The 288,358-nt window shown below is 35.6% G+C and overlaps 2 protein-coding genes across 4 annotated transcripts; one reads left to right on the top strand and one right to left on the bottom strand.

The window, feature by feature from the left end:
* The first annotated feature begins 65,705 nt into the window (after positions 1-65,705).
* On the top strand, positions 65,706-85,077 carry CHODL (chondrolectin). 2 transcript variants are annotated; one of them, XM_081235193.1, is made up of 6 exons: positions 65,706-66,020; positions 76,297-76,606; positions 76,746-76,903; positions 80,316-80,387; positions 82,262-82,364; positions 84,895-85,077. In XM_081235193.1, the coding sequence occupies exons 1-6, from the start codon at positions 65,942-65,944 to the stop codon at positions 84,977-84,979; spliced, it is 807 nt and encodes a 268-aa protein (XP_081091319.1). In that variant the 5' UTR covers positions 65,706-65,941; the 3' UTR covers positions 84,980-85,077. The 2 variants fall into 2 exon arrangements, with proteins under 2 accessions (XP_081091319.1, XP_081091318.1); XM_081235192.1 differs by having other exon boundaries at positions 80,301-80,387.
* A 3,719-nt stretch (positions 85,078-88,796) lies between these two features.
* On the bottom strand, positions 88,797-229,340 carry TMPRSS15 (transmembrane serine protease 15; the record flags this gene model as incomplete). 2 transcript variants are annotated; one of them, XM_081234212.1, is made up of 25 exons in its annotated part: positions 88,797-88,952; positions 93,238-93,377; positions 96,557-96,652; positions 97,909-98,090; positions 112,634-112,808; positions 113,533-113,582; positions 117,443-117,538; positions 135,824-135,953; positions 137,300-137,410; positions 154,376-154,516; positions 156,488-156,610; positions 159,478-159,567; positions 166,983-167,118; positions 169,442-169,592; positions 169,876-169,981; positions 179,041-179,190; positions 179,889-180,029; positions 186,978-187,084; positions 195,015-195,123; positions 201,087-201,256; positions 216,939-216,987; positions 219,876-220,027; positions 225,830-225,897; positions 226,168-226,298; positions 229,196-229,340. In XM_081234212.1, the coding sequence occupies 25 exons, from the start codon at positions 229,338-229,340 to the stop codon at positions 88,797-88,799; spliced, it is 3,105 nt and encodes a 1,034-aa protein (XP_081090338.1). The 2 variants fall into 2 exon arrangements, with proteins under 2 accessions (XP_081090338.1, XP_081090339.1); XM_081234213.1 differs by having other exon boundaries at positions 201,087-201,218; positions 216,943-216,987.
* Positions 229,341-288,358: the final 59,018 nt, after the last annotated feature.

The following is a 288,358-nucleotide window of genomic DNA, read 5'->3' as shown; positions in this document are numbered from 1 at the left end:
TGAGAAATAACTACTGTGAACTATACATCATACTAGCTTTTTTTCTTTTTTAGACTGGCAAATTTATTTCTAGAAACATGCTTTTTCACAGTACAATTATTGAATATTACATAAATTGTCTATTAGTAGACATGTTTTATTTTTATTTTCTTTGCAATAAATAGCCAAAAGTAGTTAAATCTATGATCAGTAATTAATATTTCACCATAGTTTATTTGGAAATGATCTAGATATTTGATAAATTTCTATCATATAATTTAACTTAGTAACTAGAATGAACTAGTTAGTTTGGTAACTAAATTTTGTTACAAAAAGACTTTGGAAGCAGTTTTTGAGTATACATACCATTAAATATAATTGTTGCCAAAAAGTTTATCTCTAAACTCTTATCTCACTTCCATCTAAATCATTGGTTCCCAACAATTATATTTAGATTATCCTCAAACTTCATGAGACAGTAGACAAAATTAGCCATCATTCTAAGCTGTTATTTGATGACAAATTTCACAACAGAGATAATCATAAATTTGACTCATAAACCAGGGCAGAATAAAAGTTTATCTGCATTATATTCAATGTCGATAACTTTAAACACATGACTATTTTAACTAAACCAATAAACTTAAATTACTGAAGATTATCCCAGATCACATGAACTTGGAAAGCCTTTGGGTTAATTTCTGTTGTATTTCTGAGAACTTTAGAAAGATCAATCCTTACAAAAGCTTGTCTTCAAAACATCTAAACATAGAGCTTTTTTTTTTTTTTTTTTTTTTTTTTTTTTTTTTTTTTACAAATTTTGGCAATACCATCTGGAAATAGAAAAACATACATCTACAACATAGTGTATTTATATGGACACATACAAACATATAGACACAGAGACATTATAAGTACTAATATTTGTGGAGATCTGTAAGATTTCTCGCTAGCCTAATTTCTAAATACCTCTTTTTCTTCTGTTGAGAACCTTCTCCCCAAAGTTTGCATTTCAAAGAATTGCTATTAGGTTCTAGAGAAGATGGGGTTGGGAAAACTACATCACAAAGGCACAGGTTAAGTGCAGGACAATTCTGTTTCCTGTCTTGATCTTTTCAAGCACTATAAGGGAAATAGGTGAAGTTTGATGTACTGGCAAAAAAAAGAGAGAGGTGCAGGTGAACTTGGAACTTCTAAGATCTGCAGATTTGCAAGACAGTTTCCAATTCCTCAAGTAATGGGGTTTAGCTTTTGTTTTAGATACATTTTATCTTTTTAACTTTTTGTTAGCCTTCTAAAATCTTTCAGTGATGCATTTTGGAGGCTTCTGTGTACTAATTAAAATAGGTATCCCGTTCTATTTGTTTGTATTCTGTTTGTTTGATTTGGGAGCTCTTGCTTTTAAGTGCACTTCTTAATTCTTATCTATTTGGAATGGTCCCCATGATGGCCATGGTAATTTCCCCTGAGGGCTCACAGCAGTTTGGTAGGTCCCTAGCTGCAAATGGAGTTCAACCCATCTAGCCATATCTAGCCACAAATGGGGTGCAACTTACATTTCTATTCGTCCATACTTTAGAGCCTCCAACCTGACAACTACCAAGCTAGGCTCTCAGGACACAAAGCAAGCTTAGTAAGATAATGCCATTTTTGTAAATATCTACAGCTTCTGGGATCAGAGTTCACAGACATAAAATAAGCAGACGTGTAGGAAGGTGGCACCTTTATACACTTTGGGTATAAAGGGTTCCGTTTAAATAAAATCTTACTCACCTAAGGCCTCTCACTGGACGCAGTTCAGCCTAAATCAGACCCAGTCTGGTTTTTAAATTGGACTTAATCTAATCCCAGATCCCGTCCCATTTTTAAGTCAGACCCAATCCCACTCCAGCTTGTAGCCATCAACAATTCCCAGCATGGAATCTGGGGAAGGTTCCAAACAAATGGGAAACTACAGGGGAAACCGCAGACTAAACTAGTAGCAGTTCCCAGTGTGAAATCTGGTGACAGAACCAAGAGCTGGGGTTTCCCACTCAAAAACCTGGAAATTGCATTTTGACAGGCTAGTTTGCTGTCCTGGGGTTAAGTAGTTCCTCCTTGGTCCTGTAGTTTCTTCCTTTCTTCTTCTTTTTCTTTTCTTTTTTTTCTTTTTTTTTTTTTTAATTGCAAAACCTGGATCATGCAAGTTCGAAAATTATTTTTTATAAATTTTTATTTTGTATTTGGTTTTCTCATTTACTTATTATGCCTGTCTTATATTATTGGCTTTTTATTTTACAGATACATTCGGTGACCCAATGTGGTGTATTTTTTTTTTTTTTTTTTTTTTTTTGCAGTACGCAGGCCTCTCACTGTTGTGGCCTCTCCCGTTGCAGAGCACAGGCTCCGGATGTGGAGGCTCAGCAGCCATGGCTTACAGGCCTAGCCGCTCTGCGGCATGTGGGATCTTCCCAGACCGGGGCACGAGCCCATGTCCCCTGCATCGGCAGGCAGACTCTCAACCACTGCACCACCAGGGAAGCCCCAATGTGGTGGTTTTAAAGATAAGATATGAAATGAGAGAAAATTCTAGTTTTAGGTGTACATACAATCTTATGAATCACATTCACTGCACTAGTGCAACAAGGGGTACAACACAAGTCCTTTATGATGAAAACTACTTATCAATAGGGTGTTTATTGGCTGGTCATCCAAACTGTCTATTCCATTATGCTTTGTTTGTATAAAGTGCAAATCTATCAATGGCTTCTGCAAAACTGAGGAGACACTTTATTACAAATCCCAGTCATTCAACAGGTAAAGGTGCTGATCATTTTAAATGGTTATTGGAATCTCAAAACAGAGTAAAGCTTTTATTTAAAAAAAAGTCTCAGTAAAAAGGCTCAGGAAGCATGGTGTTTACAGATTTTTCATCATTAGTGTATAGGAATGCAAGAGATTTCTGTGCATTAATTTTGTATCCTGCAACTTTACCAGATCCATTCATTAGCTCTAGTAGTTTTCTGCTGGCATTTTTAGGCTTCTGTGTACAGTGTCATGTCATCTTTAAACAGTGACAATTTTACTTCTTCTTTTCAAATTTGTATTCCTTTTCTTTCTTTTTCTTCTCTGATTGCCATGGCTAAGACTTCCAAAAATATGTTGAATAATAGTGGTGAGAGTGGACATCCTTTTCTTCTTCGTGATCTTAGAGGAAATGGTTTCAGTTTTTCACCATTGAGAATGATGTTTGCTGTGGGTTTGTCATATATGGCCTTTATTATGTTGAGGTAGGTTCTCTCTATGCCCACTTTCTGGAGAGTTTTTATCATAAATCATTGTTGAATTTTGTGAAAAGCTTTTTCTGCATCTATTGAGATGATCATATGGTTTTTCTCCTTCAAGTTTTCAATATGGTTTATCACATTGATTGATTTGGGTATATTGAAGAATCCTTGCATCCCTGGGATAAATCCCACTTGATCGTGATGTATGATCCTTTTAATGTGCTGTTGGATTCTGTTTGCTAGTATTTTGTTGAGGGATTTTGCATCTATATTCATCAGTGATATTGGTCTGTAATTTTCTTTTTTTGTAGTATCTTTGTCTGGTTTTGGTATCAGGGTGATGGTGGCCTCATAGAATGAGTTTGGGAGTGTTCCTTCTTCTGCAGTTTTTTGGAAGAGTTTGAGAAGGATGGGTGTTAGCTCTTCTCTAAATGTTTGATAGAATTCACCTGTGAAGCCATCTGGACCTGGATTTTTGTTTGTTGGAAGATTTTTAATCACAGTTTCAATTTCAGTACTTATGATTGTTCTGTTCATATTTTCTGTTTCTTCCTGGTTCAGTTTTGGAAGGTTATACCTTTCTAAGAATTTGTCCATTTCTTCCAGGTTGTCCATTTTATTGGCATAGAGTTGCTTGTAGTAGTTTCTTAGGATGCGTTGTATTTCTGCGGTGTCTGTTGTAACTTCTCCTTTTTCATTTCTAATTATTGATTTGAGTCCTCTCTTTTTCTTGATGAGTCTGGCTAATGGTTTATCAATTCTGTTTATCTTCTCAAAGAACCAGCTTTTAGTTTTATTGATCTTTGCTATTGTTTTCATTTTTCTATTTCATTTACTTCTGCTCTGATCTTTATGATTTCTTTCCTTCTGCTAACTTTGGTTTTTGTTTTTTCTTCTTTCTCTATTTCTTTAGGTGTAAGGTTAGATTGTTTATCTGAGATTTTTCTTGTTTCTTGAGGTAGGCTTGTATAGCTATAAACTTCCCTCTTAGAACTGCATCCCATAGGTTTTGGATCATCGTGTTTTCATTGTCATTTGTCTCTATGTATTTTTTGACTTCCTCTTTGATTTCTTCAGTGATCTGTTGGTTATTTAGTAACGTATTGTTTAGCTTCCATGTGCTTGTGTTTTTTACATATTTTCCCCCTGTAATTCATTTCTAATCTCATAGCTTTATGGTCAGAAAAGATGATTGATATGATTTCAATTTTCTTAAATTTACTGAGGCTTGATTTGTGACCCAAGATGTGATCTATCCTGGAGAATGTTTTGTGCGCACTTGAGAAGAAAGTACAATCTGCTCATTTTGGATGGCATGTCCTATCAATATCAATTAAATTGATCTGGTCTATTGTGTCATTTAAAGCTTGTGTTTCCTTATTTATCTTCATTTTGGATGATCTGTCCATTGGTGTAAGTGAGGTGTTAAAGTCCCCCACGATTATTGTGTTACTGTTGATTTCCTCTGTTATAGCTGTTAGCAGTTGCCTTATGTATTGAGGTGCTCCTATGTTGGGTGTATATATATTTGTAATTGTTATATCTTCTTCTTGGATTGATCCCTTGATCATTATGTAGTGCTGTTCCTTGTCTCTTGTAACATTCTTTATTTTAAAGTCTATTTTATCTGATATGAGTATAGCTACTCCAGCTTTCTTTTGATTTCCATTCGCATGGAATATCTTTTTCCATACCCTCACTTTCAGTCTGTATGTGTCCCTAGGTCTGAAGTGGGTCTCTTGTAGGCAGCATATATATGGGTCTTGTTTTTGTATCCATTTAACAAGCCTCTGTCTTTTTGTTGGAGCATTTAATCCATTCACGTTTAAGGTAATTATTGATATGTATGTTCCTATGACCATTTTCTTAATTGTTTTGGGTTTTAACTCTCTGCCTTTTCATCTTGTCTATCTTTCTGTGAATGTGGTTTTTGTTCCACAGGCTGCAGGATTGTAGTTCTTCTTGCTTCTGCTGTCTGCCCTCCCTGAGATTTTCTAATCAGCTCATAAGGTTTATTACAAACTATATCTCAAACAACTTGTGTTATTACGAGTTGTTTCATGTTAAAATTTTCAGCATGAAACTTTTATTAAAATGAAAAAGATAACATTTCTTTTTAAAAATTATTTTAGAACTTTGATATATTATCAGCTCAATAGGTTTATATTTTTTAAATTTTATTTATTTATTTTTGGCTGTGTTGTGTCTTCATTGCTGTGTGCAGACTTTCTTTATTTGCAGTGAGTGTGGGTTGCCCTTCATTGTGGTGCACAGGCTTCTCATTGCAGTGGCTTCTCTTGTTGTGGAGCATTGGCTTTAGGCATGCAGGCTTTAGTAGTTGTGGCTCACAGGCTCTAGAGTGCAGGCTCAGTAGCTCTGACACACAGGCTTATTTGCTATGTGGCATGTGGGATCTTCCTAAACCAGGGCTCGAACCCATGTTTCCTGCATTGGCAGCAGATTCTTAACCACTGCACCACCAGGGAAGCCCTGAAAATGATAACATTTCTGGGCTTCCCTGGTGGTGCAGTGGTTGAGAGTCTGCCTGCCAATGCAGGGGACATGGGTTCGTGCCCTGGTCTGGGAAGATCCCACATGGTGCGGAGTGGCTGGGCCCGTGAGCCATGGCCGCTGAGCCTGCGCGTTGGGATCCTGTGCTCCACAACGGGAGAGGCCACAGCAGTGAGAGGCCCGCGTACAGCAAAACAAACAAACAAACAAACAAACAATAAAAACATTTCTAAATACTCAGAAAAATTTCCTCCTTTATTGATGTGGGAGATTTTCATATATTATGTCTTCAACTGGAAATGTTTATTTCCATTTCCTACAGTATTGCTGTGTTAACTGTAAGTGGTGACTGGCATGTGTAACTGACAAACGTTATTTTGATGGAGGGGAGAAGCTTTCACAAAATCATTATGAATCCATTTGGGAAAGTGGAATTGTTTAGAGAATTATAAATATCTTCACTCAGTTTTTGCTCATTTACTGAAAACTGTGAAACTAACATTGAAAAAGCAGTGTTCTTCTAAACATCTGTCCATTAAATGTTGTGTCATATAAAAACATGGTTTTATGGCTGTTATGACAAATACTTTCTTCCTGTGCAAGGATCCCTTAAAGGAAATTCATAAAATTCCCTAACATCTTAAAGATACTCTTTTAATGTGTCAAATATATACTATTAACTATTTCTTAATATCAAAATATATATTAAATTTTAATTAAAGTATTTGGAGTTTTTGTACTTTATTATTCTGAGGAAAAGTAAAGGCTGATATTAAACAATGATACTTTATATCAGCTGATTTATGAAGGTAGTCAGCAAAGTAAACAAATCTCCCAGTAATGTCCACCATATTAACAGAAAGCCAAATATTGATTTCTACACAACAATAAAACTAATCATTTTAGCACTTTCATAATTTCTTCCAAAGATTTGTTTTTCCTTTATGTTCAGAACCTAGTTTGCTTTTACCACTTCAGTTATCACCAACATTCGTGTGGCTAAAACCTATGCCTGGAATCAAAAGCTCAATTCTATATTGCCAAATCTCTACCAAAACTTTCCTTTGGGAATTCCAGTACTGCTTTAATGTCAATATATAACTGAAATAATTTTCAGTCCCCAAGTCAGCTTCCATTGTCAATGTCCGTGTTCCTGGCAGTGATATTACTTTCCTCTTAGTCTTTAATATTTTTAAGAAATAGAGGTTGAGTGCTCCCTATATATTAAGACCTGCACCAAACACTGGGAATATAACAAGGATACGGTCCTGAAATGATGATGTTTGTAAATAGTGAAAAGTTCACATCCTCACTGTTAAATGCATTAATCCATTACAGTTCAAAGTAGTAAAAGACAAAGAGGGCTAAGTGCCAGGTGTTGTAGAACACATAGAAAGAACACCTAGCCTGGTGCTGAGATGTCAGAGAAAACTTCCTGAAGAAAGCCTATCTAATTAGAACTATAGAATATTTGTAGAAGTAATTAGGTAAAGGAAGAAGTAGAGGTGTTGGAGCAGTATTTCAGCTTGTATAATCTTGTGCAAAGGTTTAGATGCAAAAAAACACTTCATATGTAGGAAACATTCAGTATGGTTGAACTGAATATGAAAGGGCATACGATAGAAGGTGTATCTGAAAAGGTTTATAAGGAACTGAGGTTTTACTTATTGACTGATTTTGAGCAGAGGACTGGCATGATTATATTTTGGAAGTGTCCACAATGCAGTGTGAATAGCCTATTTAAGATTGTCAAGAAATGAGGCAATTAGTCCAGTGGATGATGATGGTCTAGAAGATCATGACAACCTCAGCAAGGTTACGAACAGGGAGGAGAGAATTGGGTGGATTTAACTGGTATTATGGAAATGCTGTCAATGAGATTTGATGATTACATGTGAGTTTCAGTGAGATTTGAGTAAAATTCACTCTTGTTTAGATATGATGGTGGATGATGGAACATTTACTGAGCTAGAGAATACAGGAGGACTTTCTTAGAAAACATTGAATTGTTGAACATATTGAGCATTTAATGGAGATGTTCATCAGAAGCTGGATATGTGGGGTGAAATTCAAATGTGGTAACAGCTGGAGATTACAAACTTGTAGTTATCAGAATATAGAGGTAATTGAGGGCCCTCCCAGTGGAGGAAGTAACGAGGAAATATGAATAAAGTAAGAAGAAAAATAGCCTAATGAATACATTGAGTTGAAGGCTCTTTCTGCTCACTCCCTAAGGGAGATTTATTAAATGTATCCAGAAAGGTAGGAGGAAAACCACAAGGTGTAGTAGCATCATGGAGGCAGGGAAGTGTGGAGTACTTCAAAAATTTTTGAGGTAGTTCATTTTTCCTCATTAAAAATTTTTCATGTATAGTATATCATATAGCCCACTTTTTCCAATATTTCTAATTTTTAACAGTTTAGCATATGTATTTCTCTGTATTTTGAATATTTAATTTTATAAACTTGTTTATGTTCCATTTCTGAATTTTTTAAGAAATTATCTTTAGTATATTTTGGAAGGTCTCATTTTTGTAATGATCAGATGGAAGTAATAACTAATTTTTTAATAGGGATCTGAGAAAAAATATTAAAAGCAGCAAGGGAAAAACAAAAAAATAACATATAAAGGAATCCCCATAAGGTTATCAGGGAATTTTTCAGCAGAAACTGTGTGGGCCTGAAGGGATTGGCAGAATATACTTAAAATGATGAAAGAGAAAAACCTACAACCAAGATTACTCAGCAAGGATCTCGGAGAAATCAAAAGCTTTTCAGACAAGCAAAAGCTATGAATATTCAGCACCACCAAACCAGCTTTATGACAAATGCTAAAGGAACTTCTCTAGGCGGGGAACACAAGGAAGAAAAAGACCCACAAAAACAAACCCCAAACAATTAAGAAAATGGTAATAGGAGCATACATATCAATAATAACCTTGAATGTAAATGGATTTAATGCCCCAACCAAAAGACACAGACTGGCTGAATGGATACAAAAACCACTCCTGTATATATGCTGTCTACAAGAGACCCACTTCAGACCTAAGGACACATATAGACTGAAAGTGAAGGAATGGAAAAAGCTATTCCATGCAAATGGAAATCAAAAGAAAGCTGCAGTAACAATACTCGTATCTGATAAAATAGACTTTAAAATAAAGACTATGACAAGAGACAAAGAAAGTCACTACATAATGATCAAAGGATCAATCCAAGAAGAAGATATAACAATTATAAATGTTTATGTACCCAACATAGGAGCATCTCAATATATAAGGCAAATGCTAACAACTGTGAAAGGAGAAATTGACAGTAACACAATAATAGTAGGGGATTTTAACATTCCACTTATAACAATGGACAGATCATCCAAACAGAAAATAAATAAGGAAACACAAGCTTTAAATGACACAATAGACAAGATAGATTTAACTGATATTTATAGAACATTCCACTCAAAAGTGGCAGAATACACTTTCTTCTCAAGTGTACATGGAACATTCTCCAGGATAGATCACTTCTTGGGTCACAAATCAAGCCTCAGAAAATTTAAGAAAGTTAAAATCATATGAAGCATCTTTTCTGACCACAATGCTATGAGATTGGAATTCAGTTACAGGAAAAAAAACTAAAAACACAAATACATGGAGGCTAAACAGTGACCTACTAAATAACCAAGAGATCTCTGAAGAAAACGAGGAAGAAAAAAAATACATAGAAACAAATAACAATGAAAATGTGAAGACCCAAAACCTATGGGACACAGCAAAGCAGTTCTAAGAGGCAAGTTTATAACAATTCAGTCTCACTTCAAGAAACAAAAAATCTCAAACAATCTAACCCTACACTTAAAACAACTAGAGAAAGAAGAACAAAGAAAACCCAAAGTCAGTAGAAGGAAAGAAATCAAAATCAGAGCAGAAATAAATGTAATAGAAATGAAGAAAACAATAACAAAGATCAATAAAACTAAAAGTTGGTTCTTTGAGAAGATAAAGAAAATGGATAAACCCTTAGCCAGACTCATCAAGAAAAAAAGGGAGAGGATGGAAATCAGTAAAATTAGAAATGAAAAAGGAGAAATCACAACTGACACCACAGAAATACAAAGGATTATAAGAAACTACTACAAAAAACTATATGCTAATAAAATGGAAAGCCACGAAGAAATGGACAAATTCTTGTAAAGGTACAGTTTTCCAAGACTGAACTGGGAAGAATTAGAAAATATAAACAGACCTATCACAAATAATGAAATTGAAACCATAATTAAAAATTTTCCAAGAAACAAAAGTCCAGGACCAGAATGCTTCACAGGCAAATTCTATCAAACATTTAGAGAAGAGCTAACACTGATCCTTCTCAAAGTCTTCCAAAAAGTTTCAGAAGGAGAAACACTCCCAAATTCATTCTATGAAGCCACCATTATCCTGATACCAAAACCAGAGAAAGATATCACAAAAATGAAAATTATAGACCAATATCACTGATGAACATAGATGCAAAAATCCTGAAAAAATACTAGTAAACAGAATCCAACAACACATTAAAAGGATCATGCACCATTATCAAGTGGGATTTACACCAGGGATGCAAGGATTCTTCTATATATGCAAATCAATCAATGGGATACACCACATTGACAAATTAAGGAATAAAAAGCATATGATCATCTCAATAGATGCTGAAAAACTTTTGACAAAATTCAACACCCATTTATGATAAAAACTCTCTAGAAAAATGGGCATAGAGGCAACCTACATCAACATAATAAAGGCCATATATGACAAACCCACAGCAAGCATCATACTCAATGGTGCAAAACTAAAAGCATTTCCTCTAAGATCAGGAACAAGACAAGGATGTCCACTCTCGCCATTCTTATTCAACATAGCTTTGGAAGTCCTAGCCACAGCAATCAGAGAGAAGATGAAATAAAAGGAGTACAAATTGGAAGAAAAGTAAAACTGTCACTGTTTGCAGATGACATGATACTATACATAGAAAATCCTAAAGATGGCACCACAAAACTACTAGAACTAATCAATGAACTTGGTAATGTTGCAGGATACAAAATTAATGCACAGAAATCTCTGGCATTCCTATATACCAACAATGAAAAGTCAGAGAGTTTAAGGAAACACTCCCATTCACCATTGCAATAAAAAAGAATAAAATACCTAGGAATAAACCTACCTAAGGAGACAAACTATCTGTATGCAGAAAACTAAGAAACTGATGAAAGAACTTAAAGATAATACAAACAGATGGAGAGATATACCATGTTCTTGAATTGCAAGAATCAACATTGTGAAAATGACTATAATACGCAACAGATTCAAGGCAATCCCTATCAAACTACGAATGTCATTTTCCACAGAACTAGAACAAAAAATTTCACAATTTGTATGGAAACACAAAAGACCCTGAATAGCCAAAGCAATCTTGAGAAAGAAAAACGGAGCTGGAGGATTCAGGCTCCCCTACTTCAAACTATACCACAAAGCTACAGTAATCAAGACAGTATGGTACTGGCACAAAGACAGAAATATTGATTAATGGTACAGGATAGAACGCCCAGAGATAAACCCATGCACATATAGTCACCTAATTTATGACAAGGGTGGCAAGAACATACAGTAGAGAAAGGACAGCCTTTTTAATAAGTGGTGCTGGGAAAACTGGAAAGGTACATGTAAAAAAATGAAATTAGAACACTCCGTGACACCATACACAAAAATAAACTCCAAGTGGAGTAAAGACCTAAATATAAGACCAAACACTATAAAAGTCATAGAGGAAAACATAGGAAAAACACTCTTTAACATAAACCACAGCAAGATCTTCTTTGACCCACCTCCTAGAGTAATGGAAATAAGAACAAAAATAAACAAATGGGACCTAATGAAACTTAAAAGCTTTTGCACAGCAAAGGAAACCATAAACAAGACAAAAAGACAACCCTCAGAATGGGACAAAATATTTTCAAATGAAACGACAGACAAAGGATTGATCTCTCTATATACAAACAGCTCATGGAGCTCATTATCAAATATACAATCCAATTAAAGAATGGGCAGAAGACCTAAATAGACATTTCACCAAGGAAGACGTACAGATGGCCAAGAGTCACATGAAAAGAGCTCAACATCACTAATTATTAGAGAAATGCCAATCAAAACTACAATTCAGGTATCACTTCATGCTGGTCAGAATGGCCATTGTCAAAAAATCTAGAAACAATAAATGCTGGAAAGGGTGTGGTGAAAAGGGAGCCTTCTTGCACTGTTGGTGGGAATGTAAACTGATACAACCACTATGGAAAACAGTATGGAGGTTCCTTACAAAACTAAAAATAGAACTACCATATGATCCAGCAATCCCACTATTGGGCATATACCCCGAGAAAACCATAGTTCAAAAAGAGACACATACCACAATGTTCATTGCAGCACTATTTACAATAGCCATTACATGGAAGCAACCTGAATGTACATTGACAGATGAATGGATAGAGAAGTTGTGTCACATATATACAATGGAATATTACTCAGCCATAAAAAGAAACAAAATCGAGTTACTTGTTGTGAGGTGGTTGGACCTAGAGTCTGTCATACAGAGTGAAGTAAGTCAGAAAAAGAAAAATATAGTATTCTAACACATATAGGTGGAATCTAAAAAAAAAAGAAAGGTACTGATGAACCTAGTTGCTGGGCAGAAATAAAGATGTAGACATAGAGAATGGAATTGAGGACACAGGGTGGAAGAGGGAAGCTGGGTGAAGTGAGAGTAGCACCGACATATATATACTCCCGAATGTAAAATAGCTAGTGGGAAGCAGCAGCATAGCACAGGGAGATAAGCTCGGTGCTTTGTGACCACCTAAAGGGGTGGGATGGGAAGTATGGGAGGGAGGGTATTTGGGGACATATGTATGCATATGGTTGATTCACTTTGGTGTACCATGGAAACTAACACAGTATTGTGAAGCAATTATACTCCAATAAAGATCTATTTTAAAAAAAGGTTCAGATATCTGAATCCCTAAATAAAAAATGAACCATTGTTTATTATTTATCTCTTTTTAAATTTTATTTTAGCTGTTTTAAAAAATACTTTCGAAGTATAGCTGATTTACAGTGTTAATTTCTGCCCTACAGCAAAGTGATTCAGTTATACATATACATTTGCATTATTTTTCATATTCTTTTGCATTATGGTTTATCACAGGATATTGAATATAGTTCCCTGAATGTACCATTGTTAAAGTCTGTAGTTTGCTTGCATCATATACCAATAATTCATTTTTACCAATAGTCATAAAAGTGATTATTTCTGTCTAAATTCTGTTAATTCTAAAGGAGTCATACTGGGAATTGAAAGCAATTGAGAACTTATGCATGCAGCTCCAACTAGCAAGTTTATTTTAAATTAGTACTGTGTGTGTGTGTGGGCGTGCATGTGTGGGCTAACATTGTATCATTTGAGAAGTGCCTTCTAGAAGGTAAAGCATTTTAACACCAATCTATTCCTGAAAATCAGATGTTTGGGGTGACAGTGCTAAATAGGAGCTTATTCCTGGTTCCATTTTTTTAAAATGGGAAAACCATATATATATATGTGTGTGTGTGTGTGTGTAACACACACATATATATGTACAGGTGTGAAACGCTTAGAGCATCATTTTATGGTCACTAGATAGTTTAAAAGTTGCTTTCTGTGCATTAGCATGTAAAGTTAATAAAGTCACAAATACTGTATCTAGAACATGGTAAGTAATGCCTGACATTAAATAAATTTATCTTTAAAAGCAGACAAACGTATACAATAAAACAACTGGAAAATGTCACATAATGAATGTTTTCAACAAAGTAAAGTTTAAAATTGAAACTTGAACAAAATTAAGAAATAAGTTGGATCGTTGAAAATGTCATTTTTTGTGATAGAAGGGCATGAAGATGGACAATATGGGTGAAGAGGGTCAACTGTATGGTGATGGATGGTAACTAGACTTATGATGGTGGTCAGTCATTCTACAGTGTTTACAGATATTGAGCTATAATTCTATATACCTGAAACTTATATAATAATAATAACAAACACTGCCACACAGACTTCCATTTACATTTCATTGGCCAGGTCTAGGTTATGTGGCTGCCCATTGCTGTAAAAGAAAAAACACAAAAGAAGTCATGATATGGTTGGGCTGGAATGAAAAGCAACAACATCAAACAAATACCAAAGCAGGAAACAGTTTTTTAAAACACTTTTGGAGGTGATGCTATAGATTTCCCTCCCTTGATGGCTTTTTCATACTTTCAGTGGAGGTTGTCAATGAATAAGAATGAAAAAACTGAAAAATGGACTTTCCTTTTTTCTGTGACTATGTTTCATAAAGAAACAAGAAACTTTCAAAAAGAGTAGCTCTTCATCATATCACTGTCACTTTCAAGTATGTCTATTCTAGCATCTTTGTGACCTCTTAGGCATTGATGCCTCCTTCAGCTCTAGTGATATCTCAGACATACCTGCCCAATATTAACATTTGGCATCCTTAAAATGTCTACACGTAATTCTGATGATGTCCTCTTAATCGCATCTGGGTTGTGATCCAAGACTTTCCCTGCATATCATCTTGTTTGAGTTTTGGAGACACAGTTATAAACTACTGTTGTGTAAACATCAGCTAATCAACATTGTATTGAGAAAAATGTACATTCTATAAAATTTGAATGTTAAAATAGACATTCATCAGGAAAATATTTCCCAGAAAGATGATGATATGTGAGGTATGATTCCTATGATAATTTGTGGTAGCGTTGGTTAGCAATAGTCATATGTTTTGGGAGAATAAATTCATAACTACTCCAATTAAAATACAACTGTTCAGAGATGTGTTTCCAGATACTAGACTGAGCACAAGTGTTAGGATCTTTGAGGTTATCAAACACTGTGTTTTTTTCCTCAGTGGCATCTAAAAAAATGATAAATCCAAAAAAAAAAGAGTAAGGAAAATGTAAAGCAGAAACATCAACTTTATTGCTACTAGAAGTTGGAGTATGTAGCTTAATGTAACCGCCAAATGGGCCTGGGAAATGAAACCTAGAATTAGACATGTGTACCTATTCAATTATGGCAAAACAGGACCAGAAGAAGGCTCTTACTGTTAAGTCAAAGTCTTGCTGTAGAAACAGAGAAGGTCTCCATCCTACAGGCAAAAAGCAGCTCCTGAGAGAAAACAAGAGCTCAGCAAGCCCATTATATCATTATCACATTTAAAATTAGAAAAGTCACTGCATCTCCCTTTGGGCAGTGTAGGTAAAGGGCATGGAGAGAGGTTGGGAATATTACACTTTCTGATCAATTTCCACGTGGAAGGAAACAGTCATTTTCTCTTAAAATTTTCCAAAACTTTTTTCTCTGTTAAACTTTGAAAGAAGACAGCATTTTTTTTTTCCCCAGCACCCTTCTCTTGGAGAGGAGCTAATACCCCACATATACATACTATCCAGAGATGGTAGGCCCACAGTGCCAAAATTATCTTGTCTGTCATGTGTGGATATAGCCCTCAGAGAGATAAGCCAAATCTGTCTCTAGCTGTCACATTCACATGGTCACTCCCCTGATCCTAGCCGCTGCATCTGAGTATCTTTCTGGGAACAAGACTCTTAAAATGGTCAGAACGAGACAATAATGATACTGAATTCATGATCGCTATGCAACTAACACTGAAAATTCATTCTTTTATTTACCTAAAACTATCCAGTTGCATCAGAAGTTCTTTATACTTCAATAAATATATCATAAAGATGTTTCAAGAAAAATGTTCATAGTTCAGTAACAAAATGTTAGCAACATAGGAATATAAATTTGAATATGGCTACCTCATCAATTTAATGGGAAAATTAATGTTCAGATATTCCCTTTGCAAGTTAAAGTACAGTGGACAAATGATTGAAATCCAAAATTCTTCCCTCCTTTGTGAGTGAAAAGTCCAAAGCCTTCTCTCCTGTCTTTCTCCAAGTCTCAATTAGAGATGTTCTCAATGCATAGAGAGCTGGGCTGCATCAGCAGCCTCAGTGGGATCTGTGTCTGTCTGGAGTAGGTTCAGTTACCCAGTAGCTTCCATATTCTCAAAACCAACTTTGACATGCTTGACCGTTTTTTAATTGAAGTATAGTTGTTGTGTTAATTTCTGCCATACAGCAAAGTGATTCATATATATACATTTATACATTCTGTATACACTAGTTTACATCTGCTAACCCCAAACTCCTACTCCATCCCTCCCCCAACCCCTCCCCCTTGGCAACCACAAGTCTGTTCTCTATGTCTTTGAGTCTGTTTCTGTTTTGCAGATAAGTTCATTTGTGTCAGATTTTAGATTCCACATATAAATGATATATGGTGTTTGTCTTTCTGACTTATTGATACTTAGTATGATAATCTCTAGGTCCATCCATGTTGCTGCAAATGGCATTATTTCATTTTTTTAATGGCTGAATAGTATTCTATTATAGGTATGTACCACACATTCTTTATCCATTCATCTGTCGATGGTTATTTAGGTTGTTTCCATGTCTTAGCTGTTGTGAATAGTGCTGCTACGCACATAGGGGTGCATGTATCTTTTTGAATTATAGTTTTGTCTGGATATATGCCCAGGAGTGGGATTGCAGGATCATATGGAAACTCTATTTTTAGTTTTTTGAGGGTCCTTAGTACTGTTTTCCACAGTGGCTGCACCAACTCACATTTCCACCAATGGTGTAGGAGGAGTCCCTTTTCTCCACACCCTCTCCAGCATTTGTTATTTGTAGACTTAAATGATGGCCATTCTGACTGGTGTGAGGTGGTAGCTCATTGTAGTTTTGATTCGCATTTCTCTAATAATTAGTGATGGTGAGCATCTTTTCATGTGCCTGTTGGCCATCTGTATGTCTTCTTTGGAGAAATGTCTATTTAGATCTTCTGCCCATTTTTTTTTTTTTTTTGGTTTGTTTGTTTGTTGAGTTGTGTGAGCTGTTTGTATATTTTGGAAATTAATCCCTTGTTGGTCTCATTGTTTGCAAATGTTTTCTCCCATTCTGTAGGTCATCTTTTCATCTTATTTATGGTTTCCTTTGCTGTGCAAAAGCTTGAAGGTTTGATTAGCTCCCATCTGTTTATTTTTGTTTTTATTTCTATTGCCTTGGGAGAGGAATCTAAGAAAACATTGGTATGATTTATGACATGCTTGACTTTTTAAGGAGACCAAAGACTTAATAAGACGTAGATTATCACAGCACTTGCCTCAGTCACACTAAGTTAAAAACAACAAGCAAATTTCCATCTTCCTGAGCAGTTACCTCAGACCAATTTATGCTTTCAGAACCCAGTATCTTTTGCCAAGGAAAGTAACAGGGACTCGGTAGTACTGAGGATATTATCTCAGTGTTGTTTTTGCCAGGGTAGCAATTGCTGCCAATTGTCCTTACCTGAACATTGAAAATGAACTGGAACCCTACTGGGACAAGTTAATTTTGGCACTGTGGATCTACCATATTTGGATTATGGCCATTGCCCACCTGTGAATATTACCTTCTCCCTGAGAAAAGGGTGTTTGGAAAAAATGTGGTCTTCTTGCAAAATTTTAAATGTACAATACTGGAAACCCCCAAAACAGGTCTTATTTGAGGTTCCTTTGTTTCTCATTTAGTGTGTTAAAAAAAAAACAACTCCTAATTTAAGTTATTGCTTAAAAACTTTGTTTTTGGCACCCCAGTACTGAACTGAGTGTGGGTTGAATCTAAGACTAAAGCTTTGGTCACCTCTTACAAGCAGACATTTTTAGACCTGTGTACACTGGCTGTTTCTACTACCTCTTTCCAAGGAATCACTTAAGTCTGATAAGGCTGCATCCATGGGAAGTCTACTTTCTCATATATACTAAGACTGTTTAGAGACAAAGTGGGACCATGTGGCGTAGTGATCTTTGAGCTTATGGACAAACAATAGGAATCCAAATTTAGCTCCTCCAAAGTTCATTCCTTGGCCTCAAAGACAGATAGATCAAGACAACATAAGAAGTAGCTTAGTTGGGATACTGTGTTTATGTTTCCTATCTAACCATAACAATAATTTCCTGTAACCTGTTTTTTTTTCTTTATAATCTTTGCTTCAACCATGCCTGCTTAGCACAACTAGGTTTATGTTGTTTAAGGCTGCAGCAGCCTACACCTCGGGGGCCACTGGTGCTTGCTGACAGTTCATGCCCTTGCCAAAGAGTCTTGGGAAAATATCCAACGTTATAACACACTGGATGCCATATAGAATTGCTATGATATGAGTTCTGAGGAGGCCAAGAAAATGGTAATGGAGGCAAAAGGCACCTGGGCAAAGGACCATCAAATGGGAGGAAGGAAAAGCAAACATAGAAGCTTTGTCTACTTCACAATTATTCACATGAGTACTGTATAATTTGCAAATGCAACCAAATAAATATTTCATGATAGTTTAAACTGACCTAAGCATTTTGGATCCCCATTAAGGAGAGAGGCACACAGTTGAGTTGACAATCAGAGGGCGTGTTGTTAACGAAAAGCCATTGTTATTAGTGGACTTTATTATTTATTTAAAAATAGTAAGCTGAAAGTTATCTACAGGTCAGCAGATAACACAGACAATTGAATGCACGTAGATTCCTCTACCATGTACATTAATTAGATTTTTTAGTTCAATGCTATGTAGTACATTATACAAAGAACTCCCATATTCCCTAGGTAGATATAATAGTTTATGGAGGCTGTACATTCAAATAGTCTTGGGGAAATGGAAAATCAAAAGCAAATTATATGCTTCATTCTACAGAAGATAACAAGTGTTTGAACAAGGTTAAAATAGACTATTTCAATGAACTATTTGTACTATTTCCCCCTTTATAACTCAAATTCTTCCATATACTTTATAAAGTTTTATTATAAAATGTTTAAACTAAAAGCAGAAGGCAGTATTATAGTTTTTAAAATAATATAACTTCACAGAAACCATAATAAGTTTAGTCAATATGATTTGACATTGTTGTTTGGCATAATTTGTCCCCATACAAAAGAAAACAATATCTCCAAACTCCAAAGAGCAGATTTTCTCCATGTTTTATACTTTAAAAATTTTGGTGTTTGTGGTAGTATTATAGAAGGATAAACAACATACTTTTGAAGTGAGAATTCTTTATTTTTATGTGTGACTCCAAGATGTGCTCCTTATATTAATGTCATGTATTATTACACAAATGTGGAAAACTTCAAATAAGGGGAGTAATAATAGCACCAAAAGGGAAAAGGTACATTCTGTGGCATTGGATAGCTCTGCCCCAATGGATGCCCAAAGAGACAGAGGAAATGAAAAAATTAAGCACATATTAGAATATTGGCACTATCATTTAACACATATAATTGTTCCTGGAATATAAGATATTATAAAATTAATAGGAAATGGCAATTTTTTTAAAAAATGAAAATTTCAGCCCCTGTCTAATATGATTTTAAAGATTTTGAGAGAGATCCTACAGGCCAAAAAATTTAAATAAATTAAGTAATTTCCTGCTGGATAGAGAATCTAAAATGCTAATAAATTTATATTTAGAGATTTAGTTCTCAAATACAGATTTGATTTATGTCTTGGCTTTTAAACTTTATTGTAACAGAGCTCCAGAAAATATACAGAAGAGGAAAATAGAATGATTGCTCATACACTAAGCATCATGGGTCACAAGGGTAATCCTACATAACTCTCAAGGGCTGCATTGGTTCAATAAAACTTGATTTAAGATAAGAAGAAACATAATTTTTTATTAATAAACTATAATTTTTAAAACAGTTATAGATATTCAGAAAATACAGTGCAGAGAGTTTCTTTCCCATATACTCCTTCTCCCCCCAGTTTCTCGTATTAACATCTTGATGAGTGTGGTACATTTCTTACAATTAATAAACTAATATTGATACATTATTAACTAAATTATATTTCTTACATTACGGTTCACTCTGTATTTGTAGTTCTATGTTGTTGTTGTTGTTGTTTGCGGTACACGGGCCTCTCAGTGTCGTGGCCTCTCCCGTTGTGGAGCACAGGCTCCGGACGCACAGGCTCAGTGGCCATGGCTCAGGGGTCTAGCCACTCCATGAAATGTGGGATCTTCCCGGACCGGGTCTCGAACCCCTGTCCCCTGCATTGGCAGGCAGACTCTCAACCACTGTGCCCACCACCAGGGAAGCCCTATGGTTTTTGACAAATGTATAATGTGTACTCACCATTACGGTGTTATACAGTGTAGTTTCATTGACTTAAATCCTCTGTGCTCTACCTATTCATTCTCCTACCCTGAACCTCTGGTAATCACTGTTTTTTTTTTTTTTTTTTGTACTGTCAACATAGTTTTGCCTTTTCTGCAGTGTCATATATTTGGAATCATAGTATGTAGCCCTTTCAGCTTTTTTTTCTTAGCAGTATCTTTTTTTTTCCTCCACGTCTTTTCATGACTTGATAGCTCATATCTTTTTATTGCAGAATAATATACCATTGTACAGATGTACCACAGTTGACCCATTCACTTTTTTTTTTTTTTTTTACCCATTCACTTTTAAAGGCTATCTTAGTTGCTTCCAGTTTTGGGCAATTATGAACAAAGCTTCTATAACTCATATGCAGATTTTTGTGTGGATGTAAGTTTTCAGCTTGTTTGGGTAAGTATATAGGAGCTAGATTGCTGGATCTTATGATAAAATTCTTGTAGGAAACTGCCAAACTGTCTTGCAAAGTGGCTGTACAATTTTGCATTCCTACCAGCAATGAACGACATTTCCTCTTGCTCTGCATTCTTGCTAGCATTTGGTACTGCCAGCTTTTGGGATTTTAGCCATTAGAGATTTTGGCTTAGTATTGATTGAGGACATCTGAAAAAAAATATTTTCAATATTCATAGTCATAATACCATTAAGACAATAAAATTCATATAACAAAAAATGGTAGATATAATTGTATCTAAAGAATTACACTGAGAAAATGTATAAAATTAGAATATAAATTATTTTAATAGTCTATTAAATTGAACTTCCAAGTAAGCTGTTTATCTTAAGGTAATACCCTTACCACAGAATATTTCTACCTGCTCTTCTTGTTTCTTTCATGAGGAATGTACTTTTATCTGTGGGGGTCAGACACTTTTTCTTTTTATCCTATTAAAAATACTCTCTGAAATTAGTTGTAAGATGATCATAAGATAACTAGTTTTCCTCTTTATATCCCCCATCTCATTTCTCACATACCTTAGGCATTTGATGTATTTAGCAAAATCTTAACATTTCTTAGAATAGAAAAGGGATTGAACCAAATTGATATTTTTAGTCTAACGATTTAGAGGCAGTCCATTGAATTGTAACCTAAAAAGATATGTTCAAATTCTAACTCCTATTATCTGTAAATATGATTGTATTTGAAAAGTGTCTTTGTAGTTTTAATTAAGGACCTTGAGGTGCACCCTAAATCCAATGACTAGTGTTCTTATAAGAATAGGAGAGGACACATTCACACACACAGACGGGGAAAAGGCCATGGAAAGACAGAGGCAGTGCTTGGAGTGATGCAGCTATAAGCCAAAGAATGCCAGGGGTGGCTGGGAGCCATCAGAAGCTATGAAGAAGCAAGCAAGACTTCTTCCTAGAGCCTTCAGAGGGAACATGGCCCTGCCAAAATTTTGATTTCAGGATTCTAGTCTCCAGAACTGTGGGAGGATAAATTTCTATTGCTTTAAGTCACGTAATATGTGGCAGTTTAAGACAGCCTTAGCAAACAAATGCAGAGTATTTTTAATACCTGAGTAATATCTGGTTAATATCTCATTCTCAGTAACACAATGATATAAAGAACCAGGCTATCAGTTTAATGAAGCCAAATTTAGACCTTAACTATAAATAAGGTCACTGATCTTTTTGTGCTGGCAATCATTCTTTATTTCACTACTGTAAGCATGTTAATGCTTAAAAATTGCAATGCTTGGATTTAATAAATAGGGAATTGCTAAAATGTTCACATACATTTTTATTTCAATAAATTCTTATGGTACAAAATCATTTACTTGATTTGGGAAAGGTAATCAAAATGTAGCTTAATTGTATTTGAACCCAGTTGCCAAAGGGTAATTTGCCTACTAATTTGTTGCTAATTTGTTGCTAATAACAGAGAAGTCTTCTAATTTGAAGGCCAGAAGATAAGCTGACTTAGTGAACTTCCTTGGCTAAGGATATGAACAATCAAGCATTTCATAGACACTTATTTTGAAAAGTCTTTTCTTTCCTTGATGTATTAAACTAGGACAGGAACCATTTCTAATTCAATAGTGAACAACTAATATAATAAATCGTTTGACTTAATCCATTTCCTAAAAGCTCCATCCTTTAAATGCAGAACATCATTTGGAATTTAGAGATTGTGCCCATTCCCAAGTTTTTCATTTAAGGGTCTATTTATAACCACTTTCTTAAATTATCTGTTGCTTTTTTCTTTTAAAAAATTTTTTTGAAGTATAGTTGATTTACAATATCATGTAAGTATCAGGTGTATAGTACAGCAATTCTGTTATACATATATACATATAGGTATGTATATATTTTATATATGTGTGTATATATATATATACATATTCTTTCCCTTATAGGTTATTAAATAATAGTGAGTATAGTTCCCTGTGCTATACAACAGGTCCTTGTTGGTTATCTATTTTATACACAGTAGTATGTATAAGTTAATCCCAGCCTCTTAATTTATCCCACCCCCCACCCCCCTTTCCCCTTTGTTAACCATACATTTGTTTTCTATGTCTGTGAGTCTCTTTCTGTTTTTGGAAATAACTTCATTTGTCTTTTCTTTTTTTCTTTTAGATTCTGCATATAAGCGATATCATATGATATTTGTCTTTCTCTGGCTTACTTAGTATGATAATCTCTAGGTCCATCTATGTTCCTGCAAATGGCATTATTTCATTCTTTTTTATGGCTGAGTAATATTCCATTGTGTATATGCACTACATCTTTATCCATTCATCTGTCGATGGACATTTAGGTTGCTTCTATGTCTTGGCCATTGTAAATAGTGCTGCAATGAACATTAGGGTGCATGTATCTTTACAAATTATGGTTTTCTCTCGATATATGCCCAGGAGTGGGATTGTAGGATCATGTGGTAGCTCTATTTTTAGGTTTTTAAGGAACGTCCATACTGTTCTACAGAGTGGCTGCACAAATTTACATTCCCACCAACAGTGTAGGAGGGTTCTCTTTTCTCTACACCCTCTCCAGCATTTATTATTTGTAGACTTTTTGGTGCTGTCCATTCTGACTGGTGTGAAGTGATATCTCATTGTAGTTTTGGTTTGTATTTCTCTAGTAATTAGCAATGTTGAGCATCTTTTCATATACCTTTTGGCCATCTGTATGTCTTCTTTGGAGAAATGCCTATTCAGGTCTTCTGCCAATTTTTTGATTGGGTTGTTTTTTGATATTGAGCTATATGAGCTCTTTGTATATTTTGTGAATTAATCAATCCCTTGTTGGTCACATTGCATCCAAACATTTTCTCCCACCTCCTTTCACATAGAGAGAGGCAAAAGCACATTTTGATGCAGTTTATATTTTATAAACAATTTTTATTAAAGTTTGTAAAACTTTTTAATTGTTAAAAAGTTACTTTTTATTCTAATAATTTCTGAGAGAGTAGAAGGTTAGATTATAAAATAGTTTTATTTAATACATTTTAAGTTAAAATGATTCACTGATAATGTAAATGAAAAATGGAAAGCATACAACCACAGAATTAGTCCTTAATTGAATGTTCCATGTTTCTTAGTAATTTTATGTAAATCTTCTCACTTTTGACAAAATGGACTGATGTTAATAGAAAAGTCACTAGGTTTTCAACAGAATGAGACCAGATTTTCATCTTTGTCCATCTTGGTCCTTAAAAGTATAATATCCTGCAGAATTTAACATAGGCAGTAAATACTCTGCATGTATCTACATCTGCTAATGCTAGCTTATCATTCAATGTCAGTGATTAACTTGAATAATTTAAAAGGAAAGTTAATCTTGAAAAATCATTGTTAGAGAATGTCAGCCAATATAAATCAAATATAACACTTTAGATGGTAAAGATTAATCCAGTCATTAAACTCTGAGTTTTAAATTCAATGAGTTTTGGATGTGCAGATCAAATCAGTTTTAAAATTATCAAAATTATTCAATTATATTATTTGATCTTTGGGTTCACAAGAAATTTGTTTTGCATAAATCTGAGAGGATCTTCACTGAATTATTTTTGTGATCATGAGGGAAAGAGTGGAGATAGAAGCAAAGTTTAAGAGCCATCTGGGTATTCATTAGTTTTTGACATATGAGGGAAATGTCAACTGAGACAGCTGATATATCTTTCTTTTCAAATTTTGAATGAAGTGCTACAATATTCTCAAGTGATTGCCTAACAATTTATAAGTAAAAATGTACACATACATAAGAGCAAGCATACAGTTTGCTTTAAAATTTCAAATACTCTTGCTTCTAAGTTGCATTTAAATTGGCAGATCATTATGGATTTATAATTTTAAGTTTCATTTCTAGATAAGATTGTACTTCTTGTTATAAGTGAAATTATAAAGAAATTTTCAATTATATTAATTTGTGGTCTTTAATCATGGCTTCATAAAACTCTACCATTCCCAAGTTTTTCATTTAAGGATCTTTTTAAATTACTTTCTCTCTCTAAGACAAATATCATATGATATCACTTATATGTGGAACCTAAAAAAATATGGTACAAATGAACTTATTTACAAAACAGAAATAGAGTCACAGATGTAGAAAACAAACTTATGGTTACCGGGGGGGGGAAGCATGGGGGGGAGGGGTCGGGGAGTAGGGGTAAATTGGGAGATTGGGATTAACATATACACACTACTATATATAAAATAGATAACTTATAAGGTCTTACTGTATAGCACAGGGAACTCTTCTCAGTGCTCTGTAATGACCTATATGGGAAAAGATTATAAAAAAAGGTGTATATATATATGTATAAATGATTCACTTTGTTGTATAGCAGAAACTAACACAACATTGTAAATCAACTATACTCCAATAAAAATTTTATAAATTACTTTCTCTCACTTATCACATATTTTGGAAGGTTTTGATCACCAAATAGTATTTAGAAAATAATACATAACTAATTTTTTTTTTTTTTTCTTTTTGCGGTATGTGGGCCTCTCACTGCTGCGGCCTCTCCCGTTGTGGAGCACAGGCTCCGGACGCGCAGGCCCAGCGGCCATGGCTCACGGGCCCAGCCGCTCCGCGGCATATGGGATCCTCCCAGACCAGGGCACGAACCCGTATCCCCTGCATCGGCAGGCGGACCCTCAACCACTGCGCCACCAGGGAGGCCCCATAACTAATTTTATATTAATGAAAGGCATGTATTACTGTGCTCTGCTCGGCATGAGATACTCAGTTTAGCCCGTAAGTTGATATAATTTCGGTTAAAGACAGTCTAGTACTTTAGGCAATCTGGGTAGTTTGCTGCACAGCAAAGGTATGACTGTGATTGATACTTATGAAATATTAATTTGTGGCCACCATTCTTATCTTCATAGATTCCCTCATGGAAAAATACCATCTTGAAGATAACTGATATAAATCTTAGATTTCTATTTGCATGCAATGTATGCCAAAATTGAATAGTGTTATTTAATATCCTATTTTCACTCAAAAGCCATTATGGGATTTGAGAAATGAACTCAACAGAAATGTTTCAATTAAAAGTAACAAATTAAAGTCTACTCTTACACATTTTTTATTGAGGTATAGTTGATTCACAGTGTTGTGTTAGTTTCTGCTGTATAACAAAGTGAATCAGCTATATGTATACATATATCCCCATATCCCCTCCCTCTTGTGTCTCCCTTGCACCCTCCCTAACCCACCCCTCTAGGTGTACACAAAGCACTGAGCTGATCTCCTGGTGTGATGCAGCTGCTTCCTACTAGCTATCTATTTTACATCTAGTAGTGTATATATGTCAGTGCAACTGTCTCACTTCATACCAGCTTACCCTTCCGCCTCCCCATGTCCTCAAGTCCATTCTCTATGTCTGCATCTTTATTCCTGTCCTGCCTCTAGGTTCATCAGAACCATTTTTTCTTTTTTTTTCTTTTTTTTTTTTTACAGTCCATATATATGTGTTAGCATATGATATTTGTTTTTCTCTTTCTGACTTACTTCACTCTGTATGAAAGACTTTAGGTCCATCCACCTCACTACAAATAACTCAGTTTTGTTTCTTTTTATGGCTGAGTAGCATTCCATTGTATATATGTGCCACATCTTCTTTATCCATTCATCTGTCGATGGACACTTAGGTTGCTTCCATGTCCTGGCTATTGTAAACAGTGCTGCAGTGAACATTGTGGTACATGACTCCTTTGAATTATGGTTTTCTCAGGGTATATGCCTAGTAGTGGGATTACTGGGTCATATGGTGGTTCTATTTTTAGTTTTTTAAGGAACCTCCATACTGTTCTCCATAGTGGCTGTATCAATTTACATTCCTACCAACAGTGCCAGAGGGTTCCCTTTTCTCCACATCCTCTCCAGCAGTTATTGTTTGTAGATTTTTTGATGATGGCCATTCTGACCGGTGTGAGGTGATACCTCATTGTAGCTTTGATTTGCATTTCTCTAATGATTAGTGATGTTGAGCATCCTTTCATGTTTTTGTTGGCAATCTGTATATCTTCTTTGGAGAAATGTCTGTTTAGATCTTCTGCCCATTTTTGGATTGGGTTGTTAGTTTTTTTGAATTGAGCTGCATGAGCTGCTTGTATATTTTTGAGATTAATCCTTTGTCAGTTGCTTTGTTTGCAAATAATTTCTCCCATTTTGAGGGTTGTCTCTTCATCTTGTTTATGGTTTCCTTTGCTGTACAAAAGCTTTTAAGTTTCATTAGGTCCCATTTGTTTATTTTTGTTTTTATTTCCATTTCTCTAGGAGGTGGGTCCAAAAGGATCTTGCTGTGATTTATGTCATAGAGTGTTCTGCCTATGTTTTCCTCTAAGAGTTTGATAGTGTCTGACCTTACATTTAGGTCTTTAATCCATTTTGAGTTTATTTTTGTGTATGGTGTTAGGAAGTGTTCTGACTGCCCAAAGCAATCTACAGATTCACTCCCATTTACCACTGCAACAAAAAGAATAAAATACCTAGGAATAAACCTACCTAAAGAGATAGATGACCTGTATGTAGAAAACTGTAAGACACTGCTGAAATAAATTAAAGACAATACAAACGGATGGAGAGATATACCATGTTCTTGAATTGGAAGAACCAACATTGTGAAAATGACTATACTACCCAAAGCAATCTACAGATTCAATGCAATCCCTGTCAAACTACCAGTGGCACTTTTTACAGAGCTAGAACAAAAAATTTCACAATTTATATGGAAACACAAAAGACCCTGAATAGCCAAAGCAATCTTGAGAAAAAGAAAACAAAAAAACAGAGCTGGAGGAGTCAGGCTTCCTGGCTTCATACTATACTACAAAGCTACAGTAATCAAGACAGTATGGTACTGGCACAAAAACAGAAATATACATCAATGGAACAGGATAGAAAGCCCACAGATAAACCCACGCACACATAGTCAACTTATCTTTGATAAAGGAGGCAAGAATATAAAATGGAGAAAAGACAGCCTCTTCAGTAAGTGGTGCTGGGAAACCTGGACAGCTACATGTAAACGAATGAAATTATTGTGCATTTTTAATACCCTTTAGAGTGGTAACTGGGAGAAGTCAGTGACTGAAAGAATAATCCTAAAAAGTATCAGCTCATTGAAAAAAATTAAACTTTACCTCTTCTTTGTGCTCTGTTTAGAAATTTTTAAAACTTTAGTATAAAAATCTCAAGGCATCTCTGCAGTTTACCAATTAAGATTCTGTGTACTTTAAAAAATGTTGTACCTATTGAAGTGGAAGAGAAACTCATAGAAACTGGAAATTTACCAGAAACTATTAAGACATCATATGGATTCTTGATTCTAAATCATACCATGGTCCTATAAGATTGTTTTAAAATGAGTACTGTGGTTATCTGGGGAATAGGTAAATAAATTATGGTAATAATACTCATACTTCCAGACATATTGCAACTATGTTAAAGGTCAGATTCTGACATTCCATGTCGTTTAGTTTATTTTTTAATGTAAAACATAGGGTATTTTTTCCCATTGCAGTTTATTACTTCTGAGACACAGTACCTGAAAAAAAACACTCAGCATCCCTGAGTAAATTTCCAAACATGAACCACTAGAGTTTAGACTGCTTTATATAATAACAGTGATAGCCTTTCCTTTTAGCAAAGTACATAGAACTGTTGAAGTATTTTCCTTCCTCCCTTTCCTGATGGGTACAAACAAAGGAACTCTTGGAAACGATTTTTCTGTGGTCACAATGAGACTGTAACCTCTAGAAAAAGAACAGTCTGCTCACCCCTATTTATACCTTCACAAAACTCCCCTGAGTTAAGATCTCCATTGAGAATAGCAAATTGCTTAATTCCAGTGAAACTTAAATTTTCTTGCAAGGGTCTAGTTTACTTAATAGGTGACACTTGGGGTTTTTTTTTTTAATACACTTCCAAAAGAATAATTTCTTCAGGATACAGATGATAGGTCCAAAGAATAGAGTCTGTTAGTAATGTATAATTCTGAACTTTCTAGAAGCTCAATAAGCATATGGGGGAGAAGAATAAAATAAAGAACAAGAAACAAGTTTGCTCTCTTCTCTGAGTACCCTCCCCCAGTTTTATTGTGATATAATTGACATATAATATTGAGTTAGTTTATATAACATAATGATTTATGGGCGTGGAGCAAAATGATTATCACAATAAATTAACATACATCACCTCATGTAGTTTCACATTTTCTTCTTGTGGTGAGAACTTCTAAGATCTAGTGCCTTGGCAACTTTCAAACACATAATTCCATATTAACTATAGTCTGAAATTTTCTTAATTGTCCCACATATCACAGGTGGAGATAGTAGTAACACTTCAGTTTTTGGAATGGTAAGCGTACGTCCCAGAATAGATTTTCCAAATTACTGAAAGTTAAAAAAAATTACTAATGTTTATATGCAAACCTTTATAGTAGAACACTTTTAAAAATGTAATTCAGATTTTTCCTTTAAATGAACATATACTTTAAACATTAGGCAATGTTTTTCCTCTCTGAGGAATTCAGGGTCATCCTTATGATCTTTACCTATTGTACTCTGACACTCCCAGGTGTCAGTAAGCAACATCATTTTCTCTTTTTCTTGCCCTTAGGATTCATGGCTTTTCTAGGAGATGCCTTTCACCTCACCTTCATCATGGACACTTCTGCATTTGCTGCAAACATTTGTATCCCTCTCTGCTCTTGGTAGTCTTCCATGATGTCTCTGGGTTTCACACAGAGTTTAGATGTTGATGAGTCCCAAATTTATATCTGTAGTTCCACACTTTTCTTCAGACTCTACAATTTTTAAAATCTGTGACTACACACAGATGTCTAAGAAACATCTCAAATCAACCAAATTCAGAATTTAGCCCCCAATTTTCTCTTCCAAAATCCCTACTTTCCAGTTGCCTTCATTTCAGTAAGTACCACTCCAGTCATTCACTTATTCAGGTTAAACATCTTGACTCCTCTTTCTCACATCTACAGTAGATCCATCCAGTCCATCCAATGGTACAGCCTTAGATGTACCTTAAAACTGTATCTAGAAATTGATCATTTCTCACCACCTCAGTAGCTATCACCTTGGTTCAAGCTACCCTCATTTCTTACCTGAGCAACTGCAAAGTCTCTTAATCCTGAGCTCCTGAACCTGATTTCTTTGCTTTTCTCTTCCCTTGCAGTCTTAACACAGTAGTCAGAGTGTCAGACTAACCCTATCAAAGGTTAATAATTTTTCCGTATCATTCAGAGTAAAAGTTAAAGTCCTTAAAATAGTCTTCAAAGTCTACACTCTTTAGCCCTTATTACCTCTCTGATTTGCCTCCTTCTACTCTTCTATTGCATTCTGTTCCATCTACACAGTTCTCTTGCTCTACCTCAAAGATTCCCATCCCCCACCCCTCTTCTTACCCCTTGATTGAAATACTCTTTCGTTAAATAATCACATGGCTTGCTGCCTTGCATCCTACACACACACACACACACACACACACACACACTCACTCTCTCTCTCTCTCTCTCTCTCTCTCTCTTTCCCTATTCTTGCTTGATTTTGTTCCATAGCACTTGTCATCCACTAGCACATGATGTCTTTTAATTGTGTAGTTTGTTTATGTTCTACTCTATTGCCCTACTCTAAGCTCTAGGAGGCAAGGGTTTTGGTCAGCTTTGTTCAGATCTGTGCCCCAGTGCCTGGCACACTAAACAGCATGTAGGGCGATACCCAATAACTATTGAATGAATGAATTACTTTAGTTAGAGGAGAGTAAGTCAAATTAAAAGCAATCAGTGGCCAAACAATGAGTCCAAAGGGAAGGTTATCATCAGAGTCTAAACAAGTCTGGGGAAATTTTGGTGGCATGGCACATGGTCTTGGTGCATTGTGAGTTTGCCTATTACATTCTGGAAATTCATGTCTGAGACCTTTATGTTTCAAGATGAATGAACACTGATAATATTCACTGCTTTTTTAGTAGCCAACTCTATTGGCCATCACCCTCTTTTGCATTTAATTTCCTTTTTTTGGTCTGTTCATCTGTTTCAGTTGATTTTGGCTCTGGGGCTCAGTAAATAATCATGACAGCAAAAGGCAACAAGTTTGGAGTCTTTAGATCTGGTTGTGGAATATCTTCTCACTTTTTATTTAGCAATTCAGTGTTTTTTGGTCATTATCAATGAAAACTTGACTATGACAGCTGTCTCATAGCTATAGGGAAATCTATAGTTGAATTCCCATTTCAGCTTTTGGATTTCCTGACAGTTATGGAAGAAAATTATCTATACTTTTGGAAGATTGCCAAAGTTTCTTCCTTAAAGAACATCTAGAAATGTGCTGTCCAGCACAATAACCGCTAACTGTATATATTTATATTTTAATTTCACTTTAAAGCAAAATAAAATTTAAAATTCAGTGGTAGCAGCCACATATCAAGTGTGTGACGGTCACATGTGGTTAGTGGTTCCTGTGTTGAATAGCATTCACCTAAAACATTTCAATTGTCACCCAGCACCTTATTGGTCACGCCTCTCTAGACTTATTGTTGCTGATTGAAATTTATCTATCGTAAGTTCATTCATTTGAAAATATTTATTCAATGATGAATTTATGAGAGCCTTCCAATTAAGTGGGCCACTGGAATTTAAAGAACTTAGAATTCATGTACAAAAGTAAACAATAAATACTATGCAGTAAATGTTCCACTAGAGGCATATACAGAGTGCTATATGGACATAAATAAAGCAGTAATTTTGTCTCAGGTATGAGAATGGTCATGCAACACCATTTTGAATCTCTTTTTGCTAGTTCCATAACTGTCAGAAAAGAAATAGTTGAACACTGGTGTCTAGCAAGTTTATATTTATTGTCGAAAAAAGACAATCAATATCAGTTTGAACTTTAACTAATAGCATGGCTTTACCACTGCCCAAACAATATCGTGGTTAATAGCAATTTTAATGTCTGAAACCACCATAATTGCCCTCAGAAGTCAATAGATCAATAAGAGAGTCTTTTTGGTTTTAGATATGAGTATTGAGCAATACATCACATTTTGAAAAAGTTGCTTTTGATCATGACACTCTAGACACATTTAAAATTAGTTTGAGGAGGGGATATGGGGATATATGTATACATATAGCTGATTCACTTTGTTATACAGCAGAAATTAACACAACATTGTAAAGCAATTATACTCCAGTAAAGATGTTTAAAAAAATTAGTTTGAAACCTAGATAGAAACGAGAGAATTTTTATATTTAAGATCTGTAAATTTAGACTTAAAGCAGTGCAAACAGGCATTTACAGTTTTATTATTTAAATTTAATGAGTCTTTGCATGTTTTTATTGGAAATAAGTATTAAACTAAAAGAATTCATAAAGCCAGAGCTAAATAATCATGTTCTAAATATATTTAAAACTTACATAAACTATAGTTAAAATAGTAAATTATCAAAATATACTGAGATAAATATTTTGGACTTTAATAAAAAACTTGATCAAGAAACAAATTTAGGGTTTTCCTGGTGGCGCAGTGGTTGAGAGTCCGCCTGCCGATGCAGGGGACATGGGTTTGTGCCCCGGTCTGGGAGGATCCCACATGCCACGGAGTGGCTGGGCCCGTGAGCCATGGCCACTGAGCCTGCGTGTCCGGAGCCTGTACTCCACAACGGGAGAGGCCACAACAGTGAGAGGCCCGTGTACCGCAAAAGAAAAAAAAAAAAAAAGAGACAAATTTATAGAAAGATTTCTGTAAGTATTGAAATGAGAATTGTTTTCATTCATTCCTTTCTTTTATTCTTTATTTATACATAAATTATATGCTGAGATTTGCTTATGACAGTATCGCATATTAAAATATTTATCTCCAAAGGAAAATTGCTAATGATCCTGAAGTGAGATGTGTAAATACCATGTTTATCTTAGCTAGACATGCAAATTAAGATGGAAGCAAAAGGCCTAAGACCATCACATTATTTGGAAGAAGTGATGCTGCTCTCATTTAAAGAGCAATCACTTATATTGATTGCATTCATCATTCAGGAAACACTAACAGAGATGCAATGATTTGTTTGTTTTCTAAGTTGTTAGGTGATGTCAAGCAAATTACCTGGGTCCAATTTCTGATACATGAAAAAATTTTCTTTTGGCATATGTTACTGCAATTGTGAATAATGTTCTTTTTATTTATTTATTTATTTTTTTTATTGGTTTCTGCTTTATAACAAAGTGAATCAGTCATACATATACATCTGTTCCCACATCCCTTCCCTCATGCATCTCCCTCTCTCCCACCCTCCCCATCCCACCCCTCCAGGCGGTCACAAAGCACCGAGCTGATCTCCCTGTGCTCTGCGGCTGCTTCCCACTATCTATCTACCTTACATTTGGTAGTGTATATATGTCCATGCCTCTCTTTCGCTTTGTCACAGCTTACCCTTCCCCCTCCCCATATCCTCAAGTCCACTCTCTATTAGGTCTGTGTCTTTATTCCCGTTTTACCCCTAGGTTCTTCATGACATTTTTTTTTTAAATTCCGTATATATGTGTTAGCATACGGTATTTGTCTTTCTCTTTCTGACTTACTTCACTCTGTATGACAGACTCTAGGTCTATCCACCTCATTACAAATAGCTCAGTTTCGTTTCTTTTTATGGCTGAGTAATATTCCATTGTATATATGTGCCACATCTTCTTTATCCATTCATCCGATGATGGACACTTAGGTTGTTTCCAGCTCTGGGCTATTGTGAATAGAGCTGCAATGAACATTTTGGTACATGTCTCTTTTTGAATTATGGTTTTCTCAGGGTATATGCCCAGTAGTGGGATTGCTGGGTCATATGGTAGTTCTATTTGTAGTTTTTTAAGGAACCTCCATACTGTTCTCCATAGTGGCTGTACCAATTCACATTCCCACCAGCAGTGCAAGAGTGTTCCCTTTTCTCCACACCCTCTCCAGCATTTATTGTTTCTAGATTTCTTGATGGCCATTCTGACTGGTGTGAGATGATATCTCATTGTAGTTTTGATTTGCATTTCTCTAATGATTAATGATGTTGAGCATTCTTTCATGGGTTTGTTGGCAGTCTGTATATCTTCTTTGGAGAAATGCCTATTTAAGTCTTCTGCCCATTTTTGGATTGGGTTGTTTGTTTTTCTGCTATTGAGCTGCATGAGCTGTTTATAAATTTTGGAGATTAATCCTTTGTCAGTTGCTTCATTTGCAAATATTTTCTCCCATTCTGAGGGTTGTCTTTTGGTCTTGTTTATGGTTTCCTTTGCTGTGCTAAAGCTTTGAAGTTTCATTAGATCCCATTTGTTTATCTGTGTTTTTATTTCCATTTCTCTAGGAGGTGGGTCCAAAAGGATCTTGCTGTGATTTATGTCATAGAGTGTTCTACCTATGTTTTCCTCTAAGAGTTTGATAGTTTCTGGCCTTACATTTAAGTCTTTAATCCATTTTGAGCTTATTTTTGTGTATGGTGTTAGGGAATGATCTAATCTCAAACTTTTACATGTCCCTGTCCAGTTTTCCCAGCACCACTTATTGAAGAGGCTGTCCTTTCTCCACTGTACATTCCTGCCTCCTTTATCAAAGATAAGTTGGCCATATGTGCGTGGGTTTATCTCTGGGCTTTCTATCCTGATCCACTGATCTATCTTTCTGTTTTTATGCCAGTAGCACACTATCTTAATTACTGTAGCTTTGTAGTATAGTCTGAAGTCAGGGAGCCTGATTCCTCCAGCTCCATTTTTCGTTCTCAAGATTGCTTTGGCTATTCGGAGTCTTTTGTTTTTCCAAACAAATTTTGAAATTTTTTGTTCTAGTTCTGTGAAAAATGCCAGTGGTAGTTTGCTAGGGATTGCATTGAATCTATAGATTGCTTTGGGTAGTAGAGTCATTTTCACAATATTGATTCTTCCAATCCAGGAGCATGGTATATCTCTCCATCTATTTGTATCAACTTAATTTCTTTCATCAGTGTCTTATAATTTTCTGCATACAGGTCTTTTGTCTCCTTAAGTAGGTTTATTCCTAGATATTTTATTCTTTTTGTTGCAGTGGTAAATGGGAGTGTTTTCCTGATTTCACTTTCAGATTTTTCATCATTAGTGTACAGGAATGCCAGAGATTTCTGTACATTAATTTTGTATCCTGCTACTTTACCAAATTCATTGATTAGCTCTAGTAGTTTTTCGGTAGCATCTTTAGGATTCTCTATGTATAGTATCATGTCATCTGCAAACAGTGACAGCTTTACTTCTTCTTTTCCAATTTGGATTCCCTTTATTTCCTTTTCTTCTCTGAATGCTGTGGCTAAAACTTCCAAAACTATGTGGAATAAGAGTGGTGAGAGTGGGCAGCCTTGTCTTGTTCCTGATCTTAGTGGAAATGGTTTCAGTTTTTCACCATTGAGGACAATGTTGGCTCTGGGTTTGTCATATATGGCCTTTATTATGTTGAGGAAAGATCCCTCTCTGCCTACTTTCTGCAGGGTTTTTATCATAAATGGATGTTGAATTTTGTCGAAAGCTTTCTCTGCATCTATTGAGATGATCATATGGTTTTTCTCCTTCAACTTGTTAATATGGTGTATCACATTGATGGATTTGCGTATATTGAAGAATCCTTGCATTCCTGGAATAAACCCCACTTGATCATGGTGTATGATCCTTTCAATGTGCTGTTGGATTCTGTTTGCTACTATTGTGTTGAGGATTTTTGCATCTATGTTCATCAGTGATATTGGCCTGTAGTTTTCTTTCTTTGTGACATCCTTGTCTGGTTTTGGTATCAAGGTGATGGTGGCCTCGTAGAATGAGTTTGGGAGTGTTCCTTCCTCTGATATTGTTTGGAAGAGTTTGAGAAGGATGGGTGTTAGCTCTTCTCTAAATGTTTGATAGAATTCGCCTGTGAAGCCATCTGGTCCTGGGCTTTTGTTTGATGGAAGATTTTTAATCACAGTTTCAATTTCAGTGCTTGTGATTGGTCTATTCATATTTTCTATTTCTTCCTGAGTCAGTCTTGGCAGGTTGTGCATTTCTAAGAATTTGTCCGTTTCTTCCAGGTTGTCCATTTTATTGGCATAGAGTTGCTTATAGTAATGTCTCATGATCTTTTGTATTTCTGCAGTGTCAGTTGTTACTTCTCCTTTTTCATTTCTAATTCTATTGATTTGAGTCTTCTCCCTTCTTTTCTTGATGAGTCTGGCTAATGGTTTGTCAATTTTGTTTATCTTCTCAAAGAACCAGCTTTTAGTTTGGTTGATTTTTGCTATCGTTTCCTTCATTTCTTTTTCATTTATTTCTGATCTGATCTTTATGATTTCTTTCCTTCTGCTAGCTTTGGGGGTTTTTTGTTCTTCTTTCTCTAATTGCTTTAGGTGCAGGGTCAGGTTGTTTACTCGAAATGTTTCCTGTTTCTTAAGGTGGGATTGTATTGCTATAAACTTCTCCCTTAGAACTGCTTTTGCTGCATCCCATAGGTTTTGGGTCGTCGTGTCTCCATTGTCATTTGTTTCTAGGTATTTTTAAATTTCCTCTTTGATTTCTTCAGTGATCACTTCGTTATTGAGTAGTGTATTGTTTAGCCTCCATGTGTTTGTATTTTTTACAGATCTTTTCCTGTAATTGATGTCTAGTCTCATAGCATTGTGGTCGGAAAAGATACTTGATACAATTTCAATTTTCTTAAATTTACCAAGGCTTGATTTGTGACCCAAGATATGATCTATCCTGGAGAATGTTCCATGAGCAGTTGAGAAAAATGTGTATTCTGTTGTTTTTGGATGGAATGTCCTATAAATATCAACTAAGTCCATCTTGTTTAATGTATCATTTAAAGCTTGTGTTTCCTTATTTATTTTCATTTTGGATGATCTGTCCATTGGTGAAAGTGGGGTGTTAAAGTCCCCTACTATGATTGTGTTACTGTCAATTTCCCCTGTTATGGCTGTTAGTATTTGCCTTATGTATTGAGGTGATCCTATGTTGGGTGCATAAATATTTACAATTGTTATATCTTCTTCTTGGATCGATCCCTTTATCGTTATGTAGTGACCTTCTTTGTCTCTTCTAATAGTCTTTATTTTAAAGTCTATTTTGTCTGATATAAGAATTGCTACTCCAGCTTTCTTTTGATTTCCATTTGCATGGAATATCTTTTTCCATCCCCTTACTTTCAATCTGTATGTGTCTCTAGGTCTGAAGTGGGTCTCTTGTAGACAGCATATATATGGGTCTTGTTTTTGTATCCATTCAGCCACTCTGTGTCTTTTGGTGGGAGCATTTAGTCCATTTACATTTAAGGTAATTATTGATATGTATGTTCCTATTCCCATTTCCTTAATTGCTTTGGGTTCGTTATTGTAGGTATATTCCTTCTCTTGTGTTTCTTGCCTAGAGAAGTTCCTTTTGCATTTGTTGTAAAGCTGGTTTGGTGATGCTGAACTCTCTCAGCTTTTGCTTGTCTGTAAAGGTTTTAATTTCTCCATCAAATCTGAATGAGTTCCTTGCTGGGTAGAGTAATCTTGGTTGCAGGTTTCTCTCCTTCATCACTTTAATTATGTCCTGCCACTCCCTTCTGGCTTGTAGAGTTTCTGCTGAGAGATCAGCTGTTAACCTGATGGGGATTCCCTTGTGTGTTATTTGTTGTTTTTGCCTTGCTGCTTTTAATATGATTTCTTTGTGTTTAATTTTTGACAGTTTGATTAATATGTGTCTTGGCGTATTTCTCCTTGGATTTCTTCTGTATGGGACTCTCTGTGCCTCCTGGACTTGATTAACTATTTCCTTTCCCATATTGGGGAAGTTTTCAACTATAATCTCTTCAAATATTTTCTCAGACCCTTTCTTTTTCTCTTCTTCTTCTGGAACCCCTATAATTCGAATGTTGGTGCGTTTAATGTTGTCCCAGAGGTCTCTGAGACTGTCCTCTGTTCTTTTCATTCTTTTTTCTTTATTTTGCTCTGCAGCAGTTATTTCCACTATTTTATCTTCCACCTCACTTATCCGTTCTTCTGCCTCAGTTATTCTGCTATTGATCCCATCTAGAGTATTTTTCATTTCATTTATTGTGTTTTTAATCGATGCTTGATTCATCTTTAGTTCTTCTAGGTCCTTGTTAACTGTTTCTTGCATTTTGTCTATTCTATTTCCAAGATTATGGATCTTGGAAATAGAATCTTGGATCAGCTTTACTATCATTATTCTGAATTCTTTTTCAGGTAGACTGCCTATTACCTCTTCATTTGTTAGGTCTGGTAGGGTTTTATCTTGCTCCTTTACCTGCTGTGTGTTTTTCTGTCTTCTCATTTTGCTTATGTTACTGTGTTTGGGGTCTCCTTTTTGCAGGCTGCAGATTTGTAGTTCCCGTTGTTTTTGGTGTCTGACCCCAGTGGCTAAGGTTGTTTCAGTAGTTGGTGTAGGCTTCCTGGTGGGCGGGACTAATGCCTGTGTTCTGGTGGTTGAGGCTCGATCTTCTCTTTCTGGTGGACAGGTCCACGTCTGGTGGTGTGTTTTGGGGTGCCTACGGCCTTATTATGTTTTTAGGTAGCCTCTCTGCTAATGGGTGGGGTTGTGTTCCTGCCTTGCTAGTTGCTTGGCATAGGGTGACCAGCACTGTAGCTTGCTGGTCGTTGACTGAAGCTGGGTGCTGGTGTTGGGATGGAGATCTCTGGGAGATTTTCGCTGCTTGATATTATGTGGAGCTGGGAGGTCTCTTGTGGACCCGTGTCCTGAAGTTGGCTCTCCCACTTCAGAGGCACAGCACTGGCTCCTGGCTGCAGCACCTAGAGCCTTTCATCCACCCGGCTCAGAATAACAGGGAGAAAAAGTAGAAAGAAAGAATTAGTAGAAGAAAGCAAGAGAGAGGGAAAGAAAGGAAGAAGGGAAGAAAGGAAGGAAGGAAGAAAGAAAGGAGGGAGGGAGGGAGGAAGGATGGAAAGAAAGAAGGAAAGAAAGGAGGGAGGGAGGGAGGAATGAAAGCAAAAGGAAGAGTGAATGGAAGAAGGGAGGGAGGGAGGAAGGAAAGAAAGAAAGAAAGACAGGAGGGAGGGAGGAAGGAAAGAAACAGAAAGTGGAAAGAAGAAGGGGGGGAGGGAGGGAGGGAGGAAAGAAACAGAAAGAAGGAAAGGAGGAGCGGAGGGAGGGAGGGAGGAAGGGAAGGTAGGAAAAAAAGAAAGAGCAGGTAAAGTAAAATAGAATAAAGTATGAAATATAGTAGCATTATTAAAATTAGAAAGTAATTATTGAAAAAAAAAAACGGACCGATAGAACCCTGGGACATATGGTGGAAGCAAAGCTATACAGAGAGAATCTTACACAGAAGATTACATACACATTCACAAAAAGAGAGCAGGGGGAAAAATCAAAAATCTTGCTCTCCAAGTCCACCTCCTCAATTTGGGATAATTCGTTGTAAAAAGAGGAAAAGGGCGAGAAGTCTGAAATCTTGCTCTCTAAGTCCACCTCCTTAATTTGGAATAATTCGTTGTAAAAAGAGGAAAAGGGGGGAAAGTCTTAAATCTTGTCCTCAAAGTCCACTTCCTCAATTTGGGATGATTCGCTGTCCATTCATGCACTCCACAGACGCAGGGCACATCAAATGGACCGTGGAGCTTTAATCCGCTGCCTCCGAGGCTGCACAGAGAGATTTCCCTGTCTCTGCTCTCACAGCTCCCGGGTCTCAGCCTTGGACCTGGCCCCGCCTCTGCGCGTAGGTCGCTGGAGGGCGTCCGTTCTTCGCTCAGACAGGACGGGTTTAAAGGAGCCGCTGATTCGGGGGCTCTGGCTCACTCAGGCAGAGGGGAGGGAGGGGCGCGCAGTGTGGGGCGGGCCTGCGGCGGCAGAGGCCGGTGTGACGTTGCAGCAGCCCGTGGCGCTCCGTGCGCTTTCCCGGGAAAGCCGTCCCCGGGTCCCGGGACCCCGGCAGTGGCGGGGTGCACAGGCCCCCCGGAAGGCGGGGCGTACAGTGACCCGCACTTGCACACAGGCCCCGCGGCGGCGGCGGCGGCGGGCCGCGGGGTGGTGGCGGCGGCGGCGGTGGCTGCGGCGGCGGCGGCGGCGGCGGCCCACGCCCGTCTCCGAGGTCCTTGCCTTACCCGCGGCTCGCTTGTCTCCGCCGCTTCCCCAAGCAGCCCTCTTAATGCCCTCTCCTCGCGCACCAGGAAACAAAAGGGAAAAAAGTCTCTTGCCTCTTCAGCAGCTCCAGACCCTTTCCCCGGACTCCCTCCGGGCTAGCCGTGGTGCACTAACCCCTTCAGGCTCTCTTCCTGCCGCCAGCCCCAGTCCTCTCCATGCGCTCCGACTGAAAGCCGATACCCGAGCCTCAGCTCCCTGCCCCGCCCGCCACGGAGGCCAAGCAGACAAGCCTCTCGGGCTGGTGTGTGCCTGAGGGCACCGATCCTCTGTGCGGGAATCTCTCCGCTTTGCCCTCCGCACCCCTGTGGCTGCGCTCTCCTCTGCTACTCCGAAGCTTTCCCCCTCCACTACCTGCAGTCTCCGCCCGCGAAGGGGCTTGTAGTGTGTAGAAACCTTCCCTCCTTCACGGCTCCCTCCCACTGGTGCAGGTCCCGTCCCTATCCTATTGTCTCTGTTTATTCTTTTTTTCTTTTGCCCTACCCAGGTATGTGAGGAGTTTCTTGCCTTTTGGGGGGGGTCTGAGGTCTTCTGTCAGCATTCAGTAGGTGTTCTGTAGGAGTTGTTCCACGTGTAGATGAATTTCTGATGTATCTGTGGGGAGGAAGGTGATCTCCGCGTCTTACTCTTCCGCCATCTTCCTCCGGGTCTCCAGCACCACTACTTACTGGTCTTGCGACATTATGTTCGTTAATTCACATTTAACCTAAATTTCCTCTGCAAAGCAGAAATAACAGCTATCTTGGAGTTGTTCTGAAAACTCTGTTGACTCTCCCTTCCGCTGTCTCCTCCCCCGTGAATAATGTTCTGATCGAAGTTACATCTTTTGAGACTCTCTTATAATTTAGCTACAAATAGCCAGCTTTAGATTGCTATTTGTACATTTTCAGCCTTTAATATCTATAAGGCTTGTAACAGTACAGACTACTTATTGTTTATGAAATGATTATTAGCATGACCAAAATGCCTGTAACTTCTAAGGAGACAGAAAGCAATCTTTTCTGATCTAGGATTCAAACAAACTGTCCACAGTGACTGATCATTTTGTCTTATTTAGTATACACCAGTCAAACAACAAACGCTATTATTGTCCAGTTCTCATTTTTGCCTGTGTTGGGACACAGAGAGCATTTCTCTCTTATTCCAACCAACAGGGTTTAGATATATTAGCATGGTACCAGTCATTTGGTGGACTGAACCTAGAGGTAGAAGAAATTAGTAGGAATATAGAAGAAATGGAAATGCTGGAGGTAGACCTTGGGTGTGAAGGGAGCCCAGCTGAGACTAAGTATAAGTTTGAACAAGGGTAAGGTAAACAAGACTAGAAGCTAAGAAGCTGGGGGCATCTGATCTAATTTTGGGTGTGCATCTTAAAAGCCACTTAGCATAGGCCAATGCAGATTTCAATTAACTATACCACTATAAGGATTTTTATCTGTAAAACTGAGGCACTGGAACAAGGACTGAGCCCAGCCAATGGGTTAGGTCAAAATGAGTTTATTCAACAGTTGTCGGGGTTTAGGCAGGGCAGTATTCTCACCACTGTAAACAGTGAATAGATTGATAAAGCTGAGTGGAGAGATCCTTGGTTACTGAGTTAGCTAGTTTACTCTTGCTCTACTGGAAGGGTTCAAGCTAGAAATTCTAAAATAAATGGGGAACAATGACAAGTTTCTCCTCAAAAATTTCAATGAGGCTACGGTCTCTGAAATTATTTTTTTCCTATCCATGGACTCTAATAAATTTGTAATGCTAACTTTATCACTACCTATACTTTATCACTTCGGATATCCAATTTCCTTCAACTTTCACTGGTTTAAATTATGACTTGTATTATTACATTAGCCCAGCATTCTCCCTTCTTTACCTTTTCAAGTCTTATCCAGTAAGGGAAAGTTAAGTCACCTCATTTTTAAATCTTTACCAGGTCTATTCATCATAATGAATCACGCCTTCCTCTGGACTTCCTGCTTCTTTAAAGTAGTACTTATTTCATGCTATGGTTCAGATTCTATATTTTTCTAATTAGATTGTATGCTTAGGATAGATAGGAATAACATCTTAATTATCTATCTCCCTATCACCTAGCAAAGTGGTTTGCATATAGCAATCATTAATTAACATCTATTCAATCAAGTTACATGATATTTACACAAATTCTAAGCCTGACCCAATGAATCACTTATTGTTCTCAGGTTACTTAGCCTATTTTGCCCTCCGTTCTTCATTTGTAAATTGAAGGGGGGCAATTTATTCTCACTGTAGATTAATTTTATAGTTAAGGAATCCAAATAAGGATGAAATGGGGAAGACAGTTATTGACTCAGTACATATTTATTGAACATCTATAATTTGCCAGGCACCCTTTTGAGCGTCATTAGTTGCTAGAGGAATCTCTCTTGGGCCAGCTCAGTGCAGACAGTATTTGAACTTTGGCCAGTATCACACATGAGACAGCGACCTAATATCCCTGATTTACAGCATAGATCAACCTCACATCTGCCCCTGCTATGATGTTTGGCTGATACTTTTAAAAAAGAAGAGTACAGAAATAACAAGAATATAAAATTAGCAACATATGAACAATAAGAGGTAAAAAGTAGAGTCCAAAAGAGTAAAGGTGGTAAATTAAAATACTAAACAGAAAAATATAAGCAAAGATAGTCATGATGAAACAACCACGATCATCCTAAAACATTAAACATAATTTTGGTAAAGAAGGTGCTATGGTTTGAGGTTGCTGTCCATGATCTGGAGGCAGCCTGCCTCATTCTCTCCAGGCTTAGGCTCTTGCTAGGTAATTCACTAATGGGAAAGAGAGCTCAGGCTTATATCCTTTAATTTCCACCATTATGAGGAAAAATATTGTTCTCTGAGTCACCTCCAATGGGAAACTCCTATCACTCCAAAATAAACTTGTTCAGCTGGGGTGGGACAAACCCTCCTATCCACCAACCCCACCTTGGGAGATTGGGCAATTGATCTTCACAACCATGATTGCAGTAGCAATCAGGATTGCAAGCATCAGCTGCATGTGGAGGGAAATGTCTAAGAATGAGGCCAAGCAGAGCAAAGTGGCAAGGTCTTGATATCTTTTGGGTCCCTTCATCCAGTCATGCTCAAATTTCAAGTCCTTGACTTCCCATTCTTTGCTTTAGCTAGTTTGAGTTGGTTTTTATATATGTACCTTTGTGTGTGGGTGCGTGTATGTATATGTAGTGTATAAATGTATATGTATATTTCACTTACATCTGAAAGAATCCATGTTCTTATTAGTCTAATATTTAGCATATTTAGTTTGTTTGGCTTCAAGTCATCTGTGATTCAGAGGCCAATTTAATTCTTGAATTTACCATCTGGTTTAGGTTTCCCTCTAAAGGTTATACCCAAGAATTTGATTGGTCCTGGAATCTTGGAACCCTTACAATTATCAAACATTTGTTTATCAGGAATTCTCTGGATCAAGACTACATGGACCTCAATAAAGCACTCTGGGGACTATCTGGAAAAGAAAAATCCTGCAGAAGCATACATCTGAAAAACTCACTATTTCTATATGCTTCTATACCTGGAAGCATCTTTTCAAGTCTCAGTTAGATTGGTTTCTGCATGGGGAGGATGGAGTAGTATTTTCATCTGTGTGCAATTGTTAACCTTGATTTAAATAATTAACAAAGGGATATTATTATTATTCAGCTTTGGAAATGGAGTCAAACAATGAATTTTGAGTACAACCAGGCAAGATAAAACTTCTAAGAGCACCATAAATACAGGGATGCAAAGAGCCTCACTGCCAGTAAAGTTCTATTTTATTGATATGAAACTATTATAATATTTCATGTGAAGAGGAATTGAATAGAAAAAATATTAAAAAGTAAAAAGAGCCAACGACTAGAAGGTTTTTTTTTTTTTTTTTGCATGGTACGCGGGCCTCTCACTGCCGTGGCCTCTCCCATTGCGGAGCACAGGCTCCGGACGCGCAGGCTCAGCGGCCATGGCTCACGGGCCCAGCTGCTCTGAAGCATGTGGGATCTTCCTGGACCGGGGCATGAACCCGTGTTCCCTGCATCGGCGGGCGGACTCTCAACCACTGCGCCACCAGGGAAGCCTGACTAGAAGGTTTTTAATCACATAAGTGGGAGAAATGATCATAAATTGAAGAGTGATAATCAGTAAAAGTCATGGAAATTGAGAACCAAAGCTATTGGTCCAAATAGCTCAATCAGTATATTTTCTAGAATGTTTTATCTCCAATATCTATAAAGTGCTGTCACTGGCACCAAGAGAAAATCATAGGAATTGTTTCCTTGAGTTACAAAATTAATTCAAATTACATTAATACATTTTTTTAAAGAGGTTCATATCCACACTAGTATATTACAACATTCCCTACAAGAAATACAATTCGTATAAGGGTCTTGGAGGCCTCCCTGGAGAAATGGCCAATGAAATTTGAGACTCACAATTGACCAAACAGAATGCCAGGATCGATAATCCAGAACAAAGAAAGGCAACAGGAATGTCTCCAACTTCTGAAAGAGTAAGCTGTGTGTGGTGGGCACATAGGGCTCACCAGATACCACGTGTGCTCCTCTGTTACTCAGATTCCTCTGCAGTTAGGACTTACAGGCTGAGGCAGTTCTCAGTAGGTGTGCTTCTGCCATTTTTCTATCAGTTTTCCATCGCAATCACCAGTGCTAGATGGCATAACTAAAAAATAAAATCTACCCACATGGGATTCCATGATCACAAAATAAACTTTTGCCGTCTAAAGCCGTTGAAATATACATATCAACAGATATGTATATTTTTAACACAAGAAGTCAGGGAATTCCCTTCTCAAGAAAGAATATATCTGTGAGCCTTGTGATACCTCCATGGAATGGATCATTAAACTAAAAGAAGCCCATCATTACCAAGAGACCAGTGTTAGAGGCTGACTGAGAGAATACCATCTGCTGGAGGAAAATTGCCTCAATTTTGGAGACCCTCTAAACTATCACCAGGGAGTCCCAGTGGAATGGGCGATGAGAACCCCAACACTGACCATGCTAAATCCCCTTGGGACTCTGAATACTGAGTTGGACTCCAGTTTCCTGAGTTCCTGTGCCTGGAGCCCTATTGTACTCTGCTGCCTGATTAACTGAGGTCCCTCATATGCTCCACTACTTCTTGCCAAACTGACTCTTAGAACCCTCTGACTTCTGTCAGAGACTTGTTGTGAGCCCCTCCTGTAGTGGAAATCAGACTACCTGGCTTTAAAATACTGCCTCCACCACTTCCAAGCTGGATGACCCATTCCAAATAGTTTTTTTTTTTTATCACTTTAGTCCCCCTCTACCTTACTTAGCTCATCTTTAAAATAGGGATAATACTTATACTTAACCTTATAAAGTTGATATGAAGATTAAATGAGATAATCCTATAAATTGTCTAGAAGAGTTTATGTCATGGCAAAACAGTCATGGTTAGCCCTCCTTATTGTCAATTGTTGTAATGAACAGTTAATTAGTTGTAATTGCCCGATGTTCAAAAGATGCTGAGAGCTAGTACTCACTAGAAGCCCTGACACTTTCTGGTTCTCCATCTTGGAGGTTTAGATCTAATCGCTGAGATTTAAATTCCAGACACAAATTAGTATGGAATTTGTTATATTCCCTTGGGATTGAGAACTTGGACTTTTGTACCCTTCTTGAATAGACCCCATTCTTCAAAGCTTCACATTCCTATGATTTCAAGCATGATCTATATTTATAGCATTTTGTAGAAAAGCTGAGAGGGTAGGAGGTTATAGCCTTCCTATATAGAGAGGGAGTGGAGTATTCGAGTTAATACTTTCAGAATTTTAATAATTTTTCTTCAACTTCTCATAAAAGGTACTTGTTCTTTCTTCAGTCAAGATAGTACCTCTTGCTGTTCTTTTCATGCGAGCATCTTCAGGGTGCTGGTAAATATTCCATTTATTTATTAGGATGCTTGTTATACAGGTATGTTCACTTTGTGAAAATTTGTAGACTGGACATTTATGGTTTGTGTAATTTTTTGAACGCATGTTATACTTTGTGAATTTTACATTTAAAAAGGCTTGAATGGAAGTGCAGTTTAGTGTTCTTTACATTACACATTTTTCTGCTAGACTGGAAAAGTTTTATACACCCACACACATGTTAATTTTATGATTTGTGGTATTACATAAAATAGTTTTTACTTAGGTAATAATCCTAAGTATGCAATTATTAAGAGGTGATGTATTTCATTTGAGTTAAGCACACATATGTTCACTTAAAATATTGTCATTCTTAAAAAGGTAACTAGCTCTTGTTTACTCCTGAGTGTGTATCTACTGTATTTGGTCTTGTATTGAAGGACAATTGCTTATTACCTGTAGATGTCACCTTATAGACTCAGTTTGCCCACAGGTGGAAAAAATTCTGTTAAACGAATTATACAACTTGATTAGGTATTATTCTTTTTTAAAATTGAAGTGTAGTTGATTTATAACATTGTGTTAGTTTCAGGTATACAGAAAAGTGATTCAGTTATACATATATGTATATATCTATATTCTTTATTTGATTGTGTGCCATTATAGTTTATCATAAGATACAGTTCCCTGTGCTATACAGTTCCTTTGCTGTTTATTTTATATATGGTAGTATTCATCTGTTAATCTCCAATTTATCCCTTCCCCCCTTCCCCTTTGGTAACCATAAGTTAGTTTTCTGTATCTGTGAGTTTATATCTGTGTTGTAGATAAGTTCATTTGTATCATTTTTCTAGATTCCACATATAAGTGATATATTTGTCTTTGACTTACTTCACTTACTATGATAATCTGTAGGTCCATCCATGTTGCTACAAATGGCATTATTTCATTCTTTCTTATGGCTAATGTTCCATTATATGTATGTATATTATGTGTGTGTGTGTATACACACACACACACACATATGTATATATATATGTATACACACCACATCTTTATCCATTCTTCTGCTGATGGACACTTAGGTTGATTCTATGTTTTGCTTATTATAAATACTGCCACTAGGTACATTGGGTGTATGCATCTTTTCAAATGAGCTTTCGTCTTCCAGATATATGCCCAGGAGTAGGATTGCTGGATCATATGGTACCTCCATTTTCAGTTTCTTAAGAAACCTCCATACTGTTTCCCAGAGTGGCTGCATTAATTTACATTTCCACCAGCATGTTAGGAGGGTTCTCTTTTCTCCACACCCCCCTCCAACATTTATTACTTGTAGACTTCTTGATGATGACCATTTTGACTGGTGTGCAGTGATACCTCATTGTAGTTTTAAGTTGCGTTTCTCTGATTAGGTATTATTCTGTTTAACATTTAAACTGCTTTTTAGAGACATACAGGCCTTCTTATAGTGTTAATATAAATGAAGCATATTTTAACAATTTAAAAGAAGAATCTCTTATGTAGTTGAATGCAAAATCTTCAGAATATATTGTGAATTTTTAAAAAAGGCAACATAAACATTTGTATGTTATTCAATTATTTGAGTAAAAAATTCTAGTGGGAAAGAAGACAGACTATATATTTTTCTCATATATGCTTAAAATATAGGTGAAAGAACACTTGAGACTAATATAAGTGACTTTTTTTGGTGGAATGGATGGAAACCAGGAAAATTGGGAAAACAGTTGAAACAAGATGATGCTTTACAGTAAATATCTTTGATTTCAAGTTAATGAAAACATATAGATTGCATACTCAAAATTAAATAACCTATAAGCACACAATAACTGTCTTAAGATAGTAATTCTTTAGATTTTAGGGGTACTTATCCTCAAGACCCATATAAAATAAACGGACACAAACAGACAATACACTCCATCTGGAGGGATGATACTGTTGGCAAGAGGCTCTAGCACATTGGAAGAAAAGGCAGGAAGAGAGGGGAGGGAAGAGGGATCTAAAAGATGTGGGACAGGAGCCAAAGGTAAACGCTACTGCCTTGTAAGTATGTCTTTTAATGACTGTGAGGGCTGCCAACTTTGGGGAAGACCTGAGGTACATCATTTTCACAAGGGTTCTTCCCCTTCATGCTTGGGAAATGAATTGCCTTTTTCTCCCAGAGTTCCAACGGATGGATTCATTATTTTAAGTTATAGATAAAATGAGTTGTGATCGAAAGAAAATGCTTTGCATTTTCTGTCCTAGATAGAAGATACTCTTCCTGTCTCTTAGCAATACTCATTGAAGTGCTGTTATAATATCTTGTTTTTTATATAAATTGATTTTTTATTATAGTCCTCTGGAACTTTTCATGTTTCCTGTCATTTATAATAAAATAAATATATGGATTCATATATTTAAAGTAGTTGTTCAAAGTCTATTTTAAAGCAGTAAAAGTTGTTTTTAGTTTTTTTTCTGGGGACAGAGAGAGAGAAAAACAAATAACGGTTACATCCCAGAGAAAATGTTCAGCCCTTGTATACTTAAAGCTTCTAAAATCTTAGGTTAGCCAATTTTAGTTTTCTGCATCTTCTAGCCAAACAGATTGTAAGGAAAATAATTGTCCTAAATAATATAAAAATTTCTAATGGTGGTAAGTGCCAAATAATTTTGATATGAAATTAAGGTTCTTAACATGAAAATTGTCAAGATTTCCCGTGTCTATTTACATTTTAAAATATTGTTTAAAATTTTACAGCATACTTGTAGCTATGTAGTGGGTATTTAACTTTTGTCAATGCAATACTCATATGAAGAGGGAAAACATGTTAATTTAACTAGTAAATAGAAAAATCTGTTCACTTATTGGAAATTCAACTTGATTTGGATTTAGAAAATCTAGGTTCAAGTCTAAACTCTTCTTATTACCCGTTCTGTGATGGGGCAGGAGGACGGGGCCATGTCTCTCTCCCATGCTCAGGAGTCTCATGGTTAAATGCAGATGATAGTAACTAACATACTGGGTGGTTAATGGAATCAAACAAACAGGCATACCTTGCTTTATTGTGCTTCACAGATACTGTGTTTTTTACAAATTGAGGGCTCATGGTAACACCGTTGAGCAAGCCTATCAGCACCATTTTTCCAACAGCATTTGCTCACTTCATGTCTCTGTGTCACATTTTGGTAGTTCTCACAATATTTCAAACTTTTTCATTATTGTGTTTGTTATGGTGGTCTGTTGTCAGTGACCTTTGTTAATACTATGACTTGCTGAAAGCTCAGATGATGGTTAGCATTTTTTAATTTTAGCAACAAAGTATTTTCAAATTAAGGTATGTACATTGGTTTTTGAGACATAATACTGTTGCACACTTAATAGACTATAGTGTAGTATAAATATAATTTTTATATGCACAGGGAAACCAAAAGATTAATGTGACTTGCTTTATTGCGAAATTTGCTTTATTGTAGTGGTCTGGAAACAAACCTGCAATATCTCTGAGGTATGCCGGTAAAATTGTATAAAAACATTTTCTAAATCTTAATGATCCATAAAATGTTATTATTCACTTGCTTATAGCATAGATTAACTGGAAAATTTACAAGTCTCCACAATGCTTTTTTGGGTAGATACAATTGCAAAACAAAAGACAGTGAGTGACAACATCTGAATTAAAATATTGCTTTCCAATAAAAAGTTCTAGCTTTCTAAAAAACCAAAACTTTCGTGTCGATGTCACTATTAAGAGTATTACTACTATATAAGCACTCAGAATAATAAGTTGGCTTGGACTACTAATTTTTCAGTTTTGCATCTTTTCATTTGATAGGAACAAACTGAGCCATTTTGTATGACAATGCCATTTGTTCACAATTTTTAAAAACTAGTAATATTAACCTGATTGACTTTTCTCAAGGCTTCTTACATCTTACATTTTATCCTCATAAATTAATTAATCTAACAGTTTACTGCAGCCAGTAGTTTAATTTTTCAACCTGCTGTGGTCACATACATACTATGTGGATGGTGCAACATAAGATAGTGCTGTAATAGACAGTTTCAAATTTAGGGATGTGTGTAGTCATTAGGGCGTATCTACACACCAGAAACCTCCCCATGTAAATTGCTTTTCGTGCCATGTTTTTTCTTAATGCTCATCTGTAGTGACAAAATGGTGGGTGAATAAACCAACAGATGGTTTTATCTCAATGGCTGAATCATGGAATGCATCATTAGTTTCATATCTGTGCTGCACAAGGAATGCTGGCTTTCCTGTGGGCATCTGGTTGGCAGTTCCTCGAGGGTTTGTCACACACATAATCTAAGCATCCCAGCTGTGTTTTCAGCTCTCTGGTGTCTACTTTGGCATGAGAAGGTGCTCATGAGCCAACCTAATCCTCTTGTTAATTCTGCGGGCAGCTAGAAGAGGACTCAAATCCTAAAACCCTAATATCTACCCTGGTATACTTCTTTCGTTTAAATTGGCTGGTTTGTCAAAGATTTTTTTTCTCTTTAGTTTTGATCAGTGAGATTTAGGGTTATTATAAAACAGAAGATGCTTCATTTCAACTAAAAACATTGATATAATGAGATAAAACATATGTAGGGTAGTAATTAATGAGGTTCCCATTAGATGCATCACAAAGGTTTTGTTGTTGTGTTTTAGCCCACCAAATGAAAGTTCTGTCTAATGCAACACTTTCCTAGTTTATCATAAAAAGACAAATCCTCTCAGATTAAGGGTCTATAAAGTTTATTTGGATGAATAGCAAGATTGACCTCATGAACTCAACAATTTGTGAATCTCCTAAAGTCCCTTGGATGTTCTAGGGAAGTATGGGTTAAAACAACAAACACCTACAAAAGTGTGCTTTTGTATGACGATGAAGCAGAACTACAAATAAAACTGTAAAAATTACACATATAAAATATATGAAAATGGGAGAAAGCAAGATCAGGTGAAATATCACTTTTGTTTTCTTATGTGTATAGATTACTGACCCATTGTGAAATTGTATATTCGTCAGATTTTCTGTGATAATGTCACATAACACCAATACTTCCATGGAGCATATCAAAAAACATTTATTCCTTACTCATAGATCTGCTAGATGGCTGAGGCATCTCTTCTCTAGGCTCCAGGCACATTTAGGTGTGTTCAATATATCTGTCATTCTGAGATGCAGGTTGAATAAACATTAGCTAACTAGGGCATATTCTTCTGATGGCAGAAAGGAAGAGATAAGAGGCCAAACCAAAACACATAAGCGCCTTTAAAGGCTCTGACTGAGTAGGTTGTATGTCATATCCTATCATATTCCTTTGGTCAAGGCAAACTACATAGTCAAGGCAAACATCAATAGCGTGGAAACACGTGCTTCTTCAGCGATGGGGTAGGGAGACCAAATATTTGTGTTATAATTATTCAATCTACTCATAATTTGTTCTTTGGATGACAAATAATAACTTTCCTTTCTTCCAGCCACAAAAAATATTCACCCCTATGCCAGTAAAGATCCCTTCCTCCCCTCAAAGTTTTATGCTCTTATGGCATCAGACTTGAAGTTCAAAATCTTGTGATAATCTCTACAGCACACCTGCCCCTTCCCCGACCCCCCACCCAACATTCAGTGGTGGAACAGGACAGGATAATCTCTAAAAATGTGTAGTTTCCTGCCACCCACATCTGGCCCCAAAGCCAATGTCATTAATTTTACATTTTCTTTCAGGCATCCCGCTTCTGGTATCAATTTCTGTATTAGTTTGTTTTTGTTGTACTAATGGAACATAACAGTGGATTGAAGCATGCCAGTAACTTACAACAACATACAATTAATTTCCAAAAATGGCCCTGTGGGTTGGCTGCGGAGGCTGCGCTCTAAGCTGTCACTGAGGATCGGCTTGGTGTCACATGTCCATCATCCTGCAACCCGTCATCCTGCAGGCTGAAGGAGCAGTTGCCACCTGGGAGAGCTCTTTCCTTGTGGAAAGATCTAAAGTGCAAAAGAACAAGAGAAATCACCCACGCACATTTTAAGTGTTTGCTTGGATATGACTTATGTCACATCCTTATGTTCTGTTGGCCAGTCAGTCACGTGGCTAAAATCAATCAACTGAATAGGAATTTTACTCCTCCTGTAAAAGGTATGAGGGGGGGAGTAAATATTTGTGAAAGTAGTACAACCTATCCCAAATCATTAAGTGGGTAGTAGCCAAATAAAATATAGTTTTGGACTTTAGGGGGAAAAAGTTTCAAAACTTACCCTGAGAGGAAGCTATTACCTTTACAGTATCCTCCTTTGCTTCCTTGGGCAATTTTCTCAATGCCATTCAGAGTCTTCACCGTTCTAGTTCCACACAAAACTCGCTTAGCTAGAACATTCCTTGTAGAGAAAAGAGCTGGGAAGAAGTAGAACCATACAAAAACAGCAAAACAAAAGTCACTCAAATTGTAGGCCACAGATGTTTTCTTCTTACCTTGAAAAGATTGTTTTCAATGAGGGAATCATGCGTTTCAGGGTTACAAAATTGGCACTACTAGTTCCTTGTGAAATGTGACCTTTTAAATGAAATAGCTTTACACTGCTCTCATCGCTAGGAAAGGAAAAGGGAAATAAAAACTAAATAGAATTTCAAGGTTTTAGGCTTGAAATTACTTGAATTTCACTATCTCTAATGCTCATTGACTCCATATAATATGGCTTTATCATTTATTATAAAATACTAAAAGACAGACAAAGTGGGGTAAATACAAATGCAAAGTAATTAACATAATAGGAAATTTATATCTAGTATCATTTTATAAATAAAAAGTTTCATTAAAGAGGATTGTCTGGAGTTACAAGGTGGGTTAATATGCCTCTTAACAGCAGCACTATGCATTAAAATACCAATGAAAAAGGTAAAATATGACTATGAATCGTTGCGTAGCAAAGTTATAATTTTAGCATAATTTATGTCATAATTGACCAAAATTATTTTTGTGATCATGACTTTCTCAAAAGATAGCTTTAAAAGAAGATAAATACAAACTGCTAGAGGTACAAATGCTTTTCTATTTTATGATTTTTCTTTCACTTACACTTAGAGGAGCTTCATTTATTCCTGCACAGGTGTTTCAACTTTATAATGTGTTGGATTCAATTCAACAAACCTTATGTCCCCAACCATGGGCAAGACGCTGTGGGGATATAAGGACGAAAATGGCCCTTTAGTTGGTGATATTATAGTTCACTGGGGAGAATGTCTGTTGCAGTTTGTCTTTGCAGAAACAAATTTGCTCAGCTTTAAAATTTTTTTTTTTAAAGTACTCATCAATGTTACAGTAAAGAAGCAGGACTTCTAATAAAGATTTTGATGAGGTAACTGTCAGCTCCTCTCCCTGCCAGTCCACTGAAGTGCTCAGTACTTTTTGTTCCAATATCATGAAATGACACTGCTTGAAAAGTTCCGTGCAGTTGCCTATTTATTTTATAACCCGTTTAGCAGAAATTGTTTCCATGGCTTCCGGCCATTGGGCGTATCCTAACTCTGTGACTTGGCATAGCAGTGCTTCCTTCCATCTGACTTAATTTAAGCATCTTCTTCAGCCCTACCTTCCAGCCAGTACCTGAGCCTTTCCAAAAAGGGTGCTAGAAAGAGCCCTGAACTGGCCATTTGAATATCCATGTTGCAGGTCTGGGTGCATGATCATTTGACTCTGCCTTACTTTCATTTTTAACCTATTAAAAAAAGGGGATTTGAGATATATCTTTTCAGGGTCTCTTTCAACTTCATTTCATCCTCTATGTATTGCTTCCCTTCTTCAGTCTCTACTGCTCAGTACAGTAGAAGTCCTCCAGCTTCAGAATCAAAGAGCCTGGTGTACACTCTGCTTGCTTTCTGGGTTTTGGTGTCCTTATCTATAAAAGAGGGACAACGATGTCTTCAGCTCAGTTATTTGGAAGAGTAAACTAGCTAGTCTGTACAGTGCTTAAGACACCACTCAGCACAGAGCAGGTGCTTTCCCTTTTTGGTCTCCCAGGTGTCACACAATTCCCTTTTCCTTTCCATCTCTTTTCATGTTTACCCTTGTTTGCTGCTTGGGCCTCTACAAAGGGCCTGGCTAGGTGTTCTGAGAACAAAAGAGACATGAGCCTTGCTGGGTTCTAAATAGGCTTCTCTTTGGAAAGACCAGAACTGAATAATGGGTATGACTGCCTTAGTGGCCCTGGGTGTTTGTGACAGGAGAAAGCTTCGAGTTTTATATAAGGAAAGGGTGGCAAATGAGACACAGCTACAGTAATCCTGCCTGAGTTTAACTGAGATACTCCAGGACTGTTTTATCTGGAAATCGAGCTCTCAGAAAAAAAGCACTGCTGAGGTTAATGTTCAGCAAATTTCCATTGGTCATGTGCAATCTTCAATATTTCTGGCCCATTTGTCCTATTATTTGCTTAATATTTTTTCTTGAAAATGATCCAAATTAGTCACTTAGTCTAGTTCAAGCAGTAATATCGGTAAGATCATGTTTTTGATGTGCTAATTATGTTGATTTCTTAATAGACATAAGAGTAAATATATAACTATTAACATTTTAAAAATATTTCACCTAAAACCCTCTAGATCATCTCTGGGAAACACTGACTTACTTTTGATTAGAATTGGCAAATGGCTGTGTGATGGATGGAGGATTAGCTATGTGGAATGGGAAAAAGTCTGTCCTGGGAAACAGTGGCTAGTGGAGGCTCCAGTCTTTCCGTGTCTATTGCTCAGGAGGGCTTCCTCTTGAGAAGTGGTTTGATATTGTGTTAAGAGCACAGATTCTAGAGCCTGCCGGCCTGGGTTCAAATCCCAGCTATCATCTTTTAGCCATGTGTAGCCTTGGGCAAGTGACTTAGCATCCTTGTGCTTCAGTTTATCTTTACAAATGGGGATAACAGGAGTGTCATAAGAATTTTGTGAGGATGCAGTGGGTTAACATATGTAAACCTTTCAGAATAGTGCCTGTTCTGAATGAAACTATAAACTGATATTATTATGGCTATTCTTCTCCTAATAAAGAAAGACTCATAGTCTCCTATAACATGATATGGTATGAAGACCTGAGTTTAGCTTTAACAGCCCAGCTAATATTTTACTAAAACACCAAACTAAATATTTTGGAATATACATATACATATTTTTTTACTAAGATCATTTGGCCTTAGTTCATAATTGTTAGGCTACTTCTGGTAAGACTTTATGCATTCCCTTTTCTGCTCTTCTAAAGTGCCAATGAAAAGATTTCATATTCAAAATTGTATTTACTAATTTACACTGTGACTTAAAATAATCTATCAAGGTTTAAAAGTTTAAGTCCATAAAATACTGTCTGGAGTCTGACCACAACTTTCAAAAAACACATAATACAGAAGGCATGATATTTTAATTCTTTAGTGATATATCGAGGAATGATATTCCAAATTGTATTATTCATACAATGAATCAATAAAGCTTAACTTTTAAAAATGCTAAGATAAAGAAATTTTCCATGCCCAAGGCCCTTGGTTAACTGTGCATATTAACATAAGTGCAAGAAAGCAAATCACATTTTATTATTTTTCATTTTGATGACAATAAATAAGCTACTTTGTGTAAAAACTAATATATCCTCATTCAAATGCTCTACTTTTACTCTCTGATTGCTGTCAGAGTTGCCCTGTGAGTGGAAAGTGGGTGTTAGCCAGATGACTGTAGACTCTTCTCCACGGGGGATAGTTGCTTAGATGATCATGTTTCTGAAAGGATATCAGGTGACTTCCTTATGTGTGTAGGAAAAGGAAAGCAGAGTACAGGATATTTTATTTTTCCTGCCTTGTCATGAAACCTGGCTCAACTACCTGGCTGGTAGTTAAGCAGAAAAGAAACCCCACTGTTTCTGATATTGTTTCCTAACTCTTAACCTATTTTTACAGATTTCCTTATGTATCGATACATTTTGAGTGTATGCTAAGGTCCCTTTTGATAGGTAACTCATGAAGTAAGTGGTTGTTTGTAACAGTCATGCAATATCTGGGATAAAAGAAGATAATGCAATTAAAAGAAGAGAGAGGGAACAATACATCCCTTTGCCTTTAATCCCCAACACTGTTCCCATATGTCTGATAATGTATGGGTGCAAAGTGAGTTATCAAAGTTCATCATTGGAAGGCAGGAAGGATCTGGAACACCACTTCTACTCTGAAGGCTCTTCTATTAAATAAAATAGACAACACTGTTGCTGGGTTGGAAAAAAGACAACCAAACATGGTTCTGTTTTTGAACTAACTCACCTTCCATTTGAGAAGGTAAAATACATGCATGTAAGCAGCTAAGTAACTTGTGAAAATTGATAGTCCAAAACATTATACAAGGTAGATTTTATTCAAGGACAAAATAAGTGTTTTATTCATTTGAGAAAGGCGAGAGAGTGATCTGAGATGACTTTTTTGAGAAAAAAGGAGCCAATGTTTATGATAGGCATAGTGAAAGAGACAGGCATGGAAAGGTGGGGAAAATTGTAGCAGTGTGCATCGTGGTGAGAAAACATAAAGAAAGACTGTCAGTCACCTGGTTGGTGGTGCTGGCTGATTTATGAAAGCAGGAAATGGAAATAAATCTAGAAAGGTAAAGAGGGTCAAGTTTTGGAGGGCTTTGGATGCAGGACGAAGGAATTCAAATTTTATTCTATCAGCCAGAATGTAATTGAAAGCTTTCGAGCAATAAAATATGTGAAAACCTTTGTGTGTGTGTGTTAATAGGAGCTTTTGGTGGTGGCACTATGCATAAATTGTCCTTCTAATATATTTGTCTTATGTTTTCTACAAGTATATTTATGTTGACAGCAGGAGCAAATTAAGAAATTAAAATAATGAATATAGGAGAAATCTATATTTCAGACAAACTACGTAGAATAATTGGATGTACTGGGGTTGGCGGAAGCTAAAACCTAAATCCCAGTCAACTCTTCGGAGTGACTATAGGTATGTATGCACTGAAGTTATTCCTGTTATTGTCTATGAACTGTAAGAGTTATTTTATGCCATAAAAGCTTTAAGAAGCAGTAGTAATCAGGAATAATACAATCAAATAATTCTTTAAAAAATGTAAAAATCTGTCGTACATGCAACCAGCTGAATATATTTCACTTATGCTAAATTAGGAGTTCTACACAGGTTTTCCACCAAAACTTGTTGAAAATTGCATTTTGTTGCTATGACAACCTAGAACAGCAATTGGAAACTAGAACGTTAAAGGTGAGACAGAAAAGACAGGCAAATCGTTCATATTTAGCTAAATGGTATTCCTTTTTGAGTTTTATAAATCCAGGGAGAAATTTGAAATTCTCAAGTGTTTAAAAATGAATAGTTTTCCCCCTTAAAAGCATATAGATTTAGAATGTCCAGTTATATTTGCATCATCTGCTCGTTATTAAATGACTCAACTATCCTTTATTTTTTTCTGAACCTCAAAAACTTTTTTCATCTATTTCAGCTTTGATTGCTTTTGGTAGATTCTGAACATTTTGATCCTTAGCTCAGGATATGATAGCTATTTATTGATTGAAACTCTGGTTTTCAAAATGTGTTTTATGAATCCTAAGTGTTCCACAAAATATATCTAAGGTTTCTTTGGAAGGAAGCATGGTCATTATGGCCACTTGGTTTAGGTGCTTTCTGTTTCTTTTAGATTTTACCTCAGTGCCACGCTAGGAATTGCAGTTGTGGGGCTCAGCAAAGGAGTAGGTAGTTTCATAATTCAAAATGTTTGCAGCAATTTGATAAAAATGTAATATTTTGCATCCTAATAATTTTGGCATGAATTTCAGATAACCATCTGAACAATAAATACACATTTTCTATTTATAGTTATAAGATATCCTCAGTATCTTACATTCAGATAGCAAACATTATAAGAATACATACAGGTAGTGAAATTTTATATTAACATTCAGATAGGTAAAATTTATTGTGTAATTTCTATTTGTAGGATTTTGAAAACACTTAATTGAAGTACCATTTATGAATTCCTAGGCACTGGGGTACAGGATATTTATGACATATTATTTAATCTGCTCTAAAGGAAATTGGTGTGTTTACATAAAGAGACATAATATACCTAACTAACTATTGGAGAAGAAATATAGTATACCATTTAAAAAAACCAGAGCAGGAAATTTTTTTTTCTGGAAATTAAAAAATAAGCTTCATATAGGAGGTAACAGTCAATCAAAAAGTTGTGGATAGGCATTGTTCTGGGCAAAGTAGAACTTTGCCAGGCAAATCAGGATGTATGGTCACCATATTCATGGAAGACATTACTGATGCAAGTATGTAGCTTTGTGGAGATAGAAAAACGAGATTTAGAGTCTCTAACATTCTCATCAAGGAATGTACATTTGAATCTTGGATTCATGTTCATTCTCTCTTACAAAAAAATATCTTTAGCTAAAATGTGGGTGACTCTACAATTTCTGCAGAATAGGAAGGAAAGGTTTAAACTAAGATTCTTGAATACAAGTGATGTGAATTATTCTTGAAAACTTCTCCCTTTGCAAGCTTAACATCTGTCAGTATCAGTAAAGAAAAGTAAGGTTTTGGAGGGTTCTTCAGACTTGTGGAAGCCGTCTTTCATCCCTGCCAGGGAATGGAGGAGAGGAGACTGTCCCTCCTGTGCTGGATGCCGTATCCAAGGTCCCTCCCCACCCCACCCCTCATTCCTGTAAGCAGAAAAGGAAAAGGGAGAAGTGTCAAAATCTGGCTCAGGTGAAGGTGAAAAACTTAATTCAGAGACTCGTTCATTCTTACACTTATTTACTTGATAAATATTTATCAGGCACCTACTGGTGGAAAATAAAACCAGCTCAGAATTTATAATCTAGGGGGGACAGACAAATGTTAAACGACCAAACAAGTATACCTTCAATTTTAACAGAAAAAAAGTACAATATGTGCTCCTTCAGTGTTTGTTGAATGAGTAACAGATGCAGTCATAGAAATAAACTGGGAGAGAGATAAGCAGGGGTGGACTTGGATTATGTTGTCAGGGAAGTTCTTTCTGCAGATCTAGGCAGAAAGAGAAGGACGGCGTCTTCATTTCCTTTATGAGCAATCGTAAAGAGCTTCTTAGCACCCTGAACTCTGAAGTTGGGTTAGAGAAATCAATGTACAGTCTGGGAGAAGACCCCGGCCTTCTAGTGGCCCTCAACATATGAGAGTAAGCCGGGTGAAGGAATCTGTTTAGGAGGGGTTGATGTAGATGGGTCAGGGAATGAGTTGGGGATGAAGATATCCAGGCCTACCTCTGTCCCCCATTTTGTTCCCAATATGTGTTATTTTTTTCAAAACTCATTAGGTTACCTGCTAATGAGCCCCAGTGGAAATGAACCTGAATCCACAATGATCATCCCAGTTTTATATTAAGAACTTTATATCTTTTTGCAACTGTTGTATTATTAGACTGCACAAATATTTAAAAATCTAAACCATTCTTTTTGTTTAGTATCAGAGTAAATGACTCCTACCTGTTAGGAAAGATAGGAGGTACTTAGCTAACAGATTCATGATGATTTCTTGCCTCTCTGTTCTTGAAAGCTCTTGAAAATTAAGGCTGTCTTATAAATCTTATGTGTCCACTCTTTGGAGAGAAATATTATAGCATCAACTCCTTATGTAATATTGTCAGTTTATTTTTCCTGATATAAGAGATTTGACAATAGAAATGTACTAACTTTTGCTGTTTTTACCCCGTTTGTGTTCAGGTTTATTTTAAAAGGGCTTCTTTACAATGAAGAATATTTAGACTTTATTACACATAATTGATAACTTGTATATATATTTTTAAAAAGCATAGTCTAGAGGATAGAGACTTTTATGGATGCCAGTAGCTACCAGTTACCTGACAGTTGTGTTCCTTGCTTTTTCTAAAATTTCCATTTTGCTGTGCTGCAGTGTACACATGTATTTAGCACATAAGCCTTTACCCTGAGAAACAGTGTATGAACAAATACTGAAGTGACAGATGTACCTCCAGAAGGATATTTAAATTGATTTTTTGTCCTAAAACCTTTGTTTTTTCCCCCAAATTCTCTAGCTTTATATGTCATTCCACATAACTCATTTTACTGCTATTATGGCTGCTCTGACACCATTGTTTTCTAGTCACTTGATATATTTGGAGAAACACTGAATATTTGTGCATACAACAAAGGCATATTTTATGTTTTCTAGATCTTTAGCTATTCCTCTTCCTATACAAGTTCCGTCTGAATAAAATGGAGCACTTTTATAGGAGGAAATATGGGTTCATCAAATATTTATTTATAGGTTTATGGTCTCTTAGTTGTATTTTCTTTCACTCAACCTGGCACTCAGTTTTATTTTTCTTTGTTTGGATTTTACATTTATGTGGCATCTGCGATATATCGATCTGTTACTCAAAGGATCATAGGAAAATTTTCCAGGACGCCTATTTTCTGATTAACTTGGAAATCGAATAAAGGAGTGGACCCATTAGTTATAAACTGACACTGTCTGTTTTCAAAGGAAGAAAGAGAGAGAAGGAGGGAGGGAAGTAGAAATAAAAGAAAAAAAAATGAAGGAAGGGAAAGAAGTGTTAGATTTTCCTAACTTTAGAGTGAGAGAATTATAAAGGTGAAAAGGACTTTAGAAATAATCCACTTCAGTGATTCCCTACCTCTTTGACTGTGATGCTCTATTTTTAACAAACATATTTTTCCATGACCCCACATAATAACAATTGTTCTTTCAGTAAATATTGATAAAAAACGTGGAAAAAAGTTTTATGAATTTATTGACATTTAAAAATTAAACATGCATCTGTATACATCTGGGAAATTAGTGTGTATGTATTTATATATATAATGACATCCTGGCTGGGGATGATTCTTAGTGCACATAAAGATTAAGATTTGAAAAATTTGTGAAATATTTCTGGGGCCGAATGCCATTCAGTCAGGAAGCACAGAACTTCTTCAAATCATTCTTTTTTTATATTTTAAAAGTGAAAACCAAAAGAAATGAAGAAACTTGCCCAAGGTCATATTAACTAAAAATTTAGATAATGATTCTGCTAGCCAAATAATTTTTCCATATTACAGTACCCAATAAGGAATTTGTCAATTACATACCTAGGTAATTCAGACTGGATACTTGAAGTAAGGGTGACTTTAGCTTATAGTTGTTTTTTTTTTTTTTGGTTTAATTACCTCAATTTTGCTTGTTTGTATTAATGTATGTTAAGAACAGATTTAGTATTTCAGCCAAGATTAGAATAAAAAGTATTGGCTCATGGTAAATTGATAACAGTGGTACTGATTGCATTGCTTTCAGTTAATAAAGAAGCACTAAAAGGAAATTTTAATTTACTGATTTGATATTTAATTACACATTCACATAAATTCATATGATTCTTCAGATCCGATAACATATTTCTAATAATTGAGTTCCGTAAATATTTTTAACCCATCACCTGAATGGTCAAAACATGTAACAGACTCAATAGTTCCTAAATGTAAACTTTTAAATGATAAGAAGGTAGTTTTTTGTAGTGTATATAATTCTTCATTAAATTTCAAACAGCATTATGAACAGTGAAGCTCCCTAAGATAGCCCTATAAGGACTAAGGCTTCTCCTGGGATTATGAGGAAGAGTTGAACTGGCTCTTGAATGAGGCAGGTCATGTATTCCACAGCACAGACATGGTTTGAAAAGAACTAGTAAATCTGTGGGGAATTTGACCAACTGCTCATCCTTGCATTCAAGGCAGTCACAGGACTGCACAAATGCCAAGGTGTCACCTCTGAAGAATTGGGAGGAGAAACCTTGGATTCAATGGTCTCTTCCTGGAAGTGACAGCTAACCATTATGTAGAAAAAAAAAAGAAACAGTTTTTGCCTACTGCTGAAGTGGTTATATTGTAATAGGTTTATTTTTCACTTTCAAATATTTATTACATCTTGGCAGTGTTGTTGACAGTGCTCAGGAGAATCATTTACCATCTTTAAAGTGTAATAGAATGAATAAACTAGTTACTATTGGATTCTAATAACATTTCAAATATATTAGTATAAAGTTGTAATAATTTTAAATATAACAAATCCCCTTTGAAGCCCATTTCAATGGACTGAATGTTTGTATTCCCCTCCATATTCTCATGTCGAAATCCTACCGCCCAATGAGATAGCATTAGGAGGTGGGGCCTTTGGGCAGTAATTAGGTCATGAGGGTGGAGCTCTCATAAATGTGACTAGTGCCCTTATAAAAGAGACCACAGAGAGCTCTTTAGCTGTCTTTCCTGCATGTGCAGACGTAACCAGAAGTTGGCAGTCTGAAACCCAGAAGAGTGCCCTCTTTAGAACCCAGCCATGCCAGTACGGTGGTCTCCAATTTCCAGCCTCAAGAACTGTGAGAAACAAATTTCTGTTGTTTGTCAGCTACCCGTCTATGGTACTTTGTTACAGCAGCCCAAACTGAGTAAGACAACTACATTTGTCACTTTTTGCTCTGGAACACATATGAGTGAACCCAGCTGTGGCTGAGGCTGAAGCCACTGTACAGAGTTGCCCAAGTGAGAAGCCACTGAGTGCAAATCAGTACCTGTGATTCAGACTGTCTGTTCCTGAGGCTTATTAATGGGCACACAAAACAGATGCTCACTGAGAATTGCAGACGTTTGAAAAGGAATAGGGAGAATGAAGGAGGAGGTTGTATATTTGGGGCATACAGATTCCATAGTGTTTTATTAAGGGCCCTGATGTCACTTTTCAAGATTTTGGATTCCAGATATTGTTGCTCAATTGATATTTCAGAGATTCTGGAGATGCAGTGGTTGACTCTGCCTGAGATTTCTTTGGGATCACTCTTGTTGAGATCACCTTTCTGTTCTGGGCCTTGAAGAGTAATGTTTTAGGTTGTTGAATCAATGTGGAACTCCTTAGCCTAATCAGTTTGAAGTTTTAATTTGAGTTTTTTTTTTTTTTTTTTTTTAACTGGGCAAAGAATCTTGACTTGCAACAGACCTCTCTCCTGATTTGCCGGTCACCAGTCACATGGTCTTGTCATACCATGGTTTCAGGGAATGTGAAAACCCAGCTCTACACACGCACAAACATTCTTCATGTAACTTCAGGTTCTCTTGGTTACTCTTGTGGGAGCCCTCATCTCCTAATTGATCCAAAAGCAGTTAAACTTCTGGGACTAAAAGATGTTTGCTATGAGAAAGTCATTTGTCTCCTGTGATACCTTGTGCATATTCACAGGAAAAAACAATGAAAGTCATTTGTTTAAAAAATTAACATTTGGGTTTCCCTGGTGGCGCAGTGGTTGAGAGTCCACCTGCCGATGCAGGGGACACGGGTTCGTGCCCTGGTCCGGGAAGATCCCACATGCTGCGGAGCGGCTGGGCCCGTGAGCCATGGCCGCTGAGCCTGCGTGTCCGGAGCCTGTGCTCCACAACAGGAGAGGCCACAACAGTGAGAGGTGCGCGTACCGCAAAAAATAAATAAATAAAATAAATAAATAAATAAATAAATTAACATTTGTTGCTTTCCCCTAACTTTCCATAACTTTGTATTTTTGAAAAGGAATTTTGCTGACAATTTTGTCTCCTACTATGTGCTATATTAAAAAAAATTAAGATAGACACCCTCCGCCCCATGCTCTTCAAAGAGAATATCAAATACCACTAATATTCTATACTTATGACTACCCAAAATGTGCTCTATGAATTTAATGATGATCCATCCAGATGTTTTCTAGTGATGGAGAAACAAAGAACCTGGTCTTGTCAGCTGGTCTCCTTAAAAACATCATATCTGAAAAGAGCCTTTAATGATTTGTTCTGATAAGTCAAACAGCTACCAGAATAACTGCTGAGTAGCCCTAATTAATGGGTGTGGCCACCCTGAACCGATATAATCATAGCCTAAAGACAAGGAACTATACTAGGAAGCCTGTGCAACCATATTCAGGATATAGTTATTAATTTGGATTTTCTGAAGTATGAAAACCATGGGGCTCCCCCTTGCCAATAATGGCTTCAAGGACTTGCCGGCTTTTTAGGCATTAGAGACATTTGGGGGTTTATCCATATGTGGAAAATTACACCCAGTGCTTCTATTGTAATCCACTGGCATTCCTTCCCAAACAGGGACCTTTCCATGATAGCTCTGAGCCACGTGATTATCTGGGAGTAGGATGGCATGAAAGGAGCTCCCATTCAGAACCCTACCTAGTTCTTCAGGCACCTGGAGCAGTCATCCAGGTCATCAGACAATGAGGATCATCACACTGAACCTGAAGGTGGCTAGAGAATTCCTGCAAAAATCCCTGATTCCTCATTCCTCCAGGCTAACCACGATACTCATTCACACTTCTTCCACTATAACCTTTATATACACAGTCATTATTACATTTCTTCCTCCATACTGGACTCTGAAGGCACCTGGAGCAACTTTCTGACTACAGTCATACCCAGTGACACTCTTTGACATGATTTACAGGGCTGAGCTTACATATGCCTCCAATTGCTTTGAGAACTTAATGTTTTTCATTTTCCATTCAAGATCCCAGCAATACCTGTTTCTTTTGGACCTTTAGCTAGTGGAGAAACTCACAAAATCCATATCCTTTACACGATTTACCAATTGCCCATGGCCCTGGAATAAATTACCTTTAATAGTTGTATAAGGAAAATAAAGTAATAGATGATATTATAATTATTTTGGAATTCTGCTTTCTTGAGTAGGGTGGATTTAATAATCCTTAAGATCTTTCCAAGTGTTAAAATTTCTTATTCTATATGACTTGTCTTTACTATAGAGAGATTTACTTTTTTCCCCTAAGAAAACAGCCCAACAAGTGTTGAGTGTACTTGTGGCTTATGAAAACAAAAGACAGGGAGGTGCTGTAAAAACCAAAGGATTTCAAAATCATTAAAACCAAAGGATTTCATTTAACAAATCCTGGTGCATTTAAAGCAACGTAATGGCAAAATACTTCTACTGAAGCCCATTATGAGGGCATCCTCAGGGTTTCTATCAGGGACTAGATATAGATAAAACTCTCATGAACTGTTTTTCAGTACTCCAGGAAAATGCAGCATCCTTGGGTGGACTGTTATTACAATAAAGACCAAGTCATGTTATGGAAAAGTGCCTTTGTAGGTTTTAGAATGGTTTACTTCTGATGTAGACCCCAGGTCACTGATAGATGATTACAAAGAAATACATACTTTTATGTCCAGGAAATTCCCAAGTATTCAGAAAATTTATTTTATGTTGATGGTTTTCCCTAGAGCTACAAAGATGGAGATTGAAATCAGTTGGGAAAACTGTTTCAAATATTCTCTTTAATTTACTCCTTGGCAACTTAGTCAAACAGCCTGCTTGGAAGTAATCTACTTGCAGAACCTAGGTGGAGAAAAACCTGCCACACTGTATAATTCACGGAGCGTGTTTTGGCTCCCACTTCGCCAATCCATTTTAAATAGTGGCTAGTGCCCTGCATCTAGCAATATGTATGAGCAAACAATTGAGCACAGGAAAAAAAAAGCCCCAAAACTTGGCATCCCCGTGGACATTAATCTTTGAGAAAATCAAATGGATCCAACTTTCGCCAGAGTTTAATAGCAAAGCTGTCACATTTTACACAAATGAGTATCCAGTCTGCTAGCGAATGGAAACAGGAAACCGGGAGGAGAGGAGGTGGGGCCGCTGACTGGACTGTTTGCAAAGCGTCTCCAGTTTTTAGGGGAGGGGCCAGGATGCTCCGCATGACAGGAGAGACGAAGTAGTTAAAAATTATTACTCGCGAGGGGCTGGAACCTCGGCATGTGGGTATATAAGACGTCGCCTCCAGCGCAGAGCTGCTGCTTTGCTGCTGCGGGAGCCGCGACCAGGAGGGCGCATGGGCCCAGCCCCTCACTTGCCAGAGGCCGAGGAGAGGCGCCAAGGGCGCGGTGGGGTCCAAATCGGGGCTCCTGCCTCACCTCTGGGATAGACACGGGACCCCCTAACTTCTGTTGCCTCTCCCGAGACGCGCACCCGCAGGGTCGTGCGCTCTAGCCGGGCACAGTCGCGCGCGGCACCAGCGCGCCCGGCGCCAGGTCTGGCCAGAGGCGATGCGTGCAGGGGGCCGGGCAGCCGGGTTCGGGCGGCCGGAGTAGGGCCCCGCGGGGAGGCAGGGAGGCAGCGGGGTTAGAGCCCCGGCTGCGCGGCGGGCAGAGACCCCTTCGCTCCACGCCACACCTGCTGCCGCCGCAGCCGCCGCCGCCGCCGCGCCGCGCCGCGATGAGCCGCGTGGTCTCGCTGTTGCTGGGCGCCGCACTGCTCTGCGGTCACGGGGCCTTCTGCCGCCGGGTGGTCAGCGGTGAGTCCGGGGTCGTCCGCCGAGCGCACGAGCCGGGAGAGGGGGCGGCGGGGCGCGAGGGCGGTGCGGGCCGGCCTGTCCTGGGGTGGAGGCTCTCCAAGGGGTTGGAAACCCGTGCGGGGTAGGTAGGGGGCCGAAGGAGGCGGGGGGGAATTGATTGTATTTTGCTTTCTCCCCAGCCTCCCTAAACACACAGAAAAGTTTAACTATTTTGGAAGCGCCAGGTTCAGTAGCTGCGAAGCGAGCCCCGCTTCATCCTGAGCAGTACAGCGCTGTCTAGGACTAATGTCGACTTTCTTTGTAAGAGAGTTGGCCGCAGGGCAGGGCTGGTACCTGTAGAAGGGGTGGGGTACGGCGTAGGCAGAGGGAGCCCAGAGACAGAGGAACCGCTGCAGAAATGCCACCCCCTGTCGTCCTGGCTCGACTTCAGTCCTCGCCCGCACAGGGTTCACTCAGATGATTCCGGAGACCAGACCTGTTCGCTGTGCGGGGCTCACAGACCCAGGGGGCATGCAGCCTTTGTTCTCACGAGGGCTGACAAAGACCAGGGGACTGGTCGTTGTGTGAGGACGCCCTTACACACCTCATTCCAAGTCGGGGATTTCTCAGAACATGAAGTCTGCTCGAGTTGGGTTGAGGTGAACATGGTCATTAATGCAGGTTTGTGCACACAGTAGGTGCCCAATTAGGTCGGTCGAGTCAGTGCAAGGGAAATGGATCGGAATTGGCAAGCTTCCCGGAGCTGGCTTTGATTTTTCTTTTCCTTCCACTTTCATTGTCCTATTGTTGAGCAATTCGTGTCGCATTCATTCTCCCTTACTTTTGGGGAAGGTCTCTTAAAAAACATAAAGATTCTCAAAAGCCTAGGATGAATGAATAGACCTTACAGGAGAATTGAACATGGCTATCCTTATTGAAATCTCTTGTGATGCTAATTAAAGTGTTGCAATAAATATTTGTTGAATGTATGTGGGCATGTGTTTTAAGTGTGGGAAGTTTTTTAATGTAAAAAGCCTGAGTTCCTTTTCACGTTCTGTGCATCTGTGTAACAGGTGTCACTAGAGGTAGAGGTAGATGACAACTAACAGTAACTTAATCAGTAGTGAAACTAGACCTTTAGAAACTGGCATATTAAGCTTAATCGTTGCTGATCTTCCCTCAGCAATGTGATGTTCTACATCTTCTGAATAGAATCCTTCAATGTCTGGTCATCAATCACTCTCCACTAACTTTCTGGCCCTCAGGAGACACTGGAATTAAATACATTGTGAAATGTCACTTGGAAGTGCGTGTTGCTTACATTTTTTTCAGGCTGTTATTATCCTTCATTTATAAAATGAAAACTTTACAGTATCAAACAAGGAGGTTACAAAAGCCATAGCATTAGATCCCATTCCCCCTATTTTAGCTTAAAAATAAGTTCACCATAAAACTCATCTGAATGTGTAAATTACATATCTGACTGCCCTTGTCTCTGTCAGATTTATTCTTGCAAATGAATTAACAGCAGAGATCAGACTTTGAGCATAAGGTGTTTCTTAAACACATAGAAACACTTCGTTGACTTAAATAGTATCCACTAGGTATATTCTTATTGTATGTCTTAAACTTTGCAAAGGGAGAAAAAGAATACATAAAGTTAAAAAAAAAGAAAGAACTTGAAAAAATTGTTGATGAAAAGTTTATTTTGTGTTCTATTATTGCATAAATTGCTGCAAACCTTTTCCTCTGTTTTCCTATTAAGTATTTATAGGCATCTTGTAAGTGCCATCTGGAAAATTTCTAATTAACTGAACATGATCTATTTGATTTAACATAAATGATGATGTTTACTTGATATTAAAACAGTTATGTTTTTCTTATGAATAATTTAATTGTCTTTGGCCTTACAAACTCACATTGAAATCTAACCATTAGAACTTGATTTGTGATTTTATCCTTTGAAGACTAATTTTTTACAATATGTATTTCAGCCATAATGGCATGAGTACAGAGGAGTTTAAAGCCTGACATTTTGGAAGAAGTAGGTCTAATGTCTCCCTGGTTGATGTTAAGCTTTGAGAAGTACATAAACTTTTTCATGCCATTAGGGGCGATTTACCAAAATTCTACTCAGCTGTCTGTCAAGTGAAACAAACTCTTTGGGGCCATTATTAGGAGCATACTTACGATATATGGAATACATTTTCTAATTATGGAATATCAGCACAACCATTTATAATTTCTATTCAGTGTATCAAAATAATTACTGCAGAAAAAAAGACAGGAACTCACAAAATAATGCTTTATAGCAATTCTCATTTTAGTACTTTATTCAATAAGATACTTTCTGATACTTTCAAATACACCACACTTTTTAAAGTCGAGAGCATTATTTATAAATGAAGTGAAAATATTTAAATGAGAAATAACATTTCAAACATCATCATAATCTGCCCCATAAGATTTAATAGCAGCTAGCAGTAATAGAAAAGTATTTGTGTAGATTACTGGCTATGCTTATTTTGATTCATAGATATACAATAAAAATATAAACTATAAGGATAATGATCAAAGATTTTTTAGTGAATTTGTGATTCTAACTTGGGAACTACTTTTAAGGTCTTGGACCTGTACTGATTTGTTGTACACACAGATGTGTAGAGGATATCTCTGGGGTCTGCCAGCATTTAAATCTGTGAAGTGACTGGTGTGTAATGACACCTTCTTTAGAACAAAGGTAAGAGGATTTTACTTTTGGGTATAGGGATACATATGAAAAAGAAGTGTTCAAAATTCAGGTCTCTGAGATGGGAGGATATGTTTGAAGGGCACATGCATATTCTTAAGCATTTGACGTGTTTTGAAGTAATGTGTGTGTGTTTGTTTTTACTTTCTCTTTTTAGTGCACACAGCAGTGATCCATCAACCTGTTTATGCTGCAAAAAGCATTAAGTGTATTTCATGGTGCCTCCACATTTCTGCAGAAGAGTTTAATATGTATTAATTTGAAGTTATTTAAATTGGCAAACATTTTATTTAGAAGACTGAGCAATTTAGAGACTTCCGTTTTGATCATGCAAATGCCACCAAATATTGCAAAATCATGGGTGGTGACCAGTAACCTAGATCAATATGATAGCAAGGGAGACACAAAAACTTTTTAAAATTAAAAAGAAAAAACTGCTGAGCGTATTCCAGCCTATGGTACTATTTTCCATGACATCATCAAAAGCATAAAGTGATGACAGTGCAGTTTTCAGAGATGCAATTACTTTAAGTATCTCTTGGGCAAGAAAGGAACAAATTAATCTTATTACCAGTCATGTAATAAACTACACATTCACCATAGCCATTAATCCTTAACGGCTATTTTTCATCATTTTATGGTTTTGTTTTTGTAATTCTTTTTCTGGAAGATGGCAATATCTGTTACATTAACATTAGAAAGTGGACAGTGTTGTATAAATGTGTCCAAAGTGGAAATTCAGCTGATGGTCTCACTAGCAGTTTTACTTTCTCCAACCCTCTCTCTTCTGTTAAGTACTTTGCACACAGGTGGACGGATGTACACAAGATTGTTTCTTTCACTGTTTTAACATATTACTGATAATGTAACACAGCCTGACAATTTGACTAAAGTTATACTCCTTGTGATTGGGAAAAAGTTCAGTTTGGACCTTGTTTGTTTTACTTGGAAAATAGAAGGGCTAGATAAAAAAATCATTAAGGGGGCTTCCCTGGTGGCGCAGTGGTTGAGAGTCCGCCTGCCGATGCAGGGGACACGGGTTCGTGCCCCGGTCCGGGAAGATCCCACATGCCAAAGAGCGGCTAAGCCCGTGAGCCATGACTGCTGAGCCTGCGCGTCCGGAGCCTGTGCTCCACAACGGGAGAGGCCACAACAGTGAGAGGCCCCTGTACCGCAAAAAAAAAAAAAAAAATCACTAAGGACATAAAGGGTCTGAAAATCTGAGATAGATGTTCCAATATGGATCCTGTGTCTAAATGTTCAGTAAAAGAAACTCTACATTCTGCTTAGAAACAAACCCTCAATGTACAACCCCTAGTATATGTTAGCGATCCGGTATCAATAACAGACCAATGCTGAACATGGTAACATAGGTCATAGTAATAATGTATATATTAATCAATCCCTTTATTCATGAAATTCTTCACCTTAGAAAAATATATCTGAGACCTCCATGGAGGCAGCATAGAAATCTGGGGACATGTATGAACTGTGGAGCCAGTCTGCTTGGTTCTAAACCCTTTACCGTTTATGAGTCATGTGAGTTGGGCAAATTATTTAACTTTTCTATGCCTCCCTTGCCTCATTTTTAAAATGGGATGAAAGCACCTTCATCACAGAGTTGTTGCAGGGTTAAAGGGGTTCAGACACAGTAGTACAGGTTGTTTCATGGACACAGCTGCCGGCCAGGAGGTTGTGAGAGGGCGCTCAACGCGGCAGTCCCCGTGCCTGCAGCTGAGGCAACGTGGAGGAGAGCATAACTTTTTCAAACTGAGCAGCCTGTATCACCAGGAGAGATCATCTTTCCTAATTTAACCAAAGGTGTGGATTGTGCTAGCAGTGAGGCCCTGCACACTAAACTATTGATAAATGTCAGGCTTTTTTTTTTTTTTCTTCTTTTTTTTTGGCCATGCTGCATGGCATGTGGGACTTAGTTCCCTGACCAGGGATTGAACCCGTGCCCCCTGAAGTGGAAGCCCGGAGTCTTAACCACTGGACAATCAGGGAAGTCCCCTGTCAGGCTATTATTATTGTCATTATTTCTTTAAAACTCCTAACCACTCTCACTTTTTAGGTGAGAAAACTGAAGTCAGGAAGGTTTAAATAATGTCCCCAACGTCCCCACAGTTCCAGTACAGTTCTGGGATTCCAAGCCAGCTCTTAGTGATTGAATGCTTGAATTCTTCACTCACGCAGTTTACAATTTATCTACTTGGTTTACAATTTATTATCTAGATCTTGATTTCAAATACTGGATTAAAAAAATAAATTTCATCCCCTTCTCAGAAAGTTTGTGATATTTCCCAGGTGGAGATGTAGGGCTTGCAGATGCCACCATCATGCAAACAATGACCAAGACTACAGTTTTGGTTGTTTATCAATATAGGAAAACGGATTCCAGCACAATCTTAATAGTGTGCTATGCAATTAATTGCTTTATAAAATCTCCTGCAAAAATAAAATTTATTATAACAAAACATTTTTATAATGAAAAAGTCTTAAAAAGTAGGTGTAATATTGAACACTGAAAGCAGAATACTTATGATTGAGAGCATTCCCTTTTTTAGTTTGAAAGTTTTACTATTGGAGGTCATGTCACATTGTATGTTGTAGATGCAGCATATTGATTCCTTTGATTTTGAGTAGAGTAAGAAAGAATTATGAAAAACAAATTATTCTGTGGTATTCTAGTTAAATGTCCAAAGTCTGGTCAGTCTGCTTTGGGGAAGATTTATCATGTAAGTCCTCTTTTGTACAACTTGTTTTTTTCTTGGCAACTAAAGGTAGATCATAACTGAACAACAGGAATTCATAATAAATCTTCCATGTTTTTACTGAAAAATATATAAATTCAATGCTTATTTAATGTTGACAATATATGATTATGGTGTGAGGTATAAAAAAAATGTTCTTACTTTCATAACTAAATGAAGACTCAACTTCCAGAAAATTGATAACTATAAGCAAAACAAAACCAAGTCACAGATCCTTTCTATTCAGGAAGAAAAAAGTAAACTGCCATGACTTTATGAGTTTGGCCCTGCTTTTACATTGTTGCTAAAAGCGTTGAAAACTCTGCCAATATTTAGCTCTAAAGGAATTTTCATGACTGAGAAAAAGGACAGAATGATCTATGCGTGGAAATAGTAGCAGAATCTTAGCTGTGATAATGATAGGAATGTTTATTTTAGTAGGCGATACTGAAAATTATCTCTAAATTAAAGTGCATGTGTATGTATGTAGTTGTGTGTGAGTGTGCGTGTGTGCATGTGTGTGTGTATGTATGAAACCAGGAGGTGTAGAATCCTGGGTGAAAGGTCTTTCTTGCACATAAGCCAACAATCAAGGGAGGTTTCCCACTACAGGTGTTAGGTAACATTTAGTAAATTATTGTTAGACAGTATCACGGTAGCCTTAGTGTGATAAAAACTACTATATGGTTATCTGAATATTTATCTGAATATTTTATGGGTGGTAGGATAGTAGATGGAAGATTAGATGTAGTAGATGGAAGACTAGCTTTCTACTGGTCAAAATAGTCGATAGGGTCTTCCCTGGTGGCGCAGTGGTTGAGAGTCTGCCTTCCGATGTAGGGGACACGGGTTCGTGCCCTGGTCCGGGAGGATCCCACATGGCGTGGAGTGGCTGGGTCCGTGAGCCATGGCCGCTGAACCTGCGTGTCTGGAGCCTGTGCTCCGCAATGTGAGAGGCCACAACAGTGAGAGGCCCACGTACCTCAAAAAAAAAAGAAAAAAAAAGTCGATGGAGGATTTTATCTGAATATAATATTTAAAAGTAAGAGAAAAGGAAATTCTCCATGTGATCTCACAGAATGAGAAAGGAGCTAATTATAAGGGTTCCCTAAGAAGATTAGCCTTTACTGAAGTGGGAAAGTTGCTTCGAGAAGATCCATATTAATGGGACTTTTCTGGGAATTAGGACGACATTTGTTTCCCAGCTGTTGGGAGTTCCACTGCTATTCCAGCCAAGTGTGATCAGCTGAAATAGTGGTGAGCAGTTCAGTAGCTGCTGCTTCTGCTGATTTTGCTGCAACTTGGACCAAATTTGCACCATAAGGTGGAAATCAGTAGTAAAAGAGAATTGAATATGAAGAAATTCCCAGTGTCAGCTTTAACTGATTTTATATATAGATACTATAAAAACTACAGTGTATCTATAATTTCCTTAAAACCGCTTTGCTAGATCTGAACTGCTAGTGACTTTTCAGTTTAAAATTTGTGGACACAGCTGATATTCAATTAATGCACTTTGGAGTTAATATCTGTCTGTAGTTGGTAATTGGCCACTGTCCTGATCCTCTGAGATTCCCCCTGCTATGCAGCCACCACAGTCTGCATCCCCTCATCTAAGACCTCTGGACCACTCCATCATCCACAGCCAAAGAGAGGATGCCCAGCATAGAGAGTGCCAAGGCTGGCTATGATCCAGGGCTTGTGCAGTATCAGTTCTTAATTATTTAAAATATAATCCCTGTGTATAGATTTTTCTTTAATTATTATTGTTATTATTATTTCTCTACAGACTAACATTTATCTACAGATTGACATTCCTAGTACCTAATAGTGGTATTAGGAATTTCTACAAGCCACTTAAAGCTCGCTTATGTATTTAATTAGAAGAGCTGTTTTAATTTTATAAATAAGGTAATTTTCATCATCATTCTTCTATTCTCACCATAAATAATAAATCTCTGCTGCATTTGTTTTTCAGTACTTCAAAGATAATGAGAAGACACTTTTAGCATATATGTCATACCTAGGCATTTTCCGAACTTGTGCTGGCTTTGTTACATAAATAATTTTTACTCATTAAAACTTCTGGCTAATCTGTTTTTTTTTTTTTAATTTGGCTTCTTTCTGTTTTCTTGCAAAACAATCTCATTGGACAACTTAATATTTCACAAGTGCTGGAATCAAATTGAAGTCTAAGAGTTCTTGGAGTAAAAAACTGAACAAACTGAAAACTCAAGGGAATGTAATCCAGATATATTTTGAGACTTAGAAATATGAAAAAGATGTAGAAGATAAAAATGGAAACAGAACTTGCTTTAAAAATACAGGCATAAAAATCACTAGGCTTAATGGCATTGCTAGAGTATTTCCAGGAACAACCGTTTTAAACAATGAAGACATCACAAACCCTAATAATTAGGAGAAATTAAAAAAAAATAATAATTGTATTAGGATCAACCATTTGGACTTCCATGGTCATATCTCGAGGATTATTTGTTTCAGACTGATTTGTCCTCTTGATGTCACTTTAATTCCAGTTTCCCCATGGTCATTCATAAGAGCCTGTTATTTTTCATTAACAATTAGTTGGGGCAGTCTCTTAATTTGTTCTTATTATTCAGTGTGTTGCTCCTGGGTCCAGACCACAGTTAATGAGACAAAGAGGACAACTGGCTGTCTTGCTTGTATTGCTGGAACTGCTATGTTATTAGTTGGCTGTTCTCAGCAGTGTCAACTTATTGAATGCCTATTACTCAAACACTGTTGTGAGGTTAATGGCTTTCCACTGATTTTTCTCCCTCCTGCCTCTCCCTCCTGCCTCTAAGTGTCATCACCGGTCATTAATTGCTGATTCTGAGGGAGAATGGTTGTGATACCGACACTGGCTCAGTGTGATGTACTGTAATTAAGAGTACAAAGCTTGAATGCTTTACTTTGTTTTGCCAATGTTTAAATATAATACACCCCCCCAGCCCTCCACTACTGTCAAATTTTCTTGATCGGCTACAAAATTAAATACATAGTGAAAAAAGCCTTCAATCCCAACAAGAATTGTAAGCAGTGAACCTATGCCTTGATTTCTTAGCATGAAGTAATTTGCCTTAATTTTACATAAAATACTATATAGTCTATTTTCCAAGGTCAAACCTCAAGCTGAAATCAGAGGGACTAAAAGGGTAGTGAAAGCTGTGGACAGCAGGCTGGGGTTAAGGAATAGTGACAGAGAGGGATCCATGGCAGTTTTTAAAGTTGACAGCAGAGATCAGAGGTGAACCAAGGAAGCTAATGAAAAACAAAACAAAACAGCGTGACTGTTCTGGAGATTGCGTCTGTAATCTTGGCATACGTATTTGGTGGTAAAAAGAGGCAGGTGTAAGCAGTAGACCAATAGGAATTCCACTGCTAAATCCTGTACACTGTAATATCCCTGTTATATATATGGTTGTATTATGACCCAATATGATCATTCATATTTGTATGTCACTAAGTAATTAGGAATATTCATTGTGCTCAATTCCTAGAGGTATGTGAAATTCAATTTTAAGAGCTCTTTTAAGTCAAACTTTCATTGCCTATGTATTTAAGTCTTTACTGATGTAGTTTGAGCAGAAGTATAATGATGTCACAGCAATGAAGTTTGATAATAAAAGGTGATATTTCATTAAGAGGTCTCAAGAAGTATTTTAAGCTTCACTTGTGGTTCCGTTTAATATCTTGACACAAGTTTATATTCTCTATATTGTGACTTCTAAAATCATTAATAAATATCAGGATAGATGGTTAAACTGAGTGCTGTAACTTATAAAAAATCTTTAAAATACCAGTGAAAATAAAAATTACATTTTCAATTTCACCTCCAAATTCTGAGTATTCTATAAGTACTCTAGGAGGTTAACCTGTCACTTCTAATACAATACTATATTAATAATTTTTTAAAAATTTATTTATTTTTGGCTGTGTTGGGTCTTCATTGCTGTGCATGGTCTTTTTCTAGTTGCTGCGATTGAGGGCTTTTCATTGCAGTGCACGGGCTTCTCATTGTGGTGGCTTCTATTGTTATGGAGCATGGGCTCTAGGCACATGGGCTTCAGTAGTTGTGGCATGTGGCCTCAGTAGTTGTGGCACATGGGATCTTCCTGGACCAGGGCTCGAACCCGTGTCCCAGCATTGGCAGGCAGATTCTTAACCACTGTGCCACCAGGGAAGTCCCCAATAAATTGTTTATTATTAGCGTTACCTTCATTCTGACTTCTATTAACTTTCAATTTTAATGTATTTACTCTCTGATATATACAATAAAAACAAATATTTACACCTTAAATTTGTCACTTTATTTAAATTTCAATTATTTAAATGTATTCACTTCATGATACCTTATGTAAATTTGCTTTTTTTACTTGTTTTTAATAATTCCTTTATGAATTATGATTCTTATTTCATAATTTTGACCTTTTAGCTTCCTTTACTGTGTATACCTGACATTTTTTTTTAGCTACTTTCACTCGCTATGCTGTCAGTTTACAAAATCTAAGCCAGGAGAATTATGACTTCCCTTTACAAAAATTTCCATGATATACTGTGTTTAAAAGTTTATGTTACAAGTTTATTAGGGAATCAATTTGCTTTTGTAAATTGAAATAAGAATCTAGAAAATAAACTTTGTGCAATGGTTCAATGGGAGAAGCATTCTTGGCAGATTGTTTCTGTTTTGATTGGTTCTTTCATTTTAATTTGTAGTAAGTAGCATTATGACTATAGTTCAGATAATCAATACATGGGCATCTTTTTTGTTCAGGCCAAAAGGTATGTTTTGCTGACTTCAAACATCCCTGCTACAAGATGGCCTACTTCCATGAACTATCCAGCCGAGTGAGCTTTCAGGAGGCACGCCTGGCTTGTGAGAGTGAAGGGGGAGTCCTTCTCAGCCTTGAGAATGAAGCAGAACAGAAGTTAATAGAGAGCATGTTGCAAAACCTGACAAAGCCAGGAACCGGGATTTCTGATGGTGATTTCTGGATAGGGCTTTGGAGAAATGGAGAGGGGCAAACATCTGGTGCCTGCCCAGATCTCTACCAGTGGTCCGATGGAAGCAGTTCCCAGTACCGGTGAGTAGGGATCCTGAGGACGCAAAGGGGGCTACTCAGAGGGCAGAGGACAAAGGGAGATTTCTGTTATCTGTAGAGGATGTCAGAATAGAACAGGCGAAGTCACTGAGAAGTGTTCCTGCTGCTCTGTACTTGGCAGAAACTGGTATACTGATGAACCTTCCTGTGGAAGTGAAAAGTGTGTTGTGATGTATCATCAGCCAACAGCCAATCCTGGCCTTGGGGGTCCCTACCTTTACCAGTGGAATGACGACAGGTGCAACATGAAGCACAATTACATCTGCAAGTATGAACCAGGTAGGAAGCATTGTATGTCCGTAGGAGCAGATTTTGTGCATATTTGCTTATATTAAGTTTTATCTTTAACCTTCACTACCTTGGGCTCATTTTGTTTTTCTGCTGTGAAACACAGAATTACTTTGCAGTTTGATGACAAAGTATTGAAGCACACTAGGCTATAAAGAAAACTGCCCTATGAGTTCAATAGAAGGGAGCAACTAGAAAACATCCAGAGGGATTTTTTAAGAGAAAATAATTATTTCTAATATTAAGGCCAAACTGTGTTTTTGTAAACAGATTTTATGAAGAATAAATATCTATTTAAAAATATTTCGAAATTTAGTATAGTGTGTGTGAAATAGGTGTAAGACACCAAAGCACCTGTAGGTTTACACATCTGATCAGTAGTTCTTGAGATTTTCTGGTGAATTTAAGGGAAGCAAGCAGCATTCTCCTGGGACATTAGCTTATCATTTCATGACGTGATACTTGGTTTGTGCTCCTCAGTGAAAGAAAGTGAGAGAACCACGGCGCAGAAAAGTAGGGGCATGTGCCGCGTTCTCCGCGTGATCCTCATTCTTTGGAATATGCCTCGGCAGTTCGCTTTTGTTTGACGTCTCCAACTTCTTGCCGTATGGAGCACGTGGGAAGACCGCACTGACCTGAGCTACACTAGTGCGGTTTCCTGCTGAAATAGTAAATTTGAGTTACTTTGACTAGAACAACTCAACTGAATTGATATCTGACCAAAAGAGAGACTAATCAGAACGATGTAAACTCATCGTTTTAATCCTCAAAGAAAGTCAAATTAGATATTTAGGCTATGAGGATTTGTTTTTTTTTTTTTTTTTTTCTGTTTTCCTCTTCTCAGTGTTTGGAAGTTTCATTTGAACTCTTCCAAGGGCTGGCTGCTTGACCTCATAACATGTGTTCGTGGAAGGCAATTACAATCAAGTACTGCTATTTCCATTATTCTGTTGAAATTACATGAGTCTTCTTTTTCTCATAAGACTGTAAAGTGCAAGGGATTATTTGGATTAGATTTATGCTTCTCTTATATTTATCCTGTTCTTGAGTATATTAGCCTACTTTCTTTATCCCTGGTGAGTTTAGTCTTTAAAACTCTAGGCTCCTAAATGCATCATTGTCCTCCTAGAAGCCTTTGCAAATCTATATCTGTTACACACTTAGGTTCTTTGTCTTAATATTTTTCCTAGAAAAATATGAAGTTGAAATTCTTTGATATTTTAAATTTGTGACACTGTGTGCTTGAAACTATTAAATGAAACAGTACATTACAGCATTTTCTTAATACAATATTATCTTCATTCTTTGAGCTTTTAGGTGACCCTTTGTATTTTATTTTATTTTATATTATATTTACCACATTATTCAGGTCACTATTCCCCAGAATCCTCTTGTTTGGTATTAGGTAGTCTAGGTTTATATTACTCATGGAAGAGCATTTTAGACATAAAATCAGTTTTTCATATATCTTCTATATTCTACCTAAATCTTCAAATACCTATAGTTTTTTAACAAGATTCTTTCATGTATTTTTTTGTTTTTGAAGCACATGTACACTTCTACAGTGTAAAAGTACTTAGAATTATTAATGTACAGAATTTTTCTACTTTGCTTTACTTTAAATCTTTTCATTTTTATGTATTTTCTATGTAGTTAACCTTCTTTCTTTGAGCTTAGTGTCTTATTTATGAAGGATGTTGGTTTGATTAAATTCCTTGCTTATATAGTCAATGCTTTCTTGATGGTAAGTAGTTAACTTCTTAGTGGTGAAGGGATTGGAGGATCAAGTAGTGAGACTAATTACAATTTACAGATTATAACACTGATTATTTTGAACTTTTTTCTCCAACTATACCAAAAATACCAAAGGAACTAAGTACCAAAAGGAACTTAGTCTCCTGCTTCTGTTCCTGCATGCTGTCTAATAGCATGGCTACTGATATCCAAAGTGGAAAAAAATTAATATAGCTATACAGAAACTGAATAATTCACTTCTGAGTTTTCTCACTCTCTTCTCCACCTATTTTTTTGGTTACTGTTCTGTGAGTTGAATATCTATTCTTTGGATCTATCAATGTTATCCAAAGACATTTTAAGGGGATACTTCTGAATCTGATTTTTATATTTATTAAAATTACATTAAGTACTCTTGCTCTTAGACATTAAAAATAGTATGTAGGAGATTATGTTTCTAAAATTTTGTTACTTAATCAGCAGTTGCATTAAAGTTTGTTAAAATATTTTAAAGATAACCAGTTCTATGTTGATAAATTGCATAATATCTGTATTATTTGTTCAGCAAATACCAGTTGAGCACCTAGGGGCATAGAGTGCCTAAATTCTGTGTAGGATAGGACTGTGTTGGGCAAAGTATCAGTGTAATATACGTGTATAAGAATAATAAATATTATTATAGGATGGTGTATGATTAAGCTTCTAATGAATAGAGACTATGTGGCCAAATTAGAGTAAACATGACATTAAAATGGTTTAATATTCTAAAACTAATGTAAGATGCCGCATGTGTTTTTTTCTTTTCCATTAATTGACAAAAATAAACAGAGAATTATATTTTTGGAACAAATGAAAACAAATTTACAGGTTATTTTCTTAGTAATTCAATTTATTTTCTCTGAACTATTAATTTAATGAATAGTGCCCTAGGGGGAAAAAAATTAGGCAAGAGAGCTGTACCAGATCATTGTAAGAAATTTCAACAGTTTTCAAGTGTGTGAAAATTGAAGAAATCTTGCCTCATAAAACCAGGGAAAGAAACAGCTTGCAAGCCTTAATTTATGATTATTTTTTAAAGAAGTAGACACTATTGGAAAGCAAATCTAAGGTGACATTTTTTGTAGGGGACAGAAATGTGCTTTAGGACATTTTTACTTGAATCATCAATTCCAGGTGCAGTCCATATGCAGTTATCTGCTGCTTATTATTGCGAGGAGAAATCTAAATTATACACCAATAATAGTATAGAAATAATCCTGCTGGTCTTTGAATTGCAGTTAGTGTCTCATGCTATGCTCACCAATTCTTGACTATCTTTTCCTACTTTTGTACCTACTGTACCTATTTTGTCATTATTACCTGTAGTAGGTTATCATCAGAATAGATGCTCTGGATTGCTAAATGAAGTTTGGGGTTACAGGGGTTCACCCAGTAGATCCAAGTTGCAAAGACTCACCAGATCTTTATTCAGAGATAATTAAATGTTGAATTTATAGTTAGATCATTTCATATAAATTTAAATTCAGAATAGAATTAGCTGGAAGTTTTTCAGAAATCAATGTTTATTTTGTTTTATAATAAACTTTTATTTTCATCTGAATTTGTATTTGTCTTGTTTATCATTATGTATGACAACTGTACTTATTATTTACAGAGATTAATCCAACAGCTCCGGTAGAAAAGACTTATTTTACAAATCAACCTGGAGACACTCATCAAAACGTGGTTGTTACTGAGGCAGGTAATTAGTTCAAATGTCTCTAAATCACCTATCAAGAGAAGAAAATATACTTTTACACTTTGCTTCGCATTGGTCCCAACTTTTCTTGTTGCTTTGTGAAATAGTGCACTAAATATAGACCTATGGAAATTTACTTTAGGACTAGGTTAGAACAAATGATGCTAAGCTAGTTCTTGAATAGAAAAAACTATTTTGTTTTCTTTCTATTTTCACTTAAGTGGATGTATCTAGTACTAAACTAAGTATATCCTACACCAAAACGTGGATCCACAAGGATCTTCCCCAGTATGTAGGTGTTATGATGTAAATGGGTGCATTCAGTGGCCTGTAAACAGTTGGGTACTGTTAAATGTTTAGGGATTGGCTGGGGTAGGCTGGACTTAAAAAAGCCTTATTTGTAGACTTTGAGTTTTCTGTGGTGTGGATACTCCCACCCTGGTCAGTTTCAAGCTACCAAGTGACATCACTGAAGAGCAGGTTGGGTAGTAGGCATCTAATGAGCTTTCAGCTCCGTGTCTCCAGCACACCACTGTCTGCAAAAGACACAAAATGCAATCCCAGTGCAAATCTCATGTTAGTCAAAAACTGCTCTTAGGATCCTTTAGGGGCTTGTTTTAGCATGGCCCTATGCCAATTGGACAGGAATATTTATTTATACTAGTTACTTTATAAAGATTGAGCCAAGGACCCAAAGTCTCAAAATCTTTCCACAGGTGATGCAAAATCCATGAAAGAGTAGGAAATACTTTCTTTTTTCTTTACTCTTATATGTAAAGGATCATGATGGTCTTTTGAAAAGGAAAGGAAATGTGTCTTGAATACTTAAAATGCTTGCAGTCACCTTAACAGGCTCAAGAGTGGATGAAAACCGCAGATTATCTCCAAAATACCCCATCACTGGACCTCAGTTAATTTTTCTTCTCTTAACAAAGGAAATGATGTGCAGTTAAATGGAGAGTTTGATCTAAGTCCTGTCCACTTTGACCAGAATTATTTAGATTAATTATGATGATGGCTTTCAATTTGCTAGCTCAATGCATAGTTTTCCAATTTGCTTTTCTTGTATGGACATGATATTAAACTTTAGCGCTTTTCACTTTCAGGTGTCTGATTTTAAAACCATTCAGAACATGTAAATCTAATTAAATAGATCAGTAAATAATTACATTAGGAATATTTACCCTCCTATGACATTGAACAATTGTTTAATAAAGTCATTTAAAGCTGTATGGGACATCAGTGTGGCACTTTTTTATTTTACAAAGAATACCTAACATTATCAAATGTGATAGAACAGGATTAAAAGATGATTCATTTTAGAATTTAATGAAGATCAAGTGTTTATGCCTCTGTAGTCTTATGTCTCTAGGTTGTGACTCTATCATCATTTAATATTTACATATTTTCGTTTAATCTCAGAGAGTCATGCATATCATCATGGCACTGGGCTTATTAGTTAGTATAATTACATATCCAATAAATCAACAATTATTTTAATCATGATTATCCTTTAATAATCAGTACTTGTTTCTCAAAGTAATAACTGAGAAGGATTAATGAAGCGAGATAACTAAGATTATTAATATGTTGTGAAAACCAGTCCCTATCTTAATTGAAGATTTAATAATAGTTTTGGAAATATGGACATTTAAGTGGAGCATGGCAACCATGCAGTATATTTTGTTTTTAATTTCTAATAAAACATGAATATATTATTTCATTAGATTATTCAGTATTCTGGGAAGAACGTTACTTGGAATCTTATTGATAATAATTATACTTTGCCTTAACTTTTTGGAAAGTTTTTATACAACTTTAATGTCAGAATCCTGCCTCAACTATCTCTTTACGTTAAGACTGTTTTATTTTTGTAGGAATAATTCCCAATCTAATCTATGTTGTTATACCAACGATCCCATTGCTCTTACTGATACTGGTTGCTTTCGGAACCTGCTGTTTCCAGATGCTGCAGAAAAGGTAAATAACTCATATATGCAGAGACAACTTGAAAAGCTTTAAACAGGTTTTCAGGACTCTTTAACAATTTAGCATAGGGCATCCCTGGTGGCACAGTGTTTGGGAGAAGGCCTGCTGATGCAGGGGACACGGGTTCGTGCCCCAGTCCTGGAGGATCCCACAGGCCGCGGAGCGGCTGGGCCCATGAGCCATGGCCACTGAGCCTGCACGTCCGGAGCCTGTGCTCTGCAAAGGGAGAGGCCACAGCAGTGAGAGGTCCACGTACTGAAAAAAAAAAAAAATTAGCATAAGATTATATTTTTAAGTTGCCTTAAGAAAGTTCTGGTTTTCATGTCTGTCAGTACATACCCAGTATACATAATCTAATAAAATATACCTTGATTATAGGATTATGAATTATCTCATTTAATCCTCACAAGCCATATGAAATAGGTATCCTTCTGTTTCTATTTTTCAGTTGAGAAGATGGTGGCTTAGATGAGTCACACAGTTTGCCTTGGGTCTCATAGCTAATGTGTGTGATGGACCTGAAATGTGAATGCTTATAAGCTCACAACATATGCAACTATAGTACACTGTCTCTTTTTATTAAATATAAGCATTAATGATAAAGCTTTCAATCCTGACCTCAAGTTGTATGAAAGACTTGAGTTTTGTAAGTGAACTTTGTAGTACCTTTTCAAAATTTCAAGTCACAGCCTTCTGTTTTATTTCTAAAGGATCTTTTAAGTATAGGAACTATAGTATAACGGTAAAAATGGGTTACTTTTTAGTAGGCATCTTGAAATAAAGTGATATGTCTTAACAGCAAGATTCTTGAGAGTATTCTTTTATATCTGTTTACACATACCCTTGAGTTACAGGTGAAATTTTTTCATATGTGTCAGTTTGGCAATTAAACTAAAACATTAATGTATGAAATATAAATATGTATCAGAGGAAAAAGGAAAAGATGTGGATTTTAATTAGTGTGTGCTTGCTAGAATAAATTAGACATCTTTGTCAAAGTGTTTTAAATAACAACTGATTAAGAGAATGCTTTCTTCAGTGAAGGACCTGCAAATAAGTCATTTTCCTCTTTTGACTTTATTTCATCTTCTTTTCCTGAAATGAACCCTAATGAATTGCTAAGTAAAAAAGCCCCAGAAAAAAAATTAAATAGATATAAACTCTAAATTGTTCACATAAATTTTTTAAAGAATCCAACCTGTGATTTACTGGCTGTTTAAAGAAGACATTTTGAATAATGATAAATAAAGCCTGGAAAATTAATACTACCTATTGTGACATATTTTGTCATCTTGACTTTCATACACACACACACACACACACACACACACACACACATATATATATAAAACACACTTAAAATTATTTTTCAATATTTTATGCAGAATAAAGACAATAGTAAATATCTAATTTCTACCCTTAATTCCTAAGGCTATAGATGGAAAGAAAATTTATGATTATGAAAAACAATGAAGTAGAGCAAGGATTTGATATAAATCCCCCATAACCCAGCCAACCTGTTACAGAAGAGCTGTAAATAACAAATCAGTGTGAAAAAAAGGATTTGAAAATAATTATGTAGACGTTCTCATTTCTAAAATTAATGTTACTAAAGTACCAGTTTTTGGAGTTTTCTCTCAAGTTCGTTTTCCTTCTTCCAAATAGCGTGTTGTTGTGGAGATTCTGCTCACTCTCAAGTCTTCCAGGTTTTTATACTTTGAAGACCTGTGGAGTTTTCACTTGTTTGAAATTCTCAGAGTGAGAAAATAAATCAACATAGACTACCTCTGAGATTAAGCTGTTAGCGCTTAATTCATTCTCTCTTAGATCCTCCCCTTTTCCTTTCTTCCAGGAAAGCAAGGAGAAACTTCATCAAAGACTCAACTCCATTGTCATCTGAATGCCTTGCAGAAAGTTTAAATTCCAATCTGGTACACATGATGGCTTCTATCATTCCATGTCATGTTCAAAATAAGAAGTCTTGTTTCCTTAACTCATAATAACTCTTAAATAAAAGAAATACTAATGCTACACAAAAGCCACATTAATAACTTAACCACCCTTTTGTTTTAACCATTTAGGAAACTTTCATGTTTTTCATAGACTTTGCTTGGCATATTTTCCATTCATGTTAGATGACTTCATAGATAGAGTTGTATTGATCTTACTTAATTGGGTGCAAATCTCTAAAACATATCATTTAGATATAGTAATTTATTAGTAAAAAATTCACAGTTAAATTGAAGTCGGTTAAGTAATATAAAATTGTATGACTCAGGCTTGTTTAGGAAGACTTCATTTCTTTCTTTGAAGGAATTCTGCAACGTGTGATAGACAGACTGATTACCATCTTCACATACTGGAATAATCTAGATTTTTTTGTAGGAATGAAAAAGTATGCTGGTGAGAGAAGAAAGGTGCTTTCATAATAAGGGTCTGACATATCTCCAGTTGGACCAAGACATGTCTAGTTTGATAAGCAGTCTCAGACATTGAACTTATTACTTCTTCTGTTTTTCAGTAAAGGAAGAACAAAAACTAGCCCACACCAGTCCACACTGTGGATTTCAAAAAGCACCAGGAAAGAAAGTGGCATGGAAGTATAATAATTCATTGACTTGGCTCCAGAAAAGAAAATAGAGTTTTGTAATTCGGGATCTGTATAAGGAATGGCATCAGAACATTAGCTTGGAATGGCTTGAAATCTCAAAGGATGTACAAGATGAACTGTAAGCTCCCCCTTGAGGCAAATATTAAAATAATTTTTATATGTTTATTATTTCATTTATAAAATAACGCTGTGCTAATAATGGAGTGGGACATGCTTATTTTGCTAAAGGATGCACCAAAACTTCAAGTAAATGGGATGGACCATGCAGATTAAATTGCTATGAACACATCAGAGAAGTATGTGCATTGGAAGCAGTTATTTTTGTCTCTTTCACCTTTCATAAGTTGTAATCGAGTTAATGTAGTGTAAATTGCATTGAAATTTACAGTGTGCAAAATATTTTTCCTTTACATAAGTGTTAGATAAAAATGGACTGTTCTTGTATTTATTTTTACAGTGTTTCATTTTTCAATACTGCTGTTTTGATTAAAGAAATGTATCACTGTTGTCAACTGAATTCACACACACATAAATATATTACCATAGAAAAAGTTTCTTTTCTAGAAATGGCTCATCTTCTTTTAGTTTCTCTGCTTTGGGTCAGAGTATGTTTAGGAAATCTCTTCAGAAATAAGAAGTTATTTCATTAACCGTGGTATAAATCTAGTCAAATATTTTACTTGGAGGCAAGAATTGTCTAATTTCAGTTGTGCAAGACATGTGCCTTACAATTATTTTGCATTTAAAATTCAACAGATTTTGTAATAACTTTGTTAATAGCTGTATAAACAATAATATACTCAATCTAGAGCAACAAAAGTGGCATACACGATATAAATCATATGTCTTCACGTGTTGCCTGTGTAAACACAAGTGGCTCTCTGAGGGTTCTGGAATCGATTTGGCCCCTACCTTGCCAACAAAGCAAAGATGGTTGTTTGGGTTCTGGGATTGACCCTGGAGGCCGATACCTACAGAGTTTGCCTAAGGTTTTTCCTAGCTCCGTTTAGCCTCTGTCAGCATATAAGGCAGTTTTACAGTTGGGACTAGTTGAGTGGTCACCACTAGTGTGCAGTTAAGCACAGCACACTGACATTTCCACAAGGAAAGAAACTGAATTAGTATAAAAATGGGTTGGAGGGCATCAATGATCACGTGTTCACTGTCCATGTTTGGCTGAGAGAGTAAACTGGGGTGCCTCCGTCGTATCTTCTAGTTTCTTCAATGCTTGTGGCTCCTTCTTCTCAAGAGAGAGTTGTAACTATCTGGTCTTCAAATGTCTCTGTGCTCCTTTTAACCAAATAAAAAATCCTTGTTTCTGAAGAATGATCATTGGTGTTGTCTCAATAACTTAAGTGAACAAAGTACAGATATGTTTGCAATAATCTAGGGGAACAAATGACTGTTAAAGTGTGGTAAGAATGGAAGTTATGGTTGTAGACTTAAAGCTCATCTTTTCAGTTAGCTAATGAAGAGCTTTCACTAAAGCAATTCACAACTCCAGTTGGTTGGCAAAATTAAGAGGCAAAATAGAAATTAGGGGGCATTGGTCCTTTTTCAGCTGCTCAGAGACTGAGGAAATAGGCAGCTGCGTTCTAAGCTTAGATCTGCCCACATTTAGCACTTCTTTTTCTTTTCTTGGCGACCCATCTTTCTGGGCAGAATAGGAGACCAGCTGCTGGGATCTACCTCTTCCCTCCAAGCTCCCACCATGCATTTCTTCCATTAGTCAGGACTTGGTGGAGGGAGACTAGGCTTTCCCCATCGTCTGTGCCACCCACAACTGCAACAGCTGCAGGGCAGGAGAGGCAAAGCAATGGGGAAGGGACTTGGTTTTGCCTTTTATCTTGATCCAGAGCTGGATTACTCTTCCGGTGTCAATTACTAAATGCATACGTTCCTAGAGTTGGGATAATGAACTTCTGTCTTATTGGAAGATGGTAGAGAGACTGTCCTAAGGGTTCCTTAAGCTGACCTTTGAACAATAAAAAGGAATAGGTGTTGTATTTGTATTTTCAGAGCATACTTCTAATAAGTGTTGTGAAATGCAGGTGGACTGCAGAAGAATATTCAGGAAATAAAATCAAACAGCAGACCCTACCCTTGCTGTTCCATCCTTCCTATTAGGATCAGGTCATTGGAAAGGTTTTAAAAAAGAGTAATGTGTTCAGGGACTCCCAATTTTTGTCCTAAAAATAAATCCTGTGATTGTTTACCAGGAATTTGTAATCCTCATTCATCTGGATACACCTTTTCTTTTTTTATTTTTAAAATTTTTACTGGAGTATAGTTGATGTACAATGTTGCATTAGTTTCAGGTGTACAGCAAAGTCAATCAGTTATACATATACATATATCCACCCTTTTAGATTCTTTTCCCATATAGATCATTACAGAGTATTGAGTAGAGTTCCCTGTGCTATACAGTAGGTCCTTGTTGGTTATCTGTTTTATATATAGCAGTGTATACATGTCACCTTCTTTATATGGTATTGTTTTCCCTTTCTCTGACCATTGCCCAGAGAGAGAGTCTTTTGCTAGGACAACTCATGATTATTTACTGTCCCTTCTCCCTGCAATTTCAGGAACACTCCCACCTACATGGTGGTCCCCACTGCTTCTTCAGTATGTCAGTAACAACTATTCCTCTCAGGTGTAGCCCAAGTCTCGTTTCTTCCATAAGGCCAATATCAACTGATTGATCCCTTCTTTCAACTGCTTGAAACCTTACTCTCTCTTCTATTACTTTGGACCATATAGACCCATGCAAGAATGTGTGTGTGTGTGTGTGTGTGTGTGTGTGTGTGTGTGTTTACATTTGTATTAATTTGTATGAATTTTGTCTTCCTGAATAAATCAGTAGATTTTGTGTGGTAAGCTAAATTGAAGTTTGCACTTACTCTGGAAATGATCCAAGAGATTAAAGCAGTGGAGCAAATTCATTTATTCCACATTTTTGCCCTTCCAGTGGGCAATTCAGCTGTGTCTAAATAAGTTTTGCACATGTTAGAAATATCCACTGTAACTCATCTGTCAGAGAAAAACCACATTTGTAATAGTTTTATTTCTTTGATATGTCTGATAATTTTTGGAAACCTAGAAAACATTAGCTTGAAATAAACAGACCGTATGAATAATCCAGGGAAAAAATGATCCAATGAAAGTATGACAACATTAGTTAATTTAGCTTTAATTTTGATACAAGGGCGATATATGGACTTGTGCTATTTTGCTGTTTAATTATCTTATTTGAGAGAATTGCACAATCGATTTAGTTCAGGTCTATGACATGAGCTTGCAATAAATATTTTTGATAAGTGGGGAAAATATTAAGGATGTGCTCAAGTTGGATTGGAAATGCATTTGGATAGAAAAGCAGGAGAATGATTGAGATTCTTATAATAGTGATCTAAGCTGGAATTAGATAATTTACAGCAGTCTATTTTAAACAACAACATACTTTGTGCAAAGAGTTTATTTTGCTTCTCCTAATTTTGCTTAAACTTTAAGTGTAATAGTATATGCTTTAAAATAACATTCCTTTAAATAAGAGAATATGATAAAAATAATGATTAAGAACAAAGGAAATAATATCTGTGAAAGAATAACTGTTCACAATAAAATCAAACTTTATTATTTTAAAGTTACTTTGTATTGTAAAGATTAGTTTTTGTTTTCTCCCCCAGCATTTCGGTGGCTTAGGTAAAGAATCAAGGCTTTTAGAAATGATTTTTTCAAAACTCTCAATTTCCATGCTTCTTAAAGTGGAATGGGAAAACTGCCTGATTTTCATCTTTGCTTTAGGAAACACTCTAATGTAGAAAACTTTGTATCCATTCTGTGAACCTCGGGACCCGGGAGTATACCCCTGGGCGATTAGGCAGTGCACACTGGTATCCAAATGACGTCACACCAACCAGGAACCATCTGTTGTTTGCTTGGCACGTGAGTGGTCCTCCTGAATCCCTCTAAAGAGTAAATTGCAAAAGAAAATTGTAGATGTGTGATCAATTGATATATATATATATATATATATATATATATATATATATATATATATTTAAGCAAATAAGTTCAAAACTGAAGATCAAAAATATGGTTTAATTGCCATTGCAAGTCATCTGTAAATATTCTCACCATCACTCTAGGTCAAGAATTAGAAACTTTCTCTGCTCAGTAAGTACACAGAGAAACTCTGACAACTAAAACAAAATTTATATGCAATTTTTTATGATTCACTCTTATAGAAAGCATTTCCTTGCTTTAAGTATGGCATTTTAATGGGTACCAAGAAATTTTCTAAGGCACAACTCTGAGAGCATCCCAACCAAAATACATGTTAAAAGCTAATCCTTTTATTAAAGGAGATATGTCCTAAGTATTATGGGGGCTTTGTGGTAAGACAATATTCCACATTATGTGCTTTAGGATAACTAATAACTCACACATAAAGTTGATTTTAGTTCTCCTGGGCAGCATTAATTTTTTGGCATTAGACAAGCACAGTCAGATTTGAAAAAAATCTTTCAACTGAAATAGGCACATTTATGATATAATTTCTAGTGAGAGGCACACATTTTCATCTATCTTGATGAAATGCTTTTAATTTTCATAAATGTTAATTATAGCAATTCCTAGTTGAGTTAATTACATGGATTTTATTTCCACAGGATTATTCCTGTGTAATGCAAATGAATATAATGCAAATGTATAGTACCGTTATTTAATGATAGAGAATTGACAAATATTTTCCCACATTAATTGTGAAAGCATTTTAAATTAATCTTTTCTTTTTTATATTTATGAAGGAACTTAAAGCCTTGTGTACTTTGGTAAATCACTGGTACAATAGAATATTTCAGCTAAGCTTATGTAAAAAAGTATCCCGAGAGACATTTTGCCTGATTCTTTATCACCTTTGGGACTTATAGTTAAGGGAAAAAAATGTGGTCTAGAAAATCACTTTCTCTCCTGAGGGAGAGGAGCATAAATCTCATTGGCAACCATGGGTTACTCCTTTTCTAGATGTAACAAATGCGTTCAAGCTGTTTGAAGGCGGGGATTGTGATTGTACTTCTGCATCCTAAGCCCTTAGTTCATAATATGGTTCAGAAATATTTACAGAACAGTGTCAATTCAAGGTAAGAATAAATACTGACTCAAAGTGATACGTGACTTAGAAGTTAGTAAAAATAAACCTCAAATGTTTGGGTATTTTAAAAAGGAGTCATTTTGTTTGCTTCATATTTTCAAAAATAATTTCATATTTTTAAAAAGACAGTAGAATCCAGACGTTGATTACTTGAACAAGGATTTTAAATTACCCAGCACATATTGGCTCAGTGGCTGTTATTCAAAGAATCCACCAGCAGGCCTGAGGCCAAACAGCTGAGTGTTCTGTCTGGGTCTATCATTTCCCATCATCTAACTACATACCACCATTTCAGTTCTACTGTGTTACTTCTCCTCGCCTTCATTTTCTGATTTGTTCAATGAAGTTATTTCCTTCCATTATCTCAGAGATGTGTAAGTACTTCAAAAATATGAGTGAATGTCCAGACCATAAAGTATTAACCTAAAATTTATGTTTCTATGGAGATGCTATATTTATAAAGAAAAACAAAAATCATTAACTTCTTTGACTGAACATCTGAGTATAAGGGTTGGAGACCATTTTTATTTAGGGTAGTGGTTCTTAAACCTTGTATTGCATCAGAATCACCTGAGGGCTTGCTCACACAGACATTGCTGGGCCTCCGCCTCTAGAGTTTCTGATTCAGTGACTCCCTGGCAAGGCCAAGAATTTGCACCTATAACCAGATTTCAGGTGATGCTGATCTCCTGGATTGGAGGCCACACTTCAAAAACCAGTAGTGTATAGAACAAGTCTCAGAATAGTCAGCAGAATGGATTTGCTCTTTGTGTCATTCACTTAGTTTTATAGAGAGAGGACTTATGACAGACATTCATGGTGCCTTAAAATCCAAACAGCTGCCTAGCAAGCACAAGCCTTTGGGAAGCCAGAAGATATTCAAGAACATGTGAATGACTAATAAGGCAAATTCTTCACCACTCTAGGGAAAAAATAATGCTTTGAAGAACTTATTCAAGTGATATATCAATAGTAACATATGCATAATTTAAAATAATGTATCCTTATGTAATCAGTCCTCCTTTTTAACACAATATTAAAGACGAACAAAGAAAATCATGTAACTCTCTAGACAATCAATTACTCAATCATGATAACATTATATTACACAAGGTATTGCCTTGTGTGGGAGCTTTCTTACTTGCTAATGAATAACGTACTAAAACTATCTAGAAATTGGAACCAAATATGAGATTTCAGAGATCTGGCATGAGTTGCTGGCTTAATGTAACCCAAGCATCGATAACATCAGCAGTCATATTTTCTACCTAGTGCATGAAGTGTCTGCCACACAACCCCCATTAACTCTAATTGAAGTTATACAGCTGATTTCCCTTCTGAGCAATAATTCTATAAATCTCCCTCTAAGTGGCAATATATCTTACCTTTAGTACGCTTTTCATTTTAAAAGGAAAGTATAAGAGAAAAATTGTAAACAAGAATGCTATCCTATTCGTCTTGAATATGCAACTGTCATCAAAGCAGAATAAATGTAAAACTAAGCTGAACATTTAAGATGACATGAGACATTGGCTTCACTAGAGAACACATATTCAGATCCACCTGTGTAACTGTCTGTTAAGAAAGTCTTGTATTCAGTCCAATATTATGACATATGTATTAGTATGTGTTCATATAGATAACAAGTTGTTTACACTAACAAAGTGAAGCCATTTCCTCACAGTATAGATTGCTAATCTGCATTTGTAGATTATTCATTTGCTCAGTATTGCTATCAGGTTTAATCTAATCCAGTAGATGTTAGTGCATTAATATTTTATTAATTTTCAAATATAGAAAATATGCTCCAAAATTTATTTACAAAATGTCATAATAAAAATTGTTAATATTTTTGTGCAAGTACTTAATGCCTTACACGTGTTATCTCTTTTAAACCTCTCAATAATACCTAAGTGACTTGCCCAGACTCACTGGTAAGCGTTAAAGCAAGGGTCAAAAAAGTAGTTTGAGCACAGAATCCATGCTTTCATGGCTAGTTCATACTGCACCTAAAATTTAATTATAAATCTAAAATCTAGCAGAATTTACTTTTTATCTGTTGAATGTATATAGATTTCATGGAGCTGATAGATGGCTACATTATTTCTAGGTAGAAATAGAGACACAGATGTAGAGAACAAACGTATGGACACCAAGGCGGGAAAGTGGCAGGGATGGTGGTGGTGTGATGAATTGGGAGAGTGGGATTGACATATACACACTAATCTGTATAAAATAGATACCTAATAAGAACCTGCTGAATAAAAAAATAAATAAAATTCAAAAATTCAAAAAATAAAAATAAAAACAAAAGCAAAAAAAAAAAATTTATCTTCCAAGAGAGTTAGTTTGTGGGTAAGAGTTTTCTTTGAAAGCCACACTAGTCAAAAGAATGAGCAAAAAATCACACCTCTCTAAAAAGTTCCAATTGAAAACCTCTTTAGGACACTGGATGCCAACTTATTAGTGCTTCTATTTACTTATTTTAATGTTATTCTCAAAGTATATGTATTTTTAAATAAATCATTTTTTTATTCTGTAAAAAACAAAACAAAACAAAAAAAACCTAGTGATACTTCAAACATATTGCAGGCTCTCCAGGTTGGTTTTCATCCAGAAATTATTCTGGGTCACTGGACACCTGGACTAGACTCTAAATCAGGGTTGAGAATTAGAGGAGTACAGGCCAATTTGGCCCACAGACCTGTTTTTCTTTGATTTGTTTGAATAGGGTTTTAAAGAATTTGAAATTTGAAAATAAATGATTCTAGCTAAGGTACATACTCTCCAGCTCACCCCCAGGCCCACTACTTCATATTTTTCCTGGCAGTCAGACACATCCACATGTTATGCCTAGTCTCTAAAGACATCTGATTTGTAACCTTTGTTGATAAAAATTAGTTCTGTTTCTAATGCTCAGGTCCACCCAGGAGTACTATGCAAATAAGCCACAAATAAAAGTGAAAAGTCACAGTTTTGTAAATGAGGAAATGAAATTAAGACCCTGATGATTTCTGCACTCCCTAATCATTGTTGAGTGATGAACTCATCATGTAGCAATGCTTTCTGGAAATATTGGGTGAGCAGTTTTACATATTTACCTGACAAGAATCTACACCTCCTTCTTCATAGCCTGCACACACCATATTTTCTGTAATGTTATACTCTGGCATCTCTTGTTGGCATTTCTCATTTGATAGAAGGGGAACATCAGCTTCTTGCAGTATGTCTGCAGGAGGACCTGTTCAAAATGGATAATGCAGCCAGCCAGTCAGAAGTGATCAACATGCATCATTGAAGGAGCCACCATCAGTCTTTTTTATTTCAACAGTTCACTCTCATTACCGAGTACTGTGTGTATACATAATGGAACTAAATGTTAAAAACACATAATAAAGCCCATCTGCAGATCTTGCCAAGTGGGTAACAGTAAAGCACTTCTTTAGTTCCCAAGGTTTAGCAGGGATGGTGGATTGGACTAGACGGTCTTTAGGTATTTTCAGTAATTTCAAATGGTTACAGCATTGCTTATGGGGGAAAAAAGCCCGCCAACACAAAAAGTTTCATTCATGGAAATCAGCAAAGTCTCAGAAATCCAGCAGTGCTTTTCATTTGGCACCTGAAGAGGTGCTCCCTTATAATGGCATTCAGCTCCTTCGTGGGGCTGTATGAGCAAACAGGTGCGTACTGAACAGGAGACGAAGCTCAGAGGAACTGTGCCCTGGTCTCAGGGCAATCAGCTTGTCATCCACATGCAGGGGAAGAGAAAGGAGGCATTTAGTAGCAGAGTATACTTCCATGCTTTTCACAAAATGACTCATCTACTGGAAGCATGAATCTCTGTTTACCGAAATACTAATCCCAAGAGGGATGTGAAAAAAGCAGGTGTCTAGTGCGCCAAGAAAAGGTACATGATAAGCACTTTCTAATAATTAACAATTCTATTTGCTTTCTCAAGAAAGGCAGAAAGTTGAAAATAAGCTAGTACATTTGACAGCCAGTGTTGTTGCAAAAATGTATGTGCTCTCATTTCTAGCTAAGTTTTATCACCACACTAAAAAGACAAGAAACAAATGCACACGTGCACAGAGGTGCAAAGCAATGTATGCGTAATCAGTGGTGTGTTGGTAAATGTTTAATAACTGATTTTTCAAGAAATAAAAACAAAGCCCCACTGTGTATTGTCTGCCAAATTGCCTGTTGCAAACACTCCAAACATTTCAAAGTACCGGTATGACAGCGAGCATGAAGTTGGGAGCTGATACCAGCTGGTGCCAGTGACTTCAGAGGCTGGATGACTTTTAAAGTTTGACAATGAACTTTAATTTTAAAAAGCGATTTAGAGAAGTTAAGATGGGGGAGAACTTTAAGCATCTCACTGTCATTTGTTCTATGAAGACTGAGGATGGGCTGGTAGAATTAGTTTTAGAATAAAAATCAAAGAAAATTTTGCTGCTTGTCAAGGAAGAAAAAATTGGATATATGATAAAACTTTCTGGTAGAAAAAAATTTGAGCAGTGTTCTTACATTTGATACTTGTCAACATGAGTTACCATAAGGATAATTGAAAATATACGTATTCATACCAAAAAACCCACATAAAAATGTCAGTGAAGTTATTTAAGTTTACTAGTTGCCTTAATTTAATCAAATAATACTTCTTTCTCTCTTAGTAAGCAACATGTTCATGACCTTAAAAAATTAATTAGTGTAATATACTCAAAGGGGAAAAACTGGGGGTTTAGAAGTAGTTGGAAACCCTAAGAAAAAGTTCATAAAATTTGTTAAAATTGCCACACCCAAGAAGTATTTAAAAGTGATCTGTTTATTCCTAAATGAAATTGATCTCATATGCAGATGTTTTTCTTGGCTCCATACCACTCCTAGAGACTTTTCCTAAGTCAATTAAATGCATAGCTTTAGTAACAATAAGCAAATGTGAGCAAGTTTACTCAACTCTTAAAATAATAATAATTTCCTATGGAATAAAGAGTCTTAAATTTTGTTAGTATATAATTTGCTTTTGAAGAGTACATTGTGGTCATAAATGTCTTTTAGCTTGAAGTCTGATAGAGAAAACATCTATCTAAGAATCATTTTTACTCTTTAGATTTCAAATTTAATAAGTCATGACATTTTTCAAGTGGAGGAAATACAATAATATACAGACTTTGACTTCAACATACTTTATGGGCAGCAGAAATGAAGCATTTCCACAACATAACGTAATTGCAGTGGAGAACCTTTGTCAGAATCATCAGGCAAGGGTTTGACTTAGATTTTATGCTCTCTTTTACAAGAAGTAAGGATATTTTAGCTGTGAATCCTTTGCTTCTGGGACATGCACCTCTCCACAAGATTTTGTGCCTTTTCATCTTAAATGCAATTAGGATTTTTAAATATCATGGATATGACCTGTTGTAACTCTAGAGACCAGGTTTTTCCACCCAACAATAGTGTTGTTCCTTGTTGCTTAACTATTAGTGAGTGGTCAAACTCGAGCCTAGATGGAGTAACTCCTATTAGGAATTTTGAAACCAATGAACCTTGCAGTTACGTTTAGAGGGTTTGAAATACTAGAATGCTTTAAAAAAAAAAAGTGTGGTTATTTGTTTTCCATTGTAAGACCCACTTTATTTGCCATAAAAAAAGAAAATAAATTTCCCAATTTAACTGTGGCATTTTTTTATTTTACATAGTTTAATGTGAAAAAATGTACATCTTAGAGTTGATGAAATATTGCAAGGATATTGAAAAAAAATTTATCGAGGTATCATTGACATACAACATTATATTATTTTCAGGTGTACAGCGTAATTTGATATTCTTTGTTTGGAAAACATGCTATTAAAATGCTGGTGAGTCAATGGTTTATTAATTTATAGTCTTCAATGTAAGATTCATGCCATATATGAGTCTTCTTGTCAGTAGGTGGAATTAGCACCTTGAAACTGATTCCCTTCTCATCTTAGGGAATGTGAGTGTGAAACATTTATATGATAAAAACAAATAGTTTTATTGATTTGGAAAATGTAACAGTTAATAATTTGGCTTTTGATGAGACTTTATCCATATGCCTTATAAAAATACATTTTTGTAGCCTTTGGTTATATCATTTCAATAGGTATATATTTTCATCAGAGAGTTTATAATACTGAATTTAGATATTGAGTTTAGGGAATGCTTGAATTTCCCTCTAATAACAATTATAGTTTTATAATATGCTCCATGCAATTTGGAAAAAGCAATTTAACTATACAAATATGCAACATATGAATATAAGCCAGACAGTGATTTTAAGAGATACTGCAGAAAATTGTTAGAGTATAAGAGTTTTTTAAAATGTTGAAAGTATTCACAGGATAGAGCAACAGCATGCTTTTTGCTAATAGGCGTTTCCTATTGAGTCTGATAATTTACCTTGATATACAAGTGTTCCCCAGCCAGCAATAGAACAAATTCTTCCAGGAGGAAAAACTTGATTTTCTTCGGGTAAGCAAATAGGTTGTATATAATCTGTAAACATGAAAGAAAACAAGAACAGACACACATTCATTTCCAAAAGTTTTAAAAATCAATCATTTTCAACATTTCAACTAAAAAAACCCTTGCATTTTCATTTTATCCTGCCTGGACATTTTTTAGACATCAATCTTAGGGGAAAGAAACATTTCAGAGAAGCACTTCTTTGACAGTGGATTAGGTACCACTGCTGGCCTTTTAGGATCCTCTCCATTGTCTCTATGACTCTGTTATTAAGTACACAACATCCTAGTTCTGGAATTAGTCATTTACATTTGATTTTTAAATAATCACAGTACTTAATAGAATGTGGTTCCAGTTCTATGAAAATCTTGGTAAGGCTGTTTTTTTTCAGGGTCAGTTAAGAGAAACTTGGGCAAATGTTCTGAGGTTTTTTTTAATTTTCCCCAATTACCTCCACATTCAAAAAGCTTTTAGGCAATTGCTTTATAGGGTACTTATGGAGGCATTAGCATTGGTGGTTGACTTTTTCAGCCTTTCTCCAATGCTTTGCAAGCCTCCTAACTTTCATTCAACATCTATGACATGTAAAACCGAAGGCAGACACAAAAGTGAATAAAAGGATAGGGCTAATACAACGAACTACAGCAATCATCTGCCTTTGTTAAGTGCTCTCATGCATGCGGAAACAGAATTCCAGAGGAGCACAGGGATGCACTCTCTCTTGACTGGGCCCTGGGAAAGTCTTCAGAGTAAAGGTTGGAGCTGAGCAGAGCCCTTCAGGATAAATTTCACTCCCTCAGGTGATTTCTTGCACCTTCTCTAGGTATTTGGAGGAAATCCTCCATCTGCCATTTTATTAATATTATTGAATCTCCTTTATGAATGACCATTCTTACTCACTTCACTCTTTGAACATATGCTTGTTTCTCACTTTGTCCTACTCCGGCCTTTGTGGCAGATGGACCTATCTTTCTTTCCCAGAGAAACATAGACGGCACGTAATAGAGCATGACCTATTATCTCTGGGCTGCTCCTTGGAGTTTACTGACATAAAGGGCTCTGAGAGTTGTATTTTACTGTTCAATTTTCTAGAAAGTTGGATTTAAGCACCGTGATGAAGGTAATTTAATGTGTTTCTCTACATTCCCCAATTCCATTTAAATTATAGTGATTTCTATAACAAATTATCCAACTTTTATGGACTATTAATGCACTGGTACTGATATTTCAAATCTAATTTTGAATTAATTTGGGCAGATAAGATGACTAAAACTGATTTCTCTTACCTGTGTAATTCACTTTCGATTCAAGATGCATCATGGCAATGTCACTGTCCTTTCTCCGTATATTGAAGTGTGGATTAATGACAATTTGGTCTATCAACCGAGTTTCTATTTGAGGAGAAGTCAAATTCAATGTCATATGCAGGCCTAGGACTGCTTTCCACTTAGATGGCTCTAAATTTCTCCTAAAGTTTATGAAAAAGAAGAATAAGAAACTCTCCATCCACCACAGTTACTTTCTAGAGATCTTCACAGTAGGTATTTCAGAATTATGTGTTCCCATCCTCAAATATTCTTGAATTTCTTTGAAGAATTCTTCTTTAAAAATATTTCCTTAATTTCAATTTTTTCTGATCAGATCATAGAGGAGGCGTTAATTTGTGCTAAGGTCTATAACTTCTCTTAAGTCATCTCTTAATCTCTGGTTCTAGCTTGTGGTTTTCAACTTCCGTTTCCCATTAGAATCACCTGGAATGCTTTTAAATAACACTGTTACCTGCTCCCCCTTCTCCATCTCTGGTTTAATGAGTCTGGGATGGAGAGGGGAATTTTAAAAATTCATTTTTCAGTTAAATCTCCATGTTGATGGTAATGCATAGCCAGGTTTGAGAAACGCTGCTTTAGATCATATTCCAGTGTGGAGACTGCATCTTTGTCCAGGGTTTCCCTTAGCAACCACAGTAGCTATGGTAACAATGGAAGGAGGTTCAGCAGCATCTCCTGTTTAGAAGGTCACTGAATTCACACAGAGTTCACATAAACAGTAAAACCTATTATGATGTTTATAAGCTAATATATGAGCTTGAGTAATTTCCACACATAATGAACTTGAAAAATTTTTCATACACAATGTTGACCATTGATAATGTACTGGTAAAAGGTAACATTTGTGTTATAGGCAGATTAAATTGGAGAGTATATTAGAATCTGAAAGTGTACAGGGACTCCTAAATGTGCTACTGGCCTGCAATATCTTCATGCCAAGAAATTACCAGTGAGCAGTTGGAATTAAGCCAACTGAGCCATATTCACAATGAAGTCAAAATTCAATAACTGCAGGCTTCCCTGGTGGCGCAGTGGTTGAGAGTCTGCCTGCTGATGCAGGGGATGCGGGTTCGTGCCCCAGTCCGGGAAGATCCCACATGCCGTGGAGCGGCTGGGCCTGTGAGCCATGGCCACTGAGCCTGTGCATCTGGAGCCTGTGCTCCACAATGGGAGAGGCCACAACAGTGAGAGAAAAAGAAAAATCAGTAACTGCAATTAGAGCAGAGCTAGTGATTTAATTCTCAAGAGTTTCAAATGCTTAGTTTAACATGGTATTTCAAATGTTAAAATACAAGTCACTTACAAATATATAAATATATAAAGAGCATGAAGTTATTTCAAGTCCATCTGTTTATCTTTTTATCTATCTATACCTTACATTGTTATATTTCCTAAAGGATTATGTTTGATCAAGTAGCAGTCTTCAGTAAAGCCAATGAATGCCCAAGCATCCAGTAAGCACCTGCTGATAACCGCACTGCCTTAAAATCTGAGGAAACTTGCTAAGTGCTTTATAGCAGTAAAATGACTCCCATTTATGGAGAAGCTGTTTTGTGCCAAGTGTAGTGCCAAACACTTTGCATCATCTCATTTCACCTTTAACACAGTTCTATGGATTTTACAATTAGAACAAACTGGGTGCTAACAGTTTAAAATGGTAGGGTAGAGAGGATAGGTGCTGACCAGCACTCACCAGCCTGAGATGCTTGTCTGCTCACCCGCTGGCGCAGGTAGGGGCTGGGAGCTGAGGCTCGGGCTTTGGAGGTCAGACCACAGGGGGAGGACTGGGGTTGGCTGTGTGAAGCCAGCCTAAAGGGGGCTACTGCACCACGGCTAACAGGGAGGGAGCCTGGGGAAAAGTCTGGACCTGCTGGAGAGGCAAGAGACAGTTGTTTCAGGGTGCACAAGGCGAGGGAATTTCTGTTCTGTGTGCTCACAGAAGGCAGAGCACTGCCTAAGTGAGCTCCAGAGATGGGCGTGAGCTGCGGCTATCATCTGTGCCCACAGACGGGCACAGACCACTAATGCTGTTGCTGCTGCAACCAAGAATCCTGTGTGCAAGCACAGGTCACTACCCACACCACCCTGGGAGCCTGTGCAGCCCACCAATGCCAGTGTCCCATGATCCAGTAGCAACTTTCCCGGGAGAACACATGGCACGCCTCAGGCTGGGGCAACGTCAGGCCGGCCTCTGCCACCTCAGGCTCGCCCGGCATTCCAATTATGACTACTGTACCCCTCCCTCTCCCTGGCCTGAATGAGCAAGACCACCTATTCGGCTGCTGCTTTAAGCCCCTCCTGTCTGGGCAGGGAACATAGGCCTGAGGGTGGCCTACATGAAGAGTTGGGGTCAAAACAAATGCTGAACCCCAGGAGCTGTGCGAACAAAGAAGAGAAAGGGAAATTTCTCTGTGCAGCCTCAGGAGCAGCAGATTAAATCACTGCAATCAATTTGATAAACTCTGTATCTGAGGAATATCTGAATAGACAACAAATGTTCCCAAAATTGAGGTGGTGGACTTTGGGAGCAACTGCAGACTTGGGGTTTGCTTTCTGTGTCTGATTTGTTTTTGGTCTTATATTTAACTTAGTTTAGCTTTTAGTGCTTGTTATCATTGGTGGATTTGTTTATTGGTTTGGTTGCTCTCTTCCTTTTTTATTTCATTTTGTGAGTGTTTGTCTATGTTTCTTTGTGTGATTTTGTCTGTTTAGATTTGCTTTTACCATTTGTCCTATGGTCCTGTCTGTTCGTATTTTTGTTTGTTTGTTTTTATCACTGCATGTGTGCATGTTTCTTTGTGTGATTCTGTCTATTTAGGTTTGCTTTACCATTTGTCCTTGAGTTCTGTCTGTTTTTTGTTGTTGTTGTTGTGTTTTGTTTCTTTCTTTCTTTTTATGACTGTGTGTGTGTATGTTTCTTTGTGTGACTTCGTCTGTTTAGTTTTGCTTTTACCATTTGTTTTGAGGTTCTGTCTGTTTGTTTTTTTTGTTCCTCTTTTCCTTCTGAGCCATGCAGCTGACAGGGTCTTGGTGCTCCAGCCTACTGTCAGGCCTGAGCCTCTGAGGTGGGAGAACTGAGGCCAGGATATTGGACCAAAAGAGACCCCATATCCCCACATAATATTAATCAGTGAGAGCTCTCCCAGAGATCTCCATCTCAGCACTAAAACCCAGCTCCACCTAACGGCCAGCAAACTCCAGTGCTGGACGCCCTATGACAAACAACTAATAAGAGAAGAACACAACCCCACCCATTAGCAGAGAAGCTGCCTAATGTCATACTAAGTCTACAGACACCCCAAAACACACCACCGGACATGGCCCTGCCCAACAGAAGGACAAAATCCAGCCCCAGCCCCAGAACACAGGCATGAGTCCCTCTCCACCAGGAAGCCTACACAAGACACTGAACCAACCTCATCTATAGTGGGCAGACACCAAAAATAACAGGAACTACAAACCTGCAGCCTGTGAAAAGTAGATCCCAAACACAGTAAACAAAATGAAAACACAGAGATATATGCAGCAGATGAAGGAGCAAGGTAAAAAACCTCCAGACGAAAAAAGTGAAGAGGAAATAGACAGTCTACCTGAAAAAGAATGCAGACTAATGATAGGAAAGATGATCCAAATCTTGGAAAAAATACAAGAAACATTTAACAAAGACTTAGAAGAAATAAAGAGCAAACAAACAATGATGAACAACACAATAAATGAAATTAAAAATACTCTAGAAGGAATCAATAGCAGAATAACTCATGCAAAAGAACGGGTAAGTGACCTGGAAGATAGAATATTGGAAATAACTGCCACAGAGCAGAATAAAGAAAAAAGAATGAAAAGAATTAAGGACAGTCTCAGAGACACACCAACCTTTGAATTATAGGAGTCCCAGAAGGAGAAGAGAGAGAGAAAGGACCTGAGAAAATATTTGAAGAGATTATCAAGCCTTGGTAAATTTAAGAAAAGTGAAAATGTATCAAGTGTCTTTTCTGACTATAACACTATGAGACTAGATATCAATTACAGGAAAAAATTGTAAAAAATACAAACACATGGAGGCTAAACAATATGTGACTAAATAACTAAGAGATCACTGAAGAAATAAAAGAGGAAATCAAAAAATACCTAGAAACAAATGACAGTGAAAACACAACTACCCCAACCCGATGGGATGCAGCAAAAGCAGTTCTAAGAAGGAAGTTTATGGCAATATAATCTTACCACAAGAAACAAGAAAAATCTCAAATAAAAAAACTAACCTTACACCTGAAGCAATTAGAGAGAGAACAAAAACCCCCCCAAATTTAGCAGAAGGGAAGAAATCATAAAGATCAGATCAGAAATAAATGAAAAAGAAATGAAGGAAACAATAGCAAACATCCATAAAAACAAAAGCTGGTTCTTTGAGAACATAAACATAATTGATACACCATTAGCCAGACTCATTAAAAAAAAAAAGGTGGGGGGCGGGCGGCGCTGGAGGCTGAGGCTCGGGCTGCGGTCGGAGCGCAGGGAGAGAACTGGGGCTGGCGGCGGGAACTCAGCCTGAGGGGGGCTGGTGTGCCGCAGCTGGCCGGCGGGGAGTCCGGGGGAACTCTGGAGCTGCCGAGGAGGCAAGAGACTTTTTCTTCCCTCTTGGTTTCCTGGTGCGCGAGGAGAGGGGATTAAGGGCGCTGCTTGGAGGGGCTCCACGGACGGGCGCGAGTCGCGACTGAGGGCGCGGAGACCAGTGGCGGGCGTGGGACGCTGGGGCTGCTGCTGCCAACGCCAAGGGGCCTGTGTGCGAGCGCAGGTCACTGTCCACACCGCCCTTCCGGGAGCCTGTGCAGCCCGCCACTGCCGGGGTCACGGGATCCAGGGGCGGCCTCCCTGGGAGAACGCACGGCGCGCCTCGGGCTGGTGCAACGTCACGCCGACCTCTGCCGCTGCAGGCTCGCCCCGCACTCCGTGCCCCTCCCTCCCGCCTGGCCTGAGTGGGCGGGAGTCCCCGAAGCGGCTGCTCCTATAACCCTGTCGTGTCTGAGCGAAGAACAGACGCCCTCCGGCGACCTACACGCAGAGGCGGGGCCAAATCCAAAGCTGAGACCCAGGAGCTGTGAGAACAAAGAGAAAGGGAAACCTCTCCCAGCAGCCTCAGAAGCAGCGGATTAAAGCTCCACAATCAACTTGATGTACCCTGCATCTGTGGAATACATGAATAGACAACAAATCATCCCAAATTGAGGAGCCAGGAGTCAGTGCTGTGCCTCTGAGGTGGGAGAGCCAACTTCAGGACACTGGTCCACAAGAGACCTCCCAGCTCCACATAATATCAAACGGCGAAAATCTTCCAGAGATCTCCATCTCAACACCAGCACCCAGCTTCACTCAAAGACCAGCAAGCTACAGTGCTGGACACCCTATGCCAAACAACTAGCAAGACAGGAACACAATGCCACCCATTAGTAGAGAGGTGGCCTAAAATCATAAAAAGTCCGCAGACACCCCAAAACACACCACCAGACGTGGACCTGCCCACCAGAAAGACAAGATCCAGCCTCAACCACCAGAACACAGGCACTAGTCCCCTCCACCAGGAAGCCTACACAACCCACTAAACCAACCTTAGCCACTGGGGACAGACACCAAAAACAACGGGAACTACGAACCTGCAGCCTGCAAAAAGGAGACCCCAAACACAGTAACATAAGCAAAATGAGAAGACAGAAAAACACACAGCAGGAGAAGGAGCAAGATAAAAACCCACCAGACCTAACAAATGAAGAGGTAATAGGCAGTCTACTTGAAAAAGAATTCAGAATAATGATGGTAAAGATGATCCAAGATTCTATTTCCCAGATCCAAAATCTTGGAAATAGAATAGACAAAATGCAAGAAACAGTTAACAAGGACCTAGAAGAACTAAAGATGAATCAAGCATCGATTAAAAACACAATAAATGAAATAAAAAATACTCTAGATGGGATCAATAGCAGAATAACTGAGGCAGAAGAACGGATAAGTGAGGTGGAAGATAAAATAGTGGAAATAACTGCTGCAGAGCAAAATAAAGAAAAAAGAATGAAAAGAACAGAGGACAGTCTCAGAGACCTCTGGGACAACATTAAACGCACCAACATCCGAATTATAGGGGTTCCAGAAGAAGAAGAGAAAAAGAAAGGGACTGAGAAAATATCTGAAGAGATTATAGTTGAAAACTTCCCTAATATGGGAAAGGAAATAGTTAATCAAGTCCAGGAGGCAAAGAGAGTCCCATACAGAATAAATCCAAGGAGAAATACGCCAAGACACATATTAATCAGACTGTCAAAAATTAAACACAAAGAAATCATATTAAAAGCAGCAAGGCAAAAACAACAAATAACACACAAGGGAATCCCTATCAGGATAACAGCTGATCTCTCAGCAGAAACTCTACAAGTCAGAAGGGAGTGGCAGGACATAATTAAAGTGATGAAAGAGAAAAACCGGCAACCAAGATTACTCTACCCAGCAAGGATCTCATTCAGATTTGATGGAGAAATTAAAACCTTTACAGACAAGCAAAAGCTGAGAGAGTTCAGTACCACCAAACCAGCTTTACAACAAATGCTAAAGGAACTTCTCTAGGCAAGAAAAACAACGAAGGAAAAGATCTACAATAACGAACCCAAAACAATTAAGAAAATGGGAATAGGAACATACATATCTATAATTACCTTAAATGTAAATGGACTAAATGCTCCCACCAAAAGACACAGAGTGGCTGAATGGATACAAAAACAAGACCCATATATATGCTGTCTACAAGAGACCCACTTCAGACCTAGAGACACATACAGACTGAAAGTAAGGGGATGGAAAAAGATATTCCATGCAAATGGAAACCAAAAGAAAGCTGGAGTAGCAATTCTCATATATGACAAAATAGACTTTAAAATAAAGACTACTAGAAGAGACAAAGAAGGACACTACATAATGATCAAGGGATCGATCCAAGAAGAAGATATAACAATTGTAAATATTTATGCACCCAACATAGGAGCACCTCAATACATAAGGCAAATACTAACAGCCATAAAAGGAGAAATCGACAGTAACACAGTCATAGTAGGGGACTTTAACACCCCACTTTCACCAATGGACAGATCTTACAAAATGAAAATAAATAAGGAAACACAAGCTTTAAATGATACATTAAACAAGATGGACTTAATTGATATTTATAGGACATTCCATCCAAAAACAACAGAATAGACATTTTTCTCAAGTGCTCATGGAACATTCTCCAGGATAGATCACATCTTGGGTCACAAATCAAACCTTGGTAAATTTAAGAAAATTGAAATTGTATCAAGTATCTTTTCCGACCACAATGCTATGAGACTAGATATCAATTACAGGAAAAGAGCTGTAAAAATTACAAACACATGGAGGCTAAACAATACACTACTTAATAACGAAGTGATCACTGAAGAAATCAAAGAGGAAATTAAAAAATACCTAGAAACAAATGACAATGGAGACACGACGACCCAAAACCTATGGGATGCAGCAAAAGCAGTTCTAAGGGGGAAGTTTATAGCAATACAATCCCACCTTAAGAAACAGGAAACATCTCGAATAAACAACCTAACCTTGCACCTAAAGCAATTAGAGAAAGAAGAACAAAAACATCCCAAAGTTAGCAGAAGGAAAGAAATCATAAAAATCAGATCAGAAATAAATGAAAAAGAAATGAAGGAAACGATAGCAAAGATCAATAAAACTAAAAGCTGGTTCTTTGAGAAGATAAACAAAATTGATAAACCATTAGCCAGACTCATCAAGAAAAGAAGGGAGAAGACTCAAATCAATAGAATTAGAAATGAAAAAGGAGAAGTAACAACTGACACTGCAGAAATACAAAAGATCATGAGAGATTACTATAAGCAACTCTATGCCCATAAAATGGACAACCTGGAAGAGTTGGAAAAATTGTTAGAAATGCACAACCTGCCAAGGCTGACTCAGGAAGAAATAGAAAATATGAATAGACCTATCACAAGCACTGAAATTGAAACTGTGATTAAAAATCTTCCATCAAACAAAAGCCCAGGACCAGATGGCTTCACAGGCGAATTCTATCAAACATTTAGAGAAGAGCTAACACCCATCCTTCTCAAACTCTTCCAAACAATATCAGAGGAAGGAACACTCCCAAACTCATTCTACGAGGCCCCCATCACCTTGATACCAAAACCAGGCAAGGATGTCACAAAGAAAGAAAACTACAGGCCAATATCACTGATGAACATAGATGCAAAAATCCTCAACAAAATACTAGCAAACAGACTCCAACAGCATATTAAAAGGATCATACACCATGATCATGTGGGGTTTATTCCAGGAATGCAAGGATTCTTCAATATATGCAAATCAATCAATGTGATACACCATATTAACAAGTTGAAGGAGAAAAACCATATGATCATCTCAATAGATGCAGAGAAAGCTTTCGACAAAATTCAACACCCATTTATGATAAAAACCCTGCAGAAAGTAGGCATAGAGGGAACTTTCCTCAACATAATAAAGGCCATATATGACAAACCCACAGCCAACATTGTCCTCAATGGTGAAAAACTGAAACCATTTCCACTAAGAGCAGGAACAAGACAAGGCTGCCCACTCTCACCACTCTTATTCCACATAGTTTTGGAAGTTTTAGCCACAGCAATCAGAGAAGAAAAGGAAATAAAAGGAATCCAAATTGGAAAAGAAGAAGTAAAGCTGTCACTGTTTGCAGATGACATGATACTACACATAGAGAATCCTAAAGATGCTACCGAAAAACTACTAGAGCTAATCAATGAATTTGGTAAAGTAGCAGGATACAAAATTAATGTACAGAAATCTCTGGCATTCCTGTACACTAATGATGAAAAATCCGAAAATGAAATCAAGAAAACACTCCCATTTACCATCGCAACAAAAAGAATAAAATATCTAGGAATAAACCTACCTAAGGAGACAAAAGACCTGTATGCAGAAAATTATAAGACACTGATGAAAGAAATTAAAGATGATACAAATAGATGGAGAGAGATACCATGCTCCTGGATTGGAAGAATCAATATTGTGAAAATGACTCTACTACCCAAAGCAATCTACAGATTCAATGCAATCCCTAGCAAACTACCACTGGCATTTTTCACAGAACTAGAACAAAAATTTCAAAATTTGTTTGGAAAAACAAAAGGCCCCGAATAGCCAAAGCAATCTTGAGAACGAAAAACGGAGCTGGAGGAATCAGGCTCCCTGACTTCAGACTATACTACAAAGCTACAGTAATTAAGACAGTGTGGTACTGGCATAAAAATAGAAAGATAGATTAGTGGATCAGGATAGAAAGCCCAGAGATAAACCCACGCACATATGGCCAACTTATCTTTGATAAAGGAGGCAGGAATGTACAGTGGAGAAAGGGCAGCCTCTTCAATAAGTGGTGCTGGGAAAACTGGACAGGGACATGTAAAAGTTTGAGATTAGATCATTCCCTAACACCATACACAAAAATAAGCTCAAAATGGATTAAAGACTTAAATATAAGGCCAGAAACTATCAAACTCTTAGAGGAAAACATAGGTAGAACACTCTATGACATAAATCACAGCAAGAACCTTTTGGACCCACCTCCTAGAGAAATGGAAATAAAAACACAGATAAACACATGGGACCTAATGAAACTTCAAAGCTTTTGCACAGCAAAGGAAACCATAAACAAGACCAAAAGACAACCCTCAGAATGGGAGAAAATATTTGCAAATGAAGCAACTGACAAAGGATTAATCTCCAAAATTTATAAACAGCTCATGCAGCTCAATAGCAGAAAAACAAACAACCCAATCCAAAAATGGGCAGAAGACTTAAATAGGCATTTCTCCAAAGAAGATACACAGACTGACAACAAACACATGAAAGAATGCTCAACATCATTAATCATTAGAGAAATGCAAATCAAAACTACAATGAGATATCATCTCACACCAGTCAGAATGGCCATCATCAAGAAATCTAGAAACAATAAATGCTGGAGAGGGTGTGGAGAAAAGGGAGCCCTCTTGCACTGCTGGTGGGAATGTGAATTGGTACAGCCACTATGGAGAACAGTATGGAGTTTCCTTAAAAAACTAAAAATAGAGCTACCATATGACCCAGCAATCCCACTACTGGGCATATACCCTGAGAAAACCATAATTCAAAAAGAGACATGTGCCAAAATGTGCATTGCAGCTCTATTCACAATAGCCCAGAGCTGGAAACAACCTAAGTGTCCATCATCGGATGAATGGATAAAGAAGATGTGGCACATATATACAATGGAATATTACTCAGCCATAAAAAGAAACGAAACTGAGCTATTTGTAATGAGATGGATAGACCTAGAGTCTGTCATACAGAGTGAAGTAAGTCAGAAAGAGAAAGACAAATACCATATGCTAACACATATATACGGAATTAAAAAAAAATGTCATGAAGAACCTAGGGGTAAAACGGGAATAACGACACAGATCTACTTGAGAATGGACTTGAGGATATGGGGAGGGGGAAGGGTAAGCTGTGACAAAGCGAAAGAGAGGCATGGACATATATACACTACCAAACGTAAGGTAGATAAATAGTGGGAAGCAGCCGCAGAGCACAGGGAGATCAGCTCGGTGCTTTGTGACCGCCTGGAGGGGTGGGATGGGGAGGGTGGGAGGGAGGGAGATGCATGAGGGAAGGGATGTGGGAACAGATGTATATGTATGACTGATTCACTTTGTTATAAAGCAGAAACTAATAAAAAATATTAAAAAAAATAAAAAGTAAAAGCGAAGTGTGTAAAAGGCAGTTGTATTGTGAAAGGAGGGTGGACAGGGAGGATGTGTTCAATTATTAGTCTTTATTTTGAGTAGGGACAAGATTGTCATACATATGAGTATTTTTATTTCATTAAGTAGAAGCATGTTTTTAAAATAAAGGTACGCATTTATTTGTTTAAGTGTAATAAAAGAGAAGTAAGTACAGGGAACCAGGAGTAAGCCAAATAATCCTCAGTATTATTTGACATGGTGGATTATTTCTAGAAATTTAAGGAATCACCTTTGAGCTCCTTTCTTCACTTGACTCCCTGCCAGGACTATCCACGCACTTGTGATTGTCGTTTCATTTCACTCTTTGATTTTCCTTAGTTTTTCTTTCCCAGCTCTTTTCTTCTCAAAAATCTAAATATTTAGAATACTCTACAATTCTGCCTTCCACCTTCTTCTCTTCTTCATTAACAGTAATTCCATAGATGATCTCATCCAATACCATGACTTTAAATACCAGAAATATGCTGAAAACTTCCAAATTTGTGTTTTAAATCTTGACTTCTCCTCTGAACTTTAGATTCGCGTACCTATGTGCCAAGTGGCCAGTAAATACCACTTGGACTCTGGTAAGAAGTCTCAAGTTTAATATATAGAAATCAGAACTTTTATTCCCTTTCTAGTCTTGTTTCTTCCCATTTTCCTCATCTCAATAAATGATATCAACACTCATCCTGTTGCTCAGACCCAAATCCTTGGTTCTTCTCCTTATCTATCTGTGATCACTAGTGAGTTTAGATAGCTCTAAGTATCTGAACTTACTAATGAGATCCAGACATTTGTCCAGCTTCCTCAGCCATAATCTTAGGGCCACCATTGTTTCTTTTTAACTGGTCCCCCCAATTTTATCCTTGCTCCTCTCAGCAGTCTAATCACCACACAGATGCCTAATTAGATAATGTCACTCTTCTGCCTTCTAAATTGTCTCACTTCCCATTTACCATGGCCAACTGAATCCTCACCAGGGTTTAGGATCTGGTCTTGCCTACATCTCCAATCTTGTTCCTACCCCACTGCCAGTCACTTCCTGATCAACTGTGGTAGTTGGGCTTCTCAAGGTTTCTGTTTTCCTGCCTTAGACTATAATATAAGCATTATTAGGGCAAAGACTTTGTTCGACCGTAGAGCACTATTATCTCCAAAACTTAGAACAATGCTTGGCACAAGATAAGTGCTCAATGACTGAATAGATATATGAAAAACAAGAAGCAATCCAGGAGCCAGAAAAATTGAGCACAACCAGTGGTCACACATAACAGCCAGGTAAAGAGAGGGGAGTTGTAAATAAAGCCATATCAGCACAAGTAGTTACATGAAATAAATAAGGAAAAAGAGGGCACAGTAATGTGATCCAAGATGATGAATTAGTTCTCAAAGTACAACTAGCTTCAGAGATCTGATGCTGGAACTTCTAGGAAATAAAACTTCTGGGTAGACTAATAATTATAATAAGATACCTGCTAACAAGAAGTGTGTTATTAAAAATAGTGTTAACAGAATAATGTCAAGGAAATGGGTTATATAATATGGGCCGTGGGTGACTTGAAGAATGCATAATTTTAAGGAGATGACACCAGGTTGCAAATTGGTAAAACCTATGAGAAAGGCAAAAATTAAAAGGTTCTAGTGAAGCAGTAAGAAAATTTTAATTATCAAAAATATGAATAGCAGGGCTTCCCTGGTGGCGCAGTGTTTGAGAATCTGCCTGCCAATGCAGGGGACACGGGTTCGAGCCCTGGTCTGGGAAGATCCCACATGCCGCGGAGCAACAAAGCCCGTGAGCCACAACTACTGAGCCTGTGCATCTGGAGCCTGTGCTCCGCAAAGGGAGAGGCCGTGACAGTGAGAGGCCCGCGCACCGCGAGAAAGAGTGGCCTCCTCTCTCCACAACTGGAGAAAGCCCTTGCACAGAAATGAAGACCCAACACAGCCAAAAATAAATAAATAAATTTATATATATATAAAAAATATGAATAGCAACTCAAGCTTGAAATTCATTGGAAAAGGAGTCAAGATCTATGCTATAACCAAAAACCAATAAGTCACTAATCTAATCTTGAAATCTCTACTCGCCTAGGAAAATGTTCTTCCTTTTTTGATCTGTAAAAATTACTATAATCGTGAAAAAGTATTATAGTATTTCTGCAACCTGAAGAAGACAATTTATTATTAGCTGATCTCCTAAAGCCATAAAAATAGGTAGATAAATAGAGAAATTAACTAAACCCATGATGTTTATTTTTTAGAGTAGGTTTAAGTAGAAATGAAATAATTTTTAAAATATTATATTTGGGTAGATTCTGTATCCTAGACCTATTTAGTATGTTTGAGGCATTAAAAAGAATCCAAATTTTAAATTGTAATTTCACTATCAGTTAATTAGGTGATGCTATTTTATAGTCAATACTGATTAAAAAGTTGGTTTTCAGAGTTTTATTAGTGCAGTTAAATTAAGTTAGCACTAAATAGAGTATAAATAGTAGTCTATATTTCTTGCCATACCCCCAAACACCTCATTATGAAATCATCTACTTCAGAAATGTTAACACCTATTTCAATAAATCATTTTAATAAGAAATGAGGTAATCCATATGGTGCATTTGGTCTTCTCTGAAGAGCAAGTTAAGGAATGGAAGATTGGCAAGAGGCTTCTCTATGGGTAATTTCATCATTGATATATGTCTATTCAATAGATGTGATCCAGACTGGAAATCTATAAATGACCAGCCCACCCACCATGGAGACTGAATAGTGGTCCCTTCTGGGGTCCACTTCAGGGATGGTGATGACTGGGAAGGGGTATGAGAGGAATTTCCAGGTGATAGAAATGTTTTATGTCTTGATAGGAGTGTGGGTTATACAGGCTGATGCATTTTCAAAACTCATCAAGTTAGATACTTAAGATTATGCATTTTTTTTTGCTATATATCAGTGGGAAAAAATGAAAAGAAGCATCAAACTCCAGTTGGTAGGTTTGCTTTACACAGTGGTATGGGTTCACAATTTTCAAACTACTTTTCCATTCTAAGCTTGAGCAAATCCATAGATATTTTGTGGACAGCACAAATAAGATAAGAGCTACAAATATAGAAGGAAAAAAGACTAGGATGTACCCTATGGTATATTATTTGAATTAGAGCTATCCTTATGAGTTCATATTTGTATGTACAGAGCTACATCCATTGAGAGGGTCTAGAATGGCTGCTCTAGAGGGAGAAGATAAATTCTAAAATTCAGCATGTATTTTGTCATATCAAAAAAAGAATTCGACATGGTTGCTGTTAGTTCTAAGGTTTAGTTACAGTTAGCATCAAAATAGATCTGACTTGAGAAGTAAGGAAACATTTTTATGCTAATTCAGAGCAACGTGCTTACACATGAATTTCAAAGGGCACACCTTTTAATTTGTAACTTGAAGGCTATCTATGCATGCTTTTTTTGACACTGACACTTTGCTGACAATAAATATTGTCCTAATTGGCTGATAACCAGCACAATTTATATAGTGAAAACTAATTTTATACCTTAAAAAATGCTTACCTTGTAAATAGGTGGAAATTTCAATTTTTATGTATGTATGAACCATAATACTTGATCCAAGGGTCTAATGAAGAGTAAATTTTAATTATACTTTCTCTATTTTTATACATGAGTTTAATGGGAAAATGATTGGAAAGTTTATAATGTTATAAACATCAGGAACATTTCCCTGCTGGGAGGGTTTGGGGAGGCTGCCTGAAATGGGATGCACAGTGTCTGCTGGGGTCACCTCGTTGTGGAGGGGCCAGCTGTGATATCACACTCACCCATACACGCAGTGGGCGGCCGACACCAGCCAGTCTCTGCTGACCAGAGAAGCCCCACAGAGCAGCTGGTCGTTATAATACAGAGCAACGATCCAAGGCCAGGCTCCTTCTCGGGAATTGCTTCCTCCAACGATCTTTGGGCTAATTTCTTGAGCCACCAGTTTTTTTCCACACGCTATTAAGATAATTGAAGAAAGAGCTTCTAGTTAATTTTGGTGGATTTCCTCTGGTCATGAAAATTGAGTGGATCACTGCAAAATAACTTTAGGTGACATAATGACTCTAAACAGAATGATTGTGATGACTGAATAGGAAACACTGATGCCACTGCTTCTGCCACCATCTTCAGTAAAACCAAAAGACAGTCTTCATAATGTATGGAGATTCCTTACTGATGTGCTGCAATTGACACTCCCTGTAGATCACAACAACAGGCTGAGAAGACTCAAGTTTCAAAGTGACATACAGGGTGATATTGGAGAAAACTGTACGCAGGCATGTTGACAGTTTTCATTGTTGCCATTGGAGTAAATCTCAGGAGCTTGAATGATGGAGGTATTATTACACAGAGAAGCTCAGGATGGTGTAATTTCAAGGCTTCACTACAGTATTCCCATAAGTATTAAGTGTACATTTTTAAAATTTTCACATATCACGGGGAAACTTAAAATTGACTCATAAAAAATAATCTTTTTCAAGATTTCAAAGGACATGGAAATTTGTGAAGTATAATACCTTACTTCTTAAATGCCTTTTTAAAATTCTGCCACCTCTGTCTGTGTTATCTACTATTAATGAAATTTTGTGCACATCCTTTTGGGTGTATCAATAAATTAAGAAAAATAAACAGAATTTTAAACTGAAGGCTTGAAGGAGAACAGGAGGAAATATTTACTTACATTTATGGTTACATTGTAACAGAATCAGTGAATCCTCTAAGCACTCTTTACTGTAATAGAAGAACAACTGTATTTCAAAAATGGTGCACACAAAATTTAAAGCAAAACATAGTGTAAGTTGTCCTATTTTTTCTCTTTAGTAAAATGGACTTTTAAATGTGTCATACGTAAAATGCACAGCAGAAAATCCTCAAAGTCAAATAAAGCTGAGTTCGTATCTTTAACTCTACTGCTTACTCCTCATGTGATTTTGGATAAGTTGCTCAATATCCCCAAGACTCAGTTTTAACATCCATAAAACAGGGGCAATAGTACTTTATTGGAGTTTTGTGAGATGTAAATAAATATTTGCAATGGAATTATTATTGTGCGTTACACACAATGAATACTTGATGAACGGTAGCTACTGTTAGTTTCTGTGAACCAACCTTGGATTTCACCGTTCTATAATACAGAATATGCTTCAGTATTGCTATCGAGACAACTATTCAGGGCCCCAAACTGTGTGTGAGTCTGTTTACTTTATTCAGGGAATTCAAGGATGAATGAATCATGAGTCCTGCTTTCAAGGGAGGCAGACATGTAAATATAAAATAAAGGGCAGGCATAAATAATTAAAAACTCAGTACCCATTTAAATATTTGGATACCAACTTTTTTCAAAGCCAAGAATTCTAAAGAAAAATTAAAACAAAGAAAAAATTTTTAATGTGTTATACTTACTAACCACTAGAGATCAGTATAACACAAGGAATTAAAGTACTTGCCCACACCTTTCCCTGATGGCAGCTACTGTAGCTGTCGTTTGCATTAAAACACACACATACACACATATAATTTTAACGGTTTCTATTTACATATTTAACAACACCTATTGTGCATGTTTTTTCGGTGCTTGAAAGTTTAGGGAAGAACAAGTCAAAAAACACAAAACATGACCCAAGATGCATATGAGATCATTAAGTACAATAAAACAATTCAGTGTGTCTGGAACATACATGATAAGGATTGCTTGACATTACATGCATTCATGTTGTCTGACAAATCCCCGAGAGCAGACATAGCCAATTGAAATATAAGTAACTATGCATTTTATTAATAAGCAATGTGCATGTAAGTATATCTATCTAGATATAGATATATCAATATGCATTCATAATTACCCAAAGAACAAGTCTCAGTTAACACTTCTTCTGTTATCCACCCATGGTTAGGAGAGAAGTCATTTTTAGGATGTGCCCCAGCATACTGTCAAGTTTCATTCAAACTTTCTACATCTACAATATCCATCAATGAAAACTCATATTCAAAATGGTTCATCATTTTTAGGTGTTAAACAAGTTTAAGACTCTGTGGTCTGTAAAAAATGGATGAATTTCTTTTCAGCAAGCACAGAAAAGTTTTTGGTTAACTTAATGGTTACCAGAGAATTAAACTGAGCTTAACACCTCATTCTTCAAGTGTTTTGGTTAATCAAAATTTTCATACACAAACACACATGTAGGGTCTCAGTATACAGCAGTAAGTTGCTTCACCTCTGGTCAGAGTGAGCAGTGAGTACATTTGTCCAGGTACGTTATAGAGATTAGAGAAAAATAGAGTAACTTTCCTGGCCTTTGGTCCTGGAGTCAGAATTAGGTCAGCCCCCTGTATGGGAAAAAAGTCAGTGCCATGATCCTGTGTCTTGCTTTCAGCCCAGTGGGACAATATTGGGATACAAATGGTTGGGTTTTTATCTACTGTGTTGACAAAATGAACTGATTTCTCTCCCTATATATGCCCAACAAGTGGCCTTTTTTCTTTCTTTTTCCTTTCCAGAACTGTTATTTAAAGTGATATGCTGCCTTGGAGAGTTGAGAGGTAGCAGAGTAGAATGGAAAGTGGAGGACTTTGAAGCCAGATAAACCTGGGTTAGAATCTCATGTTGCCTCCAGCTTTGTGAACGAGTCCAAGTCACTTATCAACACCAGGCTTTTCTCCTCATCCTTACAGTGGAGCCATGCTACTTAAGTCAAAGAGACTAGAAATAACCTCTGTAACATTGCAATGTTTCTGCCACAGCATCTGTCACAGGACAGGCATTCAATAAACTGTTGATAAGCACTCTATATCCTGTACTAGCACCATGCTTATAACACATTGTCAATCAACATATATTGTCAAATTTTTTTTTTGTTATCTAGGAATACTAGACAAAGAATTGGAGGAAAGGGAAACCCAATACTGGCAGCAGCATGAATTGTACATTTCCAGTTATATCAGGTCAATTGCTGGTACCATGTTGAATGGCCTTCTCTCAGTGGTGGGAAAATAGTAGTCTAGTCATGCATATGCCTCATAATAGTAGAAAAAATGGGGATCTAAGTCCATCTTCATAGTTGGAAGAATCATTTTCTTTGATATCCTCTTCCTTTCCTAATTTTTTTATTATAACCACTAGTGAAAGGGTGTTTTCAAAAACACCAGATTTCATGGGGCAATAAATGAATTTCTGCAATACATACATACATACATACATACTAAGTGCATATATGTCTAATTTCCTGTCAACCCAGTATAACGTGGCTAATTAAGGAAGAGACTAAGAACGTTCTGGATTATTGATGTGATGAAAGTTTCAAGTATCTTTGTGTGTAAATGGTGTCTCTTTCAAATAACATGAACATACATGCAATAAAGACATCAATGTATGATACAGGCATTTTGTTGATAAGCATGGAATAAACTAGTTCTTATTTTAAATATGCATATAATTAATATAAAATATTCTGTACTTTTTCCTTTTTCTCTAACTGATTCTTAAATGTCTATAAAATATAAATAAGAGACATTCTCAGCATACACACTGTTCAAGATCTATAATGGTGATGCAAATTTAGACATGCTTTATAGAAAGGAAATCTAGTAGGCCACTTTCTCACTTGCAGGTTCTTTGCTTCACCCTCGATGAGGCTAATAAAATCAGTCAAGGCCCTGCAAATATTCATATAAAATATTCTACTGCAAAGTACTTTGGTACTAAGAATACTCCTTTAACAATCTGTTTTATTGGTTGAGCTCACGGAAATGGCAACTTTTCATGAAGAGCTGAGTAATTATACAATTTCACTTTTCACCATTAAGTGTATTCAACAAAAAACTTCAAGCTAATGCACCAGCAAAGATATCTTAAATCCTTGTCTGTTGTTACAGCTTCTTCTTGAAGTTACTTTCTTCCCATCCAAGCTGGCCTTTAATGGAACTGTAAAATTCAGAAGCCAATTCCAACCGAAGTTATCATTAATTCTCTATCAGCAGAAATGACATAATCTAAGCTAAAGCAGATCTTTGAATACAGGAAGGATGCTGCTTATTAAAACATCAGTAAAAGCTGTAAAAGTGAATCTAATTGTAAAGAGCAAAGGAGAAAATGCAGGCACAACTTAAAGTCTGTACTCTTTCACTTAATAACCATATTCTATTTGCTAGAGAAAAGAATACCATGATTTTTTTGTCCCTTTCTTCTCTTTTGATAACTAATTGTGTCACTCTTTTTAGTCTGATCAACATTGGACCTATTTATTCCAACTCTCACCATTTCTTTCTATGGGGTTTACTTGTTTATAAATCCAAGAGTATGGATAAAAAGAATGTGGAAGTAAAACTTATTGAATCTCTATCAGTGTGCTCTCTAATTACACTGTAATACTTCATTTGACCCTGTAACTTACCATATGTATATGAGGATTAGGCAATGCTATCGGATAGGATCGATTAGATACTGTTTGAGATTACCTGAATAACAAAAAAATTAAATAACAACTTTCAAGATTATGTGGCATATATGGCGGTATTAAAATCTGACTAACTTCAAAATCCACCTTCTTTCCTGTCCATGTACAACTAGTCAAAGAACACATTTTGAGACCCACCTTGGTGTTAATATTAAACTGCCATTAGGTGCTGTGTTTAGTTGTACAAACGGTCCATGTCCAGTAGAAAAGATTGGCGTGGATGAGTTTCCACTCCTAGGGAAAAACACGCGGACAAAACAAAAACACAAACAAAAAAGTCATAAATGAAACTTCTAGTTATTTAATGCTGTGGATATTGAAATAAATTATGAAATTCCAGGCAAAGAGATTAACATTTTAATATTAAGCTTCAAATGTTTTGATGTCTAAAAGATGGTAAAACTCAGTAGAATTATTCGTAATGACATAAAATGTAATTTTAAATTTTGCATAATACTTCTTGTTCTTGTTTGCCTGCTCATATATGTTATTTAACAGAGTTAAAATCAGTGCATATGTCATTTGAGCATCTGATTTGTTTCATTTGACTTTTGTATGTTGTCCAACAATTTCTATAATGGTCAATTATAATGACAACTTCAAAGAATTGCTGCAACATAATTTATTAATCTTTTATTTTCCTGTTGAGTGTAATTCATCTTTTAAAAAAATGCACATTGCCTAAGAACAACATAGAAAAAGGAGACCTCAGTGTTTACCTTTGTTGCTTTGTTCTTGATATTTCATTCAATTCAAAGCCTAACAGCCCTAATTTAAAATCGGAAGCTATGTTTTTGCTCTAAAAGAGGGAGTATGCAGCCTGTACCTCCAAGTGTCAAATGGTGAACCAGAATGGGATAAAAAGACACCTCCATGTGACAAAAGACATTAAGTTACTGGTCTTTCTTATCCCTGAAAACCTGTTACAAGCCATGCTCTCAACTGTGAACTTTCTCTGAAGATTTCTTTTAATTATCCACTCTTCCCTAGGCTTAACTGGAAACTTTTAGCTTCTCACTTTCTTAACTTTATCTTGCCTTTTATTTATTCCAGATTTTAATCTTCATATAAAAATATGCCTTTAGGCTGGAAACATCTTGATTCCTGCTATCTTCTCTGGGCTGGCAGGGAGATGATGTGGTTCCTATCTTTTGGAGTATATTGAAGGACCCATCCACTCCCTCTTCAAAAGAAGGTCCAGTGTTTTTCCCAGGCTATAGTCAACGCTAACCCTTTTCTGTCTGTGTGCATAGAGGAAGTTTCCAAGGAACACTCATGGCTGTTATGATCAGTAAGAGGAAAAGAATGAAGTAGAGGGTGTTTCTTTTTCTTTCAGGTAAGACAACACCTTAAAGAAACTGAAAGTGTCTGATACCTTTCATTCACTGAACAGAGAACTGGAACAATGGAGCTTGTATTTAATGCCCCAGAATTTATCATCTTGCACTTTCATTTTATAAGCAGATAAACGTAACTCAAGCACACAAATCAATCACCATTCCTTTAATAAAATCTGAAATGGATTTACCAAAGGGAAAGTGAGTGTTGATACTATTATTGCTAAAGATTAAGATATTCCTTCCATGTGGGAAGAAGAATCATCTTATTTAAGGACTTATATAAAATATATTTTTTATAGCTCAGAAAACAAAACAGGCATAAAGACATCTAAAGAAAAGGAAAACACTAATCTGAAAAGATACATGCACCCCAAAGTTCATAGCAGCATTATTTACAATAGCCAAGATATGGAAGCAACCTATGTGCCCATCGACAGATGAATGGATAAATAAGATGTGGTATACACACACACACACACATACACACACACACACATACACGCTGGAATATTACTCAGCCATAAAAAAGAATGAAATCTTGTCATTTATGACAAAATGGATGGACCTAGAGGGTATCATGCTAAGCAAAATAAGTCAGACAGAGAAAGACAAATACTGGATGTTTTCTAAAAAACAAAACAAGTGAACAAATATAACAAAGTAGAAACAGACTCACAGATACAAAGAACAAACAGAGGTTTGTTCACAGATACAAAGAACAAACAGGGGTTGCCAGAGGGGAAATGGGTGGAAGGAGAGACAAAGAGGTAGATTAAGAGGTAGAAACTTCCTATTAATCTGTCTCATATCAATTTAATTTAGACCGGCCAGAAGTTATAGAACGGTAGAGGAAAATTTCTTCCTCCCCGACAGTGTGTAATCTATAAAAATATCCAATATGTTGTACACCTGAAATTAATATAATATTGTAAGTTAACTATACTTCAGTTAAAAATAAAAAGATCTCAAACGGCAGCAGAGGGTGTAGAAGGTCAGGAATGTTCTAGATCAGGAAGGACTTTACCACTGCAGGAATCTTTTAGTTAAGGACTCACACATTTAGGGAAGACAGGATATGGATCAAAATAGATTTTAGACGACTGAATTTTACCATCGATACAGCTTCTGGTACAATTCATCAACACTAATCTTTTTTTTTTTTTTTTTTTTTTTTTTGGTACGCGGGCTTCTCACTGCTGTGGCCTCTCCCGTTGTGGAGCACAGGCTCTGGACACGCAGGCTCTGCGGCCATGGCTCACGGGCCCAGCCGCTCCACGGCATGTGGGATCTTCCCGAACCGGGGCATGAACCCGTGTCCCCTGCATCGGCAGGCGGACTCTCAACCACTGCGCCACCAACACTAATCTTGACTTTTAGGAATATCAAGGAATGTCTATCCAATTTGAAGAGGCTCTAGTTGTGTTGACTTTGCATGAAGGCTCCAGAAACATCATTGGAATTGGTTGGTTAGTGTACCTCTTCACTGGGAGGGACAAGTTGGTGGATCCTAGTTACTCTCCAATCTCCCTTTTAGATGTCTGTCTTCTTTTACCACTTTTGGTTCATGTTCTCAGTATACTTATTCTGCTGAATGCCTATGTGTGTTGTATATTCTTCTAGGTAGTTTTCTATGTTCCTGGCTCTCCATGATGAAAGATTTTCCAGGTGTGTAATCCAGATAAGCAGCATTAGCTTCACTAGGGGCTAGTTGCAAATCGCCCAGCTCTATCCCAGATCCACCCAAAATTTGGAAACTCTGGGGGTGACGTCCAGTGATGAGTCTTTTAACAAAACTTCCAGGTGATTCTGATGCTTCCTAGTCGCAAACCACTGTCATAGTCAAATAAAATATCTAATTCTTTACTTGTTCAGGGGTCTGCTCATTGGCCTCCAAAGTGACTTCTAGTTACCTATCGTAATCTTACTATAAGCAATCTGTTTAAGCCACTGATAAAGTTAATTCATATATCAGGACCCACAAAACGGTGGTCACCCAGGGGCCTGGCCCACGTCACAACTCTAAACCTAAGTCAACCTACACTTACAGGAAGTGCTTCACTTCCTGAAATGTAGAAAGAAAATGTAACACTAGTCACAGTCTTCCAATTCAGGTTTGGCTAGCTCACTTTACCCTAGAAAATAGTACCTGGTAGTCTATATGTCTGTAAGGAAATCCCTGACCTTCATTGCCTCTTCTAATGTTCCATAAAACTCGCTGTTGCCCAAAATCCCTCAGGAATAGTGCTCCACTGCTTGTGAGGCACTGTACCCCCAATCTAGAGGCTGTTTACTCTTGAATAAAGGATGTCAAACTCGTTATTAAATTGTTTTAGTTTTGTCATTTGACAGCACTCATGACTACGTGGGGGGACATCTAGGAGAGTAATTCATTAAAAATATACATCAGAGTTGTGGATTTAAGCTTTCTATTATCTCTAGCTGTTTTTAGTCTATTGCTTAGCTGTCTTTTTAAAGACAGATCCTGAGGGGAAGCATTAATTTCTCTGGACACACAAAACAAAATTAAATTGAAAAAAATATTGAAAAATTATTTATAAACCAGTTTTTAATCTAGTATCTATTTATTACACACCTACCACTGGCATTGCACTGATGGGATTGGCAGTTAAATTTTTAACACACGCCTATTCTAGAAGAAAGACTAGAGGCAAAGCTTTAATAATAGACTATTTAGTAAACACTAAATGTGCTACCCAGGGATTCTGAAGTGCTGTTCCATAGTGATGTTTTCACTATCTGGCTGAGAAAAATAGAGATTATGTATACACGTGGAAAAAATGACACACATAAAGCTTGTATTCTAAGATCATGTTCTATATATGCAGCCTCAAACGTTATATGAGAAAAGACTGCAGTTAATGGTGTAGATATATTGTTTTGGGTTATTCAGAACAACTGGAAAAAAACATTCTTTGGAAAAAGATTTCTAAAGTATTCCCATAATTAAATTTTTTGTTGTAAATATTGGTATCAGCAGCCTAAGAGTGGTGTATAGAGGCCATCAGTTCATACAGATATTTCCAGGTGTCAGTGCTGGCTGTTAAAAGTTGGAATTTAATTGGAGACAGAGTACCTGCGTTTCAAATCCTTCCAAATCAAGCTCACCTTTTTCAGACTGAACACAATTTATTCCAGTTTGTATTCATAGTAAACAGAATATAAGCAGCAGATGTTTACGACAAACTAATTCTTATTTTAAGAAATGATGGAGACGATAAAGATATATTCAATATTTAAAATATTTTTGGCAAAATAAAAGGTTAGCAACGATATGTTAAGTCACCATTTATTATTTAGAAACAAAATCTAAGAACTGAAAAATTGAACGGTTGAGAATATATTCAAGGGATGATAGCTTTCTCCTGTCCTTATCTGTTTATATTTTAGAATATAGAAGCCTCCCTCCCCCTCCTCAAACAACAGGATTTAAGGGAATGGTGAAGATATTTTGGTTTGGGAAAAACCATAATATCTTGTTGTTTTTATGTAACAAACTTTAAGTGAAAAAAAAGGCTTTGACTAAAAAATAAAAACAAAAACAAAAACAAACAAATAAAATCTCCAACTCTGTTAACAGACCTTTATAGACTAAACAACTATGTTGCAGAAAATTTATTGGTAGATGATTCACAACTGACCAAAAGAGATTTTCTTAACCTTTATGTGTATAATTATATTCTCAGTAATTTCCTTGCCACATAAATCTCTCTGGGTTACAAAATACCCGTTTGAGTGTAAGTCAAAATAAAAGGTAAAGACAAAGAGATATCTCCTTAAATTGTATTAATAAAAATAAGTGACATTTCACATAAAAGAGTACCTTAATTCCCAATAATATGTTTTCAAATACTTAGTGGGATAAATCAGGAATGAATATTTTCCAAGCAAGCAATAATACAAACCTGTGTTTGTTGAAAACTTAGCCATGATTTTTTTTTTTTTACCCTTTTAATTATGTCCTACTTATAGTGGTCTTTTTAAACTCTCTAATTTTGTTTTGATCTACTGGGGGAAAATGTTTTCCAGAGAAGTTAAAATAGGCTAGAGTTGGAATGACACGCTGAGGAATCCCCTGGATTAAGTCAGAGATGACCCTCATAGGGTATTTAAACCTGGTTGCAGTAGGAAAAAAAATGTTTGTTTGTTTGTTTTTACTTTGTTTTTAACACCAGATGAAATCAAACTGCCAAACTTTGGAGATGTTTTGTACAATTTCTATGTTTTCTACTGAAACAAGTACACAAAGTTCCATGGGTTCCTTTGAAATGGGAGGACTTACTTATCAGAATCACGGGGGCTTCTTTAAAGAACCAAGACCTCTGGGCCTCATTCTAGCCAAAATTCCAGCCTGGGTTCTATGGAGGCCCTAGTAGTTCATGGTAACCCATAGGGGGCTTATATTTGGAGGAGAAATAATGACATCTTTATTTTTACTAACCTTTAATTGAAATATAGTCTTTTCTTCTGATACAAATTCAGGTGACTAACCACAATATTATTAGAAACACCTAAATACTTTTGCCAACAAAATAAATTGCAGATATCTTCAGATCACACTGCAGTTACTGTATAAATATAAAAATATCATTTATGTTCATTTTTTAATTACTTTCTGCTTTATAACAAAGTGAATCAGTCATACATATACATCTGTTCCCATATCTCTGCACTCTTGCGTCTCCCTCCCTCCCACCCTCCCTATCCCACCCCTCCAGGCGGTCACAAGGCACCGAGCTGATCTCCCTGTGCTATGCGGCTGCTTCCCACTATCTATCTACCTTACATTTGGCAGTGTATATATGTCCATGCCTCTCTCTCGCTTTGTCACAGCTTACCCTTCCCCCTCTCCATATCCTCAAGTCCATTCTCAAGTAGGTCTGTGTCTTTATTCCTGTATTACACCTAGGTTCTTCATGACATTTTGTTTTCTTAAATTTCATATATATGTGTTAGCATACGGTATGTGTCTTTCTCTTTCTGACTTATTTCACTCTGTATGACAGACTCTAGGTCTATCCACCTCATTACAAATAGCTCAATTTCGTTTCTTTTTATGGCTGAGTAATATTCCATTGTATATATGTGCCACATCTTCTTTATCCATTCATCCGATGATGGACACATAGGTTGTTTCTATCTCCGGGCTATTGTGAATAGAGCTGAAATGAACATTTTGGTACATGACACTTTTTGAATTATGGTTTTCTCAGGGTATATGCCCAGTAGTGGGATTGCTGGGTCATATGGTAGTTCTATTTGTAGTATTTTAAGGAAATTCCATACTGTTCTCCATAGTGGCTGTACCAGTTCACATTCCCACCAGCAGTGCAAGAGTGTTCGCTTTTCTCCACACCCTCTCCAGCATTTACTGTTTCTAGATTTCTTGATAATGGCCATTCTGACTGGTGTGAGATGATATCTCATTGTAGTTTTGATTTGCATTTCTCTAATGATTAATGATGTTGAGCATTCTTTCATGTGTTTGCTGGCAGTCTGTATATCTTCTTTGGAGAAATGTCTGTTTAAGTCTTCTGCCCATTTATGGATTGGGTTGTTTGCTTTTTCGCTATGGAGCTGCATGAACTGCTTATAAATTTTGGAGATTAATCCTTTGTCAGTTGCTTCATTTGCAAATATTTTCTCCCATTCTGAGGGTTGTCTTTTGGTCTTGTTTATGGTTTCCTTTGCTGTGCAAAAGCTTTGAAGTTTCATTAGGTCCCATTTGTTTATTTATTTTTTTATTTCCATTTCTCTAGGAGGTTGGTCCAAAAGGATCTTGTTGTGATTTATGTCATAGAGTGTTCTGCCTATGTTTTCCTCTAAGAGTTTGATCATTTCTGGCCCTACATTTAGGTGTTTATTCCATTTTGAGCTTATTTTTGTGTATCGTGTTAGGGAATGATCTAATCTCATACTTTTACATGTTCCTGTCCATTTTTCCCAGCAACACTTATTGAAGAGGCTGTCCTTTCTCCACTGTATATTCCTGCCTCCTTTATCAAAATAAGTTGACCATATGTGTGTGGGTTTATCTCTGGGCTTTCTATCCTGTTCCATTGATCTATCTTTCTATTTCTGTGCCAGTATCACACTGTCTTGATTACTGTAGCTTTGTAGTATAGTCTGAAGTCAGGGAGTCTGATTCCTCCAGCTCTGTTTTTAGTTCTCAAGATTGCTTTTGGTATTCAGGGTCTTCTGTTTTTCCAAACAAATTTGAAATTTTTGTTCTAGTTCTGTGAAAAATGCCAGTGGTAGTTTGATAGGGATTGCATTGAATCGGTAGATTGCTTTAGGTAGTAGAGTCATTTTCAAAATATTGATTCTTCCAATCCAGGAACATGGTATATCTCTGCATCTATTTGTATCAACTTTAATTTCTTTCATCAGTGTCTTATAATTTTCTGCATACAGGTCTTTTGCCTCCTTAGGTAGGTTTATTCCTACATATTTTATTCTTTTTTTTGCAGTGGTAAATGGGAGTGTTTTCTTGATTTCACTTTCAGATTTTTCATCATTAGTGTACAGGAATGCCAGAGATTTCTGTGCATTAATTCTGTATCCTGCTACTTTACCAAATTCATTGATGAGCCCTAGTAGTTTTCTGGTAGCATCTTTAGGATTCTCTATGTGTAGTATCATGTCATCTGCAAACAGTGACAGCTTTACTTCTTCTTTTCCAATTTGGATTCCTTTTATTTCCTTTTCTTCTCTGATTGCTGTGGCCTAAACTTCCAAAACTAAGTTGAATAAGAGGGTGAGAGTGAGCAGCCTTGTCTTGTTCCTGATCTTAGTGGAAATGGTTTCAGTTTTTCACCATTGAGGACGATGCTGGCTGTGGGTTTGTCATATATGGCCTTTTTTATATTGAAGAAAGATCCCTCTATGCCTACTTTCTGCAGGGTTTTTATCATAAATGGTTGTTGAATTTTGTCGAAAGCTTTCTCTGCATCTATTGAGATGATCATATGGTTTTTCTCCTTCAATTTGTTAATATGGTGTATCACGTTGATTGCCTAGCATATATTGAAGAATCCTTGCATTCCTGGAATATACCCCACTTGATCATGTTGTAAGATCCTTTTAATGTGCTGTTGGATTCTGTTTGCTAGTATTTTGTTGAGGATTTTTGCATCTATGTTCATCAGTGATATTGGCCTGTAGTTTTCTTTCTTTGTGACATCCTTGCCTGGTTTAGGTATCAAGGTGATGGTGGCATCGTAGAATGAGTTTCAGAGTGTTCCTCCCTCTGCTATATTTTGGAAGAGTTTGAGAAGGATGGGTGTTAGCTCCTCTCTAAATGTTTGATAGAATTCGCCTGTGAAGCTTTCTGGTCCTGGGCTTTTGTTTATTGGAAGATTTAAATCACAGTTTCAATTTCAGTGCTTGTGATTGGTCTATTCATATTTTCTATTTCTTCCTGATTCAGTCTTGGCAGGTTGTGCATTACTAAGAATTTGTCCATTTCTTTCAGGTTCATTTTATTGGCATAGAGTTGCTTGTAGTAAACTCTCATGATCTTTTGTATTTCTGCAGTGTCAGTTGTTACTTCTTTTTCATTTCTAATTCTATTGATTTGAGTCTTCTCCCTTTTTTTCTTGATGAGTCTGGCTAATGGTTTATGAATTTTGTTTATCTTCTCGAAGAACCAGCTTTTAGTTTTATTGATCTTGCTATCATTTCCTTCATTTGTTTTTCATTTATTTCTGATCTGATCTTTATGATTTCTTTACTTCTGCTAACTTTGGGGGTTTTTTGTTCTTCTTTCTCTAATTGCTTTAGGTGCTGGGTCAGGTTGTTTACTCAAGATATTTCCTGTTTCTTAAGGTGGGATTGTGTTGCTATAAACTTTCCCCTTAGAAGTGCTTTTGCTACGTCGAATAGATTTTGGGCCGTCGTGTGTCCATCGTCATTTGTTTCTAGGTATTTTTTAATTTCCTCTTTGATTTCTTCAGTGATCACTTCGTTATTAAGTAGTGTACTGTTTAGCCTCCATGTGTTTGTATGTTTTACAGATCTTCTCCTGTAATTGATATCTTGTCTCATAGTGTTGTGGTTGGAAAAGATACTTGATACAATTTCAATTTTCTTAAATTTACCAAGGCTTGATTTGTGACCAAAGATATGATCTATTCTGGAGAATGTTCCATGAGCACTTGAGAAAAATGTGTATTCTGTTGTTTTTGGTTGGAATGTCCTGTAAATATCAATTAAGTCCATCTTGTTTAATGTATCATTTAAAGCTTGTGTTTCCTTATTTATTTCATTTTGGATGATCTGTCCATTGGTGACAGTGGAGTCTTGAAGTCCCCTACTATGAGTGTGTCACTGTCGATTTCCCCTTTTATGGTTGTTAGTATTTGCCTTATGTATTGAGGTGCTCCTATGTTGGGTGCATAAATATTTACAATTGTTATATCTTCTTCTTGGATTGATCCCTTGATCATTATGTAGTGTCCTTCTTTGTATCTTCTGATAGTCTTTATTTTAAAGTGCATTTTGTCTGATATAAGTATTGCTACTCCAGCTTTCTTTTGATTTCCATTTGCATGGAATATCTTTTTCCATCCCCTTACTTTCAGTCTGTATGTGTCTCTAGGTCTGAAGTGAGTTTCTTGTAGACAGCATATATATAGGTCTTGCTTTTGTATCCATTCAGCCACTCTGTGTCTTTTGGTGGGAGCATTTAGTCCATTTTCATTTAAGGTAATTATCGATATGTATGTTCCTATTCCCATTTCCTTAATTGTTTTGGGTTCATTATTGTAGGTCTTTTCCTTCTCTTGTGTTTCTTGCCTTGAGAAGTTCCTTTAGCATTTGTTGTAAAGCTGTTTTGGTGGTGCTGAACTCTCTCAGCTTTTGCTTGTCTGTAAAGGTTTTAATTTCTCCATCAAATCTGAATGAGATCCTTGCTGGATAGAGTAATCTTGGTTGCAGGTGTTTCTCCTTCATCACTTTAAATATGTCCTGCTACCTCCTTCTGGCTTTCAGAGTTTCTGCTGAGAGATCAGCTGTTAAACTGATGGGGATTCCCTTGTGTGTTATTTGTTGTTTTTCTCTTGCTGCTTCTAATATGTTTTCTTTGTGTTTAATTTTGACAGTTTGATTATTATGTGTCTTGGCATATTTCTCCTTGGATTTATTCTGTATGGGACTCTCTGTGCCTCCTGGACTTGATTAACTATTTCCTTTCCCATATTAGGGAAGTTTTCAACTATAATCTTTTCAAATATTTTCTGAGTCCCTTTCTTTTTGTCTTCTTCTTCTGGAACCCCTATAATTCGAATGTTGGTGCGTTTAATGTTGTCCCAGAGGTCTCTGAGACTGTCCTCCGTTCTTTTCATTCTTTTTTCTTTTTTCTGCTCTGCGGCAGTTATTTCCACTGTTTTATCTTCCACCTCACTTATCCATTCTTCTGCCTCAGTATTCTGCTATTGTTCCCACCTAGAGTATTTTTCCTTTTATTTATTGTGTTTCTAATCGTTGCTTGATTCATCTTTAGTTCTTCTAGGTCTTTGTTAACTGTTTCTTGCATTTTGTCTATTCTATTTCTAAGATTTTGGATCATGTTTACTATCATTATTCTGAATTCTTTTTCAGGTAGACTGCCTATTTCCTCTTCATTTGTTACATCTGGTGGGTTTTTATCTTGCTCCTTCACCTGCTGTGTGTTTTTCTGTCTTCTCATTTTGCTTATCTTACTGTGTTTGGGGTCTCCTTTTTGCAGGCTGCTGGTTCGTAGTTCCCGTTGTTTTTGGTGTCCGTCCCCAGTGGCTAGGGTTGGTTCAGTGGGTTGTGTAGGCTTCCTGATGGAGGGGACTAGTGCCTGTGTTCTGGTGAATGAGGCTCGATCTTGTGTTTCTGGTGTACATGTCCACATCTGGTGGTGTGTTTTGGGGTGTCCGTGGCCTTATTATGTTTTTAGTCAGCCTCTCTGCTAATGGGTGGCGTTGTGTTCCTGTCTTGCTAGTTGCTTTACATAGGGTGATCAGCCTGGTAGCTTGCTGGTCGTTGAGTGAAGCTGGGTGCTGGTTTTGAGATGGAGATCTCTGGGAGGTCTTCAGTGTTTGATATTATGTGGATCTGGGAGGCCTCTTGTGGACCAGTGTCCTGAAGTTGGGTCTCCCAATTCAGAGGCACAGCACTGACTCCTGGCTGCAGCACCAAGAGCCTTTCATGCAGTAGGCTCAGAATAAAAGGGAGAAAAATTAGAAAGAAAGAATTAGTAGACTAAAGAAAGAGAGAGAGAAAGAAAGAAAGAAAGAAAGAAAGAAAGAAAGAAAGGAGGGAGGGAGGAAGGAAAGAAAGAAAGAAAGGAGGGGGAAAGGAGGGAGGGAGGAAGGAAGGAATGAAAGAAAGAAAGAAAGAAGGGGGGAGGGGGGAAGGAGTTAGGGAGGATGGAGGGAAGGTAGGAAAAAGAGAAAGAAAAAGTAAAATAGAATAAAGTATGATAAAATATAATAGCATTATTAAAATGAAAAAGTAATTATTAAAAAAAGAAAAAGAAAAAACAGACGGATAGAACCCTGGGACAAATGGTGGAAGCAAAGCTATACAGAGAAAATCTCACAGAGAAGCATACACATGCACATTCACAAAAAGAGAACAAGGGGAAAAATATCGTAAATCTTGCTCTCAAAGTCCACCTCCTCAATTTTGGATAATTCATTGTAAAAAGAGGAAAAGGGGAAAAACTCTTAAATCTTGTTCTCAAAGTCCACCTCCTCAATTTGGGATGATTTGTTGTCTATTCATGTATTCCACAGATGCAGTGTCCTTCAAGTTGATTGTGGAGCTTTAATCCACTGCTTCTGAGGCTGCTGGGAGAGACTTCCCTTTCTCTTCTTTATTCTCACAGCTCCTGGGTCTCAGCTTTGGATTTGGCCCCGTCTCTATGTGTAGGTCGCCGGAAGAGGTCTGTTCTTTGCTCAGACAGGACGGGGTTAAAGGAGCATCTGCTTCGGGGGCTCTGGCTCACTCAGGCCGGGGGGAGGGAGGGAGGGAGGGGTACGGAGTGCGGGGCAGGCCTGCGGCGGCAGAGGCTGGCGTGACGTTGCACCAGCCCGAGGCGTGCCGTGCGCTCTCCCAGGGAAGCCGTCCCTGGGTCCCGGGACCCCGGCAGTGACGGGCTGCACAGGCTCCCCGGAAAGGGGGCATGGAGAGTGACCTGCACTCGCACACAGGCCTCTTGGCGGCGGCAGCAGCAGCCCCAGCGTCCCACACCCGTCTCTGGGGTCCACGCTTTTAGCCGCGGCTCGCGCCCGTCTCTGGAGCTCCTTTAAGCAGTGCTCTCAATCCCCTCTCCTCGCGCACCAGGAAACAAAGAGGGAAGAAAAAGTCTCTTGCCTCTTCGGCAGCTCCAGACTTTTTCCCGGACTCCCTCCCATCCAGCCGTGGTGCACTAACCCCTTCAGGCTGTGTTCACGTCGCCAGCCCCAGTCCTCTCCCTGCGCTCAGACTGAAACCCGATACCCGAGCCTCAGCTCCCAGCCCCGCCTGCCCCGGCGGCCGAGCAGACAAGCCTCTTGGGCTGGTGAGTGCCTGAGGGCACCGATCCTCTGTGCGGGAATCTCTCCGCTTTGCCCTCCGCACTCCTGTTGCTGTGCTCTCCTCCGTGGCTCTGAAGCTTTCCCCCTCCGCCACCCGCAGTCTCCGCCCGCGAAGGGGCTCCTAGTGTGTGGAAACCTTTCCTCCTTCACGGCTCCCTCCCACTGGTGCAGGTCCCGTCCCTATCCTTTTGTCTCTGTTTATTCTTTTTACTTTTGCCCTACCCAGTTACGTGGGGGAGTTTCTTGCCTTTTGGGGGGTCTGAGGTCTTCTGTCAGCGTTCAGTAGGTGTTCTGTAGGGGTTGTTCCATGTGTAGATGAATTTCTGATGTATCTGTGGGGAGGGAGGTGATCTCCGTGTCTTACTCTTCCGCCATCTTCCCCACCTCCTATGCTCACATTTGATAGTACAATAATCATTGGAATCACCAATATATCTTATTTACTATGTTAATAAATAAATATATAATACCACACTGTATTTTTAATACTTAGATAATTTTTTTCAATGTAATGAATTTGTTTTGTAATTATGTGTATTTTACTTTATGCAAAAATATGAGCTTAAGAAGAGGTTGGCAAGTTTCACCAGACTGCCAAAAATGCCCATGACACACACAAAAGAAGATTAAAGACATCTACCCTAGATAGTGGTTCTCAAACTTCAGTGAACAGCAGAATCACCTGAAGAGCTATTCATACACAGATTGCTGTGCCCTGCTCTAGACTTTCACATGAGTGGGTCTGAGGTGGCCGTTCCAGAATATGTATGCATCTGTATACATGCATCCCAGGTGTTGCAGATGCTGCTAATTTGCTTCTTTTTTAAAAAAATTCATTTTATTGAAGTATAGTTGATTTACAATGTTGTGTTAATTTCTGCTGTACAGCAAAGTGATTCAGTTACTAATGTGCTTCTAAAATCACACTGAGAAACACTGACCTAGACCACCCTGAATCTGAATGTCTGGGACCATGACCAGGTGACTGTAACGCATCACCAGGTTTGGGAGCTGCTGATCTAGCTTCTGGATTACAAATCAGTGGTTCAGTGGTATGCTTGCTTTCATGCCCTTGCCCATAGCAGATGTAATTACCTAGCCACTGTGTTTTCCCCAGCCCTGTTAGATAATAAGCCTAAGACGAATCTTAGGAAGTTACACAGTTACAGTAGTTTGCTATTATTTTCTCTTTACTTATTTTTAATTAATGCATTTCTAATTCTAAAACAGGAAAAAAACGCTTCAGAGTTATAAATTGCAATTCTGGTAAATGATGAGCTTTTTAGCTAGGTCAGTTAAACCAAGTAAAATAAAATTTCTTTTCACCCCCTCCCCCCAGCGCCCCTACCTGACCAGCTCACTGCCTCACTCATCCCACGCTAGGGACATAGCTAAGACTAAAATTAAAATTTCCTTTGCTGTTGGACTTGTAAATTAAAATTTATAAATAACAGAAAACATTAATTATTTTTGTGTCAAGTTAGCAAATAAAAAGAAATCATTTAAAGTTGAATGTAGTAGTTATATTTTTTCTATTAATTCCTATATCTAATCTTTGTTGTTGTTCTATGTTAAGGCTTTTTCCCACATAGTTGAAAATTTGGGAACACTGACAGAAAATATAGTCAAGAAGAGGAACATTATTTTTCTACCAATTTCTTAAATTAATAGGAAACACAGGTTCTATTTTCAGTTTTCCAGGAATCTATTTTTAGTGCTAAATTGTGAATACAAATTTGCTGTAGTGCTTACAAAGGAAATTAAATAATCATGCTCTATTTATTTGGCAGGTTAACTTAAAAAAAGTTACCCCTCACCACCCCCCTGTCAAATTTTTGAAACACCTCTGAAATGGAAGAACATTGAAGTAATTCCGTTTCTTATTTGGGGTTTCAGAATGAGAGGCTCAACTTGATGTTTTTGACATTTGAACTGAAGGTATCTAACCAGGACTATTATGTGATTTAAAAATTAACACCAGATCCTCATAGGGCTGCCTCATGGGGATACATATAACTAACTCTATTTTTAAAGCATTAGTATTTCCTGAATTTTGTAGAGCTGTACAAACCTGATGACTTCTCATTTTTAATCGCTTAGCAGGGCAAAACACCTGCATAGTTCATTTACTGGGTTAGTAAGAGGGTAGTGTGCTTTCCTAAGAAATACCATTTTAAAAATCACTACTCTAACTTTCCTTAACATTTATTCTTGCATCAGTATAAAATGTTTTCCTTCAAACTTTGATCAGAGACATGAAAATGTTGTTCAAAGTACTTTTTACTTATGCAGCTATCAATGGCAGGGAATGAAAATGTTTCATTTAGAAAAGGAAAGGGTGATGAAATCTGCCTCATATGATTTACTAGAATCTGTGGGGAATTGCATTTTGTACCCTATCTGAATAAATAATCTTGAGAGACTACAGTGCCTTTTTAATACATTGACTCCTAAATTACTTCCCACTGTACCAAATACATCATTTTAAACTCGCCAAGTTTTCTTTCATTACCATGCACCACTCTAGACAAATTCTCATTAAGGCTCTAACTTTCTTTCAATTACTAGAGCACTATGGAGACTATTTAATAAGTGCAGGTCCAAAGATTAAAGTCTTTGCAGAGATTACCTGACTCATTTCTGAAGAAAACAAGCGCCTGACCTTCACGAAAAATATTGTATCCAAGAGTGGGATGTACTACTCGCTTTTCACACACTAAAAAAATCTAGTTGTCTGTCCCTGTCTCCATCTGGAAGGACTGTGAGTCATTAGAAATGAGGTCAGTGAACTAGAGAGTAAAATCTGGTTTGGGGGAAAAACATGTAAATAAATAGTTGTGTGGAATTGGCTGTCATCCACACAGCTCAGGCCATTTTCTAGAAAGCCTTTCCTGACATGCCCAAATTGAGTATAGGTTCTCCTATAGCATATTGTATTTATCACATTATCTTATAATTCTTTTTTTTTTAACATCTTTATTGGAGTATAATTGCTTTACAATGGTGTGTTAGTTTCTGCTTTATAACAAAGTGAATCAGGTTATTTATGTGCCTATCTCCAGCACATAAGCATTTTAGAAAAAACTATGTCTCATTCATCTGAAGACCAGGCACCAATATCATTACCAATGCTTAGATTTCCGATATGGGAGTAAATAAAATAATATATTTATATTGACAACTATTAAAAAATAATAAAGATAAATGTTTCCTTTCCAATATGTTCTCTCATGCAACTGAAGGAATCAGCATTATGTAATCACCCAACAAATTTTATTCAAATGCATTCAAAATATTTCTGCCAAAGAAGATATCAATCACTTTGATCTTTGTAAATGATTCACCTTAACCCCTATCTATCCTCGACGAAACAATTCAGCTAAGATTCAGAAACCACAGTGGAAAGAACACCTGTGTTTATAAGCATATAGTGATGCTTAGGTGATGAATTGGGACTCAAGCTCCTGTGTAGTAAAAGCCCAATCATCCAGGGAATTTAGATTCATCAATAGTGGACACAAGGTCAAGTAACCCATCTCCTCAGCCTAAATTTTACGAAGTTTCTGAGTCTATAAAATAGCTCCTCAGCATTACTGGCAAGTTTAGTAGTGGAAGCAAAGGACTTCCTAAGGTCTCACCTGCATGAGCTTGCTATTGAACTAAAATCAACACTAAAGTAGGAACCTGGAGTCAGCGCCACTTATCCAGTGCTTTACTTGAAGTGGGGATAAACAATTATCCGTTTCAATGTTTTGTTGATTCTTCATCAAAAAACATTATTTCCCCTAACCTACCCTCCTCCAAGACTCTTTATGTCTCAAAGCTCCCCAGGTTAAAAGGGTTTTTGTTAGAACATAAACTATAATGTATAATAAAAGGGATACATATATATAAATTGCAAGGTTTCCAAATAATACCCATAAACCAAATTGATGATTATTTACATGATGGATGGTAAAACTCTCTTCCTCCATTTGAATTTGATAGGAACTGCCTTCCTGATGAGGATGACATCACTTGCATGAGACTTGGAGCTGGGGAGTTCCCATTCTGAAGGAACAGCATTTCAGGAGGTAAAAGGAGCTGAAAGCTCTCAATCCAACTAGTAGTTATCCAACTTCTAGTATCCAAGAAGTTATAGAGCATTTCTGACACTCTGACTGGGACCTCAACACATTTTCCTATTGTAAAATATCTCTATGTGGTGGTTAGGTGCTATTTTTGGCACTGGTAATCAATATAACTCTCCAAGTCTACTAGAAATTAAACACTGCACTAACATTATTTCTAGTGGAAAATATGTTTTGGGTTAAAAAATAGACATTTTGAAATAAATTTCAAAAATCTGTGTATAGCATGATGACTCTATGAATTATTAATCAGAAAGAAGGGTCCCTTAAGAGGAAAGTAATCAATTACCTTTGATTTTGATGAACTAGAAATAGCTGAGATAACTTGGAAATGCTGGGAGTATAGGTGGATGTGGACTTAAATTATTTTCCTTTGTAACTTTGTGTAATCTTCTAAAATAAATTAGAAAACAATTCTGCAGTTCAAGGCAGAAAGGAAATTATAATGATTTATAACTGGCAAATGTACACTTTTGGCATACATTTATTTAGCTAGAAATATTTATATTTATATTTAAATATATACTTATATATAAAGAATAACTTATTGCTTCAACAAATATTTTTTAGCACGTGTATTTTTAAACAAGGATAAGTCTAGATATTAGCAATGCAATAATGGATAAAATAGACATGGGTCTTACATTTATAGACTTCTTAGTTTACAGGCCAACCTGGTAAATAATATAGTGCTATGAGTGATAAATAGCCATATGTGACCCAATATGGTTAAATCTCTCAAATCATGAATACCAAAGGATCAGAATGGTGAATTAGAGTTGACAGATTATACAGCTTAAATGAAGTAAATTATTACTATTTATCACCCACCATTTTTCACCTCATCACTTTTGAGACTGATGGGAAGGTAAAAAATGAATATGGTGAACTTATATATTTGATGTAATATATTATGATATTAAACTGGGATGTAAAGTAAATTTTTGGTGAGTCATTAATATGGAATTGTCACTTGAATTAAGTCTTGTAATTTTGCATATTCTTTCTCACAATAATTATACTGATACAAATCTTCTGAAAGAACTATTATGAACATGTCGCAAAGATACAGCAAAAGCATGTTCTCTGCATTACTCTTGTGATTACTTATATACATTATAATATAGCATAAAATGGAATATTTCCTTTTCTTAAAAATAATAATCTACAGAAAATATTTAATGACATGAGAAATGTTCATGTGTAAGTAGGCTACAAGACAGAACATGATATGGTATTTTGTATGACTTTGTGATATACTATTTCTATATACTTATATTTATGTAATATTTATTAAAAGGTTATTAGCTGTGGTTGTTGTTTGAAAATGGGGTTAGGCAAGATTGTGATTTTTTCCTTTTGATCATGTATATTTTCTAAATTCATAATTTCCATAAATTTTAAATTTCTTAATAAACCCAATTTGAAACCCATAAAAAAGCTTGAGAATAATTTAAGAGAGAGCTGGGTAGAATTACTTACCCTAGTCCCAGCAGCTGACAAACATCATTTGAAATCTGGGTCGTCCAGTTCTCAGCACAAGCTACATGCCATATGCTCTGGATTCTGAACTGCACCAAACCACGGTTTGTCGTGCCATTGAAGAGACGCACTAAAGAGATTAGATCATACATAGGGTCATTGTGACCTAAGTTGATAAAAGAAAATGATGGACTCTAAACTAAACATGCAATGTTCTTAACGTTTAGAGTTTAGGGATTGATAGTATGTAATTTTTCGTAACAGTATGCTGGAAGTCTTAAGTTGAAAAAGATAAATTCGGTAGACTTAATTTTGCTCTTTCATATGACTATAAAAAGGGAAAGGGCAGAGATATGCAAGTTCACTGCATAGCAGTACAGCAAATAAACAGAAAATAAAGCTTTTTGAAGAGAATATCTTACAAATGTGTTCTCTAAAAGAAGGAAAACTCAAGTTCAGGAATAACTGTAAGCATTTTTTTTTTCCTACGTCTTTCTCCAGAAGCTATTTTCTTTGCCCTTATTCTTTTGCTGTTTGGTTTCCATCATCTTCCCCTCCATCTTACAACCATTTTGGATAGAGTGTTAAGGTCATTAGTGGCTACGTGGGGATTGGGTTAAGCTAAGCTAGTTTATCAAACAGATAAAATATCACCCATCATAGTTTTACCCACAGACACCATATTGTAATTCGGTAAGTGAATGTTACGTTTACATTTTTTCCCTATTATAAAAAGAATAACAGCATGGACTTTAGAATTAGACAGACTTAGGCTGGAAACACAGCTCTAGCCCTTGCTAGGTGTATGATCTTTGGCAGCCCCTTAACTCCTCCAAGCCGCAGCTTTCTCATGACTGAAATAGAGTGAATTCTAATTACGTTAAGATCGTTTTACAGCACTTAGTTACAGTGCCTGACACATCATAAATAGCATTAAATATGTGCTCTGAAGTAAAAGAAACACAGAGTAAAAGTAGCCATTACTCCTAATGTGATAGAGATCTGGAGTGGGGCTGGACAGGAGTCACAGGCAGGAGGAGTAGTAGATACTGAAGAATCAAGCATGTGAAGGAACAAGTCTAAGAAAGATAGTTATAAATGAGCATGAGGGTGCCTCTGTGTGTAGGCAATGTACAGAGTATAACAGTTAATAAGAGTGATGCTAGAGTGCCTGTTGTGGGCTGTTGTCTCTCTGTGGTATTTTATGCTTTTTACCTGAAGATGGGCTGTCCTAAACTTAAAGTTATTGAATGTAGCCAAGTTTAAACAAACAAACAGAAACAGAGTTTGCATGTTAGCTTTTGTTCTAACCAGAGTGGTGACAGTGGTGCTGAAATCACTGGGAGATCATAACCATAACCTCAGAGGACCAAAATATGTCCTAATAAATATAGTCATAATCTTCCTTTCACATCCGTAGAATCCGAATGTAGAGGTTAAGCTGATAAAAAGTATTTTCCTAAAAATAAAACGTACCACAATGTGCTTCATCTGAGCCATCCTTACAGTGTGGAAAACTGTCACAGAGATTCACCAGCGGGACACACTCTCCATTCTTACACTGAAAATTGTCTTCCTTGCAGGGCTCTGTGGGGAAAAAATATGTACTCTATAGGATAAAGAAATGATAAATAGACAGTTCTAGAGTACCAATCCCATGCCTGCCCCTTTAAACATCCTGTTATTTGCCACTGTGCATAGTTAAAGCTGGATTTGGTATTGACTATGACTACACACTTACTGCTCAGAATGTTTCTGCAATAGTTCTGTCAAAGCCAGAGGCATGGCTTAAGAAGAGCTTGTATAGGGGCTTCCCTGGTGGCGCAGTGATTGAGAGTCCACCTGCCGATGCAGGGGACGCGGGTTCGAGCCCCGGTCCGGGGGTGGGTCCCGCATGCCACCGAGCGGCTGGTCCCGTGAGCCATGGCCCCTGAACCTGCACGTCCGGAGCCTGTGCTCCACGACAGGAGAGGCCACAACAGTGAGAGGCCCACATACCGCAAAACAAAACAAAACAAAACAAAAAGAGCGTGTATAAAACCTTAAGCATCTCCTCTGCAGCAGAGGGCAGGGCAGTTCCAAGAGATGGCCTAGAGGTTTTGGACATACCTCTCCGGCACCATCTCTGTGAGTCTCACATTCTTCAAACCCAAATGAACATATTGGGCTGGCCAAAAAGTTCGTTCATAAGCTGTTATGGGAAAACCCGAACAAACTTTTTGGCCAACCCAATACAAGTAACAACCACTGGCATGTTACACTAGCATAGAGAGATCTCTTGGTTTTACCATCCAAATGACACCTCCAAACCTTTATTATATAGAAATGTGGAAGGGGCCTTTTGGTGGGATCAAAGTTGGACCAGGCTGGAAGCAGTGAGCTTGATGAAAACGTGATGAGATGGGAAAACGTCATCTAAAGAAATGGAACCTGCAATAGTAGGAATTTGAAGGGAGGTAGGAATGGAGAGCCAAACAAGAAAAGCAGGGTTGGAGTCATGGGAATGTGCTTGGACATTAAGAAACAGAAGGAAAATGAAGAGGCTGGACAAGGAAGGAGCTGAGTAGATCCGGTAGTTTTTTTCCAGAATTTGAGTTGTGCAGAAAGATGTCTACTTGAAATACTCATTGTTTAAAAGGAGTGAGAACTATATTTCCTGTAAATGTTTGTTTAAATCTTAAGGACTTTTGCCCTGGGAGAGTCTTCGTCTCACTGGAAAAGAGGGGTTTGCTTTCCTCAAGTTGTTTTCTGATTATGACTTGGGAGGGGTAGCTACATCCTGATATTAGGATCTCTGTTGGGGCCACACGGGATTTGGACCCTCTGAGAAAGGAAATAGTAGTTGGGTATGGAGAAGCTTGAAGTTTCTTCCCCTAGTGGTGCATGAACAATAATAATGGGTAAGAAAAAGCACTTGAAAAAAAAAAGGAACAGGGAAACCTGTATTTTAAAAGCTATTAGTGAATATTAATTATTGACTACTATACTGTACTGCTTTCATAGATACACGATTCATGTTAAAATGGTTTCAAAAACAGATGGTACTGGTCTCCATAGAGACTATCTCAATTTATGCTGACCAAATGTAATGACAACTGAAAGGAATAATTTCTGTTGCTTTAGAATCTAGGTTGTAGCCCCAAATCTGTGAGCATTGACAAATACTGTTATGTTCTACAGAGAGGTACTAAATGTAGCCATACTAATACTTTAAAAATTATCAAAACTAGTCCAGTGACTATAAATTTCTAGCTATCACCTATTTCCAGCTATGAAAAAGAGGGTTCGAGCTTTTTTCTAGAAAAAGACTAAATAAGGGTCTTAAGGAAGAGTGTTTTCACATGCAAGATGAGAGGAAGTTGCCATCCAGCAAACCAAGTGAAGGATGCCCCAAGAGAACCAATTCATACTGGGTTGCCTTAAAGAAGAGAGGCCATCTCACTCCCCAGCTGAAAGTTTATTACACTGCAGAGTCATAAGGGCTAGTGCTTAGACAGGGCCAGGGCTTACACAGGACTAGTGCAGGGACTTTCAGATACTTTTTTCAGCTGGGACCACAGTAAAAATACATATTTTAAAACATACTCTAGGGCACACCCCAATGTATATATGTGTGTGTATGAGTGTGTGTGCATGTAACTAAATTAAAATTTACTCTTACTTTGTTCTGTTATTTCTATTCTATTCTATTCCATTCCATCCCATCCCATCCCATTCTATTCTATTCTATTCTATTCTATTCTATTCTATTCCATCCATTTTGCTCCATAGCAAAGAATGCTGGCCAAAACTCAATAAATTGATTTCATGATACACTTTTTGAAAAATACCAGACTAAACTGAAGTATAGTGAAAAATTTCATGGGAGATGGTAACTTTAGTGTCCTAAATTTTGTGGGTAGATAGCTATATAAATAAAGATTAGTATTCACTTCCTGTGTAATGAATTTAGAAGCCAGACATTTGGCTGAAACTTTCCTTGATGATAGTTAGGTGTAAGGGAGAGGGTGGCAGTAGAAAAAACCTGCATTTTCTCCATGTGCAAGGCAGTGCATGAGTTTTCTTTTGGCCACATGGACACTTAGAAAGATAATTGAGTGACAGCTGCCTGTCAGGACAAGCTGGTTCTAGCACAAATACGTGCGGGAATGAAGCCTGGCTGGTGGGGATTAGGAGCAAAGCAGGGTTATAAGAGATCACAAGGGTAAGCAGTGTACTACCCATGCCTACTGTGCAGTGACCCTGGGGAGGGGGGAGAGGAACACACCAAAGAACCCACAACTCTGTTCTACAAAAGCGTTAGCATTTGTCCAGGAGCTACTGTTAGCTGAAAGAAAACTACAGCGGTGGAAGATTATCTTTTTCTGCCTCTCTTCCAACACTGGAGCTATAGGAAGATGGAAGGGAAAGAAAGTGGGAAATAAGTTAAAGACAATATTTCCACCTTCTTCTACTTTAACTTATTGGGCCAATATTTGTGCCTGAGTCGGGAGATTAAAAAAAAAGAGCTGTGACTTAGATGATATTAAAGTTTTGATGTTGTATTTGACTGTACATTTTAATACCTAAAAGTGAGGTTTAATTACCCAGTTAAGAAAATTGCTTACCTAAAATAGCTGGAAAAATGAAGAGATCTGCCTGAAATATCCCAGAATAAAAAGAGAGATTTGAAATAAAGTAAGTAGAGAAAAATAAAGTTTTATCTGTTTATATTCTCATCAGGTCCGTTCTTTAAATTGAATGTACAATGTACTATCTGTAATACCCTTATGCCTTGTTTCTTCATTTTATATGCTTAGGACTTGACAAAATGACTGGAACAAAGTAGGAAATCAGTAGATATTTGTTAAATGTTAAGTGAATTAATTTATGTTAAATGAGTGATATGCCTCAAAAATCAGTATGAACCTTAGTAATAGAGTTGACGAAATACAAAGAAATCTTTAAAAGTATGATTTCAAAAAAATTTTAAAATTAGGCAGTTTATTTGCTGATGGTAACTATTGATTTGAAAAATAAAAATTGATTCTATGAATTATGAAGATAAAATTTACTGATTTGAGCAGTGGTTAAAACATAAGCTCTGGAATCATATGACTGGTTTGATCTGCAGCTTAGCCATTTCCTTTTTTTTTAACATCTTTATTGGAGTATAGTTGCTTTACAATGGTGTGTTAGTTTCTGCTGTATAACAAAGTGAATCAGCTATACATATAGATATATCCCCATATCTCTTCCCTCTTGCATCTCCCTCCATTCCACCCTCTCTCTCCCACCCCTCTAGATGGTCACAAAGCACCGAGCTGATCTGCCTGTGCTATGCGGCTGCTTCCCACTAGCTATTGGTTTTACATTTGGTAGTGTATATAAGTCCATGCCACTCTCTCACTTTGTCCTAGCTTACCCTTCCCCCTCCCCATATCCTCAAGTCCATTCTCTAGTAGGTCTGCGTCTTTATTCCCCTCCTTCCCCTAGGTTCTTCATGACTTTTTTTTTTTTTTTTAGATTCCATATATATGTGTTAGCATACTGTATATGTTTTTCTCTTTTTGACTTATTTCACTCTGTATGACAGACTCTAGGTCCATCCACCTCACTACAAATAACTCAATTTCGTTTCTTTTTATGGCTGAGTAATATTCCATTGTGTATATGTGCCACATCTCCTTTATCCATTCATCTGTTGATGGACACTTAGGTTGCTTCCATGGTTTGGCTATTGTAAATAGAGTTGCAATGAACATTATGGTACATGACTCTTTTTGAATTATGGTTTTCTCAGGGTATATGCCAAGTAGTAGGATTTCTGGGTCGTATGGTAGTTCTATTTTTAGTTTTTTAAGGAACCTCCATATTGTTCTCCATAGTGGCTGTATCAATTTACATTCCCACCAACAGTGCAAGAGGGTCCCCTTTTCTCCACGCCCTCTCCAGCAGTTATTGTTTGTAGATTTTTAAATCATGGCCATTCTGACTGGTGTGAAGTGATATCTCATTGTAGTTTTGATTTGCATTGCTCTAATGATTAATGATCTTGAGAGTTCTTTCATGTGTTTGTTGGCAATCTGTATATCTTCTTTAGAGAAATGTCTATTTAGGTCTTTTGCCCATTTTTTAATTGGGTTGTTTCTTTTTTTTGATATTGAGCTGTATGAGCTGCTTGTATATTTTGGAGATTAATCCTTTGTCAGTTGCTTCATTTGCAAATATTTTCTCCCATTCTGAGGGCTGTCTTTTCATCTTGTTTATGGTTTCCTTTGCTGTGCAAAAGCTTTTAAGTTTCATTAGGTCCCATTTCTTTATTTTTGTTTATTTTTGTTTTTATTTCCATTTCTCTAGGAGGTGGGTCAAAAAGGATCTTGCTGTGATTTATGTCATAGAGTGTTCTGCCTATGTTTTCCTCTAAGAGTTTTATAGTGTCTGGCCATACATTTAGGTCTTTAATCCATTTTGAGTTTATTTTTGTGTATGGTCTTCTAATTTCATTCTTTTACATGGAGCTGTCTAGTTTTTCCAGCACCACTTATTGAAGATGCTGTCTTTTCTCCATTGTATATTCTTGCCTCCTTTATCAAAGATAAGGTGACCATAGGTGCGTGGGTTTATATCTGGGCTTTCTATCCTGTTCCATTGATCTATGTTTCTGTTTTTGTGCCAGTACCATACTAGCCACTTCCTTTTTATTTATTTTTGACCCTGAGCAAATACATTAGTCTTTCAGAAACTCAGTTTCCTTTACTGTCAAATAGGATAAATACTACTTATGTCTTAGGTATATCATGAGAGTAAATTTTTAAAAAATTAAATGCATTTAGTATACCAATATGAATACATTGAATGCAGAATAAATTTTATCCTTAACAGCAAAGTATTGATAATAACATTTAGAAATCGTCCTTTTCATTGATATTTTTAAGTTACTATTCTTACTTTATGTTCTGATTGTGTGACTTTCCCCTCCAGATAATGCAAGAAGTCACACATAATCCTTTCCTCTGGGTATCTCACAACAATAATTGGAGCTATTTGTATAGGTTATTTTAAACTTTGATGAGGTCTATAGTTTTTCAATCCAAATTTAAGTTACTTTAATAAAAAATACTTTAAGGAAGGCATGACTGGGCTGGTTGTTTCTACAAATATTTATCCAATGAGAGTAGGTTACATATATCAAGTATAATACTATTAGGGAGGTTCTTGTAAATGTAATTATCAATTTATTTCACAAACACTTATTTTTAAACCAGGTTAGTGAGATGATAAATGGGCAAAGACAGCTACTTACTTTATAGGCAAGCATTAATGTTTTAACTGAATTTATATTTTAATCTTTCTAGTGTTAATTTTCAGTTAGCAAACAGGAATACTTAAAGCTAGATATATATGTTTTTGAATTTATATATTCTATTTTAAATCTATACTTAATATATTTTTATTTATTTTAAAACCTGATGGCCTAAATATGTACCCATAATCAAATATCATAATATGAATGTTAGTCACAGCTAGTTATTTTTATATTACCCCATTACTTTGTTTTCATAGTTTGTTAAAATCATTATGTAAAAATGAGTTTTCAATATCAATACTTTAATAATAGATAATGTATTAATAATTTTACTCTTTTACTAGTATAGCCAGGCTATATTTAATTGGAAAACACATATCCATTGAATGAAAATTTAAATATCGGAATAAAAATATGAATGAAAACATGTATAGATATCTGAAAATTGTAATTTATTTTTTGTGCTCTAGTCAAAGCTGTTAGGGTTTTACCGTATGAACATAGAAAAATTAACCTATTTCTATAAGAGGAATATATTGGATGAAAAAATGCTGTATGGAGCAAAACAATCTATTGCTGATGAACTGAAAAGAATGACAAATTCTGAGGAGAAGTGTAAATAAACTCTTTCAAAATTTCCCTTTATGTGCATGAACTGAATTCTGATTCTTTGCAACATATAACAGTTCGGCTTCATTAAGAAGTCTTTAATCCAAAAGTTTAACTCTCTGTGGCCTCTGATGTCTTATTTCTGATCATTTTATGCCCATAGTGAGAGAGAGAGAAAAAATATTGCTAAGAACTGAGTTTTCCCATCTCTTTTTTATGAAGTCTCCAGTAGCCCTGCCTCATTTAGTTAACATATGCTTGGTTTTAATGGAACTGAATTGATCTCTAAGGCACATGACACAGAAGCTGGGGAGGGCTCTAAACCCCTAAATGTAATCAACTGCCACTTCCACAGTTGCCAGATAAGCACTATTGAATTCCAAATTAAGATTCTGATATTCAGAAAAGAGCAATGAAGGGACATTCAGAGGAGAGTGATCTTAATAAATCTATATTTCATATACTCTAGTTTAATGTAAGTAAAATGTGAAAACTAAGATAAAGAAAGGAGATAGAAAAATATGTTATATAATTGTTTTATTCATCAACTGAATGCTTTGGAAGGTATCCCTAAAATATCTCAGAAGATAAATGAAGCACATACATGCTGCAAATTTATGATATTCCTTTCATCTCTTTTTCCTAAAATGACTAGCAAAGCAGCGCACCAATATAAACAGATATGTGTGCCTAATCTCTCTTTCCACTACCAGCGTGATTATCTGCCACTGCCAATTCCCTGTTTCTGTAATTGCTTTTCAGCCTTTTGGTGTAAAAATCTCTCTGGGAGAAGATTGTGCTGATGATGACTCAATCCCTCCATTTTCTACTCTCCAGCAGCATCTGTCCTGTAGCCAAGAGGGATGTGAAACCACATTCCCAGCGTATTCAGCACACAGTGATGGTCACGGAAGACTCAATTTTAGCTTCAATTTCTCTAAATGATTTATTACCTCAATAACATAATCATAGTAACTGAAATCTAGTGAAAAGGCAAACAAATATAAGCAACACCTATGCCATAAATCTCCAATCTATTTTTCTGTTGGAAGCCATAGATTACGTTCTTTTGGCTTTTATCTTGAAGGGAAATTTCTTGTACTATTTTTCAAAATCCTAATGTATTTATCTTATTATAAGACTCTAATAAAAGCTAGTAACTGTAATATTTTTAATAGAAGAGATGTTGCTGCCTTCCTTTTCCCAACCTATTCTCTTTCCACTTCTTTCCTCTCTTTTCCCTTACAATTTAAAATATGGCTTTAAAGACCTACTATTTCTCTAAAATTTCAAGATACTTTCACTTTTGCAGATGGCAGAATGCTCAATAATTATTTCAGTTGTTTGGATTTGTAAATAAATTCACTCCCTTATTGGTTAGAGCTATTAGTTTTCTTATCTCATTAGTTCAGTTGGTTTTACTATTCATCTTCATTTCTTTAAAAATATAGTACTTCTCAGCCAAAGACCAATATCATATGATATTACTTATATGTGGAATCTAAAAACATGATACATAAGTTTATTGTTTTTGGTGCAATGGTGAATGGGATTGTTTTCTTAACTTCTCTTTCTGATCTTTTGTTGTTAATGTATAGGAATGCAAAGGATTTCTGTGTGTTAATTTTATATCCTGCAACTTTACCAAATTCATCCATGAGCTCCAGTAGTTCTCTGATGGCAACTTTAGAATTTTCTATGTAACTAACAGAGCATTGTAAATCACCCTTACTGCAGTAAAAACTTAAAAAATTAAAAAATGATACAAATGAAATTATTTACAAAACAGAAAGAGACTCACAGACATAGAAAACAAACATGTTTACCAAAGGGGGAAGGGGGTTGTGGGGAGGGATAAATTAGGAGGTTGGGATTAACATATACACACTACTATATGTAAAATATATAGATAACAAACAAGGACCTTCTGTATAGCACAGGGAACTATACTCAATATTTTGTAGTAACCTATAAGGAAAAATAATCTTAAAAGAAATTTTATATATATATATAGATATATATCTCTCTATATCTATCTATCTATCTATATATATAAAGTATATATAACTGAATCGCTGTGCTGTACACCTGAAGCTAACACAGTATAATAGATCAACTATACTTCAATAAAAAAAGAAAGTAAAAAAAAAATAGTTTATGTTTGCAGTTCATTTTAATTTGGTGAATAGATATGGGACAATGTTAAACAGCTAATAATTAGTTATAGTTGCAGTTAACATAATGTGCTACAAGACTTTAGTTTATTTTGTGTTTTTATACTTACTAGAAATAAATGTTGAAAGACAAATTTTATTGTAATAACAAATAAATAAATATAATTATAACACATTTTAAAAATATATAGTATTTCTCAAAAGTTCCTTCCATGACATCCTTGGAAAAAAGTTGGGAGGCCCTCCCCTCCAAGAGAATAATTTTCTTGCTCTATTTTAAAATACTTTATAGAACTGAGCACTTAATTCTATTGCATTCAAATACAAGTGATATTGATGTCTATACATTTTTTATTGCAGAATTTCTCCTCAAAAATTTAGAAATGTCACTCCGCTGTTTTAAAATATTCACCATAAAGTGACTAAAATATAAAGCTGAACTGATTTTTGACATCTTTGAAAAATGATTCTGTTTATTCTCCTTAAAAAATGCGCTGAAAAATTTTCCTCTTGAAATTAAAAATTTTAAACAGGAAATGTTACAACACTGATTTCTGCTTATAAATTTTTTACAGTAAGCAATAAGACTTCATGATTTTTCAGTCACTTTAATCAGATCTAGAAAGTATAAAATTTTTTCCCATTACACCTTTCAGTGTTAGTTTTAACTGGTTCTATTATATTCAACTTGCGGGTTGGTCTTTTTCCTGTTTGCCTGTCACAGACTCCCACATTTTTCCATCTCTTTACCTATTGTTTTTGCTTACTTGATCATGCTTTTGTGCTGCACTTTTGTGACAATGTGGTATTTTGGTTCCAGAGTTTTTGAATAGGTGTGCAAAATAAACTGTGCAGTTCACACCATTAACAAAAACCTCTGATCAAGTCAGAGATAATAATCTGGTTGTGGTAGAGTTTCAACAAGAAATTCCTTTGCCCAAAGGTGGCCATAGGGATAAAATAGTGACAATTCATAATGGTAGTTTGAAAATTGTCTTGATTAATATTTTCCAAGGCAGTGATTTACTTCTCCTCTAAGTTAATTTCTGATTTTTATATATTATCTCTCTCTCTCTCTATTTCTATATATCTTATACATTATATTTATACATAATGTATAATATATAATTTATATATTATATATTTATACACATAACTATATTTTCATGTCAATATATTTTCTTTTTTGCTATTTTGAAAAATAATTATAAGTATAATTTAAAAATAAATAAGTAATCTCATTTATAAATTAAAATAATTATAAATCATATCACTTTCTATATTTTTCTCCTTTTTCATGTACTCTATTTTAAGATAAATTCCAATTTTCTGTTGATCTAAAAGTCTTTATTGCTTTCCTTTGGTGTTGTATGTTCATTCATAGGCCTTAATATTTTTGTTTGTTTACTTCCCTAGTTGATCTTTTGTTTGTATACTTCATTAATTGATTTTTTTGTTTATTTCACCAATGGATTTTTTTATTGATTCATGTCAATGTTGCTTATAAATCATAAGTAGCTGCTTCTAAAACATCACGAAATTCTTCTGAAGAACAGGATAGTTGGCTGCGCTACCACTTACATTCACCTAAGTAGCTTGGGTAGTAACAATTGTTATGACATATTTTCAGGGCCAGAGGGTATATAAGCTACAGGTCAATTTTCATATTTGTAGTAATGCTGAAAGCATACAACTTTCTAGCATGGAGTCTAAGGTTTAGGCCAGTTGTAAGTAGAGGAGCAGAGATTTGTACAGATGATTCTAGGATCAGATAATAGGCCAGATGATGAACAGTGCTCCAACACTGCCTCTTTTCTAGACATTTTAATTAAAGACAAACTGACCACAATCTCTTATGGAAGGGAAGGATAGATGTAGGAAGGAATGTGTATTCTGTTTTCCTGACATATTTGTATCTAGAGAGAACTACTAAGTTGTGGGACAGAATTATTTTAAAAAATCATAGTACAAGTGGAGAAGCAAGCTATAAAAATTCTCTATAAACTGTTGAATGCAGAGTTATATTTTACATATATGAATGAAAATATTTATATCTATATCTATATATCTACATCTACATCTATATCTATATATCTCCATGATACAGAAAGTTCTTATTAGTTATCAATTTTATACATATTATTGTATATATGTCAATCCCAATCTCCCAATTCATCCACCCTCACCACCATCCCTGCTTTCCCCCCTTAGTGTCCATACGTTTGTTCTCTACATCTGTGTCTCTATTTCTGCCTTGCAAACTGGTCATCTGTACAATTTTTCTAGATTCCACATATATGTGTTAGCATACGATATTTGTTTTTCTCTTTCTGACTTACTTCACTCTGTATGACAGTCTCTAGGTCCATCCATGTCTCTACAAAAGACCTAATTTCATTCCTTTTTATGGCTGAGTAATATTCCACTATATATATGTACCACATCTTCTTTATCCATTCATCTGTCGATGGACACTCAGGTTGCTTCCATGTCCTGGCTATTGTAAATAGTGCTGTAATGAACATTGTGGTACATGTATGTGTTGAATTATGGTTTTCTCTGGGTATATGCCCAGTAGTGGGATTGCAGGGTCATATGGTAATTCTATTTTCAGTTTTTTTTTAAGGAACCTCCATACTGTTCTCCATAGTGGCTGTATCAATTTACATTCCCACCAACAGTACAAGAGGGTTCCCTTTTCTCCACACCCTCTCCAGCATTTGTTGTTTGTAGATTTCCTGATGATGCCCATTCTAACTGGTGTGAGGTAATACCTCATTGTAGTTTTGATTTGCATTTCTCTAATAATTAGTGATGTTGAGCAGCTTTCCATGTGCCCCTTGGCCATCTGTATGTCTTCTCTGGAGAAGTGTCTATTTAGGTCTTCTGCCCATTTTTTGATTGGGTTGCTTGTTTTTTTTAATATTGAGCTGCATGAGCTGTTTAGATATTTTGGAGATTAATCCTTTGTCTATTGATTTGTTTGCAAATATTTTCTCCCATTCTGAGTGTTGTCTTTTTGTCTTGTTTATTATTTCCTTTGCTGTGCAAAAGCTTTGAAGTTTCATTAGGTCCATTTGTTTATTTTTGTTTTTATTTCCCTTACTCTAGGAGGTGGGTCAAAAAGGATCTTGCTGTGATTTATGTCATAGAGTTTCTTCTTATGTTTTCCTCTAAGAGCTTTATAGTTTCTGGCATTACATTTAGGTCTTTAATCCATTTTGAGTTTATTTTTGTGTATGGTGTTAGGGAGTGTTCTAATTTCATTCTTTTACATGTACCTGTCCAGTTTTTCCCACACCACTTATTTTTAATTTTTATTTTATACTTTTTAAACATCTTTATTGGAGTATAATTGCTTTACAATGGTGGTTAGTTTCTGCTTTATAGCAAAGTGAATCACCTATACATATAGATATATCCCCATATCTCTTCCCTCTTACATTTCCCTCCCTCCCACCCTCCCTATCCCACCCATCTAGGTGGTCACAAACACTGAGCTGATCTCCCTGTGCTATGCAGCTGCTTCCCACTAGCTATCAGTTTTACATTTACTGAAGAGACTATCTTTTCTCCATTGTATATCCTTGCCTCCTTTTCCATAGATTAGTTAACCGTAGGTGCGTGGGTTTATCTCTGGGCTTTCTATCCTCTTCCATTGAGCTACATTTCTCTTTTTGTGCCAGTACCATATTGTCTTGATTACTGTAGCTTTGTAGTATAGTCTGAAGTCAGGAAGTCTGATTCCTCCAGCTCTGCTTTTTTCCCTCAAGATTGCTTTTGTTATTTGGGGTATTTTTTGTCTCCACACAAATTTTAAGATTTTTGTTCTAGTTGTGTGAAAAATGCCATTGGTAGATTGATAGAGATTGTGTTGAACCTGTAGACTGCTTTAGGTAGTATAATCAGTTTCACAATATTTATTCTTCCAATCCAAGAACATGGTATATCTCTACATCTGTTTGTATCATCTTTGATTTCTTTTATCAGTGTCTTATAGTTTTCTGAGTACAGGTCTTTTACCTCTTTAGATAAGTTTATTCTTAGGTATTTTATTCTTTTTGTTGCAATGGTGAATGGGATTGTTTCCTTAATATCTCTTTCTGATCTTTCGTTGCTATTGTATAGATATGCAAGAGATTTCTGTGCATTAATTTTGTATCCTGCAACTTTACCAAGTTCATTGATTAGCTCTGGTAGTTTTCTGGTGGTATCATTAGGATTTTCTCTGTATAGTATCATGTCATCTGCAAACAATGACAGTTTTACTTCTTTTCCAATTTATATTCTTTTAATTTCTTTTTCTTCTCTGATTGCCATGGCCAGGACTTCCAAAACTATGTTGAATAACAGTGGCAAGAGTGGGCATCGTTGTCTTGTTCCTGATCTTAGAGGAAATGCTTTCAGTTTTTCACCATTGAGAATGATGTTTGCTGTGCGTTTGTCGTATTTGGTCTTTATTATGTTGAGGTAGGTTCCCTCTATGCCCAGTTTCTGGAGAGTTTTTAATCATAAATGGGTGTTGAATTTTGTCAAAAGCTTTTTCTGCATCTATTGATATGATCATGTGGTTTTTATCCTTCAGTTTGTTAATATGGTGTATCACATTGATTTATTTGCATATATTGAAGAATACTTGCATCCCTGGGATAAATCCCACTTGATCATGGTGTATGATCCTTTTAATGTGTTGTTGGATTCTGTTTGCTAATATTTTGTTGTGGATTTTTGAATCTATATTTATCAGTGATATTGGTCTGTAATTTTCTTTTTGTAATATCTTTGTCTGGTTTTGGTATCAGGGTGATGGTGGCCTCGTAGAATGAGTTTGGGAGTATTCCTTCCTCTGCAATTTTTTGGGAGAGTTTGAGAAGGATGGGTGTTAGCTCTTCTCTAAATGTTTGATAGAATTCACCTGTGAAGCCATTTGGTGCTGGACTTTTGTTTGTTGGAAGACTTTTAATTACAGTATCAATTTCATTACTTGTGGTTGGTCTGTTCATAAATTCTATTTGGTCTTGGTTCAGTCTTGGAAGGTTATACCTTTATAAGAATTTGTCCATTTCTTCCAGGTTGTCCATTTTATTGGGATAGAGTTGCTTGTAGTAGTCTCTTAGGATGCTTTTTATTTCTGTGGTGTCCATTGTAACTTCTCCTTTTTCATTTCTAATTTTATTGATTTGAGTCATCTCCATCTTTTTCTTGATGACTCTGGCCAAAGGTTTATCCATTTTGTTTATTTCCTCAAAGAACCAGCTTTTAGTTTTATTGATCTTTGCTATTTTTTTCTATATTTCTCTTTCATTTATTTCTGATCTTGTCTTTATAATTTCTTTCCTTCTACTAACTTTGGGTTTTGTTTGTTCTTCTTTCTCTAGTTCCTTTAGGTGTAAGGTTAGATTGTTTATTTGTGACTTTTTTTTTTTTTTTTTGTCTCCAGAAGTAAGATTGTATTGCTGTAAACTTCCCTCTTAAAACTGCTTTTGCTGCATCCCATAGGTTTTGGTTCGTCATGTTTTCCTTGTCATTTGTCTCTAAGTATTTTTTGATTTCCTCTTTGATTTCTTCAGTGACCTCTTGATTATTTAGTAATATACTGTTTAGCCTCCATGTGTTTGTGTTTTTTATGTTTTTTTCCCTGTAACTGATTTCTAATCTCATAGCATTGTGGTCCAAAAAGATGCTTGATATGATTTCAATTTTCTTAAATTTACTGAGGCTTGATGTGACCCAAGATGTGATCTACCCTGTAGAATGTTCTATGTGCAATTGAGAAGAAAGTTTATTCTGTTGTTTTTGAACATAATGTCCTATAAATATCAGTTAAATCTATCTGGTCTGTTGTGTCATTTAAAGCTTGTGTTTCCTTATTAATTTTCTGTCTGGATGATCTGTCCATTGGTGTAAGTGAGGTGTTAAAATCCCCCACTATTATTGTGTTACTGTTGATTTCCACTTTTATAGCTGTTAGCATTTACCTTATGTATTGAGGTGCTCCTATGTTAGGTGCATAAATATTTATAATGTTATATCTTCTTGGATTGATCCTTTGTTCATTATGTAGTGTCTTTCCTTGTCTCTTGTAACATTCTTTATTTTAAAGTCTATTTTAGGGCTTCCCTGGTGGTGCAGTTGTTGGGAGTCCACCTGCCTATGCAGGGGACACGGGTTCGTGCACCAGTCCAGGAAGATCCCACATGCCATGGAGCAAATAGGCCCATAAGCCTGTGTGTCCAGAGCCTGTGCTCTGCAATGGGAGAGGCCACAACAGTGAGAGGCCTGCGTACCGCAAAAGAAAAAAAAGTCTATTTTATCTGATATGAATATTGCTACTCCAGCTTTCTTTTGATTTCCATTTGCATGGAATATCTTTTTCCATCCCTCCACTTTCAGTCTGTATGTGTCCCTAGGTCTGAAGTGGGTCTCCTGTAGACAGCATATATACAGTCTTGTTTTTGTATCCATTCAGTGAGCCTGTGTCTTTTGGTTGGAGCATTTAATCCATTCACATTTAAAGTAATTATCAACATGTATGTTCCTATTACTATTTTCTTAATTGTTTTGTGTTTGTTTTTATATGTCCTTTTCTTCTCTTGTGTTTCCCACTTAGAGAAGTTCCTTTAGCATTTGTTGTAGAGCTGGTTTGGTGGTGCTGAATCCTCTTAGCTTTTGCTTGTCTGTAAAGCTTTTGATATCTCCATCAAATCTGAATGAGATCCTTGCTGGGTAGAGTAATCTTGGTTGTAGGTTCTTCCCTTTCATCACTTTAAATATATATTGCCACTCCCTTCTGGCTTGTAGGTTTTCTGCTGAGAAATCAGCTGTTAACCTTATGGGAGTTCCCTTGTATGTTATTGGTCATTTTTCCCTTGTTGCTTTTAATAATTTTTCTTTGTCTTTAATATTTGCCAATTTGATTACTATGTGTCTCGGCATGTTTCTCCTTTGGTTTATCCTGCCTGGGACTCTCTGTGGTTCCTGGACTTGGGTGGCTATTTCTTTCATATGTTATGGATGTTTTCAACTATAATCTCTTCAAATATTTTCTCAGGTCCTTTCTCTCTCTCTTTGCCTTCTGGGACCCCTGTAATGTGAATGTTGGTGAGTTTTATGTTGTCCCAGATGTCTTTTAGGCTGTCTTCATTTCTTTTCATTCTTTTTCTTTTTTTTTTTTTTTTTTTTATTTTGTTTCACAGCAGTGAATTCCACCATTCTGTCTTCCAGGTCACTTATCCATTCTTCTGCTTCAGTTATTCTGCTATTGATTCCTTCTTGTGTATTTTTCATTTCATTTATTGTATTGTTCATCTCTGTTTGTTTATTCTTTAATTCTTCTACATCTTTATTAAACATTTCTTTCAATCTTCTCGATTTTTGCCTCTATTCTATTTCCGAGGTCCTGGATCATCTTTCCTATCATTATTCTGAATTCTTTTTCTGGAAGGTTGCCTATCTCCACTTCATTTAATTGTTTTTCTCTGTTTTATCTTGTTCCTTCTTCTGGTATCTAGTCCTGTGCCTTTTAATTTTGTCTATCTTTCTGTGAATGTGGTTTTTGTTCCACAGGCTGCAGGATTATAGTTCTTCTTGCTTCTGTTGTCTGCCCGCTGGTGGCTGATGCTATCTAAGGGGCTTGTTCAGTCTTCCTGATGGGAGGGACTGGTGGTATGTAGAGTTGTCTGTTGCTCTGGTGGGCAGAGCTCAGTAAAACTTTAATCTGCTTGTCTGTTGATGGGTGGGGCTGAGTTTCCTCCTTGTTGGTTGTTTGGCCTGATGTGACTGAGCACTAGAGGCTACAGGCTCTTTAGTGGGGCTAATGGACTCTGGGAGGGCTCATGCCAAGGAGTACTTCCCAGAAGTTCTGCTGCCAGGGTCCTTGTCCCCATGGTGAGCCACAGCCACCCACTGTCTCTTCAGGAGACCCTCCAACACTAGTACGTAGGTCTGGCTCATTCTTTTATGGGGTCACTGCTCCTTCCCCTTGGGTCCTGATGCATACACTACTTTGTGTGTGCCCTCCAAGAGTGGAGTCTCTTTTTACCTCAGTCCTGTTGAAGTCCTGCAATTAAATTCTGCTAGCCTTCAAAGTCTGTTTCTCTGGGAATTCCTCCTCCCATTACCAGACCCCCAGATTGGGAAGCCTGGCAAGGGCTCAGAGCCATCACTTCAGTGGGTGGACTCCTGTGGTATAATTGTTCTCAAGTTTGTGAGTCACCCACTCAGCAGTTATGGGATTTGATTTTGTGATTGCACCCCTCCTACTGTCTCATTGCGGTTTCTCCTTTGTCTTTGGATGTGGGGTATCGTTTTTAGTGAGTTCCAGTGTCTTCCTGTTAGTGATTGTTCAGCAGTTAGCTCTTTCAAGAGGGAGTGCGTGCACATCCTTCTACTCTGCCATCTTGAACAAATCTCCCCTCCTGTATGTTACTACTGTTTTGCTCCAAAAGTTACAAGGCAGCATGTACTCCCGAGTACACTTACCTGGAATCCCCAAGTAATAGCCAGTAGTGAAATTTGCTTTAAATCCCCCTTTTGCCAACCCATAATCAGTGATAAAAAGCACAGTCATTCTGTTGGTGGTTGAGAACACGTCCTTTACTGGACCAGGTCCTGTGTACACTGCTGCTCAAAAAAAAAAAAAAAAAAAAAAAACAGTGAGATGATCTTTTGACTCTAGAAGGAATATACCCTTTTTCTCAGTTCTGTCTCCCAGAGGTATGCAACATGCAGCCTGGCTTGCTCAGGAAGCACCACATGTAAGTAAATGCATACATTCTCTTACATTTTAGGCACTGCTTCTAGGAAAGCCAACTTCTCTACTGATCTTTTCCAGTATTACTTAAGGTTTCTGCAGCTCTATAATTTAATGATGAATTACTCATAATATTGTCTGGCTTTGCATCACTACTATTCAAAGCTCATGTTATCACAGAAAAATAATTGTTTGCCTGTTTTTAAAGACCCTTTTAAAATAACAGAGCTTATAGTCTCCTTTAATAAATTTTTGTCTAAATTTATTTGATATTTTTAATAAATTGAATCACTAATCTAATCTGAAATATGAATTAATTAGAGACAGATAATATAAACCTAAATGATGGTTTTCTATATTTTTCCCTCTAATCCCTGGGCTTTGAAGGTTTCATAAACAATAAAATACTCTTTATTAAAAACTAAAGGCTTCAGTTAATTTAAAAATATATTCATCTTATTAAATATTTTATATATTGGAATCCTTGAAAATGATTCTGTATCAAAAGAACTTCTCACCTACATATTTGAAAAGGATGCTTCTGAGATCCTTTTGGAATTCGTATTTACTTTTCTGTGATTGATGGAAATACTAAGAGGTGAAATGATAAAAATTGATTTTTCTTAGATCATGAGAACACTGAAGTTTTTATTAGAAAGACAGAGTAAACTGAAAATGGAAAAACTACTCAAAATGTGTTTATAACTATATTGAAAATCAAATTTGAAGTTCCTCAGTTCTTGCTAACACAAGACTCCTCACCCCACCGAGACTTTCATTGTTATTTGTTCTGTGTGTGGCTCTCAAAATCCTCTTCCAGGAAACTTGTACTTTAGAACTTTGTGGGATTTTTCTGAAGAGCCTACATTATGGTGACAGATTAGTATGGCTGGGAAACCCTCTCCACCACTCTGCTCCTTCATTGCTATACAGCGTGCCCTCTGGAGTCTTCATCCACTGGTTGCAGTGTTCATGTGATTGCATAGCTATCTGGCCAGATTTTATAGGAAATAATTAATACAGGTCTAAGGCACAGTTAGATAAAACATTTTTACTTGTAAAGTGTGCTGTTTCTGCATTCCAGTTGACATTTCATGTATTTTCATAGTTCAGTTCATGACTTATCAAGAGACACTTCTTTCTTAAAAATTGGTAGTAATTGAGTAAGATATTAGCCATTATACTTGATATATTTTTATTATATTAACATGCATTCTATGATCTAGGTATAATAATTTCCTCTAGAATAGAACACTTTCCCCCTATGTCTATTTAAAAAAATTAATGATCAACAGATGTTAGGGAAAAATCAACTTGCTCAACTTTTGACTCATTCTCAGATACTTATATAGAAGCAGCTAGTACTAGAGACAGAGCCAATCAAAGTAATAGTGAAACACAAAGTAAAAAGCATTTAAAAAGTTTGCATAACAAACACAATTGTTCCTCTAGTTTGAAGTGAAATAAAACATAATATAATAGCTGTCTTTGGAAATACGATGTACACATAATGCATAGAAAACTGTATAATGGATGTTCTTAGCTTTTAGTCTCTAAAGTGTAATGCTTATTGTAGTAAATTAATATCAGCTGGTAGGAACTGCTGACTCAAAACTATGAATCCTCGTTTGCCAAGAATGTTTCAGAAATATACCATTCTGTCATCATTGTAAACACTCCCCATATTGGAAGCATGACATACAGTTTGACATGTTACTCTACTGCTGTAATTTCACTTTGCTAGTTGTAAAAGAGTGACTACATTTATTGAGAAATGCTCTCTCCATCAGCCCAGTGTCTTGAGCCATTCAACCTTCACAATATTTAAACTGGAGACTTACCTAAGAGCAAGGAATCATCTTCACCATCTCTGATTTCAACAACATCTGCAATATTTTCTAAGTCAAATGCTTGAAAGTGAAGCTGAATATTTTTTCCCTTTTGTGCATTTAAATTCCAAACACCTTAAAAGTAATAAATAACAACATAGTTTAAACATAGTTCTTTTGATTTCTCTTCAAAACTTCAATCTCTTGAGAATTTCAAATTACTTTCAAAGATTTATTTCATTTTATATAAACCAATATTCCAAGCTGTTTCTGTGTGTGAAGAAACATTTTGTCTATTCCAGAATATTTGTAGTAAAATTTCAACTAAATATGAAATAATTTACTGCAATTCAATTTACTTTATTTTATATAAAATGGAATATCTTAATCAAAGCTTACCAATAGTGTTTTACTCTTACAGTCTAAAATTTATAAATGTCAAAGATGTGAATTTTCCATTTCCATTTATTTTATTTCCATGACTAAATGCAGAGGAAAACAAGGTGATGAAAATGCAATTTGTAGGGCAACTAAACTTTAGTATTTCTTTAAGTAATTGTTCCCATTATTTATATGTGTCATATGATGGTAGTTCCTTTTGGAACAAAACAAAACAAAATTACCAGCCTTATAACAATAAACACTCCTCTTTTTTTATTGATTCCTTAAAAGATTTAGTCTTTACATTTTGTTCTAGGCTCTTCCCTCATTCTGCGTGAGTGTTCTCATTCACTCTTAAGGAAATCATTTCATCAACATAGTAATGACATCTAAGTCTTTATTTTCTACACTTTTTTTTAAGAAGTAGATCCATTTATTCAATTATTTACTGTGTACAGATCTACATGTACGTATCTCAAATTCAACGTGTAATACAGGGAACACTCAATTATCTCTTTCCCCAACTCATTCCTTTTTTCATTTTTCCTATCTCGGTGAATAGCACCACTACTCATCTACTTATAGTTGTCTATACCAGGAACCTCTGCATCTCCCTTGACCTCCTCTCTCCTACTGCATCCAATCAATCACCAAGGCTGTCAGTACTACCTCCTATATCCCTGGAATCCCATTTCCTTCTCAGTCTCCACTGCCATTATCTGAGTTCAAGTCACGTTTATTTATTTTATTTTATTTTTTTAAGGTGTTGGGGGTAGGAGTTTATTAATTAATTAATTTATTTTTGCTGTGTTGAGTCTTTGTTTCTGTGTGAGGGCTTTCTCTAGTTGTGGCAAGAGGGGGTCACTCTTCATCGTGGTGCACGGGTCTCTCACTATCATGGCCTCTCCTGTTGCGGGGCACAGGCTCCAGACGTGCAGGCTCAGTAGTTGTGGCTCACGGGCCTAATTGCTCCGTGAGATGTGGGATCTCCCAGACCAGGGCTTGAACCCGTGTCCCCTGCATTAGCAGGCAGATTCTCAACCACTGCGCCACCAGGGAAGCCCTAAGTCACCTTTATTTTTCATCTTCTAATTGTTGATGTTGATGGCTCCCTTACCACCTATCTCTGATTCTACAGCCAGACGGATCCATCGAAGATGCAAACACGATTTCATCACTATTTTCCTCTAAACCATTTAAAGTTTCCTCAGTGCTCTCAGAATAAAATCCAAACTGCTTAATGTGGTGTGAAATACCTTCACAATTCAATTTCATTTATTATTACTTAACTTTGTTTGAAGATTCAAGAAAAAAAAATAAAGGTCCTCTACCTCTGAACTTTTTGTATGTTAGGTACCTCTCATGTCCCTCCACAGTCTCCTGCCTTTGCACTTATTACAAACAGTACCTTAGAATTTTGTGATGCCTGACAATTTATCTGAATCCTTATGTAGACTGAATTATGTTTGTTTCTTCTTTACTTACTTCAGTGCCTAACAGATGAAGCATTCAATAAATATTTGTTGAATAAATCAATAAATTTCTCCAAATTGTTCTTTCAATGTTCTGCTTATTTTCAGATATTTTTAAATCATTATTTTGTACAAATGACATGTTTGAAAGATATTTCCAATGTGAAGTAGAGATGATCATCTCTGGTTCCCCATACAAGTCAAATTAGATGAATGGCTGTTTATTTTTTTGAATCAGATATCTCCCTATAATAGTGACTCTATTATCCTATCAAAATGATACTTATCTCTGGATCATTTGAAGGAAGAAATTACATTTTCTAATAACACATTTTTCACTATGATTGGAACATTTTTTTCACTGGTAGAATTTTACATTTAGGTAGGTGGTGTTATGGGTGACTGTGGAAGGCAAGGGAAGAACATGTCTGTTTTCCAGAACTACTGGAGTGGAATCTTTGTAGAACGGGCCTGGGAATCTGCATCGTTAACACAGACAATCTCTAAGCAGCCTTATGAGCTTCTCTATTTAGGACTAATGACCTAGAGACAAGCTTTTTATGGTTTTAGCATACTGGTCTATTCTTCTCTCTAGACTTAGAATATTTTAGTGATCCTCTTCATTAGTTCATCTTTTATATTGGGAATCTAATCACATTACTATAACTGCCTGCTTTATTGACCTTAGTCTATATTTATAAAGGGTGTGTATGTCACAGCTGGCTCTTTGCTTTTTATACTTTCCACTGACCTTATTCTATGGAATTGCAACCTTGTTATACACACCATAAACATTATATGCATAATCAAGGGGAGTGGTGTCTGGGGTAAGGCTGCCTATTTCACCTACTGGTTTTATTCAACTTTTAAATTTGAGAAATATAATAATATCATCTGTTTTAAAGAATTATTGTGAGAACTGTCTAAAATAAGGTATATAAAGCATTAGTGCAGTGACTAGCATAAAATAAATGCAAAAAGTTAGTAATTAATTATTGTTATTCTTGTTATCATTCTATTAAGCAATCTCACAGATGTGGTTGTTGTATTCAGGTACAGTAAATTTATAATTACTTTGCTGTGTCAAGGGGAGAATCTAACTTTGATATATACATTTGTTTCTCATGGCCTGGAAAAGAAATGACTCACAGAAAGCCTTATTAGGGTATTTGTTTGGAAAGTTCATAGACATGAATGTTGTATTTGGCTCCCACAGTTCAAAAGGTCCTCCACAGTCCGCTGAAAAGGAAAGAAATGAAAAATCATTAGTAACATATTGTTTATTTCAGACATAATACTATATGCCCATAAATTTCCAATTATATTTCTTGGAATACTGGTTTTGACAGATACATTTTAGAGTTTGTGTAAGGGAAAAATATAGGTAAACAGGTCTCTTTACTGAAGAATTTCTCAAAACCTTAAATATTCTTATGTTCTTTGTGATTTTCCAAGAAGGCATAATAGTATTCAGCATTTCCCAAAATTATTTAGGCAAGAAAACAATTTTGAAAGCATCTTTTATAAATAGGCTTCATGAAATAAGGTATCAATGCTCTGCTGTCGAAAAAAAGATGAATCTTCATAATAGAAACATCTTACATATGTCACTCTCTTATGAGAAGGGCTAGTAAATTACTAATCCTACCATTTCTTGTTTTTTCTTCTTTTTTCCTGCTTTTTTTTTTTTTCAGTAGAGAAAAAGAGTCACTGTCCTGAATATTGTATTGAGGCATTTGACTGTCAGGAAAGGGGGATAAAAACTCTACCTTCTAAATAATTGGCCTAGACTGTTCAGGAGTCAAGTTGGAACTGAACTTAATGCAAATATATTAGAAAAAATAGAGCACAGATCTTCCAGTTAAGATTATGATGCTTCAAGTGGGTAAACTAACTTTATGAAATTCTTAATCTACTTTATTTATCTTGCTTATTAGAAAAACATTCTAAAGTAATGTAAAACTTCATCAACTACTTTGTTCTATCTTGTTTTTTATTACCATGTTATACTTAAGATCAAAAGAATAAAAGTAATCTAATTAGAAGAATATATAAAACTGAGATAAGTAGATATTTTTTTCTATTATTAAAGGCAGATGATAATGGTATTACTTCCTCCCAATAACACAGAAATCAGATCAGAGGAGGGAAAAATTAAATGTCTCTACATATACGGCAGTGATTTCCATCAGACCCTCTAGTTTGATTCCTCTTTTACGTGTCATCTGCCTCATTTATGTAGATCCTTTCAATTCATGCACACCGTTCAAGTTGTATGTAATAATCTTCTTAGATTGGGGTTTTATTATATGTACAGTGGGACAGAGAGAGGCAGTTTCTGTGGCTCAAACTAGTATCATTGCCAACATATCCTGCTCTGTAAGGTTTGGTTCTGTAAGGGCGTGGTCTACCTTATATGCCCTCCTGGGACTGGCTTGTCCAGAACCAGCTGAACTTAGCAAGAATAATATAATCTTTTTAAAAAACCTTACTGTTTGCAAAGTTTCCATGCACATTTTCTTATCTGGAGAGAGAAGGTGGTGTATAAAGGAAAGATGTGTTGGAGTTGGTGGATTAAAACTATGGTTCTGAATTAGTTACTTGTCTTTTTGAGACTGGGTCTTCTCATATACAAACTAGATATATATTAGAGATTTTCAAGGTTGTAAAAATCAGACATAATTTATGAAAAGTGCCTACACATTACCTGGCACGCTCAGTCCTGGTTGTCAGTGCATTCTTGTGAATTAGGTAATTACTATGACTATTTCAATTTTCTTTTTTAACATCTTTATTGGAGTACAATTGCTTTACAATTGTGTGTTAGTTTCTGCTTTTTAACAAAGTCCATCAGTTATACATATACATACATCCCCATATCTCCTCCCTCTTGCGTCTCCCTCCCACCCTCCCTATCCCACCCCTCTAGGTGGTCACAAAGCACCGAGCTGCTCACAGACAATTCGGGTATCGAAGGTGTTCTGTTACTTGCTAATGCCGAGCATAACCACTTAGTGTCAAAGTCAGGCTTCAACTCAGTTAACCTCAAACTCATCTCACAGTATGTTACTGTCTGTTACTGGGTTGATTAAACAGAATCATTTCAACCATCTGGTCTGAGCTACCGGCAGGGTTAGGCTGAGTCTCAGTAAGTGGCACTTGGTGGGTATGTGACAAGGAGGAGGACTGAAGGGAACGTGGATGAGAGCACTAACAAGTAAGGTCAATGACGGACAGACCTAGAAGGAAGAAAGCAGTGTACACAGGGTGCTGAAGAAGACATTGGAACCAAAGAAAGAGTGATAATTCAGAAGGAGGGCAGGTTCTCTACTGGGAAAGGCTGAGGGAACTGTGTGCTTCTACAGAAGCATTTCCTCCAAAGAGAATCCTTTCCTCGATTGTGGGACTTATTGTCTTGACAAGATTTCTGAAGAAGCATCCACTACAACCCCTCAACTCCCACATACACACAACTCACCTAACTTTAGTAACTCTAAAGTGCCTTGAAACGCTTTCTTCAATCCTCAAGAAAACTCATGAGGAGGGGAGAGTGTAACTGCAGGGACAAAAATAACACTGCTGATTGGCGAGGGGGAAAGCCAGCTCTTCTTCTTAAATTTAGCCATGGCCAGTGTGGCCAGTGGGAGTGCTGTTGTTTAAGCATCATTCTCATTGCTCTTCAAGGAAAAAAATTTCTAAATCGTATACTCCTCATATAGGAAATAGCCAACAATTTGGAGAATGTATTGAGTGTTCACTTCTCTGAACACTTGATGGTACATTATATTATATGCAGATGAGTAGGTAGGACTTAAATAAACACAAAACCAGAACTAAAATGTTGTCAAGTGTGATTGTTAAGTCTGTCAAGGCAGGCAGTTGACTTAGCATTTCTCCTCTGAATAGAAATCTTAGAAATTCAACAAAAAATAATTAAAAAGTAATAAAATATTTAAGAAGTATTTACATTTCAAATATAATTTTATGTCAAATAAATGATCAGTAAATATCTCTGATCCTTGGTCTTCTAAGATTGATATCAGTTACTCTCTGTATATAAACGACTGTAAGGAATTGGTAAAAGCACTTTCAGCCACTCTAAATATGATGACAATTTATTTTAACGGTGGTGTTGCTATAGCAGAGATGTAGCATGTACTTCTTAGAGGATCCAAAGACTCATGAACTGTAATTCTTGAGAGCACAGTCCTGCTGTGTCATTTAATAAACCATCTCCACCCAGAGAATGAGAGTTAACTAGTTTTCCTGATACAGGGAACTCTTCAATTATAGTTGTTAAATTCTACCATTTTTCTTTTTCTTGGAACTGTTCTCTCAAAGATTTGTATTTTGATTAATTTCTTACTATGCCAGTAGGAATCTTCATGACATGCAATATGTAAATAATATGCAGTAACTTGCAAAATGGTTGTCAGGGATAGATATTTTCCTCGAGGCATGTCATTTTTAATCCATGCTTAAACCTCTGACATAAATGATATATGTGTCAATGTGGAGGCATTTACTGTAGGGTGAAAAGAAGGAGAGTTCAGCTTTCACTTACAGTAAAAGGGTTCAAATTAAAGTTATTTATGACAAGATATTTAAAGCAAGAAATAAGGATGATAAAAGTAGGTTTCTTTTTGCTACTTTTATTTTTTAAGATTTTTTTTTAATGTGGACCAATTTTAAAGTCTTTATTGAGTCTTCCATACTCCCCTGCATTGGAAGGCGAAGTCTCAACCACTGGACCGCCAGGGAAGTGCCTGATTGCTACTCTTAAGTGAGGGAAATAATAGGTGCAGTTTAAGAAATACTACCGCACATTGATGTTTGAATATGTTAAAAGTGACTAATTTTCAAAGTCAGCATTTTAAAAAAAATAATCATAGTAATAGATAACAAGTCCTAAAGTATTACAGACACAACAATTTTAAAAGCTTAGGTGATAATATAAAAAGAAATTTTGGGGTTCAGTTTGACAAAATTTATATTTTCATTAACAGGTTATAGTGACCAGCCACGATACAAATGTTTTTATTAAATTTGTGGCAATAAAGTTCAAATTTATATTCCCTGTGGTTTACATTTTATTTATAATTACTAGCCATCTAGCCAATAATATATCTAATAAATAGGCTGTTTTGAAGGTAAAAAGATGAAAACAAGAGTAGCCAAAAACATACTGAGGTAGGAGCATATGAGGGCAGTTAATTTGGAATTTGCTAAGGGTATCAAATCATACTAATGATATAAAAGGCAAGCAGCTCTACATGACCATCAATTACATGAGAGTTAAATTGGTACTGATTCATTTTTACATGAATAACTAAAGTTAAATATCATTTAGCTCTAAGTATAATATCAAACCTATGAAACTTTCCAAATTAATTTTTATTTTGCTTTTGGAGATGGAAAGTGGCCTAATAATGGCCAAATAGAATGAAACTATAGAAATAGAGTGACTATTACAATAGTTAAAACTAGCTTGTCCTTTTTTTTTTTTTCCTTAACTAGTTTTAACAGCCCAGAAATAAGCCAGGTGCTGAAATGTTGATTTCTTTTGGTATATACCTATTCTATTTAGTAGGTACTTGTCATGAATCATTCCAATTGTGTTGCAAATTGGCATTATATTTGTGTAATGGAATGTTTACTTTTTAAAAATGTTCTCAATACAATCCCCACATTTAAATTATTTGTGCCAACGTCACAGGGCAAAAATCATAGAGCTAATGCAGCAGCAAGTGATTAAAATCACATGATGGAAAAATCCCTGCAGTTATGAAAACTGAAGTTACATTTCCACAAACAAGGCACAATCTGGATCCCTAGGAACAGCAGAGAAAAATGGCCTTAGCTAGTCAGTTACTTGATTATTTTCTTATTTAAATGCTCTATAAGAACCAAAGAAAAGACTATTAGCCAGTCAACCATGGTTTCCCTTTGTTTCTGCTTAAACAAATCAGTGATCTGGAACCAGAAAAGCTTTGCTCAGATAAGAGTTTCGCTGAACTAATTGCAAAGGACATTAGAATGAAATTGTTCAGAATGCATTTGACGGTAATTAGCATTTTCTGCTGTGCTAAATATTGCCCTGAAGTGAACCATTTGGAACCTGGAAAAAATACACTCTGCGAAAATTCTAAAGTTTATATTTTAAAATCAGATGGGTTATTCTACCATTATAATTTCCCTATTGTAAAAATATGCAGGCATATCATGCTTCCTTGACATTGAGGTATTATCTTTTTCTCTTTCTGATTGGAATAGATAAGAGGACTGTGTGGGTTAGACAGATACATTTCTAATATGAAAAGTCATATTTAAAGTTTTATTTATATATGTATGACTTTACATATGAAAGTTATCTCAAATTTTCTATTTTATATAGTGATGAGATTTTGCTACTTTTAAAATATTGAGCCTATGAAACTATGTTACTTTCACCCGTAAAATTTTTTCTTCTTGACCACTTATTGATGAATAGAAGAACATGCTGGCAGAAAGGATTATGAAGACAATCTGTTTTATTAAGTGATTGCAATATCAAAATAGCAAGATGTTGCTAATATTTGGTATCTATAGCAATTATTTATCAAACCAGCAGTGATTTTAATGATTATAATATTATTTTGCATGAAAATGTTTCATATAACAGACAGGAAGGGAGTGGGACACATACAAAATGAAGTGAGACAATTATTTTTAAACAACACTGTGAAGCCCAAATTATTGTGTTCATGTGATGTTTTATCCATCCCTAGCCCCACCATTATTTCCAAGCTTTAGTTCTTGTATCAGAATTTTGTTTGGCAAAAATGTTTAGAACATACAGCCAAAATAGAGAGAGAGACAGAGAGAGAAATAAAGAGAGAGAGGATACGTTTATACCTAATAGTATTTGTTGATGATCTATTTATGCAATGTTAAGAATCAGTCAGACACCAGTGAAGCAAAGGTGAATTAGATCCAGAGTTTGGTGTCAAGAAAACTTCTTGTCACAACTCTGTGGCCAATACTATTACATGGGATTGCATGGTAATTTCCTGTTTTTTTTTTTTTTTTTTTGAGTGTCATTCTATCTCTTAAACTGAATGCTTCCTTGAAGGTTTTTCCAGATCACAGTCTCTTCTCCAAAGCCTTTTATCACTTAATCCTCTCATTTACTACTTTTAGGGGCACATAGTTATATATTGCTTTTAATATTTATTAGTTTGTTAATTCATTAATATTATATATTGTTTCATGTATCAATGGTTATTGCTACAACTTACATTTCTTGTGCAGTGCTTTGTATGTAGCAGATATTTATAAAATTTGAATGAATGCTTGAAATATTGAGGAATATGTGTATAACCCATACATACATCTAAACATGTTAATACACATGATGGTAAGTATAAATTAGCCTTTGGGTGGGATGTAAGTGCACATTCAATATGGCGGCATTGGAGAAGTATGACAATGTGATTACTCTCCTCCTCTTAATGGCTGCTCATTTGTCATACATTCTCAAATACCAGTCATTTGTCTTTAAAGCTTTTGAGTTATTAAAGACACTCATTTGAAAAGTCAGTTTTTGTTTAATTTAAAGATTAGAAGCATACAAATATATAATTTTTGAAGTAAAATCAAATTTGGATAGGTTGCCAACTGATTTGCTGATGTGAATATGAGCAGAATTTCAAGTGTGCTTGGCACAAAAGGGGAAATGGAAAACCTGCTGTGTTTCATGATAAAACAAAAACATCTATGAGGTTCAACACAAGCAAAGCTGTACAGCTAAATGAGCTTCCTACCACCATAATCCAAAAACAAAAGGGATGTTTTTGCATCAAAACTACAATGTAGTGAAAACATCCCAATAGAGGGACAATAGGTAATGGATGTTTCATATCATTTGTCATTACACACACACACACATTTCGCTTGTTTGTTTATTTTGGTCAGATCCCACAGTCTGAAAGTGGTATGAAGTTACTGTCTCCTTTGACATAATAAGATGGTCGATAATGTACCTTTTGCTTCTGGAATGTCATGTTTCAAATTTGAGTTAAGAGCACAAGTAGATACAGGCTCCGTTTTGTTCCTTTGAGATAAAAGATTCCATAGAACATTGGAAATGCGGGTCATTGCTCTTGCAAGGCCTTACAAAGACACCATGACAGGACAAAAATCTTTTGTGTGATCTAGGTATATTCAAAATCCAGACCGAATCATTATTATTAAATTATTCTGAAAATAGGCTTGGTGGGTTTCAGGCTTAAGTAAACTCCTCTTGAGAAACATCACTCTCATAAGAAGGCTATAAGAATCTTAAGGCTTCTTCCCAAAAGACTATAGGCCATGCTACGTGGCTAATATGACATTAGTTTGTATTAAGTTGAAAAAAAATAGAAATCAGCACTTTGATTATCAAAAATGAAAATTTAGTAAAATTATCATAAACATGCATAACAAAGTAATTTCATTGTGAATTTTTATATAATATGTAATACTTTACTAGTTTCCATTTTACTTATATTGTAAAGGTTTTGATTTTCAGTGAAAAAAATAATACTAGGGAAAGATAATAAAAAATAAGTCGGAGAGAGATCTACCTGAAAATAGTAATAACTTAATTAGGAAAAATACATGTTAAGGTTACTTACTAGGAAGTTCTGGCAGAGGAGTTGGGACCAAAGTTGGTTCTGGATAAAGACTCACATTGCAAATCCCATATGTTAGGCTAATGTCATCCAATGCTATATCACTCAGGAACTGGTTTTTAAATGCATTAAAAGCAACCTGTAATTCATAGAGGCACATAAAACAATTCCACTTTAATCTTTTCTGATTGATTCTTGTGGCCCAGTATTCTCTGGAGAATCAATACTGCCATACCCAAGTAAATGTGGACAAGTTATCACAAAGTGAAATATTGCTTTTCAGTGTCCTTCAGCTGAGCCCAGCTTCCTATTATGTGCTCATACTAGTCTAAATTTTTACTAGTGTCTTTTTTCTTTGTTAGGCAACATTGTCACAGTTTCTGTCTCTAGCTCTTTCTTTCATGATATTGTCATACTCCATTGCACTCTGTCACATATACACATCATCTGGCAGGGGAGAACAATCTTATTCTAGGTTCTTTCCCCAACAATATTAAAAATCCAGGTAGCTGTCTGCCTTCTTAGAGCATACAACCTTGAAGAGAAGACACACTGATTAGATAATTTAAATGAGAGAAGAAGGAAACAAGAGAAAATATGAGTATGATATAGTTGTTCAGGGCCAGCTGGTACTGGCCATAGTTCACCCAGGAAGATGGTGTGGGATATATTGTGAGGGTGATGCTCAGAGGACACCAACCCAGACTTGGGAGAAATGTCCAGTGGTCAGATGAAACATATTAGGTTCTTAAGAATAGTGCGTATTTTTAACTGGACTTTCCTGAATCCTCTCCTGTCTGGGAAAGGTAAGACATAAACTGAATACCTGATATGCTAATTACTGTTCAAGGCACATTGTATACATTATCTCATTTACTTTTCCCAACACTAATGTACAGTAATCCATTCACTCATTTGTTCATTCATTCCACCTACTTCATGATAGACACTGTTTCAAATAATTGTCCTCTCCCTTTCATGTATGCACAAGCAGAACGTCAAAGATACTAAAGTAACTTGTTCAAGATTTCACAACAAAGTGGCAAAGCCAAGGTGCAAATATCTGTAGAATTCGGTGCTCTCACACTGCCTGATGAGCTAACTTTGAAAAAGTGAATGCAGTTTTATTACTTTTAAGAAACGCTTGGTGAGTTCAGCCAGATTTGGTCACTACAATACTTAGCTCCCTGATTCTGCCATCTCTTTGTTCCTTCATGTTCCATTTTCCTTTACCCTTCCTTGAATTATCAGAAAACAAAGGTGGAGAAGAAAACGTCACAGAAGTATAGAATCAGAAGAAAGAGGATAAGGAAAAAAGAAAGGAAGAAAGAAAAAGAAAGATGGGAGGAATACAGATGAGGGTCATTGATTATCGCCTGCCTTTTATCAAGTCACAGGAAAGCACTGAAGCTTCCTTCGCTGATGATGGTGTCTGTCCAAATATACATCTTCTGAAAGTTATATTCTCTTGTCTGAAATTACCCGATTAAAACATTGTTAATTTGGCCAAACAATTAGCCTGTATTAGCCTACATTTTATTTTTTAAAATTAATTTACTAATTTTGGGCTGCATTGGGTCTTCATTCCTGCACACAGACTTTCTCTAGTTATGGGGAGCGGGGGCTACTCTTCCTTGTGATGCATGGGCTTTTCATTGCGGTGGCTTCTCTTGTTGCGGAACACAGGCTCTAGGCGTGTGGGCTTCAGTAGTTGTGGCTTGCGGGCTCTAGAGTGCAGGCTCCGTAGTTGTAGTGCGTGGGCTTAATTGCTCCTGGGCATGTGGGATCTTCCCAGATCAGGGCTTGAACCCATGTCCCCTGCTTTGACAGGCAGATTCTGAACCACTGCACCACCAGGGAAGCCCCTATCCTACATTTTACTTGCAAACACCCTTAGGAAAAGAACACGAGAAGCTGTTATATAAAAAATTAATTCACACTAATGTAAAATAAATGATCAGAGACTTCCCAATGAGAAGGTTCATAGAATTTGTTTCTAAAGGAAAGATATGCGATTAAGTCAGAGTGGGGCAGGGTGGATGGATTCTGGTGGGTGTGGATGTTCTAACAGGAAAAGATGATTCCCTAGAAAAGTGCAGGGCTAATCTAGGTGGTGTATGTGAAAAGTTGCAAGACCTAGTTAGGCAGTGGACATAGGAAAACACGGTTGGCTTGTGCTAGAAAGTTGCTGAAGAAAGCTGAAATATCCTTCAAGGTTTCTATGACTTTTATGGCTCATTATAAGTAGTACTTTCCTGTAGTAAATTGTTCCTCAGTTAATGGTTTTTAATAAGTCAATGAATAATTGAAAATAGAGGCACTCAAAGATAATAAAGGAGGAAGATTAGGAGAGTAAGGTGACTTGGCTATACCCAGAAAGTAAATTAATTTTTTCACCATAAACTGTAATTGTACCACCATTTTTATAATACAAATACATGATTATAAAGCATTTTGCCAACCTTAAATTCCATTGTTTCATTTAATGTTACTTGTCCATAGTTCCAATTTTCTCCATAATTTCCTTCCTTTTGGAAAATTGTCTTCTCCGTGTTTTGGTCACTGCTGATATTAATGCTTAGGCTATAGACATTTTCACCATACATATAATACCTAGATTGGAAGCAAGCAAAAATGAATGGATTCCTACAACATTAGAATATATATATATATATATTAGGGTTCTTCTAATCCCTTCTAAACTCAAATACCCCCTTTTATCTTGGGTGAGGGAGTTGCTAGAGAAAAGGAAGGAGTTTCTCAGTATTCTGCTACTATATCAGCTGGAAAAGTAATGACTAATACACTAAAACTTGGGACAACACCTTAGTAAAATTTGAGCCTGGCAACGTTACTCATTAAATAAGATGTTACTTAACATGTGTCTATAACATACCAGAAACTAAGGCAGACTGGTTCCAAAGTGGGGTCTAAAAGGAGACTTAAAAGTTCTACTCTTTCTCGTCTCCCTCCTGGTCCAGTTGGGGTGGAAATGTAAAATCCTGTAAAAACAACAAAAATTGTTTACTTCACTTAACTATTAGCATTTTCGTTGTGTGAACTATATCATTCATAAACAGGAAAGCACAACTTTAAGATGAAAATATAAGGAGATGTATTTAGGTACAGTGGAAAGGACAATGGACTGGAAGCCAGAAGACAGCTTCCATAACCAATTGTTATTTAAGAAAATCACTTCTCAACTCTGGACTTCCCAATAACCTTGAATTGGAAGGATATATCAAAGTCTGAGTTACTATGAGTCCACGTGACTGTTTCATCATATTATTATGTCCAAATACCACTTTAATTCCAATTTATTAGATGTTTTGATTAATTCACTCCTTTAGAGACAATCAGTCCATTAAGATATTAAGTTATGCTGGTGGACTAATGCATGATATAGGCAAGTAGTTAAATAAAAATTCGAAGGCAAAGTTAAGTGTTTCAAACATGGTCAGTTTTTTATTCCATTGCCTATACTGTGTTTCTCTAAGTAAGAAGTGACCTGATTTTACAACGGTCTTATCTTCCAGATTCCTTTGAATGATAACTAGTCAGATCACAGAGGAGCAGGAAACATGCTAATCCACATAAAATCTTTCTAAATAGCTCAAGCCACTGCATAAAAAGTGCTTTCTGGTCTGTAATTCATTCTTGCAGCCAATGATTCGAGTCATCTGAAGTGTGGGAAAAGTTTTTGGGATGAGACCTCTTGAACGTTTTCTTAGGCAGATTTAATTTTTTTTATTTTTAGTCTGCAGCTCATGTATTATGACAGAAAGCAGGAATCATGAAACCAAATATGATGTAAAGCAAATGAAATATTGGATAAATTTAATTTTATTGGAATGTAATTTTTTTATGAAATGCTGAAATTTAGTGATTATTTGAAAGCAATCATCTTCTCTCTTGTGCTTTCAAACAGAAGTGCTTTTTTTTAGGACATTTTCATAATTCCAAAAAGAAACCCATGCCCAATTGCAGGCACTCCCCATTCCTGTCACCCTTCTTCCAGCCTCTTTCAGCCACTAATCTACTTTAAACCTGTAGACTTGCCTATTCTGAATAGTTCGTGTAAATGAAACCATGCAACATATGGTCTTTTGTGAACGACTTCTTTTATTTAGTTAGTGTTTTCAAGCTTCCTCCAGGTTGTAATGTACTAGTGCTTCAGTACCTTTTATGGCAGGATAATATTCCATTGTAGGCATATATCACATTTTAAAGTTTATCCATTCACCAGGTGGAGGACATTTAAGTTGTTTCTGCTTTTTTGGATATTTTGAGTAATGCTGTTATCAACTTGTTTTTATGAGGATGCTCATTTTCATTTCTCTTGAGTATGTACCAGGGAGTAGAATTACAGGGTCATGTATTTAACTGTATTAATCATGTTAAACTCTATGTTTAACCTTTCAAGGAATTACAAGACTGTTTTCCAGAGTGACCACACCATTTTACATTCCCACCAGCAATATATGAATATGAGCTAACCCTTGTTATTGTCTGTTCTTTTGATTATAGTTATGTTAGTAGATGTGAAAAGTAATGAATTGTAGTTTTGATTTGTATGTACCTAATGAATAATTTAATGATGTTTAATTTAATGATGTTCAGAATCCTTTTATGTCATTGGCTATTCATATACCTTCTTTGGAGAAGAAGATATATATATATCTTCTTCTCCAAATATATTTGGAGATAAATTATATATATTTATAAATTTTATATATCTTCTTTGGCCATTATTTGTCTCTATTATTCAGTTTTGAGAATTCTTTCTATATTCTGGATAAAATTCCCTCACCAGGGAATATGATTTTCAAATATTTGATCAAAACATAAAATTTTCAAATAGTTTATCCCATTCTGTGGGTTATTTTAAAATTTTTCTGATGGTATCCTTTGAACCCAAACCTTTTAAATAGAAGTTTTTATAGTCAATGCTATGTATAAAATTCAGACCCGTTTATTTGTATCATGCAGAGTAAGGACAAGACACAAAGAAAAATGCTAGTAGAACTGCCAATAGATATATCAATGCATATTTAGATCAATGAGGCAAAAATTATTTAGAATGAGTATTTAATCAAGGTGAAATCATCATCAAATATCTTACTAAATGTAATATATGCACATCATTGGATTTAGATTACAAAAGGTAAAATAGAAATGAATGTGTATTTAATATTTTATAGTATTAACATACTACTTATACTTTGTATAGTGCTGTGATATTTCATGAGTACTTATTTTAGCCATGTAGTTAGTGTTCAATTATTCAGCCCAATAAAAAGTAGTATAGATACAGAAGACATATTCCAGAATCGACTCTCTAAATGCCCAACTCCAAGTCCCTTTTGAGTTGCTTAGAGTATAGTTCTAGAGGAAATAATTAAAATGTCACTGACTGTCATGAATAAGTACTGAAATGGCTACCCTATTCAGAAATATTTCTAGTTAGCAGCAATTATATAACTTAAACAAACATCATGCTCCTATTTATGTTTGGCCATGTTCACAATCAATTAGTTATAATTAGAAATATTTTGAATTTATTGTTTACCCAGTAAACAGTAATAAACTTGGGGGTTTCAGTCCAATTAAGGTATTATGATGTTATGAGTTTTGTATTATGGTTTAGATAAAAAATTAATTATGTGGACTGTAATACCTTATGAATTTTGCATAAATAAATTTAAAAAACACAATACACTAAATATCAGATAGAATTGTGCATTTTGGAATAAAGTAAAATGATATACTAAATTATTATTCCTATGAAATGAGCTAAATTCTTTAGTCAGCAGATTAGAAGAGGAAGGAAATTCTTCATAAGATTATGAATTTCAAAAGTATAGAATTATAGTTGACATAAAAATTTACTTAGTCCAGGTACTCACTGTCCTTAAATTTCATCCACAAAATTTTGCCTATGGGGGTCACTTGACCTTTGTTTAACATATATCAGATGCAGCAGGAATCATTGCATTTCAAGGCAGCCCATTCCATTTCAAAATGATTAGAAAATTCATTTCTTTTTTAAGAAAAAGTTATTGTGCACCTATCATTTCTAATTTTGCCTCCTGGGCTCATTAGGATAAGATGAATTTATGATAGCTCTACAAATATGTAAAGGCCACTATTATGACTCTCTTGGTCTTCTCAAGATTATCAGTCTTTTTTCCCTTCAATGATTTTAATGTGGCGCAATTTCAGTTTGCTTCTTCATCTGATAAGTTCTCAATAGTTGTACATCCAGTTGGCTCTACTCAGAACCAACTCAGAGTATGGAAACTAGAAGTCCACACAATATTTCTGCTGGAGTATTTCACCAGGTGGAGGAGTAGGAACATCATAAAACTTGGGACTAAGACTTAAGTCATTGCATAATAGTCACGATCTATTTCCAAGTGTGTCTCGTAGTACTCTGACTCCCCGTGAGAATTCTTCACCACTTACATCGTTGTTTAATAATGCTTCCTTCTGTACAATCTAATCTGTCCTTATTCAACATCTTTCACCATCTCTTTGTTTCCTACTAAAACAACAAATTCACTGTGATGTTTGAGGCCTCTGTGCTATGACTTCACTATCCTTTTCTAGCCATAGTTCTTAAAATTCATGTATTAATATTGACATGCAGCACTTCTACAAAATTAGATTATTTTAATTTTTCCATCACTGAGAAATTTTATAACTCTTGGGGTCTTTTTTTCTGTTTTCCTGTCCTTTTAATTCTCCTTACAATTGTACCTGTCAATATCCTACAATTTTTTTGAGGTCATTTAAATCAAATTAACATCTCCTTCAGAAAACCCTTCTTGGTCTTTCCAACTAGATAAAACCCCTCCTTTGGAATTCTCAGTTGCACTTCTACTTCCCTGATGTCACATAATGTATTCCTTTGTGTATTGCATTTATGGTCACATGTGACTTTTAAAACTTGCTAGAAATTTGGAAAAAAGAAAGACAAGGTACATTTTTGAGTTCTCTATACAGATTAGCTGAATACTGTTTAATATATTCTTGTTACACTCATTCAACTGGCTTTTTTAATTTTTAAATTTATTAAAGTACTGCACAAAATAAATGATTAAATAGATATTTTCCATAACCATATGGGGAATTATATGGTTAAATGATAATTTCTTTTAAAATCCATCAGCTTTCTTGAACTATCTTTGAGAGCTCTTGGAATTAATCGCAGAGTCAGCTTCAAACCCAGAATATTTTGTAATTTAAGCATTCAGTGAGCCTTCGCTGTGAGTCATATGGTTTCTCTTACAACTTCTACCTATCCCTTTTTCTGCTTGTTTCTCTATGAACTGAACTTAACCTCTGCCTCCAACAGCCCAAATAAAAAGAAGTGCTGGACATGTGCTGATGCTGATGTAGAGACAGCAGAAACTGCAGAGATGGCAGAACCTTCTGGAAACTTGGAGGTCCCTCTCAAGAAGAAAACAAGCTTATATAAATCACTTTGTGAGTTTGTGGGTGCATATAAAGTTAATTGCAACTGGTAGATAAATATTGAAGTGTTTAGATTGTAGAATGGTGCAAATTCAGTCAAATTCTATCAATATTAGAGTAATATTATTTTCTGAAATTCAACATCACAGGAAAGGTAAGGAAATAAGGACAATTTTACTTTGAAACACTAAAATTCTACTTATTTTAGAATAAGTTTATAAGCTAAATAAAATGCAGATATCCAAAAGACTTAATATACTTTTGAAAACTGAACAGTAGTATTTAGAAAAATATCACAGCTAATTTGTTTCTGTTGAATACATATGTGGTATGAAAAGAAAGTAGTTTTAATACCTAACATTTATAAAACATTTTTCATATACCAGGTATTTTCCCAAGTTTTTTTCTAACATACTAATTTAATGTTCATAACATGCCTCCAAAGTCAGGTTCTATTATCATCGACCCACTTTCCAGATGAAGGAACTGAGATAGTAGATAGATAACTTGTCTAAATGGCAGAGCTCAAATTTAAACCTAGCTATGATTTCAGGGTCTCTATTTTAATGATCTTTACTACTACACTATGCTAGCCCCCAGGTGTTAGAACAATTATGATTTCACTGAGAAAGGCCAACAAAAAATGTTTTCTTTGGCTCCGCTAGCTCTTTTGTGACTCCTCCATTTCTTAAGTTTTCACATGTTACTAACCTCATTTTCCCTGAACGTTCTGAAAAAAACGGACCACTGCTGAGCACACTAAGATGCTGCCCTGTATCAGGGCCACCGTCTCCACCAATTCCCTTTGTTTCTGAGAAGTACAGAGAAACTGAGCATTGACAAAACAGAGGTTCAGGAGTCGGTGCTCCACTAGGAGAAACTTCTTCAGAAGGACTCAGAAATTTAAGGGACTTGGATGTTCTTCCCTAAAGCAATGTTAATTCAAAGTTTATCTGTTTCATATAGACTTTCCTGTCATTTAAAGTGAAGGTAAAAAACCAAAAAATCCTGCATGGGTAAGAGGAACAGCGGGAGAGATTTAATTCCCTTCCATCTCAGAGGCAGAATGTTCTGACACATAAAAAAGCAGGCTGGAAGAAAAATGCCCCTTGGGGGGAAATGACTGGTAGGTTATGAAATCACTGGTATGAGAGTTGGAAAGGACCTATTAAGGCCTCTCATCCGTTCTCATTACACTGCTGCCTCTGGTGGGCTCTGAACTGCTCTAACTCATCTCATTTTAAATAACTCCTGCTACACGACTTTCTCCTGAGACTCCATTTCCAACCCAACTATTTAAAACCTCCACCTGACATTCAACCTCTTTCACTTTGGTCAGTTTCATTTTATTTCTTTCGTTATTTAATCTGTTGGCAAGCTGAAACCATTTTTCTCCTGTAACGTACTTATAGTCTTCAAATATCAGTGGAATTATTTTTATCTCTTATTATGATGACATAAAAGGAGAAAATGATAATTTGAACATCAAAGATTTCAGCTATGTAAAAGCTATCTGCCATAGTCAGTAGATATAAATGCTTTCTGCACTTTCCTCTAACTATCCTTGTCCAAGTGTGGTAGAGACATTTTTTTATTACAGTTAAGAAAAAAAATTGGTCAAATTATTTGACTGTTTTAGGTCAGGATTCTTTAGAGGGTTGGGTGATTATCACTTGGGGTTAGTCTTCAGGTGTGGAGAATACTAATTTATCCATAGAGGATCAGGTTCTGGAAATCACTTATTCAAAAGAGATAAATTATGTATGAGATGATGCATGTCATAATTTTCAGTATTAAGCATGTAGGTCTAATGAGATTGGCCATATGCAGTGCACCTTTTTTTGTCTATAGGTCCACAATAGTAACTAGTTTAGCAGGATCCTGTTAACTTTACTTTCAGATTATATCCAGAATCTGACCTCTTCTCACTATATCTGAGAGTTCCATGGCCTCTTTTCTGGATTAGGTGGTAGCCTTTCACTGGTCTCTCTGACAACACCTTGCCCTGCCATAAAATATTCTACCAGTCAGTGTGAACTCACTCATTCCTACACTTAAACTTCAATAGCTCTTAATTTCACTGGGGAAAAAGCCAAAACCATGGAAGACCTGTTATTATCTAGGTGCTACTGTCCCTATTGATTCCATTTCAGCCATGCTGGTTTCCTGGCCTTTCTTCAAGCAGGTCAGGCATGCTCCCTTTAGAGCCTTTACTCTGCTTGTTTCCTCTGTCTGAAATAATCTATATGGCTAATTCCTTCCATTTCTTGGAAGTTTTGATTCAAATGTCACTTATTGTTTCAATGAGACCTGAACTGATGACTCTACTTTAATTTGCAAAAGCACCTTAACACCTGCCCTCCTCACTGAACTTACTAAGCTCTGTATTTTCCCAGAGTACTCATTCACATTAAACAGACCCCCAAAATGTAATGACTTGTCATGCATATTGCTTATTTTCTGTTTTTCTTTGCTAAAATATGTGTTCCACGAGAGGAGAAAATCTCTTTTATATTCACAGATACATTCTGAGGCCTTGAATAAGGCCTGCGTTCAAAAAATACTTCTGAAATAAAGGAGTGAATAAACACATTGAGAGGAACTTTCAATGATTTCGTAGGGAAATAGATTAAAATTAGTCACATTTTATTAAGAAATACTTTCAATTTGAAGTAGTATGATGAACTGTATTTTATTATTCTGGGGATGTATTTTCTAAGGAATCAGGATTACTCAGATACATTTCTACCATGAAAAAAATAACTTTTTAATGTACTCTTCCTAGATGTCATTCACAATTGACATTAACTCAAGCCATTTACTTTTCAGGTTATAAAAACAAGGATATTGATCTTTGTAATATAAGGGGCTATTAATAATAAATTACAATGCACATGTGCTCAGGCTATTACTATGTTATAAGCAATTTCATGTAGTCAATCACTTATTTAGAAATGACTTACTGAGCAAAAGTTGCAGACATTCATTCATGTATTTAAAAATAATTTTACATGTTAGTTAGATTCAGGCACTGAGAATACGCTAGCAATTCAAAGATGAAAAAGACAAGGTCCTTGTTTCTGAAGAGGACACTGTGTTGGAAAGAAATAAATAAGTAAGCAGATATAAGGCCATGTGATAGGAAAAACAAAAGAGGTGCTTTAGTGTTTAACGGAAAGGAAGATTTTAACTTGGAGGTTCCAGAAGACTTTGTAGAAATGGTGATGTGTGATCTGTGTCCTCAATGCCTAGACCCATACCTGGTTAGAGAGAGGTTTTAATATGTGTTCTTTGAATTGAATTGAATTCTCATTGGTAAAAAGAGATACTAAAGGATAGATTTTGTCTAAGAAAATTATCTACATGCATGAATTTCTATTCTGTCCTTTTCCTTACTTTGTAAGATCCATATTACTTCTAGATTTGTAATTAGATTGTATTTAGTATTATGAATACATGCTTCCAAGGTTTACATGGTTGGTCTTCTCACTATGAGTTCCTTATCTCCTGATAATTCCCAATAATTTCTGGTCTTCTCAAATTTTATTGCCTCAATATTAATGTCTCCACCTGAAATCCAGTTCTAATATCCCACTCATGTGAAAAATATACCTACAAAACACCACTTTTCCCTTGGGACCATGCTTTAGAATCAGCTCTTCCATAGTTTTTCTGCTATGGACTGAATGGTTGTTCCCCCTCACCCCCACTGAAATCATAAACCCCAATGTGATGATATTGGAGATAGGTCCTTCGGGATGTAATTAGGTCATGAATGTGGAGCCCTTATGATAGTGTCAATATAAGTGATCTTATAAGAAGAGACAGGAGAGATCTCTCTCTTATGTTCTCTCTCTCTGTTATGTGAGGGTACAGTAAGGAGGCTCGTGTCCGTGAACCAAAGGAGGGCTCTCATCGGAATCATACCATGCTCTCACCCTGACCTCAGACTTCCAGTCTCCAGAACTGTGAAAAATAAATATTAATTGTTTAGGATAACCAGTCTGTGGTATTTAGTTATGGCAGCCCTGACGGACTAAGAAAGCTTATCAGAAGAAGTAAACCTGCCTTTTTATCTGTATTTCAAAATGGTATGATCTGGACCTATTAAAAATTTTAAAGAATTCTTAAAAACCTAATAGAGTTAATAAACAGTTTCAGCAAGGCTGCAGGGTACAAGATCAACATACAAAATCAATTGTATTTCTATACATTAGCAATGAACAATCAGAAAATGGAAATTAAGGCAGAGTAGACCAAAGTTCAGAACAGTTATTTACCTCCCACAAGTCCCCTTAGTTAATAATAAGTGGCAAATCTAGGGTGACAACCCAAGTTTCTTTGTCTCTAACAGCCTCTGTGTACTTTTCAATATTTCATGAATATATAGGGTAAAAAATATATTTCTTGAAATACTCTTACTTGCCTACTTGATTACCATTTTCATTTAAATTCATTTATTAGTCCATGATCAAAAAAAAAGAAAATCTGAAAAGACTGTCTTACATTTAATACTGCTCACTTTGAACTGTAGAACAGCACATGACACTTTTCTTTTAGTTTATGAATTAAATATGAATTATACCTGAATCATTGCCAAAAGTGTGGTCAAAATTTGGACCAGTAGAGGGAGGAAAGGTGCTTCCCTGAATCCTTTCCCATTCATTGTCATCATTTAGATCCTGGATCCAGAAACAAAAGCCATCTTCAAAATTACAGTTGATTTTCTCATAATCTGTAAATTTAAAAAAATAATAAAATATTTCAAATGTAGTCAACAATATGATTAATTATAATAGATTGAATTGAAAATAACATAAACTCACACAGTTTATAATTAAGTTGCATGCACAAAATCATTTTTTAAATTCATTTTAACTGTTTAATTCCATTTAGTTAAAAAAACCCACATCATTTTGTTGCCAACTGTGTTCTTATGTTTCTTATACCCCATTAGGGCTTCAGCAAAGACAAGCATCTTGTTCTTATTGTTCTTTAATTTTTATATCTTACCTCTGTTGGCTTACCCACATAAACTTTGTCTCAAATTTTTTGCTCCCCCTATTCATTTACTAAATTTAATACTCTGGTCAAAATTAGGTTGATGTGGAACATTCTCAGAATTAGTTTTATGCTAATTTTTTAAGCTTTGAATACTTGCAGTATATAAAAGTTTAATTTTCCTATTGATTTATAATTTTTTTCAAATTGATTATTTGATTGTTTTGAAGAATGTGAGCTATTTTCTAATTTCTCATTTCTTTGCAAGTATCAAATGGAGAAAAGTATACTTAAGAGATACTCATTAAGGAACTTGCATAATGAAACAGATAATGACCCTGTTCTAAAATATTAGGTCCTGCTACTTTTAAAATTCCATTACAGTATTAAAGCACCTGAAGATTCAAAGGCTAAGGAATAAACAGTACTTACTATTAAGCACTTTGCTGTTAAATGCAGTGTATGTTGCATTAAAGCCAATATAATCATTTTCAGCAGATTGTATAAGAAAAGTGGCAGTAACTTGATTGGAAAAAATCCTAATTGTGCCAGGATTATTTGACCAGAGAGAAGCTACAAAAGAAAATGAATGACTGTTATATGTACATATATATCTATTCACTTATTTATTGATTTGTCCATCCATCATCTATCCATTCATCAATCAATCTATTGATCTATCAATTGATCTATCAATCTTTTTATCTGATCCTACTGTTAACTAAAAACATTAGTCCTATAATTAATTTATTTAAAATAAATATCTCTTGTCCTATAATAATAATGTTTCAAATTATTACATATATGTGGTTTGATAAATTATATTTTCATTTTTAATTGTTAGTTATATACACTGTAAACACATATAAAAAAGGATCCATTCTTTTATGGAAAAAATTCCTCTAAGAAACATACAAGTTAAACAGTTATAAAACAAAACATGAGTTTGATTCTATCAGGTATTTCCCATGCCACACTAACAGAGGCTAAACTCGATCACAATAGTAGAAATAAGGGTATTTCTTTGGCTTTCTACCCATATAGCTGTAGGACCTCAAAATAATCCTAGACAATTTAAGGATTGTTTCTACAGATATTGATCTTATCTCTTTTCCATTTTAATTCTAGCTACAAAAGATATTATCTTTCTAGATTTTTTATTTTCAAGGGTTAATATAGTGCTTGAGAAATAAGAAGTACTCACATGATGCTTTACATAAAAAGCATTGTTATATAAAATTTACTTTTATAGAAATTTATTATTTAGCACATACATTCTCAAAGGGGTGATATTGCCTCCTACATGGTAAAAATTTGTTTTCAGGGACAGAAAAATTCTTAGTTTTTAAATTTATAAAGCCCAAGATAGCCATACAGTACATAAACAAGTATAGAGAATATCTGAAATATTAAAATTTCATGGGGAGAAATTAGGGGAGTAAAAGCCTAAAAGTTTCTTAGTGGGAGTGATAATGAAAAAAAAGGATAAGAAGCAATGGCTTAGCATTTTAGTTCGACAGTTTGAACTGGGTATCAGATTCAAGTTTATGAAAGGTATCACGCTTGCAGATTGGAGACAAAGCACCACTGTTAATTATTGAGTTCTGAAGAAAGATACTTTCATAAACTATTGAAAAATTCTGTGTTTATCATGTAGAAATTAGTGAAAAATGTGATTACATGCATGATAATTTCAGTAAAATCTAATGGAAAGAAAACCATGAATAAGCATTGATTTATATCTTACTCTTTTCCCCAATAAAGTTGTATTTCATTCTTTCAGTATTTTCTCATAAAGGACTACATTGGTTATTTAGATTCCTTCTACAAGCATATGTAACTGTGTAACCCAAATGGTTGTCATATTTAAAATCTTTGTAGTCCATAAATGTCTAGTTGCTTAAAGCATGTGAATATTCTAGAAACTTTGTTTCAAACCTATCTGCATCTCTTTCTTTCTTTTCTATAACAATGGAGCTTTTTTTTGGGGGGGTGCATGGCTTCTGGCAGGATCTGAATGTGGCTACTGGTTCAATGGCACCCTTCATTGTTGTGATGTGGTGGATTCCTATGTTGTCTAATGTTATTGCACTAGTCTAGCTAGTCTGGGGTTTATGTCCTGAGATTCACTAATACGCTTCAGAGTTACACATAAATTTCTAGAAATGGTGTAGAACATTTTTATCTATTGAGGCTTTGTAAATCTTTTATCAGATTCTTAAAGTTGTGACTAGAAAGAGCCCCAGAGCCACAGATGCAGCGGAGAGAATATTAGCTTATGCATCCACAAAGGTAGTAGAAGACAGTGGTTAAAAACAGAGGCTCCAGAGTCAGCATGAGATTAATTTCTGGCTCCATGTATTATGAGACTTCTCAGTGCTTTAGTTTCCTCTGTTGTGGTATAACACCTTCCATAAACATTTGTGAGTAAATAAGTAATTTCCACATGATAGAGTGACTGGTATATAGTAAGTGCTCAGTGAATGCTAGCTATTATTCCTTGATCTGCTCAACTGGATTGTAAGCCCTGAAAACGCAGAGACTATACTTAACGCTTTCTGAGCCTCTGCCATTGTGTCAGAGCATGGGAAACTTTTAATCAATTTTTGCATGCATGAATTAAGATGTGAGTAAATATATCAATAGAGTTTGCCTACATAAAAGAGTCAGGGCAGGAGTTGAAAGAAAAAAAACAATTTCCTAATAATTTCTAAAGCCTGGATTTTTCTCTACCTGACACAAGAAACTTTTAGGCAATAATTCCTTAAGAAAATCCAGTGCCTTTTACTGAAAAACAATATGGCTACGGATATTAAAGTTGCCAAGCAGCCACACTTGTGTGAATTAACTCATTTGTCTTCTAACAATAAAGGCTCTGGTGAATAAGTTTTGCAAAAGAGGAAAGCTGGGAAGCATAATTAAAATTCAGAGGAATTTGGGATGAGGGCAATGGGCAAGGATAACAGACTTTCTACAGAGTATAATTCAACAGATCTAGCTCAAAACTATTTATTTTATCCTATTCATAAGAGAAGAAATTCTGCAATTAGATTAGCTTCTTTGTGTGGTATAAAGGATTTCTAATATAGACAACACATTGTATTGAGTGCTCACTATGAATTTGGTATGGTGCTAAATGCTGGAGAAGAAATAACCAAGTTCCCCTCTTAGTCTATTAGAAAAGTTCAGGTTAATGAATTATAAAAAAAATTACTTTGGAATTGATAGATATGAGAGAAATGCCATGGGAATACTGAGGAAGTAGTTCTTAATTTTTCCAGGCACTATCACTGAGGAATCTTCAAGAGCCTCTGGGCAGTCTAACACCTTAAGCCAGTGCTTGTTAGACTTTTCCATATAACATACCCCTATCAACAGAAATGAATGAGTGGGTACTTCTAACACTACATGAAAGTGTTCTAATAAAAGCACACATTTTAATAAAAGTGCTTTACTGTGAAAAATGTTTGTATATATTATTTAATTCTGTGTCCACAATACAATTATTTTTGTTGTAGGATAAGTTGACAATTCAGGAAGATCCACTATGTTTATTACATAACTTCATCTATATCTATGCCCACTTTTGTGTGATTCAGTTTTAAAAACATGTCCTTAAACTGCTAAGCTCCAATATTGGGGATATGCTATTAACAGTCCTTTGGGAACAGAAGAACAGCTAAGCACTTCGGATATAAAGAATGGTGTTAACAACTACACACACAGAAATGAATTTTCCTGGCTTGTCAACTTGTAATTGGTTTCAGCATGCTCATACAGGCTGTTTTTGTTGTCTTTCTTTGAGGATACATAAATATATCTATGTATTTTTTGAATAAAGCATTAATGGAGCCACTTCCATACTCAGTACTGTTAATTATTACCACCAATGAATTGAATATTTTACCATCATCACTCAGTTTAAAGAAAACATTTTTGACTACTATTGTGTTAATCTATTCTGATTTACCCTGATTTCCACACTTATTTGGAACAGACTCTATTGCATTCTATATCATCTATCTATATGAAATGCTCACCTTCCTCTGAAATTTTTTGCCAGTCAGAGAACTTTTACATCATGACTGTATATAAAAATGACTGAAAAATGCCTTTAAAATTTGTTCATACTAACTTACCCCTAATCAAGTATATAAGAGCTATTTTATGGTACTGGATACTTTTATTTTCTTATAATTCCTTTACATAATCTTATTTTCCTTGATTTAATTAAAATATCTATATATTTTCCACGTGATAAAGATAATTATCTTTATTCTGAAATATAATTTAATAAAAGTAATTGTGTTCACATCTCTCACAATAAGAAACGATAAAATATTTAGAAAAAAAGATAAGATTTTGAATCAAGAAAGTATCAACATTGTTACAAAACAAAATAACTTTAGAGTTATAAGAAATGCTATTGATCTCCATTAATTAACCACTATGATACCATGATATATAAACTTGCTGGTTTAAATTTAAATCAACAAATACTAAATTTTTACAATATATCAGGCATGGGTTAGATGCTGGAGGTAAGACATTTTTACATATCTTTAAAAAAGGTATTATTTTTAAATTTAAAATGTAATTTTAATGGCTAATGCCATTTCTCATATTTTTCAAGTTAAATTAAAATATTTAATTTAAAAAACTTTGAAATACATTTATATTTCAAAAAGACCTTAAAAATTAAACAACTACCTATTTGTTATAATTTAAATTCATTTTCTTAGATGTTTTTCTATTTGTATATTTAGTTTATTGCATTTTTATGATAATTATGTATGCATTATTGACATCACTATATATAATGATTCTAAGATTTAGTGATGTATTTCTGATGATCTAAGCATGTGAAAATAAGTAAAAATAGCATTCAGGCAAATGGTATCTGAAGAGAAGGGAACATGAGGGTAATTTACACCTATCATTTTTGGGCAGTTAACCTCTATGAATTTAGTTTTTATCTGTAAAATAAAGATTGTAATAACACCTGTATAATATGGTTTAGGGGAGAATTTTTTTTTTGAGTTAAAGTGCTGAGAGCACTACTTTGCATATTGCAAGTGATCAAAGTATGCTAAACTTTATTACTAATATCACATTAGCCCTTGGAGAAATTTATATGAACTGGCTTATTTGTTCACCTTTGTAAATATTTATGTTGACATAATTTTAAGGAACTAGATTTATCAACTACAGAAATAAGTAGATTATGAAATGGCTGGTCCATTTATTTAAGCCAAATGTGACTTACCATGAGTTCATCTGTTTTATGTATACTCATGATTATACTTGTACTTGGGGCTTTTAAAGCACAATGAATAAATGCATTGTGTTTGAAGTCGGAGGGTCTGGGTCTGGTTTCTATCTCCAACACTAACTAGCTTTGTGGACTTGTGGTCATTTAACTTCTTAGATCTCATTTTCTTCTCCTGTAATGCATACTTTGTAGATTTGTTGAAAATATTAAATAAGGATATCCACATAGAGCACTCAGTATGATGTGTGTCATATTAAAAGCACCCAATAAAAAGGACTTATTATTATCATATGCTTAAATATTTCTCAAATCAATGAGTCAATCAAAACACTTATTCTATAGGATCTATTTTTCAGTATTCACAAGTGCAATTTAAAATCCAAAATTATTAAAATAAATGCAGCTTTATATACATGTTAATAAGAGATGTCACTTGTAACCTTATCTTAACTCTGCTAAGATGACTATTGACTCTTCCTCAAAAGTGTGAGGAAAACTAGTTATTCCCTGGACTCCGCTGCCACATTCTTTTCTTCATCCTTATTTTATTTCCTCCTGGAATTTCACTCCTACTTTTGTTGGCTACCATGAATAGGTCTATTCATTTGGGGACCAGATGGAATAAAGTGGGGTGGTCACACATGTATTATTAGAGCATTCCCTGCCCTTTCTCAGCTCCCATCGGTGTCTATGTCCATAATGACAAACGGCTACAAAATAAGAATACCATCCACACTTTTCATTTAGTGAGACTACATCCTGATCTACTCATTGTTTTACCAACTTTATTAGTAATAGTCCTTGAAGAGACTGAGAAGCAGAGTGCATAATAAAAATAGAAAGAAAAAGATTCATTGTTGAAGAAAAAATAGCTGTTTTTAGGGTTTGTTTGAATTTTGCTGAATGGGGAGCAACACTTACAGTACAGTAGAATTCCACATGATTTTTAAAACAGCAATTAGAAGAGAATCATGTGAAATAGTACACCCTTTATTACTAAGAAGTTTGATTACACAGAGCACTAAATTATTAATTTTTATAATCAGGACCAGTTTTTCTTTTTTCTTTCAGTAACTTAAAGTACAAGCTCATATTCAGTTCAAAATCAAAAAATGGGTGTAAGACCTAAATAGACATTTCTCCAAAGAAGACATACAGATTGTCAAGAGGCACATGAAAAGATGCTCAACATCACTAAATATTAGAGAAACGCAAATCAAAACTACAATGAAGTATCAACTCCCAGTGGTCAGAATGACCATCATCAAAAAATCTACAAACAGTAAATGCTGGAGAGGGTGTGGAGAAAAGGGAACCCTATTACACTGTTTGTGGGAATGTAAATTGATACAGCCACTGTGGAGAATAGTATGGAGGTTCCTTAAAAAACTAAAATTAGAGCTACCATATGACACAGCAATCCCACTACTGGGCATATACCCTGAGAAAAACATAATTCAAAATGACACATGGACCCCAGTGTTCCTTGCAGCACTATTTGCAATAGCCAGGTCATGGAAACAACCTAGATGTGTCCATTGACAGATGAATGGATAAAGAAGATGTGGTACATATATACAGTGGAATATTACTCAGCCAAATAAAGGAACAAAATTAGGTCATTTGCAGAGATGTGGAGGGACTTACAGTCTGTCATATAGAGTGAAGTAAGTCAGAAAGAGAAAAACAAATATCATATATTAATACATATATGTGGAATCTAAAAAAATAGTACAGATGAACTTACTTCCAGGACAGGAATAGAGACACAGATGTACAGAACAGATGTGTGGACATGGAGGAGGAGGAGAAGGAAAGGGCAGGATGAATTGGGAGATTAGGTTTGACATAAATACACTACCATGTGTAAAATAGATAACTAGTGGGAACCTTCAGTATAGCACAGGGAGCTCAGCTCAGTTCTCTGTGATCACCTAGATGGGTGGGATGGTGGTGGATGGGAGGGAGGCCCAAGAAGGAGGGGATATATGCATACATATAGCTGATTCACTTTGTTGTACAGCAGAAACTAACACAACATTGTAAAGCTATTACACTCCAATAAAAAAAATCCTCTTGCATCGATAAGAGAATGGGTTATTTCACAAATCATATTGCTACATATCTGGAAGAAAATAAGGCCAGATATACAACCTCAAAAAAAAAAATCAAAGGGAAAGTGCATCACTCCAAAAAGTTTTCCACATATTTTCATTTTGATAATGGACTGTATATTTGTTTTAACTTACCTCTTAAAATCTTGCTTGAACCCACACCTTCATAAATATTTAATACATCTGTATAATATGTATTAAAATAATCAAAGTTCAGTTGAATGGAAAGTCCTTGGTTTACACTAAATTAAAAGCAAAAAATAGACTGTTACACTCTTAACAGTTGGCACAACTCAATGTATTCTAGAATTTGAATGTACTTTTCTAATTGTGATAAAGAATATGTAACATGGGATAGACTCTCTTAAATTTTTTTTAAATATATGGAACAGTATTTTTAACTATAAGCACAGTATTGTACTGCAGATCTCTTGAACTCTTTCAAGTTGCATGACTGAAACTCTATACCCACTGAACAGTAACTCCCCATTTTTTCTCTCCCAGCCTCTGACAACCATTGTACTTTTTGACTCCGAGTTTGAATGTTTTAGATGCTTCATATAAGTGAAATCATGCAGGAATTGTCCTCCTATGACTGGCTTATTTCATTTAGCATAATGCCCTCAAGGTGCAACCATGTTGTTGCCTATGATAGGATTTCCTTCTTTTAATGACTTTATTTCCACTGTATATATACACCACATTTTCTTTATCTATTCATCTGTCAATGAACATTTAGTTTGTTTCCACCTCTTAGCTATTGTGAATAATGCTGCAACGAACATAGGAGTGTGTATCTTTTAGAGATCTTGACTTCAATTCTTTGGGATAAATACCAAGAAATTGGATTGCTAGATCATATGGTAGTTCTATTTATTATGCCTTTAGGGAGCTTTCATACTGTTTTCCGTACTGACTACACCATTTTGCATTCCAAACAACAGCACACAAAGGTTCCAATTTCCCCACATCCTCACCAACATTTATAATGTTCTGTTTTTTTGGTAATGGCAATTATGATTTTGATTTGCATTTCCCTGATGATTACTATGTTGAGCGATGCCTTTTAGCCATTTGTATGCCTTTTTTTTTTTTTGAGCAATAACTATTTGAGTCTTTTGCCCACTCTTTATTCGGTTTATTTTGCTATTGAGTTTTGTAGGAGCTCCTTATATATTTTGGATATTAACCCCTTATTAGATATATGGTTTGCAAATATTTGCTTCCATTCCTTAGGTTGCCTTTTCATTCTGTCGTTTTCTGTTGTTTCCTTTGCTGTATAGAAAGTTTTTAATGAGATATACTGCCACTTGTTGATTTTTGCTTCTGTTGCCTGTGCTTTTGTTTTCAAATCCAGGAAATCATTGTGAAGACCAATGTTATGAAGCTTTCCTTTTATGTTTTCTTCTAGGGGTTTTATGATTTCAGGTCTTATGTTTAAGTCTTTAATTCATTTTGAGTTTATTTCTTGTGTATGGTGTAACGTAAATGTCCAATTTTGTTCTGCATCTGAATATCTAGTTTTACCAACACCATTTGTTGAAGAGACTATATTGTTTCCCCGTTGTGTAGTTTTGACATCCTTGTCAAAGATAATTTGACCATATATGTGTGGGCTTATTTGTGACTTTTCTATTCTGTTTCATTGGTCTGTATGTCTATTTTTATGCTGGTACTATACTGGTACTGATTGCTGTAGCTTTGTAATATATTTTGAAATCAGGAAGCATGAGGCTTTGTTCTCTTTCTCAAGATTGTTTTGGCTATTTGGGGTCCTTTGTGGTTCCATATGAATTTTAGGATTGTTTTTTCTTTTAAAATCATTGGGATTTTGATAGATTTTGATGAATCTATAGATCATTTTCAGTAGTATGGACATTATTATATTACATTATTATATTTTAACAATATTAAGTCTTCAAATCCATGAACATGAGATGTCTTTCCATTTATTTGTCTTTAAATTCAGTCAGTAATGTTTTATTATTTTCACTGTGTCTTTTACCTCCTTGATTAAGTTTATTCCTAAGTACTTTATTCTTTTTACTGCTGTTGTAAATGGGACTGTTTTCTTAATTTCCTTTCTGGATGATTAGTGTATAGAAACACAAGTGATCTTTCTATGTGGATTTTGTATCCTGTAACTTCGTTGAATTATTTTATTATTTCCAACAGGTTTTTTTGTGGAATTTATGGTTTTCTATATATAAGATATTGCCACCTGTGAACAGATAATTTTACTTCTTCCTTTCTTGTTTGGATACATTGTATTTTTTTTTCTTGCTGAATTGCTCTGGCTAGGACTTCCAGTACTAAGTTGAATAAGAGTGGTGAGAGGGGGCATCCTTGTTTTGTTCCTGATCTTAGAGGAAAAGCGTTTACTTTTTCATCATTGAGTATGATATTTACTCTGGAATTTTCTTGTATGACCTTTATTAGATTTAGGTAATTTCCTTCTATCCCTATTTTGATGAGTGTTTTTTATGATGAAAGAGTGTTGAATTTTGTCAAAAACGTTTCTGAATCTGTTGAGAAGATTCTGTTGTTTTTAGCCTTCATTCCGTTAATGTGGTGTATCAAATTGATTGATTTTTATATATTGAAACATCCTTGCATCCCAGAGATGAATCTCACTTGGTGATGGTGTATAATCCTTTTAATTTTCCATCGAATTTGGTTTGCTAGTATTTTGCTTAAGGATTTGGGCATTTATATTATCAGGGGTATATTATCAGGACTGTAGTTTTCTTTTCTTGTGGTGACTTTGTCTGGCTTTGGTATCAAAGTGAGTGTTCCTTCTTTTCCAATTTTTGGAAGAGTCTGAAAAAGATTAGTATTAACTCATCTTTAAATATTTGGTAGAATTCACCAGTAAAACCAGTGAGTCATGTTTTTTTTTGTTGGAAGGTCTTTGGTTACTGATTCAATCTTCTTACTAGTAAATGATCTGTTCAGATTTTGTATTTCTTTATGATTCAGTCTTAGTAGATTGTAGGTTTCTAGGGATTTATCCTTTTCTTCTAGGTTATTCCACTTAGCACTTCTTCTTCTCTATCCCATAAGATTTGGTATGTTGCTGTTGGTTTTTTTTTCATTTGTTTCAAGATATTTTTTAATTTCCTTTTTGATTTAGTCTGAGATTCATTGACTGTTCAAGAGGAATTAGAACCTTGCAAGTTTCTTTTTCAGTGGTGTCTAATTTTTTGCTCTCTCTGGTGTCTGTATGTGGCGCTACACATTCTCTGATCCTACCACAGCAAGTCACCCAACTATACCTTGTTCTCTGCAGCCACAGACCATGCAAATTTTGCTGGCTCACCAGCTCCTCATTCATGCAAGACATATACCCGTTGCTGGGGAAGCTCTTGAAACAGAATGTTGGAAGCATGCTGCACTTCTTTCTTTCCATCCTTAGGGAGAAGCCTTGAATTGTGCACTTTCTCCCAATTGTATCAAGCCCTGCTGGCCATAGCAAGCTTTATCCAATTCTCTTTGTCCTCAGTATCTCTCAGGCATCCAAACAATATCAGTTCCATCACTTATCCACATGAGGTGAGACAGAAACTAGTCCCTTAAGCAGCTCTTGGAAAAGCTGGGACACTGGATGCATGTTTCATCTTTCTTTTTCCTTCCAAAGAAGAAGTAGTGAGTCAAGATTTGTGCTGAGCTGTGCTGTGTTGGGGAAGGAGTTGATGGAGGATAAAATGAACTTGACCTTCATGTCCATTTCAGTGCAGCTGTCCTTGGCTTTGTGTTCACCTGAGGTATGAAACTTCTTAACTGAATTCTGGAATTCTCATAAACGACTTTTGGTTCACATTTCACGGTTAAATCGACATATCTGTGGGGGAACAAAAACCGAGGCTTCTTGGCTACAGAATAATTCCCATCTCATTATGCCAGCATCTGTATGAAAATCTCCTATGGTGTGATTTAGTCGCGGCAGATTAAAAGCTGAGAATACCTTCTATATACATCTTTTGTGCTAAATCTTGAATAAAATTTGGATCAGTTGCTATATATTTGATCTCTAAGCTCTCAATTTGGTTGACTAATCCAATCATTATGATGATGAAAATAATCAAATTGCCAATGGCCGATCTACCTTATGCTGAATGCTCTGTGGGGAAAAATGTTCAAATTTTAATTTTCAGTTTGGGGAAAAGGTGTCTAGGGCAATGCCTATTTATAACTCTACTGTCTCCCTGAAGTGTAGGATCAGAAATGGGAATAATTCTTTAGTGTTTTGGAGGTACAAGGTTCCCCCAAACTCTGCAAAAAGGAGGAAGGTCAAACAATTAAAGCAGAGCATGGATAATGTTGAAGCTGGCTGAATATTGAAAGGGTGGATAATAGGGAGAGATCTAGTCTCCAAAGCCAAGAAGGAGACTGAGAAGATACTTGGCTTCAGAGGCTGACTGTAGAGGCTGCTGATTGAATCATGGCTCCTGCCCAGGGGCATGGCAAGTTTGGATTTTTGGTAAGTTATCAGTAGTACCTTGATCAGTTGGTAAACTGGGGACATTGATCACAAATGTAGTTAATTTTGAAAATCTAAGTTTCATGGCTGGGAAATGTCCATTTGGGGCAAGACCTGAGGTTTGGCAAACGTATTCGATTCCTGATGAGGGGCTGGAGGCAGGGCTAAGGTTTAATCTTCAAGGAGTGAGGTTGACAACACTGCAATGGCAGCGACTAGCAGGGGAGGATTAAAAGACATGTAAGCAGTAACCCAGGTTTTTGGATCTGACCAGTGTTTGCTGCCAGGAAGGTGAGGTTAGAACAATGGTGGGTTGTTTTTAAAAAATATTGACACAGGGACCTCAAACCTGGATATCAGATTCCATGGTTCTGGAATGGATTTGGGGATGTACAGTTTTAAATACTCAAGGAACAATTGTGATGTGCTCTCAGGTTTGAGGGTCACTTGAGGAAGATAGGCAGATGCAGAAGATGCCACGCTCATGGGCTACCATCAGATGTATTTAGTAACCACAGGAGGTTGACAGGGGTGGAAGGAGATCAATGTAAGGGAGCAGGAGATACTCCCAGCCCAGACTGAGAGAAGGAAAGAAAAGCAGATGATGGCAGCTGTTTAAAAAAATTCTTCCTCCGTTAATTCTCTTCAGCCATGCAGAAAGTGAGCCTGCTAGTGAGAACTTTAGGAAATCCAGCATCAAAACTGAAGAAGAGAGAGGAAGAAGAAATAAGCTGCCTTCAGGGATGATTTCTCTTATTTTAATGAAAGTTTTAGTGTCTCCAGGCAAGAAAACAGTGAGGTTTTTCTGGTTTTTGTTGTTTCCTTGTTTGCTCTGTTTGTTCATTTTTTAAACAAGTGATGTTGTTTTCAAGAAATTAAGGATTCAAGAGGAGCTTACTAGGAAACTTTGTGTTCAGAAGCTGTTTACTTTTTCAAAGTAGATAACTGAAGGTAGAGGAGAGAAATGAGTGCATACTGTTTTCTACTTTCTTCCGTTTCAGAAAAGCCAACTTATTTGCAATAAAACAAAGGCATTTATAAAGGTGAGATTAATTGGAGAATATCATATCTGATGTTTTTATAATATTAACCACAGTTACCTTCTGAATTTTTGAAGGAAGGGATAATTTCCTAAACTTAATTTTTATATTTTACATTTTTTGTATCAATAGCTAAGCTTTTTAGAGCCCATTTTTACTGAGCATATAATAGAGTGCTAAGTGTTTTACATTCAATATTGCTTTTCATAATGACTTTGACCCCTGTAGTTAGAGATATTGAACTCTATAGATGTAGAGATTTTGAGTCTAAGAAATTTAGTTATTTGTCTGAGATCACATATCTTGAATCTGAAGAAGCCTGATTTGAAACCCATGCAGACAGTCTCCAGTGCTCACATTCTCCATCACTGACACTCTGCTACATGTGGTCTTAATATAATCCCAAAATATAGCTTAATTGCATCTTAACCATTTCTCCACTAGTTATTTGGTCCTCCAAGCTTGTAAGAAACATTATTGCCTTTACCCCATTTTGATCACCATTAGGAAAAACAAACCATCAGGTCTAATGCACCTCTAATGTAGTAATCAGTTTTGAGAAGAAAATACACTTACATTATTTATATAATTTTAAATCATAATTTTGTCATGAAGTACAGTATTTACTTATTTTAGATTCTATAGGTTTTAAAAATCATGCCTAGATTAATGGTGGATTTCTTAAAATAGTTTTAAAAATTAAGTGATGGAAAAGGAAGTAAAAAGAATAGAACCATACAAATCTTTAATTAACATAGTGTATTATTACATAAATGATATTATGTACTATTATAGCAAAAGTTTATTGTGATCTGCTTATAAGACCTCCCTGTAGTTTTGACCTAGCTCTACTAAGAAGTGGATTGAACAATTAAATTATCATTATTTAGTATTAATAAAATTCCAAAGATCACATGAAGAAATCACTGTGTGTAGATCAGTTAGAATTCATTTTCTTTCCATTTTCAAAGGAAGTAATTTAAGATTTTTCTAAGCTTTTCTGCTGACATTTTAGGTAAAGAATTGAATATTTTTCATTTTTTTATGAACAATGCTAATAGCCATTTATAAATGCTTCTCTTTAAATATGATGTGATTATATTAGAAACGATGTCCTCTAAATTTTTAAGTTTTCACTTGACAAGAATTACCTAGAACTGCCATTTTAAATACAAAATCTTATCTTTGGCACACAAGCAACATGTTGTTTAGAGCATGAAAAAAAGGAAATTGTGTTCTTAGTTATATCACATGACTTACGTGAGGCTGAGCTCCAAAATAGAAATTATTTAAGCAGAACAAGATGTTATTGGTTTCCTGAATAATGCCAAGTAAATGTGTTTAGAACAATCTTGCCTTCATACCTCATCTCATCTCTGGAATATGTCTACTCAGGAAAACAACTCTTGTGAGTCTTTATGGGGTCATTTCTTATCATTTGTTTGCAAGAACCCAAAGCTCTGTCTTTTAGTCTTCTTTAACCAGCTGTTATATTGATTCCCCATTTTCTAGTGAGTTATCACAATGATTAAAATAAATATATAGTAGGTCGGATTGGGAAACCATAATCCCATCCAGCTGTTAAGAGAAATGAATGAACTAGAATGCATTTCTCAAAGTGAATTCTACAGAGTACTTGTGCTGAATACTCTGTGGGGAAAAATGTTCAGTGGCTTAATAGAAAATATATATACAGTTGACTCTTGAACAATACTGGCTTGAAGTGTGTGGGTCCACTTATATGTGGATTTTTTCAATAAATGCATACTACAACACTACACAAACCATGGGGAACCATAGAACAGAGGGTCAACTGTAATGTTATATGGAGATTTTGACTGCATGGGCTGTTGGCGCCCCTAAGCCTTCTGTTGTCAAGGGTCAACTGTATATTTTGGGGGAAATTTACTTGCATCTTAACTTATTTAAGGCTATGAGAAGTCTTGTACTTAAAAAAATTGTAATGAGTTTATTTCAGAGCTCCTTATATTTATTCTAGTACAAATGATTTTACCTTGAAATATCTGAGAGAAACATTAGGTACTACTCCTCTGTGAAAAATGTTTAGGCAAATATTAAAGTAGACCAGCTATCAGCAGTTTGATTATTTTGATCTTCATAATGATTGGATTCGTCAATTGAATTAAGACTTGGAGGTCAAATATATAGTAATTGAACTAAGTGTTATTAAAGATACAACAAAAAGGATGAGTATAATGGGTTTCCCAGCTCTTGATCTGCCATGACCAAATCACACTATCGGAGATTTCACAAGGATGCAAGCCTAATAGCAAAGGAACTACTCTGTAGCTAAGATGCAGCTAAGTGAAATACATTTTCTTGCAATACACAGACATACAGGCATGCTGTTAATTTTGGCAGCCTTTGATTTGTGCCAACTATATGGAATAAAACTTTCTACAAAGCCCAATGAGATGGCCCCATTTATTGTTCATAGGGCAAAAATCCTTTTTAAAAGTTTAAGAATGAGAGAGAAATTTCTTGGACAGGATATCAGTTGGGAAGGTTTTGCTTCGTAGTTAATGAAAAAAATTGTCCAAAAAATAAATACATTACTAAAGATGGTAAGACTAACTGCATCAGAGCGAGACTTTATGACTTAAGAACAGGGAATAGAAGATGGTATATTACCGTATAATCCACCGACAAACAACACTTGGATTAGAAGGCTTTGGATAATGGGCAGCTTCAAAGGACCCAGAAGATCCAGTCAACAAAAATCTTCCATCACAAGCTGTGGCTGTGAAAAAATGGCAATTAATGTTAGATAAAACAATCCTGGAAGGGTTTTTCAAACGAAATGGGATTCAAATTGCCTAACGAACTTTCATAGAATATTCATGACTAAATCTATACGAGGCCATTTCACAAAACTAAAATGATCGAATGGTAATAGATCAGATTTTGTGTTTTAAATCTATTAGCTATTTTCAAATACTTTTACACACCCCATTATAGATCCTTTAGAAAACCATTCTATTTCTAAATACCCAGAGTTAAGTTGCATTTTTAGTATATTCTTTTATATTTGTAAGAAAACAAATATATCTGAATTGTAAACTTCCATTTTAAAGAAGCAAATACTATTTTTTGTTTTATTTTCCCCATTAAATTGGAGCTAGGGTGAACTTCATCTATGCTCACTAAGTGATACGTCTTCCTGAAAATGATCAGAAAATGGTCAGGCAAATGATACATATGGTGCAAGGGGCCTGAAGAGATTCTTCCATTCAATCTACTGCACACAACTTTTAACCTTCATTACTTTTGCTCCTTTTGTATGGACTCACAATGTAGCTCAGTATTTTCATTCAACATTCCTGAGTGTGTTTTTCTTTCCCATGACAACTCATTTTCCTCTTTCAATTCTTGTAGCACGTTTATTTCATGTAATTCTCTTACATCTTACATCTTACATCTTAATGTCATGAATTACTAGTTGTCTTAATTTATATCTGAGTCATTTCCTACTAGATTAAAATCTTGAAAGCATGGACCAGGAGTCATAATTTGTAGCTTTTTATTTTATACTTGCTATGTATAGTATGCATTAAAAATAAAACTGATTTGATTTTCACAATCTTTAGTTTTTCTTAGGTTATTTTCTATATTCTTACTACTGTTGACACCATAATTCTAAAATAATGACTCCTGGAATGTGTCCTTTTTCTTTTGGTATTTTGTTTATTCCTCGTATGTCAGAAGTGTTGATAGAGGGAAGGGAAATCAAGGAAATTTATCAAAATTAAATTGCTGCCCTTGGAATCTGAGTGCAGAATAAACTAATCCTAAATTGATAAATGGAAAAACCAACTGTAACATTACACAGTAATTCTGCCAAGTTCTAAAACACAAGCTATTATATGACATCAAATATTTTATATGAACAGAAGAAAGAAATTGAAAAGCACATAGAAATCTTGGTAAAAATCCCACGTTTTGGTTGGCTTTTTGCTACTTTTGGTGTATATTTTTAAAAGGCATATAAGGTAGAGGCATAAGAAAAAGTTAATAAATTTTAAGATTCAAAATCTGTTTAAGAATAATGTTCTAGGAATTAATTGCATTGGATTATGCATTGAATTATTATAGCCCAATTCCCAAGAAAATAAAGAACAAATTAAGAACAGAAAAGATAATAACCCAATCTCATAGACTTCAAGAAATTAAAGAGAAAAAATTGTGACTTGTTGAGAGAACTGAATCACTTTATGTGTAATACTTGCTGGAGCAAAAAGAACAATTAAGGCTAATTTGTATGATTTGAAGATAAACAGTAAAATATATGTCTGTTTAATGCAGAGCTAAATCATTTTCTAGTTGTAAAAAAAAGTCTCCTTCTTAACTCTTAACTCTCTGCGCATCACAAACCATGCCAAATAAATGAGACCATTAATCCCTTAGCTTCAATGACCATAAAAGTAAGAATAGTGTCTGCTTGTATTTTTAGTGATATATGGAGCTTTTTAGTCACAGTTTGTCAAGAAACATGTGGGCTCCAAGAGTATAGGCAGTGCAAGAAAATCCACTACTATTATAAATAGTTTATATTTAAACTATGACACTTAGGAACACAGTAAGGAAGAGCAATCAATCCTACCAACCCTAAAATACAACTGTTAGCATTGGTGGAATGTTTATTATGTGCCAGCATTGCTCTAAGGTCATTATATAAGTATTAATGTCCCCTTCATCACAAATTTATGAAGTTTTAGGTGGGGAAGCTTAGGTACAGAGCGTCTAAGTTAACTAACATAAGTTCTTCCAGCCTACAAGGGTTGATTCAAAGCCAAGCAATATCTGATATTAGCCTAATACCGCAATATATAGAGCTATCAGGGTGACATAACTCAGTCGTTGAAAAGCAGGATGTGTGTGTGTGTGTGTGTGTGTGTGTGTGTGAGAGAGAGAGAGAGAGAGAGATTTTAAATGAAAGAAAAAACAGAAAATTAAAAGAATTTCGTCATGTCCAGTGTTTTTAAAATTAGAATATAGATCACGTTTGCAACAGCACTTCACAACAAACAAGAGGGGGCAAAAAAAGATAGAGTGAAAAAGGGAACAAAACAAGACGGGTTTTAGAATTTGTAAAATCTATTTGCAAAGCTGGTAACACTTTAGTAATTCTTCACGTCCACTCACTATATATTCGGGAGGAAGATATCCACAGCTTTGGGCTGTACAATGGGGGTCATAAATTTCCAAAAAGCTGAGTGATGACCCTGGTGGCAGAGATTGTTGTATGTTTGCCATACCCTTATTCAATCCCTTTCTAGGTACGTGACTAGACTGCATATCCTAAAATGGGTCACGTGACAGAGTCCGGTTAATAAACTATAGTGAAAGTAATTGTGTTTATCTCCAGATATGATTTCTAAAAAGATCTTCTATAACATTTTTCCATTTTCTCTCAGCAGGTTGCAAAGGATCCAGGGGAGAACTTGGCACAGAAGGGATGGTGGAGGAACCGGCATCCTGAATGCCTGCAGAGCACAGCCTCTTGCCATCTTTCTTGGAATATAATGTAAGTGATAAATAAACTGTAATTGTCTTACATTGCTAAGATTGTTTACCATAATATTTAGCTTGCCCTTAAGAATATGATCAGTTTGCCTGTTCACTTTTTTATGAAGTTGCTGAGTTTTTGTGGAAATGGATAATCTACAGGTCTAGTTCTGCTCTAAAGGGCCTCTGAGAATTCCTGCACTTAAGTAAAGATTAAGAATATTCCTGAACACATTTAAAATAAAATTACAATAATATTGAACTACTTATCATAGCAAAATTCAGAATGCCAAAATATGATCATTTCAAGATATGGGCTTGTGCTAAGGACTTTCTCGTACATTCTTTCATTTAATTTCAGGATATTTCTGGAGAACCTAATGTTACATGTTATGAAGCAGGACAGACTTTTGGCAAAACAGATATAACCCAGCCATGGCTGAGTAGGACTACTGGGTATTCAGGATTATAATTTTTGACTACGAAGTGCTTTTAAGTGTAGCATCAGAAAAAATTCTCAGTGAGAGATCAATGAGCCTGTCAAATAATATCAGCTATTCTATTTCACTATCTGAAATTGCCTGTAATGGAATGGGATTCCTATGGGTGTGTTCTTAGGACCCACGGAGAGCGCCCTCTGCTGGCTCAATGTTTATTAGTTGTGTGTTTTCTCAGGGCTTTGAATTCTCCAGGAACGTAAATCAAACATGATCTCTGCCCATCTATTGTGCACATAACTATAAGGCATGCACGTACATTGTGCATGCAAACAATCTATGGAGACACTTGCCAAATTCCAAACAGGCCTGGACATTAGCCTAAACGCTGTGAGTCAGCACCTCTTCTTCTCATAGGTCAGCTAAAAAGTGAACTTCCCTGCTGATGCAATTTTCATCAGAAGAAAAAACAATTTAAAGAAATCTTGGTTCTGCTATAGTCAGCTATAAGTTGTGAAAACCTAAACAACTAAAGACTAAAAAAGAAGCTGTTTAGCAAGTCAACATTATTATGACTCTATTAATAACACAAACTAGAATTAGAGCTCACAGCTGGAGGAGAAAAAAGAGATAGAGCAAAGGTCAGTTTCACATAGAGAATTCTCTTAAAATAATCTTTCAGTGAACGTAGATTGATGGACAGGGCTTTCATGTAGAAATTATGCTATAGAAGTTCGAGGTGGTGCTGAGGTGAAGAACTCACAATCATTCATGATTAAATAATAAATAAAACAACTTATATATGCTTGAAAATCCTAGATGGATGGAGTAATTGATCTGTCCACTTTTTCCATAACAACTTTAAATTGTTTTTCAAAAATAGATATAATGCTAACTTTAAAACACAAATAAATAAGAGAATCGAGAAAAAAATGGCAAACGAGGATTCAGAGGCTTAAGAAAGTTAGTGACATCGATGGTGAATTGATACTGTTTAAATTAACATAAAACCTCCATGATATTGAAAAATAATAATGCAGTTTGATTATGTCTTTCAGGCAAATTTAGAGAATTCAGTTCTAATAGTGAGGTTCATGTCATGAGTTTAGAATGACTAAGAAAAATAATTCATGGCCTTATAACTTGTTTTAGGACAAGTTGCCACACATCGGATATTTCTATGGTTATTTTTTGATAAGCATGGATACTAATTTATTATGAAAATTATAACCTCCATGACAGTAAAGAGCACATAATAGGTGTGGTTCATTTTCTGCTTATTCATCTTATATATTTTTCCCCATTTAAAGTTATCGATCATCATTATACAGGCTTAAAGGTATGTATCTCACTGATACACATTACTTTTGAAATATAAATCAGCATCACCTTTATTACCTCATGATGGCACATTTGTATCACATTCTCTGTGGAAAGGTTTTGAAAACTGCCTGAAAACCATAGCATAATAGGACGTTGCTTTCTTTTTCTTTGAGTAACTTAGTTATATAAAATAGATTAAAAAATATTTTGTAGCCTACACTTTCTTCCAATATGCTCTGAGTGCACTTCAAAGTATGTAGCTAAACTCTGAAGTTTGAATTTTATCCAAGAACATTTGAATTAGGATTGCTCAGTAGAAGACTCTTCAGCTGCCAGTTTTTGAGTTGGTTCTGGGAAACAGAACAACTGCCTGTCTTTTCAAGTATATACTGAGGGTATAGGTAATTTTTAAAACTTCAGTTGGTAATGGAGCATTCATCTTCAATTAACATCAAGCAAGAAGAGCAAAGTGTAACAAATAATAGAAGAACACAGGGTAGCAAATTGTAACTAAAGCCTCTTCACATTTCGGGAACTAATGGTGCTCATGGTCAATTTTTAAACTGATTGTAAACCACACCAAAAAAATGTCCAATTCCTGACGTTTAATTTTTCAAGAACAAATTATAGGTTAGAATCGTTCAGATAGTTCCCCACATTCTTTACCAATCTGTATGTACATTTATGTGCTAATCTTTCATGTGTATATTACCCAGTGATAAAATGAAGAAATAAGCCAAAGAAGAAATCTGTTTATATCACTTAGAGCCATGTTTGGCATTTAGTAAGTACTACTTAAATGTTAAATAATAATAATAATAATAATAGTGATTTAAAAAAATTATTAGCACTCAAAACAAATGCCAAATTTTACCAAAAGAAACACAGATATCTTATTGATCAAACATGAAGATCTTATTTGTAGCTGATTTCCCTTATTCACAGAACTACAACTCAAGTACAGTTTTTAATATATCTTTTGTTTCTTTACCAAAAGGTAAATAAAGGCAACAGTCAAAATTAAGGGGTAGTGATTACAGAGTTAGAAACTGTTAAAATGGCAAAAATAAAATGACCAATATTATGATAAGATGGTGAAAAAGTGTTCAAATTCATAATAGTTTGTAGTAGCTTAATATGGGATGAAAAATAATGCCAATCTCCTCCCCCAGACATTAACCACAGTATTCTTTCTACACTTGTCAAATGGAATTCTGTTTAATTAATATGCTTAATGTCATAAAGTTGAAATAAAGTTTAGGAAATATTAATATAATTATTTTTTTTAGATTTTTGTAGTAAATTATAAACATGGCTATTGGGATACCTCATTCTCCAGTAGTTTTTGGTACTTGAAGGGTGTGTGTGTATGTGTGTGAGTACATAGTGAGGGAGGATGGAAAAGAAGGGGGAAGAGGGAGGGAAGGTCATCACTTACCACAAAGTTTATTGTCTTCATCAGAGCCATCTGGACAGTTCAATTCTCCATCACAAAATAAATCAATTGCTATACACTTTAGAGCATCAGCACACAGCCTTGAATCAGGTGGGCACTCTACTGAGACATTTCCTTTTAAAAAAAGATTGGATTTATAAGTCTCCCACATAGTAGATTTAATTTCCAACTAATGAGATATGTACAATGTTTGGATGGTTATCATGTATTTTTTGTCATTTGGGTAAGTATATGCTTATTTATAAGCATGTATTTCAATTTCCAAAAGAAATATTTATTTCATTTAATGATTTGATCGTTTGTAAAAACTTAGAGTTTTAAATTTTGAAGAAATGATACATATTTCTTCATAGATGTCAAATATGATGTTTATTTTGTTGGTTTTTAACCTCGACAAATCAGTACTACAGTTTGGACATTTAGTCACCAATATTTACACCTCCTAGGATTGTAATGTGTAATGTGGGGCAATTTATTGGAAAATGTATCACATCATCTGCAGTATCTAGTAGCCACTTCGTTTACTTATAAACTTATCATTTGAAAATATAGTGGCTGAAGTCAAGGTTTGCATCCTGCAGAGCAAAATTTGTCAAAGAAAGCTATTTTATAGTAAAATAAAACGCTTAAAATTCCCAGCGCATTGAGCATGAGAAACCCAAAGGTAATTTCTTTTCAATATCTCCTTGCTTCTTGGATCAGAGGTTCTTAGGGGAAAAGGTGAAAACATGGCCCTGAAGGGCTCCATGCCATACTCTGGACATGATCTGATCAATTTGCACCTCTCAACCTGTCCTTTCCTTCCCCTTCTCCTCTTCCACATTTCTAGATATAGAGGTGGACTGAGAAACACATTTTACTTCTAGAAATTGACTTGGAAATTTTAGGTGTAATTCCAAAAATATATTTGTATGCCCACTAGATAAACACATATGTTTTTATTTTTCTAAGCAATGTGAGAATTTGAATATTTCTTGTCTATGATTAGAATAACAATGACAGTTTAAAGTTTTTGGAAAATCTTTAAGCTCAATAACATTTTTTGTTATTGTTCTTAATCTTAAAACCAGCATTGCACTGCCATCTGCTGGGCTTTAAACATATATTTGATTCTGAAATTTCTCCTTATACTCCAAGAAATTAATTGGAGAAAGAAAAATGTTTCTGTCAATAAATCTGCTAAGGTAATACTTAATTAGGAACATTATGGACAGCGTTGCTGAGTATATATGCAACTAAATTGAACTTTTGTAATTGTCTGTAATTAACGTGGATATAAACTATTGGGAAATTCAAGGATCACCTAACATCTAAAATAGGAAAGGATAAAAACCAGAGCCATTCCCAAATGACAAAATACTCCCACTTAAGAGAATAAAAAATGATAAAAATGGTATTGAATAAACACATATGCATATTATGAGATATATATGAGATACTCATCAAGAGAGTCCTTAATTTTTGAGTCCCTAATCCATGAAAGGCATAGTGTTGATAGTATTCCATAAATGCTTGATAAATAAATAAATGAGAAAAAGGGCATTATTCTAGAAATTCTATGTCTCACTTTAACAGTAGTTAATAGAATTCTAAGTGTTCAGCATCTATAAAAATAGATTTGGGGATATAACTAGGAAAATTATAATTTTGTCTGATCTAATGCTTCTCATGGGAACTTCACTTCCTGATGTTTCATATTTTGTCTGTTGCTTATTGAACTTTATAGAGTGAATTTCAAAACTACACTGGCAAGTGACACCCCTTGGGATCTTTTGATCTCATTAATGATCACTCATTCACTCTACAAGTATTTATTTCTACTTATTTGTGCCATGGATTTTTAAGGGATAGAGATAAAAGGATGAGTAAGGCAGAGACTATTCTCATGGAGCTTGGAGTTTAGTTGGAGACTGGTTCATTAACTAATAAATTTTTTAAATGATGCAGAAAAAAAGTGATATGGGAACATCAAAGACTGGGCTAAACCATGGATTATTTTCCTTCTGAGGCAGGGATTGAAAGCATCTTCACATAAACTAAATTTTGAAGGATGCTTAGAAATGCACAAGGAAGAGAGGTATGTGAAATGTATACATAGTGATATGACAAGAGCATATTAATATGTGCAGAACAGAGGACTGTATCTAGATGTTGGGATGTTAATTGAAGCCATGGCAGGAAGGGAGTTTAGTGCCAAATTCTGGGGGACTTTTAAAAAATCTTTTAACATATTAAAATATTTTTCTATAAGCAATGGAATTGAAAGTGTTTACATATATATGTGATATGACCAGTCCATATTTCATAAAGACAATTCCAGGGCCAAGTGGAGAATCTCTTCAGAGACCAATTGAGAAACTGTATCAATGGTCGAGGTGAAAGTTGATGAGGGTTGGAACTCAACTCTTGCACTCACAGAAGAGATGGGGCACATTCCAATTGCTATTTTATAAGTAGAATTGATGAGCTTTAGTAACCAGATGTGCCCCTGACCAGAGAGCAGTGGCTAAGGGGATGCTAAGGATGGTACATACACTTTTGGAGTGGCCAGTTGAATTACCAACGGTCATTAGTCAAGTTAGTGATTATAAGAGAAACAGCTGGTGGGATTAGAAAATGACTCTAGTTTGAAATATTTTGATTTGAAAGTGGAAATATTATATTATGTGAAGACTGTACTCTGTATATCTCCAGATTCCGGGGTATAAACACTCTTCAGCTGTCTTGGTCCATGAATAAAGAGAAGTTCCTCATATCAAAACCAATATGGGGGGGAGACCTTCAAGATAGCAGAGGAGTAGGACGTGGAGATCACCTTCCTCCCCACAAACACATCAGAAATACAAGTACATGTGGAACAGCTCCTACAGAACACCTACTGAACGCTGGCAGAAGACCTCAGACCTCCCAAAAGGCAAGAAACTCCCCCACGTACCTGGGTAGGGCAAAAGAAACAAGAATAAACAGAGACAAAGACTAGGGAAGGGACCTGCACGTCTGGGAGGGAGCTGTGAAGGAAGAAAGGTTTCCACGCACTAGGAAGCCCCTTTACTGGCAAAGATGGTGGGTGGGTAGGGGGGAAGCACCAGAGCCATGGAGGACAGCGCGGCAACAGGGGTGCAAAGGGCAAAGCGGAGAGATTCCCGCACAGAGGATCAGTGCTGACCAGCACTCACCAGCCTGACAGGCTTGTCTGCTCACCCGCCGGGGCGGGCGGGGCTGGGAGCTGAGATTCGGGCTTCGGTTGGAGCGCAGGGAGAGGACTGGGGTTGGCGGAGTGAACACAGCCTGAAAGGGTTAGTGCACCATGGCTGACCGGGAGGGAGTCCGGGAAAAAGTCTGGAACTGCCGAAGAGGCAAGAGACTTTTTCTTGCCTCTTTGTTTCCTGGTGCACGAGAAGAGGGGATTCAGAGCGCCGCTTAAAGGAGCTCCAGAGACGGGCGCGAGCCGCAGCCATCAGTGTGGACCCCAGAGACGGGCATGAGATGCTAAGGCTGCTGCTCCAGCCACCAAGAAGCCTGTGTGCAAGCACAGGTCACTATCCACACCTCCCCTACCGGGAGCCTGTGCAGCCCGCCACTGCCAGGGTCCCATGATCCAGGGACAACTTTCCCAGGAGAACACATGGCGCACCTCAGGCTGTTGCAACATCATGCCACCCTCCGCCGCAGGCTCGCCCTGCATCCGTACCCCTCCCTCCCCCAAGCCTGAGTGAGCCAGAGCCCCCGAATCAGCTGCTCCTTTAAGCCCGTCCTGTCTGGGCAAAGAACAGATGCCCTCAGGCAACCTACAGGCAGAGGTGGAGCCAAATCCAAAGCTGAACCCCAGGAGCTGTGTGAACAAAGAAGAGAAAGGGAAATTTCTCCCAGCAGCCTCAGGAGCAGTGGATTAAACCTCCACAATCAACTTGATGTACCCTGCATCTCTGGAATACCTGAATAGACAACGAATCATCCCAAAATTGAGGCAGTGGTCTTTGGGAGCAACTGTAGACTTGGGGTTTGCTTTCTGCATCTAATTTGTTTCTGGTTTTATGTTTATCTTAGTTTAGTATTTAGAGTTTATTATCATTGGTAGATTTGTTTATTGATTTGGTAGCTCTCTTCCTTTATATATATATATTTCTTTTTTCTCGTTTTGTGAGTGTGCATCTGTATGCTTCTTTGGGTGATTTTGCCTGTATAGCTTTGCTTGTACCTTTATCCTAGGGTTCTGTCTGTCCACATATTGTTTTTCTTTTAGTTTTTAACGCTTGTTATCATTAGTGAATTTGTTTTTTGGTTTGATTGCTCTCTTCTTTATTTCTATTACATTTTAATTTTTTTATTTTTAACATTTTTTTATTTTAATAACTTTATTTTATTTTTTTCTTTCATTTTTTCTTTTTTTCTCCCTTTTCTTCTGAGCCGTGTGGCTGACAGAGTCTTGGTGCTATGGACGGGTGTCAGGCCAGTGCCTCTGAGGTGGGAGAGCCAAGTTCAGGGCACTGGTCCACCAGAGACCTCCTGATTCCACATAAAATAAAATGGTGAAAGCTCTTCCAGAGATCTCCTGGTCAACGCTAAGACCCAGCTCCACTCAACGACCAGAAAGCTACAGTGCTGGACACCCGATGCCAAACAACTAGCAAGACAAGAACACAACCACACCCATTAGCAGAGAGGCTGCCTAAAATCATAATAAGGTCACATACACCACAAAACACACCACCTGACATGGTCCTACCCACCAGAAAGACAAGATCCAGTCTCATCCACCAGAACACAAGCACCAGTCCCCTCCACCAGTAAACCTACCCAACCCATTGAATCAACCTTAGCTACTGCAGGCAGACACAAAAAACAACAGGAACTATGAACCTGCAGCCTACTAAAAGGAGACCCCAAACACAGTAAGTTAAGTAAAATGAGAAGACAGGAAAACACACAGAAAATGAAGGGGCAAGGTGAAAACCCACCAGGCCAAACAAATGAAGAGGAAATAGGCAGTTTATCTGAAAAAGAATCCAGAGTAATGATAGTAAAGGTAATCCAAAATCTTGGAAATAGAATGGAGAAAATATAAGAAATGTTTAACAAGGACCTAGAAGAATTAAAGAGCAAACAAACGTGATGAACAACACAGTAAATGAAATTTAAAATTCTCTAGGAGGGATCAATAGCAGAATAACTGAGGCACAAAAACGGATAAGTGAGCTGAAAGATAAAATAGTGGAAATAACTACAGCAGAACAGAATAAAGAAAAAAGAATAAAAAGAATTGAGGACAGTCTTAGAGACATCTGGGACAATATTAAATGCACCAACATTCAAATTATAGGGGTCCCAGAAGAGGAAGAAAAAAAGAAAGGGACTGAGAAAATATTTGAAGAGATTATAGTTGAAAACTTCCCTAGTTTGGGAAAGGATATAGTCAATCAAGTCCAGGAAGCACAGAGAGTCCTTTACAGGATAAACCCAAGGGGAAACATGCCAAGACACATATTAATCAAACTATGAAAAAGTAAATACAAAAAAAATATTAAAAGCAGAAAGGGAAAGGCCAGAAATAACATATAAGGGAATCCCCATAAGGTTAACAGCTGAACTTTCAGGAGAAACTCTGCAAGCCAGAAGGGAGTGGCAAGACATATTTAAAGTAATGAAAGAGAAAAACCTACAACAAAGATTACTCTACCCAGCAAGGAGCTCATTCAAATCTGATGGAAAAATTAAAACCTTTACAGACAAGCAAAAGCTAAGAGAATTCAGCACCACCAAACCAGCTTTACAACAAATGTTAAAGGAACTTCTCTAGGCAGGAAACACAAGAGAAGGAAAAGACCTACAATAACAAACGCAAAACAATTAATAGTATAGTAACAGGAACATACATATCGATAACTACCTTACATGTAAATGGACTAAATGCTCCAACCAAAAGACATAGACTGCCTGAATGGATACAAAAACAAGACCTGTATATATGCTGTCTACAAGACCCCCACTTCAGACCTAGGAACACATACAGACTGAAAGTGAGTGGATGGAAAAAGATATTCCATGCAAATGGAAATCAAAAAAAAAAAAAAGCTGGGATAACAATTCTCATATCAGAAAAAATAGACTTTAAAATAAAGACTACTAGAAGAGACAAAGAAGGAAACTACATAATGATCAAGGGATCAATCCAAGAAGAAACTATAACAATTATAAATATTTATTCACTCAACATAGGAGCACCTCTATACATATGGAAAATGCTTACAGCCATAAAAGGGGAAATCAACAGGAACACAATAATTATAGGGGACATTAACACCCCACTTTCACAAATGGACAGATCATCCAAAATGAAAATAAATAAGGAAACACAAGCTTTAAATGATACATTAAACAAGGTGGACTTAATTCATATTTATAGGACATTCCATCCAAAAATAACATTATACACTTTCTTCTCAAGTGCTCATGGAGCATTCTCCAGGATAGATCATATCTTGGGTGACAAATCACGCTTTGGTAGATTTAAGAAATTTGAAATCGTATCAAGTATCTTTTCCAACCACAACACAATAAGACAAGATATCAATTACAGGAAAACATGTGTAAAAAATACTAACACAAGGAGGCTAAACAATACACTACTTAATGACCAAGAGATCACTGAAGAAATCAAAGAGGAAATCAAAGAATACCTAGAAACAAATGACAATGAAAACACGAGGACCCAAAACCTATGGAATGCAGCAAAACAGATCTAAGAGGGAAGTTTATAGCAATACAATCCTACCTCAAGAAACAAGAAACATCTCAAAGAAACAACCTAACCTTACACTTAAATAAATTAGAGAAGGAACAACAACAACAAAAAAACCCCAAAGTTAGCAGAAGGAAAGAAATCATAAAGATCAGATCAGAGATAAATGAAAAACAAATGAAGAAAACAGTATCAAAGATCAGTACAACTGAAAGCTGGTTCTTTGAGAAGATAAACAAAATTGATAAAACTTTAGCCAGACTCCTCAAGAAAGAAAGGGAGAAGACTGAAATCAATAGAATTAGAAATGAAAAAGGAGAAGTAACAACTGACACTGCAGAAATACAAAGGATCACGAGAGATTACTACAAGGAATTATATGCCAATAAAATGGGCAACCTGGAAGAAATGGACAAATTCTTAGAAAAGCACAACTTCCGAGACTGAATCAGGAAGAAATAGAATATATAAACAAACCAATCACAAGCACTGAAATTGAGACTGTGATTAAATATCTTCCAACAAACAAAAGCCCAGGACCAGATGGCTTCACAGGCGAATTCTATCAAACATTTAAGGAAGAACTAGCACCTATGCTTCTCAACTCTTTCAAAATATAGCAGAGGGAGGAACACTCCCAAACTCATTCTACAAGGCCACCATCAACCTGATACCAAAACCAGATAAAAATGTCACAAAGAAAGAAAGCTAGAGGCCAATATCACTGATGAACATAGATGCAAAAATCCTCAACAAAATACTAGCAAACAGACTCCAACAGCATATTAAAAGGATCATACACCATGATCAGGTGGGGTTTATCCCAGGAATGCAAGGATTCTTCATTATATGCAAATCAATAAATGTGATAAACCAGATTAATAAACTAAAGGAGAAAAACCATATGATCATCTCTACAGATGCAGAAAAAGCTTTCAACAATATTCAACACCCATTTATGATAGAAACTCTCCAGAAAGTAGGCATAGAGGGAACTTACCTCAACATAATAAAGGCCATATATAACAAACCCACAGCCAACATCATTTTCAATGGTGAAAAACTGAAAGCATTTCCTCTAAGATCAGGAACAAGACAAGGTTGCCACTCTCACCAATATTATTCAACATAGTTTTGGAAGTTTTAGCCACAGAAATCAGAGAAGAAAAGGAAATAAAAGGAATCCAAATCAGAAAAGAAGAAGTAAAACTGTCACTGTTTGCAGATGACATGATACTATACATAGAGAATCCTAAAGATGCTACCAGAAAACTACGAGAGCTAATCAATGAATTTGGTAAAGTTGCAGGATACAAAATGAATGCACAGAAATCTCTTGCATTCCTATACACTAATGATGAAAATTCTGAAAGAGAAATTAAGGAAGCACTCCCATTTACCATTGCAACCAAAAGAATAAAATACCTAGAAATAAACCTACCTAAAGAGACAAAAGACCTGTATGCAGAAAATTATAAGACACTGATGAAAGAAATTAAAGATGATACAAATAGATGGAGAGATATACCATGCTCCTGGATTGGAAGAATCAATATTGTGAAAATGACTCTACTACCCAAAGCAATCTACAGATTCAATGCAATCACTATCAAACTACCAATGCCATTTTCCACCAAACTAGGACAAAAAATTTCACAATGTGTATGGAGACACAAAAGACCACGAATAGCCAAAGCAATCTTGAGAAAGGAAACCCAAGCATGAGGAATCAGGCTCCTGGACTTCAGACAATACTACAAAGCTACAGTAATCAAGACAATATGCTGCTGGCACAAAAACAGAAATATAGATCAATGGAACAGGATAGAAAGCCCAGAGATAAACCCATGCACATATGGTCACCTTATTTTTGATAAATGAGGCAAGAATATACAATGGAGAAACGACAGCCTCTTCAATAAGTGATGCTGGGAAAACTGGACAGCCACACGTAAAAGAATGAAATTAGAACACTCCCTAACACTGTACACAAAAATAAACTCAAAATGGATTGAAGACCCAAATATAAGGCCAGACAGTATAAAACTCTTAGAGGAAATCATAGGCAGAACGTTCTATGGCATAAATCACAGCAAGAACCTTTTTGACCCACCTCCTAGACAAATGGAAATAAAATAAAAAATAAACAAATGGGACCTAGTGAAGCTAAAAAGCTTTTGCACAACAAAGGAAACCATAAACAAGATGAAAAGACAACCCTCAGAATGCGAGAAAATATTTGCAATTGAAGCAACTGACAAAGGATTAATCTCCAAAATTTACATGCAGCCTATGCAGCTCAATATCCAAAAAACAAACAAGCCAGTCCAAAAATGGGCAGAAAACCTAAATAGACATTTCTCCAAAGAAGATATATAGATTGCCAGCAAACACATGAAAGGGTGTTCAACATCACTAATCATTAGAGAAATGCAAATTAAAACTACAATGAGGTATCAGCTCACAGCAGTCAGAATGGCCATCATCAAAAAATCTACAAACAATAAATTCTGGAGAGGGTGTGGTGAAAAGGGGACCCTCTTGCACTGTTGGTGGGAATGTAAATTGATACAGCCACTGTGGAGAACAGCATGGAGGTTCCTTAAAAAACTAAAAATAGAACTGTCATACAACTCAGCAATCCCACTCTTGGGCATATACCCTGAGAAAACCATAGTTAAAAAATAGTCAAGTACCACAATGTTCATTGCAGCTCTATTTACAATAGCCAGAGCATGGAAGCAACCTGAATGTCCATCAACAGATGAATGGATAAAGAAGATGTGGCACATATATACAATGGAATATTACTCAGCCATAAAAAGAAATGAAATTGAGTTCTTTGTAGTGAGGTGGATGGACTAAGAGCCTGTCATACAGAATGAAGAAAGTCAGAAAGAGAAAAACAAATATTGTATGCTAACGCATGTATATGGAATCTAAAAAATACCATAATAATGGTTCTGAAGAACCTAGGGGCAGGAGAGGAATAAAGATGCAGACATAGAGAATGGACTTGAGGACTAGGGGAGAGCGATGGGTAAGCTGGGATGAAGTGAGAGTGTGGCATGGATATATATACACTATCAAATGTAAAATAGATAGCTAGTGGGAAGCAGCCTCATAGCACAGGGGGATCAGCTCGGTGCTTTTTGCCCATCTAGAGGGGTGAGATAGAGAGGGTGGAAGGGAGGGAGATGCAAGAGGGAAGAGGTATGGGGATATATGTATACATATAGCTGATTCACTTTGTTGTACAGCAGAAACTAACACAACATTGTAAGGTAATTATACTCCAATAAAGATGTTAAAAAATAAAAACCAATATGGAAAATATGAATATAGTTTTGTTATATAAAGAAGCGTGTTTTGGAATTTTATCAGATTTTATTTTTACCTAGTCTGCTGTCTCTGTCTCATCTCCTTATGTACACATATATGATTTCAATTCCCAAGAAAACCATTGGTTAACACATTAACTATTACAGAAATTAGCCAGATGCCAGTTTTTTTTAAATGACCTTCCATTCTTAAAACTAGAGTCCTTGGATTTGTGTACTACTTAGCTTGCCATTTCATTCCTTAATTTTTGCTCTAGTATTTCTTGTTTTCTAGGAAATCTGTAGTGTACTTCTCAAGAGGAAATTGTTAGCAAAGGAGTTAAGAAGTTCTATTTAAGGAAATGTGCACAAAGAGAATAATAATTGGTTCTACTTATTAAAAGCTGTTCAAATTGTCTGAATATTAGTTGCTGTTTTCTTGAGTGGGAAAAGGATTGGCATATTGTTATATCTATATGATATTTTATCTTCTGGATATTAATTTTTTGGCAAACTATGAAAACCCACCAGTAGATTAGTATTATTTGGAATTCTGCAAATGGAAGGTTTTAAGTAACTGTTTATATTTGTATTATGAAGGAGTCAGTACACACTGAAATGTGATTACTTCAGAGTGATTCACAGTCGTATCAATGTCCAGTGATTTGGGGTGAGGAATCTCTTGTGCCTACTTTGTGCAGACTCTGTGCTAAGCATTGTGGAGGATAAAAAGACTGAAATCCATTATTTGTTTTCTTCCAAACCAGTTATAAGAAATATTACACACAAGACAGTAATTTGAATATCACATTTTGGAAATCTTTGATTTTTATTTTCTCTGTTACTTAAATAGGGGTAATAACGCTTGGTGGCCAAAGATGAGACAAATTAAACCCAATTCCTGGTAATTGTCTCCTTTAATAGCTTACTTAGTAATGGGAACAGAACCTGAATCCATGAATGCCTGCCTTGAGAGACCAAGATCATTTCACTGTACTGTATTAGAAAAAGAGATATCACCTTACAGAAATTCTCATCTACTTTAAAAGAACAAATTTAATCTATTTAGCAAGACTATGACTGGTCAATTCAAATGAAATTATAGTGGAAAGATACTTTAATTCTGTTATCATGTGCATAGGAATGTCTTAAATTAGAAGAGAGTGCTTAGCAATATATGCATATTTTTTTCTCAAATGCAGAGAAAAAAATACTTAAAGTCAAAATACATTTGGTGTTGGTTACAGTGCCTGTGTCTTCGTGCTGGGGCAATTAATTCATTTGAGGAGTATAATTCTGCCTTACCTTCTCTTGACCCAACTTTATGTTCTTCACCTAATCAGCCAGTTCCTTTTCTTCAGTCCCCAAACCCCTCCACATAGTGGAATTGTGGCAAATTGCATTTTGTTGGAGATTGAGAAAGCCCATGATAGTGAAACTTTTGTTTTTTCGCAGTCATTGCCTACACAGGAAGCAACAGAAGACTAGAACAAGCCGTATTCTAGAAACCCTTCAAGCATATGAACAATTGCCCAAAAGGATCCCTCTCAGGCACACTGTAGCAGCCAGAAATCAAATCGGTATAATGCAACCTTGGTTCCCATCTCTTCCTTTACTCTTCCAAATGGGTTAGTAGAACTTTACAGTAATTGGCAACAAAGACAGTTGAGCAATAGAACATAATCCTCATGGACTTTGTACCAGCTATCATATAAAAATTCTCTGTGGCAGAATTTATAATATTACTAACGCTCAGGTATATGATGCATGCATTTACTGATTTTTCTCACACTCTGTCTTCCAGGCATATAAAAAATGAGAATAAAGTTAACATCCCTGAAAGGCATATTCATAATAAATTATTGCTTGGTTTTCAAGTTTAATTGTCTCTCTCCCTTCTATAGATTTATAGTATCTTGACATATGAGAGGAATAAATAGAAAGGATGACTGGGGACTCATGGATCCAGTAAAAGAGGGAATGTGATATTTTGCCACCTACTTACCTTATTATAATTTTTTGAAGATTGAGTAAAATAATTCAGTACAGTCTCCAATAATAGGAATGCTTTGGATATGGAGTTTTTTTTGGTCAAATAAATGATCAGATTAAAATGAGCATTACTGAATACAGTAATCTTGTCCTAACCTTAGTTTAGTTTTTGAAAAGTGTTTTTAAAAAAGTATCCAGCTGCTTTTTTTTTTTTTTTTGGTCTAAGTCTGAAGGGGGAAAGGAGAAAGGATCTAACATGTGTCCCTCTTTATGCTAGTCATTAATTTGTATCTGTATTATTTCTCTTCTTCACGACCACTCTAAGAAATATACCTAAATCTTTGTCTTTCAGATAATAACTACAAAGTTCAAGCAGACTAGGTAGCTTATCAAAAGTGACATGTACAGCAATTGGTGGAAATGGTTATAGTGGATTCACCCACACACTTTCAATGTTTGAAAATTGTATGTTACCTTTTGGTCTTCATTTTGATTATCAAATGCTTACATAAAGAGTGAAAGATAAGACTAAATATGTACTGATCCCATTCTTATAGTTTACATGTAAGAAAGGAGATTTCTATTCCACTCCATAGGAGAGAAAAGTACGGGTTGAGTATTACCCTCTTGCTCTCTGTTCCCCATTCTCCATCTCCTTTGGCCAGAAGAAACTGGGCTGTTAGCCAACTTTTGATACTGACCAATATGTCACAAGACCTTTGACCTGTGAGATATTTTGGTCCATAAGACATTTGGTCCATTCCAAAAGGTCCTTAAAATTTGGTCTTATATAAAATGTCCATGAGCATATTTGGTCCATGCCAAATGATTTTGGACAGGACCAAATTATCAAGGACCTTTTTGGTGTGGACAAATTTCTTATGGACCTTTTGGACAAGACATAGTCCTGCAAGGAACTGGTCATATGGTTCAGCCATTTTTTATAATTTTATTGGGTTTGTCTTTAGGAGAGTAAGGGGGAAAATTTAAGTCCAAGGATTTCTTGCTTTAACACTTTCCCCCCACCCCTAAGTCATTCCACATATTTCTCTTAGGGCATTTTATATACCTAAGAGGTCCTCAATAACTGTGGATTATATGAACCACTCAGTGAATCAGTAAACAGACAGATAAATGGAAAACAGAGCACTGATTTAGATATTTGTTGCTGAATTTTAAAGTTTTAGAAACAAATTTCTCAAAATATATTAAAATTATTTTTTCAGTTTATTTTTAGATTAAAGGAATTAGTCACTATAGATCCTAAAATCATTTTTTGAAAGTGTGTTGAAAGATGATTTTAGAGGCTGTAAATAGTTTTCTACATTGGATAAGGGACTATGGGCTGAAGAGCAGTTTTATTTTTTAATATGTTGTGCTACTATATGGTTAATACCTACATACAACCCCAGGCAGGCTTATCCTACCATAAAAGACCTCTATAGTTTAGAGGTGGGATGACTTGTTTCATAAAGCATTTTGATTAATGATTCATATATCATTCTGCTTTTCAAACATCACACCAACCATTTTATCCAAGAATTACTGTGTAACTCAGAGATCATTTATAATTTCACAAATGTTCTCTCCTTGTATGTATATAACATTTGATATAAATTCTAATAACATAAAAATGGCAGTATTATTTTTGGAGCTGACGATCCACACATTATTGCCTTTATGGAGTTTACCTAAAGAGATTAGGTTCACATCCAGACCACTTAACATGAAGATTAAGTTAGGGCAAGAGAAGACATTTTGGTTAACCAGCACATAGACAAAGGCACAGTAGACAATTACTAGGAATCCAGAAAAATTGTCACATTACAGATACATACCAGGAGTTGGCACAAGGTAGGCATTTAATGAAAAATTGCTGAATGAATGAATCCAAGGCAACTTTGATACTGGTTTGGCAACCATACCGTGTTAAGAGGAGAGAGCAAGCACGTCTCCCTTGCATGCAGAGACAATAATTAGAGAAAAAATTCCCTCACATCCTATGAAACCTACATCCTTTTTGGCAGACATTTTGATCCTATTGGTGGCATTCTTAGCAAAAGGTAATAACCATGGTTCTAATAGACGAAGGACTGAAGTGAGATCAGATAATCCAGGCCTTGATTGCCTCAAATATATTTCTATGTTTTGGTAAAATATTAGGCTAAAAGTATAAAGTTTGATGCTCTAGTTTTCTTATCTATTAAATAAGGGTACTGTTAACTACTGTGTTATCAGAGAATTCTCAGGAGTCAAAATGAAATATTAACAAAAAGTTTTTTTTTTTTAAATAAGAGAAATAATATTAAAACTGACCTGTAGTTGCCAGAGGACTGCTGGTAGTTAGCTTGTCAGTAAAAATAAATGACATAAAAATAACAATTATATTTTAAAACTGATTATTAGGAATTCCTTCTGTTTAATATTTTACTTGAGAGTTTTAAAAATTACTATGAATTATTAATATTTATTAACTTAAGAATATATCATTTGTATCTGGAGCTAAAAATAAATCTTTTATGTTTTCATTGACTTTTAGAGCTGTAGAGCAGAGGTTTTTAGATGTTCTTACTTTTTAAATAATGAAGATGATGTTTTTTAATTATCAATAACTAAACATAAGAATTCATTAATGGCTGTAGACTAAAATGTTCTAGATTAATCTGCTATTGTTTGAAATAGGAGCTTGAGTTATGCTTAGAACATGGGCTTTGGAGTCCAGAGGAATTCCTGACTTTGATAATTAATAGCTGTGTGACTCTGGGCACAGTCTTTATTACTTATGTATTTTTAAGTAGAAAAAATATTACTCTCTACAGAATCATTCAGAGAATTAAATGAGATAATGTTTGTAAAATATGGTACCTGGTACAAGTAGATAATTCAAACAAATAGATTTTTCAAATATTATAAAATTGGTCATGATTATGGATAACACTAAAAGTAATGTGGTTAGAGTTTTATAACAACTTACACTTTGAATATCATTTTTATATGAATTCGATACTTGTGATGACTTCTAAAATATTTAGAAAATTTTATTATTTACAGTTTATGGGAAGCAGATTTTGAGAAGGTGAAATGCCCAGTGATTCTGGTAGTTGACAGACAGGATTAGTGTTCAATTCTTTTGACTTCAATTTGAATAATTTTTCTACAACAGAATGATTTTCCATTTTAAGATAACTCGTTAGTTTTTAAATGATTGATAATTTCTCAAAGCACTCTTTTGATAGTCAGTATGATCTTGATAAGACAAAGTGAAGAGGTAGTGACCAATTGTAGTTAGAAACATAGGGTGGAGAAAATGCTGGAATAGAGCAAAGTTAACTTTAAACTTTAGATTGTCCTTTCCAAAGAGTACGATACATTTTGAAAGTTATCATTTCATTATATTTTAAACTCCTTTCCTTCATTTATAGTGACCTTACAAATGTCAGGGTTTCATTTCCAAGGCTGCATGATCAGAGCCATATTTTGAGATCACACACATGCGCACACACAAACACACTCTCACCCATAATATATGCATACATACATATATAGAATTTAAAATATGAAAGGGGCATTGGAAATTCATATCCTTGTATATATAACTAGGCACTATGAACTTTGTAATATTATGAACTATGTTATTCCTAACCAAATGTATGCTTTATAAATTTTGATATGAAGACTAAATATCTCATTTAGAAAGAGCCACCAGAAAAAAAATTGAATCCTTGCCTAATGTCATAAAGTTTTATGATCACCAACTTATACATTTTGCAATGCTATAAGTACTGACCTGAAGTTGTTGCAGGACTTATCGTAGAAAAATTCTCCAAAGACGCTGGAATAAAGTAAAGTTGGTTTTAAGTTAGGGCTTAGAGTATAAATATATTACAAAACATCGAGTGCAGTTTGAATATTCATTCAAAGGGCATCTGATCTACCAGAGTTTCCATTTCACCCTTTCTCATCCTGAATGTTCTTATTTATTTATTTAATTATAATTTGATTGTGATACATTTGATGAATTTCCAGAATCTCTATGTATTCTCTCTATAAATTTACCTATGCAAAATATTTGCTATATTTTACCCATTTAAGAAAGATATCTATTTATTCATCATAATTATATAGAATAATTTATATTTAAGAGAGACAATATAACACACCATATCTTGTCAGACCTAGATCAATGGTTTTGCACTGAAACAAATGGATGCAAAAATAATCTTACACATGATAATACCTACAGGGAACAAAGTACTGTTTAAGTATAAAGTGCTTTTCACATAAAATATAAAAACTAGCTATTTTCTTCACCCATTAACATGTTTAATATTTTTAAAGATATAATGACAACTATATTAAAAATAAAGAAAACCAAAGCATATCTTATGATCTAATGAATTTGTTTTCATTCAAAACAATATTTATGGTAAGTGGGTTAAGAGGTATGTCCTCTTCTACTAACTAGATTGTTTATTAGATTATTTCTTCATTACTGCACTGTCTTCTCTCTAAAAGATCTATAGCAGTTTCATAAATGATATATGGTAGATTATTGGTGAAGAAGATAAAATAAATTTAATAAGATATTTTCATAAAGAAGATGATATTTTAATTTTCATTGTTTGGTTTGACAGTATACTATATAAAAATAAAAGGTATCTGTGAAATTATTAACCAATTAAAAATGTAATAAATTTGAAAATTCACATGATGCAAGTGAATATTAAACTTAAATACCTAAAATTAAGCTTCATATTATGTTTACAAATGTGTTTTAATATAGTTCAACAAGTTAAATGTAACTCCAACTTCTGGATCATATTCTTGAGTTGATGTTGTGATATAGTTTATTGCATTTATGATCCTTATTCTAAGTTAATTCAAAGGATATGGTTTTATTGAATAAATAAATTTTTTAAAACCACAAACTCCCCTCTCCTAAATAGCCCCACCATAGGGAGACATGAAAATAAGTTTCAGCACACCTGTCAGTTCATTTGCCTCAGCAGACCTCCAGAAACTGATGCCTATTCAAATAAAGATAGTAAGATTCCACCTTTCTAGAAGAAAATTGACTATTGAAAAATAATCAACATTGTTTAAAGGCAAAACTATTACAAAGAAACTCTAATATAAGCTCTAAGAGCACAGATATTAGGCTAAGACCCCGTGGGTCAGAATCCTCAATCCATCTCGAAATAGATACATTTTCTGTATGTTAGTTGTCTCATCTGTAAAATGGGGGTAGTAAAGACACTGTGCAATAAGATTGGTATGAGGAGTAAATGTGTTGATAGAAAAACCACCTGTTGTAGCTAATAATAGTTAGTAGTAGTTTTCAGCTCATTTGAATCAGACAAAAATCCAAAACAGTCTCTGCTTCAGCAGCTGTGCCAGAGGGGACCAAACCATCAGTAGAAGAAGCACTTAAGAGCTTGAGCTGTCTTCTCACTGAACAGGCACGGCAGGATATAGTAAGGGGCTTAGTGGAAGAGTACTGTGCTTGATGAACCCAGGCTGTAAAGAAAAGCAACTAGAAGTCTGCGATTTTGTATCCACTATAACAAATTTTTTTAAATGCATTTTTTTTTATGTTTCCTTTAAGAGCAAATCTATACTGATATCTCATTCTGAAGCAAAACTATTTGAACTGGCAATAGGTTGTTTGCCTTTATTCCACTTGATGTGGATATATATATATATATATATATATATATTTATTTATTTATTTATTTGTGTGTGTGTATGTGTGTGTGTGGTATGCGGGCCTCTCACTGTTGTGGCCTCTCCCATTGTGGAGCACTGGCTCCGGACACGCAGGCTCAGCAGCCGTGGCTCACGGGCCCAGCTGCTCCACGGCATGTGGGATCTTCCCGGACCGGGGCACGAACCCATGTCCCCTGCATCAGCAGGCGGACTCTCAACCACTGCACCACCAGGGAAACCCGGATATTTATATATTGATGAGCTTTCTAACATCTAAAAATTTCTGAATTCTAAAACATATTTAACCTGAAGGTTTACAGATAAGAGATTGTGGATCTGGATGGGCCTGGCAACTTACTATTGTTTTCAACCAAAATAGGACTCTGTATACATGTTTGTTGAATTAAATTAATTGGGAAACAACTAAAATGGAAAATTTAGAATAACTTAACATTGATAGACATTATTGTCTTGATATTATTTTTGATGCTCTATATCTCTTCCCCTTTGATTTATTTTTATCTTAAAATTATTTATCATTTTAAAATAAAGTTTTATTTTTTATAAATAACTGGGATGAATCAAACTCATAATACCCTCTTTTTACTTCCTTTCCTTCTTTTAAGTCCTCAGTCAGAGACTGGACTTGCCACTTGACTATGTAATCTAATAATATCTATATGACTATCACAAAGTAATGTGTCACTTTCCAATGCAGGGTTCCTGGAAAGTCAGGGTGTATTTGGCCAATGGCAAAAGTGTGATCAGACCCACAAACATTTAGGCATGCCAATATTTTCAGAACTTTTTTGATATTTGATATTTTACAAATATTTTCTCACTCATATTTTTCTCCAAAACAGTTTCTCCATATTTTATTTTTCTTATGTAAATGTGTTATCTCAGGCAATAAGACAGGTTTCTAAAGTCCAGGGTCATCCCACTGCTCCCCTGGTACATAGCTAGAATTTTAATTTCATAGCTTAACAATTCAAAGAAATCAAATACAGATACCTGTAATATTAATGCTGTTCACATCAATATGGAAAGTGACCAGTTGGCTGGATTTATTTGCTTCAATGCCTTGAATCATTTCTTCTTTTACCTTTTCATCTGACACCCACTGGGCAAAGAGAAGGTCAAATATGACTATAATGCTGCCATTTCTGCAAAGCAAAAAATGACATAAGAGAAAAAAGTTAGCCTTCTTCAAATTATTTGTGTTCAATTTATGTAAGGTGTCTTTGAAATTCTCCACAGTTATCCCCTTGTTAATCCTTATTATACCTATACAAAGTAGGTCATGTCAAATATTATCTTTATTTCACAGGTGGAAGAAAGAGAAATTAAAAGACAATGTTTCTCCAAGAACACAAACATATATCCAGAATTAGAATCTGATTTTTCTGAGTCCCACATTAGCACGCTAATCCTTAGGCTAGACCACAGATACTTGTGTCAAATTAAACCAAATCACATGGTATCATGACGTTTATTCTCATTTTTCTGTTTGAAAGAATAAAGAATGTGAATTTGTAATTTTTCATAGATGACTTCTAAGTAGGAATAGGTCTAAAGTAGTTTCACTGATTTCAGAGAAAAATTTTCTAAATAGTTTATGAAGGCTTGATAGCAAGCTTATAGCAACTAATTTATATCTACTTTTTCTTCTACATTCTTAATATAAAATAAATGAAATATGCCCTGATTTAGAAGGGTAGAAAGAAGACAAGCATAAGTGGATTATTGGGAATTTGTGGGATTTTCTGTCTCATGGTCAAGTGTTGGGATTATCTTGCCTACTCGTCTCTGACCATAACATTAGAGTTCAATTACATGACCCAAGTCATCTTCTCTTACTTCATCGCCTTCTCTGAAACATGCATTTTCAAAGTTTTCTTCACTGGCGATTTGTTTACAGTTTAAAGAATCATAAAAATGAATAAATTTTGGACCCACTAGAAATACTGGAGAGATTTTTGCTCTTCTGTCTACATTTCTACTTTGCTACTGTGCTTTTAGGATACAACTGCTAGGGAAACAAACTCTAGCTCTGGTCTTCATTCTGTCTCCCTCAGTAAGCTGGGGTTACACAGGGTTTACTTGGACCCTTAAGAGGCAGACTAAGGAGAACCAAATTTTGCATGATATGTTTGCTGGTTCTGAAATTTACACATTTACATTCATATCCTTGTGATATCTTTAAGTTAATGAGTTTCTTGAAGGACTTCATCAACTCCTGAAGAGTTCTTTATGTATCTGTATGTATATATGTCTTGATAAAACCTATAATAAAAGTTTTTTTTTTTCTCCAAGACTATATACAGGATAAAAATGTTCCTGAAAGATCACAGCAGATCAGCATTTCCTCTCGGTAGGATATTCCTTTTTGGTTTCTGTGCTATTATTCAGGTTCATCGTTTAGCAGAAGTGATTCATTTCTATGTAGCTAGCTTTTCATGATTGACGTGAATAAGATACTCTAATCAATAATTGCACATTTCACCTCTATTAAATATATTATTTTAAAAATGTTAGAATGTTTAACTTTCCAATCATCTGATTAAATCAGAGTATCCAAATCTTGTAAATGGCAAGGCTCCTTAGTAACTATTTAGATCCAGGTTCCCCAAATTTACCCACACATGGAATCACTGCTGTCCTTGATAAAAATAGATTTCATCACAGACACTGTTTTTATCTATTCTTCCACACTTGTTAATTTTTCCATGCTGGCTGGTCTCTAATTTTGTTTGAGAATAACTCTCCATTTTCTCATGGCTTCTCCAACCATTCCTCATGTCAATGATAGTTTTATTCATGGGCATATGACGAGGCCCTGGTCAATGAAACATGAGGGGATGCTGATCGTAAACTTCTTGAAAACTTCTCTATATTTCATCAGATAAAGGTTCATAGTGGACTACTACTCTTCTTTGTTGAATGTTATTATATCTATATGTGATTGCTGGAACTGTCACATCTATCTTGGGACCATGAGGCAAGCTATGACTGACAAGCTAAAGATAGTACAATAAAACAATGAAACCACCTAAATTCTTGATTATGTCTCTGTCATTGTTCCACTGAATTAACCTCTGCTGAAACCTCCAAATTTCTTGTGATGTCAGATGATAAATTCTTGTTGTTTAAGGCACTTTTAGTCACGTGTTCAGTTAATTGTAATTAAAAAAATCTTAACTGGCATACAACTCTCAGGCCTCATCCGTATTTATTTAAACAGATGCTCAAGAAAAGGGAGATGACTCTATTTTTGCATCTGATGCTGGCCAACATTGCAATTTTATAAATAGAGAGAATGAGACTCAGAGTAATACAGGTAACCTTGCCTAGAGTTATACAGCTTATTAATATCAGAGAGAGAGTAATAAAATCCAGAACCTCTGTTTCCCAGATATGTTTTGCTCTAGTTCCCATCCCCACCCCACATACCACTGCTATCAACACCATTATGAACTATTTGTCAATAGGAAAGACAATACAACACATTTGCCTAGATGCAGATCCAGGTTTTTATTATCTTGCATTGCTACCAGAACTTTATACCTAAAAAGATGCAGAAAATAGCTAGTTGGAATTTGGGGGGAGAATGGATATTTTATTGCCGCCACACTTTGAGAGATAGAAGCTTCCCCCTTCCTGTCCCTTTCCCTTTCTCCCTCTTCCTCCTCTGCCACCTGTTCTTCTTTTTCTTCTCGTTTTCCCTCATCCTCCATCTCTTCTTCTTCCCCTGCCTCCTCCTTTTCATTGTCTCCTTAACCAACCTCACCCCCCAAAACTTTTAAATGGACAGAGTTCAATATGATAAAAATAAAGTGAGAGTGAACAAAGTCCATTAGTTTCTCTGTCTTCAATTTCTAATCTTTACCTCCTTGGTTGCACAGCAAATAGCTTTAATTCTGATTAAATCGGATTTTTCTCTTTGTGTAACTTTCACATATTAAGTTTGACTGACCACTTGCTTTTATTTTATTTGAGTTAGGGAGTAAAAGAGGTAAGGTAATTTTGGTAGAGAACATACAAATCTGGAATTTTCTTCCACCGAGTTGAAAGTAACTGGATAAGTTCATCCTCAGGCATAAAACATCTTCGTATGAAAGATGTGTTTTCTTAGTTGTGAATTATACATTTCATTTAATAATTTATACTTTGTAAGGACAGGAGTGACCGATCCTATATCCACATACAGTTGTATTCTTTAAAATTTGTTTCTTATTCAGAGTAAATGTTGAGATAAGAGAGATATACAGTAGAAATCAGGAAAACCATAATAAACATTTGTGTTTCATGTAATAAGAAAGCTAAAGCTGTTATATTAGTAGTTTAGTAATGATCTCTATCACTGCTGTGAAATTGAATTTATTTATTAAGGTAATGCGAATTCTTCCTTTAGAAAAAAAAAAAGAAACAATGGCCATTTTCATTTCAAAGTACTGTTCCAGTAGAATATCTGAGTCTGTTTTTTTTTTAACAGATAAATCCTATCATTATACAGAGAGCCTGTGTGCAATAAATCAAATGTTTCTTATCTCTTATTTTCCTTAATGATACTGATAACCTCTAGGGTTGCTGAGTAAACAAAAGTCTTTCCTTTCCTAACTTAATAACTTATCTGTGCTCAAAGGGCAAAATAGGCTTCATACTGCCATAAAGTGTAAACAGCACTTTATTAGAAGAATCAACCCCTGAATGCTCTTTGAGTCAAAGCGCTTTCCACAAAGCAGAATAATAGAAAGTGTTCCCAGATGAGGGTAAACCATTTGCTTGTCCTGTAGAGTGACTCTACACACACACACACACACACACACAACTTAGCAGGGGGAGCAAGATTTGACATTAAATAATATTTTTAAAAGGAAGAAGTGATAGATTAATGACTGTTTAGTATTCTGAGTGCTATAACTTGACCATGTACACATACATGGGGTGTGTATTTCAGTAAAATAAGTAACAAAAAAGGAAATAGACATTTTAAAGGATTTTTAGATGTATTTTTAACAGTTGGTGTGGCTATTGTTAGTTAGTTGAGAAGTCAGTTATTTCTGTGTCTTGATTTTATCAATTGGAGTTTAAAGTGAAAATAATTTACAAAGGTAATTAGGAGTCTGTCAATTTTTTCTATAAGTGGAATATGTCATTTTAAGTGTGATTATTTAAAGTAAACCTAAATGTTTGCTTGTTACTTTCTTTCCTGCTTCTGAATTTCTTTTCTCATCCTTTTTTTCTCTGTCTCCCAAAGTACCTACCTGTAATTTATCTTACAGACATTTTCATGAAATTCCTTTGCATTGCATCCTTTAAAAACTCACTTCTGATTTAAAAGTAGTTCAGCTACAACGAGGTGAAAGTCTCTTTACACTGATGAAGTGTATTATTTGAGAATTGTTATAAAATATGTATCAAGATTTAGGAACTATATTAGTCTCCTAGGTAGTTTAAAGGAAGGGAAAGAAATAATTCCTTAGCTCAAATAATTTGCAGCTTCACATATAGTGATTTTACTATCTAAAGAAACATAAGGTTACTTAATAAATATCAAAGAAAATGGTTGGGTTTTGATAAATCCCCAGACCTTATATAAAAGTCTATATTCAGCAAATATTCCCAATCTAGTAAAAACAAAGTTATCCAGCATGTTGTAAACAAGAGAAGACAAAGGGTTCCATTTGCAAAGCTATCCTAATAATCTCTGCACTAGATACCGTGCTTTGCATGGATTTCACTGGTTAGAGCCTGAGGAAGGTGAGGAAGGACGAGGGTTACCTCTCCTTAAGCAATGCTTTAGTTCTAAAACCTTTAAGAACTAAATTTGAATTGAAAATTTAATGCAGATCTCCAAACTCAATCCTCTCCAAAACTGGAAAAGAGAAATTGGTTCCACTCATTCCAAAGCAGAGAAATAAAGTGAAATAAAATCTTTCATGAATTGTTTTACCTTCACAGATAAATACTGAATAAATATTTTAAAAGAGCACTTTGAGGAAAGCACACAAACAAAAAAATAATAATAATAACCTTTCCTGAGAGTCCACCTGTGTCATTATAGCCCTGAAATTAAGCCATGAAAGAGGTTATCAGAGATCATAAGCCCTGGAAAACAGGAGTCGAAACCTCTGTGTTGTGGATAGGAATGAAGCCAGTAGATGGAGGTAGGGTTGACTGGCTACTGAGACTAAGATCTCATGAATATGCAGTGGGATAAAGAATAATAAATATAGATAGATAAGTAGGTGAGAAAGAAAGAAACGGAGTTCTAATTTTTTTCTTTTTTTGGTATAAAATGAAGCTTTGTGCTTTTTTTCATGATGGCTTCCACTAAGTGGATACGTTTTGTTCCAACAAGAAATGGCAAGGCCTAAAGTTTCCTTCTGCCCATTAACTAATTCTGTCATTGTTTTTCTAAACAGAATCTCTTTTCCTTTGACTTGACCTCCCTACCTCTATTCGGTCATTGAGAACTAAGAACTCTTTTACTAATGTCAGGACTTTTGTGAAAACCATGTACCAAGTATCTTTGGTGCCAGGCTTTCAGGTTCAATTGTTTCTGATCTGAGATAGGAGAATAGTCTTTCTATAAAGTGAGGCTCACTGCATTCTCCAATGACTTGGAGTACCATATGCCTTCTATTTGATATAGGTTAAATGTCAAGACTCCTAGGCATCTGCATAAAGTCAACCTCAGCCTTCTCCATGTGTCTCTGAAAGATTTTGCACTTAGGAGAGAGAAACATGTTAATATGAGGTAGATTATCTAGCATTATTATTTGTTACAAATATAAAATTTTATACTATGCCACTTTTCTCAATCCTCCTGGAAAATGTTGAAAATTTAAAATGTTCCATTTTCTCCTAAAAATAGTGACAATCTTTTACAAATATTAGCAAAAATATCACTATTTTGTGATCCTGTGCTTTCTATCTATAGAAAAAATTTGAGCTATACTTACTCAAATTGTAAAACTCTTGAGTTTTTATATTCATTTTTCAGATTACTTGATTGGAAGATATCATCTATCTAAAAAAAGAAAAGGTTAAGAAAAAACATGTTAAATTTAAGATTTTGTTTAAAATTTTAAACAAAGTAATCTTTATATTCTACTTAGAACTGTATTGGGGTGATTTCCTTCTCTGTGATGATGGGTCTCATACATGTAAGTATCCTGAGCATATTACATTTATTGACTAATTTTTTTCAAAGAGAACAAGATCTATGTATCTTTTGGCAAGTGGTTAGTGAAACTATGTTATGAAATTTTAAACTAGTTGAGGAGAGAAGGTCTCCTACCATTTGCTGAATGTCAAAAGCAAGAACTTTGAAATCCACTGAGAGTTTGTCTTGCAAATTAGGATTATATGTAACTCCGGATGTTATTGTCAATGTCCCTCTGGCTTCATGACTTTCTCCAAATGCTGCATCTAGATGAATTAATAAGAAACAAAACGCTGAAAATGTGAATAATGAATAAGAGAAAATATGCACATTCCAGTTAAGACATAGAAGTAAAGTTCTTGCTTAATGTGCTGGCCCTGGAGTTCTTGTTTTTTTTCTTTGCAGTCTTCGTGTTTCATCATCAGCTGTTTGTTATTTTTTAACTTATATTTTTAGCTACCTAGTTGTTTTAAAAGACTGAAAATTAAACTTCTTCTTCTCTATACTATAATTGTTTTTTTTTCTTTTCTATGAAGTCTAACCAACTCTCCAAGCTTCCAAGTTTTGTTTGGTTTTTGTTTGTTTGTCATTGAGATTTCTGTTGGAAGATACAGGGATGATCACCTTCCACCAATTATGGGAACTGATTCAGGAAAATATAGTGAGAAGTGGACCATTAAAAGTTTTGTAGTTACTTTCAGATACTTCTTGAACACCTAACATCAAGGGACACTGCTCATTTACTACATGTAGATTGCTGTGAAGATTTCAGTGTGTGTATTACTTTGTAGCATAGTTTTGAAACTACTTTTTTCATTCTAATAATTATAAAATTGGCATGTATGACCTTTTGTCATTAGATGGAGACTGTCATTACTGGAGAAGTTATTGAGAATGCTGCAGAAAATTTATTATCTCAATATGAAAAAATATAAGAAAAAAGCTAACAAACTGAATACAAACATGGGGAATAAAATGTGCCACTAAGGCCAGTACAATCCCATTATGAGATTATTTTCTTTGCATATATATTTATATTGGAAATGAATCGCTACAGGTGAAACTCACATAATGATGAAATCATTAGTAAATGTAATAATAATGATACATTGACCTGGTATGAGAAGATGTTATTTCTTCTTTCCCCAGATGGGGAAATTTGGGCTTAGATTTACTAGAAAATTTCTCAATGTGATAAAAGTGACAGATCTGGAATTTAGACAAAGGATTGACTAACTTCAGAACTCAAGATCTGTCATATATTGACACAAATCTCCTAGTCCAGAAGGAACTGTAGAATTAATACTTTAAACAATAAACTTGCACTTCGTCTATACAGTTATCATTGCATAATTGATGTAATATATTATTAATACTATTTCATTTGTTTTTTAAACATTCAAAATAACATTTAGATTTGCATATTTAAAAGTGAAAAGCAAGGAAAGACTGAGGAACTGTCATGGATTGGAGGAGACTAAGGAAACATGATAACTAAACCCAGTGTTGGAATCTGCACTGGATCCTGAACAGGTAAAGACATTAATGGGAAAACTGGTGAAAGTTGAATAAAGTGTTTGGTTCAGTTAATAGCATTGTAACAATGTTAATTTCTTGGCTGTGACAATTGTACTATGTGTGTACTAGATATTGACATTAGGGGAAGCTGAATGAATGTCTACAATTTTTGCAACTTTTTAAAAGTCTACAATGGTTTCCAATAAAAATGTTAAAAGTATATTAAAGTAAAAGTATGTACTGAAAGTAGAATGTCTTATATCCTCTAATGTTCTATTATTGCCTTATCTCAAATCCCTTCTTATATTCAGTTGTTCACAATTAAATCATATTAACATTTATAAATATTTATTTTTAATTTTTCTGGTAAAATAACTAACTTTTGTATTTTTATTGAGCATCAAGGCTTCCAATAGACTTCCAAATAATTACATATCCTTGAAGTTATTCACAGAATTTAAGTAAGACCAAAGCAGTCTCTTTTCTAAAAGTCTCAGTGAATTTCTATAATTTATTAAATTGTTCTTATAATTACATAAAATATCACAAGCCTTCTTTCTCTTTAAAGTATATTCCTGTATGTAGCTATAGTAGTTAAATAAGTCAAAAATTATACTGGAATTATTTTATAAAACTATAAATCATATTTATTACATTCTAATTTACTTATTTACTAAGGGAAAAAAACTAACTCAAAGGCTGAGAATTTTATTTTCTTGGTAAAACTAAAATCACTCACATATAAAAGGTTTTGCTCTGAGAGTTTTCAGAAGGAATTAATATGCCTGTATATAATTCATCATTTAAAAAATGTGAAAATGTTCTCAGAAAAAATAAATCCAATACTCAAGTTTCTGCTATGCTGCCATTAAAAAAAAACTTGTCTTAGAAATGAATAAATAGTAAAGAAGAGCACAAGTTCTAAAGTTGGACTGTCTAGTTTGCACCACCTGGCAGTGTTGCAAATAAGTAAGTTACCTAAATTCTCTGTCTCTGATTTTTCACCTATAAAATGAGGGTAACAATAACAAATAACTCATAGGTTTGTTGTAACAAGATAATACAATTGGAGAGTTTTTAAAAGCAGTTGTTACAGGTAATTTAGCTCTAAATAAGAATTACCTTTTCTTTTTCTTTTTCTGTCAATGACAGATTGCTACTCGGGCAACTTGAGATCTTTATAAATCCACAATTACATTCAAGTGGCCTTATACTGTTGCAATTCAAATTGTTGTACTAATAAGAGAATAAAGATATAATTATATAGAAATAACAATATTTTTTCTTTAACTTGGCCTATTTATCCGCTTCCATGGTCAACAGTGTTTGAATAGGTTTATGACTTAAATTCTATCAGAACAGACCCACAGGCTATGAACCTACTTTGTTATATGTTGGAACTGAGAACATTATCATTTTTTCTTTTAAAAACTTAGTCTCATGTTTGAATTCTGAATTAAAATCCAAATTATATACCATGTTAAAAAATTCTATGAAGTAAACTACGGTGAAGCATCTGGATGCAATATAAATACCTTGCCATGAAAGCACAGCAATGCATACAATATGCTGGCAGGATTCTGGAGATTGAAGTGTATACATTCATCTGAGAGCACTTTTCTGTAGCCAAGTCTATGTGACTTACCTCTTTCTGATCCCTCGATTGACAGCCAGGTCACTGCAATGAATCCAGCACAGATCACCACCAATATGGCAAAGAGAGCTGCAAACATAACTTCATAGGTGCTGAGAGAACGGCGCCTTGAGGGTACATTTCGCTTTGATCCCATGTTTGGTTTTTGAAGGTTTGCTACTCTAAGGGCTCTGAGAGAGCATAGAAGCTTCACCAACTGGAGAGCACAAGCTCTCAAGTTTTCCAAGAAGGCTTGTCAAACAAGTCTACACTAGTCTTACTAGTCAGTGTAAATGAGTTGTGTATGTCTCTTTGGCAACATTATGTCTCTATACATTAAGTAGCTTTAAAAGTGCAGTTAATGTTTAAAAAGATATTAGTGAGTACAGAGAAGCTTAGAGTTGTAAATGTTAATCACCTGAACAGGCCAGCTGTCAGCGTGAATGATATTAACTGCATGTTGTAAACAAAAATGATACTTTATCATTTTGAGAACTGGTAGAAGAAATATGAAATTCATGGTAGTCAAATTAATCATTGGGCACATGCACATGACATTTGTAAAGAGTCCCTAACAGATCAACCTTCCACCCTCTGACTCAAGTCATTATTAAGGCATTTTTTCCTGTTTTATGTAGGTGCAGACATTCTAAAGATAAATTTTAAGCACATATGTGTGTATATATATATATATATATATATATATATATATATATATATATATATAGACTAACATATATATTAATACTTAATCTCGCTTCCCACCCTCCCTCTATCCCACTTTCTCTCTCTTTTTCTGTATCTCTGTATATATACATACATACATACATACATACATACATACATATATATATATATATATATATATATATATATATTTCTTATTGAAACAATCACAAATTTTGTAATCTTCATTATGTCACCCATGTGAAGTTATGCAGTGTAAGGGAGTATTGATCTAACCTAAAGGAAAGTCCACTGAAACATGGCTTTATATGCCCACTTTTTATGGCCTCATGTAGTTATCAATGAACAGGAGTAGCAGCTGTGAGAGGAATTAAGCATTTTTTTTCTATTTTAAGAAAATATTCTGGGTGGGGAAGACATTACTCACTTGCCCAGGACTTTATCTTTTTAAAAATGCCAATAATAACACGAGGACATGTTGAGAATTCCACACTCATAACTGTGGTTATGGGAAAACCAGGACTGTTCTCTGATAATTAAAGTACAGTTTATCATGGGAACTTCCACACTTTGAATAACAATAAGTTTAGAATTGAAAATTAATAAATAAAACCAAACCTGTTCTAAAGTAAGCTAATTTACCTCTTGTTCTGGAAAGTAAAACTGGCCAGAGATAAGGAAGTACTAGCTCAGGGGTTAATGTGCTGGAATTGTGGCATTTTATAATTGACTAAAATAAGCAAGAGCCACGTTTGTTTCTTCTTCACTCTTGAAGGAAAAGAACCACATGTTGCTCTCTGAAAGCCTTGCTGGTAAAAAGTGGAATATAAATAAATAAAGGTATGTCATGGGATGTATTTATATTTTTTATTTAACTGAATTAATACTAACTGTATTCTTAATCCCTTTAAAATACACATGAAATGAGAGACACCACTGTTGGAGTTGGGAGAGCTTTATCTTACTTATGTTCTAGTAATAGGTGAGACCCTCCCTTACAATGGGAGCCTGGAGAATGACACTTGAATTTGGGGAGCCAAGAATATGGAAGTACAATGAGTGTTTTCTTCATTATAGCTGATGCTGGTGCAGCATATTTGCTTTCAGAAAATCAAGTAGAACTTTGTTTTATTTTGACTTTATAAGGGAGGGAGAAGATAACAAAATGAGTTCACATACTATGCTCCAAGCACAGGACAATAATATATTAAACATAAGATTGAAAATAAAAAATTATATACTTATGTTCAGAAATGAAATCTGCATTCATATTATAAATTTTCCTTAAATTATATGTTTTAAGTGATTATACTTAATATGTTCAAATAAATGAGTGGAAGAATAGCTTTCCTTTAAAAAGGTATTAATTTATAAAGGACAGAATGAAATAAAACAAATAGGTTAATGTGAAAAACGACAAATCATATGTCCAGAAATTGAAAAATTTACTAAAATAAACTGGAACTTGGCATATCATATAACAAAACTCATTAGACAGTTATAATGATAAAGAGTGAGTGGTATTGGTCCAGGGGTAGAAAAATATCTCAGTGGAATAGAGTAAAGATCCCACAAACATCCTGATTCATATGTGGAAACTTCACAAGTCAAAAAGATAGTCTTACCAATACATGAGATAAGGATGGCTATTCAAGAAATGATGCTGGATCAGCAGGTTATTCATCTCAGGATAAATAAAATTAGACCCTTATCTCACATCATGAAGAAAAATAAATTCCAGGTGGGTTAAATATACAGAAAAACTACAGAAAAATGTTTGAAGAAAATGTAGGAAGATGTCCTCCTGATGTGGGATACTAAAGGAGTTTTTAAAAAAGAATAAACATTTTTTATTTTATTAAAAAAAAAAGGATGAACTAAGTAGAAAAATACTGATAAATTTAGCCAATAATAACACTGACTGATTTTTAAACAAAATATATAAAAAGAAAGTAAAAACAAGACACAAAACAGATTGTTTCCTTGTTTTTCTTTTCTTTTTTTACTGTTTTTTTTTTTTTTTTTTTTTTTTTTGCGGTACACGGGCCTCTCACTGTTGTGGCCTCTCCCGTTGTGGAGCACAGGCTCTGGACGTGCAGGCTCAGTGGCCATGGCCCACGGGCCTAGCCGCTCCGTGGCATGTGGGATCTTCCGGGACCGGGGCACGAACCCGTGTCCCCTGCATCGGCAGGCGGACTCTCAACCACTGCACCACCAGGGAAGCCCCTGCGTATGTTTTTGTTTGGCTACAACATAACAGAAGTGCAGCAAAGATCTTCGTATGAGTTTCTGAAATTTATTTGGAAGGTAATCCATGGAAAGTCCGTGAAATTAGTTGGGAAGTGAAAAGCGGGGAAAATAAAGCCAATGCAAGTATGTAATCAAGCTGGAAACTACCATAGGCTCAGGAACATAATCCTGCTGGGAACTGCGTGAGACAGAGAGAAAAGCCCTCAGGATTACCCCAATTAATGGGCAAGGAAGCAGGGATGTTTACTAACCAAAAAGCTTTGCTCACTTGTACAGAGTAGCTTATGGGGCTTTAACTGTCCTACTTTCAGCTTACCCTGTGTGTGCGTAGAACATTCATGAAAAGCTGCCCTCAGCTTGCAGAGATGAAGAGAGCCTATGTGGGAAGTACCCTTATAGTTTACAACTGAAAAATATTTTCCATAATTCATGGAGAATTTCTACTAATTAACACATAAAAGACAAACAGCAGGCAATTAGCAAAAACACAAACCAAACAAACAATAAGGAAATAAAACATGATCACACAAATTTCTATAGGTTCTCACTTTTAGTAGATGGTCAACTTCAGTAGTAATTATGGAATTCCAATTAAAATAAAAAAGAAATATTACTGACCTCAAATATACTAGCAACAATTAACATCATTAGCATTACTAAGCAGTGGCATTCATTGCTTGTGAGAAAGAAAATTCTAATAATCATATAGAAGAGCAATTTGGTAATATCTATCAAAACTAAATATGCATATACAATTTGACCCCCAAATTAGTCTACTAACTATACATCCTAGAGAAACTCTAACACTTGCATGCAATGAGATGATATTCATTACAACACTATTTTAAGCCCCACAAAATAGAGAGAAAACTTGTGTCCATCAATAGGAAAATGAATTGTACTTTTTAAATAATAAAATATTATACACAAGTTAAAAGTGTACAAACTGGAACTCTATGTAGCAGCTTGGAAATAATAAAAAAACTTTTACACAAAGAAACAAGCTGTACCCCAGGATCTGGCCCTGCCCATCATCAGATAGTTGATAGATAGATGATAGATAGATGGATATATACATAGAGCATTCTGTCCAAAAGCAGCAGAATACACATTCTTTTCAAGTGACACAGAACATTCCCCAGGATAGATCACATGCTAGGCCACAAAACAAGTCTCATTAAATTTAGGAAGATTGAAATCATATCAAGCATCTTTTCTGACCACAGTACTATGAGACTGGAAATCAACTACTATGTTGTACACCTGAAACTAACATACTATTGTAAGTCAATTATATTTCAATAAAAAACAAGAAACAAGTTGCAGAAGAATATATGCAGTGTTACATTATTTAAAGTCAAAATAGAAAATAATTTGTTGAGTAATGCAGTTATATGTAATAAAAGATTACATGGGAATGGTAAATAAAAACTTCAGTATCATGATTACTTCTAGGTAGGGATGGGATTGGATAGTATGGGAGTGGAATACCAACCAAGGGGACTTCAACTGTATTTGAATTGTGTCAGTTCTCTTAAAATTTTTGAAATAAATTAGTGAACCGTGTTAACTTGACAGAGTTAGATGATTAAGACATATGAGTTAATAGTTTTCTGCATTCTTCTATTATATATATATATATATATATATTCTTCACTTTATAAGTATATGTATATATATATATATATATATATATATATATATACATACAAAGTGAAAGGGAGAGCATGTGATTGATGTCTCTGTGCATTATTTTCATCTTTATTAAATAACAACTAAATTTTAAAAATCTTTATGCATAGAACTTTCTACTTTGAGAAATATGGAAGTCACAGAACCACCCCCCTTAAGTCAGTCATTGAATATTTATAGGAGGGTAAAATATTTATTTTAAACATATATTTAAAAACTTAACCATATAAGTTAAAATGATCTAGATAAAGTAGAAACTAAGTAAGAACAAATATCTGGTATGGTCAATGAAGAGAATATGTAGCTCTGGATAGGTCAGCATTATTAATACTCTTAATGAAACTTTCAGTGAGGAAATCAAAATCGTGACCAGTTCAGTGATGGGAATGACACATTCCAGTTAAGTGAATAATGAAGTAGGAAGATACTTGAAGATAGTGAAAAATCGAGTAGGTAGAGCCAATATTGAACTTTTGGAGACTCCTAGGGGAGATTATATGTATTTTAGCCTATAATGAATGAAAGGATAAGAATTGGAAACTAAGAAGATTAAGAGTGTATAAGCTCTTGTTAATATTATTGAAGCATAAGGACCAGAGAGTTAAGAATCATGGTCCATAACATAGTTCATTCATTTGCTCAGTGTGATTTTATACTCTGACTGCTCTATGTAGCTGTAGTAATTGCAAACAGTCTCTAAAGATTAAGGCCCTGAGCATTTATAAAACATTTCTTCCACTATTCAGCATAATGTGAGAAACTCCCAATAGCTTTCATCTTTAAATAAATTCCTGTGACTGGGTTGTTATTGGACACATTTCTTGAATAAAGATTAAATTAAAAAAAAACTAATATAAAACAAGAAAATCAATATTACTCATCAGTAATACTTTTGGATATTCTACAGATGATTTTTTTCTCTGAAAATGTGTCCAAATACTCCAGTGTAGTCAGTCAATTAACACTTAGGTGACTCCTATGATTCCTGGTTCAAGGATGACAGAGCTGTATGAAATACACATCTTCCTGTCTCCAAGGCTGGTATGTTTTTCTTTGACTTGTCATATAATTTCGACACAGTATTCTAAAACCTAATTGATAAATCTCTTTATATTTTAGATGTTACAAGGGACAGTAATCATTCTTTGTGAAATATCTGAGGACTTTGATAAACATCTTATGGGGTGAAAAAAAGAGTAGGTCTTTAAATATTGTTAGACATCTTTGTCAGTGAGGATCCTTAGGTATTATTTTTTATAGTTTTGACACTTGAAGAAAAATTTGACGGGATGTAAAATTGTGGTGCCATATCATCTTTTCCCTCAGAAGCTTGTAGGTATTCCTCTGCTATTCTCTGACACCAAGTATTGAACTAGCCTTCTTTTATGACTTTCTTTCATCTTCTGATTGCATGTGCATCATCACTGTCAGCCAGTTTTTCTTTATGTGTATGTGTTATTTTTAGGGCTGATGGATTCTATATATTCCTTGAGTTTATTCATATGTGAGAAAACTTCTTCTTTCTTTTATACTTGAATGATAATTTTCTGGGGATTATATGCATGGGAAAATGACAAGTTTATTCTTTTCCTTGGAATTCTGATGATATTTTTCTAATATTGTCTTTCTGACACAGAACATAATGGGGAAAATGTCTAAAGCTAACTCCATATCTTACTTCTGTATGTGCCATGTTTTATATCTCCTTGATTGCCTAGAGAATTCTTGTTTCATACATGAGGTTCAATAGAAAATAAGTTGGCGTTGATTATTCTGAAATGAGTTTTCTTGGAATGTTGTGTACCTTTTTCAGTTTCCACTTCATTTAAAAATTAACCTTCCTTTATTAAAATTTTGAAATTGTTTGTTGTTCAATTTACTAGATGTCTTACTGGGGGTTGGAGTCCAATTTTTTTAGGTTGGATTCTCTTAGTTATTTCTTTATATCATTTATACATTTCTCCTAATTGTTACCATATCTGTAACTCCCTCATACATTTTAATTATATACGATGTTCAACTCTGGGTTTTTTGTTCTCTGTTGTTTGTAAGTTATTGTTAGTTTGTATAATGCTGCTGATTCAGATTGCAATTGTTTTTTTTAAATCATAATCTTTCTCTTTTAACCACTTCTGTGTTTTATTATCTTATTATTGTCTTGAACTTATTTTCTTATTAACTTATTTTATAATAAATAGTACTGTAGAAAACTTTCCTTTTGTTGAATTTGCTTCTAGAATCAAAGCTTGGGGCAACATTTTATAAACTAGTCTCTTCCCCTCTCCTTTCCCTCCTTCCTTCTTTCCTTCTGAGGTATATTTGCATGGCTGCCTTGATATTACTTTTTGTTTGGTTCCTGCTTTACTTAGTTCTCTTAGGCTCTTTCCCATGGCTTTCCCATAGAGTGGGTGAATTCTCTTTGCTTTTGTATGAACAACAGTTTGAGGAATGCATATGATCTGCTTTTTTACTTTTTATAAACTGAGGGGTTGGGGGAAGGTGTTGAGAGAGGAGAAGAAACCCATAGGAGGCTATATACCCCCTTTGTATGATGGCTCATATCCCTTTCTCTCTTCTGCAATTTTACCAAACACCCTGTCAAAAGGTTCCTTTGTACTAATGTGGGTTTTTTTCTGTTTGTGAATGTGTGTGAGGTACAACTGTGCTGCATACTCTTTCCTACAAATTGATGAATAGCACTGAGAGATCACAAGGTCCTGTGGTTTTCTGCCTGTCTCCACTTAGATGCCCTAGCGTCATTAGCTACTAGGGGTCGCTAGTCCTGAGATATTTTCTCTTTTCTCAGGCTGCTGACTCACCAATTTGACCTGCTTTTCTACAAATTGCAGGATATTAATGAAAATTAGAACTTTTTTGGAGTTCTTTTCAGCAATACTGGTGGAGAGGATAGGGTTTATAGATGACTGATAGAAAAAAGAACCATGTTGAGCTTCATAATATTCTTGCTATTGAATATAGTTTTTGCCATGAACTTTGTTGTTTTTTCTTTGTTTTGTTTCTGGGTTTTTTTTGCCCCTGCTGGTGAATTTTGGCTAGTTTATAACTAGTTTATAACTCATTCAATTAGATTCTTGAGAAGGGTGATTTAAACTTCAGCTTCAATTCAGACTTTACCCAAAAGTTCATCCAATGTAATTTCTGACCTAAAGGCTATTTCAATTTTATTCAACTAAACTATACCTAAAAATTAGTTTAGATGTCATACCAAAGCTTCCTGGCTCTGAAAAAATTTGAGTAAACAATATTACTTAGTTCATTTAGGGACAATGTTTTCAGGTGAATACTAGTTTACTAACGGATACGTACATGAAAACAAAATGAAGAGAATAAAAATCCTTTCAATTTACAGTAATCTCTTGCATCGTTTAACAGTCCAATCAAACAGGAGTTGGATTCCTGTACTACTTTTAAGTTGACAGTAAAAAGAAATCCTTTATAGTTGTTACACACTGAAATATTCTGTTTAAATTGCAAAACTGCATCTCTTGAATTAGTAAAAAATGTACTTGTCCTTCAAAGAAGGTGGTGTGATATGAAAAACGCATTAGTCCTATAGACAGTACACCCACCTTTACATATAGACATGGACCTTGACTATGCAACCTGGGGCATTTCACTAAACCTCTTACTGAGCTGCAGTTTTCTCATCTGGAGGACAAAGTTATTGATCTTAGAATCACTTTCATTTCTAAAATTTCCTGAGTTTATGATTTTTATGGCCCCTTCTAAAGGAAAGTATACAATTTATGTCTCTTCACACTAAAAAGTCTTTGTTTCCCAGATTGCTTTCAGAGATTCACCTAAAAATCACCTGTGCGAGACAAGGTCTTTTCAAACATTTTCTTAAGATCTTTTCCTTCATCTCTCCCACTGACCTTTCAGTCTCATTGCAGCTTTTCTTTTTATCCTTCTCTTGTCTGACTGCAGTGGAATCATATTTACTTTCCCTTTGCTAATGCAAATTCTGCTTCCCCTTCTTCATCCTTTGTTCCTGCTCTACACGTGGCTTCTTACCTTGCCATATGAAAGTCACTCTCACCAAGCATATCTCCCCAATCTACTTTTGTCTGTAAAGTGGATTATGAAACTTTTGAATCAAGGGTATTATACCTGGACATGCTGAACTGCATAGCACTTAACTGTTCCCAAAGAGAGCTCTATTCATGGCAGTATTCAAAAATAGACCTGTATTTCAGGAAAGAAAAATGAGCTAGGCTGGGAGAGATTGGTTTTTTCTCATAGGGGTTACCACACTTTTTATAGCATCTTAGTTGGTTCGTAGGGAGCTTTGAAAAAATATCAGTATGTTCTTCCTTGTCACCTGCTAGTTTAGGTCATTTTCAAAGAAACCCCCTGTGTATCCAGAATCCTAACCAATTCACACCCCCATGATTTTATATTATTGTGGTGGCCACATGTGTAGCTCAGGCTGGATTTATCATCTCACCATGTTACTTTTGAACTTTAATCATCTTAGTGCCTGGAGGTCAAAAGATTTTTTGATATTGAAAGGGATTCAGCCTACTTGTCAAGTTTTCTCAGTGCTTTTTTTATCTAATTGCCTTGTTATCATCACCAAAGTCTTTGGTCAAGCTGTACTTTTTCCACAGAACAAATTTTCCACATTAACTTGCTGAAGCAGTTTTCACTGTCATGTCATTAAAACAGTTCCAGAAAGCTCATCCTCTTTTCTTTTCTAACTGAAAGAATAAAGATAAGATCAAATTAAGAGACCATCTAGTTAAGGAAACTGAAGTTTTCAGCTTTGATCCAGACGTCAAAATTCCCACATAAAATATTGCACTTTGTTTTATGACTATGCCTTTTTAGATATCACCCAAATAAACCCTTTTGGTAATATTGTTTACTAGGTAAATGCATAGCTTCTTTACATGAATTTTGTTTACTTCTCCTTTATTATTGAGTGTCAGTTCCTAGATGAAAGTGGCCAGGTATGTAGTGAGCTTTTACTTAAATAATGTACTGTATCCAGAATTATGTGTTTAATGAATGTTTCTTGCTGCTACTGCTGAGTTGGGACTACTGACCTTAAAAATAAAATAAAATAACTTGCTACTGCAAGTTGTTGTTAAGTCATTATTTTAAGGTGACAAATTCAATGAATGACAGAGGCATGAGTTTGGTGAAGTTGGTTAGACATAAGGAATTAAGTAGGGTACATATATATTAATTGAGATTTCTTACACTAAGTCATTGGAGAGATTACATAAAACTAAGACAAATTTTATATAGACATACTGTGGTGGAGATCACTCTTCCCCTCTTTTCATTCTCCCTCATCCTTTTAGTGATGGAACTCCCTGAGTTTTACCTGTGAGCCATGAGCAACAGCTTTCTTTCAGTTTAGATGTGGTCTTGTGATTAATTTATGGAAAATGGGGTATGAGAGAAAGTTATATGTGCAACTTCTGGATCATCTTTTTAAGGAGCCTTGTTATAATTTTTTTCTTTCTTCCTGAAGTCTATAAAATGGGGAAAAGTAGTGGTCTTGGAAGCTACTTGTGAATGGCAGAGCCAGATGCATGCCCTGGCCCTTTATATCTGTGCTAATATGTGAGAGGAAAACAAACATCTGTGTTATTTAATCAACCTATTACTTCTTTACTTCACTTTTACAATAACCTTTAACTACGGGTTTTTATGAGGAACTTAAATATAATTCATGATGTACTTTTAAAAGATTTTTTAAAAATATCCTTAGAAAGTGCTCACTTGTTTATTTGAAAGTAGAAATTCTTTAATTGCTATATTTTAATAACATTTTTCTTTTCGATGAGTAAGTGTTCCAGTGTAAGAATGTATTAGTTCTGAACTTAATAGACTGCCATTAAAATATTAATTATTATATCATGTCTATTTTTTCTTAGTTTCTTTAAAAATTTTTTAAAAATTCTTATGATTTTACAGTATTTATACTCCATTGTAACCTTCAATTTTCCAGGATATCCTAGATTAAAATTCAGATCATCCTAAACATCTTTTAGACAATGGACATGTGTGGATGTACTGTTAACGTAAGGCATTTGTTTTGAGAGCTCAGTTTGCCATCTCCCTGGTTTGCAATGGTGTCTAAAGGACATTAGATCCCTATGATTTATCTATACCATTAACAAAGTGGAGATGGTATTCTTTAGTTTGTGAAGTTCTAATATTTAGCCAAAATGTGAAATCCTTTGATAAAGTCACAAACTATTTGCAACATATTCTAAAGCATTTAAAAAATGTCTTCTTGTTAGTTTTGACTTTAAAATATCCAGAGCTTTTGACTTTATCTCTTTCTATTGGACATGATAAGCTCATTAATTCAAGAATATACACATTTATATCCTGCTGATACCTTGAATGTACTTATCTACTGTGTACACATTTTCTGTGATCTTTATTTTGCTTTAATGAGGTTTTAAGATGTTAGTTCTGAAGACAAAGCCTGCTCATAACAGGTTAATTTGAAATAAGCCATGCCAGTCAACTTTCTATCTCTTTGAAGATAATGGTAAAATGATCATATCAATTTACATTTTGATTAATTATAAGATTAATGTTTTTGTGTGAGGTAGCAGTTTGAAGTGAGTGTATATAGAATAAACCATAATCAAAAAATCATGTTGATTGTAACATTTCAGACAAATTTTACATAAAATGCCTTGAAAAATAGTTTCAAGATTTTGGACATGTAAACCTAATTACCATTTATTTGACACTTCTGCTTTAAAATTTTTTACCTCTTTTCACCAAAAATACGGTATTAAAGATTCAATCAAAAAGTCTCCACTTTGTGAAGATAAGAAGGGAAAAATAAACCATTCCAACAGCTCACATAATCCTACTATCGTCTCCCTTATATAAAAATTCTGCCAGAGCAAATAAGTAAGTACAATGACAGCTTGACGGAGGTCTCTGAAGATAAAGAATAAACAGAGATGTTACAGAGAGATTCCCAAACATAGTTATGTAGTTAAAATGTGCAATTAAAGCATGGAATGCAATTAAAATAGCTACCGCATTTCTTTTCAAGAGAAGACTACTAAAAAAAATGTTACTTTAGAAACATTTTAAGATTCCTACTACTAAATTAGTATCTACATTGAAAAAGATTTGTTATGTTCACACTTCAATTAAATTCAAACTCAATAACCCTGTGATAAAAATAAGACCACAACCCTCTCAGATGTCTGTATCCTCTAGGTGTTTCTGATCTAGAAAATAAAATAAACTCTTCAGTGTAATGATCCAAATAGACTGTCAGGAACTAATCTTGCTCAATGTGAATTGATCCATATTATGAAAATAATGACAGCAACATGGATGGACTTAGAGACTGCCATACTGAGGGAAGTAAGTCAGATACAGAAAGACAAATTATCATATGATATCATTTATATGTGGAATCTAAAAAATGGTACAAATGAATCTATTTACAAAACAGAAATAGAGTCACAGATGTAGAAAACAAACTTATGGTTACCAGGGGATAAGGGGGAGGAGGGATAAATTGTGAGGTTGGGATTGACATATACACAGTACTATATATAAAATAGATAACTAATAAGAACCTGCCATATAGCACAGGGAACTCTGCTCAATACTCTGTAATGGCCTATTTGAGAAAAGAATCTAAAAAAAAAAAAAAAGAGTGAGTAGATGTATATGTATAACTGAATCACTTTGCTGTACACCTGAAACTAACACAATATTGTAAATCAACTACACTCCAATGAAAATTAAAAAAAGAAAATAATGAAGAGAATGTTGTCATCATAAACAGCTTTATGTATCAGTCAGAACTGCAGCCTACACACATATAAACACACGTACATCCAGACTCACATGACAGCACACACATAAGCACATATACACATGCACCTGCACACAATCATACACAGATACATACATACACATACTCAGGATTGCATACGCATTCATACAAAAACAGGCACACATATATTCCCACACACACAAACATAATTGGAATATAATTTCCAAAAATGCTATATCCGTTTCACAAGGAACCTGTTAGAAAGAATTGAAGAGCCAACCTTACCCTAGCAGAGTTGTTGGGAGAAGTTGAGCTTGCCTAGCAATTTAAGAAAAACAGTCACTTTGCATCCTGGTCTCTCTATTCAGCTAAAAGGTAACTACACATGTTATTCATTTGTTCTCCCAATTATGACCAATTAACAAGAAAGACATGATACCTTCTCTCCATCTCTCCCAAACACACCCTCCTCTCTGGTTTCATTTCATCCATTAATTTCTTTAATATTTGGTACCAGCTGGCAGACAATATCCAAAAGAGAGGGTCTAAAGGATACCCTGCTTCTGTGAATTATGCATGAGGGAGTTAAGTCCATTATTCTGAAAAGTGTCCTCCTGTGCTCTTTCCTGCATCTCTTATTTTTATCTGCTGTGACCAGCTGGAATGATGTCATTTTGCAGCCAGTGAGGTAGACTCAATGATTTTATAGTCACATATGTAGAAATGACAGTGGTCACAACTTTGTGAGAGTGAAATTATCTGCCTATATACATCAGACGGCTATGCTATAACTTTAAGCTCGAGTCGACCTTCCTGTGCTTGGAGGTTGCCATATGTGTGACCTCTTGTTAATACAGAGAAAAACGCACCCTCTCAATAATTATAAAAAATACATATAGTTGTATTCTTGTTCACAGGAGAGAATACTCTCATTTAAGTACTTCAAAATAAACCTGACCAATCTCTGCTAGAAAACATTGTTGAAATTGGAACCACCAGGGAAAGAAAATAGACTGACTACAGGCTGTTTACTAAGTGTATACTATAAACACTAGATCTATGCCAAAGCAACAGAATTCACATCATTTGTAATTGTATTTAAAAAAATATTATTTATACTACCCTAGTAGGAAAGTATCCTTCTCTGCTCCACTGACATCAAGATTGACCATGACCTTTGCTGCACTCCTCCCTGCAAGTAGAAAATACATGTTGTCATGTTATGATTTTTTGGACTAATGAAATGTAAGTAAAAACAAGGCATTATTTTTCCCCTGTGCAATGAGAAAAGCAAGTGCCCAGATAGGGCTGCTCGGTCAACCTCTGACCAACAATGGTCATGCAACGTGGGCAAGAAATGGATGGTTGTTTTGTGTCACTGAGACCTGAGAGTCATTTTCTAATGCAGCATAACTTAGCCTATACTGACTGATATAGTAATAGTGGAGGTAGGTACATGCAAATAGGAGGCTTTTCTTTCCTAAACACCAGACTAGAAGTCAAAATCTAAAGTTTCCTTCTTGATTTTGCTAATAACGTTATCTTAAACAACTTAAGTAAGTTGTTTGAGTTTTAGCTTCTGCATTTACACAATGAATGGTTTAGACGAGACAATATTAGCCAGCTTTAGCATCCCTGAGTCTATGGTAAGAGTAACCTTAAACAGCATTGCTAAAGTCACCATTTGTCTTATTTCAGGCTGCTACAACAGAATACCATAGACTGGGTGGCTTATAAATAATAGAAATTTATTTCTGACAGTTCTGGAGTCTGAAGTCTGAGCTCAGGGTGTCAGCATGATCAGGTTATGTTAAGGACCCCCTTCTGGTTGCAGATGGCCATTTTCTCATTGTATCCTCATGTGGCAGAAGAGGCAAGAGAGCAATCAGGGGTCTCTTTTTTAAGTGCACTAATCCCATTCATGAGAACTTCACCTCATGACCTAGTCATCTCCCAAAGACTCCCCACCTCCTAATAATGTCACATTGGGAGCTAGGATTTCAACATATTAATTTTGGAGGAACACAGACATTTAGTCCTTAACACCATTATCTAGCTTTGCTGTAAACTCTTTCCTTTCTTTATTTTTTTATTAGGTAATTGGAAGGCACTTTGTGGTTGCATAGAATACTAACTCAATCACCATCAGTAGCTTGCACATATTGAAACTCATATATCACCTAAAACAACTAGTAACTTGATTTAGTGGTATTGTTATCCTTTATGACACCATACTGGATTAAACTGTGTAATATATAACAAGCACACTTGATCTTGCTGCTGTATGAAACCAGCTTTTGATCTCTGATTTCCTGTTAAGTACAAATAGCATGGCCAGGCTTGGGCAGTGAGGAAGATAGTGCCAGTGGGATGCACCATGTAGATGTCACTCTGGGTCTTAGTTACATTAGAGACATCACTGCAGTTAAGTCCCAGCAATATATAATCAAAGAGTTTCCTGGTGTGTGGGCTTTCTTTCTCCCCCAAGAGGTATATAGAGAGGGTGTGAAGAGGTTATATCTTTACCATTCAAAGTTTAGTCTCTGAAAAATATCTGGAAGCTTGTTAGAAATGCAGAATCTCACCAGAATAATTTACCAAGAATCTCTGATTTAACAAGATGCCCAGGTGACTTATATGCACATTGAAGTTCTAAAAGCACAGACTTTTCAAAGAATAAGCTTAGTGAGAAACTCAGAAATTCTCTTTTTAACTGTTATTTTAAACGTCTGACTTGGGACCACTATACCATTGAATACCATACCACTAATATTGGGAAATGCTACATACTAATACTTGTGAACATTGAGACTATTAATACTAATAAATACCAATTTGGGGAAACAGCACTAACGTAGGATTAATGTGACCTACAATGATATAAAAATGTGCAGTATATTAAACGTTTCAAATCGGCTTTTGGTCTTTGTGTAGAAGAATCTGGAATTTTATGTTCCAAGACCTTGGTCACAGTTTTCATTGCTCCATCCTGATTGTGAAGGGAAGGCATTGCTTTGTAAAAAACATTGACTTTGAGTCCTCCTTCTTTAGTTCAAATATTGGCTTCTTGTTACTAACTGTAAAAATGTGGATAGTTTTCACTTAATTTCCCTGTCAGTTTCCTCATCAATATAATGGGTATAATAATTGTCTAACTATTAAGAGAAAACTTCAGAAAAAGTTCTCCTTTCAGACCAGATATTCTTATGCCTGGTCAGATAACAATTTTCCCTTTTGTAGGGTTCTAATCAAATTCTACCTAGTGTTTTAATTTAGGGATGCCAGAGGTCAGCACGTTTCTTGTAAGATAACTACATAATTTCATTAAAGAAAAACAGATAACATGTGCAATTTCCATACTTTGGGGATTGTGCTCTCACTCTATTGAATGTATTTCTCCTTAATCTATTTATGGAATAGTTTGCTCCTTTATTTAAGGTCTGAATAACATTTTTCTGATATCAAATTTTGCCCAGAAAGATAATGGATTAAGTCTCATGGAGACTGTAAGTACATTTCATCGTATGTTTTAAGTTCAACCTTCACTGCCCTAAGAAAAATTATTGTTGACACATCTCTTCGGTTATGTCCACTGAAAATTACAATGCCAGCTTTGAGCAAAAGACTTCTCGCACTATTGGTGTTTCTGCCTTCAGGCAGAGGGCTGAAAGCAACGTATTACCCTTAATAGACAATAAAGGGAAGATGAAACCCTTGGAGTCTTGATATTTTGTTGTATTATGATTTTTAAAAATCACAGTATGGTCTAACTCAGAGAAGAAACATGTCATTTGGGAACAGATCTTTATTTCATGTGATTATTTTTTAAATAGAATAAAATGAGATAAAACACATAAAGAAAATTTCTTACATTTAATGGTCATTCATTACACTATGTGTCATTCTAGGAACTTTACATGTATATTTTATTTAATTCTTACAATAACACTGTGGGTTAGGTGTTACTATTATTCACACTTGAGAGATGTGGAAACTGAGGCACAGAACATTTGAGTAACTAGCCTAAGGTATTAAAGCCAATAAACACCAGATTCAGGAAATAGATTCAAGTAGTCTAGGTCTAAACAGTAAACTCAGTGGTTTCACATGTGTCAATTTAGGTAAATTAACTTGATTTTTCAAATGCCCTTCTCTGTAGGTTTCTAGGCCAGGCTGGCCCCAAAAGAAATGAATGAGACTTGGAAGGTGGATGTGAAACAGTAGCTAGTAAGCTAGGAGGCTGGTGCCATGGCTCCAGGCATCACTGTGGGTTTCACATTGTTGCTGATTGGCTAGCTCATCTCAGCATGGGGCTGCAGCCAGCACAGAGTTCCTTCTGGTTCTTTAAGCTGTGGGCCAAGCTCCTCTGCAGTGCCAAGGTGAAGGACCCCTGCTTCTTCTGCAGGTCACTTAAGGTTACATGTTGCATTAGAAACAGCAAGAAAAACAATGAAAGACGGGTATGGGTTTTAGTTTATCCTCGTGGGTTTCGGTTTGTCCTCATGGTTTCTTATTTATTTTTCATTTTTCTCATTTTAGATACAGATTTTATTCAAAATTACCTATCCTGCTGATCTATAGCCTGTCCCCTCCCGAATGCAGAGGCAACAGTCTTCTATAGCTTTCACTAACTCTGGACTGTGATTCCTTGTTAGTGACTTTTCTCTGATCCTCCAACCATACATTTCCTAATCTTTCCTTTTGTGCATTCTTTCATAATTGTAGAAAATCTAATCTCCAAAATGAATTTCTTACTCTATATTTCTCAATGGTTCTCCTTCTCTAATAGAACCATCACTGGTACATATCTCTATAAAACAAAAATACTGATTATCTATAAAAGAAAGCCTTTCCTGATATTAACCGATTATGGCTCAATGTGTTTAGCATAATGCCAGAGACATTATGATCACTTAGTGATGTTCCATATCATACTCATCTTCGTCTTCATCCGCTTCCTCCTTAAAAATTCATGGAGACATTATCACAAAGCTAATCAAAAAGGGGAGATTCAAGTGTGCTTCAGTTAAAGAAGAAATCGTTTCAACAAGGCATCAAGAGTTTGCTTAAATATTTTTTTTTAAACATCTTTATTGGAGTATAATTGCTTTACAATGGTGTGCTAGTTTCTGCTGTATAACAAAGTGAATCAGCTATATGTATACATATATCCCCATATCTCTTCCCTCTTGTGTCTCCCTCCCTTCCACCTTCCCTATCCTACCCCTCTAGGTGGTCACAAAGCACCAAGCTGATCTCCCTCTGTTATGCAGCTGCTTCCCACTAGCTACCTATTTCACATTTGGTGGTGTATATATGTCCATGTCACTCTCTCACTTCATCTCAGCTTACCCTTCCCCCTCCCCATGTCCTCAAGTCCATTCTCTACGTCTGCGTCTTTATTCCTCTCATGTCCCTAGGTTCTTCAGACCTTTTGTTTTGTTTTGTTTTGTTTTTAGTTTTCATATATATGTGTTAGCGTATGGTATTTTTTTTTCTCTTTCTGACTTACTTCATTTTGTATGACAGACTCTAGGTCTATCCACCTCACTACAAATAACTCAATTTCATCTCTTTTTATGGCTGAGTAATATTCCATTGTATATATGTGCCACATCTTCTTTATCCATTCATCTGTTGATGGACACTTAGGTTGCTTCCATGTCCTGCCTATTGTAAATAGAGCTGCAATGAACATTGTGGTACATGACTCTTTTGGAATTATGGTTTTCTCAGGGTATATGCCCAGTAGTGGGATTGCTGGGTCGTATGGTAGTTCTATTTTTAGTTTTCTTAAGGAACCTCCATACTGTTCACCATAGTGGCTGTATCAATTTACATTCCCACCAACAGTGTAGGAGGGTTCCCTTTTCTCCACATCCTCTCCAGCATTTATTGTTTGTAGATTTATTGATGATGGCCATTTGGACTGGTGTGAGGTGATACCTCATTGTAGTTTTGATTTGCATTTCTCTAATGATTAGTGATGTTGAGCATCCTTTCATGTATTTGTTGGCAATCTGTATATCTCCTTTGGAGAAATGCCTAAATATTTTAATAGAAAGCGTGTTCCTTCACAAGTTCTCAAATGGAAAGCCATTATGTTTTCCACCTCTAAAGCAAGTATTTTAAATGTTCTTCACCAATAGTGTTATCTGAGGCATGTTGATTCTTTAGGCTTCCTTTTAGGTCAGCAATAATTTCCAAACCTCATAACTTCTGCTAACTTGAGAGAAGATTCTATTTTCCAGCCCTTTCATACTCCTTTTCACCCCTTTCACATACTGAACTTCTTACTTATCCTCTAGTACCCAGACTTCTCCAAATTGTCTAACAAAGCTCTAAACCCAGCAAAGCACTGTGGAGAAACTATACAGCCATTCCTTTACTCTACACTCCTGTTTTGACATCTCAGTGAGTCTATTTACATGTAGTAATTTCCCAGTGCCAGTTAAAGTCAGAAAAGTGCTTCACTGAGGCATTCCTGCAAAATATGACAGATGGGCTCATTAGTCCTTTGATTCATAAAACCCATGGTGCTGTTTTGCTTAAAATAAGAAGCACAAAATAAGCAAGTCCCTGATAGGTTTAAGTCAGAGTCAGACCTAAGTAATGCCAACTCTGCAGATTCATGCAAAGGACTGTGCACATGAGTGCATTATGCTTTGTGAAAAGTTACAAGCTCTAAGCCCATAAGCTATAAACCCGGTACAAAAGGGCTGTGGATACAGCAGCTAGAGAAAAGATGTACAGAAAAGCAAGAGTCACTTACTAAGTTGCATGCTGTTTATATTTTCTTGATGTAAATACAGCATTAGAAAGGATGAAGAAATTAAACAATGAGCCTTAATAGAATGTCAAAAATGTAATATGCCAAAGATTTTAAAGACAAAGAAATCCCTAGCAATGCATTACTAATACAATACAGAATAGTATCTGTTCACAAAGAAGCCAAAATAGAGGAAGACATTTTTGGAATGTCGACACTAAAATCTCTTCAAGAAAAACCAGTAAAATAGCTGTATGCCAGCAGAAAAGTATTCTTATTAAAATTTTCATTCATATTGATTTGGCTATCCGTGTTTTGTTGTAATCAGAAAATCTGCCTGGTAGGACTCCACAGTCAAATCTGAATTTAAAATTATGGCTAGTAGGTTTTCAAAACTTATCTGCTGTCTTTCCTTTGAATGCAGCGTAAAGGAAATCTGCATAGATTGTAATATTTCTTACACTTAAAAAATTAATTAAAAAATCAAGAGATAGTAAGAAAGGAAGTCCCATAATGTAAGTCTTTATTGAGCAAAAGGCTTCCACCAGTAACCTAAAATATTTCTGCTGTTAGAGAAGCTATGTTTCTTTCAGTTTCTCCTGGGGTGTGTCTGTTTCTGTCATTGTCTTCCATGGTATGTGAATCATAAGATATATCTTAATCTTTAGCAACTACTTATGTAGTTACATAGGTAAATCATTTAAGAAATTTAAATATATATGCAGATAAGAACTTCTCCAACTTTGAGGAGAAACTTCTCAAAGTTTCAAATGTTGTGATAATATTATCTTACTGGAAAACTGTTTTGCTTTATACCACATTCAGGGAAAAAAAGCTTAAAAATATCTTCCAAATATACTTGTACCCAATTCTCTTACATATTTTGATGATTCAGATACATCAGTATTCTGATCTTCAAGCAGGCTTGGTGTCAAAAGCCTTTAGTAACCTGAATGAAACATAACAATGAAGCATAATATTTTGAGGTGGGAAAAGAGAAAGACAGTATCATTGATTTTTGGCTATGCACCAGACTCAATACTATGAATGTGACAAATGTTAACAAAATATCTCTTTTCATTCGCATATTTATTCCCTCCCTAAATATTTTCAGGAAACCTTTTTTAATTCTGCATACCTTTTTCTGTAATGGTCTTTGTTTTATTTTCTAGCTTCAAGGACACACAGTTGCTTTATTTTACAAACTCTTGTTTAGCTACTATGTATACAGATTACCTAAGTACTTGTACTTCACAGATACAACCTCATTTAATCTTCATATATAGTTTATAAGGTAGGAATTAATATAATTCCCTTTATACGGAGGGAGATATCAAGGAATAGAGAAGTTAATTCACTCTTCCATTGTCACTTAGCAAGTAAGTGGCAGATTCAGAATTCAGATGATCTGGCCGCAGAGAGGTGCTCGATTGTGCAATGTTGTGATGTGTAGCAAGGTGCTCCATGAGGCGTTGAATTCAATGACTTCCACTCTCTGATTAGAAGACTTTCTATTTCTTGGTTTTATTAAAACATCCTTCCTGATAAATTGGCCATCTCAATAAAATGTGTTCCATTATTAAGGTCTGCTGAACTCAGCTTATATTATTTCCTTCTTACCAAAGATTTCTATCATTATAACACTGTACATTTTCCTTGATAAAATTTGAAAAACAGGGAATTCCCTGGCAGTCCAGTGGTTAGGACTCTGCACTTTCACTGCCGTAGGCCCAGGTTTGATCCCTGGAGGGAGAACTAAGGGTGCGGCCAAAAAAAAAATTGAAAAATAAAGAGGCGGGAAAATGTGTTGCCAAATGGTTTACCAATTATACTAATAGTATAACGATAATATTTTTCAGTTTTTCCTAGCTTACCCACTTGTCATAATATGAGTTCTTTTTACCACAGGAATTAAAAGAACAACAAAAAAACTGTTTACTTAAATGTTATGAAATAAAAATTTTTAAAAAGTCTCCCCTCCCCATTCCCATCCTCCACCATGCCTGGTTTAGAGTCAATTAATCCTATCTGGAGGTTTTGATAAAATATGATGCCACTGGAACCGCTTTCACTGTAACTTAGTTTTGCTGGTTGGTTAGTTGGTTCTTACAGAGAGTGATTGGCTCTAAGCATCAAATTAGCAGGTAAGGTGTATCTGGCAGCAGTCCTCTGAGAATGGATTCAGCTCCCCGCCTGACACTTGCTCATTTGCCTGTGTCTCTGGCAGACAGTGTTAGCTGCATAACCAAAATACTGCTTCCTTTCTTCTTTGCTAACAGAACCCCAAGTTTGATGAGGGTGTCAATGTGTGCAGACCTCGACAAAGCATTGCGATTAGTCTAACCTTCAACCTACCTATTTTCCCCAACTCATTTGCTGTTATATTTAAGAAAATAAAGTCAATATGCTAAAGATTCAAAAGAAAATTCTTACCTTTTAATATCATTAAGCAGTTGTTTTGATGCAGGCAGACCCTCTTTTTGGATGATGCTATGTGAATAAAAGCTATTTGTTTTAGTCACAGCTGGTAGAGGACTTTAGTTACAGTCACGTCATTTATTATTAGTTCGCTACCAGAAGCAGAGCTACTCAGTGGTGCTCTATTTCCCCTAAGGCTGTCCCATCACATTTCCATTCACTAGCTTATTTTCCCTCAAGAAAATGTCATAGATGCGAGGTTCTAACTGTTCTTGATTTAACCCCTTTGTCTTATCCAGGAGCAGATTTTGGCAACATTCAAGACCAAAGCACTGTTCCCTGCACGTGTGCTTCTTCCATGGCTAATCTGTTATGTCCTCTCCTCTCAGATATTTATTTATTTATTTTTTGCAGTACGCGGGCCTCTCCCTGTTGTGGCCTCTCCCGTTGCGGAGCACAGGCTCTGGACGCACAGGCTCAGCGGCCATGGCTCACGGGCCCAGCCGCTCCACGGCATGTGGGATCTTCCCGGACCGGGGCACGAACCCATGTCCCCTGCATCGGCAGGCGGACTCTCAACCACTGCGCCACCAGAGGAGCCCTCTCAGATCTTTAAAATACAAAAAGTTTCACCAAAATGTGTCTGGGGATTTACATTTTATCATGAAATTGGCCTAATAAACGTGTTTGCTCAAATCGTTCTTTAAATCAGGAAATTTTTCGTCTATCATTTATTTAATTTTTCCCTTTTCTTCATCCATGTAATTCTTGTTAGAATTCCCAGTTCACATATAGGAAAACTTCTGACTTTAGTATCCATGCCTCTTAAATTTTAAGTATTTTCATACGTATAATGTTTAGTACTTAATAGATATTCATATGTAAACACACACACAAGCTTTTTCTTCTGATGTCCCAATTTCTTCAGTTGGTCTTTTATGTCCTTGATTTATACGACTTCAATATTCAATACACTTCTTTGAACTTTTCAATTTGGAACTGATGTTGCTCAGCTGAAAACAGTGTTTAATTGTCTCAAAATTTTCTTTCATTTAATCCAATTGAAAATCATGATGCAATATTTCTCCGGAAAGAAAGAATTACTCTTTGATCTGTGACATTTCCTCTGGTGAAATGCCTCTTGCAACACTTACTTAAGCAATGCTCACAGGATCAAAATGAACTGTGGAAAAAATTGCAGAATATAATCTGTGCCAATTCAGTGCCTGTCTTGTGTCACCAAAATTCTTACTGAGAACTCTGTAAGCACTGAGTAACTAGTAATGGATGAGATGCAACCACACTGGAGAATGGCACTAGACAGCCCAAGGAAGCTATGTGCTGAGGAAGGTATAAAGATGGAAGGGATTCCAGAGCTGACAACCTACCTGTACTGAGGTGGTACTCAGTCAGCTTTTTCTCTTATTAGCACACACATGTCCCAAATGCAGAGTGATTTAGAAATGTTGCAACCTGTGCCTGGGAGTCACATGACTTCCACACTGCATGCTGTGTGACCCGTCCTGGATCCTTTCTTAAAGGTAAGTCAACTTGATACTGGGAGACATTTACTGTGTCTCATGAGTCTTTTCAAGACTACTGTTACTGGTCAAGGAGAGGGGGGATTTCATTCTTATCTTCTACTTAAAATATTTTCCTTTGTATCTTGTAGTGGGAAATTTGTATTGATTCCTCCAGTGTAACAATTCTTTGTCTTGTTTTTAAATGACTGGTGTGTCCCCTGTTGAGGTCCTGCTTAAATGAACCAAGTTTCAAATCTAGTTTTGGAGAGTTGGGATCACTTGCACTGTACTAGCAGCTTCACAGTTTTGTTCCTAAAATCATCCAACATGCTTTACTATCATTGAACCTCTTGATATCTCTCATATTCATTAAGAATTTTAAAGACTTTTTTTTGCTCAAACCATTTCTTTTTAAAATTTTTTTATTGCTCTTATTTTTTTATATTTTAACATCTTTATTGGAGTATAATTGTTTCACAATGGTGTGTTAGTTTCTGCCTTATAACAAAGTGAATCAGCTATACCTATACATACATCCCCATTCTCCTCCCTCTTGCATCTCCCTCCCTCCAACTCTCCCTATCCCACCCCTCTAGGTGGTCACAAAGCACTGAGCTGACCTCCCTGTGCTATGCGGCTGCTTCCCACTAGCTATCTATTTTATGTTTGGTAGTGTATACATATCCATGCCATTCTCTCACTTTGTCCCAGCTTACCCTTCCCCCTCCCCATATCTTCTAGTCCATTCTCTAGTAGGTCTGTGTCTTTGTTCCCGTCTTGCCCCTAGGTTCTTCATGACCATTTGTTTTTGATTCCATATATATGTGTTAGCATATGGTATTTGTTTTTCTCTTTCTGACTTACTTAACTCTGTATGACAGACTCTAGGTCGATCCACCTCACTACAAATAACTCAATTTTATTTCCTTTTATGGCTGAGTGATATTCCATTGTCTATATGTGCCACATCTTCTTTATCTATTCATCTGTTGATGGACACTTAGGTTGCTTCCATGTCCTGCCTATTGTAAATAGAGCTGTAATGAACATTGTGGTGCATGACTCTTTTTGAATTATGGTTTTCTCAGGGTATATGCCCAGTAGCAGGATGGCTGGGTCGTATGGTAGTTCTATTTTTATTTTTTTAAGGAACCTCCATACTGTTCTCCATAGTGGCTGTATCAATTTACATTCCTACCAACAGTGCAAGAAGGTTCCCTTTTCTCCACACCCTCTCCAGCATTTATTGTTTCTAGATTTCTTGATGATGGCCATTCTGACTGGTGTGAGATGACATCTCATTGTAGTTTTGATTTGCATTTCTCTAATGATTAATGATGTTGAGCATACTTTCATGTGTTTGTTGGCAATCTGTATATCTTCTTTGGAGAAATGTCTATTGAGGTCTTCCACCCACTTTTAGATTGGGTTGTTTCTTTTTTGATATTGAGCATCATGAGCTGCTTGTATATTTTCGAGATTAATCATTTGTCCGTTGTTTCATTTGCATATATATTTTCCCATTCTGAGGGTTGTCTTTTTTTCTTGTTTATGGTTTCCTTTGCTTTGTCAAAGCTTTTAAGTTTCATTAGGTCCAATTTTGTATTTTTGTTTTTATTTCCATTTCTCTAGGAGGTGGGTCAAAAAGGATATAGCTGTGATTTATGTCACAGAGTGTTCTGCCTATGATTTCCTCTAATAGTTTTATAGTGTCTGGCCTTCCATTTAGGTCTTTAATCCATTTTGAGTTTATTTTTGTGTATGGTGTTAGGGAATGTTCTAATTTCATACTTTTACATGTACCTGTCCAGTTTTCCCAGCACCACTTACTGAAGAGGCTGTCTTTTCTCCATTGTATATTCTTGCCTCATTTATCAAAAATAAGGTGACCATATGTGCATGGGTTTATCTCTGGGCTTTCTATCCTGTTCCATTGATCTACATTGCTGTTTTAGTGCCAGTACCATACTGTCTTGATTACTATAGCTTTGTATTATAGTCTGAAGCCTAGGAGCCTGATTCCTCCAGCTCCATTTTCTTTCTCAAGATTTCTTTGGCTTTATGGGGTCTTTTGTGTTTCCATACAAATTGTGAAATTTTTTTATTCTAGTTCTGTGAAAAATGCCAGTGGTAGTTTGATAGGGATTGCGTTGAATCTGCAGATTGCTTTGGGTAGAGTCATTTTCACCATGTTGATTCTTCCAATCCAAGAACATGTTATATTTCTCCATCTGTTTGTATCATCTTTAATATCATTCATCAGTGTCTTATAGATTTCTGCATACATGTCTTTTTGTCTCCTTAGGTAGGTTTATTCCTAGGTATTTTATCATTTTGTTGCAATGGTAAATGGGAGTGTTTCCTTGATTTCTTTTTCAGATTATTCATCATAAGTGTACAGGAATGCCAGAGATTTCTGTGCATTAATTTTGTATCCTGCTACTTTACCAAATTCATTGATTAGCTCTAGTAGCTTTCTGGTAGCATCTTTAGGATTCTCTATGTATAGTATCATGTCAGCTGCAAACAGTGACAGCTTTACTTCTTCTTTTCCAATTTGGATTCCTTTTATTTCCTTTTCTTCTCTGATTGCTGTGGCTAAAACTTCCAAAACTATGTTGAATAATAGTGGTGAGAGTGGACAACCTTGTCTTGTTCCTGATCTTAGAGGAAATGGTTTCAGTTTTACACCATTTCAAACGATATTGGCTGTGGGTTTGTCATATATGGCCTTTATTATGTTGAGGTAAGTTCCCTCTATGCCTGTTTTCTGGAGGGTTTTTATCATAAATGGGTGTTGAATTTTGTCAAAAGTTTTTCTGCATCTGTAGAGATGATCATATGGTTTTTCTCCTTCAGTTTTTTAATATGGTTTATCACTTGATTGATTTGCATATATTGAAGAATCCTTGTATTCCTGGGATAAACCCCATTTGATCATGGTGTATGATCCTATTAATATGCTCTTTGATTCTGTTTGCTAGTATTCTGTTGAGGAATTTTTCATCTATGTTCATCATTGGTATTAGCCTGTAGTTTTCTTTTTTTGTGACATCTTTGTCTGGTTTTGATATCAGGGTGGTGGTGGCCTCATAGATTGAGTTTGGGAGTGTTCTGCTATATTTTGGAAGAGTTTGAGAAGGATAGGTGTTAGCTCTTCTATAAATGCTTAATAGAATTCACCTGTGAAGCCATCTGGTCCTGGGCTTTTGTTTGTTGGAAGATTTTTAATCACAGTCTCATTTTCAGTGCTTGTGATTGGCTTGTTAATATTTTCTATTTCTTCCTGCTTCAGTCTCAGAAGGTTGTGCTTTTCTAAGAATTTGTCCATTTCTTCCAGGTTGTCCATTTTATTGGCATAGAGTTTCTTGTAGTAATCTCTCATGATCCTTTGTATTTCTGCAGTGTCAGTTGTTACTTCTTTTTCATTTCTAATTCTATTGATTTGAGACTTCTTTATTTTCTTCATAAGTCTGGCTAATGAAGTCTGGTTTATCAATTTTGTTTATCTTCTCAAAGAACGAGCTTTTAGTTTTATTGATCTTTGCTATTGTTTTCTTTGTTTCTATTTCATTTATTTCTGCTCTGATCTTTATGAGTTCTTTCCTTCTGCTAACTTTGGTTTTTTTTTTGTTTTTGTTTTTTTGTTCTTCTTTCTCTAATTGCTTTAGGTGTAAGGTTAGTTTGTTTATTTAAGATATTTCTTGGTGACACATCTAGGTCCCAGGGAAAGGAGGGTGTGAGAATGGGAGGGTCCGCAGGTAGATCCCCAACCCCCAGGTCTGGACTCTCAATGTGTGGGTGGCTGCCGCTGGACCATGGGTTGGGGGGATCTGGGCTGGACAGCCCACTGAACCTGTTTCTTCCCTCAGGGAGCAAGCCCTGTTGAAGACACTTGTTGTGGACCGGGACATGGAGGCGTGGCAATGGGATCCCACTTTTTCAGATCTGCAGAGGGTCAGGGTCGTGGATGTGTCCTTTGTGAAGGACGACAATGTCAGCTCCTGTGCCTCTCTGGTGGTGCTCAGCTACCCTGAGCTCGAGGTCCTCCAGTAAGCCCCACTTCCTCCTGCAAGACCAGGAGTTGCTCTCAGCACCCTTTCTTCCCTCTTTATCACACTGGGTTTGAATTGGCCTGTGTGTCTCCCCTACCAAAATGTAAACTCCACAGTGGTAGGAACCATGTTCTCTTGCCCACCAGTTGTAGTCTCTGCACCTAGTTCAATGCCTGGCACATAGAAGAAGATCAAATAGATACATGAACGAATTGACAGCATGCCCCCGATTCCTTTGGAGTCAACAGCTCAGGAAGCCTCGGCTAAAGAAGAGCTTGATGAGGAAACCTCTGCTCTGCAGCTTCAGCATTTCCCCCTCCCTGCTCTTCTGCCTGCTCCCAAAGCTACCACCTTCCTGCCTCAGCATGTTTGTGCTTTACTGGGAAGATCCTTTAGTCAAAATTCAGCAGAAATATATTGATACCTGACTCAAGAGTTTGATGAGGAATAATTGAGATCATGCATGGAAATCAATTAGCATAATGGGCATGTGGTAAGCTCTCAAAAATTAAATGCTAAGCCACTGTTAATTCTGAGGATGACTTCTCACTTCTTAAGACCCAGTTCACTTGTTCCCATTGCTCTATACCTTTCTGTACCTGCAGAATTAACCACCCCCTCGTCTCTGTCCTAGGCCTCTTTCTTATGCATGTGCTATTACAGTACTTCTCACACTGTATTAAAGTTATCAGTTTAGGAGGTACTCGCAGATCTTACAGCCTGTTAACAGAGCACTCTCCTTTTGCAGTAGCCTTCCTCCCCTCATTGTAATAATAGTTTTGAATAGTTCCCCTTACCTCAAAGAAAAGTTATTGGTATATTCTGGTTTTCCCACCATCTGTAGGTTCTGAAGGGCAGGGTTATACTGTATTTCTTTTGGAACCCCAGCACTGAGCAAAGTGCTCGCTACTTGGATGTAGTCAGCACTTGTCATCCTGTGCTATGGAAGCTTAGACTAGGGAATGATCTTGGAATAGTCTGATCCAGTGACTCCCAAATGCCCAACCATGGATCTATGCAATGGGAGTCACCTGGAAGTGCATTTAGAAATATGGATTTTCAGAGGTTGGACCATGACACACTCCTCTTTCCTTACTAGAGCCCTCCATATATTATTTAAGACATATTTCAATAATTTTCTCCTCTGATAAGAATTCTCTGAACTCTTTTACTAGTTGGAGACATTATGTCTTCATCAATCTTCTGATCTAATTATCTAATATTTAATAACCTTATAAAAATGAAGTAAGCTTAGTTTTGTGTCATGTTTTGGATTGAATTGTCTCATCTCTAAAAAGATATGAAATCTTAACCTCCAATACCTCAGAATTTGACCTTATTTGCAAATAAGGTCATCGCAGATGTAAATAGCAAAGTTATAATGAGATAATGCTGGGGGTGGCGGACCCCTAATCCAATATGACTGGTGTCTTTATAAGAAAGATGGACATACGAAGACACTGATACAGGGAAGATGTGATGTGAAGACAGAGAAAAAGATTGGAGTTATGCTGCCACAAGCCAAGTAATGCCTGAGGCTATCAGAAGCTGGAAAAAGCAAGGAAGGATCCTCCCCTCAGAGGTTTTGGAGAGAGCACAGTCTTAGTTGTCACTTTGATTTTGGACTTCTAGCCTTCAGTAGAAGAGAATAAATTTCTGTTGTTTTAAGCCACCTACTTTGTGGTACTTTGTTATGGCAGCTCTAGGAAACTGATACATCTGGATATCTTAGGTATTATGGAAATAGTCAGATTCTTTTATTGTTTTATACCCATCAATTATCACAAAAGTTTTTATCTTAGAAAAAAGTTGGGAGTAATTATTTATGACTTTATTTTTATCAGTAAGTCACACAAAAATTTCTGTGTACTTTTCTTAGGAAGACAAAGTTCTTATTTGGAAAGAAATTGAAGATATGAAACTTAAAATAACCTGGTGAAAACCTCAATTCATAAAGGATATAAATTTACTCTTTAAAATGTTAATATTAAATAATAAAGAGTGCCTTGCCCACTAGACCGGCCTTCAGTGGGGCAATGGAGATATTGTCTGACCTTACCACTGCCAGGAATATCTGTCCTTTTAATTTTAGTGCCGTCCAATAACCCAACTCATGGGGACGAGTGGTCTGATCCACCCCAACTGATAAAACAGAAAGAGATTTCAGGAACAGTGGAATGAAACCGGTTTGATGCTATCCACATGCTGCACACTCTCGTGTTGAAACTAAAGGAGCAAGAGAAACTCTTTGATTAATGTTCTGGAATTTCTGCCACATCATTTCTCTTAAAAGTAACAAAGATTTAGCCTATCTCCCCCAAAAGATAGTTACCTCTGATTTTGATAAGGGCCAAATACATTCTGATATACCTTCTTGTCACTGACATTAACTTTATACATTTTCATAAAACCTTGTTATTTAATAATTTGTTCTGGCGTCTTGCAGACATTTTGTAATGAACTTTTCTCTCCTTTTGATCAGTTGAAAACATCTGTCCATCATTATATCCCACTTTCCTCAAATAAAATCCAAAACTTACAGTTATTCAAGGAAATGTGAACATAATTGCTAATTCCTTGTCAGATTATCCTTTATACCAGCACATGGTAAGCTATAGGATACAAAAGTGGTTAAGCAACAACCATAAACATTTCTTTACATTTGTATGGTGCTTTATGCTATTTTTTTTCAAGGACCTTCATATCACTGAATACTAAAAATTACTGCCAACACTATAAACATAGCTCTGAGTCACAGTAGGGACTTTAACAGAAACAACAATAATAACAAATCACACTCTAATTATATGCAAAAAAATGTGCATGCATGTATGCATTTTTTTTTTGTAGAAATTTGGTTGGGTGGTGTGGTATTGAAAACTGACACACTGTGAGCATTGGCCTAGAAAATAAATCTAAAGCAGAAAACCTCTGTGTCAGGCATAGGTGCACATCAACTTATGTTTCTTTTTGCAGCCACCATTTAAAGGAAGTTGAAATTTCACTAGAAGAACACTGAACTAGATTTAATTAACAACTTCAAATCATCACGAAAGAATGCTTTAATGAAGAATGCTGTAGATCATTCATTTGTTCTTTCTTAGAGTCACAAAGCCCTTAAATCCATACGGTTTTCTCTGAAATCTTTTAATTAATCTGCTCTGCATTCTTTCTCATAAACCTTTTTTCTTATGGTTAATGTTGAAAGTAATCTGCTCTAAAAAGTCAATTCTCCCTTTATATCCAATTCCAGATAAAATTTCTCATATGCTCCTCAGGAATTACTGCTGGCCATTTGAGGTTTACACATATTCATATCTGAATTTCCTTTTACAAATTTACCCATGGCAAATGGCCTTTTTTGTTATAATGCTTTGAATTTAAATAGTTCATTACATTTAAAAATTAATGTAATTCTGCTAATATCTCCAAAAGGAAGCAATGATTTCTGTGATCATGTTATTGATGGAGAAACTGTAGTTCGGAGGGTTTAAAAGATGTACCAAGAGATAGTCAGCAAGGGAATAGTTTAGTTGATGATAACAAGGCAGGAACACTTATTTTTCAGCAGTCTTCATTCTTTCATTGAAGCAGTATTTTTTTCAGTATGTTCAATAAAGTTTTGAAAGAATTTTGGACAAAAAGAGTGAATGCATTTTTTATTTTAATAAAAAATTTTAAAGTATTAGAGTTACCAGAGTATAAAATATATAGCTGAGAATTTTCACACCTACTGCATTATTTTTTTCCAATTGAAATAGTATTTATCACATTTTCTTAGAGAAATAGGGTTTTGAAAGGAGGTGAGTTATAAAAGCATCATGATCAAAGTAGCAACAATCAATAACGGGAAGGCAGGTTAAGGAGAAGTATATATTAAGTAGGATTTATAGGTGGACAAGAACAGATTAGTTAGGTTTAAAGGCAGAAAATTATAGCATGGGGAAAAGCGATATCATCTTTAAATCTCCTATTAGAGTGTAAAATATTCTTAGTGGATAGCAGTGCAACCCATTTCAGAGATGCTTATCTGAAGCCAGAAATCACTTAAGAACTGAGAGTTGAGGTCTGAGATAATGACTTAAATGGCACAGAATATTTGCATGTAGGATAGTTGTGAAGGGGGCAGGGAGTTATCATGAAGTCCTGTAATTAAAAAGCATGGGGTTGCTAGGTTCTCAGGGAAAGTGCTTAGGGAACGTTATAGACAAATCTTACCTATGTGGATTTACTTAGACAAAACTGTGGTGATACTTCTTTCTATGGGGGTCAATACAAAGAATTTGTATAATCTGATAAGAGAAAGAATTGAGATTATGAGCACTTGGAACCTGCCTTTCCTTGCCAACTTCACAGATCTGGTGTATATCAGAATTCTGGACGTATGTTTTTTAAATTCTAAAATTTTAAAATTTGAAGTTAAGTAATAAAAACACTTCGTTTTTTTTTTAAACAATTAGCCAATATTCATGCATTTTGAATAATTGTGTATTTTAAAATTTCAAATAATGTTTTGTTAAATTCTTGTCATGACCTGTTCATATGAATGTTAGCTAGGCATTCATGTAATATCTTTTCTTCCATTCTTTTTTTTTTCTTTCTTTCTTTTTTTTTTTTTTTTTTTTGTGGTACACGGGCCTCTCACTGTTGTGACCTCTTCTGTTGTGGAACACAGTCTCCGGATGCGCAGGCTCAGCGGCCATGGCTCATGGGCCCAGCCGCTCCGCGGCATGTGGGATCTTCCTGGACCGGGGCACGAACCCGTGTCCCCTGCATCGGCAGGCGGACTCTCAACCACTGCACCACCAGGGAAGCCACTCTTCCATTCTTTAAAGACCTGATTAACATGGAAATCAGTGTACTATTATGATTGATAATAATATGGCTTTTTTCTGCTTAAATGGTAACTATTTCTATGTTGCAAAATGGTCAGGGCACTGTCCAAAAGCAAGAGTTAAGATGAACTATTTGAACAATTGAACATTCAGGAGACTTGCAGAAAAGTGAGATTATAGAAGTTGTCAGCTTTAGGACACCTTGATTTTACTAAATTCCCTCCTCCAGTGAGCAAATTCTTCCTTAATTTAACCCAATCTCCTATTCATTTTATCCTCCTCTTCCTGTATTCTTACTTCACTACAATTTTCTTTTCTGTTATTAAAATTCTTATCTCTCCAATGATACAGCTTAAAGTTTAATATCAATGAGCATTCTTTCTTAGTTATCTTGAGTGTTATTTTCATTAATTTCATTTAAAAAATTATTCCCACACCTTCTCTGCTCTCTCTGATCTTGGGTGGCCTTGGCCTGTAGCACCTTCAAGCAGGTTTTCAGTTCCTGGCCAGTGATTGAGGTTGGGTCGAGGCGGTGAGAGCACTGAATCCTGGCCACTAGTCCAGTGGTCAGTCACTAGGCCCTGTCCCTATGACTTTGCAGAAAAATAATTCCCACAAAGATGGAAAGTAGTGAAACAAGTAAAGTATTTATTAGGAAAAAAAGAAGTACCGTACATGTAGATAGACACATGGGTGAGCTCAGAGAGTAGTTGTGCCCTCGTGGCAGTTTGAATCACTTTTATGGGGCATTTCTTCCATGTTTCCTTTGACCAATCATTTTGATTTGCCTGGTTCAGAGTCCATATTTGGTGTATCTCAGAATTTTCCCATGTGTGCGCATGCAACTGTTAGCCAAGATGGATTCTACCGAAGAGGCCTATGAGTAGAGAGCATCACTCCCCTTTTGACCTCCAAGGAGTCTTTCTGCACATGTGTAGTTGGGGAAGTCTCCTGACTTCGAGAATATGTGGTCACTTATCTTCTATCTGGACAGAGTTCAGCCTCCTCTCTCAACTGTCCTGTTATTCTCCTCTCGGAGTTTCGGTCCACAGGGAACGAACTTAAACCATTTGCCTTGAGGGCCCATCTGTCTCCTGCCTCATTTCCATCAAATACAACTCTTTCCCATAATTATATTTATCCTACTTTCCCTATCATTAGCTCTTGACATGGACACACTTGATGTGTTTTCTAGCAGATTATCTGCTATAAGTAATAAAACATTCTGGCATCATATGACTGTTTATGTGAACAAACAAATGTTTCTGTGCTTTTTTCTCCTCATATGTATTTTTCATTCACTCTTTCAAACTTTTATTCCAAATGGAAATGAAGCTATAACATAGTTAAATTTTTAAAGAAATTATTAAATTCATCAGTACTAGGTTTTCTTTAATGACACAATTTCTCTAGGCATCGTTGGGAGAGGAAACTCACCTCCATCACACAAGGCCAAAGCCCCACAACCCTGAAAATAACAGTTCTTATTAGAGTGAATTTGGGACAGCTTATGAGGCTCTCTAGTTATTCAGCTAGCTGAGCAAGAATACAAAATATTACTGTTTATTTTCCTATCCATGTGGTCAATGGTAATTCCTCCTAAGCTAAAATCAAAGTGTTCATCAAAAAGTTTATTGTGACTATTTCTTTCTGGGGTTCACAAAGACAGTGTTCTGAGTGAATAAAATAAGTGTAAAAGTAGAATATATTTTATTATGTTTCTAATTTATAAATTCTATTTAGCCAAAAAAAATCAACTTTGGAGATGATAAATGTAGTTAGTCACCACAAGATATTATGAAGGAATTTATTGAACAGGCTAGGAGAAACAGGTGACTCTGTGTGTTGGTAAGAATTAAGTTCAAATATGTTGGCCTTGTGTATCCCCGACCATTACCCGAAGACTATCCATGAACATTTTGTTTGTGTGTATTTACAATTAAGAATAAATCATCAAGCTAACTCTAATTAAATAAGTGTAGAAAAATAAGAAATGAGGAAACAGAACAAGAGAAGAGACAAAAGGAAGAACTAAAGCTAGAGGGGAAAAAACATACAAGACTGCTGTCTTTCTAAAATAAAGTTCCAAAGCTTTTATTGGAAATGCGGGAAGATTCTCACTTTGTCCCATGAGTCCCCTTTTCCCTTGGCTAATTTCCTCTGAATATTAATTGCTGCTCTTATGTCAAACCTGGCCTCAAGGGGAGCAGCTCTTTAACACTGTATTTCACAACTTGTCTAGAACTTGTAAATAACAGTTAATAGCCACTAACAGCAGCTTAACACAAAATTTCTCAAAGAGAATTATCTGGTTTAAATAACTTACTGCTATAGACTGAATGCTGTGTCCACGCAAAATTCGTATGTTGAGACCTATTCCCTAACATGACAGTATTTGGATGTGGGGACTTTGGAAAGTGATTAGGTCATAAGGGTAGAGCCCTTATGAATAGAATGAGTGCCCTTGTAAAAGGGATCGCAGAGAGCTCCCTGATTCCTTCTGCCATGTCAGGACACAGGGAGAAGACAGCCACCCCTGAACCAGGAAGGGGGTCTCACCAGACACAATCTGCACGTGCCTTGACCTTGAACTGTCCAGCCTGCAGACTATGAGAAATAAGTTTCTGTTGTTTATAAGCCCACCCAGACTATGGTCTTTTACTATTTGTAGCAGCCTGAACAGTCTAAGGCAACTATTTTAAACTTACAGTTAAAGAAAGGAAAATCTTCATGGCCAGGTAAGCAGAGGCTGTCATTAATCAATACCATCTGGGCACAAGCAGAATCATCTTTGATACTCAAACCCATTATCTAGGGAAACAGTTTTTCTATGGTTGGCATTTCAAATCTGTATTTCTTTGTCTTCACACAACATCTAACATATGATTAACCCAATCACTTTTAGGGAAAGCTACAGATAACCTTAGACATGTGGCCTTCAATATAGCATAATAAACATCCATATAAAACAGACATAAATATCTAATGGGAAAGGGAACAGTTCTTTTATCACAGAAGCCTAGAGCTACCACTTATGGTCATGTGACATTTTTGTATCGGGATTCTTAGTTGTATATGTAAATGCAACTTTGGGAATTATTGGATAAATGAAAAGAAAATGAGGAACACAGTTAGTTGCTTGAGAAAGTTGGCAGTGAAAATTATAGTATTTTTATCTTTAAAAATGAGAATATTTATATTTTTCCTCTCTATGTTTAATTCTAAAAAACACTAAGTTTGGTGCTTTGGACATATATAATCTCCACAGGAGATTCTCTTTTGTTTTTCAAGGCAGTTACCAACATTTAAGAAAATTCCAAAGTCTTTCACATTTATATCTCATCAACCCTAGAATGGTGTCCAGGAGTGATTGTCATAGTGGTGGAACAGGTGAAGCAAAATGAGAGAAGAAAGAAACAAAGAAGGCTGGTTTGAACGTATATGCGTGGAGTGTCTGCTATGACAAATATGTTTGCTTTTATTTATTATTGATTTGTGCAGTAAAGGATTTGTTGATACACATTTATTCTTTTATAATTTATTTTATTTAACATATTTATTGAGCTTGCCTACTGTGTCTGTTTTAGGGGCTGAGAACACAGACTGAATCCTATTTGAAAAGCACATAGTTTTCTTCAAGTTTCATGGATTTGAGAATCATTTTGGGATTTTATTAAAGTTAGGTTAAAAAAATATTTCTAGACTCATCACCAAGGATTCTGATTTCATTGGCCCTGGGTGATCCAAGAAGATGCTTTATAACAGTCTGCCAACATGGTCCACAGTCTTTTGGTTTTCTTAGTATATTTTGAGAATAGTGGTCTATGCATCTGCAAAAAGGATTATGACATTGTGTCTAACTGATGTTAGATCTTAATATACTTTACTACAGGAGGGTCACTAAGAATGCTGAGTCTGGAGCCAGATTTCCTCATTGCACAGCTCAGTTTATTTGACACAAGCTCTGGGAACTTGGGGGATTAGGTAAATTTCCTGCCACACTTCCACCATCTTCAACATGGAGGTAATAATAGCACCTTCTGCATAAGGCTGTTTGCTGTTTGAATAAGGCAATAGATGCAACACACTAAGAAGATTCGTGATGCATTTTGAGGAATCAGTAAAGTTTTGTTCTTTTTGCTTGGTTGGTTTTTGAAAAAATATAAAAATTCTAAGCATAGAATATGATAAAACTTAAATTTATTAGTATATGCCTTATAATGACAACATGATATATTTATATAATTTTAAATATCATGTAGTAATGTTGTCCCATTATGATATTCAGAGTCCCAGAATCCATTATATTTGAATTTGCTTTACGATTTTTATTTATAAATGTCAAAAACTATTGTTTAGATAAGCTATTCTTTACAGTTTCTGCTGTTAGGTTTAGTAACCAAAAAAAAAAATAGTAATAATAATTAACTACCATATATTAACATAAATAAAATATTTCTATCAATGATTTGAAAGTTGCCTGATATTTTACAATATATGGACCATGTCTTATTCTTTTTTTTTTAAACAAAACTGGCTCAAAATATATTTGATAATTATGCTGTTTGTATAGGTGAGTTATATGAGCCTATTTGGTAAATGAAGAATAGATGTTTGAGTAATTAAAATATATAAACATAATTTGCTTTTCTGACCTAAAGGCCACACTGAAAGGAGTTGCTGCTCTTTTTGTTCCTTCATTTGGGAAAAGGAAGGGAAGAGGCTAATATTTATCAGATGAATTATGACCTTATTCAAAGAGCTTTTGAAAATGTACTTTTATACGAAAAATAGGATTTCTATATAAAATACAAAATTTAACAGTTCACAAAAAAACAACCTTTCATGTATTTGGTTCTATTTCATGCATGTAGTAATGCTGTGAGATGGAGACTGCTAATCCATCTTGTTAATGAACCAAAGCGGGTCCTCTCACCCCCGTGCAGTAAAACCAATCTACTGATACCAGATTGTTGTGAAGGAAAGTGCAGCATTTATTGTAAGGCACCAAGCAAGGAGTGTGGACAGGGCAGCAAATGCTCTAAAAACTCGAACTCCCGAATGGGTTTCAGCAAAGCATTCTTAGAGGAAAGGTGAGATAGGAGAGTCCCAGGGTGTGTGATCAGCCCCTGCACAATTCTCTGATTGGTTGATGGTGAGGTACCAGGGTGATGTCACAGGGGTTAGCATTATCAATCCTTAGGCATCAGTAGGTCTGGAGGGGGGGTTCTATGTGCTCTTGGTCATCAAGTAGTTAATTTCTTCCATTTGGTGGTGGTTTTAGCATCTGTAAAACAGCTCAGGAAATGTACGTCAGATACTGTTATCTAGGTACTTCAGAGGGAAGCTAAAGCAGAAGATATGGGAGATGGGTCTGTCTCAGGAAGGCCCCATAGGGCCCTACTCAGTTACAATCTCACAGGTGAAAAGTAGCTCTGAGTTGGGGTGACTTGTCAAAGTACTACATGCGTGTGTGTCTTCTTACTTCAGGATCACTCTACAAGTTCTACCAATATCCTTTTCCCTTGTATAAACAAGAATTAACATTCTTGAGTTCAATTCCTGATATTATCACTTACTGACTGTTGACTTTGGTCAAATTATTGAACTTTTATGTACTTCAGTATCCTCCTGAATAAGATCAGGATACTCATTGAACTTCCTTCCATAGGTCTTTGTGACTGTAATTGAGTCAGTTTATGTAAAGTGTTTAGAAAAGTCCCTGGTACATGACTAGCACTCAATGCCTCCCACTTATTATTGTCATTTCAGTTTTTAAACCAAACTTTCAAAATTATGAGTATCTTAGCAATGAGAAATGTCCAGACCTTCACTGAAATCTTTGAATGACTCTCAGATTTTTTTTACACAGGCTTCAATGGGAAATATCTTACTCTGAGGTGACCCAGGAAACTCACCAATCTTCTCTTCACAAAGACAAATCCACACAAAATGGAATGATAACCCTTAGAAAATACAAAATAAGATATATATCATTTATAAGATTCCACCCAATTTTTTCTTAAAACATGTACTTTTCAGGTTTCCATCACTTACATTTCGCTTAAGTCTTTCATTTTCAACTTGTGGCAGAAATTGGTTGAATGGAAACTCCACGGGAATATACAGCCACAGAACATAGTTCATTATATACACTTTTTGCATTCTTTTATATACAATGCATATTCATTTTCAAGATAATGAAATAACCTTATATTTTTTTATTGCTTGTATGAATTATTTCAAATTAAATAAAATGCATATTCCATTATTTCACGTTTCTCTAACATTCTATTCCATTTGTGGTTGTGGAATGGAAGGATCTATTTTCTCCTGAAATCTTTTGTCATAGCTTGAAAGGATCAATGACTATTCCCTGTGATTCAGTTTCACAAGGCTATGTCTTAAGAGCCCTTAAAACTGAGACTCTCAACGCATTTTTGTCTGCTTAAGAATTTTAAATCTTCTTACTTCATTCTGTGATTATGCCATCCCTTGACAATGGTTTCACTAAAAGATTTCCAAAGCTGAGTCCTGGGAGTAGAGACAGATTTCAATTTTGAATGCTATTTTCTGATCAACTGGAGCTCTTTAATCCTCTTCCTTTACTTTACTGTGCTCTGGTAAATAACTGTCAGCCAGGGAGGAAGTTCAATACCTTTGGGCCATGACCCAGTTAAATGCTCCTTCTGCTGGGAAAAAAATCCACGCAGCCTTGAATGTCAGTATTCTCCTGGCACACTCTGGTATCAGCCTCAGGGGTTCGATTGTCATGTGTATAAATTCCAGCCTTTTCAAATAAAATACTGGAAGTTATTACATCTGTCAGGTGAAATAGAAGTAAATACAGACCTGGATTATAAATATTTAGTCCATGTATACACAGTAAACAATAACAAATCCAGGGAGACATTCTAATATTTGAACCTGTATAATAAATTCTATAGTTATGTGTGAAATTCATTACAAATTGGCTGATTATTTCTATCCTACTCATTTCAAGATAATCCACAATTAATCACTGGCACAACATTACAGTGCAATGTTCTATAAAATTTATGCAGATGATTGACCTACTTTTCAAAAAACACTGAATGCTTCTTTTTCATTTCTGATGCAGTGATTTTGTTAGGAATTTTATTATAATACAGTTCTTCAGTTTCCTGGGAGTTTGGACCTATGTAAAAGGGCATTTCTTAATGAAAGGTCCATGATGAAAATGAAAAAGGTAAGATGAAATAATATGTCAAACACTACTATCAGGTTACTGATAGTTATGAAGTTATTTTAACTGCAAGCAGTTCACCAAAAAACCTACTGAATTAAATGTCTATTTTTAATCTTAGTGGATTGGTCATGGATTTCTCTGCCACATCTCTTTTATAAGATGTTAAGTCATGATACTGTACAAAACTGCAAATGTATAATCTTGTTTAGATGTAAACTCCTCAAAATGAAAACCAATACTCTAATTAGGATGGATAAATCTTGGTTTCCCAATATGCCACACTGAGGTCTTCAAGCTAACTTGGGACTCCAGTATAGAAGAGTCCAAAAATCTACAATTAGTAAATGCTGGAAAGGGTGCGGAGAAAAAGGAACCCTCTTACGCTGTTGGTGACAATGTAAATTGATACAGCCACTATGGAGAACAGTATGGAGGTTCCTTAAAAAAAGTAAAAATGGAGCTACCATATGACCCAGAAATCCCACTCCTGGGCATATACCTGGAGAAAACAATAATTTGAAAAGATACATGCATCTCAATGTTCATTGCAGCACTGTTTGCAATGGTCAGGACATAGAAGGAACCTAAATGTCCATCAACAGAGGACTGGATAAAGAAGATGTGGTACATATATACAATGGAATATTATTCAGCCATAAAAAAGAACAAAAGATGCCATTTGCAGCAACATGGATGGACCTAGAGATTGTCATACCGAGTGAAGTAAGTCAGACACAGAAAGACAAATATATGATATCTCTTATATGTGGAATCTAAAATAAAGGGGACAAATGAACTTATTAACAAAACAGAAGTAGAGTCACAGATGTAGAAAACAAATGTTGTTACCATGGGATAAGGGGTAGGGGTAGGGATAAATTGGGAGATTGGGATTGACATATACAACACTGCTTTTTGTAAAATAGGTAACTAATAAGAACCTGCTGTATAGCACAGGGAACTCTACATAGTACTCTGTAATGACCTATATGGGAAAAGAATCTTAAAAAAAAGAGTGAATATATATATGTATAACTGATAAACTTTGTTGTACAGCAGAAAATAATACAACATTGTAAATCAACTATATTCCAATAAAAATTTTTAAAAAGCTCCTAAACAAACAAACAAACAGAGTCTTATATACTTACCTAGGCTCTGGTTTGTCTTCCTTGCAACAGTTTTCTGCAATTACAAAAAAATCTTTGCAGCAGAGCTTGTGCTTTTCTAGACACTAACATATTTTACTTGTTATTAAATTTACTTTTGTTTTTTATTTCCAGTCTGTTTTGTATACTCCCCTGGAGGAAGAGGTTCAGTTTTCATATGGCAGTTCAAGATGAAAACAGAATAGCAGGCTATAAGTTTTGGCTCAGGTGAATTTAGAGGCAATCATTACTGTCAATCCAATGTCAAGGTTCACACACATGGCATGCACAGAGCAATTACTCTCCTAGTTGTGATTTTATTCTTTCATTGTGAATTTTGCTTCCAACTGAGGCAATTGAATTTAAAAAAAAAAACATTTGTTATGATTTTTACTTGAGACAAAAAATTGTCTCTGGGCTTCTGGAGACAAGTGCAGGATGGCAAAACTATCTCCTACTTTGTGGCTCTTGGAAAGAAATCAGCTGGCAATAAATGAGCTAATATTAATGTGAGGCCAGCTCCAAATACATAGAGACTGAATGAGTTAGCAACTTAGTTAAGCCTTTCCCCATACATCGGGATTCTTTGTTTTGGGTTTACAATTTCCTAAGCATGGTTTGTTGAAATTAGCACACATAGGTATGAGGAGTAGCAATAACTTGTTTAGGTTATTCTCTGCTCACAATTCAAACACACACACACACACACAGACACACACACACAAAAGGTGCATATTATGCAACATTATGATTCAGTAGGATATTTTGAGTGCTGTATTATTGAATAGGAATACAGGTAAATGTGAACTAATTGATAAAAATTTCAATACAGAGTTGATACTCTAAGCCAGCAGAAAGCATTTTCAAACTTATCCTTTGTTCCTTGAGACTTAGTTATCAAAGGTAGAAATGTGAGTATTGGAAATTTAATATTGGAATATCTGAAGTATTTTATTCTATAATGGAGACAATTTCATATAAAGAACTCAATTTACAAAGTTTCAAAGAGGATACTCGTAATTATGAGATAAACTCTAATTTGAAATTTGGGCATTCTGAAAGTCATTTTCTAGAAAAACTGGTTAGATGTTGAATGCATCATTTTTTCCCCCTTGTTGGTGTAGTACCATTTTATCCTGATGGGATTTTTTCCTTCAATTGGAATTAAAAGTGATTAAATTCTTCAATTAGGGTAGAATATTCTCTTTTGCCCCCAAAGCCATTTTAATATAAAAATACATGGCTCTTCTTAGGAGCATGTGAGATTAATTTTAATGTTTTGATAAGGCTTCATTATTGCCAATGGAATTGTGTAATTGTAGTCCTTCACGGAAAGCTATTTAGATATGTTCTAGATATTTCCTCATCAAAATGTGAGTTACTTAAAAATATATCTGCTATTAGGAAATAATTGACCTGGTGAAGTCATCACCTCTAATTGCCAGAAATATCAGAACTTCAGTTTCTAAATCCCAATTAAACTTCCTATACCTTGAAATTATTCATTTATCAAAATTCACTTTTGAACATTTTCTCATTGCAAGGGAATGGCTGCTCATCCGTTAGTCCTGTGCTCAGGGAGAGAAGACTTCCGTAAATTCCTCAGCAAGAGACTCTGGCTTTATGTCAGATATTAACAGTGAAAATCAGTGAGTTTGGGGGAAAGAAGTATAGTTATTTAACTCAATAAAATATTTTAGGAGACAAGAGATAACAAATAACTGTTACTAATTTTAGCAATTGAGAGGATGAAATCAGGACCAAAGGGGAGTAAAAGTAAAATGTCTCCTCTTGTATAGTTTTGTATAACAATCTAGACACAATTTGATTTGGTTTCCTCAGAAGCATTAAGTTCTGGCTATTTGTAGATCACTAAAATGAATAAACCAATCTTTTTGCAAATTATTTAAAGCAAAATGAATTTCTTGAATATAATCAAAGGAATATAATTAACATGGGAAATAAATCCTTTAATTAGAAAAGTCAAATAATTATTTTTCTTCAAAGAAATAAAATTACAGCAATTACTTTTTGAACAGATACTACAGAATTATTTAACAGAAAACTTTAAAAAGCCTACAGAAGGAAATTTAACTAATCAGTAAAATATGTACAGGGCATTCAGGGATTAACTCTCTCTTACAGGAGATTCCTTAGAACTTCAGCATTTATTTCCAAATCTTTTGTTTTATTATTATTATTTTTTGTGGTATGCAAGCCTCTCACTGCTGTGGCCTCTCCAGTTGCACAGCACAGGCTCTGGACGCACAGGCTCAGTGGCCATGGCTCACGGGCCCAGCCGCTCCGTGGCATGTGGGATCTTCCTGGACCAGGGCACGAACTCGCGTCCCCTGCATTGGCAGGCGGACTGTCAACCACTGTGCCACCAGGAAAACCCTTCCAAATCTTAAAATGGAATGATTGTGCAAACTCTGTTTCATTGAGCAACTATTTAGGCAAATTTATTTTTATCTTGAAATTATTAGTCAAATAGGGTTTAAAAAGTTAACAATTAAAATTATGTCATTTAGAATTCAGTTTAATAAAACATATAGAGCACATAAAGTCCACTTATTCTGCCAGCTACATCTTTCAGTGTTTAGGACTTTTAAACTGAACAACTGCATATTTTAGGAGAAATTTAGTAATGGAGCTGAAGAGAGCTATATAGTTTTCTAAATTCCAATATGATACTCAAATCACTAAATTAAGATAATCTTTATTTAAAATAGCATGGAGAAACAGTACAAATATTTAGCAAGATTCTTACTGCAGAGCTGTTTAGAATTGTTAATTAGAGCTGGATATTGTTCATGAATATAAATCATAAATGAATAATTTAATATGTAAGTAGTGTTACTGCTGCTTATAAGAGTCAGAAAAGTTTATACTTGGAATAAGCATATTATCCTTGATACACACACTTCAAAATTAAAAGAGATTTCCCCAGAGATTTGTATTTTTCTCTTCAAAAATACGTGCACAGTTATTACAAAAGTTAAGTAACATTCTTTAGTGTAAGATATATTGCTCCTCACAATAAGACGTTTAAATAGCCTGAATTAGGCAATAAAATTTTCTATATTTTAGCCCATCACTTTTAAGAAATATCATGTTGTGATTAAGAAAGTGGGCTCTGGAATCAGATAGATTTGCACATGAATTTGTTCTGTGTTCCTTACTGTGTGACCTTTTCAGTAAAACACCTGACTCATTTAAGCCTCAGTTTCCTCACTGTGAATTGTAGAGAGTAATTGTAACTATTTCATAGGATTGTTGAAAGCATTGGGAAAATTACATGTATCTTGCTGAGCACTGTGTTTATACCAAGTGCCTCAATCTGTGTGGTCTACTATCACAATGATTTTTCGTACAGGATTACGCATGAAGAAGGAAAGTTAGAATGTGGATGGTGTCAGCTTTAGAATATTTGAGTGTTTTCTCCTTAACTAGGCCACTACTGGAGACACATATGTTTCTCTCTTACCCCAACTTCCTTGGGAGGAATAAAGTTCTGTCTCAGAGCATGCACACGTAAGCAACTTTTTATGCCTCCACTTAATTTGGAATGGGTGCTGATTAAGAACCTTAGGTGGTATAGTATCTTCTATGCACAGGAGATTGCTTCATTTTCTCTGTGTGATTATCTCGCCCTGGAGGTTTAGGAGTATAAAACAGTGCTTAGCATTGTTTTATATTTGAAACTAAAAATCTTATACTAGTCATTAATAATGAAAGAGTTTAAAATCCTGAAGTACAAAACTTAGTTTCAGCAAAGAAGGTAAAACATTTGGGCTAAAAAGAAGTAGGCTCTCACTTCTAATGTGAAGAACTTGATAGTAAGCAGGCAACAAGGTTATGCTTTCCATTTCTAGTGATGATAGATATTAAAGAAGAAGGTGAAAACTTTTAAGAATCCTTATCAATGGATGGGGCCATAACTAATATAGCCATTTTTTTGTTTAACATTTTGTAGCCTGAACACTTGGATAAACTTTGAACAACCAAATTAGTTTGGGAGCCCCGAAATTATAATGTTTGAGTGACCACTTACATTGTTAGTATGTCCTTATATTGTAAGTAATATCCTTTGTTTAAAATGATTTAATTCAGACTGAGAGAGGATACTGCTTTGAGACCAAAGCCAGGAGTTTAATGGAAGTATAGCTGGTGCAGCTACCTCTTTCTTTGTTCACTAATCAGAAGCAAATAAATCTATTTTTAATAGCCTTATATTATTAAAGTAGTTCAGTTAGAATGACAGGATAAGGAGGATTGAGATTAAGCTATTCCCCCACTCTTATTTTGTCATTTAGCTAATTCAGACACTATTTGGATATGGCTATTGGAATCTTTGCATGAGGAAAAAAAAAGAATTAGAGGTATTGAAGTGCTCGGGCATTCCCCAGCAAAAATTGAGAGTGGTACCATGGTGAAGGCATGACAAAGTCTACTTTTGGCATCCATGTTCAGGCTGAGAAATTTTAGACATTTGACTCAGGAATATTGAATGCACACTGAGCCAGAGCTGTTAGAACTTTGAGATTTCAAAATAAAAATCGCAAGCACTTACTAAATAGATGAAATTGAATAACAGTAGCTGGATATCTTTTAATAAATGTCAGAGTAGCACTCAGAAGAGTTGGGGCTGTTTTTAGAAAGTGGTTGGACAAAATTTCCATTCAGGAAATTTCTGACATGTGGCAGCAGATAAACTGGTGAGAAGTGAACCTGTCTCTAAGAATAGGAAGCCTCAAAATTAACATCCTACTGCAAAATCTATACATTTCATAGCCAAAGGGTGATCTCTGAATGTCATCTCTGTAATATCTATAAAAGAGATTCAATCCTACCAGACCATGACTTTTTTCTCAAAATAAAATTCTTAGCTGAGAAATATAAAGACTGAAACAGGTGCCAAAAATACCATGAGCAGTATTCCTATTGATCATGCTAGCTTTCTGTAGTGGAAAACATCTTATAATGGAAAATTGTACCATTTAAAATTTCATGAAATCAAATTCATCATTTTTTTCTTTTGTTGTTGAATTTTTGTCTTATTTCTTTGTCTAACTCAGATGGTGAGGATGGTCTCCTTTGTTTTGTTCTAGTACCTTTACAGTTTATCATTTATGTTTGTGTCAATAATATGTCTTTTTTTTAATGTGTGTGTGGTATGAAGTACATAGTGTGTATAAAGTCAGGTTTGCTTTTTTCTACATGGGTATACATTTTTCAGTATGATTTATTGAAATGCATTTTTTCCTGATGAATTTGGTACATTATCAAAAATTGTATTCAATTGTATCTTATAAGTATCCATCTATTTCTGGACATTCCAATCTGTTCTAGTTATCTATATGTCTATCCTTAAGCTAATATCTTATCTCTTGATTACTATAGCTTTAAAGTAAATATTTATCAAATAGTGTAAATCCTGCCCATGTATTGCTCTGTTTTCAATATTTTTGGTCTTTTTAATTTCTATGTAAATTTTACAATCAGCTTTCCTATTTCTATTTAAAAATTGCTGGAATTCTGGTGAGACTATATCAATCAATCAGGGGAGAATTAACAACTAAACATATTGATTTTTCTAATCTATAAATATGGTGCATCTCTCCATCTATTTCATTTGTCATAAATTAGCTCAGAGATGTTTTGTAATTTTTAGTTTGGATGGCTTACACATAATAAGTTAAATTGATTTCTAAGAATTTTGTTTGATGCTATTTATATGTGAATTTTTAAAAGTTACATTATTGATAGCATAAAGAAATATAATTGATTTTTAAAGTTTGACATTTTCTTCTGTGACTCTTAAGAATTTACTTATTATTGCTGTAGTTTCTTGATAGATTTCTTTTTTTATCATGTGATCTGGGACAGAGGTAGTTTTATTACTTTTTTTTTCAAGTGCACATTTCTTTTTCCTTTTAATGACTACATATTATATCACCAAAGAGAGTTCAATGACTTCAAAGAACAGCTAATGCATAAAACATGTTCTCTGTCCAGGATAAAAAAGATTATAATTCAAGAATAAAATGTTTGGAAAGAAAAAATAAAGTACTCCTAAATAACTCTATGGACCATAGATAAAATCATAATAGAAATTAAAACACTTGTAGAACTGAATGGCTATGAATGCACTATACAAAAGGAGTTTTACCACTTTCTAATATTTATGTTTTATATTTCTTTTTCTTACCTCATTGCATTGGATTGGATCACTAACAAAATGTTGAAAAATATATTCTAAGAAAAGATATTCTTGCTTTGTTCTCAGTCATAACAATGATGAGTTCAATACTTCACCAGTAAATATGGTATAACAGTAGGCTTCTCATAGATACCATTTATCAAATTAAATTCACTAAATTTTTAAAAAATAAATTGTTGAATTTTGCTACATATTTTTTCCTCTATCTATTGACAGGAATGTATGATTTTTGTTTTTTATTCTGTTTAGATGATGAATTCAATGGTACTTTGAATAAGCCCCTGTAATAACATTATAACATTTTACTTAAATTATTAAACTATTTATTTACACTATGTATTTATCATCTTCTCCAGAAAAATGGAACCAATAGAATGTGTGTGTGTGTGTGTGTGTGTGTGTGTGTATATATATATATATATATATATATATTATATATATATATAGGAGAGAGAGAGAGATTGAGAGATTTATTTTAAGGAATATGTTCACATAATTATGGAGACCAGAAAGTCCCAAACTTGAAAGGTGAGATACCAGGTTGGCAACTCAAAAGAGAGTCTATGTTGCAGTTCAAGTCTGAAGGCTATGTACTACAGAATTCCTTCTTGCTTAACAGAGGTCTTCAATTTGATAACAAACTCACAGAATCAGTTATTAATAAATATGCACCTAACATTGGGGATCTAATATATATAAAGCAATTATTAACAGATCAAACAGGAGAAACTGACAGCAGCACAATAATAGTAGGGGGCTTTAACATGCCACTTACATCAATCAATAGATCATCTGGACAGGAAGTAAGCAAGGAAGCAGCAACCTTAAATGAAACATTAGGACAGATGGACTTGATAGATTTACTTAGACCATTCCATCCAAATGCAGCAAAATGCGTATTCTTTTCAACTGTACATGGAATAGTCTCAATGATAGACCATATGTTGGGACACAAAACAAGTCTCATTAAATTTAAGAAGATTGAAATCATATCAAGCATTTTTCTGATCACAATGATATGAGACTAGACTTCAACTACAAGAAGAAAGCTGGAAAAATCACAAATATGTGGAGAATGAACAACATGCTACTAAACATTATTGGGTCAACAAAGAAATCAAAGGAGAAAGCAAAAATTCCCTGAAGACAAATGAAAATGAAAATATCACATTCCAAATTCTGTGGGATACATCAAAAGTGATCCTAAGAGAGAAGTTTATAGCAATACAGGTATATATCAAGATACAAGAAAAATCTCAAATAAACTATCTGATCTTACACCTAAAGGAACTAGAGAAGAACAAACGAAGCTCAAAATCAGTAGAAGAAAAGAAATAATAAAGAGCAGAGTGGAAATAAATGGAAACTAAAAGGACAAAAGAAAAGGTCAATGAAACCAAGAGCTAGTTCTTTGAAAGGAAAAAAAAAAAACAATTGACAAGCCTTTAGCTAGACTCACTAACAGATAAAGAGAGAAGGCTTTGATAAATAAAATCAGAAAGAAAGAGGAGAAATGACAAGGAGTACCAGGAAATACAAAGGATTATCAGATAGTATTATGAACAATCATATGCCAACAAATTGGACAATCTAGAAGAAACAGGCAAGTGCTTAAGATCATACAAACTTCCAAGACTGGATCATAGAAAACTTGAATAGATTAATCACTAGGAAGGATATTGAAACAGTAATTAAAAACTCTCCCAGGGCCTCCCTGGTGGCGCAGTGGTTGAGAGTCCGCCTGCCGATGCAGGGGATACGGGTTCGTGCCCCGGTCTGGGAGGATCCCATATGCCGCGGAGTGGCTGGGCCCGTGAGCCATGGCCGCTGGGCCTGCGCATCCGGAGCCTGTGCTCCACAACGGGAGAGGCCACAAGAGTGAGAGGCCCGCATACCGCAAAAAGAAAAAAAAAAAAAAAAAACTCTCCCAAAACAAAAGTCTGGGACCAGATGACTTCAAAGATGAAGTTCTACCAAACATTCAAAAAAAAAAAAAAAGATTTAATACCTATCCTTCTCAAACTCTTCCAAAAAATTGAAAAGGGGAGAATGCTTCCAAAGTCATTTTACAAGGCCAACATTATCCTGATACAAAAACCAGACAAGGAGAGCACAAAAAACGAATATTATTGACCAATATCTCTGATGAACATAGACACAAAAATCCTCAATGAAATATTAGCAAACCACATACAACAAAACACTAAAAAGATCATATGCCATGATAAATTAAGATTTATTCCAGGGATACCAGGATGGTTCAACATCTGCAAATCAGCAAATGTGATACACCACATTAACAAAATGAAGGATAAAAAAATCACATGATTACCTCAATAGATGCAGAAAAAGCATTTGACAAGATTCAACACCCATTTATTATAAAAACTCTCAATAAAACATGTATAGAATGAACATAGCTCAGCATAATAAGGGTCATATATGAAAAACCCACAGCTAACATCATATATAATGGTGAAAAACTGAAAACTGTCCCTCTAAGATCAGCAGCAAGACAAGGATGCTCACTCTTGCCACTCCTATTCAAAATTTTGTTGGAAGTTTTAGTCAGAGCAATTAAGCAAGAAGAAGAAATAAAAGGCATTCAACTTGGAAAGGAAGGAGTAAAACTGTCACTATTTGCTGATCACATAATTTTATATATAGAAAATCCTAAAGACTCCACCAAAATACTTTTGGAAGTAATAAATGAGTACAGTTAAGTTGCAGGGTAAAAGTCAATATACAAAAATCTGTTGCATTTCTATAAACTAACAATGAACTAGCAGAAAGAGAAATCAGAAAAACAATTCCATTTATAATAGCAATACAAATAATAAAATACCTAGGAATAAATTTAACCAAGGAAGTGAAAGATCTGTACACTGAAAACAATAAGACATTGTTGAAAGAAATCGAAGAAGACATAAAGAAATGGAAAGCTATTCCGTGCTCATGAATTGGAAGAATTAACATTGTTAAAATGTCTATATTACCTAAAGCAATGTACAGATTCAATACAATCCCTGTCAAAATCCCAATAACATTTTTCACAGGAATAGAACAAAAAATCCTAAAATTTATATAGAGCCACAAAAGACCTGAATACCCAAAGCAATCTTGAGAAAAAAACAAAGCAGGAGGTATCTTGCACCCTGATTTCAAACTATATTACAAAGCTATAGTAATCATGGTATTGGCAGAAAAACAGAAACATCGATTAATGGGAGAGAACTGAGAGCCCAGAAATAAACCCACTCATATATGGAAAATTATTTTATGACAAAGGAGCAAAGAACTTACAATGAAGAAAGAAGTGTCTCTTCAGTAAGTGGTGCTGGGAGAACTGGAAAGCTACATACAGAAGAATGAAACTAGACCACTATATCACATCATACACAAAAATCAACTCAAAATAGCTGCACTACTATGGAAAACTGTATGGCGATTTCTCAAAAAGTTAAGAATAGAACTACCATATGATGTGTTTATTCCACTCTGAGCATTATTCTGAAGAATACAGAAACGTTAATTAGAAAAGATATATGTACCCATATGTTCATTGCAGCATTATTTATACTAGCCGAGATATGGAAGCAACCTAAGTGTTCATGAATAGATGAATCAATAAAGAGGATGTGGTATATATATACAGTGGAATAATATTCAGCCATTAAAAGATGAAATCTTGTCATTTGCAACATGGATGACCCTAAGTGAAATGAGTCAGAGGGAGAAAGACAAATACTGTATTATTACACTCACATGTGAAATATAAGCAAACAAACAAAAAAAACCCCAAGGTAAATGAACAAATCAAACCAAACAAAACCAAGCTAGAGTAGTGGTTACCAGGGGGAAGGAGGGTGGGGGGGAGGGTGAAGTAGGTAAAGGAGGGTCAACTGTATGGAGTTGGATGGAAACTAAACTTTCAGTAGTGGGCATGCTGTAGTGTATACACATGAAACTTATATAATGTTATAAATGTTACCTCAATTAAGAAAAAAGAATATTAATATACCTTATGTAGCTTGTATCATTAATAATAGCTAAACATCATGAAAAACTAAAATCTCCAACATTTCCCTTTTTATAGGAAGGAAAAATCAACATTTCATTAATGCTGTTTCCACTCTCAGAAATAATACATATTTTCTGTTTTAAGCAAAATTTTCTGAAATAGCTTATGAAATAAAATTTGTCTCATAATTTTTAGTTTCTTCTTTTACAATGTTTCTTTCAGACATCCCTCCCCTCCTTTTAACTATTTACTATGGAATGTTGGTCATAACTTAAAATGAATTATTTTCAGTGCCCTTTTAAAGTTATCAATTATCTTTGGCTACTGGGGTTGTCTGGAATTTACTTCCATGTGTTCTAAAATAGGCATAAACTTCCTTTCTGGGAAGAGGAATTTCTTTCTATATTTTTGTTTATTAAAATTATTTGCAAAATTTTATAAACTTTCTATGCAAAATTGCCTTGGTCAAATATTAAGTTTTTAAAAGTCAAGTTTTTGTGAGAGTCATTATGTTTTGTTCTGTGTTTGGTTATAATTCTGATATGACTTGGATTTATTCTTCCTAATGCAATTGTACACATTCAAGTGATAGGGAAAGAGTCACAACTAATGTTGTTACAGCATTGATAACACAAAGAAACTACATTTCCATCCTAAAAATAGCCAAAATTGCTAGCACTCAAGGTCATAGAATGCTGCAGTTAATTGGGTTTTTGAGAAATGGAGTCTTAAAAGATTAAAAGTTGCATTAAAATGTTATTCATGATTATGTACAATAGCAGTATAAAACACAATGTGGTGAATTACAATAAATTCTAATAGTTTGTTTCCACAAACATTTGCTCTATGAGAGTGTGATATAGTCTCACAATTTCAGCTTGGAATTGCTGTTTTATCCATGACGTCTCTAATGCAGGTCTCTCACCTGAGGGGGTATGTTATACCTAGAAAGGAATGCATTTTGTGAGGAAAATCACTGTTAGACACAATCAAGTAACTATTGTATTTGTAAATGGTCACATATGAGGAAAGAACAGAAAGAACACCATAGTCTTTGCTTGTTGTCTCACACATTATTAAAATAAAATAAAAATTTTGAAACACATAGGTAGAATATACCTAAAAATTACCTTTTAAGATGTTGCAAACTTGAACTTGGTCTAAGGAAAATAAAAATGAGAGGTGACAGCAAGAAGAAAAATTGATTGTAGAAATAGCTTTCAGTTAAAGAGCAATGCTTGCCTCAATATCACAGCTTAAAATCTCAGGTTAAAGGAAAACAAATTCCTACTTTCCTATTGTGGAGCTAAAATGTGAGAACAACAATGAATCTGTTGAGTAATAAACCTTGATGAATCCAATGTTGAGATGCAAATATGACACAGAGTAATTTACTTTTAATTACTTTAATACAAAATAATTAATGTACCAGGGTTTGAAAAAAGTCTTTTTTTTTTTTCTTCTTGGAAAATGTTTTAGAGTAGAGTTGAGAAGAGGAGGAACAGAGTAGAGTTCTTGAACCTGAGAAATACAGGTTTAATCATGAGGGAGAAGTCCTGTGTCTGTATGAAGAGGAGGATGGGGGTCAATCAGGACCAGGAGACCGTGATGTAAGATTTATATTTCAAGGATGACAATATGATGAAGATATTATTTCATAATATTGCCCTGTGGATGCTACCAATAAATGAAGCTAAAAAGATAAGGGAGTAAATAGAAAAGGAAGATTATGGTTGGATAATCCCAGAAAAAAGGAAAATATTTCAGAATCCAGAGTTTCTGTAATTTTAGTTTTCTTAAGACAGAAGAGATGAAAGAGAGAGAGAGAGAGAGAGAGAGAGATGATGGGGAAGGAGAAAAAGAGAAAAGGAACTGGTTAGAGTTTCACTGGAAAGTTCAGGCCAATTGTGTGAATTACAATGAGACCATATTTACATAAAAATAACAAAATTATTGAATATACACTTGAGTAATTCAAACAAATTCTACAGATTTCTATTTTCAGAGTGGTTACAACATTGAGATTTTGTTTTCATTTTTAGCTCTTTAGAGATTTAGAAAGCTTATATGGATAATTGACGTTCTCTTTTCGAACCCATTCATTTACAAACAATGAAAAAAGAGAATCCCTTCAGTGGGTGATTTAGCTTTAGTGCTATAGCTTTTTTCCTCTCTTCTCTTTCCAGGCTATCACACTCACTGGCAAAATACACAATTACTTTATCCATTCAGGTACCCATACTTGGTTGTTTCCATATCTTGACTATGAATGATGCTGCATTGAACGTGGGAGTGCAGATCACTCTTGGTCACATGGATTTCATTTTCTTTGGATATACACCTAGAAGTGGGATTGCTGGATTACATAGTATTTATATTTTTAATTTCTTGAGGAACTTCCATATTGTTTTCCATAATGGCTATACCAATTTACATTCCCTCCTCTCCACACCCTTGCCAACGTTTGTTACCCCTTGTCTTGCTGACACTAGGCATCTTTACAGGTGTGAAGTGATATCTCATTGTAGTTTTGATTTGTATTTCCCTGATGATTAGTGATGTTGAGCACCTTACCATGGACCCATTGGCCATTTTGTGGTATATATACACACAACTGAATATTATTCAAACATAAAAAGAAGGAAATCCTGCCATTTGTAACAACACGGATGAACCTGGAGGACATGATGCTAAGTGAAACAAGCCAGAGAAAGAAAGACAAATATTCTCATATGTCATTTCCATATAGAAGGTAAAAAAGTGAAACTCAGAACCAGAGATTAGAATGGTGATTGTGAGGGGCTGGGTGGTGGGAGAGATTAGGAGATGTTGGTCAAAGTGTACAAATTTTCAGTTATGAGATGAGTAAGTTCTAGGGATATAATGTTCAGCATGGTGATTATAGTTAATCATACCGTATTGCATACTTGAAATTTGTTAGGAGAGTAAATCTCAATTATTCTCACCACACACACACATACACTACATAAGTTAACTATGTGAGTTAATGGATATGTTAACTTGATTGTGGTAATCATTTCACAATGGGAAGGTATATGAAATCATCACATTATACACTAACAAAACCCCAAAACATCATGTTACACAGCCTAAATATATATGATTATCATTTGCCAATCATACCTCAATGAAGCTGTAAACAATAAACAACTGCTTTATTTTCATTATGGGAATACTCCAGCTAATTCAGATTGATATATAATTGCTATGTAATTGCTGGTTAATGAAGGAGATATTACTCTTGTTCATTGTGCTGCAATGTCTCTTACTGGCTTCCTTTCCAAAGCTCTCTGGAACCTTTAATTTTGGTGCATATATAGAACAGAACAAACCAGGGAAACATACAGTCCTTCTATCAAAAATGTAATCAATGAGAGTTTTGCATACTTTTTATCTGCTTCATCAATTGTTTCTAAGAACTTTTTCATTATATACTTTTATGAGTCATATTTAAGTTACACATTGAGAAATGAGGCAAAGCTTAAAAAATATAAGACCTGCTTCATAAGTGGATAACTGTTTCCTTTACCCACAGTCAGTGTTTCATTTTATTTCATTTACAATAAATGAGTAACTGTATTTCATATGCTTTGTATGTATACTTAGTTCCCTGCCTTTTAATTTACCCTCTCAAGACCTCCAGGTGGTACCATATGTAATTCTACCTTTCACAGAGCAAGCTGCACCCTGTTAGGTTCAGTAAATGTGTTCTAGTAATAACTTTCATTTTGGAAAAGCAAAACAAAATATGGAGTATTCAGGCATGTCTTAAGTTATGACTTCCTCTGAATGGAAAAGAAATCATTCTGGTGCTAATAACATTTGCATGTATATAAAGTAGAAAATCACATGCTTTAGCATAACCGTCAGAGGAAAAAGCAATTGCAGCTGGCTGTTGAAAACCTTGGCTCTCGGGTCCACCTGACTAATGAACATAGCCTTCACTACAGTTGCATTTCCAGCAGTTTCCTTTTGTTGACTACAGTTCGGAGGCAGGAGGAGGACATGGGTGATTATAGAATTCTTCTGGATGTAAATAAATGTTTGTAATAAAAGAAGGAGGTCACTTTCTTCTTAAGTGTTTGAATGCCTAAATATAGCCTTCATATATTGAGAGGTTATTGTTTATAATTTCTTACCTCAATTTAACTACCTAATTTGATACCTTAAGTTCTGGAATTTCCCCGGAATTCAGTTTGCCTTCCTGGGCCTTGAAGCAGCATTTTTACCATAAAAAAAGAATCACTTGGATAAATTATTAATATTTGTTATTTGTCAGGAGATACTAAAATTAAATTTTGTACTTAGCATTTTAAAAATTTTGTGAAAATCTTGGATCCTGTGTAGTAAATCACCGTGTAATTCCATCTGGGTCTTTGTTTTTTGTTCCTCATAAATTATTATTATAATATTCTTTATAATAATTAAAACCTTGATATAAGGAAGGGAGAAAGTATATAGTGCAAGAGCCACATATTATAACAGATTTTGGTGGGAATTTAATGTTATTAATGGGCAGAATTAATTTGGAGAGTCTCCTATAAACTCTGTTCTGTAATCCTGTGGGAATGGCAACACAAGTATGCCATAAAATTTTAAGTAATCAGTCTTATTTCTTTTAGTCACAGGACTAACTCAGACTCAGTACTGTATACTATCTCTGCAAATGCATTATAGTTCTGTATCTTTATTAAAGTTAAATATAACTTTGGTTTTTTCATGTTACAGTAAATAAAATGATTATGAATTTTCAATTACCGTGAAAACTAAAATTGAACTAGAAACATTGTTAGCTTTTAGTAAATTGGGTAAATTGTCCTAAATATATTTTGTTATTTACTTGGGTCTGAAACAAAGGAAGGGTAGCTGAGTGTTTTAGTAAATTTTCAGGTGAACAAATCTACTAGAGTCATAGTTCTACTTTGTGGAACAAGTGAGGATTAATTGGGGAATATCCTTTGTCCTCTCCCAGAGTAAGTGACACTAAAGCACCCGTATTACTCACTCTCTATTTCTTTTATTTCCCTCCAACTTTTCTTTATGGCTCCAAGTCATCCTTAGTTATGATTTTCTTACATACAATTCCAGATCCCAATACTTGGTCTCATATATTCCCTTCCCATATACAAAACAAAAATGAGAATGCTTTTTTAAGAGCTTCCTTGTTCTTGTAAAATTTTAAGAATATTGTAGAAAGTGGCTAAGAATTACACATTTCAATATTACCATGTGTTGCTTCTAGACCTAGACTATACTGATTTATATCTGTTTGTGAAGGTGATCAACGTGTATAAAACAAGCAGAAAAAGAAGAGATTAATGTCTTAAAGTTCATCTATAATGTAAATTTATATTGATAAGGTCTACTCATTGATTTCACATACGTCTCACTTGAGTTGCACAGATTATTTTCTTTATCTTTTTTTTTTGAAGCAGTTACCGATAGTGATAAACTTTATTGTATTAATATGTAAGCTTTTGGAAGAGAGGAAAAGAAATATGAAAGAATGGGGGAAACAAAGGGTAAATAATCTTACCTCAAGTATTTAACATTGTAAAAATCAAAGCCAGAGAGGCTTTATTTCCTCTATTTCAAAAACTTGAAATGTACTGGTATAAGGTAAGCTTTTTCCACTAATAGATATTTTAGTGCTAAATACCCACAAAATGCTTTTCTGGGAAACCAGTCTTTGTATCTTTAAAAATATTAGTCTGGAAGTAGAGGAGTCACAAAGTTTGTAAAAGTTAGCGTCATTGTTTTTAAGACTTCTTAAATCTCTCTTTCCAGGTATGATTGATATACAAAAGAGGGTACCCGGACAAGATTGTCTATAGTGGAACACACTACAGAGTGAACTAGAAGAGACGGAACTCAGTTTTTCTCACTGTTAAGGGCAGAAATGTTGGGTTTCAGTAGTCTGAAGTTCAATAGAACTGTATCAAGTTTACACATTGTCTCCTAAAAGAAGTTAGGCTGTTTTGATATTAAAAAAAAAGAATTTAGTATTCTATTTGTGGTTTTGTAATCTCATGTCTATGAATTAACTATACCTTTTTTTCTATCTGTAGTAGCTATGCTGCTATTTTCAGCTAGGGTAGATTTTTGAGGTCTCGCTCTGCAAGGCAGAAGCCAAGGAGGTTTTTCCATGTGACAGACAGGAGAATTAAATACATCCAGTAACATTATGGGGGTCAAGACAACACAATCACTGTGGTCGGCCTGCTGGGGTGAGAGCAAAGGGCAGGCAATACGGGCAGTTGTCCTTTGTGTAACCGTGGCTGAAACAAACTGATAAAATAGGAAGTAAAATAAAACTCCTAGGGAGAGACAGCACAATTCATCTTTTTCTGAAGATATTGTTGCTTCAGTCAGAAGTTGCTTTGAAGTGGGTATCACTCAATAGAGAAATAACTATCAAGATAGAAAATTTAGATTAAATATTAAGAAATAATTGTTGAATGAGTGATGCTTGCCCTTTGTGGGATTGCCTGCAATTTTATTTTCATATCACTAAACAAACATTTTCTCTCAGTGAAAAGAAATCTGGAGGTAGAAGTAATGAATAAGTCTCACAGTTTATATATCATATTCTAACAGAAACTAGCCTGAAAATAAATAAATGGGTTATGTTCTAGAGGTGAACTTATTTCTTTTCATATGTGGAACTCAACTCAGTCAATTATTTGCGTGATATTTCTCATAGCATAGAAAACAGGGTAATGTGAAAAATTTAAAGCTAAATGAGTGATACATATCTAATCATCTAATTGGCTAGGTTCCTATTAGCTTCATAATAACAAAGTAGCTCAAAATTATGTCACAAAGTACCGAAATAAAGTATTAGATGAATTTAAATGAATGGCACAAGCACACACACACATACACACACACAAAACAACCAAGAAATGAAACCAATAATAAAGCAGCTCATGACAAGCAGTAGGAGTTAGGAAGGGGAAATATGCCCAGAGATTCAATAGGAATAATACACAAAATTTTACATACAGTAATTCCATGGGGAAAGAAAAAGAAATTGCATAAATATTTAGATCAATAAATGGGAATGTGTGAGGTTGGGGCAATAAGAAAAACTACACTAGAAGTACTGTAGAATATGAATGACCTCACTGAAAATGTGAATTCTAGAGGCAGTTCAATAAGAGGGCACGATAACATATAAGTTTGGTAAGACTATTTTAATAAAGCATGTGATTATAGTAATAAGTACTATGAGATGGATGTTGTTTGTATCTAAATAAAATTCTATTGAAATCACTTTTAAGGGCTAGGTAAGGAATCTGTCCAAGTTGTAGTTCTAGCCTAATTTTTCAAGTCCCAAGGGAGAGAGGTAATAAATGAGTTAAATGGAAATAAAACACTCTTATCTAAAGCTGAGTTTTTGGTACAGCATAAAAATCAGAAGCTCTTTAAGAATGAACAGTTTTGGGCTTCCCTGGTGGCGCAGTGGTTGAGAGTCCGCCTGCTGATGCAGAGGACACAGGTTCGTGCCCCGGTCCGGGAAGATCCCACATACCATGGAGCGGCTAGGCCCGTGAGCCATGGCCACTGAGCCTGCGCATCCGGAGCCTGTACTCCACAATGGGAGAGGCCACAACAGTGAGAGGCCCACATACCACAAAAAAAAAAAAAAAAAAAAATTGAGCAGTTTTATCAAAGCACACGTTTCTCTCTGCCTTTGAGTAGTTACTTTGTGCAAAAGATAAGAGAGGTCATTGACTACGGAAGGAATATTATGCTTATTTGAAAATTCAGGTCAGGTTGGTTAGCAGAATGTTATTTTATAAAATGTGCATTTTGTGATTATGATCCTTAAATTTGTCCTTGCGTTAATTGATAAAGTCTGAAGGCTGTATCCATACAGGCACAACTTTGACTTTTTTTTTTTACAACGATCTTGTATTCTTTTCACTATCTTTTCTTTCTTCATATCTGTTATAAATGGATATGTGTGTCTGTGTGTTTTAATCCCTTTTTAGTTATCTGTTCTTCACATAAATATTTTGAATAAATCAATCTTTATCTAGGAAAGATTCTTATAGCAGCTGCAGGGAATTGGACAAGACAACTACTCTTTCTAATAAAGAAAATTGGTTATACAACTGATTATACCACCCATTTCACACCCTGAGAATATCCATTCCTAATTTTTCTCTTCCATCTTATCAACTGCATATTATAACTAATTATTGAGTAAGGCAGTTTTTTTGTAAATTGCAATCTTCTTGTTAATGTACTTTTTTTTTCATTAATGAACAGGAAAGTTGATTTTATTGATATAATTTTCTATCTACCTTTTCTAGACTATTCCAGCTAGGTTGCTATCAAGAATTTGTGCTATCTTGGTCAAAGCCTCATTGGCATGTCATTGAGTCTTTTGGTACAGATAGATGGTATTAAACAGAGGTCATAAGCCAGTGACCATTAAGTTATTCAATGTGATCAGGGACATTTTACTTTTAAAGGGGCAGCTCTTAAGTCCAGTGTAA

This window comes from Mesoplodon bidens, assembly GCF_964165515.1.
Source record: "Mesoplodon bidens genome assembly, chromosome: 5".
Lineage (NCBI taxonomy): Eukaryota > Metazoa > Chordata > Mammalia > Artiodactyla > Ziphiidae > Mesoplodon > Mesoplodon bidens.
The sequence above is the reverse complement of the archived record's forward strand: the minus strand, read 5'-3'. Positions and strand labels throughout refer to the sequence as shown.

Bases quoted from the DNA above. Each gene is read 5' to 3' on its own strand.
- CHODL (XM_081235192.1), top strand. From the start codon at position 65,942: ATGAGCCGCGTGGTCTCGCTGTTGCTGGGCGCCGCACTGCTCTGCGGT. The intron at 76,607-76,745 runs GTGAGTAGGGAT...TGTACTTGGCAG, and splicing joins GGAAGCAGTTCCCAGTACCG to AAACTGGTATACTGATGAAC. The intron at 76,904-80,300 runs GTAGGAAGCATT...TATTATTTACAG, and splicing joins CATCTGCAAGTATGAACCAG to AGATTAATCCAACAGCTCCG.